The 288,358-nt window shown below is 48.6% G+C and overlaps 2 protein-coding genes and 1 non-coding gene across 8 annotated transcripts; 1 reads left to right on the top strand and 2 right to left on the bottom strand.

The window, feature by feature from the left end:
- The first annotated feature begins 2,739 nt into the window (after positions 1 to 2,739).
- On the top strand, positions 2,740 to 38,455 carry cdk1 (cyclin-dependent kinase 1). The gene is made up of 9 exons (XM_038822260.1): positions 2,740 to 2,896; positions 4,240 to 4,334; positions 11,701 to 11,757; positions 13,799 to 13,955; positions 25,559 to 25,682; positions 27,645 to 27,815; positions 31,058 to 31,221; positions 37,227 to 37,365; positions 38,077 to 38,455. Exons 3-9 carry the CDS (start codon positions 11,721 to 11,723, stop codon positions 38,188 to 38,190), a joined length of 906 nt encoding a protein of 301 aa, XP_038678188.1. The 5' UTR covers positions 2,740 to 2,896; positions 4,240 to 4,334; positions 11,701 to 11,720; the 3' UTR covers positions 38,191 to 38,455.
- A 25,818-nt stretch (positions 38,456 to 64,273) lies between these two features.
- Positions 64,274 to 232,936, bottom strand: rhobtb1 (Rho related BTB domain containing 1). Of its 6 annotated transcripts, XM_038773642.1 has the most exons (11): positions 194,229 to 194,562; positions 168,021 to 168,095; positions 151,336 to 151,537; positions 150,447 to 150,550; positions 106,056 to 106,241; positions 81,176 to 82,161; positions 77,161 to 77,279; positions 72,080 to 72,230; positions 69,600 to 69,688; positions 67,666 to 67,771; positions 64,274 to 65,593 (listed from the first exon to the last, which is right to left on the bottom strand). In XM_038773642.1, exons 3-11 carry the CDS (start codon positions 151,525 to 151,527, stop codon positions 65,427 to 65,429), a joined length of 2,100 nt encoding a protein of 699 aa, XP_038629570.1. In that variant the 5' UTR covers positions 151,528 to 151,537; positions 168,021 to 168,095; positions 194,229 to 194,562; the 3' UTR covers positions 64,274 to 65,426. The 6 variants fall into 6 exon arrangements, with proteins under 6 accessions (XP_038629570.1, XP_038629567.1, XP_038629571.1 ...); XM_038773639.1 differs by lacking the exon at positions 168,021 to 168,095; XM_038773641.1 differs by lacking the exons at positions 168,021 to 168,095; positions 194,229 to 194,562 and adding an exon at positions 232,784 to 232,936 and having other exon boundaries at positions 64,290 to 65,593.
- On the bottom strand, positions 187,865 to 187,952 carry trnay-gua. Its single transcript is given in 2 exon segments — positions 187,865 to 187,900; positions 187,916 to 187,952. It is a non-coding gene; the product is annotated as a tRNA-Tyr (tRNA).
- Positions 232,937 to 288,358: the final 55,422 nt, after the last annotated feature.

The following is a 288,358-nucleotide window of genomic DNA, read 5'->3' on the forward strand; positions in this document are numbered from 1 at the left end:
ACTTAACTTCAGACACCCGGCTTAGGTCAGAGGAACAGTGGCCGTTGTTCGGATCTGTATCTATCGCATCTGTAGAAGTAACTGCTGCTCGGCTAGGCGCATCCGTCTGGTAGCGTGTGTTGAACTTGAACTTGGTTCTGGTGGTGCTGCACGTGGAGGTAGACGTTGCCGGAGAGCCAGGTCCAAGAGAGGCCGAACACATGGTGATCTCTCTTTTTATCCTTGGGGGTTTTCGCGCTCTTTTGGGCGGTCCAGTTTGGACCCCACTAATTGGGTAATTCCTGATCACTATGTTCGATTCGAACCAATAAAGGGACGGGTGCCTTGATGGCTGGGCATGTCCTAAGCGGTCATTGACCCTGTTGTTTATGCTTCCCTAGTACAGGGAGTGGCGCCGAAATGTCTGGGGTTGTATCGGTCGCTCAAGTGTCAGTCCTTTGTCTGGCGGAGATGGGCAATCAAATACTAATTGGTTGGGGGTTTTGATACCGTCTGCCTGAATCTCGCATTGTCCTTTTTTACTGCTATGTTTTGCGACCTTCCCTGTTCCTGGTTGTTAGTGGCCATCCCAGGTGGCTACACTGGCACCTTGGCAGCCAGGTGGCACTGCCAGGGTGCCAGGCTGGTACTGCCAGGGTACGCAGGTGGCATCTGCAGTGCCAGGGCACAATCCTACACCAAGACCATGCAGCTGGAGGCCTCCCATCTCGTGGGAGACTCCCATGAGTGCCGTTCCATCTGGTCCCCCACAAATGGGGACCAGTGCTGAACGGTGTTCGCCTGAGGCTCGCTCTAATATGCAGATTTGCTAAAATGTGATCCTGCCCATTGTGGGTGGATTCACATTGCAATGTCTCACGAGATTGTGTTAATTCCTCAATCTATGGTAGAGTCTGCCATGCCTAAGTGAGCTGCACCAGGTGCTGCTTAACGCAGATTGACCATCAAGGGCATCCGTGTGTACCATCTACAAGGTGCACTGCAGAAACTCATCAAGGCTCCTCAGACAGCACATTCCAAAGCCACCACCATCTAGAACAGGGGTGGGCAAACTTTTCCGTGCAAGGGCCACATTCAGAAATTCACAATTTTAAAGGGCCGCATAGTATATTAAGTAAAATAATTAATATTTAAAATAGCCAAAATAAAAGGTTTTTAAAGAAATAAAAAGCAATTAATTTTTATTAATTAATATTTTAAAGTAGAAACTTCATATGAAACACATGTTGTGCCGAGCAATGATCACCCTACTCAAGTCAACGTATCCACCCTATACCAGTAACCCAACAACCCCCCCCATTAACCTTAAAATTTAAAAAAAAAAAAAAATTTTTATGACTTGATCTTGGTGGGCCGCATAAAGACCTTTGACGGGCCGCATGCGGCCCGCGGGCCGTAGTTTGCCCACCCCTGATCTAGAAGGACAAGGCAGCAGATGGGAACACCACCTGGAGGTTCTCCTCCATGTCACTCACCATCCTAGTAAGAAGTCTTACAACACCAGGTTAAAGTCCAACAGGTTTGTTTCAAACACGAGCTTTCGGAGCACGGCTCCTTCTTCAGGTGAATGGCTAAAATTCCCCATTCACCTGAAGAAGGAGCCGTGCTCCGAAAGCTCGTGTTTGAAACAAACCTGTTGGACTTTAACCTGGTGTTGTAAGACTTCTTACTGTGCTCACCCCAGTCCAACGCCGGCATCTCCACATCATACTCACCATCCTGACATGATAGAATCCATACTGTGCAGAAGTCGGCCATTCGGTCCATCAAGTTCGCACTGACTCTCCAAAAGAGCACCCTGCCCAAATCTACGAGAAGCCCCTCCCCCCCACACTATCCCTGTAACCCAGGACACGAAGGGGCAATTTTAGCATGGCCAATCCACCTAACATGCACATCTTTGGACTGTGGAAGGAAACCGGAGCACCCAGAGGAAACCCACGCAGAAACAGGGAGAACCTGCAAACATTACAGTCACCCAAGGCCCTCATTGAGCATCCCTGGTGGTGTGAGGCAGCACCTACACCACAGGGACTACAGCGGTTCAAGGAAGCAGCTTCCCACCACCTTCTCAAGGGCAATTTAAAATTCACCCGACTTCATAAAACTATCAGGAAAGCACCATCCACAACCACAAAAACAAATATTTCCGTCAGACCCTCGGCCTCGCCCCTCCCACAGACCCCGCCCCCCAGGCCCTCCCACAGACCCCGCCCCCCAGGCCCTCCCACAGACCCCGCCCCCCAGGCCCTCCCACTGACCCCGCCCCCCAGGCCCTCCCACTGACCCCGCCCCCCAGGCCCTCCCACTGACCCCGCCCCCCAGGCCCTCCCACTGACCCCGCCCCCCGGCCCTCCCACTGACCCCGCCGCCCGGCCCTCCCGCTGGCTCCGCCCCCCAGACCCTCCCACTGATCCCGCCGCCCGGCCCTCCCGCTGGCCCCGCCCCCAGGCCCTCTCTGGACTCCGCCCCTCTACCTGACCACGCCCTCGACACACAGCCACGTCCCCGCTTGACTTTCGGCTCCACCCCCACCTCCTGTCCACGCCCTCCTCCCGTCGGCCCTGCCCCTACCTGCGCTAGCCCCGCCTCCTCTCCTCTCCGCCCTTCTCCTACCCGGGCTGCCGCTTTGCTGTTGCTCTTCGCGCCTTTCTCGCTAGACACCTAAGCGCTGGCTGAAGGACCCCTGAGAGCGCGGCTGTTCCGATTGGTCCCTTTGAATCCAAATGGCGGCGCTGATTGGTTGGCGGTTTGAATGGGGGGGGAGCGGTTGGAAGGAGCGAGCGGCATTCAAAACCGCGGCGGGAGCGACAGCAACAGGAGTGGAGCCAGGGCCGGACACTCACCGGGGCAGTAGCTCGCTTGGCCTCAGGCAAACCTTCCCAATAAACCTCAGGTTTGTCCCGCCGCTCGGCGAGGCCACTGGGAACATGGGGGTGATGGAAATACCATTTCCCCGGGGTGCGTATACCATTTCCCCGGGGTGCGTATCCAGCACCGGCCGCTGTTTGGATGCGTATCCCCGGGGTACACGGGTGGCAGTGAGCAAGGTTTGGGCCTCATGGGCCTGTTCGTTTAGTCTGGGGCTAAACAGAGCCTCCTGCAGGGGCCACTGGGACCTTGTGTGTCCGCTTCAGGTTTTTAGCAACTTCAGTGACTTTAACTTTGTTAAATTCTGTTCGTACAGAGTTAACCATTCCGGGCAGAGGGAGATTTAACCAAGCTATAAAAAATAATCAGAGGCCTCGGTCGAAGGCCTATTTCGCTTGGACAGGGAGATCATTAACCAGCGGATGTAGACTTACGATAGATGATGGGCGGTTTAGAGAGGAGTTGTCATTTTTCCATCCCCATGATGGTGAGGATCTGGGCTTCACTGCGTGAAAGGATGATGGAGGTAGATATAGATGGTCATTGCATATTTTTAAAGAAGTACTTTCGTTGTGTGAGAGAGGTGCCACATTCGAGCAGAGTTATTGACCAAGAGTTGGAAGAAGAATTAGGCTGGATTACTGCATTGGTTAGCACAGACATGATGAGCCAAATGGCTTCTGTGTTGTAAAGGCATAGAATATTTGAAAAAAAAACAAGGGAGTCATGCATGGTGAGCCTGGTTTGTGCCCACATCTGGCTATTGCATATCAGGAAGGATATGGTAGCAGAAACGTTTTTTTGAGTGTTTCCAGCGATGATGGACTTGGGTTTTAAGGATTGGAACAGCTGTATTTTCTTGAGAAGGAGATTTGGTAGAGATGCTCAATCGTAAGAGAGTGGATGGGAGGGAAGTGTTTGAAGGAGTGAGGGCCAATCATGAATCAATTATGACATGAGGAAGAATGTTTCTCTGGAGTGGTTTGGATCTGCAATGCAGTGCTTGAGAGTGTAGTGGAGGCAGATTCTATCATGGTGACGATCAGAAAAGAAATGTGTGGGGTTGTGTGTAAAGGTGTGGGCTAGAGATTGTACAGAGAGTAACCATTCCATGAAATGTTCTGTTTCTGTGGATGTTCACCTCAGTTAAGCAGCCTGTTGGTACTCTACGTTGAAGGTCAAGAGTGGAGAATAGCTGCATGCAAGTGTAGGCAGAAAATTGAATTGTTCCTCTAACCTCTGTGGGAACTCAGAGACTGCAGGGCTTGTCATTCTGGCTAACTTTGGAGCAGACTTTTAATTTCCCGGTTTGTAAATCTGTTGGTGCAGAATAATTTGATAATGTTTGGATTTCTGTGTTTTCACTAGGCAAACCTGACCACTGCATTGCTGGACTGTTGTCATCAGTGTGAAGAATACTTTCCTGGAAGATTTATCACTGGACTTTTAGCCTGTTAATACAGGTAGGGTTTCTGATAGTTTGCATCTGATCACATGTTTTCTTTTAATAATTTCAAACTGTTCTGTACAATGACAATTGTAAGGGAGCAAGCCTCCTCTTTCTCCCCCCCCCCCCCCCCCCCCCCCCCATATGACCGTCGAGACCATTAAAGTAAAAAGGGTTTGCTCATCCTCCTCCTAGGCTAAAGAAATTGCACAAATCCCGCAGACAATATCCAGTTTAACATGTTAAATCTTATTCATGTGGGTTAATTTAATGCAGGGCATCGCCCTCCAGAATTGACTTTCCTGCAAGCAGATAAAATGACAATAACAACATGATTACAGTATCAGGGGAGCAGAGTCCAGGATCACAACGGAAAAGCAAGATAGTCATCAGGATAAAAGATCACTCCACTGATGCACAAAGAAAGTAGACCTCGAGGAATAAAGCGGAATCCTAAATGGCGAACATAGAGTCTTCCAAGGATATCCGCAATCTGGGCACAGCTTCATTACTTCCAACCTGTCGACTTGACTGGGTCCAGGTGGTCAACAAAATAGGCTGCTGCAGTGGGGGGCAGCTCGGCTACCTCAGGCACTCCCCATCCTCCTGTTGACACCAAGAGCCGGACCAAACCGAACCAATGGTTGGAAGGTCACTGCGCACACATACACACAATCACAAGTACGAAGTGGAGGAGGTTAAGTTTTGACCAAAGTAAGATTCAAAGATAAAAGGCAAGTTGTTTTCAGAGTCGTCTTTTCTTCATGGTTGAGGCAATTGTTTCAACTGTTGCCTTTTTGTTGCTGGAAGTGCTGCTTTGAAATTTAAAGCTGTCTTCAGAATTTCTTATGTCCCCAATATGATCTAAGCAGACAGAGGTTTTCAACCGGGGCGTTGTAATTAAAGACTTTTTTGAAATGATGACTCCATAATTTCATTAATCTACAAGTAAATTGATAAAGCTCATGTTCAGACAGACCCTAACCCAGGGGTGGGCAAACTTTTCCGTGCAAGGGCCACATTCAGAAATTCACAATTCACAAAGGGCCGCATAGTATATTAAGTAAAATAATTACTTCACCCGGTTATGATTCTGGGCGCCTCATATAGAACATAGAACAGCACAGAACAGGCCCTTCGGCCCTCGACGTTGTGCCAAGCAATGATCACCCTACTCAAGTCAACGTATCCACCCTATACCAGTAAGTAACCCAACAGCCCCCCCGCATTAACCTTAAAAAAAAAAATTAAAAAAAAAATTTTTTTTTTTTAATGACTTGGTGGGCCGCAGAAATACCTTTGGCGGGCCGCATGCGGCCCGCGGGCCGTAGTTTGCCCACCCCTGCCCTAACCATTGTTCAGTGATGCCATCGCTTCTGAATCTCCCAATCTTCCCTGTGACGTAAGGACATAACACCTTTCAACCTAGCCACTGTCTTGGTAACAGATGAAGCTGCCGTTAAAATTTCCACGTGAGCCTGCGAACCCAGCAGATGAAATTTAATATTTGACAAGAACAAGGAGCAGGAGTAGGCGATCTGGCCCCTTGAGCCTGCTCCGCCATTCAGTAAGATCACAGCTGATGTTTTGTGGACTCCGCTCCACTTTCCTACTGGAACACGATAACCCTTTATTCCCCCCCCCCCCCCCCCCCGCATCCTTCTAAATTCCAACGAGTACAGTCCCAGTCTACTCAACCTCTCTTCATAATCCAACCCCCTCAACTCTGGGATTAACCTAGTGAATCTCCTCTGCCCATTACCTTATAAATGTCAGACACCTTCCCCTCTCCGACCCACACCCCCGAAAGCACTCTGTCCATCGCCCCCCGCAAGGGCAGCAAAGGGAACTCCTCTACCTGTCGCCTAGCAAACGCCTTTACCTGCAAGTATCTGAACATGTTCCCTTGGGGGAGCCCAAATTTATCTTCCAGTTCCCCCAGGCCCGCAAACCTCCCGCCAATAAACAGGTCCCTCAATTTACTGATGCCCACCCGTTGCCACCCCCTAAATCCCCCATCATTGTTCCCCGGGATGAACCGATGATTTCCACCCAATGGAACCTCCATCGAGCCCCCTGTTTCCCCCCTATGCCGTCTCCACTGTCCCCAGATTCTTAGGGTCACCGCCACCACCAGGCTCGTGGTATACCTCTTAGGAGAGAGCGGCAACGGCGCTGTTGCCAAGGCTCGTACCTCTACATGACGCCATCTCCATTCTTCCCCACCCCCCCGTCCATCACCCATTTACGCACCATTGACACATTGGCCGCCCAATAGTACCCCAAAAGGTTGGGCAGCACCAGCCCGCCTCTATCCCTCCCTCGCTCCAGGAAAACCCTCTTCACTCTCGGAGTCCCATGTGCCCACACAAAGCTCAAAATACTGCTAGTCACTCTCTTAAAGAAGGCCCTGGAGATGAAGGTGGGCAGGCACTGAAAGAGGAACAAGAACCTCGGAAGCACTGTCATTTTGACGGACTGCACCCTCCCTGGCAATGGCAGCATGTCCCACCTCTTGAACTCCTCCTCCATCTGATCCACAAGCCTGGTGAAATTATGCTTGTGAAGAGTCCCCCAATCCCTGGCCACCTGCACCCCCAGGTACTAAAACTCTCCCCTGCCCTCCTAAGCGGGAGCCTACCAATTTCTTCCTCCTGGTCTCCAGGGTGCACCACAAACACCTCACTCTTGCCTAAATTTAGTTTATAGCCTGAAAAGGTCCCAAACTGAGCTAGCAGCTCCATCACCCCCGGCATCCCTCCCACCGGGTCTGCCACATACAGTAACAGGTCATCGGCATACAACGACACCCTATGTTCCTCCCCACCTCGCACCAAACCTCTCCACCTCCCTGAATCCCTCAACGGCTCGATTGCCAATGCAAACAACAAGGGGGACAGGGGGAAACCCTGCCTGGTCCCTCGGTAAAGCCGGAAGTACTCCGACCTCCTCCCATTCGTGGCCACACACACCATCGGGGCCTCATATAGCAGCATCGCCCATCTAATAAACCCTTCACCAAATCCAAACCTCCCAACAGCTCCCATAAGTACCCCCACTCCACTCTATTGAAGGCCTTCTCTGCATCCAGCGCCACCACTATCTCAGCCTCCCCCTCAATCGCCGGCATCATGATGACATTCAACAATCTCCGCACATTCGTGTTCAGCTGCCTTCCCTTCACAAACCCTGTCTGGTCCTCGTGTACAATCCCTGGCACACAGTCCTCTATCCTGGTGGCCAGGATTTTTGCCAGCACCTTGGCATCCACATTGAGGAGAGATATGGGCCTGTATGAACCATACTGCTGGGGGTCCTTGTCCCTCTTTAAGATTAACAAAATCAGCGCCCGCGACATCGTCGGGGGCAAAGTACCCCCTTCCCACGCTTCATTAAGTGTCCGCACCAGTAAGGGGCCCACTAGGTCCACAAACTTTTTATAAAATTCCACCGGGAACCCATCCGGCGCCTTCCCTGACTGCATCTGCCTGATCCCCTTAACTAGCTCCTCCAGCTCAATCGGTGCCCCCAACCCTTCCACCTGCTCCTCCTGCACCTTCGGGAAAGAAAGCCCGTCGAGGAACCTCTCCATTCCCCTCCTCTCCACCGTTGGCTCCGACCGGTACAGTTCCCCGTAAAAGTCCTTGAAGACCTCATTCACCTCTACCCCCTTCCGCACCACATTCCCACTCTTGTCTCTCACTCCAGAAATGTCCTTAGCCGCATCCCGCTTGCGGAGCTGATGAGCCAGCATCCTACTCGCCTTTTCACCATGTTCGTACACTGCCCCTTGTGCCTGCCTCCACCTTTCTAGTGGTCAGAAAATCAAATTTAGCCTGTAGGCTGCGCCTCTCCCCCAACAGTCCCTCCTCTGGTGCCTTTGCGTACCTCCTGTCTACCTCCAGCATCTTTCCCACCAGTCTATCCCTCTCGATCCTCATTCTGTGCCCGGATGGATATCAGCTCCCCACGAATCACTGCCTTCAGGGCTTCCCAGACCATCCCCACCTGGACCTCCCCCGTATCATTCACCTCGAGTTACCCCTCAATACTTGCCCGGACCCTCCTACACACCTCCTCCGCCAACAACCCCACATCCAACCGCCACAACGGGCGCTGGTCCCGCACCTCCCCCATCTCCAACTCTATCCAATGCGGAGCGTGGTCGGAGATTGCAATGGCCGAATATTCGGCCTCCTCCACTCCCGGAATCAGTCCCCTACTCACCACGAAGAAGTCTATCCGAGAATAGACCCTATGTACATGGGAGAAGAAAGACTACTCCCGTGCCCTCGGCCTCACAAACCTCCATGGATCCACCCCTCCCATCTGGTCCATAAACCCTCTCAGTACCTTGGCCGCCGCCGGCCTCCTACCCATCCCAGAGCTGGACCGATCCAGTGAAGGATCCAACACCGTATTAAAGTTCTCCCCCCCCCCCCCCATAATCAGACCTCCTGCCTCTAGATCCGGGACCCGTCCCAGCATACGCCTCATAAAGCCCGCATCGTCCCAATTTGGGGCATACACACTAGCAAGTACCACCTTCTCTCCTTGTAGCCTGCCCCTAACCATAACATACCTACTCCCCTTATCCGCCACCACCTCCGATGCCTCAAACGACACATTTTTCCCCACCAGAATCGCCACTCCCCGGTTCTTCACATCCAACCCAGAGTGGAAAATCTGCCCCACCCAACCCTTCCTCAGAAGGACCTGGTCCGCCACCTTCAGGTGGGTCTCCTGAAGCAATGCCACATCTGCCTTTAGCCCCCATCAGATGAGCAAGTACCCTCGACCGCTTCACCGGCCCATTCAATCCTCTCGCATTCCAGGTGACCAACCGGATCAGAGGGCGTCCCTCCCCTGTCGACTAGCCATAGCCCGTCGACTGCCCGCCCCAGGTCAGCACCCCCCGCCCGACCCAGTCCCCACAGCGACAACACCTCACCTCTGTCCCCCCGGCCCCCACCAGCTCCTTCATGACCCTGCCAGCAGCAACCTGGTTTCTCCCCTCCCCCAGGCTAGGAACCCTCCTAGCCGCGAACCGTCCTCCATTGTACTTCCGTGGGTCAGCTAACTTCTGCTGACCCCGGAAACTCCTGCCAAAAACCCCACCCCTCCCAAAGTGGGATCATCCCCCATCCTATCCCTCCAGGCACCGCTCCAGCACGGGGAAGAACCTGTTAAGCCCCCCCCCCCCACCCCCGTCATCATCTCCACCCCCAGCCCCGCAACGCAGGAAACCAGAGGAAAGCCCGCGCTTTCGCACTGCCCCACCACACCCTTCTGACGCAGCTCCCAAATACCAGCCCCACTCCATACCCGCAACCCGAAATATAATACAACAAACCCTCCCCGCAAGACACAAAACTCAAACAATGCCCCACAACAAAAAACAGAACAACACCCCAAAAAATAACCATATCAAAATTACAAAAGTACAGAAAAAGAGAACACAGCAACAGCAGAAACCAGCAATAAAGTATTACAACCGACCCCCCAACCCCTAGTTCGAGTCCAGTTTCTCCGTCCGCACGAAGGCCCACGCCTCCTCCGGGGAATCAAAATAATAATGCCGGTCCAAATAAGTTACCCCCAGGCGCGCAGGCTGCAACTTTCTGCACTTTATCTTCTTGTAGTGCACCTCTTCCGTCCGATTAAACCCGGACCGCCGCTTAGTCACCACCGCACTTCAATCCTGGTAGATCCGTACTACCCCATTCTCCCAGTTGCTGCTCTTCACCTTCTTGGCCCAGCGCAGCACACACTCCTGATCACTGAACCGGTGGAACCTCACCAGCACCACACGCGGGGGTTCATTCTCCTTAGGCCTCCTGGCCAGTACCCTGTGGGCTCCTCCAGCTCCAGGGGCAGATGGAAAGATCCGGCCCCCACTAGCGAGTTCAGCATCGTAGCCACGTATGTTGTCAGATCCGACCCCTCCAGCCCCTCCGCAAGGCCCAAGATCCTCAGATTTTTCCACCTCATGCGGTGATCAAGCTCCTGCCACTTGTGGAGTGCCTCGTGCCCCTCCGCCTTACTCACGAGGACTACGGCCTCCTCTCGTTCAGTGGCCTGCGTCTGCAACACCTTGATGGCAGCACCCTGGGTCGTCTGAATCTCTGAGAGCCTTTAGTTCGTTTCCTGCAGAGAGCTCAGTACCTCAGCCTTGAAATCTGCAAAACAGCGCAGGAGAGCAGCTTGCTGCTCCTGGGCCCACTGCTTCCACTCCTCTGGTGCTCCGTCGGCCGCCATCTTGGATTCCTTCTCCCGTTTTTTCTGGGGAGCTGCTGCCGTTTTTTCCCCCTTTCCACTCCGAGTTCGAGTCATGAAATGCGGAGAAAGTCGATCAGCACACCTTCTCCCACCAGGAGACGTCGAAAAAATTCCGTTTTGGGCTCTAAAAAGAGCCGAAAAGTCAGTTTGAAACGGGAGCTCCCAAATGTGCGGCTTCCTACGTCATCGCCGCCACCGGAAGTCAACTCCATTCACCTTCTTAATCACCTGTTGTACCTGTAAACCAACTTTTTGCGACTCAAGTAGCACACCCAGGTCTCTCTGCATAGCAGCATGTTTTAATATTTTATCATTTAAATAATAATCCCTTTTACTACCAAAATAGATAACCTCACATTTGTCAACATTGTATTCCATCGGCCAGACCCTAGCCCATTCACTTAAACTATCCAAATCCCTCTGCAGACTTCCGGTATCCTCTGCATGTTTTGCTTTACCACTTGTCTTGGTGTCGTCTGCAAACTTGGACACGTTGCACTTGATCCCCAACACACCTCTGTCGATACTCCATTTATTTCCCTTTCCTGTTCACTTTGGACGCACGCACAATTTGATATTCAACTCTGGATGCGTCTCCAATTCTTCTGTTCTCTAGGGAAAATCTTGGTTGTCATTCTTTACCTCAACCGGTGGTGCAAAATGCTGGTATTTTTGAATATTTTTGTAGCTCTGACCAATTTCCTTTAAAGAAAACAGTCGGTAATGTGACTAAGCTATGTGCGATGTAATTCCAACAATTTTTTTTTCATTTGGACAATTTAAAACATAGAATTGATGGATGATCGAGTTGTTAGCTAATCGTTCACGGAATTAATTTCCAACAGATGCAAACACCCGAGGAAATTTGATAACGGGTGGCAAACATGGATAACCGTATTGCTCAAGATACCTATTCCACCCCAATACAGCTATATTTTGTGTCCCCAAATTGTTTTCTAAAATTAAATCTTGTGTTAATATGTTGTAAACTGTATTTAATCCAAAGAAGGTTCTGAAAATTATTCTAGGTTAGTATTTGGAGTCTCTTCTATTTTTTTGTTTATCACAGAAATCTGATGCTCTTTTGTGTATCCACTTTTCAGGCTAAATTGTGAACGTTAGCATGGATGATTATGTCAAGATTGAGAAAATTGGTGAAGGTGAGCAAACTTTCTTCAAAGTTGGATTTTTAGGCTTCTAGTGTCTGCAAAATGGTGCTTGCTTGGGCTAAAGTTGAGATTTGGACAGCATGCAGTGTGAGCTTGCCCCTGTTAGAAATCAAATGCGATAGAATATTTCCTCCGTTCCTGACTCCCAAGAAAATGGTACAATCATGCTGCACGTGATTGGAATCATTGCCTCAATTGGTGTGAAGTTTTCCATTTCCATTGACTCGTAGAATTTACAGTGCAGAAGGAGGCCATTCAGCCTATCGAATCTGCATCAACTCTTGGAAAGAACACCCTACCCCCGTAGCCCACCTAACCTTTTGGACGCTAAGGGGCAATTTAGCGTGGCTAAGCTACCAAACCTGCACATCTTTGGACAGTGGAAGGAAAACCCCGCAGACACTGGGAGAAAGTGCAAATTCACTTGAGGCCGTTATTGAACCTGGAGCTGTGAGGCAGCAGTGCTAGCCACTGTGCCACCGTGTCGCTCCAAGCCATGGAAAAACAAACCTTTTAATTTGTATACAAGAGAACTATATTACAAGAAACAGTTTACAACCACTTGGGTTGAATGTTTTAGTTTCCTGGTCAAGTGGCGTCTGATTGGAGGGATTGAAGCATGGAGTTCTGGAAAAGATGAGTATGGATTTGGGAAATGGCAGCACATTTCATACCCAACTTTCCCCGCAAAGGTATTTGATGTTAGTTTGAAGGCTAGGGAGGACAATGGGTTGTTTCTTTTTTTGGGAGGGTGGAGAGGAATTTAAGATGGCAGATTTGATGGAAACACAGGAGAGAGAGTCCCTGAAGAGAGGACTTTTTAACAATATCAGCTAATGATGGAGCCAGGAAGGGTGGCCAGCGATTTGGTGGGAATAGGATCGAGGGAGCAGGAATTAGATATTGATGGACAAGATGAGCTTGGAGAGGGCGTGAGGAGATCAGAAAAAAACTATACAAAAATGTGCAGCTTTGACTGGTGGGTCCTTTGCAGAGTGCTGACCTTGGTGGGGCTTGGGGGATGGGAGGGAAGTCGTAGTGTGGGGGTGGAGGAATTGTTTTAGGGTTAGAGTCATAGAATCTACAGCACTGAAAAGGCCCTTCAGCCCATCACATCTGCGCCTGTCAAAACCAATCACCTAACTGTTCTAACCCCATTTTCCAGTACTTGACCCATAGCCTTGTATGCCTTGGCATCACAAGTGCACATCAAAATACTAAAATGTTATGAGGGTCTCTGCCTCCACCGCCCTTCAGGCAGTGAGTTCCAGGTTGAAGAAGAGCAGCCATTGGTTATCTTTGCAAACCGTAAGGCTTTGAACAGCACATTGGTCATTGTGGCGAATGAGCAAATTGCCCGAACATGTTCTGAATTCACCAATAAAGTTGTTGTTCAGCATTCATAGTTCATTTAACGGGTAACAATGGGTTGTGTAAAATCTGGAAGAGTCATAGATTTCTACATGACTTTTTCTGGCCTGAGAAAGGAAATTCCCAAAAAGGTTCCCACATCTTTCTTCAATTTTATACAAACCGTGATGAGACTTTCCTGACTTGGTGCAGTATTCTGACCTTTGCCAAAGTTTTTTTTTCTGATGCCCACTTCTGCCCCTCTGTAATTCAAGTATCTGGAATCCAGTACAGGTTTTCTTCTCCTATTGCGGTTGCCTGATCCCAACTATTGCCTCCTTTGCTGCTTTGAAGACTGTCGGAACAATGGCAGTCATTGGCTGAGAAGCCTGTCAATCAAGATGGTTTACATGCCAGATTTTCCCCGTGTATCCTCTTTTTGCCTCATGCGGAGAGATGTGTTTTCTGACATATGTCGGCAGAGGACGGGTACTTTTTCAGAGCCAGAGCAGGATAAACAAGGTAAGGCAGAGCCGGAACCAGCACCTGGTGGAGGACATGACCCACTTTGTCCAATCTTTCATACGTGACCCACTGAAAACTACTTCAACATGGAAAAGCAATGGAATTTTATTTAAAGTTGCAGAAACTCTGATTTAATAAATTGCTGAACTTTTTTCAGGTACTTATGGGGTTGTTTATAAAGGGCGTCATAAAACAACTCAGCAGATAGTGGCCATGAAGAAAATCCGCTTGGAGAGTGAAGAGGAGGGTGTTCCCAGTACTGCAATCAGAGAGATTTCCCTTTTAAAGGAACTACAGCATCCTAATATTGTTTGGTGAGTGCACTGGGTTAAACTTTTTTGAAACATCTTTTTATTCTCATTTTCTTTTCTTAATTTAGAGTAGCCAATAATTTTTTCCAATTAAGGGGCAATTTAGCGTGGCCAGTCCACCTAACCTGCACATCTTTGGGTTGTGGGGGTGAAACCCATGCAGACACGGGGAGAACGTGCAAACTCCACACGGACAGTGACCCAGGGCCGGGATTCGAACCCAGGTCCTCAGCGTTGTAGGCAGCAATGCTAACCACTGTGCCACCGTGCTGCCCCCTTTATTCTCATTTTCAACATTTTCATCAATAAACAACCAAAGAAAAAACAAACATACAATAACAATCCCCCACACACAAACCGCAACCGCGCTCAATATACAGACCAAAACAGCCACCCGTACTTTCCAGGTTTAAAAAAAACCCAAATTAACAATCAATCGGCAAATAAGTGTAACCAAAGGCAACAATACCGCCAGCACCCACCCCCAATGTTCAATGGCAACCAACCAATTATCGGAGGTGCATAATAAACAGCCCCCATGAATTGCAAAACCCTTCATCCCCTTCAGCTGATACTTCACCTCCTAAAGAGTCAAAGAAATTCAAGTAGCCCACCCCGCGCCAAGCTGTGTCACAGAATGAAGAAGCTAACCTCCACCCCAAAAATTTTTTATATATAAATTTAGAGTACCCAATTAACTTGTTCCAATTAAGGGGCAATTTAGCATGGCCAATCCACCTACCCTGCACGTCTTTGGGTTGTGGGGGCGAAACCCATAGAAACACGGAGAGAATGTGCAAACTCCACACGGACAGTGACCCAGGCCGGGATCGAACCTGGGACCTTGGCGCCGTGAGGCAGCAATGCTAACCACTGTGACACCGTGCTGCCCAACCTCCACCCCAACATGACCTGTCTCTGGGCAATCAGCGAGGCAAAGGCTAACATCTGCTGCCCAAGGAAATAGTCTCTGAACATCCACTCTATCTATCCCCCTCATCGTCTTATAAACCTCTATTAAGCCGCCTCTCATCCTCCTCCGCTCCAAAGAGAAAAGCCGTAGCTCCCTCAACCTCTTCTGGGTTATGGGGATAGGGTGGAGACGTGGACTTGGGTAGGGTGCTCTTTCCAGGGGTCGGTGCGAACACACTGGGCCGAATGGCTTCCTTCTGCACTGTAAATTCTATGATTCTAGGCCTGTCTGACCCCGCCGCCGCAAAAAGTCTTCTAGGGGCCCTGATTCTAAGTTCATGAGCACTACCCCCGAGATGACCCTGAAGAATCCCCCTCCAACAAACCTCTCTCATTCCCTGTAACTATCCTAACCAGGGTCTCTCACCCCCCCCCCCCCCAAACTCATCATCCACCAGCCTCATAACTCCAGGCCCTGCCCACCGTGCTTGGCTCTCTCCGCCCCATTGTTGCACTGGGTTAAACTTGATGCACACATCTTGAAATCTCTGTTTAGTTGAAACTACAATAACCATAAGATAGAAGGGTTAAATCTTGTGGACTGCTTACAATTGAAACATGTTAATCTTCTGCACTTTGAGAGTCCATGCAAGAATAGCCCCTGATTTGAGTGCTTGGCTGGGAGTGGATGAGGCAATAATTTATGGTAAACTGTTCAGTTGTCCTCCATGTTTATCTGCATAACTCGCTGCAATTGATTGTGAAATGATTTGAGAGTCCTGGTGATATATTATCACACCATCTGTCAGTGTTTAAACTTGGTCAAATTACATACTGCAATACAATTTACATACAATTTTAGAAGGTTCACTTGGGAGAGTAGTAGTCGTGTATATATTTCTATTTTTTAAAGTGCCTGATGGGTGTTTAATCTTTTCTTTTTTTTTTCCCCCCTTTAGATCTCTGTAAATTCAGATCAGAGGGGATGGAAGCTAGGGCAGTTGCATGCTCCTCGTGTAGGTTGTGGGTGGGGAGGGATACCACCGGTGTCCCCGCTGACTACACCTGCGGGAAGTGCACCCAACTCCAACTCCTCAGAGACCGCGTTCTGGAGCTGGATGAACTTCGGATCATCTGGGAGGCAGAGGGGGTGATGGCGAAGAGTAACAGGGAGATAGCCACACCCAAGGTACAGGACAAGAGTAGCTGGGTTACAGTCAGGGGAAAGAAAACAAACGGGCAGACAGTGCAGAGATCTCTCGTGGCAGTTCCCCTTGAAAACAAGTATACTGTTTTTGGATGCTGTTGGAGGGGCTGACCTACCAGGGGAAGTTCCTCGCAGCCAGGTGCCTGGCTCTGTGGCTCAGAAAGGAAGGGGGGAGAATAGAAAAGCAATAGTGATAGGAGACACAATGGTTAGGGGAATGGATAGGAGATTTCTGTGGTCGCGAATGAGACTCCCGGAAGGTATGTTGCCTCCCGGGTGCCAGGGCCAGGGATGTCTCGGATTGAGTCTACAAGATTCTTAAGGGGGGGGAGCAACCAGAAGTCGTGGTGCACATAGGCACCAACGACATAGCTAAGAAAAGGTTTGAGGATCTAAAAAATGATTTTAGGGAATTAGGTTGGAAATTAAAGAGCAGGACAAGCAGAGTAGTGATCTCAGGATTGCTACTGGTGCCACGTGCAAGTGAGGCAAGGAACAGAGAGCGGGTGCAGCTGAGCACGTGGCTACAGGGCTGGTGCAGGAGGGAAGGCTTCAGATATGTGGAAGGTGGGACCTGTACATGAAGGACGGATTGCACCTAAACTGGAGGGGCACCAATATCCTGGGTTGCTGGAGCTCTTCGGGAGAGTTTAAACTAGTTTGGCAGGGTGATGGGAACTAGAGCTATGGATCAGGATAGGGTAGCTATTGAACAGGCAGAAATCGTATGCAGCAAGTCTGAGGAAGGATAGACAGTTGATGGGGCAAAGTTGCACTCAGTGGAATGGGAAGAAGTGTCAGGAATAAGAGAGATGAACTTGGGGCATGGATCAGTACTTGAAACTACGATGTTGGATTTCACAGACATGGGTTTCACGGGCAGGAATGGCTGTTAGATGTTCTGGGGTTTAGATGTTTTCAGAAGAATATGGAGGGGGGTAAAAGAGGAGGGAGAGTGGCACTGTTAATTGGGGAGTGCACCACAGCTGCAGAAAAGGAGGTAGTTGAGGGTTTGTCTACTGAGTCAGTATGGGTGGAAGTCAGAAACAAGAAAGGAGCAGTGACTTTATTGGGAGTTTTCTGTAGACCCCCCCCCCCCCCCCCCCCCCCCCCAATAGCAGCAGAGAGATAGAAGAACAGATTGGGTGGCAGATCTTGGAACAGTGCAGAAGTAACAGAGTTGTTGTCATGGGTGACTTCAACTTCCCTAATATTGACTGGAACCTCCTTAGTGCAAATGGTTTGGATGGAACAGATTTTGTCAGGTGTGTACAGGAAGGATTCCTGACTCAATATGTAGATAGGCCGACTAGAGGTGGAGGCCATATTGGACCTGGTGCTCGGTAACGAACCAGGCCAGGTGTCTGATGTCTCGGTGGGAGAGCATTTTGGTGACAGTGACCGCAACTCCTTGACCTTTACCATAGTCATGGAGAGGGATAGGAACAGACAGTATGGGAAGGTATTTAATTGGGGGAGGGGAAATTATACTGCTATTAGACAGGAGCTGAGGAGCATAAAGTGGCAACAATTGTTCTTGGGGAAATGCACAACAGTAATGTGGGGGTTGTTTAAGGAGCACTTGCTGCGAGTGCTGGATAGTTTTGTCCCACTGAGATGAGGAAGGAATGGTAAGGTGAAGGAGTATTGAATGACAATAGTGGAGCTTCTGGTGGAGCTGGTGAGGAAGAAGGAAGCTTATGTCAGGTTGAGGAAGCAAGGATCTGACTAGGCTCTGGAGGGTTACAAGGTAGCCAGGAAGGAACTCAAAAATGGACTGAGGAGAGCTAGAAGGGGGCATGAAAAAGCCCTAGCGGGAACGATTAGGGAAAACCCCAAGGCGTTCTACACTTATGTGAGAAATAAGAGGATGATCAGAGTGAGAGTAGGAGTGATCAGGGATAGTGGACGGAGCTTGTGCCTAGAGTCCGAGGAGAGGGGGGAGGCCCTAAATGAATATTTTGTTTCAGTGTTCACTAGAGAGAGGGACCTTGTTGCTCATGAGAACAATGTGAAGCAGGTTAATAAACTAGAACAGGTTGATATTAAGAAGAAGGATGTGCTGGAAATTTGATAAGCATCAGGATAGATAAGTCCCTGGGCCTGACGGGATATACTCACGGTTACTATGGGAAGCGAGGGAGGAGATTGCTGCGCTGTTGGCGATGATCTTTGCGTCCTCTCTCTCAACTGGAGTACCAGATGATTGGTGGGGGCGAATGTTGTTCCCCTGTTCAAGAAAGGGAATAGGGAAATCCCTGGGAATTACAGACCCATCAGTCTTGTATCTGTGGTGAGCTAAATATTGGAAAGGATTCTGAGAGATAGGATTTATAATTATTTAGGAAAACATAGTTTGATTAAAGATAGTAAGCGTGGCTTTGTGAGTGGCAGGTCGTGTCTCACAAGCCTCATTGAATTCTTTGAGGATGTGACGAGACACATTGATGAAGGTCTGGCAGTGGATGTGGCGTATATGGATTTCAGTAAGGCATTTGATAAGGTTCCCCATGGTAGGCTCATTCAGAAAGTTAGGGGCATGGGATTCGGGGAAATTTGACTGTCTGGATACAGAATTGGCTGGCCAAAAGAAGACAGCGAGTGGTAGCGAATGGAAAGTTTTCCGCCTGGAGGTCAGTGACCAGTATGTCCTGCAAGGGTCTGTTCTGGGACCTCTGCTCTTTGTGGTTTTTATAAACGATTTGGATGAGGAAATGGAAGGATGGGTTAGTAAGCAGCATGGTGGTTAGCATAAATGCTTCACAGCTCCAGGGTCCCAGGTTCGATTCCCGGCTGGGTCACTGTCTGTGCGGAGTCTACACGTCCTCCCCGTGTGTGCGTGGGTTTCCTCCGGGTGCTCCGGTTACCTCCCACAGTCCAAAGATGTGCGGGTTAGGTGGATTGACCATGCTAAATTGCCCGTAGTGTCCTAAAAAGTAAAAAGGTTAAGGGGGGAGTTGTTGGGTTACGGGTATAGGGTGATCATTGCTCGGCACAACATCGAGGGTCGAAGGGCCTGTTCTGTGCTGTACTGTTCTATGTTCTATGTAAGTTTGCCAATGACACAAAGGTTGGGGAAGTTGTAGATGGTGTTGAGGGTTGTTGCAGGTTACAACAGGACATTGACAGGATGCAGAGCTGGGCTGTGAAGTGGCAGATGGAGTTGAACCTTGATAAATGTGAAGTGCTTCATTTTGGAATATCGAATGCTGAATACAGGGTAAAAGGCAGGATTCTTGGCAGTGTGAAGGAACAGGGGGATCTTGGGGTCCACGTACATAGATCCCTCAAAGATGCCAACCAGGTTGATAGGGTTGTTAAGAAGGCGTATGGTGTGTTGGCTTTCATTAATAGGGAGATTGAGTTTAAGAGCAGTAAGGTTTTGCCGCAGCTTTATAAAACCCTAGTTCGACCACACTTGGAATATTGTGTCCAGTTCTGGTTTCCTTATAGGAAGGATGTGGGTGCTTTGCAGAGGAGATTTACCAGGATGTTGCCTGGACTGGAGGGTATGTCTTATGAAGAAAGGTTGAGGGAGCTCGGGCTTTTCCAACTGGAGAGAAGAAGGCAGAGAGGTGACATGATAGAGGTGTACAAGGTGATGGATAGAGTGGATAGCCAGAGACTTTTCCCCAGGGTGGAAATGGCTGTCACGAGGGGACATAATTTTGAGGTGATTGGAGGAAGATATAGGGGAGATGTCAGAGGTATGTTCTTTGCACAGAGTGGTGGGTGTGTGGAATGCACTGCCAGCAGAGGTGGTGGAGTCATTTAGAGTCATTAGGGACATTTAAGCGACTCTTGGTTAGGCACATGGATAGCAGTAAATTGAAGGGGTGTAGGTTAGGTTGATCTTAGATTAGGATAAATTGTTGGCACAACATTGTTGGCTGAAGTGCCTGTCGTATGCTGTGCTGTTCTATGTTTTAATAATGGTTCTGTGAAAGAATTCCTCGTGGGACTTTCTGGTTCTGGACCTCGGGCGAACCAATATTTATTTTCGCTGTGATCTCTGTACTGTAAAATGTTCTTTTCTCTATCTATCTTTTTTTTTTTTTTTTTTGCTGCATGTTTGAGGAGGGGGATTTTGTAGAGCCTCCTTTTCATGGTTTTTGAATGTGTGCCATAATCTAAACTTTTTGAGATCTTCCTACCTAGAGTTTGCAGTGGGCTTATTAGTAGCACTTCCTTAATAATAGATTCCAGCGCTCGGTTATGGACCAAGTGCTGGAAAATGGGATGGGAATAGATGAGTGCTCGATGGCTGGTGCAGACTAGATGGACTGAAGGGCCTCTTTCTGTGCAATAGAAGTCATGACGCTATGACTGGTGATCTGAATCATAAGCATTTCCTGGGTAAAAATGAGTTATGAAACATGTTACAATTTTTCACTGGTTTAATAAATAAATGTTTTATAAGCACTACGCCCATCAGCTTGGATACACTTAAATGGGAGAGAATAACTGACTATTCAGTCTAATGTGGGTACTGCAGAATGGTTTTGTTTGCTGGCAGGCGAGAACAAAGCCATTTATCCAGTTATCTATCAGCTCCTCAGGACTTTCGGTGGCAGGGATGTGCTGAGCGGCCGCAGAAAAGGTAGCTCTTTGAGAATTTGCAATTTAGCACATTTAACTTGAAAATAGGCCACTGGGCGAGCTAAAACCCCCCCCTTCAAGATCATCGTAGACGCACAGAGATGTCCTCAAACCATCTAATGGGCTGAAGAGACGGTAAAGCTAACAAAAGACGGAGCAACAGACGAACTGAGGTAGAGCTGACCGAGCCAGGTTGCTGACATTCATGCCAGACTACCTGCCAACGAGCCAGTGGATGGAGCTCCTAATGCAGGAGCTCTTGAAGCACAGGGACGCAATCAAACTGGGTGTGATGGTGAAAATGGCGGTTGCAGGTGAGTTTGTGCGTGAGCATGGACTGGGAAAACAACAACAATGAGAATTAACTTTAATGCGCAATCTCATGATAAAGTTGCCTCTTTCCAATGTAAGTTCCAGGAAGGAGGGGGAAACAGGGCAAAAAGGTGCAGAAACTGTGGGTGGGACAGTGCTAGTGAGCAGGCTAGTACTTCAAACCAAGGCATTGATCTCCCTCAATTTAAAATGGGATAAGGACCTGAAGAACTGTGGGTTGTACAGGTCGATGGACCTGAAAAACTGGGGATTGTACAGGCCGATCTCCCTATTAAATATGGATGCCAAACTATTGGCAAATATCCTGGCCACAAGGATCAAAAATTGCGTCCCTGGGGTAATAGGGGCGGACCAGGTGGGGTTCGTTAAGGGGCGGCATTTGGCGACATTAGGAGGTTGCTTAATGTAATCATGATCACTCCAGAGGGGTGCAAGGTTGAGGTGGTGGTGGCCATGGATGCAGAGAAAGCCTTTGATCAGGTGGAGTGGGAATACTTGTGGGAGGATCTGGGGCAGTTTGTGCAGAGATTTGTGGATTGGGTCCGGTTGCTATACCTGGCAAGTGTACGGATGAATCAGGTGAGATCAGATTACTTCCGGTTGCACCGGAGGAATGAGGCAGGGGTGTCCACTTTCCCCATTGTTGTTTGCCTTGGCTATAGAGCCATTGGCATTGAGAGCATAGAGGGTCAGGCAGGGGATAGTACGACGGAGGAGGGAAACACAGGGTGTCGCTCTATGCGGACGATCTGCTTCTGTACATTTCAGACCCACTGGGGAGAATTGGACGGATTATGGAAATATTGGAGGAATTCGACTGGTTTTCGGGATACAAATTGAATATGGGTAAGAGTGAGGTCTTTACGATCCGGGTGAGGGGGCAGAAGAGATTGGATTGGATTGGATTTGTTTATTGTCATGTGTACCGAGGTACAGTGAAAAGTATTTTTCTGCAAGCAGCTCAACAGATCATTCAGTACATGGGAAGAAAAGGGAATTAAACAGAATTCAAGAAAATACATGAGAATACATAATAGGGCAACACAATATATACAATGTACTACATAAGCATTGGCATCGGATGAAGCAGTCATGGGTGTAGTGTTAATGAGGTCAGTCCATAAGAGGGTCATTTAGGAGTCTGGTGACAGTGGGGAAGAAGCTGTTTTTGAGTCTGTTCGTCCGTGTTCTCAGACTTCTGAATCTCCTGCCCGATGGAAGAAGTTGGAAAAGTGAGTAAGCCGGGTGGGAGGGATCCTTGATTATGCTGCCTGCTTTCCCCCGGCAGCGGGAGGTGTAGATGGAATCAATGGATGGGAGGCAGGTTCGTGTGATGGACTGGGCGGTATTCACGACTCTCTGAAGTTCCTTGCGGTCCTGGGCCGAGCAGTTGCCATACCAGGCTGTGATGCAGCCCGATAGGATGCTCTCTATAGTGCATCTGTAAAAGTTGGTACGGGTTAATGTGGACATGCCAAATTTCCTTAGTTTCCTGAGGAAGTAAAGGCGCTGTTGTGCTTTCTTGGTGATGGCGTCGACATGAGTGGACCAGGATAGATTTTTGGTGATGTGCACCCCTAGGAATTTGAAACTGCTCACCATCTCTACCTCGGCTCCGTTGATGCTGACAGGGGTGTGTACAGTACTTTGCTTCCTGAAGTCGATGACCAGCTCTTTAGTTTTGCTGGCATTAAGGGAGAGATTGTTGTCGCTGCACCACTCCACTAGGTTCTCTATCTCCCTCCTGTATTCGGACTCGTCGTTATTCGAGATCCGGCCCACTATGGTTGTATCGTCAGCAAACTTGTAGATGGAGTTGGAACCAAGTTTTGCCATGCAGTCGTGTGTGTACAGGGAGTAGAGTAGGGGGGCTAAGTACGCAGCCTTGCGGGGCACCGGTATTGAGGACTATTGTGGAGGAGGTGTTGGTGTTCATTCTTACTGACTGTGGTCTGTTGGTCAGAAAGTCAAGGATCCAGTTGCAGATTGGAGAGCCAAGTCCTAGGTTTTGGAGCTTTGATATGAGCTTGGCTGGGGTTATGGTGTTGAAGGCGGAGCTGTAGTCAATAAATAGGAGTCTGATGTAGGAGTCCTTGTTTTTGAGATGCTCTAGGGATGAGTGTAGGGCCAGGGAAATGGCGTCTGATGTGGACCAGTTGCGACGGTATGCAAATTGAAGTGGGTCAAGGCGTTCCGGGAGTATGGAGGTGATGCGCTTCATGATCAGCCTCTCTAAGCACTTCATTACAACTGACGTCAGGGCTACCGGGCGGTAGTCATTGAGGCACGTTGCCTGGTTCTTCTTTGGTACCGGTATGATGGTGGCCTTCTTGAAGCAGATGGGGACCTCGGAGTGGAGTAGGGATAGGTTAAAGATGTCTGTGAAAACCTCTGCCAGCTGGTCCGCGCAGGCTCTGAGTGCACGGCCAGGGATCCCGTCCGGGCCCATCGCCTTCCGTGGGTTCACTTTCAGGAAGGCCGATCTGACTTCGGAAACTGTGATGGTGGGTATGGGTTGCTGGGGCACTCGATAGTGGATTGTTGGTTACCTGCTCAAACCGAGCATAGAATGCATTAAGTTCATCGGGGAGGGGTGCACTGCTGCCAGAGATACTGCTTGGCTTCGCTTTGTAGCCCGTTATGTTGCTTAGATTGGGTGAGATGCTGTTCAAGGTGGTGGGACGGAGCTTTCGATATTTGGGTAGCCAGGTGGCGTGGGAGTGGCAACAGCTGCATAAACTGAATCTGGCTCGGTTTGTGGAGCAGATAAGGGAGGACTCTTAGAGATGGGACGTGGTCCAGTTGTCATGGTACAGGGTACAGACAGTTAAAATTACGGTCCTCCCGAAGATTTTGTTAGTTTTCCAGAGCTCCTCAATTTGTATCCCCAAGGTGTTCTTCAAAAAGGTGAATGCAGAGATCTTGGGATTTGTTTGGGCAGATAATACTCTGCGGGTGAGAAAGATGCTGGGGGGGGGGGGGGGGGGGGGGGTAGCCCTCCCGAATTTCATTAACTACTGCTGGGCGGCGAATATTGTGATGGTCAGGAAATGGGTAGTTGGGATGGGAGCGGGTGGAGGCGGCATAATGTAAGGACATGTGTTTGGGAGCATTGTTAACGGCACCCCTGCTGTTCTCACCGGCTAGGTACTCCAAAGCCCAGTGGCAGCCCTGAGTCTGTCGGGACGGTGGAGGCAGCACATGGGGTTAGAGGGGGACGTTGGTGTGAGCACCGATATGTGATAACCACCGGTATGTACTGGGGAGGCGGGTTTGTAGGTGGCAGCGGGCAGGGATCGAGAAATTTGGGGATCTTTTTATTGATGAGGGTTGAGGGGTTTCTGGCAGGGGTTTGCTGACGTCATGTCAGAGGTCTTAAAAGTGAGGGTGGTTCTGAGCCCCGATGTGGTGCTCTTTGGTGCGTCGGAAGACCTGGGAGCCCAGGGGGTGAGGGAGGCCGATGTCGTAGCCTTTGTCTCCCTGGTGGCCCGGAGATGGATCTTACTCGGGTGGAGGGACATGGGTTAGCGACATGGCGGGGTTTCTCAGACTCAAAAAATGTCATTCACCTTGAGGGGTTTCGTTGCAGGGGTTGCTTTGAAGTGGCAGCCGTTCATTGACTTCTTTGAGAAAAATGATGGTGGGGGGGGGGGGGGGGGGGGGGGGGGGGGGGTTGTTGTTGGTTATATTTTCTTTTTGTCGAAATCTGATACTTAAAATTTTTTAAATTATAAATTCTTTTCTATAAATAAAAGATACACCTACGCACAATAGTTCAATCTACAGTGGTTGTAAAATGCTTGTCTTGGGGTGTAATGTATTTTATGAAATGTTTTTTTTTAATTAAACATCGGCTCCTTTTGGTAATGCGGCTATTCTATTTGTGAGAAACTGGCATCAATCTTTTAACTGGATGTATTGCACATTTGTCTTTGATGTCATGGGTGATGAGTTGATGCTCGAGGGCCAGTTTAATGCACCATCCAGTGTGGAGCTGGGCCATATAGGCACTAAAAGTAGTTGATTTGGCTACTGTCAACTTACCTGATGGTGCCTTTGGTTTTGAGTGGAAAGCTGCCAGAATTCCCAACTGCTGATCACACTCCAGTAAGATTCTTGCCTGGAATGTGTGTTCTAGACAACAAAATTCCACACTATCTCCTCAAACAAATTACCTAGTTATATTTTGTTCTTTGTGGAAACTTGCCATCAACAAATTAGCTGCTGCATTTCCTACATTACAAAAGCAATTGCAATTTGGTGGCTCTAAAGTGCCTTGAGGCATTCTAAAGAGGTGAAGATGTTCTATAAATGTAGGTCCTTCGTTGAGAGTGAATGTGATGCTGAGTGGACCAGATTTGGTGGCCCTATTTTAAAACGGCCAGTCTGCATTTGTCTAGGCTCTCAAAACCAGAGGGTAGTTGGTATCTAGAACCAGTACACTTTATCCAATTCAGCGCCTTGAAAAGGAGAGAAAATTTTGGTTTGAAGATGGCCAGCAAATTTGACAACCAAGCAATTAGTGCTGTGAATTCATGTTTCTCTTTCTCTTTAGCCTTCAAGATGTACTAATGCAAGATGCAAGGCTGTACCTTATATTTGAATTCCTTTCAATGGACCTGAAAAAATATTTGGATTCCTTGCCTACTCGTCAGATGATGGAGCAAATGCTAGTTAAGGTATCTGCAGTGTTATTTGCTAATTGATTATCTTCATTTGGCATGGAGGTTTAAAAGTAATTCTGCTGTTTCCATTTTCTGAATAGAAAAGATAGTGTTGAGCTTTTCTAAAAGAATTATGTGGATTATTATGCAGACTACATTTATACCATATGTATATTCAAGGGAAAAATTATAGTGAAAGCATTAGCTTAGAAGAATAGAAAGGGAGGTTTGAGACAATATTAAATTTAAAATTCATATTGTCCTTTCTAAACTTGTAGGTGTTAACTTCTCTGTCACTGACAATTTTGAATTTGTTCAAGGTTCTTATGGCCATTCCAAAGATGAACATTGATGAACAAGATCCCCATAAAATTGGCTGCTAAATACTCTTAAATGAACTCTTGCTCTGGGCACTGCTAAATTTCCTCATGTTCCAGCTCCAAAACAAATTATTGTCTATTACTTCTAAACAAATTATTGTCACTGTCTCAGACCGAAATCATGTTTATAGCTATTTCCTCCTCCTCTAAATTGCTCTATCTGTGCTGCAACTGTTTCAACAATTGTCACTTTCTATTATCTCCTGATCTCTGGGCCTTTGTCCGAGTTCCTGCTCTTTCTTCCTTGCACCAACGGCTTTCTTGGCTACCACTACCTTGTGTTCTCCATATTGATCCTAGCTTTTGGATTATTTGTCCACAGACCACTATAATCAGTAATTGTATTGTTCTGATTTACTAGATTCATTAGGAACTACTCCGATCACCATTCTTGGGGTTGCACGTGGCACAGTAGTTAGCATTGCTGCCTACGGCGCAGAGGAACCGGGTTCGAATCCCGACCCTGGTTCACTGTCCGTGTGGAGTTTGCACGTTCTCCCTGTGTCTGCGCGGGTTTTGCCTCCACAACCCAAAGATGTGAAGGTTAGTTGGATTTGCCACGCTAAATTGCCCCTTAATTTGGGGGAGGGGGAAATAATTGGGTATTCTAAATTTATTTTTAAAAAGATCACCATGCTTTATGGTCCAATATAGATGTTTTCCCTTTAAGTTCCTCAAATACAATTTCCTTTTGTCTTGATTCTAGCCATCAGATACTGACTTTCTCCAGTGGTACTACCTCTAGTTTTTCATTGGTCTGCTTCCTTGGCTTTGCTAGCTTGAGTTCAAGTGAATGCTAGACAGCTGTCTTGTGTACCGAATACCCCCCATCCTAATATAGCACAAGATTGTCCCCAGTGCTTCTGTCATGTTTCTCGTGATCTTCTACAAGATACTAGAATCCATTTTTCTGAAATGTGATTCATCTTTCATCTCTCTCGCAAAGCGACTGTCATTTTTTTTTTCAACCGTTGTCAGATTTCCTCAAAGTTCCAAATATAATTTTATGTGTGTCCCTCTTTACACCCCTACTGTGTGTTTAATCAATACAATATTAACTTATACTGCCCCTGGATCTCAATTCCGAAGTCCTGTTTGCCCTGCTCAATTCTTGCCGAATTTCAGGCTTATTTACTGGTTCCTGACTTGTCTTGTATGTTCCCAATTTTTATCCTGTTGATGGTGTTTGACCCCCTCCGTTTAGTTTTTCAATTTAAAAATAAAAGAATAAATTTAAATGCAGAGTTTCAACACTCGTACAGCTTGTGGAACAGGGATTGTTTTGAGTCCTGGTCTGAAAAGCCAGCAAAATACCTTCAATAAAATAATGGGCAATGATTGATTTGCAGCTAGTAAATAGTATTTTTAAACTTCAATAAGTGGACTTTAAAGGTCGGCTTTCACACTGCTGTCCCTCCCAAAACCCCATCAAGCTGGTGCTTGTTTACTTGTTGGCATTTGAGATATTATCTGTATTTTTTACTTCAATCGACTATGCAATCAAGCAAGGATGTTAGACTCATTGTCATCTATAGAGTAAACAGATCTTCAACCAGATAAGTACAACCAATGATGTTTTGTGTTTTTCTTTCCTTAGAGTTATCTGTACCAGATCACACAGGGGATTGCCTTCTGCCACGCAAGAAGAGTTTTGCACAGAGATTTAAAACCTCAGAATTTGCTGATTGACAGTAAAGGTGTTATTAAATTGGCTGACTTTGGACTGGCTCGTGCCTTTGGTGTCCCTGTCAGAGTTTATACGCATGAGGTACACCTCCAGTTGTGCATTTTCTTTATGAAGATGTGAATAAATGCAATTTTAAAGGAAAGTTTGTGCGGTACTGTATATTGTGCTTAATAAAAAAAGATGTCATCTTGCACTCATCGGGGCAATTGGCAAGAATACCAAGAGGTGGGGATTTAAAAAAATATATTCTTTCATGGGACGTGGTCATATTGCATTGCCCATCCCTAATTGAGGGGGGACATTTAAAAATCAACCACATTGCTGAGGATCTGGAGTGACATGTAGGTCAGGCAAGGATAAGGATCAGAGATTTCCTTCCTGAAAGGACATTGCTGAACCAGATGGATGTTTTCATGGTCATCTTTTAATTCCAGATTTTTATCATGGTGGGATTGAATCCGAGCCCCTCACCCTTGGTCTCTGAATCACTCATCCAGTGACAATACCACTACTCGCTGCCACTTCCTAACAATAACCACAATAATTTAAACTGAGTAGAAAGTGCTGGTTGGTTGGCAAGTAGTCTCTGATGAGGCATTGTGTGGAGAATGCACCAAGCGACTGGCAGTTAACTGCTAAGCATTGTTCAAAATTTAAATCAGGCAATTTTGACCCTGATTGGTCACAGCAGTGCTGTGAGGAATGAGTCAGCATACGAATCTGGGCCTGTCATTAAGAATAGCATGCATTTTGTTGGTATGGTAGTGGAGGTCAGACAGATAATATTGTGGGATTCTGAACAACCTACAATGGTGTTGCAGGGCTTTAAGACCAACCATGCACACCAGTAAACCTGAAAGGGACAGGAATAGTCATCCTTAAAACATGACTATCAACAAAGCACATGCCTTCCTATTGACCAATCGGGGTCCAACTGCCTGGGTTAAACAACAATGCTTGGTAGTTCACTGTCAATCACATGGTGCATTTACCATGGCAATGCCTCCACCAATCAATCAGCCCTTCTCAGTAGATATTGTTGTTTCCCCATTTATATTGGTATTCTTATGATGTGTGCTGATGAGTGTAAGATGAAAAACTTCAACATCTCTTTTTTCAAGTTCTGTACTACCAAATGTCTATAGTTATTTTAATGTTTGCTTTCATCTGTTTTAAGTGTCAATAAAATACCCATTTGTTTGTGTTCCTCGAAGATTGAGCTGGCACCTTCCTGTCCCTAGGGAAGATGTGATATTTTGATGCAGTAACTCAGCATGTGCCATTAGACTTTTAGCTCTGACTTCTTTTGCTACTCCCAATTCTGTTTGCATTGTTATATAGCTGCAAGAGGTGAATTTACGAATCTTGACAATTTGACATGAGAGTAGCCTAACCTCTTGGTGTATCTTAAAATGGGGGAGTGCTGAATTCATCTTCATCCTTATTGGAAGGTGGAAGTCGGACCGAGATCCAGGGCTACGTTTTAATGAATTTAAAGCAAAATGCTATTACTATTCAAGTCTGGCAGTAATCGGGAAAATAAGTAGAATTCATGTTTCAGGTTGGTGACCCTTTGTCAGATCTCGTAGTTGGAGGTATAATGGTTTATAAGCCAGGGGGGGGGTAGGGTAGAACAAAAGGAAAGGTCAGTGATAGGATAAGAAAACAACAGTGATTAAATCACCAAGGGATGATAGTAAAGGCAAAAGTATTGATCCTTGTCCAAATTTGTGAATAGAGAAGGTGGAGTCTGGCAGTAATCGGGAAAATAAGTAGAATTCATGTTTCAGGTTGGTGACCCTTTGTCAGATCTGTAGTTGGAGGTATAATGGTTATAAGCCCGGGGGGGGGGGGGGGGGTAGAACAGAAGGAAAGGTCAGTGATAGGATAAGAAAACAACAGTGATTAAATCACCAAGGGATGATAGTAAAGGCAAAAGTATTGATCCTTGTCCAAATTTGTGAATAGAGAAGGTGGAGTCTGGCAGTAATCGGGAAAATAAGTAGAATTCATGTTTCAGGTTGGTGACCCTTTGTCAGATCTCGTAGTTGGAGGTATAATGGTTTATAAGCCCGGGGGGGGGGGGGGGGGGGGGGGGGGGTAGAACAGAAGGAAAGGTCAGTGATAGGATAAGAAAACAACAGTGATTAAATCACCAAGGGATGATAGTAAAGGCAAAAGTATTGATCCTTGTCCAAATTTGTGAATAGAGAAGGTGGAGTCTGGAAGGTTAAGTAAACAAGCTCAAGGAACAGCTTTCTGAACTCTACATCCGGATCAACAATTCCACATCACAATCTTGCCCCTTGCCTTTTTTTTTTGGGGAGCAGCTGTTGATTCTAGCCTTCTATTTACAACTTCTCGGGATACATTTATTTCTTGTCCCAGTAGCATCTCGTTTTGCCTTCAGCCTGTTATACACCTGACAGCCAGTTAAAAGAAAAATTCATTCTACTTGGGACACGTTTATTTACAGTGAGGGCAGCACGGTGGCCCAGTGGTTAGCACTGCTGCCTCATGGTGCCACGGTCCAAGGTTCCATCCTGGCCTTGGGTCACTATCTAAGTGGAGTTTCTATTCTCCCTGTGTTTGCGTGGGTTTCACCCCCACAACCCAAAGATGTGCAGGATAAATGGATTGCCCACACTAAATTCCCCCTTAATTGGAAGAAATTAATTGGGTACTCTAAATTTATATTTTAAAAAGTTATTTACAGTGAAACATTCCATTCCCTGCTCCACTCAACTCTTGTCGGTGAGTTTTCTTTATAGGTAACCACCAATCAATATTGTATGTACTTAAACTTCAATTGATATAATTAACAGGCATCACTGCATTGGTGATTTAATCTCTCTTATCTTCCACCCTATCAAAGATCTTCCCTTTTGTTCTTTCCCTGCACCCCCTTTCCTTATTACATTAACTATTGCAATACACTCATCAAACAAATGTTAATTATGTTTCACTCTTCGACTGCTGCTGCCTGACCTTGGTATTTCTAAGGTTTTCAGATTTTTATTTCAGATTTTCAGCATCCGCCGTACTTTGCTAATGCCTAAATTTAAATTTTTGCAAGAATATTCTAAGAATAGTACATTAGCGGTGATCTTGGGGTAGAAATATCCTTGAAGCATATTTTTAATATTGGAAATTACATTCCTTTTTTGACAGGTTTTAGATATTGAACTGTTGGCCAGTACATAACCTTAAGTCACCCATGCCGAGCAGTATTTTGTGGAGCCCCTTTCTATCAAATTGGGGTCTCCCATGAGTTAATATAGATTTCACAAGCCAACAGTTAATTCTGTATATTTGTTTTGAAGGTTGTGACACTGTGGTACAGAGCCCCTGAAGTACTCCTGGGTTCTGCTCGTTACTCTACGCCAGTGGATATCTGGAGTATTGGCACAATATTTGCTGAAATGGCTACAAAGAGGCCCCTCTTCCATGGGGACTCTGAGATTGATCAGCTGTTCAGGATTTTCAGGTATGTCAAAACAATAGCACTGTCTATAATAAACCCAAGATGTGTGCATTAAATTGTTTTTACCATTTTGAGATGTCTGCTTCCCTCCTTTCTCTCCAGCCTCTAGGTTTGGTTCACTGTGTGCCCTGACAGATATTTGCGTGCACTAAGAAGGGTGAATTCCCCCTTTGCTGTAATCAATTCTGATATCCGCAATGCCACAGTGACCTTGATCAATCATACAACATAACCATATGCCGCATCTTTCTCGGTTTAGTCTGCAAAGTGGGAAGCTGTTCTCTAGAAACGCTTTGTTCCAGTGTGGGTGCCCAAAAGCTCTATACCAAATGTACTGTTCAGACAGGACTGAATTTACTAGCTCCAACCTTGGTGTAAAGGGAACTTTATTTGGATTTTTTTTGTTTTTTGTTGGTCCGCTTTGGCAGAATTCTCTGGTCCAGTCCAGAGAAAGATGCTATGGTGCCACTTCTGGGAGCCTCTGACAGAATCTGTATCCAAAGGTTTCAATTATTATTATTTTTTTTTAGAAACTATTTTAATGAGGTATTTTTTGGCATTACAAACAACAAAAGTATTAAGTGTACAAAGAACAATAAACATAGTGCAAACACCGACACCTGTCCCTCCAAGGCCTGCCTATTTAACCCCCTAATCTATGCTACCCCTGCCCCCCCCCCCCAGCTGATGTTTAATTCTCTGCAAAGAAGTGAATGAATGGTTGCCACCTCTGGGCGAATCCGAACACTGACCCTCTCGAGGCGAACTTGAGCTTCTCCATGCCGAGAAAGCTCGCCATGTCGGTTAACCAGGCCTCCAACTTCGGGGGCTTTGAGTCCCTTGAAGCTAATAATATCCGTCTCCAGGCTACCAGGGCAGCAAAGGCCAGAACATCTGCCTCTTTCTCCTCCTGGACTCCCGGATTTTCTGACACACAAAATCGCCACCTGGACCCCAAAAATTGCCACCTCTGGACTCATTGCCACCCTTGTTTTCAATACTCTGGACATAGAACAGCACAGAACAGGCCCTTCGGCCCTCGATGTTGTGCCGAGCAATGATCACCCTACTCAAATCCACGTATCCACCCTATACCCGTAACCCAACAACCCCCCCCCCCCCCCCCCCCCCCCCCCCCCCCCCCCCCCCCCCCCCCCCCCCCCCCCCCACCTTACTTTTTAGGACACTACGGGCAATTTAGCATGGCCAATCCACCTAACCCGCACATCTTTGGACTGTGGGAGGAAACCGGAGCACCCGGAGGAAACCCACGTACACACGGGGAGGACGTGCCGACTCCGCACAGACAGTGACCCAGCCAGGAATCGCACCTGGGACCCTGGAACTGTGAAGCATTTATGCTAACCACCATGCTACCGTGCTGCCCAATGTCTGCAAATCCCTGCCAATATCCCCGAAGTTTTGGACACGCCCAGAACATGTGGACATGGTTCGCTGGTCCTCCCGCACATTTTACACACCTGTCCTTCACCCCAAAGAATCTACTCATCCAGACCACTGTCATATGGGCCCGGTTGACCACCTTGAATTGGATCAAGCTGAGCTCAACACGTCCGCCCATAAGCTGTTCTCATCTCTTCCCCCAAGCTCCTCCTCCCACTTGCGCTTCAGCTCCTCAGTCTGCGTCTCCTCCGCATACATCTTTGTAGATGTCCGAGACACTCCCCTTCCCCCACCAAGACACTACCCTATCCTGGATCCCCCTTAGGGGCAGGAGTGGGAAGGATGATACCTGCCTGCGCAGAAAGTCCCGCACCTGTAAATATCTGAAGTTGTTCCCTCTTGCCAACCGAAACTTCTCCAACGCCCTCAAGCTAGGGAAGTTCTGTTCCAGGAACAGGTCCCCCACCCTCTCAATTCCTGCCCTTTGCCATACTCAAAACCCCCCATTCAGGCTCCCTGGGGAAAACCGGTGGTTGTCACATATTGGGGACCAAACCGATGCTCCCCTTGCTCCAACATACCTCCTCCTCTGACTCCAGAACCTCAAGGCCACCACCACCACGGGACTGGTGGAATATCTCGCCGGCGGGAACGGCAGAGGTGCCATTATCAAAGCCCCCAAGCTGGTCCCCCTACATGATGCTGCCTCCATCAGCTCCCAAACCGACCCCACCCCCACCACCCACTTCCTTATCATTGCAATATTGGTTGCCCAGTAGTAATTACTGAAATTTGGCCGGGCAGCCCCCTGCCACCCAATTCCCCTCGAGCATCACCACCTTCACCTGCAGGGACTTACCGTCCAGATAAAGCATAAAATAATTTTGTTAATCCTCTTAAAGGACCGCGGGATGAAAATTGTGAGGCATTTGAATACAAATAAAAATCTCTGTAGGACCGTCATCTTAACCACCTGCACCCTCCCAGCCAGCGACAGCGGTAGCACATCCCATCTCCGAAACTCGCCCCATATCTACTTGACCAACCGGGACAAGTTCAACTTGGGTAACCGGCCTCAGTCGCGCAGCACTTGTATCCCTAGGTACCTAAAACTGTCCTCCACTAACCTAAACGATAGCTCCCCCAGCCGACCCTCTTGCCTGGACTACAAATATCTCGCTCTTTGTCATGTTCAGTTTATATCCCGAAAACCGGCCAAATTCCCCAAAGTTGCCATGATCTCATTCCTGCCCCTGGATCTGCTACATACAAGAGCAGGTCGTCCATGTCCAGCGAGATCCTATGTTCCAACCCCTTGAAGCTCTCCGAGCAATTGTCAACTGCTTTATAGCTAACGCAAACAGCGTGGGGAGAGGGGGCATCCCTGTCTTGTCCCCTGGTGCGGTCTAACATAATCCAAAGTCGTCCAATTCGTCCTTACACTAGCCTCCGGGGTCTGATACAACAGCCTAACCCAGTCGATAAAGCCCCTACCGAACCCAAATTGTCCCAGCACCTCCTATAGATAGTCCCACTCCACCCGGTCCGCATCCATAGCCACCACTACCTCAATCTCCCTACTCTCCGGGGGCATCATAATCACGTTGAGCAACCTTCTTATACTGGCCACCAACTGTCTGCCCTTGACAAACCCGGTTTGATCCTCCATAATCACATCCGGTACACCATCTTCATCTTCAATCCTGGAGCCTATAAGACCTACATAACTCCTGGTTCTTGTCCTGCTTCAATATTAACAAAATGGTGGCCTGTGACATCGTTGGGGGCAGCACCCCTCTATCCCTCGCCTCATTGAAAACCTTGACTAACAACGGCCCTAATATCCCCGAGCATTTCTTGTAGAATTCCACCAGATACCTGTCCGGCCCTGGGGCCTTGCCCGACTGCATTGCCTTCAAGCCCTCGGCTATTTCTTTGGCCCTGATCGGGGCCCCCAGCTCATCCACCAGCTCCCTGCCCACCCTTCGGCAGATTGGTCTATCCAAAAAGGCGTCTCATCCCCTTGGGGCCCCGTGGGGCGTTCCGAGCGATAGAGTCTGCTGTAAAAGTCCCTGAACTCCCTGTTTAGCCCAGCCGAGTCCCCTACCAGATTCCCATCCCCATCAACCACCTTTTCTATTCCCCTGGCTGCCCCCCTCTTCCTAAGCTGCTGTGCCTGCATTCTGCTGGCCTTCTCCCCATGTTCATAAAATGTCCCCCTCGCCTTTCTAAGCTGCTCCACTGCCTTGCTTGTGGACAACACCCCGAACTCAGCCTGCATCCTCCAACGTTCCCTTAACAGTTCCACCCCTGGAGTCGTCACATACCTCTTATCTATCTGCAGGATCTCCTCAACCAGTCGGTCCGTCTCTGCCCTATCCGTCCTGTCCCTATGAGCCCGGATCGAAATCAGCTCCCCTCTCATCACTGCTTTCACCGCCTCCCAGACCACCGCTGCTGAGACTTCTCCTGTGTCGTTGATCTGCAGATAGTTCTGCATGCACTTCCTCACCCTCTCGCACACCGCCTCATCCGCCAACAAGCCCACGTCCAATCTCCATTGTGGGCACTGAAGCTCTCCTCACTAACCTGCAGTTCCACCCAATGTGGGGCATGATCCGAAATAGTGATGGCCGAGTACCCTGTGTTCACCACTCCCGCCAGCAAATCCCTGCTCAAAATGAAAAAAATCAATCCGCGAGTAAATCCACAGCACGGTAGCATTGTGGATAGCACAATCGCTTCACAGCTCCAGGGTCCCAGGTTCGATTCCGGCTTGGGTCACTGTCTGTGCGGAGTCTGCACATCCTCCCGTGTGTGCGTGGGTTTCCTCCGGGTGCTCCGGTTTCCTCCCACAGTCCAAAGATGTGCAGGTTAGGTGGATTGGCCATGATAAATTGCCCTTTAGTGTTGGGTTGGGTTATGGGGATAGGGTGGAGGTGTTGACCTTGGGTAGGGTGCTCTTTCCAAGAGCCGGTGCAGACTCGATGGGCCGAATGGCCTCCTTCTGCACTGTAAATTCTATGATAAACCGTATGCACATGTGAATAAAACTCCCTCTCCGTCGGCTGCCTAAACCTCCATGGATCAAACCCCCCCCAATCTGCTCCATGAACCCCATCAAGTTCCTTTGCCATTGCTGGCACCCTCCCCATTTTCGAACACGACCGGTCCAGGCTGGGGTCGATGACCGTATTAAAATCCCCTCCCATTACCAACTTGTGCGAGTCCAGGTCAGGTATCTTCCCCAGTACTCTCTTTATGAATTCTACATCCTCCCAGTTTGGCGTGTACATATTGTTCAATTATTTTTTGAAGTGATTATGAACCAGGTCAGGAGGATTCTCTCAAGATTAAAATGTGGTCCTAGAGGATTTTGTTGTAACCCTAGCTGCTCTCTTGAGCATGAGATGCTGGGTTATCCATGTAACTGAGCACCCTCCAGTTCTCATTCTTGTGTTTCACACAGCTGAGTTTATAGTCTGTTAATTTTCACATGGAGCAGTGAGTTTCCTCTACCTGGGGCTGGTTTAGCTCACTGGGCTAAATCGCTGGCTTTTAAAGCAGACCAAGTAGGCCAGCAACACGGTTCGATTCCCGTACCAGCCTCCCCGGACAGGCGCCGGAATGTGGCGACTAGGGGCTTTTCACAGTAACTTCATTGAAGCCTACTCGTGCCAATAAGTGATTTTCATTTTCCTTTGCATCAGTATCCAATTCCTTGCTACTCCACCATGATTAGTGTTTAGGGTTTGTATAGTGAAGTTCCTCCAGGTTTGGACCAGGTCCATCCAGTTATAAGTTTTTGGCTCATTTTGATGACTTGAGGTTGAAAGGCGAGAGTCTTGTCCAGGGTACCAACCCAGGTATTTTGGATAGAAGCTATGGGTAAATCATCGTCCTCAGAAGGAAATGCTCGCTCATTTTTGACAAGTGTTGGTGTTCAGAAGGAACACTGATGGAATTGGGTGGAAGTACCCATTTTGGAAGTACCATTCGATTAGGTCCACGTTTGATGCAGGTAACAGCAGTGCTGCTTCATTGGAATAAATGTACTTCCAGGAGTTAGTACAGGACATGCCAGCCATATGTGTGTTGGAAAAGACCAGTTCAAACATAACCCCTGCGGTAGACCATTATTGAGTGTGTGTTCAGCTGATCTTGTCACCAAGATAAACAAGGATTTATGGTTGTTCATGGACTTTGAGCTGAACGGTTTCATGGCATTGAGTGGTTGAAAGCTTCAGTAGCAGTCTTGTCAGGCAGGTTTGCAAAGTAGCTTCAACCTTCCTCCAGTCCTCTGGAGCTGCCTCAATTTTGGCAATCAGTGTAAGGACCTTCTCAGAACCATTTTTGTTTCAAGCTTGCCAACTCATTTGGGAGCATGGCTTTTCATATCAGTTTTACCTTGTTCAACCAACTTGGACGTTCAACAGTAGGGCAATGGAGACAGTACCTTCATGGGCTGGATTTTGTGGCTTTAGGTTGGCAGTAGTGATACTTTTGGTATTATCCCAGTGTCAAGGATTTTGGAGTTGGCCAAGCCACCAGACAGCGTTGATGCACTTCACTGGAATTAAGACCCTTGTCTTTCCTCCTTACAGGACCTTGGGTACACCAAACAATGACATTTGGCCAGAGGTTGAGACATTGCCAGATTACAAGAATACCTTTCCCAAATGGAAAGCTGGAAGCTTGTCACAAGTGAAGAATATCGATGTAAATGGCCTTGACCTGCTAGCAGTAAGTTGATTTTGCAAATAACGTTTCTTTCCACTATTTGGGATGCAGAGATGTGAGTTAATTGATCATGCGCAGCAGTAATACCAACTGGACTTCTTCAAATTCCATGCCATAACCAGCTTCGAACATACATTTGTAGCTGTGTTTATTTATACCGCATGGTGATGGTTTCAACTTTTAACTTGTACTGCAATGAGACTATCAATACTAATTTGCAGTACATTTCTGTATTTCCAAGAGTTTCCATTATACAGGCTCCTGTTAATTGGATGTAATAGCTCGTGCTCCAGTTATTTAGCAATTTAATGAAACCAATTTGCATGTAATTGATGGCTTTAAAAGCAATAGAATACAAGCAATCAAAGCTTGTGCTGAGATAATCCTCATCAAATATGAAGTAGCTACAATGAACAAGATGAACAGAGCAAGCAGATTTGAAGCATTCAGGAATGTCAACTGCACTCGGGCGTTGTTCAGAGTATAATGCACTTGGGAAAATTCATACTTCAATACAAGTGAACAAGACAAAGCCAAATGTTTCCTCAAATCTTTGATCATTTACTTGTTATAACGGTGAAAGTGAACTATGTCGTCTTGTGGGCTGTTCATTTTTATGGTTTGGTTCATATTTACCTATTTCTGTTACATAGATGGTTTGCTGTGAAATAATACAAGTGTCATCTTTCTAATCAACTGTTTGTCTTTTGTCAGAAAACATTGATTTATGATCCGGCCAGAAGAATCTCTGCAAAGGGAGTTTTGCGTCACCCATATTTTGATGACCTGGATAAGTCCAATCTCCCAGCCAATATACAAAGGAACTAGTGCTTGTTTAAAAAGTGACAGTGAGTCTCCGTTTGGCAGTAAAACTGTGGGCAATCAATAAACGAACCAAGACCATTCTTCTCCCCCACCAATTTTTAAAAAAATCTGGCTGCAATCATTTCCGTATTAAACTTCTTTTGTAGATTTGTCTGTTCATGTCAATGTATTTTCTTCTTTTTAACTATACTATTGTGGCACAATACTGAACTTGATTTTTGTACTGTATAACTTGTAAATACAAATAAAGGCTTAACGTACAACATTCTGACATGCTACGTTTATTTTGAAGAAGACTATTCACTTTTTCCCCATTTATTGTCTGGGTGAGTGTCTCCCACAAAACCAGTATTAATTGCCCCTCACTTACTGCACTTGAACTGCTGTCGACCACATGGTGTAGGTATACCCCCAATGGTATTGGGGAGGGTGTCCCAGGATTTTGACCTAGCAACTGTGAAGGAACAGCGATATTGTCCCAAGTCAGGTTGGTGTGTGTCTTGGAGGTGGTGATGTTCCCATATGTCTTCTGTCCTTGTGCTTCCAGGTAGCAGAAGTCATGGGTTCAGAGGTGCTGCCATAGGAGCCGTGGCAATTTGCTGCAGTTTATCTCGTGTATGGTACACACTATTCTTGTAGCCGCAGTACTTGTATGGCTGATCCAGTTCAGCTTCTGGGCAATGGTAACTCCGTGAGATCTGAAGTTGAAACACTGGCAGAACCCAAATACCTGTGAGCTGGTCGTTGCTGAATCAGGGTTGTTTAAGATGTGTGTTTGTAAACTGATCAGCAATAGGAATCTCTTGTATTGGCAACTGTTTTTGAAATTGGTTATCCTTGAGTATTTTAAATAGAATTATTTATACAGTACAATATAGCAGGACCATCCACTATTATCTGATTCCTGCCTTGTATGAACAATACCAAGTTTACTTTTCAATCAAAAATGGTAACACAAGTGGTAAGCACTGTGGCTTTACAGCGCCAGTGTCCCAGGTTCGATTCCCCGCTGGGTCACTGTCTGCAGAGTCTGCATGTTCTCCCCTTGTCTGCGTGGGTTTCCTCCCAGAGTCCAAAGATGTGCAGGTTAGGTGGATTGGCCATGACCTTAGTGTCCAAAGGTTAGGAGGGGTTATTGGGTTCCGAGGATAGGGTGGAAGTGAGGGCTTAAGTGGGTCGGTGCAGACTCGATGGGCCGAATTTCCTTCTGCACTGTACGTTCTATATTAATAAATCCAAGCTGAAGTAAAACCAGTTCTCGGGCTTCCTTGATCATTATAAGCTTGAATCTGACTTTTTGCTGCTGTCAGTCTTAATCAGCAGCGATGCACCTGGCCTCCATTGTACAAAAAGTGAGGTGCCAGGTTTGGAAAAATTGAACTAAACATCCTATCCAGGCACTGCATTCTCTTGTTCTAAGTGTGAATGAGCAAAGCAAAAAGAAGGCTAGATTGCCCACCTTTTAATGTCTCCGTCTAAGCACGGTTCATGCTCAAATATATAAAGTTCCCTTGTACGTGGAAGGGAACCTCTTGGCTCTATTTTTGCCATTAGCAACTTTTTTTCTGCTGCTATCAATTGAACTGAGGCGTACATGTTCAGAATGAGGAAAGTGTAGGGTGCAGGTACTAACTGCTAAAGCAATGAAGGGATATTAATGTGATTCCTCCTGATGGCTCGTGGATTAGGAATTAAATTATTGACTTGTGATTTTCTTCCATGAAATTGGATAAAACTAACCTTGAGGGATAAGTCTCAATTACTGTCTATTTTCATTTTCCAATTAAATCGAGTCAAGTTGTGGCTCAATTAAAATGAGACATGTTTCCAGTTTGTGCCTGAGATGGTGGCAAAATCTAAGATTAGGATTAATTTACTGAAAAGTATGACATGGCACCAGCTCATTTTCCCCACTTTTTGCCTCCCTCTCCGCCACCTTGAGTTTCGATACACCACTTAATGTTGGTTCCTCGCTGTCTTAATCATGAGACCTGCTAAAAATGGTGCAGAGACTGCGCTGGCTGTGGCCAATGACAACTGTCTGGTGCTTTTGAATCTCTCTCGGCCAGATTCAGCTGTTCAGATTCGCTATGGTCTCTTTCCCCTTCTGATTTTTCCCAACTGCCCTGCAGACCTACAGTTCCAGTTTGTTCTATCCCCATCAAAGTAATCTTGTACCTTAACTCAACTTTATTCATTTTCCTTTCACCTATACCTTGTGATAAGTAAGGCCCAATAGTGATTGATGTGGTCCAGCCAGATATGAGTGAAAAATGGTTCAATTAATTAAACTTTTAAGGCCAAAATTGATGGCTATATCAGGACAAATGATGTGGGGAGAAAGTAAAGGTTTTGTTGGGGATGATGGGACCAAAGATTGAGCAGGTTGCCAGCTGCAGTACATTGGCAAATAGAGGGCCAAATGATGGGACAGTGGGCAGCTTGAAAGTGCAGTTTAATTTTTTTTTGCCAAAGGATTAAAAGATAGGAAAAGAATAGGGGTGAAGTTGGTTGGCATTGTAAATTGTGAGGATTACAAAGAAATAGTCATTGAGGCTGGCTCCTTCACGTGTGGGAGGTGTGTCCAGCTGCAGCTCCTGTTAGACCGCATGACTGCTTTGGAGCTGCGGATGGACTCACTTTGGAGCATCCGTGATGCTGAGGAGGTCGTGGATAGCATGTTTAGTGAATTGGTCACATCACTGATTAGGATTGCTGAGGGAGAAAGGGAATGGGTGACCAAAAGGCAGAGAAAAAGCAGGAAGGCAGTGCAGGTGTCCCCTGCGGTCATCTCCCTCCAAAACAGGTATACCGTTTTGGATACTGTTGGGGAGATGGCTCACCGGGGGAAGGCAGCAGTAGCCAGGTTCATGGCACCATGGCTGGCTCTGCTGTACAGAAGGATGGGAAAAAGAGTGGCAGGGCTATAGTCATAGGGGATTCGATTGTAAGGGGAGTAGATAGGCGGTTCTGTGGTCGAAAACGAGACTCCCGAATGGTATGTTGCCTCCCAGGTGCACGGGTGAGGGATGTTGCAGATCGGCTGCAGAACATTCTGAAGGGGGAGGGTGAACAACCAGTTGTTGTGATGCATATAGGCACCAATGATAGAGGTAAAAAATGGGATGAGGTCCTACAAGCAGAATTTAGGGAGTTAGGAGCCAAGTTTTAAAAATTCGGACCTCTGAGGTAGTAATCTCAGGATTGCTACCAGTGCCATGTGGCAGTCAGAGTAGAAATGAAAGAATAGGCAGGATGAATGCGTGGCTTGAAAGATGGTGTAGGAGGGAGGGGTTCAGATTTTTGGGACATTGGGACCGGTTCTGGGGGAGGTGGGACTACTACAAATTGGACGGTCTACACCTGGGCCCGACTGGAACCAATGTCCTTGGGGGTGCTTTTGCTAACGCTGTTGGGGAGGGTTTAAACTAATGTGGCAGGGGGATGGGAACCAAATGAGGTTAGTGGGCACTAAGGAGGTAATAACTAAAGCCTGTAAGGAACTAGATCATGAAGTCAGCGTGACTAAGGGGAAGAGTAGGCAGGGAGCAGATGATGAACGCAAAGGGACGGGTGGTCTGAGGTGCATTTGTTTTAATGCGAGAAGTGTAGTAGGTAAGGTAAATGAATTTAGGGCTTGGATTAGTACCTGGGAGTATGATATTGCTATTACTGAGACTTGATTGAAGGAAGGGCATGATTGGCAACTAATGGACGAGTTGCATTACTGGTCAGAGAGGATATCACAGCTGTGCTGAAGGAGAGCACTATGGAGGACTCGAGCAGTGAGGCGATATGGGCAGAGGTCAGAAATAGGAAGGGTGCAGGAACAATGTTGGGGCTATACTACAGACCTCCAACAGCGAGCGTGAGATAGAGGTACAAATATGTAAACAGATTATGGAAGATTTAGGAGCAACAGGGTGGTGGTGATAGGAGATTTTAATTTTCCCAACATTGACTGGGATACACTTAGTGTCGGAGGTCTAGATGGAGCAGAATTTGTAAGGAACATCCAGGAGGGTTTTCTCGAGCAGTATGTAAATAGTCCAACTCTGGAGGGGGCCATACTGGACCTGGTGTTGGGGAATGAGCCCGGCCAGGTGGTTAAAGTTTCAGTCGGGAATTACTTTGGGAATGTGATCACAATTCTGTAAGTTTTAGAATACTAATGGACAAAGACGAGAGTGGTCCTAAAGGAAGGGTGCTAAATTGGGGGGGAAGGCCAACTATACCAAAATTCGGTATGAGCTGGGGAATGTGGATTGGGAGCAGCTGTTTGAATGTTAATCCACATTTGATATGTGGGAGGCTTTTAAAGAGAGGTTGATTAGACTGCAGGACAGACATGTCCCTGTGAAAATGAGGGATAGAAATGGCAAGATTAGGGAACCGTGGATCACAGGTGAAATTGTGAGACTAGCTAAGAGGAAAAAGGAAGCATACATAAGGTCTAGGCGACTGAAAACAGGCGAACCTTTGGAAGAATATCGGGAATGTAGGATCAATCTGAAACGAATCAAAAGGGGTCATGAAATATCTTTAGCAAACAGGGTTAAGGAAAATCCCAAAGCCTTTTATTCATATATATAAGGAGCAAGAGGGTAACTAGAGAAAGGGTTGGCCCACTCCAGGACAAAGGAGGAAAGTTATGCGTGGAGTCAGAGAAAATGGGTGCGATGCTTTTTAAAAAAAAAAAAATTTTATTAAAGTTTTCACAAAATATCAACAACAAAATGTAAAAGGAACCCAATAGAATTAAATACAAAACAACTCTATGTCCCCCTTCCCCCTATACACAAATAATAAATTAACACCTGTCGAAACACATAGCAAATATATACACCCCTCAGATCCCCCAATATAGAAAAGCAAAATAAAATAGAACCACCCCCCCCCCCCCCCCCCCCCCCCCCCCCCCCCGCCCCGGGTTGCTGCTGCTGCTGACCACTGTCTACCATTCTGCCAGGAAGTCTAGGAATGGTTGCCACCGCCTGAAAAACTCTTGCACCGACCCCCTCAAAGCAAATTGCACCCTTTCCAATTTAATATACCCTGCCAAGGGGCTGGTTTAGCTCACTGGACTAAATCGCTGGCTTTTAAAGCAGACCAAGCAGGCCAGCAGCACGGTTCGATTCCCGGACCATCCTCCCCGGACAGGTGCCGGAATGTGGCGACTAGGGGCTTTTCACAGTAACTTCATTGAAGCCTACTCGTGACAATAAGCGATTTTCCATTTTCATTTCCATGTCATTGATCCAGGCCTCCACGCTTGGGGGTCTTGCGTCCTTCCACTGAAGAAGAATCCTCCGCCGGGCTACCAGGGACGCAAAGGCCAGAATACCGGCCTCTTTCGCTTCCTGCACTCCCGGCTCCTCTGCAACCCCAAATATTGCGAGCCCCCAGCCCGGTTTGACCCTGGATCCTACCACCCTTGACACGGTCCTCGCTACGCCCTTCCAAAATTCCTCCAGCGCTGGGCATGCCCAGAACATATGGGTGTGGTTTGCTGGGCTCCCTGAGCACCTAACACACCTGTCCTCACCCCCAAAAAACCAGCTCATCCTTGTCCCGGTCATGTGTGCCCTGTGCAGTACCTTAAACTGTATGAGGCTGAGCCTCGCGCACGAAGAGGAAGAGTTCACCCTCCCTAGGGCATCTGCCCACGTCCCCTCCTTGATCTCCTCCCCCAACTCCTCCTCCCACTTACCTTTCAGCTCCTCCACCGAGGCCTCATCCTCCTCCTGCATCACCTGGTATGTTGCCGAAATCTTCCCCTCTCCAACCCACACCCCCGAGAGCACCCTGTCCTGTACCGTGCGTGGCGGCAGCAGCGGGAATTCCACCACTTGCCACCTGGCAAACGCCCTTACCTGTAGATACCTAAAGGTGTTTCCCAGGGGGAGCCCGTACTCTCCAGCTCACCCAGGCCCGCGAACTTCCCATCCACAAACAGGTCCCCCAGCCTTCTTTTCCCTGCCCTGTGCCACCCCGAAAACCCTCCATCTATTATTCCTGGGAAAACCGGTGGTTCCCCCGTATCGGGGTCCACACCGAAGCTCCCACCTTCCACTGTGCCGCCTCCATTGCCCCCAAATTTTGAGGGCAGCCGCCACCAAAGGCTCGTGGTATACCTCATTGGAGGGAGCGGCAGCGGTGCCGTTGCCAGCGCCTCCAGACTCGTACCCTCACAAGACGCCGTCTCCAGCCTCTTCCACGCCACCCCCTCCCCCTCCATCACCCACTTGCACACCATCGCCGCATTAGCGGCCCAGTAGTACGCACAGAGGTTGGGCAGCGCCAGCCCCCCCCATCCCTACTCCGCTCCAGGAACACCCTTCTCACCCTCGGAGTCTCTCGCGCCCACACAAACCCCGTTATGCTCCTGTTGACCCGCCTAAAGAAGGCCTTCGGGATAAGAATGGGGAGGCACCAAAACAGGAACAAAAACCTTGGGAGCACCGTCATCTTGACTGACTGCACCCTACCCTGGGTGCGATTCTTAATGAGTACTTTGCATCGGTATTCACCGAGGAGAGGGACATGATGGATGTTGAGGTTAAGGATAGATGTTTGATTACTCTAGCTCGTCAGCATAAGAAGGGAGGATGTGTTGGGTATTCTAAAAGGCATTAAGGTGGACAAGTCCCCAGGTCCGGATGGGATCTATCCCAGGTTACTGAGGGACGTGAGAGAGGAAATAGCTGGGGCCTTAACAGATATCTTTCATAGAATTTGCATAGAATTTGCAGTGCAGAAGGAGGCCATTCGGCCCATCGAGTCTGCACCGGCTCTTGGAAAGAGCACCCTACCCAAGGTCAACACCTCCACCTTATCCCCACAACCCAGTAACCCCACCCAACACTAAGGGCAATTTTGGATACTATGGGTAATTTATCATGGCCAATCCACCTAACCTGCACATCTTTGGAGCGTGGCTCCACCTTCATCCCCACCACTTTGGACATTGCCTCGAAGAAGGCTGTCCAGTACCTTGCAGCATCCTTGAACAGAGGTGAGGTACCGGAGGACTGAAGAATTGCTAATGTTGTCCCCTTGTTTCAGAAGGGTAGCAGGGATAATCCAGGTAATTATAGACCGGTGAGCCTGACGTCAGTGGTAAGGAAGATGCTGAGGGATTGGATCTATTCCAATTTGGAAGAAAATGGGCTTATCAGTGATAGGCAACATGGTTTTGTGCAGGGAAGGTCATGTCTTACCAACTTTTTATAAACGTTTTTTATTGGGTTCTTGAACAAAGTATATTTACCGTTATGTACACAGGATAAGAAACATATATATTATATATACATATATATAGAAGAGAAGGGCACACCCCAACATACCAATGAGAAGAAAATAGTGAATAATAAAAAAATACAATAAAAAATAAAATAGAATAACTGGTAGGGTATTATGCACCAGCTCAACAGCAGCAACTCTGTACACCTGGCCAAATTATTTACAACACATAAGTAGGCGACTGTTTGTGGGGTTGGAGATGGGGGAGGTAAATATACATTTGGGTGCCGGAGAAACAATTACAGTGGGCGATACTCAAATGGGTTTGGTGTTGTTGTCGCTTGCTTCTCCTGGATGGATCTCGGTGCCGTCCCGCGCTCACCTCCGCTTCTGCTGTTCCTCCCGTCTTTCGTCTTTATCCTCCTCGTTCCCTACTCCTGGAGATGCCATGTTCGTTATTGTATCCCGTACCTTCCTTCCGGCTCTCATTTCCCTGCCTCCCCCAGCCCCCCCCCCCCCCCCCCCCCCCCCCCCACCTCCCTGGTTCTCCTCTCTTGTTCCCAGTCTCTTCCCTCTCCACCCCCCTCCCGTGGTTCGCCTTTCTTTCCTCTTAGGTTTAGCTGTCCCCCCTCCCCCCCTCCCTCCCGGTCTATCTCTCCCTCTCATGCTTTGGCTACTTTCCCCTGATTCTTGGCTACCTGGCTATTCTTCCTCTTGTTCGTTGGACACAAACAGGTCCCGGAACAATCGCGTGAATGGCTCCCACGTTCTGTGGAAGCCGTCGTCTGACCCTCGGATGGCGAATTTGATTTTCTCCATTTGAAGAGATTCCGGGAGGTCAGACAGCCAATCTGCAGCTTTGGGTGGTGCTGCTGACCGCCAGCCAAACAGGATTCTACGGTGGGCAATCAGGGAGGCAAAGGCAAGGGCGTCCGCCCTCCTCCCCAGGAATAGATCTGGCTGGTCCGAAACCCCGAAGACCACCACTTTCAGGCACACCTTCATCCCCACCACTTTGGACATTGCCTCGAAGAAGGCTGTCCAGGACCCTGCAAGTCTGGGGCAAGACCAGAACATGTGGACGTGGTTGGCCGGGCCTCCTTGGAACCATTTACATCTATCATCCACCTCCGGGAAGAACCTACTCATACGGTTTCTTGTTAAATGGACTCTGTGTACCACTTTTAACTGCATCAGGCTGAGCCTTGCGCACGTGGAGGTGGAGTTGACCCTATGCAGTGCTTCCCTCCAGAGTCCCCACCCTATCTCAATCCCCAGGTCCTCCCCCCATTTCTTTCTTGTTGCGTCCAGTACGGTGTCGGCCCTTTCTATCAGTCGGTCATACACGCCACTACAGTTTCCTTTATCTAGTATGCTTGCGTCCAGTAGTTTTTCCAGTAGTATCTGTCGTGGCGGTTGTGCGTACGTCCTTGTCTCCTTTCATAGGAAGTTTCTGAGCTGTAGATACCTTAGCTCGTTCCCCCTGGCTGGCTGGAATTTCTCTGTCAGTTTGTCCAGTGTTGCGATTCTGCCGTCCGTGTATAGGTCCCTGACTGTCAGTGTCCCTCCGTCCTGCCCCCACCTTTTGAAGGTGGCGTCAGTCAGTGCTGGTGTGAACCTATGGTTGTTGCAGATGGGAGCTTTGTCCGACATTTTGGTCAGGCCAAATTGCTGCCATAGTTGGTTCCAGGATTGGAGGGTGGCTATCACCACCGGGCTGCTGGAGTGTTTTTTGGGTGGGGATGGGAGTGCTGCCGTGGTGAGATGTCTTACCAACTTAATAGAATTCTTTGAGGAAATGACAAAGTTGATTGATGAGGGAAGGGCTGTAGACGTCGTATACATGGAGGTATACATTTGATAAGGTTCCCCATGGTAGGCTGATGGAGAAAGTGAAGTCTCATGGGGTCCAGGGTGTACTAGCTAGATGGATAAAGAACTAGCTGGGCAACAGGAGACAGAGAGTAGTAGTGGAAGGGAGTTTCTCAAAATGGAGAACTGTGACCAGTGGTGTTCCACAAGGATCCGTGCAGGGACCACTGGTTTGTGATATACATAAATGATCTGGAGGAAGGTATAGGTGGTCTGATTAGCAAGTTTGCAGATGACACTAAGATTGGTGGAGTAGCAGATAGTGAAGGGGACTGTCAGAGAATACAGCAGAATATAGATAGATTGGAGAGTTGGGCGGAGAAATGGCAGATGGAGTTCAATCCGGGCAAATGCGAGGCGATGCATTTTGGAAGATCCAATTCAAGAGCGGACTATATGGTAAATGGAAAAGCCCTGGGGAAAAGTGATGTACAGAGAGATCTGGGTGTTCAGGTCCATTGTACCCTGAAGGTAGCTGCGCAGGTCGATATAGTGGTCAAGAAGGCATACGGCATGCTTTCCTTCATCAGAAGGGGTATTGAGTACAAGAGTTGGCAGGTCATGTTACAGTTGTACAAGACTTTGGTTCGGCCACATTTGGAATACTGCATACAGTTCTGGTCGCCACATTACCAAAAGGATGCGGATGCTTTGGAGAAGGTGCCGAGGAGGTTCACCAGGATGTTGCCTGGTATGGAGGGCGCTAGCTAGGAAGAGAGATTGAGTAGATTAGGATTATTTTCATTAGAAAGACGGAGGTTGAGGGGGGACCTCATTGAGGTCTACAAAATCATGAGAGGTATAGACAGGGTGGATAGCAAGAAGCTTTTTCCCAGAGTGGGGGACTCAATTACTAGGCGTCACTAGTTCAAGGTGAGAGGGGAAAAGTTTAAGGGAGATATGCGTGGAAAGTTCTTTACGCAGAGGGTGGTGGGTTCCTGGAACGCATTACCGGGGATGTGGTGGAGTTAGCATCATTTAAGATGTATCTGGACAGATACATGAATGGGCAGGGAGCAGAGGGATACAGATCCTTAGAAAATAGGCGACAGTTTTAGATAGAGGATCTGGATTGGCGCAGGCTCGGAGGGCCGAATGGCCTGTTCCTGTGCTGTAATTTTTCTTTGTTTTGTTCTTTTGAGGCTAAGGAATGAGTCTTATAGTAGAAGCAAGGGGAGCTGCAGCTCCGCATTTTGATGGAGGTGGTGCTGGAAAGTATAGGCAGGCAGGGAAGCTTCAGTAAGAGACCAGGTATTGCTGCTACACATGAAAAGTTGCATTCAAAGCTGGAACGCTAATTCACATGTGAGCAAACATTCTGGTGCAAGATGCAGTAAGCAAAGCTGATTGTTGACCATGAGGAGCAATGGGTGAGTGGGGTTGAGAGGAACAGAAAGGAGTTTGGTGAGTTTAGCCCCAATCTTAATAGCATTCTGGGTGTTGGGTTGGTGAGCGAGCAGATCAGGCAGTTGACGTTTTCCCCATAGGAGTCAGCAACCGGAATCTCGAAGGTCCTTTCAGAGAATGCTGAGGGGTACAGAGGGTTATTGAAGCCTGAGATGGATGCAGGGGCTGAGGACTGGAGGGAACCAAAGAGGGAAGGATTTTGAGCTGGCTTGATTGGATGACAGGAAGGAGAGAAGATGAGGGAAGTGTCAAAATACAGTTTAATCGAGATTGAATCTGTATTCCACTACCCCAATGGGCCCAACATGTTTTTTCTGCTTGAGAAAACAATCTAATTCCAAGGGGAGTGGTTGATTGATTTATTGTCACATGTACCGAAGGACAGTGAGAAGTATTTTTCTGCCGCCAAGGGTACGTACACACAAAAAGAATAATCAACAATAGTGATTGGTTACTGAGATACTTTTCACTCCACCGTGAGACGAGGCAGGATGTCCTATGTCCCCCCTGCTGTTTACACTTGCGATTGAGCCGTTGGCCATCGCATTAAGAAGTTCGGGAGCAAGGGAAGGAATAGTGCGGGGGCGAAGAGAGCATAGGGTGTCCTTATATGCCGACGTCTTGCTGCTGTACGTGTCGGAACCCAGTGCATCGTTAGGAGGAATATTGGAGTTACTGCGAGTATTTGGGTCTTTCTCGGGGTACAAGCTGAACCTGGACAAGAGTGAGTATTTTGTGGTGTCTCGGTCGGGGGTGGGGCAGGGGTGGGAGGGCTGCCATTCTGTAGGGCTGGGACTCACTTTAGGTATCTGGGGATGCAGGTTGCCCGGGAGTGGGGAAGGCTTCGCAGATACAACATCACTAGTTTGGTGGGGAGAGTGAAAGCCGATCTGGCAAAGTGGGATGGTCTCCCTCTGTCACTGGCGGGTCGGGTACAGGCGGTTAAAATGAATGTGTTGCTGCGATTTCTGTTTATTTTTCAATGCCTACCGATTTTCCTGCCAAAGTCTTTTTTCAAGGAGATTGAGGGAAGGATTACCTCGTTCATATGGGGAGGGAAGGTGGCCAGAGTGAGGAAGGTGCTGCTACAGAGGGGAAGGCAGGCAGGGGGTATGGGTCTCCCGAACCTGATGTACTATTACTGGGAGGCGAATGTGGAGAAGGTGCCGAGCTGGGTCAGAGGGTTTGATTCCCAGTGGGTCAGAATGGAGGAGAGTTTGTGCAGGGGGTCAGGGCTGAAAGCATTAGCAACAGCGCCACTCCCGATAGCTCCGGGGAAATACTCAGGGAGTCCGATAATAATAGTTTCATTGAAAATCTGGAGGCATTTTCGCCAACACTTCGGGTTGGGGGCAGGGTCAAGGGAAATGCCAATTTGGGAGAACCACAGATTTGAGCCAGGGAGGTGGGATGGAAGCTTTTGGAAATGGGAAGAGAAGGGGATTAAGACGCTAAAAGATTTGTTTCTTCGGGGTTGATTTGTAGCATTGAGGGAGCTGGATGCGAAGTATGGGCTGGAGCAGGGAGAAGGGTTTATATATATGCAGGTTCAGGACTTTGCCAGGAAGGAGATACAGAGATTCCAGGAGGAACCGGCTTCCACGTTGCTGGAGGAGGTGCTGACGACAAGGGGACTGCAGGAGGGGACAGTGTCAGCGGTGTACAGAGCTATTTTGGAAGAGGATAAGACACCACTGGAAGGGATCAAAGCAAAGTGGGAGGAAGAGTTGGGAGTGGTTATAGAGGATGGGGTCTGGTGTGAGGTGCTCCGGAGAGTGAATGCCTCCACCTCATGTGCAAGGTTGGGGCTGATACAGCTGAAGGTGGTGTACAGAGCACACCTCACGAGGGCGAGGATGAGCCGATTCTTTGAAGGAGTAGAAGATGTGTGTGAACGTTGTGTGTGTGTGTGTGTGCATGGGGGGGGGGGGGGGGGGGGGGGGGTGCTATGTGCGTGAAACTAGACCCTGGTCCCCGGGAGACCATATTCGGGATGTTGGACCAGCCAGGTTTGGAATCGGGTGCAGAGGCAGATATCGTAGCCTTCGCCTCGTTGATCGCCCGAAGGTGGATCCTGCTGGGATGGAGAGCGGCCTCTCCACCCTGTGCCCTGGCGTGGCGGGGGGACCTGTTGGAATACTTGACCCTTGAGAAGGTTAAGTTTGAAATGAGGGGCAGCTCGGAGGGGTTCTACATGTCATGGGCACTATTTATTATGCACTTTCAAGAACTGGATAACATCGAACAATAGTTGGGGGGGGGGGATGGGTGGGTGGGTTGGGGGAAGGGGGGCTGTGTATATTAAAGATGGCCATGGGTAATCCCTGATTCCATTTTTGTAATTTGTTTATGTAAACATACGGGCTGATGTTTGGGGGTTGGTGGGAGGATGGGATCGTTGTTATTGTTATGGGGTTTGACATATTTGTTGTTGATTATTGTTGTTGTTGGTGGATGTCAATTCGGGAGAAAAAGTGAAAAAGGAGAATAAAGATTTTTTTAAAAATAGTGATTGGTTACAGTGTGGAACAAGGGACCAAACAAAGCAAAATACATGAGCAAGAGCAGCATAGGGTGTCGAGAATGATGTTCTCACAGGGAGCAGATCAGTCCGAGGGGGAGTCGTTGAGGAGTCTAGTAGCTGTGGGGAAGAAGCTGTTCCCATGTCTGGATGTGCAGGTCTTCAGACATCTGTACCTTCTGCCTGGTGGAAGGGTCTGGAAGAAGGCAATGCCTGGGTGGGAGGGGTCTCTGATAATGCTGTCTGCCTTCCTGAGGCAGTGAGAGGTGTATACAGAATCAATGGGAGGGTGGCAAGCTTGTGTGATGCACTGGGCTCAGCTCACCGCACTTTGCAGTTTCTTGCGATCTTGGGCCGAGCAGTTGCCATACCAGTCTGTGATACAGTCAGATAGGATGCTCTCTATGGCACATCTGTAGAAGTTTGTGAGAGTCGATGCAGACATGCTGAATTTCTTTAGCTTCCATAGGAAGTAGAGACGTTGTTGGGCATTCTTGACTGTTGCATCAACGTGAGTGGACCAGGACAGACTGTTGGTTATGGTGATCCCCAGGAACTTAAAGCTATCGACCATCTCCACTTCGGAGCCATTGATGTAGACAAGGGAGGGGGGGGGGAGGTCTTGCTACGCTTCCTGAAGTCTGTGATCAGTTCAAAGATTTTACTGACATCTAGACATTGTTTATGGTATGCCGTGCAACCAAGTAATCTATATCCCTTCTGTAATCTCATTTGTCGTTGTTTGAGATACGACCCACCACAGTCGTATCATCTAGATGATTGGTTTTGGCAGTAAATTTCCTATTGCAAGTTGTATTTTAATTGGAGCTTTGATATAGTTCCTATTTCATTGTGTGCTTGATTCAAGTGTGATGGGCCACTAGATGTCATGATAGTGCTGTTATTCCATTTGTATATTTGTGTGCTTCTAATATTTGCTGTTGTCAACTCTCCAGTAACAAATTTGGAAGAATTGACCTAGATAATCCCATGTATATAGTGGTACCAGACACATTCAAACTTTGAAAATATTGAATGACTCATAAATGTTCTTGTATAAAAATTAGATGTTATTTTCTGTTCGTACAAGTTAAAATGTTATCTTTTTGAGTTACAGATAGAATAATTTCCTATGAAGGATAAGGCATTTAACAGTAGGTGAAGTGCTGAATTATGCTGCCAAATCAGGAAAGTACAAGGTGGACAAGTCCTGGGCAGGTGAGTGCTGTTTGAGGTCTGACAACACTAAGAAGTGTTGGTCCTGGCGGTTGGGAATTGGCAATATTTGGGGGTTGGAGTACAGGATTCCAGGGTTTAACAACCATAAGTGTAGTTGCTGCCTTGCTCCACCAGGAGGAGGTGATGCTGCTGAACTGTGGATGGGGGCTGGATCTCAGACAGACCAGTAATGCATTGTGCTGAAGGTCTGCGTACGCACACATTGACCATCACCATGCTGGCCCCTGGGGATTGTGGTCCAATGTCAGAACATGTTTTACAAAATATATGTTGCAGAGATGATATAGGTGTGTGCCAGGATCTTGGGACTAATGCTTCCATTAATTTGCATCCATCTCAAGCTACTGATATAGGTCTTGGGTTTCTGATTGAGGATTGATCTACCTGTACCAAGGACAGTCCTTTCCCAACCTTTACCCGTGAATTCAAACCAACAAATGTAAAATGTGAAATAGAATGGAGTTGTCAACTCAGGGTTGCATGTGGTTTATTAATCACAGCTGGTTATTCCTGATTTAATGGATATTCAAGTTTTTAAAAATGGAGGCTGCAGGAATGAAGCTAAACTCGAAGCCTCTACCAGTAGAGGGTTGCAGATATTACTTAAAACTGAATAGTTATGTTTGGGGGGGGGGGTGTTTCTGCAAATTTACATTTTATAAATTTAATGTGGATCGTACATATCCTCACAGTTAGTTCTGATCATTTGACTACCACTGTTTGGCCCAGTGATTGCAGAGCCACTTCTTAATAGAGCCTCCTCCAGTGCCCTACCCTCTGAACTAGCATCTTTCTGCAGATTCTCTCTGATCTCCGTCAAGCTGCTTTTGAGTTCATTTTGACCATTAGACCAACTACCTGCAATCTATTCCCACTAAAATGCTGACCACCCGACATCCCCTACATGGTCTCCATGATAGCTGGTATTAATGGCTCCTTCTTCTTGGATACCATCATCCTCCCCTTCAAATCTGATATCACCCCCTCCTTCAAAAACCCACCCATACCTCATTTGACCTTGCAGACTACAGTCTGATTCCAGCATTTATAAACAGCCAGCATTTATAAATCACCTTTAATGCAATGCAATAACCCACCACAGAAACTTTATCAAGCAAAGTTTAACACTGAGCTGCCTAAATAGTATTCAGGGCAGATGACTTGGTCAGAGGTTTTAAGGAATACTCTGAGGGGAAACATGTTAGGGAGGCAGAGTGCTTCAGGAAGGGAATTCCTGCACTTAGGGCTTTGCCAGCCAAATGCACAGTGATCAATGGTGGAGCAACTAAAATTGGGATATTGTAAAAAGTCAGAATTGGACGAGCACAGGTATCTACGATCTGTGGCTCTTACAGATGGCCAGCACAAACACCACAGGCTGCATGGTCTCCTCCTGCTTTAACCTTCAATGAGGAGCGAAAGGAACAGGGTAGTTGTTATGGGGGGACTTTAACTTTTCAAATATTGACTGGAAACGCTACAGTTCGAGTACTTTAGATGGGTCCGTTTTTGTCCAATGTGTGCAGGAGGATTTCCTGACGCAGTATGTAGATAGGCCAACGAGAGGCGAGGCCATATTGGATTTGGTACTGGGTAATGAACCAGGACAGGTGTTAGATTTGGAGGTAGGTGAGCACTTTGGTGATAGTGACCACAATTCGATTACGTTTACTTTAGTGATGGATAGGGATAGGTATATACCGCAGGGCAAGAGTTATATCTGGGAGAAAGGCAATTATGATGCGATGAGGCAAGACTTAGGATGCATGGGATGGAGAGGAAAACTGCAGGGGATGGGCACAATGGAAATGTGGAGCTTGTTCAAGGAACAGCTACTGCGTGTCCTTGATAAGTATGTACCTGTCCGGCAGGGAGGAAGTGGTCGAGCGAGGGAACCGTGGTTTACTAAAGCAGTTGAAACACTTGTCAAGAGGAAGAAGGAGGCTTTTGTAAAGATGAGACGTGAAGGATCAATTAGGGCGCTCGAGAGTTACAAGTTAGCTAGGAAGGACCTACAGAGAGAGCTAAGAAGAGCCAGGAGGGGACATGAGAAGTCTTTGGCAGGGAGGATCAAGGGTAACCCTAAAGCTTTCTATAGATATGTCAGGAATAAAAGAAAGAATAGGGCCAGTCAAGGACAGTAGTGGGAAGTTGTGCATGGAGTCCGTGGAGATAGGAAAGGTGCTAAATGAATATTTTTCGTCAGTATTCACGCAGGAAAAAGACAATGTTGTCGAGGAGAATATTGCGATTCAGGCTACTAGACTAGAAGGGCTTGAGGTTCATAAGGAGGAGGTGTTAGCAATTCTGGAAAGTGTGAAAATAGATAAGTCCCCTGGGCCAGATGGGATTTATCCTAGCATTCTCTGGGAAGCTAAGGAGGAGATTGCTGAGCCTTTGGCTTTGATCTTTAAGTCATCTTTGTCTACAGGAATAGTGCCAGAAGACTGGAGGATAGCAAATGTTGTCCCCTTTTTCAAGAAGGGGAGTAGAGACAACCCCGGTAACTATAGACCAGTGAGCCTTACTTCTGTTGTGGACAATGTCTTGGAAAGGTTTATAAGAGATAGGATGTATAATCATCTGGAAAGGAATAATTTGATTAGAGATAGTCCACACGGTTTTGTGAAGGGTAGGTCGTGCCTCACAACGTCATTGAGTTCTTTGAGAAGGTGACGAAACAGGTGGATGAGGGTAAAGCAGTTGATGTGGTGTATATGGATTTCAGTAAAGCGTTTGATAAGGTTCCCCATAGTAGGCTATTGCAGAAAATACAGAGACATGGGATTCAGGGTGATTTAGCAGTTTGGATCAGAAATTGGCTAGCTGGAAGAAGACAAAGGGTTGATGGTTGATGGGAAATGTTCAGACTGGAGTCCAGTTACTAGTGGTGTGCCACAAGGATCTGTTTTGGGGCTACTGCTGTTTGTCATTTTTATAAATGACCTGGAGGAGGGTGTAGAAGCATAGGTGAGTAAATTTGCAGAAGTTACTAAAGTCGGTGGAGTTGTGGACAGTGCGGAAGGATGTTACAAATTACAGAGGGATATAGATAAGCTGCAGTGCTGGGCTGAGAGGTGGCAAATGGAGTTTAATGCAGAAAAGTGTGAGGTGATTCATTTTGGAAGGAATAACAGGAAGACAGAGTACTGGGCTAATGGGAAGATTCTTGGTAGTGTGGATGAGCAGAGAGATCTCGGTGTCCATGTACATAGATCCCTGAAAGTTGCCACCCAGCCACCCAGGTTGAGAGGGTTGTTAAGAAGGCGTACGGTGTGTTAGCTTTTATTGGTAGAGGGATTGAGTTTCGGAGCCATGAGGTCATGTTGCAGCTGTACAAAACTCTGTGCGGCTGCATTTGGAGTATTGCGTGCAATTCTGGTCGTGGATGTGGAAGCATTGGAAAGGGTGCAGAGGAGATTTATCAGGATGTTGCCTGGTATGGAGGGAAGATCTTATGAGGAAAGGCTGAGGGGCTGAAGGCTGTTTTCGTTATAAAGAAGAAGGTTAAGAGGTGACTTAATTGAGGCATACAAGATGATCAGAGGATTAGATAGGGTGGACAGTGAGAGTCCTTTTCCTCGGATGGTGATGTCTAGCACGAGGGGACATAGATTTAAATTGAGGGGAGATAGATATAGGACAGATGTCAGAGGTAGGTTCTTTACTCAGAGAGTAGGAAGCGCATGGAATGCCCTGCCTGCAACAGTAGTGGACTCGCCAACACTAAGGGCATTCAAATGGTCATTGGATAGACATATGGACGATAAGGGAATAGTGTAGAGGGACTTTAGAGGGGTTTCACAGGACGGCGCAACATCGTGGGCCGAAGGGCCTGTACTGCGCTGTAATGTTCTATGTTCTATCTCAGGGTTGTGCAGCTGGAGGAGTTATGGGCACTGTGTGGTGACGGAGGAAGTTGTAAACCCGGATCAGAATTTTTAAATCCAGATATGTTTATCCAGGAGTCAATGTACAGGAGTTTTGGGAATTGATACAAGTTGGGTATGGTAAGAAATTAAGAAGTGTAAATGTACAAAGGACCTGGTCCATTAGTCACTGAAGGCTAGTATGCAGGTGCAGCAAGCTATTAGGAAGGCACATGGAATGTTAGCCTTTATTGCAAGAGGATTTGAGTACAGTAGTGAGGTCTTGCTTCTATGGTATAGAAGCTTGGTTAGACAGCACGTGGAGTACTGTGTGGCAAAGGATATTATTGTCAGAGGGAATGCAACAAAGGTTCACCAGACTTGTTCCATTCACACCTTCAGGTCCATTGAAACCTGCTCATGCTACTGGCTAGTACGGTGACCCCTGCCAGAGTTCCCCCCCCTCCTCTTCCCCACCCCCTCCTCAGCAACCAGGCCCCACGTGCCCAAATCCCACCTCACTCAAACCAAGAAATAAAGAACTGCAGCCATAAAGAGAAAACCAAAACACATGTAAATAACCTCACCCCCCCACTTAAGCGACAGAAACAAAACCCCAATCCAAATAGAAAACCCTCTTAGAAAAACAGACCCCACCAACCAAGTTCAAACCCCAACTCTCATCTCAATCCCAGCCCTTCAGCCTTAACAAACGCCTCCACCGTCCCAAAATAACAGTCCTTTGAACTGAGTCACTCTCAGCATCGTGGGGTAGACCACTCCGAATTTCAGTTCGCTGCCGTACAAAGCTGCCTTCACCCCTACAAAGCCCGCCCGCTTCTTCGTCAACTCTGACATCAGATCTTGGTGTATCCGTATACCAACGCCTTCCCACTTCACATCTCGCCTCTGCCTCGCCCAGCTCAAAACCTTCTCCTTCGCATGGTAGCTGTGAAAGCAGACTATAACCACCCTTAGTGGCTCATTTGCTTTCGGCTTCAGCCTGAGTGACCAATGTGCCCTGTCCAACTCGTAGCGGGAGGGTTCCTCCCCCTCCCCCATCAACTCAGCAAACATCTTTGCAAAGTACTCAGTCACCCTCGGGCTCTCCACCCCCTCAGGCAGGCCCACGATTCTCAAATTGTATCTCCTTGACCTGTTCTCCGGGTCCTCCATGGCTCTGAGCCCTTTGTTGCTACCCTCCGCTGCGCCTCACCCACCGAGGCGAACTGGTCGCTGTGTTGCGACAATGCCTCCTCCACCCCCTTCAACCTCTCTCTTTGCTCCCGCACTGCAATCAACATCTTCATCACTGCTGCCTTCACTCGGCAATCACCTCCTCCAGCCACTCTTTAAGCGAGGCCTTCAGCTCCCTCCGAAGCAGAAGCACCTCCAAATGCTCGGCAAACAGCCTCTCAAACTTCACCGACATCACCTCGGTCAGAGGTTCTACCATGAGGGAAGCAGCCCCACCCAACGACCCAGCCCCCGCTATCTTTCTCCTGCGGGACTCACAGCAGCACTCGCCAGCAGACTTTCGCTTGTCCTCTTCTTTCCAATACCTTCCGGGACTTCCACATTTAACTAACTCTTTATGACTTCCCACACCAACTCATCCAAGAAATATCCCTGACACCCGGCATGAAAGTCCAAAAAACGAGAGACGCTAGCAGGAGCCACCTAACGTGCTACCTCCACCTACATGAAGCTCCCGGGCTCCTTTACTTTGTCTATTTGACATTATTCTACATTCAACACATGCTCAATGCTTTGTTTTGTTTTTCCTGCCATCTAATCCCATTACTATTTCCTGTTCCCAACATTACTTCCTTCCAACTTGGGCCACCCTTCAGGTTCCCATGCCCCTGACAAGCTAGTTCAAATCCACCCCAACAGCATTAGCAAATCTCCCCGTGAGTAAACCAGTGCCAGTCCTGTTGAGATGTAGCCCGTCCATCTTGTAGAGGCGCCACCTTCCCCAGAACCAGCTCCCATGACTCAAAATCTGATGTCATCCCTCCTACACCATTCCTTCTGCCATGTATTAAATTGCTCACTAGCACGTGGAACTGGGAATAATCTTGAGATTTCTGCTCTTGAGGTCCTGAGGTCCATCAAATGAACCTGCCTCCCATCCATTGACTCCATCTACACCGCCTGCTGCCTGGGGAAAGCGGGCAGCATAATCAAAGACCTCTCCTACCCAGCTTACTCACTCTTCCCACTTCTTACATTGGGCAGGAGATACAGAAGTCTGAGAACATGGACAAACAGACTCAAAAACAGCTTCTTCCCTGCTGTTACAAGACTCCTAAACGACCCTCTTATTGACCTCATTAACACCTGTAAGCCTGTATGCTTTACCCGATGCCGGTGCTTATGTAGTTACATTGTATACCTTGTGTTGCCCTATTATGTATTTTCTTTTATTCCCTTTTCTTTCCATGTACTTAATGATCTGTTGAGCTGCTCGCAGGAAAATACTTTTCACTGTACCTCGGTACACGTGACAATAAACAAAATCCAATCCAATCCAATCTCTTTTTAATTTTCACCAATCTAGTTTAGCCTCAGACGGTTGCCAGGGAGCGACTGAACTGGTAACTGGGAAGTGTTTGCTCTGTTGACTGAAGACAATGGTTTCAATCTTTTCAATATTTAGTTGGAGGGCATTCCTACTCATCCAGTACTAGATATCGGGCAAGCAGTCTGTCAATTTCGAGAGAATGGGAGTTTGATGGTGAGGTAGAGCTTGAGGTTATCAGCGACAACCTGGCTGCATGGTTCTCTCAGATGATGTTTATAGAATCATATAATTTACAGTGCAGAAGGAATCTGCACCGGCTGAGCCCCCAGCTGGGGTGGAGGGGATGACGCAGTTTTTGGAAGGATTGGCATTTCCAAAGGTGGAGGAAGAGATGGTGGAGGGGTTGGGAGCCCCGATTGGGATTGTAGAAGTAGTAGAGGGATTGGAGGCCATACAGTCAGGCAAGGCCCCGGGCCTGGACGGCTACCCAGTGAAATTTTACAGGATGTTTTCTGGGATGCTGGGCCCGCTGCCAGGGAACGGGGTGACCTTCCCCTAACAATGTCGCAGGCTTCAACATCATTGATCCTGAAGCGGGAGAAGGACACAGAGCAATGTGGGTCATACAGACCAATCTCCCTACTGAATGTCAATGCCAAGTTGTTGCCCAAAATTCTGGCCTCGAGGATAGAGGACTGTGTTCCGGGGTTGATAGGGGAAGACCAGGCGAGGTTTGTGAAAGGCAGGCAGCTAACGGCAAATGTTAGAAGGCTCCTGAATGTGATCATGATGCCCTCCGAGGGAAAGGGAGGCAGAGATGGTGGTCGCACTGAACGCGGAGACGGCCTTTGACGGGGTGGAATGGAAGTATTTGTGAGAGGTCCTGGGACGGTTTGTGTTTGGCTTTATCGACTGGGTGCAGTTGCTGTACCAGGCCCTGGTGGCGTGTGCGGACGAATCGGGTGAGTTTGGACTACTTTAGAGTGCACCGGGGGACAAGGCAGGGATGTCCCCTCTCCCTAATGTTGTTTACCATTGGCGATGGCGCTGAGAACACCAAAGGACTGGAAGGGGTTTGTCTGGGGGGGGGGGGGGGGGGGGGGGGGGGGGGGGGGGGAGGTGGGAGGTGGAACACAGGGTTCCGTTATATGCAGACGACCTACTCCTGTATATTTCCGACCCGTCAGGGGGGTGGGGGAGATTATGCGGATCTTTGGGGAATTTGGCTGATTTTCGGGGCATAAATTGAATATGGATAAAAGCGAGGTTTTTGTGATCCAGGCAAAGGGTCAGGAGAGGAGGCTGGGGAAGTTGCCGTTTAAAGTGGTGGGAGGGAGTTTTTGCTACTTGGATATTCAGGTGGCACGGGGATGGGAGCAGCTACGTTAATTAAATCTGGCCTGTTTAGTCGAACTAATGAAGGAGGACTTTCGGAGATGGGGCCTCATTAAATCTCTCTCTTAATTACACTCCAGACATGATTCTCTGGCCTGGTCGCGCTCTTGCTCAAGTGAAACAAGGCTGGTGAAAAACAGGAAAGGCCGAAAACGAGAACCGCATCAGGTGCCAAACCGTTTGCGATACGCGGGGGTGGGGGGGGGTGGAAGGCTATCTGCAGAGTTGGAACGCCATGGGTAGGTGCGGGGGGACGGTACTGGGGGTGCAACCATGCGCTGCACCAGCATGCCAACCCCTGGAATGGGTGTACCCGGTCCAGGACAACCCCAGCCCATGCCCATCTGTCCCACTGACCACCCATAACCCCCACCAATTGCCGAGGCCTCTGGCCGTGCAGCTTAAGGCTATTGATGATGGAATTGGCAGAATTGGCAATCGCGATTGAGCAGTTCACACAACCCAAGTGGGTCCCTGTGGGTGGATGGGCAGTGGAGCACGTGGAAGCCGTTGCCTAGCATCCCAGTCAGAATGTGATGCCTGAACATTGTACCTGGACACTGTGCGAGACAACGCCACACACGCAGCAGCCAACATCCAAATACTCAGGGGTGGGACACAGCTCCGGGGACACCGGAAGGTGGGTGAGTGCACTAGGGTTGGAACCAGCGCCCAGTCCAGATGATGTGTGGGTGTCCGGGAGCCAGGATCTAGGGTCCAGTGAGGGGCCCCCACTGCGGCCGGGTATGCCTGGGCAGGGCATTCTGGGTTGGGGAGTGAGGGGGGGGGGGGGGAATTGCTGGTAGAATGGAGGTTCCTGGGGTGGGAACCACTGCTGTTTGTCAGTCTAGCACCCTCTCCCAATGCCTTTAAGATAGTGAACGCTATGGACGGTATTTTGGAGCCCGCAAAACTTGCCCTATTGGTGCTGCTGCTAGGCCGAGCAGGCTGACGCTCTGGACGGCAGCAGCATCTGCAGATTCTCAAGACAGCTGACCATGCGCCGGACCCCGCCCCACACCCAGAGGATCCGGCCAACCGTTAGACCAGGGAGGGACACAGAGAGGAGGCCCAGGGTGTACAGACATCGCTGGTCTTTTGAACAAATGACGGACAGCCTGTGCTGCAGGAGACTCCGCTTCAACAAGGAGACGGTGCGGCACCTATGCCATGTCCTCAGACTTGGTAACGCATGGAGGAGGACACCCGCTCCCGGTGGCTGTCAAGGTCATTGCAGCTCTGAACTTATATGCCTCAGGATCATTCTTGGGCTTGAGCGGGGACCTGTGTGGCATTTTGCAGGTCACAGCCCATCCGATAGGTAACAGGTGCCATTTGCTCAGGTGGAAAACTATAGCAACTTTGACATGGACCAAGCCCAACAGGATGCCCGGGCAGCAGGATTCTCTACCACTGCCGGGATGCCACAGATCCAGGGGATAGTGGATGGCATGCATATTGCTATGCTCACCGGGCCATCTGAGAGTGCCATACATCAAAAGGGGTTCCACTCTGAACATACAGATCATGTGCGACCACCACTTGAAGATCATGCATGTATGTGCACGCTTCCTGGGGAGTGTCCATGATAGCTACATCCTAGGGCACTGTCATCCACTCTATCCTTGGCCACCTCCAGCACCCGTTCCTCGAAGGTGGTGAGGATTCTCAAGTCCAGCGCGCCTCCGTCAGTCTGGGCCCTGCCCTGATGATTGTACAAGAGCTTCTACTGCAGCGACACAAGAGAGGACATTATTAGCCACACGTGTGGTTCACAGTGGTGGTGGGGGGATATGTGTGTGTGTGTGTGTGTGAAGGGAGGTTGGGGGCCACATGGAGAGTTGGAGGGAGTGGATGTTCGTGCAGACGTGGAAAGGATCTCAGGGGTGGAGGCATTGATGTCAACTCATAGGTCGTTTAACTTCTCACGGCACTGGAGGCCTTCTGGCCTCGACCACATGAAAAATGAAAAAAAAAAGGAAAATCGCTTATTGTCACGAGTAGGCTTCAATGAAGTTACTGTGAAAAGCCCCTAGTCGCCACATTCTGGCACCTGTTCGGTGAGGCTGGTACGGGAATTGAACCGTGCTGCTGGCCTGCTTTAAAAGCCAGCGATTTAGCCCAGTGTGCTAAACCAGCCCATAGAGGAGCCTTGCCAAGTCCGCATCACCGAATGTTGGGGCAGGTCGTCTCAGCGCTACGGCTGCAAGCTGACTGGAGTTGGCAGTGCAAAAGCTGTTTTAAGTGCTGCTCGATCTTAGCAGGGGGCTGGCAAGCACGGTCCCAGCACATCGACTGGTGAGCCTTCATTTGCGGCGAGAAGCCCATGAGGCCTCATTCAGTGGACAAATTAACGTTGAATAGTGTTGCCGGCCTTGCTGGGCTGAGCGTTGGGAAGCTTGCTGCCGTTCCTGCTTGCTACCACACTTCAAAATCTTTCAGAGAATCGTGCCCTCTGTCAAACTTCTTAGAACTACATTTTTGGTCACATTCTAATATTTGCTTATGTACCCCAGTGTCAAATTTGTTTAATGTTCCTATGAAGCAACTAGAGTTGCTTTCCTACTTTGAAAGCGTTGCATAAATGTAAGTTGCAGAAGGTTGTAAGTGTGTTTTGTACCAAAATGCTCTGAAATCTGTGGGCTGGTATTCAGTCTGATCGAGAATTTGCAATTTATCAAGCAATTTTCTATATCCATCTTTTAAGATTATTCAACCATTGCATTGTGACCCATGTGAATATTTATATTTTTTTAAACTGTAGTTTTTTAAAAGTCTAAAGGGTATTGTCAGCTCACCGTATCCTGAAAGTGCCGACTTTCTGCTGGGGCACTGTTCCGATGGATGTCAAGGACTGTCTCCTAGCTCATACAAAATTATTTATTTTTAAGCCAGGCAGAGGGGGTGTTCGGGGTACTGCTCGCAAATTCTCTCTCCCCTTAAACCAAACATAGTACCCCTTGGCTACAAACATGGAACACAGAAAAAAACAAAAAGAAAATCCAGCACTGCATGAACCAGTTCCACTGTTTCTAGGACGGTTTCTATTACTTTTTATTGTTTATTCGGTGAACTCTGTAGTTTTTCCTGGTTGTTTCAGGGACACCCAAGGTCTTGAAACCTACTGTGCTGGAAAGGATTATAATGGGATGTTGCTGGGGACCCCAAGAGTCTCTGGTCTAATTTTTAAATAGCCCAAGGGAAGACAGTTTTAAAGTCTGGCATTTGTATATTCACATATCTTTGTTCTTGCCCATGAGAGAAATTATTAAAATTACAAAGAATCCAACACCAGTCCTTTCTATCCTCTCAGGTGGATGTAAAAACAATATCATGGCACTATTTGAAGAACAGTGTTACCCTGCCAATGTTTTCCCTTCAATCAACACCACCAAAACAAGATTACACCATTTATTTCATTTTTGATTGCATGACCTTGATGTAAATATACTGGCTGCTGCATTTCCCTCTGTACAACAGCGACTGTACTTCAAAAGTACCTCATTGACTAAAGCACTTTTGGGATGGCTTCCAGGTCACAAGAGGCACATGTTCCTTTTCATTGTAGCATATTTTACATTGTTATTTCCATCAGATTGTGCCAACAAGTTATAAAATACTTCAGTTGAGAAGCCTGTTTATATATAGACTACAGTGCTGCCTCATAGTGCCAGGGACCCAGGATCAATTCTGACTTTGGGTGACTGCGGAGTTTGCATATTCTCCCAGTGTCTGCGTGGATTTCCTCCGGGTGCTCTCTTTCCTCCCACAGTTTAAAGATTTGCCATGCTAAATTGTCCCTTAGTGTCCAAAGGTTAGGAATAGGGTGGGGCAGTGGGCCTAGTTAGGGTGCTAGTTCAGAGGGTCTGCAGACTCAATGGGCCGAATGGACTCCTGCACTGTAGGAATTCTATGATAACTGACAGAACAAATGCTACTTTTGTTCAATATGCCTTATGTATATAGTAAGGAAACTATAATAGAAGAAACAGACTAGTCTTTTGAAAAAAAGTGTTATTTCACATTACAATTTTATGATGCAGTCACATTTATTGATGCAAAAAAAAAGAAAGGTAATGAGCACAAAGATAGAAGGCTAAAGAAACTGTAGCCAAGTGAACCAGCCACTTGGTTTCAGGAGCTGACAGTCACAGTAAATTGAAATATAATTATATGCAGGAATTTTTTGGCAAAACAAGGATTGAACATAACTTTAGTACATTAACTAGAAACAGAAAAGTCTGCAAAAACTCCGATTATCAGGCAGCACCTGTGGAGTGAGAAACAGAGTAAAGTCTTAGGTCAATGATATTTCAAATCGATGAAAGGGTTTGATGGTAAGTCATTGACTTGAAATGTTAACTCTGTTCCTCTCTTCAAGAATGCTGCCTGGCTTGCTAAGCATTTCCCACATTTTTGTTTTTAATTCAGATTTCCAGCATCCACAGTATTTTGCATTTGTTTTCATACATTACTTTCCCACTGCTCAAAATAATCCAATTGAAACAATCACAAACACTTCAAAACTTTTCTGTTAAATAACACCTAGCTTCAGTTTTATTTTTGTAAGCTAACGTTTGGGTATACGGTGACTATGCATTAATAACGGCAACTATAATGAGATAAAACAGCGTGACTGGAAAGATACATAGAGAGCAGCGAACTGCTCCTAGTTACTTGTGTGTTTAGGTCCATATAGAAGTAAGTCACCTCTTTTCATGGATTAGTTACTAAGCCCTTCTATTTATACAAGTTCCCTAAAATCTAAAAGACTTCTTTGATTCTACTTTGGTTACAACAAAGGTATATAGCCAACACTGGTACAAAAATAATTAAATATTTTATTTTGAATTAAAATGCAACAGTGTCAATTCTTTTCACCAACAAAAGAAATGTCACTGTTGACAGGTGATCTATATTAAAAGTCTTTTAAACCAATCTATAGGCACCACATGGGACCAGTTTGTTACAGCAAGCTTTTGTGTTTTTTTTTGGACAAGAGGGTTGTGCTTCAAACGCAACAATGATTGTTTAAATACACATGGCAGATCATCCCAAGACAGCCATTTTTTTTTTTACAGTAAACAGAATTAAGACAGGTATGTTTTTAATCTACCTAATAATGCACAGGATGTTCTGTTTGATTGCTAGAGTTGGTTTCGAGGTTTTAGGCAACTGCAGAATGGTGCCAGAAGCACCACCTGCGTTTTGAATGATGCTTGTGAAGAGCAACCTCATCCTTCTCGCGTTCCTTTTTCACTCGCTGGTAATGATCCTCTTCTTTAAGGTACCACACAGGTGGCCAACGGTGCTTTTCAAAATACTCTTGGTTTTCTAATAATTAAAACAATAAGTTTTGAATCTGAACAGTTCCTCTGTAAATACAAGATTCCTATATTCTAGAACATGCAAATCAATTTAAAGGATTTAAAGAACAAGTTTTTAGCCAAGCTGATGAGAATGCAAATCAAAAGAACAATTTTAATTAGTGTAACTCTTTATAACTTTTGCACAGAAGAATTACTGAAAGCTAGAAAATTGATGCTGTCCACACAATCTAGGTTGAACAGCAGTGTTGTAAAAATCCTGCAAAGTAATAAACTTGGAAGGACAGAATAGTTGTGGCACAGGAGGTGGCCATTCAGCCCGTTGTGTTCTCTGCAACAGCAACTCGCCTAGTCCTACACCCCTGCCCTTTCCCTGTAGCCCTGAATTTTTCCTCTTCAGTAATTTTACAATTCTCCTTTAAAAGCCACAATTAAATCAGACTCCACCACACTCAGGCAGTGCATTTCAGATCTAAACCATTTGCTGCGTAAAACGGAGGAAAATTCAACACAATTGGGTTCCTTCTTTACTAACTACAGACTACTGTTAATTCAGCCAATTCTTGCTCAAAATATTGAATTATCCAGTAGTACTAATGAAGCAGGTTTAATGAATAAGCACAAGAGGCAAGTTTTGTGAAGCAATTCTGACTGCCAAGGGTCAGACCATATCTGTTGTCGGTCTATTGGTGAAGGAGGCCTCCACAGTTGAATTTACAGAAAACAATGAAATCCTGTTAAACAATGCAACAAGTCTATAGTGTACATTAGATTGTTGATATATACACATTGACCAGCAAAATAAAGATAATCTCCAAGGTTACCATTCAAAGACTCAGAAAATGATCTTTTGCAGGTGCTTCTGGCACGTTCAGCTTCCATGTAATTAAAATATTCAATCAAATAAACAGGAATCCACTACAGGAAGATACGGCTGCCCGCTTAACCAAGAGAATCTTTCCTATATACTGTTAAGCAGTAAAAGTATGCGTAAAATATTAAATAAAACGTCACTGTGCACTGCCTGGTTTCGAGTTCACTAAAACAAATGCTACATGTTAATGATACTTGTCCACTGGGTTTTACAGCCAAGTTATGACTTTGTGCAGGAACTTTGAAACATTTATCAGCTGATTGTTATTAGTCATGCTGGGAATTACTTCACACAAAAGATATTGCTACCCTACTTAACACGTTCTCCCCTCATTCTGTGAACCATTGTCTAGAAAGCAGCTTTAAACCATCTGCCAGAGTTGTTCTTGAGCACAGTTCTGCAAGGTGCAAGAGAGAGGTCCAGAATAACAAACTCATTAGTGTGGAAAACAGTAGTCCAAACGTGTGCAGGTTAGGTGGATTGGCTATGCTAAATTGGCTCGAGGTGGGGTTACGGGGATAGTATGGAGCTTGGATTTAGGTGCTCTTTCAGAGGGTGGGTGCAAACTCAATGGGTCAAATTGTCTCTTTCTGCACTGTAGAGATTCTATGATTCTAAGGGAACTGGCTCCAGGGGGAGTTAAAGGGGCAGGTGACACTGGGTATCGTGAATAGTCTGTTGAAGGCACGTCGAAGTGAATAGTTGTGGGGTATCCTGACAGTCCATGACGACTATGCCAAGTGAGCTGACAGGTTAATGTAATTCTTGAGATGACCACATTTTCCCTGTGAATGTTTCACTTGCATCAAGATACACTTATCCAATTTCAATCATTACAGATCAGTGGCAACACATGCAAGATGTAGCACATATGCGATGCAGATCCCTGTGAATCTAGTCCAACATTGTGCTGTCTCAATCGCAGATGTGCTGGAAAAAGTTGAAATTACCATCCAGGCTGTAACGATCTGACATGAGCCGTCATCTTGATTGTCAGTGGGATTATGCGCTGTAACTTTGGCCATTTAGTTAATTGTTTATATCACCTTCACACAAGACCAGATTTTTTTTTCCCTATCAGTCTGACTTGGATTCACATTCAGCCCCCAGAGATTGGAGAAGGGATTACTAATCATACTGCATTACCATGTCTCTAAATTTAATTAATGGTTTGAGTAAACCAGAGTAAATGTTTGGTTTCTTACCAGGAGATATTGCCTTTATCTCTTTCCTGAACTTGCAGCAAACATTGTTGTAGCTTGTACAGATGTGATGCAAACACCAAGCTGCCAGCTGATGTGCATTATGAAACTACAAGTATAGAGGATGGAGAAAGAGTTTTTTTTTTAAGATTAGCTACATGTAATATATAGGTACCTATATAAAAATTCCTATTGTGATTATTTCAGAAATGTGAATGGCCTGCAAGTGTCACAGGTGAATTACAGGAGGTGTTCACGTAAATGATAGTCACCTCTCTGTTGCTGCATATGCGGATCTCGAGTGTTAAACAGCATCAGTAAGACCACAATCTGTCTTTGTCAATGACCAGATGGAAATTTAAAACGTACAAAATGCTGCGAGGAAAAAGCCCTAGTTCATTCCAATATCATTACAGATTTTTTTTTTTTTGGGGGGGGAAACAGAGTAGTTAGAGCAATAGTTTCCAGGTAATACCTGTTACTAAGAAAAAAATAAAGTGCAGACAACATGTAGAATTGAATAAGGGCATAACACAAAGAAACATAACTGTAGCGGGCTAAACATGAATCATGTCTTTCTATAGCTACCATTGGTGAGAACTTGTTCTATCATAGAAGGCCTTGTGGCACAGTGGTAGTACCCCTACCGTTGGACCAGAAGCTCCGGGTTCAAGTCCACGGCAGGACTTGTTGGCCACGCAAGGAGCACCCTTTCTAATTGGATAAGGTCAGGGTGGTGGTGGGACGAGCTGGTGAGCAGCAGAGGGAGCACCTTGCTGCTCTGTCAGATGGGTGCAAGCTATGGCTTTCTTCTAAGCTTTAAAAACTCAGGTCTTCAGTTTCCACTTTATTTAAGGCAATCATATATTGGAAAATCAAATTGCAAGCCCCACTTGCACTTCATGTGTGGCACCAGATATACCAAACTGGTGCAGGATTGGAGGCACTGATAGAACTTCTACTGAATGACACCATTCCTGTTTCTTCCAATAACATTAGACCACGAGAGTGGGGAAAATTGGGTGGGTAATGAGCCTGCCTTTTCCCCCTTATCCCTTAATCAAGCCCCGATGTTCTGAAGGAGTTCCCCAAGCAAGACGCTGCTGATCTCTAAAAATATCAAGGCTGCTGTCACGAAAGAAACATGCAATTAAAAGGACAGAACTTGGAGGACTGTTACATAGTTTTTTCCAGGACTTTGACACCCCAGAACGATTTACACTCATGATGTAGTCACTAGTATAAGAAACATGGCAACCAAATTGTGTACAGAAAGTACAAAAATCAATGCGAGAATGTCAGATTTTCTATTTAGTGATACAAAAACAGAAACTACTGGTCTGATTTATCTCAGCAGGTCTGACAGCATCTGTGGAGAGAGAGAGAAAGGTGCTAACGTTTCAAGTCTGGGTGACTCATTGTCAAAGCTGGTTTAGTGATGCTTGTTGAGGGCCAAGTGCTAGCAAATGGGATTAGGTAGGCAGGTCAATTTTTAGTGTGTCGGTTCAAACCTGATGGGCCGAAGGGCCTACTCTGCACTGTATTGCTCTGTGATTCTGTGATACATTTTAACCGTGAAAATGTGGGGAACTTCCGGTTTTTCTTCAAAATCGAGCCTTGGCATATTTTACATCAACTGGAAGGGGCAAGGGTGTTCTCAGTTTAACACATCATGTGAAGCACAGCCATTATAACAGTGGTCCAACTCCCTCAGTATTGCACTGCCCACTAGATTCAGCATAGTAATGCACGCATTGCAAAAAATCCAATGGAGTGTTATTTTGACAGCTAATGGTATTATGAAACAGTCCAAGAAAAGGATTGTTAGACTTGTATCATAAATTGTTTCTTACTGGCTTACATACCAATTCATGTGACACTTATGCTAGCCATCAGTCTAAAGTATATTAATGTATATCATGAGAGAAATGACCTACTTGGGCAAGTTCCAGGTACGTCAACACTTCCCCATCAATATCATCACCTTCTTTTACTGTTTTCAACAACTCCTGCACAGCATATTGTTCTGTAAAGGATCAATATATACAATTATGTAACTAATGCTCCCATCTGGCACATGATATTGAAGAAATTATTTGGTTATGAAATGTTCCCAAATTTTCAGGACTAAATGTTGAAGTAAGACCTAATAGAAACTGGCCTTATTTGCTTTATCCACAAAGCGTTCAGCTTTATTTGCTTTACCCACAAAGCAGGGCAGCATGGTTGCACAAGAGGATAGCACTGTGGCTTCACAGCGAAAGTGTCCCAGGTTCGATTCCCTGCTGGGTCATTGTCTGTGCGGAGTCTGCACGTTCTCCCCGTGTCTGCGTGGGTCTGCAGTCCAAAGACATGCAGGTTAGGTGGATTGGCCATGCTAAATTGCCCTTAGTGACCAAAAAGGTTAGGAGGGGTTATTGGGTTACGGGGATAGGGTGGAAGTGAGGGCTTAATGTGGGTCAGTGCAGACTCGATGGGCCGAATGGCCTCCTTCTGCACTGTATGTTCTATGTTCTTTCCAAATCATTGAAAGATTATTACGGCCACAGGACTTAAGTCATGCCTGGTGAAAAGGTAGTGATCTTGTAATTTTCTAAAATTAAGTATTATACCATTGGTGGAATTAACATTTGTTAGGGATAATTTTTGCTTTGGATAAACTGGAGTGACTGAATTATTTCCATTGAGCTCAAAATTCTTTAAAAAAAAATTAAAAAAAATACTAGGGACGCGAAGGCCAGGACACCGGCCTCTTTCACCTCCTGCACTCCCAGCTCTACCGCAACTCCAAAAATCGCGAGTCCCCACCCTGGATCCAACCACCCTCGACACCGTCCCCGCCACCCCCTTCCAGAATTCTTCCAGTGCTGGGCATGCCCAGAACATATGGGCGTGGTTCGCTGGACTCCCCGAACATCTGGTACACCTGTCCTCACCCCCAAAGAACCTACTCATCCTAGTCCCGGACATGCGGGCCCGGTGCAGCACCTTAAATTGGATGAGACTAAGCCTCGCACATGAGGAGGAAGAGTTGACTCTCTCCAAGGCATCCACCCAAGTCCCGTCCTCTATCTGCTCCCCGAGTTCCTCCTCCCATTTAGCCTTCAGCTCCTCCACTGACGACTCCTCCACCTCCTGCATTACCTTATAGATGTCAGACACCTTCCCCTCTCCGACCCACACAAGCTCAAAATTCAATGACAAAATTATTCCTGCTCAGTTTCAACATAGTGATGATTCAGAGAAAGGAGGTCGGCATTATATCATGCAAATTCAACTTGGGAGCAAAATCTGCTCCCATCCATAATTGTGTTCCAAGTGCCTGCAAATCACAAAAGCATTTGTGAAAGATTCATGAAAAAATTGGTAGGAGGAATAAGATGGCCATGCTTTGCTTTGAAAATAAGTTTTTAAACAGAGTGGCAGTACAAAGGAATGTTGGGTAAAAATTCAGAAATCAGTAAAAATAGCAACACATTTACAAAACCATAAAAGATGCAAACAAAGCTGCGGGGTTCACTTCTAGAGTAGAATATAAAAGCAGAGAAGTTATGTAATACTTCCGTGGGATCTTGGCTAGATCATACATAAAGTACTGTGAGACGGGTGTCCACATTATAAAAAAGATAGAGGCAATACAGAAAGTGAAAATGTTTTTTTTAAATGGATGATACCAGAAAAAAGTGAACCAAACAAGGCTTTTTTCTCTTAGAGAAGAATGCAAAGTGAGCTGGAAGTGGTCTTTAAAATTATGAAGGGGTTCAATAAAGAGACAATGTTTATGCAGAGTCCAAAACTGGGACTGATAATTAAGATGGCCACCAATTAATGCAATAAAGAATTCAGGAGATGCTCTATACTCCCGGACAGTGTTGGCAGCGTCAAATTCATGGCCACATGGAATCACTGAGGCAAATAACACATGCATTTAAGTTTGGCTGGATTAGAGGTTACATTACTGCAATATTGAAATAACTGCAATGACACATTAATAAGGGGTAGCCTTTACTTATGGCCTTCCCTGGGGGAGGGATCCCCAATTCATGGGGAGAGGCCCTTAGCTGGTCAGTTAAGTGATGCAGGACTGCTGCTATTTCTCCAGTTGGTGAACGAGACTCTCTCCCCTCTCCCCATCGGCAAGATTAAATTCCACCCAAGTGTTCTATTCACCAGAGAACCACTCTCCTCTCTCATTTTCAGATGGAAGCTGATCCGAGGTTCCTGTTGTTATACACTGACAATTGATATCAAACAAAGCAATATAATTTCTTCAAATTTGAGATTTTGGGTGTAATATTTTATTAAACACAGTGTTTAATTTTCATTTGGAAGACTAGTGGTAAAGTATGTTTTTCGAACCAGAATTATTTGTTGTCTGGTGTGTTACATGGCCTCATGTTCCTTCTTTACCACTGACCTGTCAGAGCCACAAAACGTGGAAGGCACAGCCTGTTTGCCAGGACAATCAGCTCAATTGGGTCAAGTGTTGAATTGAATGAGAATTGGCCAGTGTACAGATACTCCAGAACTGCCTGCATACAAGCCTTGCGTGTGTTGGGGAAGTAAACCTGTAAGTAAAGACAAAGTACTATTATATGACCAAACCTTATTCTTAAACACTATATAATATATTTATGATTAATAAAATACATTAAGTATTAATATAAAATTGCATGATTGCAATTGTGTCTAAAATGTGAATTAAAATAATTTAAATCTAAATTTGGGTGAAAAGAGATCATCATAAATCTATTCTGTTCCATGAAATATTTAAGACTCCTGCTTTATTGCATTTACCAAATGGGTTTAATTTGATACAATAAGTAGTAATTATTAATGTTTGCAAACAAGAAAGGAAGTTAGGAACTGCCATTCATCATTTGGGGGCATAGAGCTGGCACACAGGGAGAGGGGGCAGTTTCCATGCATATGACTGTGATGATGGAGAACTACATGTATCAGCAACACTTTGCAGTGAGTTTCTATGACACACTTGAGAGTGATAGTACAGGAACCTTCTGCGGTAATAACCGGAGAAGATCAAAGGATGTTAGTGGCTGCGATTACAGCAGCCACCACTGCTTTGACTAACTGCTTTAGAAACATAGATAAAAATTACTGCACAGAAGGAGACCATTTGTCTGTCTTGGTCAAAAGTGAGTTCGGCAACGCAATAGCACTTTACACCACTTGATCCATAGCCCGATAGGTTATGGAACCTCAAGTACTTATCAAGAATTTATTTTAACGGATGGGGGTTTCTGCCTCTACCATCCTTTCAGGCAAAGAGTGTCAGACCCCATCCATCTTCTAAAATAAATAATTACTCAACGCCCATCTAATCCTTCTATCCTGTACTTTAAATCTATGCCCCGTTATAGACTTCTCCAAGGGATCTGGTGTTGGACTGGGATGGGGACAGTAAGAAGTCTGACAACACCAGGTTTGTTTGGAATCACTAACTTTTGGAGTGCAGCTCTTTCATCAGGTGAGTGAGGCGACTCACCTGGTGAAGGAACTGTGCTCCGATAGCTAGTGATTCCAAACAAACCTGTTAGATTTTAACCTGGTGTTCTAAGACTTCTTACTGTCTCCAAGGGAAATAAGACCGTTGTATCAACTCCATGCAGATCCTTCATAATTTTATACATTTCAGTTAAATCATCCCTCAGCCTCTTCTGTTCCACAGAAACAATTTCAGCTCATCCAATCTTCCTTTATAGATGAAATTGTCTATTCTTAGCAACAGCATTGTAAATCTCTTTTGTGATCACATCCTTCCTGTAATATGGTGACCAGAACCGTACACAATACTATAGGATAACCTCCCTGCTCTTGTACTGTGTCTTAGCCAATAAAGGCAACTATTTTGAATGCCTTCTTGACAATCTTATCTACCTGTCCTACGACTTTCAGGGATCTGTGAACACGCATTCTAAGGTCACTTTGTTTCTCTACATGTCTCAGTATCCAATTATTTATTGGGTAGTCCCTTGCCTTGTTTTTCCTCCCCAAATGTATTAACAATTCTCCAGACTGAATTCCATTTGCCACTTTTCTGCCTACCTGACCTAGTGAAATCTTCCTACAATCTCCAGCTTTCTTCACGATCTACAGCCTGTCATGGCGTTTTGCTGGGAGATGCTACGAAATGTTGGTCTCCGGTCATAGAGTATAAAATTGTTTCCCTTCATAAACCTGGTACCTCATTCAAGGCTGGCTTTGAAATCTGCAATGCCAAAGTTTCTTACTGGTTTTAAGGTGAAGATTTGACCAGATCCTTAAGAAATTGAGTCCGTTCTGGCGATTTTCATTGACTTGTTTTCCAACCTAATTTTCCAACTGCAGCAACTGTTAGGTTTTCCTCTGTTTGCATATTAATGGTCAAGCCTCTGCCTAAGTTGCATGAACAGGGTACTTGTGACAATAAAATATTATTATAATAATTATTATTAGAGAGCGTCCTCCAATCTCCAATGTTCTTCAGCACCTGGAATTCTTGAGCTGCTGCACAATTCTTTGTCTATTCTGAAATCTCAATGAGTTTGAACTGGGCTGTGTATTTACTATTCCTTCTTGAAACCATGTTGGCTTATTAGAGGGTGGAATCAGCAGTAATGCAGTGCCCACCAATGAGGTGGCAGCCTTGGCATCACGTGCACAGACAAGAGAAGCTGAACAGCTGCTCAATGGTGTGGTATTCAACGATTCCAGGGCAAGTTTCACTGTATTGGCAAACATGGTAAGAACTAAAAGTTTGGATTTTTTGGATAAAGGTCAGGCGTGGATTTATACTCAAGGTATAATATAATGACGATTTCCTGGGTTACCAGGGGGTAGAAGCTGAATTGGTTGAATTGCGTGGCGGGGGTCTAGCTGTGGGACTTCATTATTAGGCCACCTGTTCAAAATGGCAGCCCAATAGCGAATTCCCTAGAGAATCCTTCACAATCTTCGGCCTGCAAACATTTGCAAGGCTATGGATTGGGAAGTGTTTCCTGGTTTGTGCTCCAAGCAGGAACACAAATCAGATATTTCAGCTCCGGCGGGAGAACATAGTCTCCCAAAAGGAGAACCTTGCCCGAAGGCTGTAATGAGGTCAGTGAGCCAGTTAATGCTGTGCAAGTGTCGCTTGAAAGCTCTCTTTTTTGGTCAATTCTTCATTTTGTTGGATTGGTGCCATTGTTGCAGCTGTACGAGAACAGCTTGGCTAACGGGGCAGCTAGTTCTAGAGTACAATTAAGTCTACAGCTGGTATGTGTCAGGGCCAATAGCCCTTTGCTGTCCCCCGTGTGTTAAACCATTTTATGATATCTTTGGATATTTACAAGTTAGTGGGCTTGGCTGAACACCCTAATGAGATGGTATTACGGTGTAGGAAACTTTGGGAATGTATATCTTTGTGAGGCAACTGTGAATGAGATGAGGACAGGAGTTTTTTTCCCTTCATTTTCTCAAATTAAAGCTCCCAGTTGTAATTCTTTATCTGGTTGCAAGAGATAGCTCTCCAGTTCCACTGGTTCCCCTTCCTGTGTTCCATCTACCTTTTTGAAGCATCCTCTCAAATATTTTCATCATAGTCGTCTTTCTAACCTTCAGGAAGTAGCAACAAGTAGCAATATTGGCCTGTGACCTCCTGGCTCCCCAGCATTGGATTTGGAGGGTTTTCCAAACATGCTCTGGGCAATCCCTCTCAGAGGTTCCCAGGGTTTACGTGGCAATTGACCAGAAGTGCTAACTTCCCTTGGATAATTGCGCTGCGCCAGGAACCATCCGAGAAAGCGATTTAAATCGCTTACTTTGGATGATATTGCCACATTCTAGGAGACTTCAATCCAGGGGCGGGATTCTCCGACCCCCCTGCCGGGTCGGAGAATCGGCGAGGGGGGGGGGGGCATGAATCCCACCCCCGCCGGCTGCCGAATTCTCCGGCACCGGGGATTTGGTGGAGGCGGGAATTGTGCCAGTTAGTGGCCGCTGGCTGTGGCCTCCCGCCGATTCACCGGCCTGCGATGGGCCAAGCCGCCCGTTTTCGGCCGGTCCCGCTGGCGTATGTTACGACAGGTACTTACCGGAGGGACCTGGCTCCGCGGGCGGCCTCTGGGGTCCTCGTGGGGGGGGGGGTGTTGCGCAGCTGGTGTAACAGTCCCCAATGGCCAGTGCGGAGATGAACCCCCCTGTGCATGCGCTGGGATGACGCAGCGCACGCTGGCACTCCCGCACATGTGCCAACTCGCATCGGCCAGCGGAGGTCCTTCGGCGCCGGTTGGCGTAACACCAAGCCCCTTCCGCACCAGCTGGCACGGCGCAAACCACCCCCGCGTCAGCCTAGCCCCTGAAGGTGCGAAGGATTCCGCACTTCACGACAGCCCAACGCCGAAGTGGTTCACGCCACTCCTTCGTGCCGGAGTTGCCCACTGGTTTCCGAAGAATCCCACCCCAGCAGCTTCCAAATCCTCCTCTTCAAACTCAGGAATGGAGAGATTCTCATCTAGAAATCCATTTTTCCAGCTCAGGAAGTTACTTTCTCAAGTATTATTAAGAACTGGTCAGGAGAAGTCTTCAGAGAAATTTGAGCAAGAACCAACCAAAAGAAATCAATGAGTAGACTGCAAGCTCCAATCGGAAAATCCAAAATGGCTACCCTGTGATATGTATATTGTGCTGCTTATACTGTGGTGGGATCTTCAGAGGTCAGGACAGAACCACCTCACTCTATTGGCATGCCACATAGAGGTGGGGGAGAAAAAAGAGTTAGAGAGGGAATGGAATCTGAGAGGATGGTATGCCAGACTACCAGGTTTTTACGAGAATTTTAGTGCAAGTTTTTGGGGACACTGCTGCAGCAGTAACTTTAAAAATAAATTTAGAGTGCCCAATTTTTTTTCTCCAATAGGGGCAATTTTAGCATGGCCAATCCACCTAACCTGCACATCTTTGGGTTGTGGGTGTGAAACCCACGCAGACATAGGGAGAATATGCAAACTCCACACAGACAGTGACCCAGGGCTGGGATTCGAACCCGGGTCCTCAGTGCCACAGTCCCAGTGCTAACCACTGCGCCACATGCCGCCCTTACTGCAGCAGTAAGAGCATGGTGGTCTATTTTAGCACTTCACTACTACCCAAAAGGAGATAGAGGGGAAAAACTTGAAAAATCCAACTGGGAAAATTCTTAACTTCAATCAGCATCACCGACGAACAGGTTAATTCTTCACCTGATGTGTACACTGAAAGAAGGGACTACAATAAGGGACGGGATTCTTGGAACTCTCACCACAGAGGCACAAAAACAAATTTTAGGCATTCCCACCACGATACCAGAGATCTGCTAACCCATAGCAGGCTAAAACCTTCCCTGATCTACACTGCTCAGGTGCTCACTGTATTAGCCAGGGGGCTATGAAACAAGTCACAGACATTACATTTTCAATCTTTCACTAAATTTACAACATAATACACAATTAGTAGCTTTTCTCTATGAATTATTGCACCAACCTCTTTGTTTGAACTCTCCAGAAAAGACCCTCCAAACATTGCTGCCATCCACTCACAGCTGGATATCAACAAAGACTTGTGGCCATTAATACTTCCATCTTCTAATTTAAGCATTACATCTGCCATTGAAAAGAAAAAATAATATTGTAACTGTAAAAATCTAATTGTAAAACAGCACTGTAACCACATACTAATTGTTTTCTTCTAAGCAGCAGTGACAGGAGATAATTGAATTCTGCATCTGGTACATGCTATAAATACTTCAGATTGTTAGTCTTCAGACAATATGGCACCATGAATAAAATTAATTAAACAAATTACCTTCTCAATATTCCATCCCTCATGTTGACTGTTATCTGACATTATTCTTAATATGCAGGAAATAGAATTTTACATATACACAAATGTTCCCTGGGAACCAGAGCGTTAGCTTAGAAGGTGGAATGACCGAAGGGGAAATAGAGAACAAAAGTAAGCGAACAACATCACCCTATCTGCTCAAACGCAGTGCTCTGGACTGTATTTGTGTCAACGCCAGATGTATAGCAGGTAAGGCAGATGAACTTAGAGCACTGATAATACTTGGAACTATGATGTTGTGGCTATCACACATTGCTGGTTAAGGAGAATATTATAGCCGTACTGCGGGAGGACACCTCTAAGGCCTCATACAATGAGGCAATCTGGGTTGAGATCAGGAACAGGAAGGGGACAATCACAATGTTGGGGGTTTATTACAGGCCCCCCTAATTGCTAGCGAGAGATAGAGGAGCAGATAGGTAGAGAGATTATGGATAGGTGCAAAAGTAACAGGATTGCTGTAGGGGATTTTAACTTCTCCTATATTGACTGGAACTCACTTAGTGCTAGGGGCTTGGATGGGGCAGAGTTTGTAAGATGTATCCAGGAAGGCTTCTTGATGCAATATGTAGACAGTCCAACTCGGGAAAGGGGCAGTACTGGATCTGGTATTGGGGAATGAGCCTGGACAGGTGGTTGAGGTTTCAGTAGGGGAACATTTTGGGGGTACTTTGGATAGGGATGAGGGTAACCCTTGGGTTAAGGTGCTAAACTGGGGAAAGGCAAATTGCAATAGCGTCAGACAGGAATTGAAGAATTTGGATTGGAGGGGCTCTTGGAGGGTAAATCAACATTGGACATGTGGGAGTCTTTCAAGCGACAGTTGATTAGGATTGAGGAAAGTCACGTTCCTGAGAGAATGAAGGATAAGGATGGGAAGTTTAGGGACCCTTGGATAATGAGGGATATTATGAACTTCATCAAAAAGTAATAGGAGGCGTTTGTACACTCTAGAAAGGTGGTGACAGACAAAAACCTTGAGTATAAAGAAAGCAGGAAGGTGCTTAAGCGAGAAATTAGTAGGGCTAGGAAAGGTCATGAAAAGTCCTTGGCAAGTAGGATTAAGATGAATCCCAAAACATTTCATTCATGTGTAAAATGCAAGAGGGTGGCCAGGGGAAGGATTGGACCACTTAAGGACAGGGGGGAATCTATGTGTTGAGCCAGAGGAAATGGGCAGAGTACTAAACGAGTACTTTGCATCAGTGTTCACCAAAGAAAAGTATTTTGTGGAATATGATTCTTGGGTATGGTGTGTGGATAGTCTGGTTCACGTTGACGTCAAAAAGCAGGTGGTCTGGGTGGTTTAAAAGACATTAAGGTAGATTTTGGGCCGGATGGGATTTACCCCAGAATACTGAGGGAAGCAAGGGAGGAAATTGTTGGGGCCTTCACTGACATCTTTGTATCCTCATTGACTGCAGGTGACATCCAAGAGGACTGGAGAATAGCAAATGTGGTACCGCTGTTTAAGAAAGGCAGCAGGGATAATCCAGGAAACTATAGGCCAGTGAGCCTCACATCGGTAGTAGGTATATTATTGGAGAGAATTCTCAGGGACAGGATTTATACCCATTTAGAAACAATGGACTTATCAGAGATAGACAGCATGGTTTTATGAAGGGGAGGTCGTGCCTCACTAACTTGATCGAGTTTTTTGAGGTGACAAAGATGATTGATGAGGGGACAGCGGTGGATGTTGCATACATGGATTCCAAGGGTGGTATCATGACCGGGACAAGTTTGGAGGGCCGAAGGGCCTATTCCTGTGCTGTATTGTTCTTTGTTCTATAACGGGTATGAAAGGTCAGCAGTGCTGGTACGGTTTCATCTGCTGGTTCAGCTTCTCCTCCTGTTCTGTCGAACCCAAATAGAGTCACACACTACTCACATCCTTTATGAAAAGGAAGAGGCTGTGCCCAAGAGGTAAATATGGCAATTCAATTGCTATAAACCTCTGGAGGCATTTGCACTAAAGTTGTAGCAGTTTTCTCCACAATTAAGCTGCAGAAGATATTTTTTATGCAACTGGGGCCAATTCATTGGGGCAGCAGCACCATGGACTGCCACCCACAAGGCATTCTTCAAACAGTACGCCACATGGGGCGTGAAAGTAGTGGCTCGTGGCACTGCCTGCCCTTGGAGAATCAATGCTAGTCCGTGGTCGCAATGAATTTCTCCCCTCGAACTTGAAGTCTGATCTTACACCAGAACAAAGCAGAGTAATACTGGAAGAGGGAGTCTCACATCACTTAAACTTCGGAGTCAATTCAAAACTACTGTGCAGCAACACTAAACTCTCTGAATGCAGAATTCTTACAAAAAATCTTACTTCCATTTTCATTCTTCGATTCCTTGTGTAATAAGAGATCAGATATAAGAGCAGAGAAGTTTATTTGGCCCTTTTTTTGTGGCCTTACCTCCATTTTGCTGCCTGCACCTCAAAATCCTCAACTTTGTCGTTGATCAAGGGGAAACAACACAAGTACAAGAAGAAACACTATCTTATATTTTTATAATGCCTCTTCCAAACTAAACTCTGTGGTTTCTTGCTAATTGTTATTAGCAGAGCTAATTATTAATAATAGTTTGAGCTTGTGGAGAAACACCCACGGTAGGCCTTTCAGCCTGTTCTTGCTATGCAATGAAATCATGGCTGATCTTCTACTTCAACACCATTTTTCTGCAAAATCTTAAACCTATGCCCCATAGTGACTGACCCCCTCCACCCTGGAAAAAGAGTGCCCGTCCATCCACTCTATCCCTGCCCCTCATAATCTTGTAGACCTCTATCAGATCACCCCTCAACCTCCGTCGTTCTAATGAAAACAGTCCAAGTCTATTCAGCCTCTCTGCATAGCTAACACCCTAGGTATTTTCAATGTGTGGAAATCTAACGATCTCAATCTTGAACGTACATAACAACTGAGCCTCCGCTGCTCTCTAGGGCAGAGAATTTAAAAGGTGCACCACCCACTATGAAGACATTCCTCCTCACCTCTGTTCTAAATGGACTGTGTTCTAGCCCAGTGTTTTTCAAACTTTTTTTCCGGGGACACATTTTTACCAACCGGCTAACCTTCAGGAGCCAACGTGGCCGACCTTTGCGACCCACCATTTTCTCTAACCTGATTTGTTGCTGACAAAAATGGAGGAAATGGTTGTGGGTCCCCTTGGATCCAATGGTCACTTTGGTCCTCTGAACTTGTATGCGACCGTATGAAAGGAAATGCGGCCACACTGCGCATGCGTACTGATGATTGGGCACGCATGCGCAGTGTGGCCGAATTATTGTTATATGGTCACGGTCTTTTTGAAGGCTGCTTGCAGACGGCAGTTAGATTGGAGCGCCGCGACGGACGGCTCCTCGACCCTCCTGACACCCGCCCACCGGTTGCGCCCCGAGTTTGACAATGCCTGTTCTAGACTCCCTAGCCAGGGGAAACAGCCTTCCTGTATCTACCTTCCTGCCTCTATCCCTGTAGGAATTTGGTCGGTTTTGAATTAAATATTAATGTTATGTTTTAAAGTGTTATCTGCAATGAAAAACACTGATCTCAATGAACTCATTTAAAATTAGCAGGAATAGAATAGAAATTAAAAATGAACTGCTGCAAGAGAATGTGCAGTGAAATTAGGAGTTGCAAAACCTTACCAGAAAATGTTCCCTTTGCTAAGCATTCCTTTATTCGGTTTGCTTTCCTGACATGAAACGCTTTTGTGATCTCCTGATTCATAAAGGCTTCTTTATTTTGGATATTTTCAACCATCATACGCAAGTCAAAAACTTCCAAAATCTCTGCTATTTGTGCAATTCTCATCAGATCATTCTCATTTTCATCCAGCTCTCCGGTGTAGAGAAATTGTAATACAGCTTCAAAAGGCCCTGGCTGGATTGAATGGTCCATCCTAACCACTGTCATAAGACCTACCCTCTTTGTTACTGGGTTCTCCAGGTCTTCTTCATGAATATGATTAAAGGCCTTGCTCCATGAAGACAGCAATATTCCTGCCTGGGTACCCTTCATTTCTACAGATTCATCCTCATGCATGTTCATTTTCAAAATGCCATCACTCTTGGACGTTCTCAGAGTGAACTGCGCTGAACTGATGCTGGAGTCACTGCTGTCGTCATCTGTGTCGAGGCTCAAAGTTCTCATCAAATGCTCCGGGCCTAGTTTCTCTGGTTTCTCATTTTCCCCACCATGTGTCTGAAATTCAGCAGTTAGGTCCAACAAAAACAGGTCATAAAATTTTGATGATGAGGTAGCCAGGTATACCTTGTGAGCATAGATTTTAACCTGGTTCTGGAGTACAAACATAACATCAGTACACAGTGGATTGTCAAGCAGATGGCTAGGTTTAAAAGCACTCGCAGGATTATCTGGAACTTTCATTACTGGAGGCGGTGGTTTAGGTGGTAGGAATGGTGCCTGGAGTAAAGGCTTCTGCACCTTCTTTAAGTGAGATTTCCAGAACTGAAGATGTCGTCTGGAAATCAATGCACCTCTGACAGCATTATCAAATACATCCTTGATGCCAAACTGATCAAACACACTTGTTTCATAGTATGGAATCCCAAGTTCTTTGGCTACCTCTCTGCCCTTTTCGGGAGGTAAAATATCATTGGGTCTTATTGGTCTAGGGCATAAACACAACAAAAATAAATTAGTTCAAGTATAGTACATTTGCCAACAAAACAAAGTGGACTTCAATGTAATCCAAACACTTCAGACGTTTCTAATAAGATGTTTCTGTAAGGGGCTATGTAAATTGCAAGACTTGCTTTTCTTTACAATGACCTATCTCAAGCCGATTTAACAAGGGGATTTGAAGCTCACTCCCAGTGAGCTTTGCACACTCCCAGTGAGAGAGAAGACACATCCAGAATGAGACACATCGAAGAGTGATTTTGGGAGCTGGGAATTTGAAGATAGGTGGCTGGATAGGAGGAGGCGCTTTTTATCCCTTGATTTGTCACTCAAATTTCCAGCGAGTGGCCTTGCCCTGCTGCAGGTGGGACTCAAGGGAGAGAGCAGCTTGGTGAGTAGCAGGCAAGTCCTTCACATCGGGAGCGGAAATCCAGAGTGCAGTCTGGGAAGGTCAGTGGTACTCAGTGTCTGTGTCCGTTTCTGTGTTTTCAAATTGTGGAGGGAGAAAGAAAACTGAGAAGTAATATCACAGTAAAGGTGTAACCTGATTGGCTAGTAGAGACTAGAAGGGAATCTGTTCAATTTGAAAAAAAACATTGAAAAAACTAATTAAAACCTAATGAATTAACTAGGTAGAGGAGTAACTAAACCAGAGGGTGGGGATTAGTATTTAGCATTTAATTTTACAGTAGAAATCTAGTGCCAGCGACCATATAAATAATTGTAGCTTAATCTAATAATAATTTAATAAGTATTTATTTTAAATTAATTAACGAGTGCTTGTCATCAGTGGGGCGCAGTGCTCTAACTGTGAGACGTGGAAGATCAGAAGCGCTTCCAGCGTTCCGGTCGACTACGTCTACAGGAAGTGTAACCAATGGCAGCTCCTCACAGACCGCCTGGTTTGGTTGGAGCAGCAGTTGGATGCACTTAGGAGCATGCAGGTGGCGGAAAGCGTCATAGATAGGAGTTATAGAGACGTGGTCACACCCAAAGTGCAGGCAGATAGATGGGTGACCACTAGAAAGGGCAGGCAGGCGGTGTAGGAATCCCCTGTGGCTGTCCCCCCCCTCTAACCCATATACCATTTTGGATACTGTTTGGGGGGATAGTCTATCAGGGGAAAATAACAGCAGCCAGAACAGTGGCACCACAACTGGCTCTGTTGCTCAGCAGGGGAGGGCAAAATGCAGGATAGCGATAGTTATAGGGGACTCTATAGTAAAGGGCACCGATAGGCGCTTCTGTGGACATAAAAGAGACTCCAGCATGGTATGTTGCCACCCTGTCTGCTCAAATGCAGTGGTCTGAAGTGTATTTGTTTCAATGCCAGAAGTATAGCAGATAAGGCAGATGAACTTAGAGCTCTTATTAGTACTTGGAACTATACTTGTGGCTATCACAGAAATGTGGTTAAAGGAAGGGTAGGATTGGCAGCTGAACTTTGGAGTATTTAGATGCTTCAGGAGAGATAGAGGGGAATGTAAAAGGGGTGGAAGCAGCATTACTGGTTAAGGAGAATATTATAGCCGTACTGCGGGAGGACAACTCGGAGTCTCATACAATGAGGCAATCTGGGTAGAGCTCAAGAACAAGAATGTTGGAGGTTTATTACAGCCCCCTAACTGCCAGCAAGAGTAGCAGATAGGTAGATAGATTATAGATAGGTGCAAAAGTAATAGGGTTGTTGTGGCAGGGGATTTTAATTTCCCCTATATTGACTGGGACTCACTTAATGCTAGGGGCTTGGATGGGGCAGAGTTTGTACAGTGTGTCCAGGAAGGCTCCTTGATGCAACTAGGAAAGTGGCAGTACTGGAATTGGCATTGGGGAATGATCCTGGGCAGGTGGTTGAGGTTTCAGAAGGGGAATATTTTGGGAGTAGTAACCACAATTCCATACGTTTTAGGATACTTTTGGATAGAGAAGAGGGTAAGGTGCTAAAGGGTATGGCAAATTACGATAACATTAGACAGCAAGTGAAGAAATTGGATTGGGTGCGGCTATTGGAGGGTAAATCAACAGCTCACATGTAGGAGTCTTTCAAGTGAGTTGATTAGGATTCAGAAAGTGAACGAAAGATAAGTATCGGATGTTTGGGAGCCTTGGATAACAAGGGATATTGTGGTCTTTGTCAAAAAGAAAAAGGAGGCTTTTGTACGGTCTAGATGGGCAGTGACAGTCGAAACCCTTGAGGAATAAAAGAAAGTAGGAAGCTACTTAAGTGGGAAATTAAGAGGGCTAGGAGGGATCATGAAAAGTTCTTGGCAAGTAGGATTAAGGTGAATCCTAAAGCTTTTTATTCATAAGTAAAAAGCAAGAGGGTGGCCAGGGAAAGGATTGGACCACTTAAGGACAGTGGGGGGGAATCTGTGTGTTGAGCCAGAGCAAATGAGTGAGGTACTAAATGAGTACTTTGCATCAGTGTTCACCAAAGAAAAGGAATTTTTGGGAGATGATTCTTGGGTAGGGTGTGTGGATAGTGTGGGTCATGTTGACATGAAAAAGGAGGTGGTGTGGGTGTTTTAAAATACATTAAGGTAGATAAGTCTCCTGGTCATGGGATTTACCGCAGAATTCTCAGGGACAGGATTTATACCCATGGACTCATCAGCAAAAGGCAGCATAGTTTTGTGAAGGGGTGGTTGTGCCTCACAAAGGGTGACAAAGATGATTGATATGGGGAAGGCGGTGGATGTTGTTTCCATGAACTTCGGTAAAACCTTTGACAAGGTGCCTCATGGCAGCCTGGTGCAAAAAGTGAAGTCATACAAGATCAGAGGTGAGGTGGCAAGATGGATACAGAACTTGCGCGTTCACAAAAAGCAGAGGGTAGCAGTAGAATAGTGTTTTTCTGAATGGAAAATTGTGACTGGTGGTGTTCCACAGGGATGCTGTGGCCTCGGTTTGTAGTATTCATAAACGATTTGGAGGAAAATGTAGCTCGCCTGATTAGTAAGTTCGCGGATGACACCAAGGTTGATGGAAGTGGCAGATAGTGTTGAGGATTGTCATAGGATACAGCAAGACATAGATAGGTTGGAGATTTGGGCAGAGATATGGCATTTGGAGTTTAATCCGGACAAATGTGAGGTAATGCATTTTGTTAGGTTTAACAGAGGGGAAATATACAGTAAATGGCAAAACTCTTTGGAATGTAGAAAGTCAGTGATCTGGGCAGATTGGTCCACAGATCTTTGAAAGTGGCAACACAAGTGGACAAGGGAGTCAAGAAAGCATACTGAATGCTTGTCATCATTGGACAGGGCAAAGAGGATAAAAACTGGCAAGTCATTCTACAGTTGTATAGAACCTTGGTAAGGTCGCACTTGGAATATTGCCCATAATTCTGGTTGCCACACCCCCAGAAGGATGTGGAGGCTTTGGAGAGGGTGCAGAGGAGCTTTACTTGGTTTGCCTGGTCTGGAGGGTATTAGCTAAGCAGAGATGCTGAATGGACTCGGATTGTTTTCATTAGAACGACAGAGGTTGAGGGGTAACTTGATAGAGGTCTACAAGATTATGAGAGGCATGGATAGTGGCTGGGCAGGCACCCAGAGTGGAGGGATCAGTCACTACTGGGCATAGGTTTAAGGCCCGTGGGGCAAGGTTTAGAGATATGCGAGGCAGGGTTTTTACACAGAGGGTGGTGAGTGCCTGGAACCCATTGCCGGAGAGGTTGTGGAAGCAGATACATTACCGGCGTTCAAAAGGCATTTCAACAAATACATGGATTGATGGATATAGAGGGATACGACACTAGGAAGTGCTGAGGGTTTTGGCCAAGGATGGTATCATGACCAGTACAAACTTGGAGAGCTGAAGGTCCTGTTCCTGTGCTGTATTGTTCTTTGTTTGTTCTTTGACTCATACCTACTGATAATAGTGGATATCTACTTCATCAATGGGAGCTAAATGCATCTCAAATCTACAGAAAAGCAGCTTCACATGTGGCAGAGTTAGATTGGATATAAAGAGAGAATACCAATACAGGTACACACTTGTGCAGGGTATATATAAAGCCAGCAGAAGACTGACACAAGGGTTGAGAATTAATTATGTGTTTTCAGGGGAGCAAAATAGAGGAAGGAATCAGATTTCTTTTTAGAAATTTTTTTTTGTCCAGGAATGAAATTGGGCAAGAGAATTTGTTTTGGCTGACAATATGTCCCTGTTAAATTGGATGAAAAGTTATTATTTCAGTCAAAGGATTTACTAATTTAGCTAATTAGATTCAATGTCATTGAGAATCAGTGCAATTGGGTATCACATATGGAATTTAGTCCAACTCAGAACCTATGTAAAAATGATATTGCCTGTAAAACACAATTATCAAATTCAGCTTCAATAGTAGTGTTGGTGTTAATCCTCCACCTATCTGTGACACAACTCTGTGAAACAAAAAGGTTTTGCCTCCCGGAATAGGATAGAAAGTACAGTATTTATACTCTCTGAAATACTACACTACCTGTAGTGCGTTGTGCCCATTATCCACAGTGGTGACACAGAATGACTGCTCTCTCTTGTTGAATAAAACAATATTATAACAAACAATGCTGTAATATTGGATAAAAGAAAGAGTATATATGTCACAAACTAGATTTGTGGAAATACATGCTTATAATTTAGTGACGTGTATTTATTGATTAAATGTATGATCTAAAACACATGCTACATTAATATTTAAATGAAGGGAGAATCACAAGTTTAAAAAAATGCACGTGGGATAAATAATTCTAGAATCTCTTTGGAAATCATTTCAGATTGTATTGCAACACTGGAGAATAAAGCATAATCTTTAAAAACAAACTTTTTTCCAATTAAATTTAGTGTGGCCAATCCACCTACTCCGCACATCTTTGGGATGTGGGGGTGAGATCCATGTAGACATGGGGAGAATGTGCTAACTCCACACAGACAGTGACCCAGGGCTGTGATCGAACCCGGGTCCTCGGTGCCATGAGACAGCAGTGCTAACCATTGCGCCACCATGCCGCCCTGCACTAAAGCATAATCTGTAAGTAAAATAGAAAGAAAAAGTCAAATGAACCACAAAAAGGAGACAATGGACATTGGCTCATCCCAAGCAGAGCAAGATGTCAATGATAAGTAGTAAAATATTTGCAATAGAAACTGAAAATTAAACGAAGCTGTATTCACTGCATTACCAAAAATCTTAAAACCTATACGTATACTCAAAGGTTTCAGGTTAAAAACATATTATTCCTGTTGTGAATATCGCAACCTCACAACCTAGTGTTAAGAAAAAAATCCTCCCAGATTAGAATGGAAATGCGCATCTGTTTCCTGAAATACAATATTATATTACAATGGTAAAACAGTAAATCTAATCTCCATTGTTGAATGATCTACAATCAAAATTGGAAAATGTGTCTTTAAGCATAAAGTAGCTTATATCAGGGTTTTTCAAAGTGTGGGTGTTGGGAGAGATGCGGAGCAGTAGTTCATGATGGTCCTAATCACAGGAGAAGCGCCCAACTGCCGTTACTGGCATTTTTATTGAGAATGGCGGTCACTGCCGCCTTTTAAATGAAATGGTGTGCAGACTACTGCACATAGGCGACAACAGTAAGTAGGTCACGTGCCTTGCACACAACTTGACGTCAAACACCCTGTATGTGCTTTTGGCACCAAATCACAGAGGAGAGCTTCTTCCTTACTCGCTGCTAGCAAGCAAGGCAAGAGACTGAAGCCGAATAATTTTCTTACAAGAAAGAGACGGCCCGAGACATATAGATAGGCAGAGTACCAACTGGCCAGGATCTCACAACTAAATCTGCTGGAGAGCGCTGCTCAGGAAAGTCCAGGGCAAGACAGAGCTGTGGTAATTATTGTTAGCTCTGCACAGAGGTTCAGGTCCTTTGGTTCACAGCCGACAAAGAAACTTAACTCGGGCAAAGCAGTAAAAAGATGATTTCTTGAGATATGGTTTTGTCAATTGTGCCAATGCAAATAAGGATGCAAAGGCCATTTGTTTTATATGTAGGGAAGTGCTGGCAAATGAGAGAAGTTTCAGATTTTGAAAGGGAAGTGGTGGATGAAAATTTCCTTTTGAGGTTGTAAATACAAAGCCAGTTATCAATTTAAAGCTGACTCCAAATGAAAAGTCTATGCTATTGTACCCGACATGTGACAGCACATTAAAAACACAGCAAAAGCCCTCTAGGCTGTCAGCATTATGAAATAGCATCGCCCAGGAGTATCCAGTGCTGAGTATATCAAGCATCTTGTTGCCATTGCCCTTCACGACGACATACATGTGCAAGGTTGGATTTTCCATTCTCACAAATATGAAGACGGCACAAAGGAACAGGCTGAAGTCAGCACTAATATGTGCATTGCCCCCTCCTCCTGTGAACCCAATTGGAGTGAGATTATGAGGACTCAGTAGGCTCTCCGTTCACATTTAAAGATAAGCGAACGCAGTGTGCGTTGCAAAGGTTGGCCAGTTGGCTAAAGTGGGTCCCGGGAAAAAAGGTATGAAAAACACTGGCTTATATCATAATAACTGAGAATTATATAAGTAATATTTCAGTGTAAATTAGACTGCTGCAAAGTATATTTTATGTATTTATTTAAAGATGGAACACAAAAAGCTTTAAGAGAATTCATTAATGAATAAACACTCAGCACAGAATCAGACACAGTACCATCTCACTCAATGGTGTCTAAATTGTGACATCCTGATGCAGAAAAGAGAAGGACAAGGGGCGCGATTCTCCCAAAGGGAGACAAAGTGCCGACGGCAGAGTGAAAACCGGAGTGTTTCACTCCGGCGTCGGAGGCCGCTCCTCGCCCCCTATTCTCCCACCCCCAGGGGGCTAGGAGCGGCGGCGCGTCAATTTCGCGCGCAGGGCCTTTGCGCCCGCGTCAAAGCGGCGCCGCCCGAATGACACGGCCGGCGGCGCCTAAATGATGTCACCCGCACATGCGCGGTTGCCGTCCTCCCCTCCGCCGCCCCATGGAGGATTGATCTTGCGGGGCGGCGGAGGGAAAGGAGTGCGTCTTTCAGAGACGCCGGCCCGGCGATCGATGGGCACCGATCGCAGGCCAGACCCCTCCTGAGCACCCCCCGGGGCTCGATCCTCCTCCCACAGGCCCCACACGCAGCGGTCGTGCGCTGTTCACGCCGGCAGCTCCCAGGTGTGGTTGGCGCCGGCGTGAACCAGTCGGTTTAGGCAGGCCGCTCAGCCCATCCGGGCCGGAGAATCGCCGCTCTACCGTTAGAAACGGCGAGCGGCGATTCTCCGAGCGGCCTGTCGTAAAACACGACACGCCGTTTTGGGGTGGGGGGGAGAAGAGAATCACGTGCGGGTGCCAGGGTGGCGTGGCATGAATCGCCCGGCACTCCCGCAATTCTCCCACCCGGCGTGGGGGTCGGAGAATCGCGCCCAAGGTGTCTCACCAGAGTAGGCCTTATATCAGGCAGTGCGATAAACTAGTACAGAAATGATTTTCCAAGCAACATCTCCCAGGAGGGATGCAGATAGCAAAGAATCATACTTTTGAACAAGCAAACAATTGTTTTGTTGGGTAATTACATTAGGAAATTCCTCCTAATCACTCTCCACAGTGATTATAAAAGCTTTACTCAGCCAAGTTGAGGCTTATGTTTAACCCACACTGAAAATGTGAGTACACGCTCATGCTTTTCCTGCATCCCTACAAAATCCACCACAAACGAACAATTTGGCCTGGATAGAACAGCCTGTAGCAATCGCTTTAAGGGACACTGCTTTGGCCCTATCCCATTCAGTGCAAGCTGGTCAGCCTTTACTGTGCGCGAGCCATACGTTTATCAAAATTGGTGTCCAAGGTATGTCAAAGGAGCTCGATTTAAGCACTCATGCCTATTTCTGTTTGGAGCACTGGCTTCAAGGCTCCCTCCAAATTTCAGCAGAAGCAAAAATTGTAAAATGTTAACAGGAAGTTTTAAAGCTGAAATTTTCTTCTCAATATAGTCCTGTTCTATCTGAAGCAATGCTTTAGAAAGATGCAATACCGTATATTTTTAACATGACTTCAAATTAATAGAGAAATTCAAATGAATAATTGGCTTTGCTTAGTTGTGACTTTAAGGGAGTCATAAAGGACAACACAGAATGATTTTGACTTTGTGACCCAAGAATCATAAACACATGTACTAACCCAGATAAAATCCAGGTTTGTGGAGGCCAGTTGTTAACTTATGAGCAGGCAGGTTGTAAGGCAGTCAGGATTTAATCGTTTGGTTTATAAATCGATAATTGGCTCTGGAAGGATGCAGGGATATTTTATTCCGAGACTCTAAATAACACTAAGGATATCTTCTATTATGGTCAGCTGGCAAAAGGAATCATATCATTAGAAGGTCAAGGGACTTCTCAATCCCATTCTATTAATAGAAGTGGATAAACATCCATACTGCCTGACTATTGAAGGATTTAAATTGATCTTCAAATGAGCTTGATTCATCGTCAAAGAAAATTGGTGTACATTGAGGGAGATAGAAACCTCTCACTACACTACATGTATCAGAATCAACAAATTTCCACTTCTAGCAGTGGTAGAAAATGTGCAGCTTCAAGGGCACCCAATTTTCCCTTACTTAACTTTAAGAGGACAGTGGTGTCAGTCTAACATTTCATTCAAAAGACAGCAGCACTGACAATACATCACTCCTTCAGTACTGTACTCAAGATCATGGGTGCGATTCTCCCAAAGTATTTCTAAGTTAATGCGTGGTGGGTTTTTCAGGGAGTTTCCCGCCGGCTCTGCTGGAGAGTTCCCCACCACCAGTTTTGTAAGCCTTGGGGAGTTTCCCACCGTTTAGCCCACAATTAATTTTTTCGAGCATTGGGGAGCTGAACTCCGAGATCGGGCCACCATTTTGAAAGGGTGCCTTTCAAAGGGAACTTGTGGGTCCACCACATTCCCCACCCATGGACACCACCCCACACACCCAAGTGAAGACACCCCACTATGGGGTCCCTTGGGATCCCCCTCTTTAGTCCATGTACAGCACCCCTGCCCTTCTAGGACCCACATCCATCACCCCTCCAAACTCCCGGAGGCCCCTACGTACCTGCTCTGTACTACCCCCACCCTCATTTCATGGGCATGACCAGGGTGGCAGTGCCAAGGTGCCCATGTTCCAGGGGGAGGGTAAGGGATAAACCTTGCACTTACCCTGACCACCCAAGGGTCTCCGATGGCCAGTGAGACCCCCCGTATGCCGTTCTACCTGGTCCATGCTTGTGTGGTCCAGCACTGATTGGCGCCCAGCTGGAGCCTCCCTGGGAGGCGGGTGAATCGAAGGAGGCCAGTGGAGGTAGGTGGTAAGTAGGTTTATGACCTACTTGCGTGAGCGTCATTTGGTTCCTCCCATTTGGGGCCGGGTTCAGACTTCGATATCTCGTGGGACTCCGGTGAATCTCGCAAAGTGCGGAGCCTGTCAGAAGGCTCGCTGGAGGGCTTTCCCGAGATTCTCCGGCTGCGTTGTGCTCTGATTTATAGGCAAGTGCAGTGCCAGAAAGCCACAGCCAACACACTACAGAAGACCAATTGTGGGATTCTCCGTCGGCGGTATCCTCCGCTTCACGGCAGCATCCTCCGCTTCACGGCAGCGCACCCATGCCCGCGGGTTTCCCAACGGCATGGGATGTTTGCAATGGGAAATTCCATTGGCTGGCTTTCGGAACAAAGGATCCCGCTGTTGGCGGGGGCGCGCTGCACCGGAAAAAGGAGCTGGCGGAACAAAGAATCTCGTCCATGATTTTTCTGCCCCCAACTTTACCCACAATTCCCATGGTGATATTGCCTCCCTTCCAACCATGCTATGTATTCAATCCTGTCCTGTTCAGCTCTGTCCAGTTAAATCACCCTTCTATTCTTCTGGATCCCTCCCTCATGGCCTAAACAAACAACCTTCTGATCCAGACACAAAAAACACCAGGCACCGAGTCAAATTTAGCGCTTAAAATAAAAAATGTTCCAAGGTATTTCATAGCAGGAAATGTGGAAAATGGACATCAAACTAGGAGGAAATAAATTAGGAGCCCTGATAAAAAGCTTGATTAACAGAGTTTGAGGTATCTTTTAGAAATGGTTGGTGAAGAAGTCTAGAGAAGGAATTCCAGGGAGTACTACAAATGTGACTGAAGACTTTGCTGCCAATGGTGGGGAGAAAGATGGGGGAATGAACAAAGGACTGGGTTCAGGGAAATGGGAATGTTTAGGAAGGATAAAAGGGATGGAGGAATCTGGGGTGCTAGGGTGCAAAATAGTTTATAGATGAATATCTTAAATTACATTTCTCATCCACGTGACCTCTCATCAACGAAAAACCTTCTGCAATTATTCCACTGCCTATTATTTGACATGCTGCTTGTCAAACGGCCAGTATTGGATGAGCAGATTTTTTCCCCCTTATATTAGGATGACAGAAGTTTTATTTGTCCCCCCAACTTAATGTTCTACCTGCAGGCTGCCATTTTTTTTTATAAATGTTTTTTTATTGAGTTTTCATATTTTATATATGACAAATTACAAGTTATTAGAGAGAGAGAAAAAAAAAAGGAAAACACAAAAATTTAACATGAATATTTACAGGTAAGCATCTTCATAACAATAATTGTGGCCGCCCCCTTTAGCCAGCATACATATTTTACATTCCCCAATATGGCCGAGGCACATGTTTATAGGCATTTATTTATAGTTTGGTTTTGGGCCTTGGCTTGCCATCAAACCCCCATACCGAGCCCATAGCCCCCCCCCCCCCCCCTCCCCTCCCCCCGGCTACCTTCCCCCGATTCCCGTCCATTTTCCCCTGGTTCTTGGCCACCCGACTATTCTTCCTCATGTACGTTGGCCACAAACAGGTCCCGGAACAGTTGCATGAATGGCTCCCACGTTCTGTGGAAGCCGTCGTCCGACCCTCGGATGGCGAATTTGATTTTCTCCATTTGGAGAGATTCCGAGAGGTCGGACAGCCAGTCTGCAGCTCTGGGTGGTGCTGCTGACCGCCAGCCAAACAGGATTCTACGGCGGGCAATCAGGGAGGCAAAGGCAAGGGCGTCCGCCCTCCTCCCCAGGAATAGATCTGGCTGGTCTGAAACCCCGAAGACCGCCACTATCGGGCATGGCTCCACCCTCACCCCCACCACTTTGGACATAGCCTCGAAGAAGGCTGTCCAGTACTCCACAAGTCTGGGGCAAGACCAGAACATGTGGGCGTGGTTGGCCGGGCCTCTTTGGCACCGCTCACATTTGTCCTCCACCTCCGGGAAGAACCTACTCATACGGTTTCTCGTTAAGTGGGCTCTATGTACCACTTTTAGTTGCGTCAGGCTGAGCCTTGCGCACGTGGAGGTGGAGTTGACCCTATGCAGTGCTTCGCTCCAGAGTCCCCACCCTATCTCCATCCCCAGGTCGTCCTCCCCATTTCCTTCTTGTTGCATCCAGTACGGTGTCGTCCCTATCTACCAGTCGGTCATACATGTCACTACAGTTCCCTTTCTCTAGGATACTTGCGTCCAGTAGGTCTTCCAGTAGTGTCTGTCGTGGCGGTTGTGGGTACGTCCTTGTCTCATTTCGTAGGAAGTTTTTGAGCTGCAGGTACCGTAGCTCGTTCCCCCCAGCTAGCTGAAATTTCTCTGTCAGTTCGTCCAGTGTTGCGATCCTGTCGTCCGTGTATTGGTCCCTGACTGTCAGTGTCCCCCCGTCCTGCCTCCACCTTTTGAAGGTGGCGTCAGTCAGTGCTGGTTTGAACTAATGGTTGTTGCAGATGGGAGCCTTGTCCGACATTTTGTACAGGCCAAATTGCTGCCGCAGTTGGTTCCAGGATTGGAGGGTGGCTGTCACCACTGGGCTGGTGGAGTGTTTTTTGGGTGGGGATGGGAGTGCTGCCGTGGCGAGGGCCCGGAGGGAGGTTCCCATGCAGGAGGCCTCCTCCGCACGCACCCACTCGGCTTCTGGCTCCTGGATCCATCCCCTTACTCGCTCGGCTGTTGCCGCCCAGTGGTAGAATTGTAGATTCGGGAGGGCTAGCCCCCCCCCTGGATTTTGTTTTTTGTATGACCTTCTTTGGGATCCTAGCATTTTTACCCCCCCATACGAACGCCATGATATGTTTGTCCAGCGCTTTGAAAAAGGCCTTGGGGATGTAGATCGGAATGGATCTAAACAGGAAAAGGAACCTGGGCAGTACGTTCATTTTGATCGTCTGGACTCTCCCCGCGAGGGAGAGCGGGAGTGTGTTCCATCTTTGCAGGTCCTTTTTAACTTCCTCCGTCAGGCTGGTGAGGTTCCATTTGTGGATCCCTTTCCAGTCATGGGCTATTTGGATCCCCAGGTAGCGGAATTTATTTTGGGCTTGTTTGAACGGCAGCCCCTTTAGTGCTGCCCCCCCCCCCCCCCCCCCCCCTCTTGCGGGTGTACTGGGAAGATCTCACTTTTGCTCCAGGCTGCCATTTTTAAATGTCAAGTCCACCAAGTGTCGTTTTGATCCCTGTTTGTGTGGACCAATATTGAACAGTGCTCACCCCAGGTCTCTGAGGTAAAGGGGTTGAATCTCAGTCACCTTGGGAATCTGCATTTTAGAGTGAGGCTAACTGCCTCGTTCTAATATGCAGATTTGCAAAAATGTGATCCCACCCATTGTGGGCAGGGTTCACATCACAATGTCTTGCGAGTTTGCGTCGAATCTCACGAGGCTGTGACAGCGGTGTAGATCCCAGGAATGGGGGGGGGGGAGGGCGGGATTCTCCCATCTGAAGGCAGAGTGTTGATGCCGACGTAAAAACTGGAGAGTTTAACGATGGCGTCATCGGACAGCTAGGTGTAGCAATCCTCTGTTCTACAGGACCCATGCTGCTCCAGCTGCCAATACTGGCGTCAAATGGGTGCCGCGGGTCTGCGCATGCACGCTGCGACCGGCGCGAATGTGCGCATGCGCTGTAGCCGCCTTCACTGTGCCGACCCCGACACAACATGGCGTCGGGCTACAGGGGCCGGCGTGGAGCAAAAGAGGCCCCCACCACGAGAGGCCAGCCTGCTGATCGGTAGGCCCGATTGTGGGCCAGGTCACGGTGGAGGCCCCCCCCCCCAAACTCTCCTCGGCCGCCCCGGACAGGATGGATGCCAAGGTCCCGCTGGGTAAGACCAGATGTGAACGGCGACGGCGGGACTTGGGCTTTTTTGGGCGGCCACTCAGCCCATCCCAGATGGAGAATCGCCGGGGGAGGGGCCGTGCCGGCGCCAATTCTCCGGTCACTGGAGAATCAGTGGACCGGCGTCAGGGCGGCATCGCGCGAACCTCGCCCGACCCAGCGATTTTCCGACCCAGCGTGGGCTGAGAAAATTCCTGCCCGGGGTCTCCTGGCTTTCAACAGCCACACTGCACCGTAGCAAGCAGCTTTTCCAGTGCAGCATGGCCGTAAGATCAGGCCCTTAATGTGCGCTTGCCACCTGATTCAAAACAGGCGGAAAGTCTTCTTAAAACATATAAAATTGGGTTGCCACACAAGTTTCTAGTAACGCAGTTTTACTGCATGACCAGATAGAGCAGTTGAACCAACAGCCCTTACAGAAATAGCTGCCAAACACCCCAAATTGGTCCAAAAGAGAAAACTTCCTGTGCCCCCACCAAAATCTTCCCACTCACTGCTAGGTGTGTAGGCAGCCCCCTCGGACTGCCTCCTTCTCTCTCAAAGACTTACTTCCCACTCACTCCAAGAAAGAATAGCCTTATTAGCAAGTTGGCCAAATGGTATTAATCAGCTGCTGTTTGAGATTCTGCTTTTTCTTGAAAAAGATTCAGGGACTAGGAAGTTTACCCTAAAAGCAGGCACAAGAGTCGCACTTCTCATGGAATTTATTTGTGGATTGTGATAAAATTATACCATCACCAAATTGAACAGAAGTGACAACAGTGAAGGAAGGTCTTAGTTAACAAGTCTGGTCTGTTTATATGGGAGGCTGGGCAAAGTTGTGCAGGCAGTTAATCTCAGGCCCTAACATACCTCCTTCTTGTTCCTCCTCATATCCTCCTTCGGGATAGCCATCTGAGAGCTGCCAACAAGCAACAGATGCAAAATATGATCCTCCTCTCAAAAATTAAAAAAATGACAAAACGTAGGCTTAAATGCAACTAAAGTCTACCCAAAAAAACTATTTAAATTACCTAATGCATGACAATTAATTTGCAACGTTACCAAAACCACTCATTCACCAAAACAGCTAACCTATGCCTCTCTCCAGTACTCATACTAAATAGGCTACAGAAGTATTTTTGAAGTAGTTGCTCAATGTCTTCAGTACATTCCAGGACAAAAAGACAGGCACACAGCATTAGATTTGAAAGAGACAGGAGATCTGCTCCTTCAATTCTTTCTCCAGTTCATTTGGTGCTATTGGGAATGGACAATTGGGAAGTAGCCCTGAAGCACTGTCCAGAATATGGGCGAGCAGGGTTGGGTTTACAGACTACAGAACGTTGGAAGGGAGGTACTGGGCCAGGAACACAATCATATTGCTGTGTTGAGGTACTGCAACAATAGCAGCTCATGGCTATAAAACCTCTGCCATTCCCACTGATCTTTTCAACTTTGACTTCCCCATATTAGTGAAATACAATTTTCCAAGAATTGCATCATCTACCCCTCTTTATTCACAGGTTACATTTTCTTGTCAATTTCTCCCCTCTCTTTCAACTTAATTCATTCCCATTTTAGTATTTTTCTTTGTGCTTATCTTTCCCAAGCCTTTTCATTATTTTGTTCTCATTCAATCTAGTTTCTTTTAATCCCATTTTTACTACCTGGGATAACCTTTAAATATAATCCAACAGTTTTTCCTTTTGTTTAAACTCATCATTCTTTGTAGCTCATTAAATCTATTCATTCTCACACTGTTGTTCTCTCCTTACCTCTTCATTTTGTGCAGTATGATAAAGACACTTACATATTTTCTAGTTTCCAATTCTGCTGAGGAGTCTATGCCAGAAACATTAATCAGTTTTTTTTCTGAAATGTTCTCAAATCTGCAGTGTATTGATCGCATTTCTTCACGATATAACACATTACAACAAAGAATAAAAGACAGCAATTCAGTTATTGGCGTTGACATAATTAGTGAGAGCTTGAAAAGAATTTTGGAGTGACTGCAGACTCAACACTTAACAAGGAATCTTACTGGTGACGGCCCCACTTCCACTCCCCCCGGCAAAGTACTCCACGAGTCCGGTGGTGGTTGCGTCCCTCAAAATCTGGGGACAGCGGAGGCAGCATAGGGGGGAAGTGAAGGCCTCAGTTTGGGCGCCGATACGGGGCAATCACTGTTTTGCGCCAGGGAGAACGGGTGGGGAATTTGGGAGTTGGCACAGGGCAGGCATCAGACAGTTTGGGGACCTCTTCTTGGATGGGAAGTTCGCGACTCTGGAGGAGCTGGTGGGGAAGTGGAACCTCCCCCCGGGAACGCTTTTAGGTATATGCAGGTCAGGGACTTTGTTAAGAGGCAGGTGGAGGAGATTCTGCGGCTGCCGCCAAGGGGGGTGCGGGACAGGGTGCTTTCGGGGACGTGGGTTGGGGAAGGGAAGATCTCAACTATCAACCAACTGATGCAGGAGGAGGAGGAGGCCTCAGTAGATAAGCTCAAAGCGAAATGGGAGGAAGAGCTAGGGGAAGAGATTGAGGATGGGGCGTGGTGAATTCTTCCTCCTCTTGCGCACGGCTCAGCCTAATTCAGCTGAAGGTGCTGCACGGGGCTCACATGACGGGAGGAAGGATGAGCCGGTTCTTTGGAGGGGAAGACAGGTGTGGGAGGTGTTCGGGTGGACTGGCAAACCACACCCATATGTTTTGGGTATGTCCGGCTCTGGAGGGGGTTTGGAAGGGGGTGGCGGGGATTTTGTCGGAAGTGGTTGGGTCTAGGGTCGGGCCGGACTGGGGGCTCGCGATCTTTGGGGTAGCTTCGGAGACGGGAGTGCAGGAGGCGAGAGAGGCCGGCATTCTGGCCTTTGCGCCTCTGGTAGCCCGGCGCAGGATTCTGTTACAGTGGAGGGATACGCGGCCCCCGAGTTCGGAGACCTGGGTCAACGACATGGCTGGGTTCATCAAGTTGGAGAGGATGAAATTTGCCCTGAGGGGGTTGGTACAGGGGTTCTTTCGGCGGTGGCAGCCCTTTCTCGATTTCCTGGCGATGGGGTAGAGAGTGGTCGGTCTCGGCAGCAACCCGGGGGGGGGGTATTTGGGGATGGTTGGGGTTTTGCTTTTGCGGCGGTAGGTTTGTTATGTTATTTTCTTCTTTCTTGTATTGCTATTTGTTATTATTTATTGGGGGGGGGGGGAAGAGTTATTTTCTTGTTTTGGTGTGGAAATATGCCTTGTTTGTTTTAAATTGCGGGGAGAAAATTTGTTATTGTTATTAAAAAACTTGAATAAAAATTATTTTAAAAAAAACAAGGAATCTTACAATTTCACACTCTCAACTGTGAACCTTACCTACCATGGGTACACACTGCTCAGTACATGGTTTAATTGCCAAAATGCAGGCCAAGTTTCCCTCTAGCACTACAACAGAAAATTTCCCCAAACTGGTTCAGACACTGCAAAGCAGGAACTATTGAAACTAATAGGTCAAATTAACAGGGATTCTCCATCCCGTGGTGCAACATTTCTGCCTCAACCCGCTGGCGGGATTCTCCTTTACGCCAACCAGTCAATGGGGCATTATGGGGCAGTCCCACGCTGTCGGGAAACCCCCAGGCTGCCGGCAAAATGGAGCATCTCGCCGGTGGAGAATCCCGCCTTCCATGTTTGCGGCCACCATGCTGAAAACGTCTAGAATTGACCAGCATGGCACAAGGGAATCACCCGAGCTCTGCAGCAAATAGAGACAATACCAAGCCTTAGTTAAGTTACGTAGCGGTTGGTTCGATGCCTGGCGCAAGCCTTGATTTCGGCTGAACATCTGATTCTCCGTCCCATCGCGATCATAGCGCCAAGGGGTTGAGAATTTAGTCAAGTAATAATAAACTTAAGAGGGTGCTATAAAGTTTTAAGATGAAAGCAATTAAAGGAAGATCCACTTTAAAAATATATATCATTCTATACTCTGCGATTGGTTTGATAAACCACAATGGTCTTTTTCAGTTCTTTACATTTTTGTATCATTTTTTTCAAAACCTTTTTCTCATTTTCAATATTTTCAGCAAATAAAAGACACACAAAAACTAATGCAAGGCCAAACCACCAATCAGCACCCCCTTCAGTATACAGACTAAAACATCACCCGTACATTTGAAGTAAAAAAGAAAATTAACAGTCGATCAGTAAACAATAAACCCAAATCCCCCCCCCCCCCCCCCCCCCCCCCCCCCCGCCCCCACCATGTTTGATGGCAACCAATTCTCATAAGTGCAAACCAAACAGTCCCCATGACTTGTGGAACCCTTCCTTAATCCTCCTCAGCACAAACTTCACGAGGGTCAGAAATTCCAGTAGATTCCCCCCGCTAAGCCGAGGCACAGGGCGGAGAAGCTGACCTCCACCCCAACAGGACCCGCCTTCGGGCAATCTTCAAGGCGAAGGCTAAAACATCTGCCTCCGCACCCGCCTGCAGCCCGGGCCGTCCGACAGCCTAAAAATGGTTTCTAGGGGCCCTGGTTCCAAGTTCAAGTAAACTACCCCCCGAGATGACACTGAAAACCTTCCTCCAATACTTCTCCAGGGTCACACAGGACCAAACCATGTGTACATGGTTTGCAGGGCACCTCCCACAGCGCTCACATACGTATTCTACTCCCTCAAAGAGTCGGCTCATCCTTGCCCTCGTGAGGTATGCCCAATAAACGACTTTTAGCTGCATCAGCCGCAACCTCATTCATGAGGTTGAGGCATTTACCCTCCGGAGAACCTCACACCACAAATAGTCTTCCATAACCTCCCCCAACTCTTCCTCCTACTTGGCTTTGATCCCATCCAGGGACAGCCTGTCCTCCCCTAAAATCTCCCGTAGATCGCAAACACCACCCCATTCCCCCCGTCATCAATAACCCTTCCAACAATGAGCGGGTTGGCGCTATCGGGAAGCTCGGAGCCTTCTTCCTAGCAAAGTGTCGGAGCTGCAGGTTCCTAAACCCTTCCCCTTGCCCCAGTCCATACTTCTCCAACTCTTCGCAAAACATCTCCGCAGGAACAGGTCTATTAATACCCTGATCCCCCTGCCCGCCCTCTCCCGTCCAGCTTCCCTGGCTCAAACCTATGGTTCACCCTAATCTGCCCCAGGCCCAGCCCCCAGCTTAAAGGGCTGCCTAAACTGCCTCAAAATCTTCAGTGTTGTCACCACCTCCGGACTCCCAGAGTATTTAACCAGGGCCATTAGGAGTGGCACTGTACCAATGCCCTCAACTCCGACCCACCTGCACAGATCTTCCTCCATTCTAACCCACTGGCACCCCTCCTTCCAACCCAACTCCTCACCTTTTCGGCATTTGACGCCTAATAGTAGTATAATAAATTCGGGAGGCCCAACCCCCACCTGCCGCCTACTCTGCAGGATCCCGTTCCTAACCCTTGCTACCCCCCCAAATAAACAAGGTGATCAACTTGTTCGTTTCCTGAAAAACAGCCTTCAGCAAAAAGACCGGCAGACACTGAAATCGAAACAGAAATCGCAGCAACACATTCATTTTAATCGCCTGCACCCGACCTGCCAGTGACAGGGGGAGGCTATCCCACCTTACCAAATCTGCCTTCACCCTTCCCACTAAGTTAGCAGAATTGAACCTAGGGAGTTCCCCTCCTCCCCAGTCCCACGCCACCTTCACCCCCAAATACCTGAAGTGGGTTTCAGCCCTGTTAAATGGCAGCCCTACCATCCCCACCCCTGGCTGAGACACCACAAAGTATTCACTCTTTTCCAGGTTTAATTTATATCCTGAAATGGACCCAAAACTTGGAGAAGTTCCATTATGTTCCCCATCGATACAGTTGGCTCTGACGTATATAATAAATAGTCTGCGTACAGACACACCCTTGTTTCACCCCACCCCCATACTATTCCCTTCCACAGTCCCAAGCTCCTTAAAGCGATGGCCAAAGTCTCTATTGCTAATGCAAAAAACAGAGGGGTCATAGGGAAGCCCTTCCTGATACCCCAGTGCAGAACAAAGTACCCCAAACTCATTATTTGTGCGGACACTCACCTTCAGTTCCTTAGATAACAGCCGTGCCGATTCCGTGAATCTCGGCCCGATCCCAAACTCCAGCGCAATCATCACTTCAGTCTCCTTTCCCTCAGCCGGCATCATGATTACATTACATATTCTCCTAATATTTGAGAATAGCTGCCTTCCGTTCACGAACCCCATCTGGTCCTCTCCTGTCACCTTCGGGAGGCACCAGCCACCAGCACCTTCGTCAGTATCTGCTTCAACATTCAGTAGCGATGTAGGTCTGTACGACCCACGCTCCGTCGGGTCCTAGTCTTTCTTTGACAAGGATTGAGGCCTGTCCCAACGGGCAGCACGGTAGCACATGTGGCTAGCACTGTGGCTTCACGGCGCCAGAGTGCCAGGTTTGATTCGCCGCTGGGACACTGTGTGCGGAGTCTGCACATTCTCACCATGTCTGCGTGGATTTCCTCCGGGTGCTCCGGTTTCCTCCCACAGTCCAAAGACATGCAGGTTAGGTGGATTGGCCATGCTAAATTGTCCTTAGTGTTCAAAAAGGTTAGGCGGGGTTACGGGGATAGAGTGGAAGTGTGGGCTTAAGTGGGTCGGTGCAGACTCGATGGGCCAAATGGCCTCCACCTGCACTGTAGGTTCTAGGTTCTCTGTTTGTGGCAGTACCCCTTTCCCCATAGCCTCCTCAAACATTCTCACCATCAGCGGTGCCAATTTGTCCTTAAATATTTTGTAAAACTCCACTGGGAATCCATCTGGCCCTGCCACCTTTCCCGATTGCATCCTCCCTCCCAATTGCCTCCTTTACCTCCTGTTCCCCTACTGACCTCTCCAATCTGGCCCGATCTGCCTCCTCCAGCCTTGGATATTCCAATCCGTCCAGGAACTCCCGCATCCTCTATTCCACCCCTGGGGGCTTCGACCTATACAAATTTTCAGAAAACACCTAAAACACCTTGGGCGGGATTCTCCGACCCCCCGCCGGGTCGGAGAATCGTCGGGGGTGGGGGGGGGGGGGGGGGGGGGGGGGGGCGTGAATCCTGCCCTGCCGTCCGCCAAATTCTCTGGCACCGGAGATTCGGCGGGGATAGGAATCACGCCGCGCCGGTCGGTGGCCGCTCGCATCAGCCCCCCCTGGCGATTCTACGGACAATAATGGGCTGCAGTCCTGCTGGTTCTTTGCCAGTCCTGCCAGCGTAGATCAGACTAGGTCCCTTACTGGCGGGACCTGGCAGCGTGGGTGGGCTCCTGGGGGGGGGGGGGTGCGCGGGGCGATCTGGCCCCGGGAGGGTGCCCACAGTGGCCTGGCCGGCGATTGGGGCCCACCGATCCGCGGGCGGGCCTGTGCCGTGGGGACACTCTTTTCCTACGGGTCGGTTGTGTCAGCCTCCGCAATGGCCGACGCTTAGGTGAAACTCTGCTGAGCGGGGATGAAGTCAGCAGCCGCTAACACTCCCGCGCATGCGTGGACCCGCGCCGACCGGCCGAGTCCCTTCGGCCCCGGCGCCAAAGGCCTTCGACGCCAGCCGGCGGGGCGCAAACCGCTCCACCGCCGGCCTAGCCCCTGAAGGTGCGGAAGATTCCGCACCCTTGGGGTGGGGCGACGCCGGAGTCCTTCACGCCACTCCGTCCCGCCGGGAACCCCCGCCCCACCGAGTACAGGAGAATCCCGCCCCTTATTTTTTTAAATATAAATTTAGAGTAACCAATTATTTTTTTCCAATTAAGGGGCAATTTTGCATGGCCAATTCACCTAACCTGCATATCTTTGGCTTGTGCGGGTGTAACCCATGCAGACATGCGGAGAATGTGCAAACTCCACACGGCCTGTGGCCCAGGGTTGGGATTCGAATCTGGGGCCCCAGCGCCTTAGTCCCAGTGTTAACTACTGCGCTACGTGCCGCCCTTCAACCACCTTATTAATCTGGTCTGGGGCCACCACCAATTTCCCCCTCTTATCCCGCATCTGGACAATTTCCCTCACCGCCGCCTACCTCCGAAGTGGGCTTGCCAGCAAGCCTTCTTCCGTTACTCATAAATCACTCCCCAGTGCAGCACATGGTCTGAAATTGCTATCACCGGATACTCCGATCCCCTAACCCTTGCCAACACCGCCTTCCCTCCTACAAAAAAGTCTAACCTCGATTAAACCTTGTGAACAGAGGAGAAAAGCGAATACTCCCACTCCCTTGGGTGCAAGAACGTCCACGGGTCCACCCCTCCCATTTCCCTCATAGGTCCAGTCAGCGCCTTCATATACATCCGGGCCATGCCTCTGGGCTTGGTTTGCCCTGTCCCATTGTTGCCATCAAAACCCTCCCCCTTCCAGAATCCTCCCCATCCACGTCTTCTCAAAAACACCTCACCCAGTATCGGTCCCCTCCCCCCACTTCACACCAGCAAGGCCCATCGAAACGGCTCCAATGACCGCAGCCCCTCCTCCCACCACACTCCCGTTCACTAGCCAGCTGCAAACATAGTGCAAACACACAAACCCCAGAAACCGCCATTGCAAAACTCCCAACTCCTACCATATCCAAGTAGGCAACTTCACCCCATTTAACACACATAACATGAAATAAAAAATAGAACTGTATACAATCTTCCAACCCCCCTACCCTTGGTCCAAGACCAATCCTTAGTCCCATTTTTCACTTCTTCCACAAATGCCTCCGACACTTCCACATCTCAAAATAGAAGTCTTTGGAGTTATAGGTCCTCCTCAACTTAAGCTGGGTACACTACGCCGAATCACACACCGCTGTTATACAGTGCTGTCTTCACTTGGCCGATGGCCTCCTCGCCAACTCCACTGTAGTCTTGGTAAATATACCAGCTCCAGCCCACTGCAACCGCCCCCCCCCCCCCCTCCATTTCTGCTTCACCCATCTCAGGACCTTCTCCTTCACGTGATACCTGTGGAAACAAATAATTACCGCTCTTGGTGGCTCATTTGCCTTTAGTTTGGGCGTCAAAAACTGATGAGCCCGATCCAGTCCTTCTCCCTCCCCCACAGCTCTGTCAAGATATTGGCAAAGTACTCAGTCGGCATCGGGCCCTCTACCCCTTCAGGCAGGCCCACGATCCTCAGATTTTGCCGCATAGATCTGTTTTACAAGTCCTTCACAGACCTTTGTTGGCCTCGACCACCCTCTGCAGCTCCACATCCATCAAGGTGAGCTGATCGCTGTGTTATGACAAGGCTTCCTCCACTCCCTTCAGTTTCTTACCCTGCTCCTGCACCTCAGCCGATGTATTTGAAACCGCAGCCTTCACCGGGGCAATCGCCTCCCCCACCAGCACCTCCGGTGCCGCCCCCATCTCCTTCCTCATTGTCTCCATGTGCTTTGCAAACTGTTTCTCGAATTCCAAAGCCATCATCTTGGTCATCTTTTCTGCCGTGAGCAGTGCAGCTACACCCAGCAACGCAGCCTCTGCCATCTTTTCAGTTGTCGAGCTGACCCTTTCGCTCGACGGTGAATCTTCACTCACCCCTTCTTCATGGTAGCTTTCTTTTGGTTTTTGGACATCCCCCTCCTACCTTATGTCTTCTTGCTCTTAATGGTTGAAAAATTGCCCCTGGGACTGGGCATTAAATTCTAAAACAAAAATCAAGCCTCAAGCAGGAGCCACCCAACATGGGACTTCCTCCATAATGTCGCCACCAGTTTCCCTTGTATCATTATGAACTTTGTTGAAGCACTCGGTGCACAATTACCCCAACAGCATAACATCCCTGTGACATACAAAATTTATAAATCCTCCAAAAAGAGAGGGTTGCGTGGGTAAAGGGAAAATTACACATAAGAACTTCATCTGTGGCTTGTGGCAGACAAACCCCTTTCATCTGCCATGGCCCTGCGGAGGATGTCTCTTCCAAAAATTATGTTAAACACATGCTTTGATGTTTCTCTTAGCTATACCATTAATCCCGCGTTGGGAAGAGACCAATGAATTGGTGTTTCTTCAGCTCAAAGATGAAGACATGGACGATTCATGTGCAGGAATGTTATTCTTGGTGAACTGAGTGGAAAATGAAAGGAACAAAGATACTCAATTATTAGGATTCATGTTATATAAAATGTATTGGTAATTGTGAAGTGATAGACTAGAGGTATCAAAAATAAAATAAAAAATTTACCAGAATCAAAGATGGCGAGTTCTAAGAGATGCAATTGTTGGGACACCTTCATTTTTGCACAGGCCAATTGTTCCCTTTGCCCAGGCTACGTTTTTCAAAATAAGTCAGTTGTTATTAAACTAATTTTTTTTCGTCCAGCCATTTGTTACAATTTGTTTCACTTCCTATAATCTTCAGGTGTTAAACTAACTTTTTTTTGCAGCAGTACATCCATCTTGGGGATTTGGTGTCACGAATAAACCTTGACAATTAACAAAACTGTTTTCAGTGAGACATTGGAAAACTGGCATCCTGAGTCTGTATACAGTACCATTTTTGTTCTTTGCCAACTTACAAACCTTCCTGCACAAGCCAAGAACAGCTTATTGTGTTGATTGTGCCCCCACCTATTACAGTTGAGTGCCGAATCTGCATCTTACTTTTCTGCCATCAGAAAATTCACTTGCATGTACAACTTGTACCAGAATGTTACGTGGGATTAGAATTATACCATGTGCATTTATACGGAGATGCATGTGCCTTTTATTATGATATCTACAGCATGAATTTCATATAGTACCTTGCTAAGGGGCGTCGTGCACGATTTACAGCCTCAAGATCAGCATAACGCAAGTCCAATTGACAGCCGACTAAGACAACAGGTGTTCGTGGGCAAAAATGTTTGATTTCAGGAACCCACATTGTTCTCACATGGTTAAGGGAATTGGGGTTAGCAATTGAGAAGCACAGGACCACCACATCAGACCTGAAAAATGAAAAAGATTGAAATAGGTTATTTTGAATGTTTATATACAGTCCTTCACTTTATTAAGATTTTTCACATTTTTCTTTCAACAGTGCGTAACATTTTCTTCTGTGCAATATTGATGGCATACTGCACATGAGCAGAGAACAAAACTGAAACATAAATATCTAGACATGCACTGCCCTCCTGGTTGTACCACAACTAACTTGCTACATTACCTCATGTGCTATGTCCACAATGCTGGTATGAGTTAGTTTCCCGGAAGCAGTATTTACTTTGGGTCTCATTCTCTGTGCAAATGTTAATAAAAATAAATGTTTGGGGCAGCACGGTGGCCTAGTGGTTAGCACAACCGCCTCACGGCGCTGAGGTCCCAGGTTCGATCCCGGCTCTGGGTCACTGTCCGTGTGGAGTTTGCACGTTCTCCCCGTGTCTGCGTGGGTTTCGCCCCCACAACCCAAAAATGTGCAGAGTAGGTGGATTGGCGACGCTAAATTGCCCCTTAATTGGAAAAAATAATTGGGTAATCTAAATTTTAAAAAAAATAAAAAATAAACGCTTGGATTATTTTGTTGGTTTGAAAATGAATATTTATTGTTCCATTATTTTTAGTTTGAAGAAAATTCTTTTTTACCCACATATTAAAGTTATTTTAAACTACCATCTACGTACCATAACTGCCTCAGCCTTCCATTATTCTGGGGAGTTTGTTTTAGTTAAATACTTGCCTTACTTAGTAAAATAAAAATCATAATAATAATAACTCTCTTAAGCCATTCAAAACTAATCAGATGTTATACTAGGACTCTATAACCGGGATAAAATGCACCATAAAAGAATTTGAACCACAGCTTGAACACAAAGGTTGGAATTTTGGGGTTTACGAGTATCCTTAGACCTCCAAAATGGCATACAGACAGCATATGCATTTCTTTTGGGGTATTTGCATGTTAATGTGCACATAGCGAACAGTGATGGGATGCTGTCAATCAACATGCTGCCATTTTGGATCTGAATACTCCACTCATGCCCTCTCTTCACCTCTCAACTAATTACATTCAGCAACAAGAGGGAATCCCACCACAGCAATGGTTCCATGAACTACTTGAAGGTTAATTGCTTGTTTATTTCTTCCTGCGGTTCTTTGGATCTACAACCGTTTGGAGCTTCAATTAGTTATTTAACGGTGTTAAAGTCTAGAGTTTATTCTGATTTCAATGTATCGGCTAAGCTAGCAGCTCCCAGATTTTGTTACACAGGTAGACCTTTCCCTTGGAGTACAGCATGATTTGGAGAATGAAGAGGGGGCAGGCAGAGTAACATAAACTGTTCCAGGCGGTGGGGGATAAAGAAGATCTGCAGCAGGGGACCACATACACAATTTCCTACCAGAATGCCAACAAGGAGCAATGTCGGACAGATTTCTGCAGCTTGGCAAGGACAAGTTCACTGAAATTTGTAACCAGTTGCAGCCACAACAACCTTATAATAGGGCAAAGACTGCATTACTAGTGGCTGTGAAGGTGACTGCGATAATGTATTTTTAAGCACCTGACATCTTCCAGGCTTACACAGAATAGAATTTTACAGTGCAGGAGCCCATTCTGATGAACCATCAATCGAACGCGAGACGGGTTGCTGTACAAAAGTTAGGCTTTAATAAGCTAGAAGTTAGCCCTGCGGTCGACTACTGTAAATGGACGACCGCCGGACGTTCTGGGTATTTATACCTCGTTCTGGAGGCGGGGTTAACGCAGCCGCTCGACCAATCGGAGAGCCGTCACATGACTTGTCTCAACCAATCGGTCGAGAGGCACATGACCGACCAGGGCCAATGGTAAGCCAGTGTTCTGCACCAATGGCAGACAGCTATGCAAATCATACCACCACATTCACCCCTTGCGGAGAAAGAAGCCGGGGGGGGGGGGGGGGGGGGGAGGGGGGGAGAACTGGTGGTATGAGTAGCAACCAGAGAAGGGAGAAAAACATTTTTGGCTTCCCGCTGGCCCAGACAATTAACAATAGTACATATTGTCCCAACAAGGCCCATGGAGTTGTTGTAAATTAAATAGACTCGATCAGCCTTTTCGTGGCCCGTGACGTCCTGGCAGACTGCCGCAGTGGAGTTGGCGACGTTGGTTCAGCTGATGGTGGTGGTTCCGCTGATGTCCTGGAGTCCGGGAGCGATGGTCCTTGAACAGTCTTCGTCACTCGGGCTGGTGGTGGAGACGCCATGGATGGGGAAGGGGTGGCCAGGGTGGGGCGCTGGGGGAAAAGAAACAGGGGGGGGGGGGTCTGTGGTGAAGGGGGGGGGGGGAAGGCCGCACGCCGGCGGGTGCCAGGTCCCGGAGGGAGACCGTGCCCTGCCAACCGTCGGGGTACTCCACATACGCATACTGCGGGTTAGCGTGGAGTAACTGGACTTGTTCCACCAACGGGTCGGACCTGTGCACCCGCACATGCTTCCGGAGCAAGATGGGTCCGGGGGCGGCTAGTCACGTCGGGAGAGGGGATCCGGAGGACGACTTCCTGGGGAAAACAAGAAGATGTTCATGAGGTGTCTGATTTGTTGTGGTACAGAGGAGTGAGCGGATAGAATGTAGGGCATCGGGGATAACCTCTTGCCATCGGGAAATAGGGAGATCTCTGGTTGGAGGGCCAGTAGTATGGTCTTCCAGATGGTACCATTCTCCCGCTCGACCTGCCCGTTACCCCGAGGGTTATAGCTGGTCGTCCTGCTAGAGGCAATGCCCCTGTTGAGCAGGAATTGACGCAGCTCGTCGCTCATAAATGAGGACCCCCGATCGCTATGTATGTATGCGGGGTAGCCGAACAGGGAGAAGATGGAGAGGAGGGTCTTAATGACGGTCGATGTGCTCATGTCGGGGCAGGGAATGGCGAAGGGGAAGCGGGAGTATTCGTCGATTACCGCCAGGAAGTAAATGTTGCGGTTGCTAGAGGGAAGGGGCCCCTTGAAGTCAATGCTGAGACGTTCGAAGGGACGGGATGCTTTGATCAGATGTGCGCGCTCGGGGCGGTAGAAGTGCGGTTTGCACTCTGCGCAGATGTGGCAGTCACGGGTTACTGTCCTGACTTCCTCGATGGAGAAAGGCAGGTTGCGGGCCTTTATGAAATGGTAGAAACGGGTCACCCCTGGATGGCAGAGGTCCGCGTGGAGGGAGCGGTGGCGGTCTATCTGCGCGCAGGCACCGCGGGACAGGGCATCAGGAAGCTCATTGAGCTTCCCAGGACGATACAAGATCTCATCGTTGTACGGGGACAAGTCGATCCGCCACCGTAAGATCTTGTCATTCTTAATCTTGGCACTTTGTGCATTATCAAACATGAAGGCCACTGACCGTTGGTCTGAGAGGAGGGTAAACTTCCTGCCGGCCAAATAGTGCCTCCAATGTCGCACAGCTTCATTGGCCTGGGCTTCCTTTTCCACAAAGGAGTGGCGGAGTTCGGAAGCCTGGAGGGTTCTGGAGAAGAAGGCCACGGGTCTGCCCGCTTGGATCAGGGTGGACGCCAGAGCTACTTCTGATGCGTCGCTCTCGACCTGGAAGGGGAGGGACTCATCGATGGCGCGCATCGTGGCCTTTGCGATGTCCGCTTTGATGCGGCTAAAGGCCTGGCAGACCTCTGTTGACGGCGGGAAGGTCGTGGTTTGAATGAGGGGACGGGCCTTGTCAGCGTAATTGGGAACACATTGGGCGTAGTATGCGAAGAAACCCAGGCAGCGGTTGAGGGTATTGGGGAGAGGGAGTTCCATCAGGGGGCGCATGCGTTTGGGGTCGGGGCCTATCACTCCGTTACGCACGACGTAGCCGAGGATGGCTAGACGGTCGGTGCTAAACACGCACTTATCCTTATTGTATGTGAGGTTAAGGAGTTTTGCGGTTTGGAGGAATGTCCGGAGGTTGGCGTCATGGTCCTGCTGGTCGTGGCAGCAGATGGTGACATTATCGAGATACGGGAAGGTAGCCCGTAATCCGTACTTGTCGACCATTCGGTCCATCTCCCGTTGGAAGACCGAGACCCTATTTGTGACACCAAATGGAACCCTAAGGAAGTGGTAGAGGCGCCCATCAGCCTCGAACGTGGTGTACTTGCGGTCACTCACGCGGAGGGGGAGCTGGTGATAAGCGGACTTAAGGTCCACAGTGGAGAAGACTTTGTATTTCGCGATATCGTTTACCATGGCGGAAATACGGGGGAGAGGATATGCGTCCAGTTGCGTAAAGCGGTTGATGGTCTGGCTATGGTCGATGACCATCCGGTTTTTCTCCCCAGTCCGGACCACCAGCACTTGGGCTCGCCAGGGACTGTTGCTGCCCTCGATGACCCCTTCCTTCAGTAACCTCTGGACCGCGGACCTGATGAAGGTCCGGTCCTGGGCGCTGTACCATCTGCTCCGTGTCACGACGGGTTTGCAATCGGGGGTGAGATTAGCAAACAAGGAGGGGGGGTCCACTTTGAGGGACGCGAGGCTGCAGACAGTGAGGGCGTGTATAGGGCCGCCGAATTGGAAGGTCAAGCTCTGCAGGTTGCACTGGAAGTCCAGTCCTAGGAGTGCCGTGCGCAAAGGTCAGGGAGGACAAGGAGTTTGTAATTTTTTAAAAACCTTCCCCTGGACCGTGAGGTCCGCGATGCAGCACCCGGTGATGTGGACGGAGTGCGAACCTGAGGCTAACCCGATTGTGTGTTTTACAGGATGGACAGGGAGCGCGCAGCGTCTTACCGTGGCAGGGTGAACAAAGCTTTCCGTGCTCCCGGAGTCCAGCAGGCAGCCCGTCTCATGGCCATTGAGGTGGATCAGCGTCGTTGTTTTGCCGAACGTGCGTGGCCGTGACTGGTCGAGTTGAATGCCCGCGAGCCGTGGAGAAGAACCAACGTCGCAGTCGTCGTCGGCCGAGTAGTAGCTGGCAGAACCTTGCGTGCCAGTCCAGGATGGTGGTGCCCAGGATCCGCACGTGGAGTCGGGGTCCCAAGATGGCGGCGCCCAGGAGCCGCACGTGGAGTCGGGGCCCCAAGATGGCGGCGCCCAGGACCCGCACATGGAGTCGGCGCCCCAAGATGGCCGCGCCCAGGACCCGCACGTGGAGTCGGCGCCCCAAGATGGCGGCGCCCAGGACCCGCACGTGGCGTCCGGGGCCCAAGATGGTGGCGCCCACGGGGCCCTCGTGGTTGCTGGGGGCGGGGTTAGTGGTGCTGGCGGGCCGACCGGAGCGGCTGAGAGCGGGGGCAGAGAGGCGCGCAGGCCAGGCGCAGGGGCCCGGAGCGGCGAGGAGAGAGTAGCGCGGCACGCTGGAAGGGCCCGGAGGAGGGGGGAGGCACGTAGGTCGGGCACAGGGGCCCGGAGGTGGGGGGTGGGGAGATTGGCGCGGTGTACTGCAAGGGCCCGGAGGGGGGGATCCACGGTCGCTGCGCGGTATAGCAGCGACCGATTTGGCCTGGCAGACGGATGAAAAGTGGCCCTTCTTCCCTCAGCTCTTAGAGAGGGCGGAGTGGGCTGGGCAGCGCGGGCGAGGGTGTTTAGCGAACCCACAGAAATAGCAGCAGGGCCCCGCGGACTTGTCGGGGCGTCCTGCGGCGCAGGCCTGAGGGAGGTCGGGAGCGGCGGATGGCGGTGGGGAAGCGTGCCAGGTGGTCCAGGGTGCTGCAGCATGGCTGGGGACATAGGCGCGGGCGTTTAAATCGGCGACCTCCAGGGAGGTGGAGAGTGTCCGTGCCTCAGTTCGGCTGAGGTCGTCGTTCTCCAGCATCTGCTGGCGGATAGCGGCAGACTGCATCCCAGCCACGTAAGCATCTCTAATCAGAAGTTCCATGTGCTCCGTGGCTGAAACTTGGAGGCAGGAGCAATTCCTCCCCAGGACAGCGAGGGCCTGGTAAAATTGGTCTAATGACTCACCGGGGAGCTGTTGTATGGTAGCCAGCAGATGTCGGGCGAATACTCTGTTTATCGGTTTAAGAAACTGTCCCTTCAGCTTAAGCATGGCCACATCGTAATCCTTTTCCTCCGCAATCATCGCGTAGGCTGCCATGCCCACGCTGGAGTGGAGGATGTGAAGCTTCTGTGCCATGGTGGGGGGGGCTGTTTGCGGACGCCAGGTATCCCTCGAGACATGGCAGCCAATGTTGAAAGATTTCTGAAGCGTTCTGAGTTTGCGGGCTGATGCGGAGGCATTCGGGCTTGATCCGGAGCTCCATCTTCAAAATTCTAGCTTATTAAATTGATGAACCATCAATCGAACGCGAGACGACTTGCTGTACAAAAGTTAGGCTTTAATAAGCTAGAAGTTAGCCCTGCGGTCAACTACAGTAAATGGATGACCGCCGGACATTCTGGGTATTTATACCTCGCTCTGGAGGCGGGGTTAACTCAGCCTCTCGACCAATTGGAGAGCTGTCACATGACTGGTCTCAACCAATCGGTCGAGAGGCACATGACCGACCAGGGCCAATGGTAAGCCAGTGTTCTGCACTAATGGCAGACAGCTATGCAAATCATACCACCACACATTCCGCTGGAGATATTTACATCATCATACGGCCTCCCATCCACTGTTGCAAGGGGAACCACACTGAGGCTTTCCAATCAAAGCTAGGGAGAAGCAGGTAGAGTGAACATGCAATGTAGCTGGATTGCAGGCTTCCTCTTGGCAGAAGATGCCACATCGCTTTGCAAGCACCACATACCCACTCTTCTCTACACCAGAACCAAAGGTTTTGTTTCAAATATTTGTTCATGAGATGTAAACATCGCTCGTGAGGCCATTTGTTGTCCAACCTTTGAAAAGGTGGTTGTGGGGCAGCACGGTGGCCCAATGGTTAGCACTGTTGCCTCATGGCGCTGAGGTCAAAGGTTCGATCACAACCTTTGGTCACTGTCCATGTGGAGTTTGTACATTCTCTCCGTGTTTGCGTGGGTTTCACCCCCACAACCCAAATATGTGCAGGGTAGGCGAATTGGCCACGCTAAATTGCCCCTTAACTGGAACAAAATGAATTGGGTACTCTAAATTTATAAAAAGAAAGAGAAGGTGGTGGCGAGCTGTCTTCTTGAACTGCCACAATCCATGTGGTGTAGATATACCCACTGTACTGCTGGAAAGATGTTCCAGTGTATCGACCCAGTGATGACAAAGCTAGTCACGATGGTGTGTGACTACAGCCACACCTGCAAGTGATGGTGTTTGTTTGCATCAGCAGCGCTTGTCCTTCTAGGTGGTAGAGGTTATGGATTTGGAAGGAGCCGTGACAAATTGCTACAGTGCATCTTGTAAATCAGTTTTTTCAAACAGCGAGTCACAAAAGTGTCAGGAGGCTTGCGGAGTGATCGGCTGCGGCGTTCCCGATTGCAGAAGCGCCCAACAGCCGCAACTTGCTTTTAAGAATGCCAGCCTCAAAAGGGCCTTTAAGCTGAGAATGGCGGCCGAAACTGGGTTTTAAATGTAAACGATGCAGTTGTCGCGCCAGAAGTTGCGACAGAGCAAGTCACGCATCCAGCGCATACACTGACATCACATGCCCTTTAAGTTTGTGCTTTTCGCACAAAATCATGGAGGAGAAATTCCTCCGTTTTCTCACGACTGTGAAGAACTGAAGATGGATCATTTTGTTTTAGGGAAGAGAGGGCCAGAGACACAAACAGGCCCAGATCTCACAACTGAATCGGACTGGCGAGAGCTGTTCATGAGAGTCCACGCAGGACTAAGCAGTGCTAATGTGAGCTGTATACAAAGTTCCAGGGTCTCTGGTGAACAGCCTAAGAAGAAACTGATGGGCAGCATGGTGGCACAGTGGTTAGCATTGCTGCCTACGGTGCTGAGGACCCAGGTTCGAATCTCGGCCCTGGGTCACTGTCCGTGTGGAGTTTGCACATTCTCCCCGTGTCTGCGTGGGTTTCACCCCCACAACCCAAAGATGTGCAGGATAGGTGGATTGGCCACGCTAAATTGCCCCTTAATTGGATAAAATAATTTTTAAAAAAGAAGACACTGAAATCGGGAACAAAGCTGTTATAAAGATAATTTCTTGTTTATTGTGCCAATGCAAATCAGGATGCAAAGCTCATGTGTGTTCCTGGCAAATAAAAGGTTTAAGACCCTCAAAACTTCAAAGGCATTTTAAGACTAAGCATGGTGAATTAGAGGACAAACCACTTGATTTTTTTTTTACAAAGGATGCAGCGAGAACTTAAATCGTCAGCTGAAGTCCCAGCAGAAATGTAACATTGAATGACAAAGTACAATTAGCCTCTTACATGGCAGCTTACCGTGTAGAAAAAGAGAAAATGCCCCACAATGTAGCAGAGAGATGAATTCTCCCAACAGCATTAAACATGGCTCGTACAGGTGAAAAACTGAAATGCATCCCACTTAGTGATAACACAATGGCTCAACAAATTTGCGCTATTGCTGGGATTATAGGCGCCCAGCTTATTTCTCATTTAAAGTCAGCACAGGAGTTTTCAATACAACTGGATGAAAGTACAGACATTTCAGATCGTTCAGATTGGCAGTTTATGTTAAGTATGTTTGGAACAATGAATTTGTTGAGGAACAATGAATTTGTTGAGGATTTGCTGTGCTTCCTGACATTACCAATGAGCATGACTGGTGTAGAGATTTTTTAATCATTGTACAGTTACATGTTAAAAATTGTGGGCTCAACTGGGTTAATTGCAGAGAAATCATAAGCAATGGGGCAGCCAATATGACTGGGAAAAACTGCAGAGTCATTATAAGGATTAAGGAGGCAACTGGTTAGAACATTGTTTGGATTCATTGTTTTATTCACCATGAGGCATTGGCATCGAAAGGAATTTCATTTGATCTTGGTAGTGTTGAAAGGAATCGTGAAAGTTGGGTTTCATTAAATGCAGTGCACTCAATACCAGACATTTTGACGCTCTGTGTTCCGATATGGGGCTGAGCACACACATTTATTGTTCCCAAAGAGGTACGCTGGCTATCAAGGGGTCGGATGCTTGTCAGAATTTACAAACCGAGGTATGAAATCCACGCTTTCCTCCTTGAGAAATCGTCCCCTCTGGCTGATTCATTTGGTGATGAAACTTGGATGCCAACTGTTACTTACCTTGTGGGCATCTTTTCAATTCTAAACAAACTGAACCTTAAATTGCAAGGGAAGGATGATGATTGCTTTCAGCACTGTGAAGAAATAGATGCTTTCCAAAAGTAATTGAAAGTTTGGCAAGTGCAAGTACAAAGCCAAAACTACTACATGCTCCCCACACTGCTACAACACATTGAAGAAAACAGTGTTAGTAAGGGACTGTCAACAATCTTCTTCAGTCGCATCTGGCCGCGCTGATCAACAGTTTTTGTCACTATATTGCAAAGGAGAAGTCTCCGATTTTGAAAGAGAAGAGGTGGTTGAAAAGCCCCAGAGACAATTAACTTACAGTTGATTTCAAATGAGGAGATTGAGCTTCTGCACCTGACCTGTGACACCACGTTAAAAACACATTGCAAGTCCACAAGGTTGACAGCATTCTGGATTAGTATCTCCCAGGAGTATTTGGTGCTGAGTGAAACAAACAATTTGTTGCTATTGCCCTTCACAACGACCTTCATGTGCGAGGTTAGATTTTCCATTCTTACAAAGGTGAAGACACACAAAAGAACTGGCTGAACTCAGCGCCTGATATGTACATTGCCCTCTCCTCCTGTGAACCTGATTTGAGTGAACTTCTGCCACACCCGTGACAGCACATCAAAAAATCGCCACAAGTCCATGAGGCATTCTGGTGTAGCGTCTCAGAGAAGTATCCAGTGCTCAGTAAAGCAAGCATTTTGTTGTTATTGTTCTTCATATAAAGGGTCATGAAGGTCAGTCGGTTGGTATAAATCGGCCCCAGGAAAAAAAAGTTTGAAAAACACTGTTGCAGATGGCATGTCAGGAGGGAGTGCATGTTTAAGGTGATGGATTACCTGGAAGGTGTAGAGATTCTTGAATTGGACCTGGGCATACCCAAGCGAGTGGAAAGTACTCTATCACATGTAGATGGTGGATGTGCTCCAAGGAGTCTGGAAATCAGGTTACTTGCCATAGAATTTCCAGCTTCTGACCTGTTATTGCAACCATGGTACTTATGTGCTAAGTTTCTGATCAATGGTAACACTCCCAGATGTTGATGGTGGGGGTTCAGCGATTGTAATAACATTTGTGTCACACAAGTGCCAGGCAATCACCATCTCAAATAATAGAATAACAAACCATTGCACCTTGACATTCAATGGCAACCCACTATCACTGAATCTCCCACTTTCAATATCCTGGGGTTACCATGAACTGAAAAGGACCAGCAATGTAAATACTGTGGCTACAAGAGCAGGTCAAAGGTTTGAATTCCTGTGGCGAGTAACTCACCGGACTCCCCAAAGCCTGTCCACCACCTACAAGGCGCAACTCAGGAGTGTCATCACTTGCCTGGATGAGTGCAGCTCCAACAGCTTGACACCATCCAGGACAAGCAGCCCGCTTGATTTGACACCCCTTCCACAAACATTCACTCACTCCACCACCGAAGCACTAGCAACAGCGTGTGCCATCTGCACCATACTGTCATGCGAGTACCTTTAAAAAAATGGGCATTTATAAAACAGCTGTAGTGGATGTACCTTTAAGAAATGGGTGTTTATCAGTGATGTCAGAGTGTGGGTGGAGCTGGGCTGTGTCTGCCTTTACTTTCGCTTTGGACTGTTTGCTACAGAGTGTGTTTTAGTTTCATTTTGAGAGCTGGATGGCTGCAGGAAAAGTAAGCAGCTGCATAAGGATCTCTCTGCAATCTAAAGACTGTCTCCAGATCATTTGGGTGATTTCAAAGTGATAACTACCCTCAGTAGAGAATTTAAACCTGATATCTGTGTTAAAAAGGGTCTTTTGTCTTATGGATGTTGCAAGGAAAGATTAAGGGTTACTTATAGAGACGATTGGTCCCTAATAACTACAATCGTTCTGGTAAGGGAATTGCTGCCTGATCTCCCAGGTGGATATGTTTTTACTGCCAAGAGACCTTCTTCATCCACCTTATCCCTTTCTCTTCCAGCCTTTCTAGCAGTTTGTTCCTGCTCTGCATGCCCTCTTTTCATTCTCCAAGTATTTCCCAGGGAATGCCTATTATCACCAATATCTGGGAAAGAACTGGTTTGTGCAGAAGTCAGCAAATTATCCTTCCATCCCCTTCTGTAGTTATATGAAGTTCCCAAACATTGTAGGATTGAAGCAACAGCGAGAAGAAATCAACTAGTAACTGACAATATGCAGGATCGTTGTAGGTCAATACACTTTATTCATTCAGCAGTCGAGCTGCATTCTAGCCACCCCGGCAAACCGGATAAGAAGTTTCCACTCGCTTGGGTGTTCCCAGGTCCAATTCTTATCAAAGGATAAGAATAATCTCTGATGACTCCAGTGAACAACCCATACACACATGGGAAACATGCACACAATGCAAGTGTAAGGAATCCCTACAGTGCAGGAGGCCATTCAGCCTGCATCAATCCTCCGAAAGAGCACCTCACCTAGAACCAATGTCTCACCCTATCCCCACAACCTCACCTAACCCACACATCTTGGGACTATGGGAGGAAACTGAAGCACCCGGAGGAAATCCACACAGACACAGGAGGACGTTCAAAATCCACACAGATAGTCATCCAAGACTGGAATTGAACCTGGATCCTTGGCTTTGTGAGGTGGCAGTGCTAACCACTGTGCCACCATGCCACCCCACTGCAACCACTGGAGTACTGAAATCACAGTTTCACAGCCTCGATCGCTTTGGAGGAGCCCTGCAGTACTCTGTGTCAGGTGGGGTGGCACGGTGCTGCCTCACTACGTCAGGGACCCAGGTTCCATTCCGGCCTCTGTGTGTGGAGTTTGTATGTTCTCCCTGTGTCTGTGTGGGATTCCTCCGGATGCTCAGTTTCCTCCTACAGTCCAAAGATGTGAAGGTTAGGTGGATTGGCTATGCTAAATTGCCCCTTAATGTCCAGGGTTATGGGGATAGGGCGGGGGAGTGGAAAGGGGTAGAGTTCTCATTCGAAGAGTCAGTGCACACTCGACAGGCCAAATGGCCACCTTGTTTAATGTAGGGATTCTATGATTCTACGTGGTCTGCTGCAATCTGCCCAATTTCACCATGAAAGGACTTACCCTCAGCTATAAAGCAATCAGTTGTGGAGCAGGAACATGAGAAAAAAATGGAGGAAGACAAGAAAGAGGAGACAATATGGACAGCCCTTTATTGGCCAGACTGTCCCTGAAAAACTCATCAGAGTGCAACTAATGCAGGTTCCCTGAGAGAAGACAGATTTGAACTCCACTGAGACACTGCTACACCCATGTTTGATGTCTCACCATTCCTTGTAGTTGGGAGGACAGGTTGCTAGATTGTTGTAACACACATTTACAGATTAACCCACATTCACAATAGAAGCCGTATGAGCTTGCACAGCAGCAAGCTGACCTTGTAGGACACAAGTCTGAGCTTGACGTTGAGGAGAAGTTAAGCGGAGAGTTGATAGAAGTCTTTGAATTCATGAGGGGTCAGTTCTCATTCGCGGAACGATCAAGAACCAGAGAACACCGATTTAGACCATTTGACAAACGACGCGCAGCAACATGAGGAAAAACGTTTTTTGCACTGCAAGTGGTTCGGACCCAAATACACTGCCTGACAATTCTGGGCGACAACCTAGAATGTGACCTGCCATAAATTTGCAGCATTACAACCGCAATCAAACTGAAGGGATTCAGTATTCAAAATGGATAATGATTTGAATAGAAGACTCACAACTTTCATTGCAGCATCAGCCATCAGATGCTGAATTATGGTTGGGTCCAGAGGTGTGCAAATTGGGTTTCCCACTATTTCCATGCTGGAAAAATTGACTCTTCTGTGCAAAGCCCTGGTGCCAAACTCTTCCACGCTTCTTGACTTTACATTTCTGGCAGACTTCGCAATGCACCAGTCAAGACTTCTTGTGTAGGCTGCTCTACTGAAGTGCTCATCCGAGTCCTCTGCAGCAGAATTTCTTTTAGATCTCATCCTCCGGCAAGCTGTCATCCATACCACCTGGCCCTCTGCCCTGGCTGCCAGGCCACTCGTGCACTGTCTCACCACAGCAAATCCTGCCTCTATGGCCTACCCTAGCCTCAAAATTACCATTTAGTCACAAGCAGAGCTGAGAGAAGGAAATGGAGAGATGGTTCATGATCATCATCGCTCTCTTCTTGTTGTTCCTCCACCGCCTGGCTGGGACTTGCACTTCTTTTGTAACTGAAAGGAGAAAGGCACATGGAGAAGGTTGTCCTGCTGGGGGAGGAGAGAAGGTATATCCTTATACCATCTGCAGCTGGTAAATCGGGGGAGTGAGATGAAGGGGTGGTGGAATGCATGAGGGAAGTTTAGTTATCAGGATACCGTTGATTCAGACTTGTGACTTGCCATCTTCTCCATGGGGTTAGGACATGCAGATGCACCTGGCCTCCTCTGATAAATTCCTGTTGCCTCCAGTTGTGCTCCACCTTGTCCTGCAAGAGGGAAGGAAATATTTCTGTCACTGCTGTACAATTCTTTTAGTCAACACATCTATTGAATTGTGTCTGCAACCTGTGACAGTTGCAGCAATGCTATATGTGCGAGTGAGGTGAAGCATAAGAATGTCACTAGTTAGAGATTTTTGTAGGTGAGCGATGGGATGAATTGAGCAGTGTTTGAAGCTAGTGACATAGTTGGTACAATATGGCATTTCAAGATGCATTCACTGACCTTGGCCACTCGTCTGAGAAAACGCAATTTTTTATGTCACTGCCTCCAGGTCCTTGGGGCCTAATTTGTGACATTAACTAATCTCACTGCCTTCTGAGAATGCAAGAAGTCTTACAACACCAGGTTAGCGTCCAACATGTTTGTTTCAAACACGAGCTTTCGGAGCACTGCTCCTTCCTCAGGTGAAAGAAGAGGTGTGTTCCAGAAACATATTTATATATAGACAAATTCAAAGATGCCAGAGAATGCGAGCATTTGCAGGTGATTGAATCTTTACAGATCCAGAGATAGGGGTAACCCCAGGTTGAAGAGGTGTGAATTGTCTCAAGCCAGGACAGTTGGTAGGATTTCACAAGCCCAGGCCAGATGGTGGGGGATGAATGTAATGTGACATGAATCCCAGGTCCCGGTTGAGGCCGTACTCATGTGTGCGAAACATGGCTATAAGTTTCTGCGCGGCGATTCTGCGTTGTCGCGCGTCCTGAAGGCCACCTTGGAGAACGCTTACCCGGAGATCAGAGGCTGAATGTCCTTGACTGCTGAAGTGTTCCCCGACTGGAAGGGAACATCCCTGCCTGGTGATTGTCGCACGATATCCGTTCATTCGTTGTCGCAGCGTCTGCATGGTCTCGCCAATGTACCACGCTTCGGGACATCCTTTTCTGCAGCGTTATGAGGTAGACAACATTGGCCGAGTTGCACGAGTATGTACCGCATACCTGGTGGGTGGTGTTCTCACGTGTAATGGTGGTATCCATGTCGATGATCTGGCACGTCTTGCAGAAATTGCCATGGCAGGGTTGTGTGGTGTTGTGGTCCCTGTTCTGAATGCTGGGTAGTTTGCTGCAAACAATGGTTTGTTTGAGGTTGCGCGGTTGTTTGAAGGCAAGTAGTGGGGGTGTGGGGATGATCTTGGCAAGATGTTCATCTTCATCGATGACGTGTTGGGAGGCTGCAAAGAAGATGTTGTAGTTTCTCCGCTCTGGCAAAGTACTAGATGACGAAGGGTACTCTGTCAGTTGTGTCCTTAGTTTGTCATCTGAGGAGGTCGGTGCGGTTTTTTGCTGTGGAACTGTCGATCGATGAGTCGAGCGCCATATCCCGTTCGTACGAGGGCATCTTTCAGCGTCTGTAGATGTCTGTTACGCTCCTCCTCATCTGAACAGATCCTGTCTATACGGAGGGCTTTTCCATAGGGGATGGCTTCTTTAATGTGTTTAGGGTGGAAGCTGGAGAAGTGGAGCATTGTGTGGTTATCTGTGGGCTTGCGGTAAAGCAAAGTGCTGAGGTGACCGTCCCTGATGGAGGCGTGTGTCCAAGAATCCAACTGATTTTGGAGAGTAGTCCATGGTGAGTCTGAAAGTGGGATGGAACTTATTGATGTCATCGTGTAGTAGTTTCAGTGATTCTTTGCCATGGGTCCAAAGGAAAAAAATGTAATCCATGTACCACGTCGGTTGAAGGTCATGAGCAGTGAGGAGGTCTTCTTCAAACGTGTGCATGAAGATGTTGGCGTATTGAAGTGCAAATGTGGTCCCCATGGCTGTTCCGTGCGTCTGGATGAAGAACTTGTTGTCGAAGGTGAAGACGTTGTGATCCAGAATGAAGCGGATGAGTTGCAGAATTGCGTCTGAAGATTGACAGTTGTCGGTGTTGAGTACTGAGGCTGTTGCAGCAATGCCGTCGTCATGGGGGATGCTGGTGTAGAGTGCCGAGATGTCCATTGTGACGAGGAATGTTCCTGGTTCAACTGGTCCATGGGGGCTGAGTTTATGTAGGAAGTCCGTCGTGTCACGACAGAAGCTGGGCATACCTTGTACGATGGGTTTTAAGATGCCCTCTACGTAGCCAGAGAGATTCTCACACAGGGTCCCATTGCCTGAAACGATAGGACAGTCTGGTGTGTTGGCCTTGTGTATTTTCCAGAGGCAGTAGAGATCTCCAATGCGGGGAGTATGTGGGATGAGAGCACGTAGGGTGCTCTGAAGGTCTGGATCCAAGGTCTAGGGGCTGGTTTAGCTCACTGAGCTAAATCGCTGGCTTTTAAAGCAGACCAAGCAGGCCAGCAGAACAGACTACTGCAAAGAAGTATACCGACAACTCAACAACCAGGAACATTAAAGACAGTTACCCGCAGATCCAACCAAGGAACACATCCGCCAACTCAACAGACTGATCAAGACCTTGGATCCAGACCTTCAGAGCACCCTACGTGCTCTCATCCCACGTACGCATTGGAGATCTCTACTGCCTCCCGAAAATACACAAGGCCAACACACCAGACCGCCCTATCGTTTCAGGCAAAGGGACCCGGTGTGAGAACCTCATCGATCGACAGTTCCAACGTGCCACAGCAAAAAACCGCACCGACCTCCTCAGAAGACAAACGCGGGACACAACCGACAGAGTACCCTTCGTCGTCCAGTACTTTCCCGGAGCGGAGAAACTACGACATCTTCTTCGCAGCCTCCAACACGTCATCGATGAAGATCTTGCCAAGGTCACCCCCACTACTTGCCTTCAAACAACCGCGCAACCTCAAACAAACCATTGTTTGCAGCAAACTACCCAGCGTTCAGAACAGCGACCACGACACCACACAACCCTGCCATGGCAATCTCTGCAAGACGTGCCAGATCATCGACATGGATACCACCATTACACGTGAGAACACCACCCACCAGGTATGCGGTATATACTCGTGCGACTCAGTCAACGTTGTCCACCTCATACGCTGCAGGAAAGGATGTCCCGAAGCGTGGTACATTGGCAAGAACACGCAGACGCTGCGACAACGAATGAACGGACATCGTGCGACAATCACCAGGCAGGAATGTTCCCTTCCAGTCGGGGAACACTTCAGCAGTCAAGGGCATTCAGCCTCTGATCTCCGGGTAAGCGTTCTCCAAGGTGACCTTCAGGACGCGCGACAACGCAAAATCGCAGAGCAGAAACGTATAGCCAAGTTCCGCACACATGAGTACGGCCTCAACCGGGACCTGGGATTCATGTCGCATTACATTCATCCCCCACCATCTGGCCTGGGCTTGCAAAATCCTACCAACTGTCCTGGCTTGAGACAATTCACACCTCTTTAACCTGGGGTTACCCCTATCTCTGGATCTGTAAAGATTTATTTACCTGCAAATTCTCGCATTCTAAGCTATGTCTGGCATCTCTGAATTTGTCTGTATATATGTTTCTTGAACACACCTCTTCATTCACCCGAGGATGGAGCAGTGCCCCGAAAGCTAGTGTTTGAAACAAACATGTTGAACTTTAACCTGGTGTTGTAAGACGTCTTATTGTGCTCACCCCAGTCCAATGCCGGCATCTCCACATTCTGAGAATGTGACTGACAAGAGTACCTCTTTTCTTCCTTTCTGCAATCACTGCCAAGGCCTCGAGTGCAGTTTCCAAAGACCTTAACATCTCTCGTCCATGTTGTGCCATTATTTCCCAGATAAGAATTTTGAGCGACTGTCACAACACACGTGTGCTCAAGGACAGGCTGGCTTTAACTCTCAGCAGTACCAGCCACTCGCAATATTGGCCCTCTGCTGATATGTCTAGACAATCAACAGTTTTGGTTAGATCTAACTAGATGCTAAAATCATTAAAATGAACAGACTGCATGAATTGGGATACTGACTGCACTGCAATCAATGGGCAAAGGTTAATCAGGCATTATAATTCCAGTACCTATTTTTGGGCACCATCAAAATTTAGAAGCTCCTTTATTTTTTGAAATGCCTTTCCAAAGTTTCACTCTGAACATCAATTAACTTGAACAAAACCGAGGTAAAAATGTTAAGTGACGCAGTCCAGCTTAATAGGTTGACTTGTGTCTCACTTCTGACCTGAATTCATCACTTGCTCAGAGAGGATGAACACCCCCAATACCTAATGCTCTTCCAGGCTCTCAATCTAACTTCCAGTGACCACAAGTTCACACAAACGCAACCAACCATAATTCAATACCAATTGCAAAAACTTGTTCAGAAAATCCATTCTGCTGAATAGTGAGGGAATTTTAAGCTGTGCAATGGTGAGTGCTTTTTTTAAGAACCTCGGCAAAATACTTTGGGCAGCGTTTTCTCTTGAAATAGGACTGAGCTTAGGAGGAACTTCTTCACCCAAAAGGTTGTGAATCTATGGAATTCCCTGTCCAGTGAAGCAGTTGAGGCTCCTTCATTAAATGTTTTCAAGATAAAGATATAGTTTTTTGAAGAATAAACGGTTATGGTGTTCGGATGGAAAGTGGAGCCGAGTCCACAAACATCAGCCATGATCTCATTGAATGGTGGAGCAGGCTCGAAGGGCCAGAAGGCCGACTCCTGCACCTAGTTCTTTAAATTAATTTTAAGGACGAACTAAAAGTAGAGTGAGGAAAATCTGCAGTAAATCTCCCTTGAATGCGACGTCTGTTAAACAGATGTGCTACAACTGACAAAATGAGCAGTGGAGAGGAGCGGATATAAATTAAGGCCCCATTTACTCTCATAGGTTATCCTGCATTTTATCCTGAAATTGCAGGCAGTAGAACATTTCTGGAATTTCACCACAGAATACTAATTGAATGTGACAGTAGAGAGTTAAATAATGTATGCTGGTGGCAGTTGGCATTGTGCATCTGGCCTCTGTTTCCAGTATGGAACATTCTCCCCAACATCAGGGAATATCGTGGCCAATTTGGTTAAGTCATTTGCACACATTTCCATCACGTCGAATCCACTGAGAATTATTTAATTATATGTAAAAATGGAGTTAAACTTAGAAGGTAGTAATTGCATTGAGACACCTCTGAAATTGTAAAATGTGAGAGTAAACCTTTAGAGACTTGGAAATGTCACTCGAACCCAAAGTCGGAATTAATACTCTCAATGATTCCAGAGTCTTGTGACTTGATTGTAGACAAAGTCTTGAAAAGATCATTCCTTACAAGGAGTGGCTGCTGCTCATTATGTACTGAGCTGCAATAAATTACATTTCATATTGTACTTAGAAGTAATTCGGTAGACTGAATTTGCTGACTGCAGTTTGAAACGCAAGGATGCTTTTATATTACTTTTACAGGTTACTTGCCCTATTTGGCAAGTTAGTAAACCTGATCTCCACATTGCATTTTCAATCCACCTAGACAGGCAAGGATGTTGCTTATGCTCTTTTACTTTGGGCGTCAGATGAATGCCCAGATGATCAGTGGAACAGTACCAGCAGCTGAAGCAGAAAGACCTACTTGATAGAGGGGATCTGCAGAGATGTAACAGGAGACAATACCACCACAGCGTTTACAGGCAAAGGATAATCTTCCACGACAAATTAGAAAGCCATTGGCCTAGGAGCTCAGGGTCTTGCGGTCAGGTGATGGCAAACACAGCCTGCTGCCAAGCAGACCTGATGGCGTGCTTTACCAGTGGCTGTCAAAGTCACCATCAGATGTTTTTAAAAAAAAAACATTTGGTTCCTTCCAGGACTCTAAGGATGTCACAGTCAAGGGAATTAAAGAGTCAGCCACGGTTCTGGGCCAGACCAGGCAAGGACAACAGATATTCTTTCCTAAAGGATATCGTGAACCAGGTGGGCGTTTACGACAATTGTCAATGGTTTCATATCCATCATTAGACTTTTAATTCCAGATTTCTTTTTAATGGAATCAAATGTGAACCTGGGCCCCCAGAGCATTACCCTGGGTCTCTGGATTAATGGTCTAGTGACAATAACTCAACACCATACCCTCCCTCCCACCTTTTCAACAGTATACCTCTCATGGCCCATCCACACTTTGCTGGAAGCAATGAGCTGGAGAACACTTTGCTGCAGATCAGTGGATACTGAAGAAACAAGGTTAAGTTTATCAATCCTGCTACAGCGGCATTCAGAATGTACAATCCATTGGCAAGCCCTGAAAGCACTCGTTTGACTGCTGCATTTGAAGCTCCACAATCACAGAATTGGTTTAGCGCAGAAAGCCAGCCTGTTATGCCCAAGCCAGCTCTCCGACTGAACATTTAACCTAGTGCCATTGCTCCACCTTCTCCCTGTACCCCTGCACATTGGTCCTTTTCAGATAGTCTAATTTCCTTTTGAACGCCTCGATTGAATCACCTCCACCACACACTCCGGGAATGTATTCTAGACCTTAACCTGTGTGAAAGAGGTTGTCCTCTTCACTATTGCTTCGTTTGCCAATACTTTAAATCCCTGTCCTTTTGATCCTTTCAGAAGTGGGAACATTTTCTCCCCATTTGCTCTGTCCAGACCCTTCATGGTTTTGAATACTTCTATCAAATCGCCCCTCAAAGGAAAACTTCCAAACTCCTCCAATAAATCTTGACAACTGAACTTCTTCATCCACAGAAGCATCCTCATGATTCTTTTCTGGATTCTGACCAATGCCTTCACATAATTCCTGAAGCGTGCTGCCCAGAACTGGATGTAATACTCCAGCTAAGGTCAAAATAGCATCTTACACAAATTCCACATAACCACCTTGTTCTTGGACTCAATGCCCCTATTAATAAAGCAGAAGATACTGTATGCTTTATTAATCGTTCACTCAATCTGTCCTGCCTTCTTCAATGAGTATTATTAAAATCCCAGATCAGATCCCAACAGTGGTTAGGGTACTGGACCGAAACTCCAATATTTTGGTTTAATTTAAGACTGTGCGGAAAGAACGATTCGCTCCAGGAGTGATTGCAAGGAAAAATTAAGACTTTGGTACTTCTAAAACAAAACTTTATTATGAATACAATATTAAACTTTTAACTTCACACCCGAAAAGAACAGCTTACATTTACCCCTTAACACAATTATGCAATTTCCCATTACACTAAACAAGAAACCCACAGTTCTTAATCCAGGTTAAAATTAGCAGGGCACAGAGTAAAACCTGCTTTGGGCCCCGGTTAGAAAGCTTGCAGATTCTGGCTGCATATCTTCAAATAGCTGCTTCAACTAGGTTGTTTCATCCTCTTCCTTGCCTTCAGTCAAAATTGCTCTGTTTAAAATATTACTCTTTTGAAAAAACTATCCTGCCTGGGAAAGAATTGTGGACTCCGGGTCAGATAGATCAGAATTCAGCTCCTCTCTATCTGAGCTTCTACTAAACTTCTTGCCTTTTTGCCTTTCTGGTCTCCACCCAGCAATGACCTCATCTCACCAAGCTGAAAAACAAATCATCTTTGCAGGTTGCAAAAGCACTCCCCAGGGACTTTCCCAGTCAATCCACATTCTTCTGGTCAATTTCACCCACTGTTTCCTAGAAGCAAAACAAAATCCTTTTTAAAACCATGATCTCTGCAGCCAAACACACTATACCCCCAGGCTTTTAACTCCTGTTCCAATATTTACAAAATCCTCCAATCGTCACAAGAGGCACATATACGCCAGGTCCTTTTGTGCTTGAAACCCGTTCAGAGTGGAATCACTCATTTTATATTGTCTCTCTGTGTGCTTCCTACCAAAATTAATCACTGCAATTTCTCTGCATTGAACTTCATCTGCCACTTGTCCACCCACTCCATCAATTTTTCAATCTCCTTTTGAGGTTTGGTGCTATCCTCCTCACAGTTTACAATGCTTCCAAGTTTCAGATCATCAAGGTCTAATTTTTAAATTGTGCCCTGTACACCAAGGCCCAAGTCATTTACATGATAGCAAAATACTGCAGATGCTTGAAATACAAAATTTGCTTACTCCGTTTCTCTCTCCACAGATGCTGCCAGACCTGCTGAGATTTTACAACATTTTATGTTTTTATTTAATACAAGTCATTTATATCAGTGTGATGTACACGTAACCAGACCGCTAGCTCTATTCCTTCCCACGCAGCCACCAGCTCCATTACTCAACTGCACACAATTGTTTCTTTCCTGCTCCTTACAGCTCGCATCGCATATACTCCAGTCACAGTCAGACACTGTGCTTACTCTAGGAGTCCTGCAGTTTGGATAGGGCATTTTCTAGCCCACGGTGAATGCTGGGGAAGGATTCCACCATTGAAAGTCACCATCGTTGAATGGAAAATTATGATTTGTGATTAGATTTGTGAACACACAACCGGAAACAATAAATGCAGTCATTATAAAGCTGCCTCGAGTGTAGGTGTAAGAGGGAAGGAGGAAGAGGTAAAAGTGCCCAGCATTTTGCCAGTGACCACCATTGGCGTGTCTCTCCTCACGACCCAAGTGTTTGCATCCACTCCTTTACATTTATTTTCTGTTGTTGAAAAACCACGTCACGATTGCGTCAGAGGTACATATTTTTCAGACTGTTTTTGCCTTGTTGTTGTTTTACTGGGTGTACCCAAAACTGATTGCCTCACAGACGATGGTTAGAGTTTTTCATTTGTTGTTTTGCACTTTTGTCTTGGTTAGTTAGTTTTCTCAACTTTACCAAGATTTTGCCTCCTTAACTGTTATCGACTGACTGACTTCCTTTCACATTCTTGTGTGCTGACACGGGGGATGCTGCTGCATGGAGGTGCTCAAGTATGTTTTCCATGGCTTTTTAAAATAACGAGGATACATCTGTTCTGTTCTTTTTTTCTTCCGTTATGGCCACTGATGGTAATAACTTCAATGTTCTGAAAGTATTACGGCTGTATCAATCAGAAAGAACAAGGGTCCAAACAATGACCCCTGGAAACTCCACTATAAACCTTTCTCCAGCTCAAAAAACATTCATTAACCACTACTCTGTTTACTATTACTCCACCATTTTTGTGTCCATGTTGTTACTGTCCATTTCTTGTTACTTTTATTCCATGAGCAACAACTTCAAAGTCTGTTGTGCAGCGCAGTTTCAAAAGACCATGTACATCATATCAACAACATCTTTCTCTTCAACCCTCTTGTTACCTCTTCAAAAAGCCACAGTAAGTTACTAAATAAAATTTTCTCTTTAAAAAAAAAAGCCATACTGCCTTTCCTTAATTGACCCAGAGTTGTCTATGTGACTATTAATTTTGCCCCAAATTATCGTGTCTAGAAGTTTTCCCACCATGCTGAGTTTATTGTTATAACCTTTTTGAACAAAGGTGTATCATTTGCAATTCTCCAGTCATCTGGTACCACCTCTTGACTCTAATGAAAAAAGTCTTAACACATCAATAAAAGTGCCAATTATACAGACCCTTTAAAGTTTCAACAGCTGAAAGCCAAGCGCTGGAAACCTCTTAACCATGTGTAAAAACGTGTAATTAAGAACATAACATAAGAACAGCAAAACTAGGAGCAGGAATAGGCCATCTGGCCCCTCGAGTCTGCTCCACCATTCAATGAGATCATGGCTGATATTTTGTAGACTCAGCTCCACTTTCCGGCCCGAACAACATAACCCTTAATCCCTTTATTCTTCAAAAAACTATCTATCTTTATCTTAAAACATTTAATGAAGGAGCCTCAACTGCTTCACAGGGCAAGGAATTCCATCGATTCACAACCCTTTGGGTGAAGAAGTTCCTCCTAAACTCAGTCCTAAATCGACTTCCCCTTATTTTGAGGCTATGCCCCCTAGTTCTGCTTTCACCCGCCAGTGGAAACAACCTGCCTGCATCTATCCTATCCCTTCATAATTTTATACGTTTCTATTAGATTCCCCCCGCATCCTTCTAAATTCCAACGAGTACAGTCCCAGTCTACTCAACCTCTCCTCGTAATCCAACCCCTTCAGCTCTGGTTATTAACCTAGTGAATCTCCTCTGCACACCCTCCAGTGCCAGTATGTCCTTTTTCAGGTAAAGAGACCAAAACTGAACACAATACATCAGGTGTGGCTGTGGTGAATGTGATTCACACTATATATAGTTGCCAATATCACTCCATGTATATATGTTCGTTATCTACCCATTATAAGTGCAGTTGCACTATCCGACCACCAGGGGGAGTCACTCTGGGAATACGCGGGAGTTTGTACTGGGCTACCTTGGCTCCGCCCAGGACTCCTCCCCCTGGGACCGATGTATAAAGATCAGTGCCTTAGAGTCAGCCTGCCAGTTCACCGAAGTTCAACGACGAATAGGCTGGCTCTATTGTAAGTGTACTAAAGCCTCTGTTCAGATCCAACTACACTTATTCGCTGAATTGATGGTTCCATCAATTTAATACACTTAAGAAGCTGCCGAAGTAAAGCATGGACACCTTCTGCCACTGGCTGAAATGTTTTAAGGCCTACCTGGCCAAAATCAGCACCGCTGAAACTACGGAGGAACAAAAGCTCAGCCTACTGCACGCGAGGGTAAGCCACAGAATTTCTACACAACTAAATCCAGCCGGTTCCTACACCACAGCGCTGGCGATTTTGGACAAATATATATTAGGCCCATGAACGATGTCTTTGCTCGCCATGTGCTCACAACTCGCCGACAACAGTCTACTGAAACTTTAGCTGAATTTGCACGTGAGTTGACCAATCTCTCAAATGACTGCAATTACCAGGCAGTAACCGCGGTCGAACAGAGGGAGCTTGCTGTGCGGGATGTTTTTGTAGCGGGCCTTCGATCTAGCTATGTACGCCAGGGACTATTAGAAAATGGGCCCAGGGCTTAGAGACTACCGTAGAGGCTGCTATCACAATGGAGGTTTCCTTCCGCAGCCTCAACTCGTTTCCCGCGGACCCCGCTAACCCCGCATGGGCCCCCGATCTGAGGACCCCCCAAGCCTGTGCCGCAAGGCCCTCCAGCTGTCGCGCTGCCACAGCCGGTCGCCCTACTGTCCCAGTCAAATACTCTGCAGCTGTTCAGCTGCTCCAGCTAATTACTCAACTTCCCCAGCCAGCTACTCAGCTCGCCAAACCAGTTATTCAACTGCTCCAGCCTGCCACTATTCAGCTCCCCAAACCAGTTATTCAACTGCTCCAGCCTGCCACTTCTGTGGACAAAGCTAGCACCCGCGGCAGCACTGCTCAGCCCGATCCGCGACCTGCAGCAGCTGCGGGAAGAAAGGCTAGAGTGCTAGAGTGTGCCTCGGCAGAAGGGCCCCAGCCCTCAACACCCCAACAGTCAAAAAACATCGCCCCCAGCACCAGCAGACCCGCGGGGCCCGAAACGCTGCGGCTTACGCTTAGGCTCCGCCCCTCCCACCACGTGTGATCCATGGGGGCCGCCATCTTGGCAAACCTCCACCATGCGGCCAGCCACGTGCGATTCATGGGGCCGCCATCTTGGACGCCATCTTCATCACCACCCCGCACGTGCAATCCACAGGCCCTAGCTGCATCCCCAGACACAAACAGCTCATCGGAGGAGTACGACCTCCCCGGGCAGTTACCACATGGCCCGCAACTCAGTGCAATGTTCCTGCATCAAGCTCGCCAGAACGCAGCGGCATCTACTCGACAGGACGCCCGATCGGAAGAATTTGACTCCCCCGGGCACCCACCACGCGGCCCGCAACTCAACATGGTCACCCTCGACCAATCTCGCCCCAAGCATCTGAGAAATTCGATGACGGAAGTCCAGATCAACGGGTACAATACGTCGTGCCTCTTCGACTCCGGGAGCACAGAGAGCTTCATACACCCAGAGCTGGTAAGACGCTGTTCCCTCCCTATTTATCCCGTCAACCAAACTATCGCCCTCGCTTCGGGCTCCCATTCCATCCAAATCCAAGGCCGCACTACAGCAACGCTAACGATTCGAGGCGCTAGCTATTCCAAATTTAAACTGTATGTCTTGCCCGACCTCTGCGCGCCACTCCTCTTAGGCTTGGATTTCCAATGTAACCTCAAGAGTCTCACCCTCCGCTTCGGCGGGCCCCTGCCCCCACTCACTATCTGCAGCCTCGCCACGCTGCGCATCGCCCCCCCCCCTCCTCTCTTCGCCAACCTCACCCCGGATTGCAAACCTGTAGCCACCCGCAGCAGGCGGTACAGCCTGCAGGCGGGGGTATTTATCAGAACAGAGGTCTGAAGGCTGCTCAGTGAGGGGATCATAGAGGCCAGTAACAGTCCCTGGAGAGCTCAGGTGGTGGTCGTCAAGACCGGGGAAAAATTCTGCATGGTTGTCGATTATAGCCAGACCATCAATCGCTTTACGTTCCTAGAGGCGTATCCCCTCCCCAGACATGGCAAACCAGATCGCCCAATATCGGGTATTTTCCACGGTGGATCTGAAGTCTGCATACCACCAGCTCCCAATCCGCCCGGTGGACCGCCACTACACGTCGTTCGAGGCTGATGGCCGCCTCTTCCATTTCCTCCGGGTTCCTTTCGGCGTCACTAACGGGGTATCGGTGTTCCAACGAGCAATGGACCGAATGGTAGACCAGTACGGGCTGTGGGCCACGTTTCTATATCTGGATAATATTACCATCTGCGGCCATGACCAGCAGGACCACGACGCCAACCTCCACCGTTTTCTCCAGAAGGCCCAAAAATTAAACCTTACATTTAACAAGGAGAAATGAGTGTTCCGCACAAACAGACTAGCCATCCTCGGCTACGTCGTGGAGAACAGAGTCCTGGGCCCAGACCCGGACCGCATGCGCGCCCTCTTAGAACTCCCCCTCCCCCATGGCCCCAAACGGTGCTTGGGGCTCTTTTCGTACTACGCCCAGTGGGTCCCACAATATGCGGACAAAGCCCGCCCACTCTTCAAGGCCACACTATTTCCCCTGTCGGCTGAGGCGTGCCAGGCCTTCAGCTGCATCAGGGACGACATCGCCAAAGCAGCCATGCTGGCGGTGGATGAATCCGCTCCTTTTCAGGTTGAGAGCGACGCCTCAGAGGTAGCGCTAGCAGCCACTTTAAACCAAGCAGGGCAGCCCGTTGCATTTCTCTCCCGTACCCTATCCGCTTCAGAACTCCGACACTCCTCAGTCGAGAAAGAAGCACAAGCCATCGTGGTAGCTATCCGACGCTAGAGGCACTACCTCGCAGGTAGGAGGTTCACCCTCATTACCGACCAGCAGGTCGGTCGCCTTCATGTTCGACAACTCGCAAAGGGGCAAAATTAAAAATGACAAAATTCTTCGGTGGAGGATTGAACTCTCCACCTACAATTACGATATGAAATATTGACCAGGGAAGCTCAACGAGCCCTCAACGAGTCCCGCGGGACATGCGCCAGCGCATAAATCAGCCGCCTAAAAGTCATCCACGTTGACCTCTGCCACCCAGGGGTCACCCGGCTCGCCCACTACATCAGAGCCCGAAACCTGCCTTTCTCCAACGAGGAGGTAAAAGCGGTCACCAGGGACTGCCCGATCTGTGCGGAGTGCAAACCGCACTTCTATAGACCAGACAGGGCCCACCTGGTCAAGGCTTCTAGGCCCTTTGAACGCCTTGCGATCGATTTCAAAGGGCCACTCCCCTCCACTAACAAAAACATTTACTTCCTTAACATTATTGACGAGTTCTCCAGATTCCCCTTCGCCATCCCATGCCACGATGACCTCTGCCACCCAGGTCATCCCAGGTCATATGACCTCCCACACAGTCATTAGGGCCCTGCATAGTGTCTTCACCCTGTTCGGTTTCCCCAGCTACGTGCACAGTGACCGGGGTGCGTCCTTTATGAGTGACGAGCTGCGTCAGTACCTGCTTGACAAGGGCATCGCCTCAAGCAGGACTACCAGTTACAACCCCAGGGGGAACGGACAGGTGGAGAGGGAGAACGCGGTGGTCTGGAAGACCGTCCTACTGACCCTCGGGTCCAGGAGGCTCCAAGTTTCCCAATGGCAGGAAGTCCTCCCTGACACGCTCCACGCAATTAGATCCCTCCTGTGTACAGCTACCAACCAAATCCCCCACGAGCGGCTCTTCATTTTTTCCAGGGGCACTACCACAGGGATCTCACTTCCGGCGTGGCTGAGGACAACTCCTTTCCCCGTTCCCTATGCGGCCGACCCCGATTCTGCGAGCTCACCCCACCAGTCCCGAGGGCCAGCAGCAGCCCGCCCCCCCGAGTCTCCATTCGACCAGGAGGTGCATGAGGCTTGGACAAGACTCGCCCCGGAGCCGGCACCCGTACCCCAGACCTCGACGCCCGCCCAGCCACCGCAAGAGGCTGCAACCCCGGTGCTCCGCAGATCAAAACGGACAATTCGTCCACCGGACAGACTGACTCTTTGAGCCATCACCCCCGCCGGACTTGATTTTTTTAACAGGGGGTGAATATGGTGAATGTGATTCACACTATATATAGTTGCCAATATCACTCCATGTATATATGTTCGTTATCTACCCATTGCAAGTGCAGTTGCACTATCCGACCACCAGGGGGAGTCACTCTGGGAGTACGCAAGAGTTTGTACTGGGCTCCTCCCTTGGCTCCGCCCAGGACTCCTCCCCCTGGGACCGATGTATAAAGATCAGTGCCTTAGAGCCAGCCTGCCAGTTCACCGAAGTTCAACGACAAATAGGCTGGCTCTATTGTAAGTGTATTAAAGCCTCTGTTCAGATCCAACTACACGTGTTCGCTGAATTGATGGTTCCATCAGTGGCCTCACCAACACATTATACAATTGCAGCATAACCTCCCTACTCTTAAACTTCATCCCTCTAGCAATGAAGGACAACACTCCATTTGCCTTCTTCATCACCTGTTGCACCTGTAAACCAGCCTTTTGCTATTCACCCAGGTCTCTCTGCACAGCGGCATGTTTCAATATTTTATCATTTAAATAATAATCTCTTTTGCTGTTATTCCAAAATTGATAACCTCACATATCAACATTGTATTTCATCTGCCAGACCCTAGTCCATTCACTTAACCTATCCAAATCCCTCTGCAGACTTCCGGTATCATCTGCACGTTGTGCTTTACCACTCATCTTAGTGTTGTCTGCAACCTTGGACACATTGCACTTGGTCCCCAACTCCAAATCATTTATGTAAATTGTGAACAATTGTTGTCCCAACATTGATCCCTGAGGGACACCACTAGCTACTGATTGCCAACCAGAGAAACACCCATTAATCCCCACTCTTTGCTTTCTATTAACCAATCCTCTATTCATACTACTACTTTATCCTTAATGCCATGCATCTTTATCTTATGCAGCAATCTTTTGTGTGGCACCTTGTCAAAGGCTTTCTGGAAATCCAGATATACCACACTTGTTGGCTCCCCGTTACCTACCGCACTGGTAATGTCCTCAAAACATTCCACTAAATTAGTTAGGCACGACCTGCCCTTTATGAGCCCATGCTGCGTCTGCCAAATGGGACAATTTCCATCCAGATGCCTCGCTATTTCTTCCTTGATGATAGATTCCAGCATCTTCCCTACTACCGAAGTTAAGCTAACTGGCCTATAATTACCCACTTTTTGCCTACCTCCTTTTTTTAAACAGTGGTGTCACGTTTGCTAATTTCCAATCCGCCGAGGCCACCCCAGAGTCTGGTGAATTTGGTAAATTATCACTAATGCATTTGCAATTTCCCCAGCCATCTCTTTTAGCACTCTGGGATGCATTCCATCAGGGCCAGGAGACTTGTCTACCTTTAGCCCCATTAGCTTGCCCATCACGACCTCCTCAGTGATAACAATCATCTTAAGGTCCTCACCTGTCATAGCCTCATTTCCATCAGTCACTGGCATTGTTATTTGTGTCTTCCACTGTGAAGACCGACCCAAAAACCTGTTCAGTTCCTCAGTCATTTCATCATCTCCCATTATTAAATCTCCCTCCTCATCCTCTGACCAACATTTACCTCAGCCACTCTTTTTTGGTTTATATATTTGTAGAAACATTTACTATCTGTTTTTATATTCTAAGCAAGTTTACTCTCATAATCTATCTTACTCTTCTTTGTAGCTTTTTTAGTAGCTTTCTGTTGCCCCCTAAAGATTTCCCAGTCCTCTTGTCTCCCACTAATCTTTGCCACTTTGTATGCTTTTTCCTTCAATTTGATACTCTCCCTTATTTCCTTAGATATCCACGGTCAATTTTCCCTTCGTTCTACCGTCCTTCCTTTTTGTTGGTATAAACTTTGCTGAGCACTGAAAAATCGCATGGAAGGTTCTCCACTGTTCCTCAACTGTTTCCCCATAAAGTCTTTGCTCCCAATCTACCTTAGCTAGCTCTTCTCTCATCCCACTGTAATCTCCTTTGTTTAAGCACAAAACACTAGTGTTTGATTTTACCTTCTCACCATCTGTATTTTAAATTACACCATATTGTGATCACGTCTTCCGAGAGGATCCCTAACTATGAGATCATTAATCAATCCTGTCTCATTACACAGGACCAGATCTAGGACCGCTTATTCCCTCGTGGGTTCCATTACATACTGTTCTAGGAAACTATTGTGGATACATTCTATAAACTCCTCCTCAAGGCTGCCTTGACCGACCTGGTTAAACCAATCGACATGTAGATTAAAATCCCCCATGATAAGTGCTGTCCCATTTCTACATGCATCAGTTATTTCTTTGTTTATTGCCTGCTCCACCATAACGTTACTATTTGGTGGCCTCTAGACTACTCCTCAGTTACTTTTTCGCCTTACTATTCCTGATTTCCACCCAAATGGATTCATAGCACCAATGTCGTCCCTTACTATTGCCCGGATGATCCTTAAGTAACAGAGCTGCACCACCTCCCTTACCATCCACTCTGTCCTTCCGAATAGTTTGATACCCGTGGATATTTAACTCCCAGTCGTGACAAGAGTACAAAACAAGTGGTTAAGCAATGCTGCCTCACGTGCTGAAGACCCATGTTTGATCCCAGCCCCGGGTCACCGTCTGTGTACAGTTTACACATTCTCCCCATGTCTGCGTGGGCCTTACCCCCACAACCCAAAGATGTGCAGGGTAGATGAATTGGCCACACTAAATTGCCCCTTTATTGAAAAAAAAAGAATTGGGCACTTTAAATTTATACAAAAAAAGAATGCAAAAGGGCCGAAAGCGCAAAAATCCATTAGATCATTATGATCCTGTAGTAAAAGGCTTTTTTTGAATACGAAATGGAAAGTTACAAATAAATAACTGTTCATTTTTTAAAAAACCACCCTATTGTCCATATACGGTTCATTAACGTTGAAGTACACTGTGGCTCAATGAAAGTGTCATAGCTTTGCATAGGAGCATGGGTGGACCAGGCTTACCATGCAGGGTGGCATGAGGGGATATAGGGATTGTTTGGTGGACATGTGTTGGCATGGAGACCCATGGGGAAGGGCAGGGCAATGAGGTGACATGGATGTGGCGTGGGGAGTTTGGAGAGTTGAGGGGGTGCGAGGGGGGACTGTTGGAGGAGCTGTTTCATCTATTTTTGTCAGCATGGGCTGACAAGTGGCAAGTAACATTAGCATCACACATGTGCCAGGCAATGATATCTCCAACAAGAGAGAGTCCAACCATCGCCTCTTGACTTTCTATGGCATTACATTCACTGAATCTCCTGCAATCAACATCCTGGGGGTCACCATTGACCAGAAACTGAACTGAACTAGCCGCATAAATACCGTGGCGAAAGAGCAGATCAGAAACTGGGGGCGCAATCTAACCAAATTTGTTGAGAGTGTGGTAGCGAGCGGGAAATGCCAGGTGTTTCCCGACACCAACCCAGCAAGGCCTTCACTGGTATGTAACATTAATTAGTTGGTGCCCCACGGGGATGCCAACCTACCCAGACTGATGGATGTGGTAAACGGAATACCCTGTACCCTTGAGGCAGTTGGAGGCTCAGCCACAGACCACCCAGTGCTGCCTGGGAGGCAGTGGCAGCAGCTGTCAGCTTGGGGAGTGTCATAAGGAGGACTGCCAACCAGTGCCATAAGAAGTTAAATGACCTCCCCTCGGCTGCACGGCACCAGTCCTGCTGGCCCCCTTACAGCCCTGCACCTGGCATTGCACCCCCAGCACAATGCCACCATGTGCTTCAATTCCACCATGTGCCTCACCCATGCTCAGCAGTAGTGCCCACGCCTGTACCCTCCAATAGCCCCACCCCCAATGCTTAAATCGTGCCGCTCACCATGCCCCTTGCGTGGCCCCGCAGGAGAAGTTGGCCCACAACTGATGGGAAGGGGCCCAGATGGGCGGCTGGGTGCCAGAACTTCGGGGTGGCTGAGGACCCATTGGGCTTGATGCTGCAGAGGTGAGCATCCACCAGCCCCCACCCGGGTAACCTGTCATACAAGAGTTGTGCATGCCAGCATGATGACCCTACCCTCTCACTGACCACATGTCCATCTCTCCACAGGATCTCCAATGGATGGTGCCGGCCCATAAGGGGTAGCCCTCCCCCACCCAAGGGAATACCTTAGAGAAGAGATGATAGGATGCCACCATTGCTGCATTACCGCTATCATTCCCAACCTCCACCAGGGCAAAACCACACACCTTGGTCGTCAAAATTGGTGGAGAAGCTTCTGCAGCACAATCTGGCGAGCAACATACTGTCGCAGATGTACATCAGGTGGAGGCAGGAGGCAGATGTCGAACCTCTGGACCAGGTTATCTCAAGAGCTGCTGCAGTCGATAGGGTGCGGCCTTTCAGATTCAGAGGGGGACGTCAGCGACGTTCCAGCGAGTCCATAGCCGATTGGAGGAGACTACTGGCGCAGGTTGCAGAGTGTGGGTAGCATGGTAGCACAGTGGTTAGCACTGTTGCTTCACAGCACCAGGGACCCAGTTTCGATTCTCTGCTTGGGTCACTGTCTGTGCGGAATCGGCACGTTCTCCCCTTGTTATGCATAGGTTTCCTCCGGGTGCTCTGGTTTCCTCCCGCAAGTCGCAAAAGATGTGCTTATTAGGTGAATTGGCATTCTGAATTCTCCTACAGTGCACCCGAACAGGCGCATAGTGTGGCGACTAGGGGATTTTCACAGTAACTGCATTGCAGTGTTAATGTAAGCCTACGTGTGATGCCAAGATTATTATTATTTGATAGCGCCGGCAATGTGCGGCACCAAGGCCAACAAAGTTCGGGTGGCGACCGCAGTGGAGAGCCTGGAGCAACACGAGTGCTGGTGTCCAGGCATTGCTCAGACGGCGACAGACATGACTGAACACATCAGCAGCATGTCCGTGTCCCTAACGGAGTTGGACCTTTCGGAGACGCTGTGGAGCATGTCCGAGTCGAAGGTAGACATTACTGAGATGCTGCAGGGCACGCACCAATCGCTGGGGGACATTGGCAAGGCACTGCAGAGCATGGCCCATTCACAGATGGGGCATTGATACCATGTTGCAGATATTAGGGAGTCAGGGCTGCCAGAGGCAGAAGATGCAGGGGCATCTGGAGCTCAATCCAGCTTCCCCTCCATCCTGAGGTGACCCCCAGGGTCCTACGGGCACCGATAGGTAGGAGGGAACGCTGGAGGCCGATCGAGAGCCTCCTGACAGGGAGACAACAGCGATGACCAGCTCGCCCGAGCTCAGCTTACAGCGGGTTATCACCCTCCTTCCTTGTATATTGATCCGCTGACAGGCCCATCACTCTGGAGTGTAGTAACAAACCCTGGGAGGTGGAACAGAGTGATTGAGGCTGGAGCGGGGGGGGGGGGGGGGGGGGGGGGATGACAGTTAGGGGGAAGAGATGACCGACGAAGCCAAGCCCTTTGAGATGTGGGTGAGAATGAGGGCCTCCCTGATCCTCTGGGCATGCTGGACCCTTAGTGCCGCCGCCTGTCCTCCATCCTCCTCTGGTCCTGGGGGTCTTTTTGGGCTCGCCTTCCACTCCCTCCTGGTTGGGTCCTCCTCCTCCATGGCCGCATGTACCTCCTTCTCCACCTCAAGCACATCAGGGTACAGCTGCATCATCACCTCACGGCTCTTAAAATCAATCCCTCTGCTAATGAATGCTAGCACACCATAGGCCTTCTTCACAGCTCTATCCACTTGAGTGGCAACTTTCAAAGCTCTATGAACATAGACCCCAAGATCTCTCTGCTCCTCCACATTGCCAAGAATCCAACTGTTAACCCTGTATTTCGCATTCATATTTGCCCTTCCAAAATGGACAACCTCTCACTTTTCAGGGTTAAACTCCATCTGCCACTTCTCAGCCCAGCTCTGCATCCTATCTATGTCTCTTTGCAGCCGTCAACACTATCCACAGCTCCACCATCTTCGTATCATCTGCAAATTTACTGACCCACCCTTCAACTCCCTCATCCAAGTCATTAATGAAAATCACAAACAGCAGAGGACCCAGAACTGATCCCTGCAGTACACCACTGGTAACTGGGCTCCAGGCTGAATATTTGCCATGCACCACCACTCTCTGACTTCGATCGGTTAGCCAGTTCGTTATCCAACTGACCAAATTTCCAACTATCCCATGCCTGCTTACTTTCTGCATAAGCCTACCATGGGGAACCTTATTAAAATGCCTTACTAAAATCCATGTACACCACATCCACTGCTTTACCCTCATCCACGTGCTTGGTCACCTCCTCAAAGAATTCAATAAGACTTGTGAGGCAAGACATACCCCTCAAATCCGTGCTGACTATCCCTAATCAAGCAGTGTCTTTCCAGATGCTCAGAAATCCTACCCCTCAGTCCCCTTTCCATTACTTTGCCCGAAGAAATACTAACTGGCCTGTAATTCCCAGGGTGATCCCTATTCCCTTTTTTGAACAGGGGCATGACATTCGCCACGGTCCAATCCCCTGGTACTACCCCTGTTGACAGTGAGGACGAAAAGATCATTGCCAACATTCCACAATTTCATCTCTTTCTTCCCATAGAATCCTTGGATATATCCCGTCAGGCCCGGGGGACTTGTATATCCTCAAGTTTTTCAAAATGCCCAACACATCTTCCTTCCTAACAAGTATCTCCTCGAGTTTACCAGTCTGTTTCACACAGTCCTCTCCAACAATATGGCCCCTCTCATTCATAAATACTGAAGAAAAGTACTCGTTCAAGACCTCTCCTATCTCTTCAGACTCGATACACAATCTCCTGCTACTGTCCTTGATCGGACCCACCCTCATTCTAGTCATTCTCATATTTCTCACATATGTGTAAAAGGCCTTGGGGTATTCCTTAATTCTACCCGCCAAAGATTTTTCATGCCCTCTCTTAGCTCTCCTAATCCCTTTCTTCAGTTCCCTCCTGGCTATCTTGTATCCCTCAAGCTCCCTGTCTGAACCTTGTTTCCTCAGCCTTACATAAGTATCCTTCTTATTCTTAACAAGACATTCAACGTCTCTTGTCAACCATGGTTCCCTCACTCGACCATCTCTTCCCTGCCTGACAGGGGCATACATATCAGGGACACATAGTATCTGTTCCTTGAACAAGTTCCACATTTCAATTGTGTCCTTCCCTGACAGCCTATGTTCCCAACTTATGCACTTCAGTTCTTCTCTGACAGCATCGTATTTACCCTTCCCCCAATTGTTAACCTTGCCCTGTTGCACGCACCTATCCCTCTCCATTACTAATGTGAAAGTCACAGAATTGTGGGTCACTATCTCCAAAATGCTCCCCCACTAACAAATCTATCACTTGCCCTGGTTCATTACCAAGTACCAAATCCAATATGGCCTCCCCTCTGGTTGGACAATCTACATACTGTGTTAGAAAAGATTCCTGGACACACTGCACAAACACCACCCCATCCAAACTATTTGATCTAAAGAGTTTCCACTCAATGTTTGGGAAGTTGAAGTCACCCATGACTACTATCCTGTCACTTCTGCACCTTTCCAAAATCTGTTTCCCAATCTGTTCCTCCACAACTCTGCTGCTATTGGGGGGCCTATTGAAAACTCCTAACAAGGTGACTGCTCCTTTCCTATTTCTGACTTCAACCCATACTACCTCAGTAGGCGGATCCTCCTCGAACTGCGTTTCTGCAGTTGTTATACTATCTCTAATTAATAATGCAACCCCACCAACTCTTTTACCACCCTCCCTAATCTTATTGAAACATCTTCTGAGCCCAGAGCCAGACTCCGTGCCAGAGACTTGGCCGCTAGGGCCTTCCCTCAGTAGGTCATCCCCCCCCAAACAGCATCCAAAACGGTATACTTGTTTGGAAGGGGAACGGCCACGAGGGATCCCTGCACTGTCTGCCCGTTCGTTTTCTTTCACCTGACTGAAACCCAGCTACTCTTGTCCTGCACCTTGGGTGTGGCTACCTCCCTGTAACTCTTCCTCCCGGATGATCCGAAGTTCATCCAGCTCCAGCTCCCTAACACGGTCTCTGAGGAGCTGGAGTTGGGTGCACTTCCCGCAGGTATAGTCAGCAGGGACACCGGTGGTATCCCTCATCACACACATCCTACAGGAGGAGCATGCAACTGCCCTAGCCTCCATCCCCTCTTACCTGACAGAATACAGCTGCACTGTGGGCCAACTGGAACTCCGCTCTCCAACTCTGCTCCCAGTCAGCTGTACTCTCTGTAAACTCCCGACTCCCTTCACGCTCTTTGAGGAAATGTAGGAAATGAAATGAAAAGGAGCACCTTCCTCCCTCCTCACCTAACTCCCTCAGTCACCAAACTCTCACTATAGCACTCAAATGCACCCAAATTCAGCACTCAGTGCAAAAAAACTGCAGTGCACCACCAGAGTGGTCGAGGCATCGGAGCTACATTTCAAGCAGTCCGATGCACCGTTCAATGTCAGCCCGGGTGACCACAAGGGCCTTGTTATACTGGGTCTCCGCATCGGTCACCAGCCTCCGTATGGCATCATTAGCCAGGTCAGAAGCAGGTACCCCTTATCCAGCAAGGGCCATCCAGTCACCCTGGGGTGTCCCTCGAAGATGCCCGAGTTCTCCGACTGCCCCACGATGTAGCTGTCAGGCACACTCTCTGGGAAGTGAGCACACGTGCATAAACTTGAGGTGGTGGTCACACACAAGCTGAATATTCAGGGAGTGGAACCCCCTCCTGTTAACGAAGTGCGCTCCTGGAAAGCCCAGTGTGCACAAAGCAACATGCGTGCCATCTAATACTCCCTCGACCTGGGGCATCCTGGCGATGGCAGAGAATCCTGGTCACCAGGCATTTTGGTGGGCTTGGTCCAGGTCAAAGTTTATGTAGTCCACTGCCTGGGCAAACAGGGCATCCGTGACCATTGTGGGCCATGATTGGGATATGTCACACAGGTCCTCACTTGAGCCCTGGAATGATCCGGAGGCATAAAAGTTCAGGGCTGTGGTAGCCTTGACGACCACTGGGAGCAGGTAGCCTCCTCCTCCACATGGTGCCAATGCTGCGGATATGGCACAGGTGCTGCACTGTCTCCTTGTTGAGGTGGAGTCTCCTGCAGCACATGCTGTCGGTCATCTGTTCAAGCACCGGCGACGCCTGTACACATTGAGCCGTCGTTGGTCTCCCCCTCTGGGCCCCTCCTGTCTGATGGGTAGCCAGGTGTGGGGCTGTCTACTGTTGCCTCGCGCCTCTTATCTACCCCCGGGATCCACTTGGGAGCTGTGAAGAACTCGCATTACTAGAATTGTCAATTCCCCATTAATGATAACCTTCAGCTGTGCGGCCAGTGGGGGTTAAAGTGATCATTGTCATATCACCACAAACGGGGCTGTCACAAGTGTGTTTGGTGGGAGACCAGACAATAGCTGGAGCTGCCCCCGGAATGGGTATAGAGTTGGCATGGCAGACTCGCAGGTACTGTGCCCCCTCAGCCCAGGCACCAGTCCCAAACATGCCCCCCCACCGTCCCCACTGAGCCCATTTAGTTAGGGGGTCCTTCCTGTTCATTTGATGCAGGTTGGTCTTAATTGATCATTATTGGTTTCTCGCCACGCCACCGCGAGATCCTGATCTCGCCAACAGGAGCTGGCTGGTTAGATTGGAAACCGATCGGCGCGGTTCCTTATTTCGGCCTCTCCCGCTATTTAACCGCCCCTCCCGTTTTCACACCCGGCAGATCGCAACTCTCCTCCTGACTCCCCAAAACCTGCCAATCATCTGCAAGGCACAAGTCAGAAGTTTGATGGAATGCTTGCCACTTGACTGGATGAGGATTGGGATTCGGCAAGAAATGCTGCCCTAACCAGTGATGCCCAAATCCAAGAGCAAATATTGATGAAGTCGTTCCTCCCTCTCCCTAGGTTGAGCCAGGAATCCCCCCCACTCAAGACTACCTGCTTTGAGGTTTATATGTTGCTGTGCAGATTGTACATTATTATTGTTGACGCAATATACAATATTTAGAGGTGTTTGAGGAATACTGAACTGTACGTCTAAAGACTTGAAAAGAACATTCATAGAGGAAATATTAATTCATAGAATTTACAGTGCAGGAGGCCATTCGGCCCATCGAGTCTGCACCGGCTCTTGGAAAGAGCACCCTACCCAGTCCACAACCCAGTAACCCCACCCAACACTAAGGGCAATTTTGGACACTCAGGGCAATTTAGCATGGCCAATCCGCCTAACCTGCACATCTTTGGACTGTGGGAGGAAACCGGAGCACCCGGAGGAAACCCACGCAGACACAGGGAGAACGTGCAGACTCCGCACAGACAGTGACCCAAGCCGGGAATCGAACCTGGGACCCTGGAGCTGTGATGCAATTGTGCTAACCACTATGCTACCGTGCTGCCCATGACGTGTTGGCTTTTTTTCTAGATCAGTTGTTTACATGCCAAAAAAATATACCCGAGGTACCTCTCATTCAGTAAATTGTTATAGCAAAGCAATGGTTGTGGGGGATTTTATGTTTGATAAAGGCAATTGCATTCAAAGTCAACAACAACCACTGGCAACTATCAGTGTCAGTTATTTTAATAATCAAATCAACGTCTACAGTTACCAGCGGTTTTCTGCTTTAGGATTTCTAATTTCCTGCAGATTTCGGTCACACATTTGGTTAGCTGCAGCTTGGGCACAAATTCACCAATGATATTTTTATCTATAATTTTGGGCAAGCATCCAAAGTTCTTACACCAGAGGCAGATGACTGAATCCTCTTATTTTCTGTTGTCCTCTACAGACTGCAGATTGGGTGCCAGCTTATTTATAGTAAGCAATTCAACTAAAACCTTTCAGGTTCGTATCCCGGCACTGGGTCACGGGTCCGTGTGGAGTTTGCACATTCTCCCCGTGTTTGCATGGGTTTCGCCCCCACAAACCAAAGATGTGCAGGATAGATCAATTGGCCACGCTAAATTGCCCCTTAATTGGAAAAAATGAATTGGGTACTCTAAAATTAAAAAAAAAACTTTCAAGGCAGTAAAAGTCAAATGATAGTCAAGAAAGTTGTATAAAAGGCTTCACAGCAACTAATAATAATAATAATAATCTTTCTTATTGTCAGAAGTAGGCTTACATTAACACTGCAATGAAGTTACTGTGAAAATCCCCTAGTCACCACATTCCGGTGCCTGTTCGGGTACACAGAGGGAGAATTCAGAATGTACAATTCACCTGACAGCACGTCTTTCGAGACTTGTGGGAGGAAACTGGAGCACCTGGAGGAAACCCACACAGACACGGGGAGAACGTGCAGATTCCGCACAGACAGTGACCCAAGTGGGAATTGAACCCGAGACCCTGGTACTATGAAACAACATGCTAACCACTGCGCTAGCATGCCACCCTTCACTTGTTGCAAATGAAGGAATAACTTGCGAAGATGCTTTTGTACGATTCTGCTTGTATGAATACATACATCATTACAGTTGACTTGGAAAATTGAGCAGGGGATTTTGAATCAAGCTTTTTTTTTTAAAGCAACATGTACTTTTCTAATACAAAAGCACTACTGCAGATTCTGGAATTTGAAATAAAACCAGAAAATGCTGGAAATACTCAGGTCAGGCAGCATCTGTGGAGAGAGAGAGAAACACTTAAGGTTCAGGATTTTAACTCATTTAAAAACCATCTACCTTGCACAGTTACAAATCAGGCAAACAATTTGGGTCAATAAATGAAAGGTCATCAACCTGAAATGTCAACTCTGTCTCACTCTCTACAGATGCTGCCTGATCTGTGTATTTCAAGAATTTCCTGCTTTTATTTATTTATTTTTTCCAAGTAATTAGCAGAATTGCATCTGTCCAAGATTATTTTCAATGCTCATTTAAGGTAATCAATTATGCTTTCACTTATCCTAAAATAAAGATACTTCACGAGATGAAGAAAGAATGGTACCAAAGCAGTACAAGAACAAAATGGAACTTTTATGTGCTTTGTGATATCCATAGGTTGCATGCATATTGTCCATATACACTCTTGATGCACTTCAGTTTCTCCCATGATCAGCATCTAAAGCAATTTGATGTGGCACATTTTCACATTAAACTGTACACATTTTTGTCAGTGACAATACGCAACAAAATTAAATATTGTATACCAGTTCACCAAATTTAATTCCTGCAGTCAGGAGGAAGAATCTACATTTATGCACTGCCATTAACATTCTCAAATTTCAAAAGTGCTATCCACCCAATGAATTATTCCTGAAGCAAAATTTTAAAAAGGCACATTTATATATGACTTTTCATAACCAACTTCAGAACATCCCAAAGCATTTTGCAGTCAATGTAGTACTTTCAAAGCCATGGATAAGAAAGGGGCAGCTGATTTGAACTTTGCAAGGTTCCACAGAGGACCTGTGCGACGGAGTCCTGATAAAAGTTCCAAACCTGAAATGTTTCTTTCTCTGCAGATGCTGACTGACCTGCTCAGTACTTGCGGCATTTTCTATTTTTATTTCAGATTTTCAGCATCTGCAATATATCATTTTTGATCTGTTTAAGTGATGTTAGAGAGAGATAAATATTGGCCTGGACTCCTGCAGAATTCTCCTCTTCTTCTAATAGTATGATGCTAGAGAGCATACAGGTATCACCTGAAGTTCAGAGCATCAAACATGCAGCATTCCTTCAGTAGTGCACTGAAGTGTTCGCCTAGATTTTGTACTGGAGAGATAATTGAACCCAGGACCTCTGTACTGTTATTTGACTGATTGTAACCATCAAGCTGCGCACCAACAAGATATAGGATTACTTAATCTGTTTTTCAGATTAAATGTTAAACCAAGGTCCTGGCTGTCTTCACAGGTGAGTGCTATAGATCACATAGCACAGTTCCAAGAAAAGCAAAGGCATTCTTTGAGTGCCCTGGCCAATATTTACCTCTCAACCCAACAACACTCAGCAAAGTATCTATTCATTTACCTCAGTACTGTTTGGGAGATCTTGTTCTGTACAACTGGATTGCTGTGATTCGTTACAATGGCTTAACTTCAGAAAGGCTTTAGAGCTTTGGATGTCATAAGATCATGCAAAGTAGTATAGCAATTAGAGTTCTTTCTTTAGAGTGTTGCTCTAGGAATATCTATTGGCTAAGGTGCCAGGAAAAGCTCTTCTATCTCATCTGAACAGGCAGGTAGAGATTTGATGTATCACCTCTACCATGCTGAGCTGCCTCAGTACACCAGTCAAGTGTCAACCTAAATTAATGGAGTAAAGTCTTTGCAGTAAAATTTGATGGACCATATTCTTATCCTGAAGCAAGAATGTCACCACTGAAATAATTTAGCAGTAACTAGCAGTGTTATCAACTTAATAATGTGGTTGTGCTTAAATCTGTTGAACCTGTGACAAAAGTGAATCTGTGTTGATTATCCAGTGTAATCTTGGCATGACTTGTCCAGTTTAAAAGACATTTTAAACACAAATGCATAAACATTTAGCAATCCATACAGATCAGGAAAGTTTCAGTTTCAATCCTGTTCTGTGCTGATTTTAGCAAACTTCAGCTGAGCAGAGGTAAAAAGTGCTCTGGAGTAGTGGGGAAAACAAACTGTCCTGAATGGCTACCCTGTTGGTTGCTGGTGAGGACCGAACCAGGTTTATCTGTGATGCTCCCACTCCCATCCTCAAAGGCCAAATAGCTTGCCAACTTTCATTGCCAAGTCTGACCCCAAGAATGATTGGCACTCATGCAAGTTATCAGTGAGTAAAAAGTTGGTGTGTGGGGGGGGAGGAGAGAGAGAGAGAGAGAGAGAGAGAGAGAGACACAGAGAGCAAGAGAGAGAGAGAGAAGCATATTAGATGAATTTGAGAAATTTGTTTGATGCATCATGCTGGGAAGTGAAGGAAATTTGGTCTTGCACCTCTAGATTTATTGCCACTTGCCTTGCCCAAACCAACACATGGCATAGTGCTTTTATATTGGCAACAGCTTTAAGACATAAATTATCACAAGTACACAATGGCTCATAAGCTCTCTCTCTCTCAGACTGACATCATCCAGTCTTCTGCATTCATGGAATTTTAACAGTGGCATCCAATTTAACATTCTTCAGACATACATATACACAAATTCACTTTAGTTATAGCAGACATGCACGTACACAGATTCTCTTCAATAATGGAGCAAGTCAAATATATTGTGAGTCTAGCTCAACTATAAACATCTTTTGAGATGTTAGATGGAAGGAACAAAATAAATATCAACAGGAACCATCATATAATACAACAGCACTTGTTAACGAGTAGAAATTCCCAACAGTTGTGGAGAAGTCCCAGCCCTCATTTTTCAAAGGGAGATTTCAAGGAAGCAGGCTGACAGCAGAGATGGATATAAACAACTAGCAAATAAGATGCACCTAATATATAGTCCTTCCACGGAAAACCATAAAAAGACAAACTACCTTATTCATAAGTATTTGTACTCAATTGAAAATCAATACATCTTGTTTTGTTTTATCACAACTATTGGCAGCTCTGAGGGTCATAATTATTTCAGTTCTTTCAGAACAGCTAAACAACTTTCCGATGAAAGATTATTGACTCAAACTGCCAATTATGCTCCTCTGTTAGAGATGCTGCTTGACTGCTGAGTATTTCCAGCTTTCTGTTTTCATAACAAGATAACACACTTGTTAATTTTCTTTGTTTCATCTCTACCACGCCAACCTTTATCTCTTCAATCTTCCATGCTGGACCAGTTCAATGCAACAACCCCCGCTGCAAGGGTAATTTTACAAGTCTGGGTGACGACAGGAAGCTTCACACATAGCTCAAATTGGAATTTTGGGTACAGATGGCTCATTAACTTTTCCTTGATCGTTCAGTCTGAGATCACAGGCAGTGCTTGCCTAAAATTCAAATTAGCGCAGCCGGTAGACAAAGCTCTTCGTCAACATGTGAGCTCCTACCTCCCCCTCCTTTCACCTTACCACAGCCTTCTAATGCGAGAAACTGACCGTTGCAACTTCAGACTGTTGCAATCTCCCCATTTCCAGGCAGTTCACATTCCACTTGGTCCTTTCGGCATCTGCTCTCTTTCACTATTCAACTGGATAACTTTTGAATAAGAAGCACTTTTTCATCTTTTTCAAGCTGCTTTTGTAAAGCAAGAATCTCCTCACCGCTATTTTTGCATTTGTTTAATGTTCTCCACTCCAGTGTTGTCTTTTTAAAAAAATATAAATTTAGTGTACCCAATTATTTTTTTCTAATTAAAGGGCAATTTAGCTTGGCCAATCCACCTACCCTGCACATCTTTGGATTGTGGGGGTGAGACCCACGCAGACATGGGGAGAACGTGCAAACTCCACACAGACAGTGACCTGGGGCCAGGATCGAACGCAGGTCCTCAGCGCCGTTAGGCAATGCTAAACACTCCAGCCACCGCGCCGCCCCTTTCCAGGGTTATCAAAGGGCTCAAATACCTTTTCATTTAATTTGGCTGGAGTTTCAGTCTGAAATAATAAGCTATTTTTCTATTTTAAGTTGCTGATCGACTTATCATGCATTTTTGTTGTATAGATATAACACATTTCATTATGTTTAGAGAACTGACAAGATCAGCGTTAAATATTCTGATGCACAAATGTCTAGAAACATACAACAAAATCGCATACTTATTTTTGGATTTTGGATGAGCCCCACTTCTGTCCCTTCCCACCCATAACCTCTCAATTATTTTAAATTTTGAAAAACCCCAAGAAAGTATTTTTTAAGTGCAGTTGTGTAAGGGGGGAAACGTTTGCAAAATCATCAACGTTTTACACCACAATCGCAGAAAAATGTTGACAATCATTAACTACAATGTTAGACGGCACTGACAGGTTAGGAAATGAAGGTGTATTTCCATCCCACTAAGAAATTAGCAACACGATCGCAAAGCAAACATCCTCTTGGCCAAGTCAAAATCAAATTGCTTTTGACTGGGAGAAAGTAAATTTAGCAATACACAGCTTTTTAAAAAGGCTAATAGTTTGTAGTATCAGAAGATCTAACAAATATCTGCTGATTGCCAACAATTTCTGCAGCTGTTTATGCAACAGTTGTTCGTAAAAGTCTAATTTTGTAATACGCAACTCTATTCTAATGTGAAATTCACTAAACCTTAACATGAAAATTCCAAATTTTATATCACGTACAATACTCATCATGCACTTGAGGGCTTGGCGCACACACAGACACACATGGTATGTGCGCCCTGCACCCCCTCTCTCCCCCTCCCCTCCGCCCAACATCTGTATTTTTTTTGTTTACCTGCCATATGCAAAGCGCCTGTCCTTATGGTGGTCACCAAACGTATCCCATAGCCTGAGTGATATGCTAACTTCATCTACAACATCGCGGGAACGTTCGAGCACCTAAACATAACCAACATTTAATGTAATAAATGGAAACAATAAATTATGGAATTTTCAACACCAAACTTTAAAGTGTTACATTAATGTCACCCTTAGAGTAACACAAACATATCTCCCACTGTCACAGAACGCAAGGGGCACAATTACAATGTAACTGAGCAAAGAAAACAGAATTAATTACCTTGAGGTTAAAATGTGAAGCTTGATTTCTCGAGTTTGCATATCTTTTAAAAGCAGTGCAACCAAAAGTTTACCAAATCCATGGAGTAAGATATTTATTTTGAGAACCTCAAGGTAGAAGGTAGCTCTATAGACATTAGTCAATTGCTGCATTATTTTCAAATAGTTCAATCAATTACAATAAATAATATATTTTAAGGACTCTCTCATCTCATTAAAAAATTCAAATCCTTAAAACATTGAAAATCCTTTATCTCTAGTGGATTATCATTTCCAGTTTCTCAATTTAATCCAAACCTGAACAGTTCAAAATGAGTTACACACGAGGTATTTTTAAGGCAGTTTTAAAAAATTTATAAATTCATGAATGGATCTAAAATTGCATAAGAACAATGTTTGAAAAATATGAGATAAATGCCTTGTTCAGGAAGATATTTGTTTTCTGGATGACAGTCTTGTTTAGTCCTGCAAACTCTCTCAGGGACCAAGCAAAAATAACAACACTAAATAATAGTCAAAGCACAACCTTGTGGAACTTTACAAACACTAAAAGTATACAATACACAAGAAGAGTTCAATCAACTTTTTTGAAAAGAATATCTTACCTCTTGACAAACACGATACTGATCAATTGCCCAGACAGTGGGAACATGGGTGGACAGCAGCTGATACTGTGTCAATGTTGTATTGCAGGCTCTTGCACAGATGAGTCTCGTCTTTCCCACTGCATTATCCCCGACGACAACACACTTGATAGTTTCAACATTTGGCCTTTCATAATCCATAGCAGTATCCATTTACAGTAAACTGCATTTGAACAAACAAAAGAATGTTGAGAACTTACTTGCTCACATTTGAACAAAAGTTACTTCATTTAGTTAGACAACCAGAACACAGCAAATACAATCTAATTTGGAGCCGAATAAACCTCACTCCATTTATACTGTGGTTTGTATTAATCCATAGGCGAATGTTGCAACTACTCTGGTATTTTTCAGTGCATTCAAGCCAAATCCTGCCAGTATCTCTAGTCTTTAGAAAAACAAATCTGTCATACACAAACAAAACTTTATTGTTTAACTAGGCTGGATTACTTGTCATCCTGGAAGCGGAAAAGGCCAGTTCTTGCTGACCAAAACCTGTAATCTCTGCTTATATCAGTCTACAGATTTGATGGTTTTGTGTTGGGAATGAAAACACAGTACAAAAGGGGAAAACTCTTCCAGCTGGTCTCAGATTCAATAACTTTCATGTAAAAGGCCACAATAATCAGAACCTGCAACCAAGTTAATGGCAAATAGCTGCAACTTCAAATCATTATTACCTAGGTGAGCGAGGATAAATTACAAGTGTCAGCCACACATTCTTTGCCTAAAAAAAGGGCTAAACTGCTATTCAACATGGGTGGGGTACCTCAGCTAATGATACCCAAGGAACAGCTGTGAACAGTCTACCGATGCCCGAGTATGCAATTTGGGATGCTGTACCTATTGAACGACCCCAACAGCTACCTTTGGGTACAAGTTGACGGTATGTGCCCCGTGCATATTCTGCGCATTTTAACTTGCTGAGTAGCTGAACCAGTGGTCCAATGAACCAATGGAGGCCATTTGAAAAAACTAAGCAAACAAATTTATTTTTGTTTCCAGCTGGGTTCAGAAGTACCAGGGGGGAACCACAAGAACATCCAGGTCACTGCTCACTCATCCAAAACCACTCTGAGGATTTCCTCCAACTCCATGCATGTTGGACGGCTCAGCATGGAAACCAGCCACTTAGAATCATAGAATCCCGACAGAGCAGGAGGAAATTCGGCCCATCAAGTCTACACCGACCGTCCAAAAGAGCGCTCTACCCATTCACCCAGCCCTATTCCCATAACCGAACCCACACATCTCTGGACATTAAGGGGCAATTTATCATGGCCAATCCACCTAACCCGTACATCTTTGGACTGTGGGTGGAAACTGGAGCAGCCGGATGAAACCCACGCAGACATGAGAAGAATGTACAAACTCCACAGAGACAACGACCCAAGGCTGGAATTGAACCTCGGTCCCTGGCGCAGGGCTAACCACTGTACCACCGTACTGTTCCAGGACTACTTCCCTGCCTTCTTGCAACCAGCCAGTTGCAGTTGGGTATAGTCAGCTTAATGGCATCCTGGTATTCAAAATGATTCAAGTCTGACAATGGCATTCCACCAACATCACACCGATCTCAGACGAAATACAAAAACACCCTAATGTTCTTTTGTACTAACAGGTCGCTTAGGGAATTACTTGGCGAGTCTGAGGAAATGGAGTGTTACATCACACAACACGCAAGGTCCTATCTTTTACAGCATTACTCTAGACAATAAAAATTGCTCCTCTAACCATCGCTGCTTCTTTCCAAATAGTTTGTTGCATCACTCTTTCAATGCTAGTCAACAATTTAGCATCTTTAATGTAGAAAACATCCCAGAGGTACTTCACAGAGGCCTTGTTGAAAACGAGATGCCAGGTAAAAGAAAGAGAGCTTATCAAAATAACTAAAGTGTTGTTCAAAGAAATGAGCTTGAAGAAGAATCCTAAAGAAGAAGCAAGAGCAATTTGGAAGGAGTATTCTGGAGAAATCGATCTATGCAGCTGAAGGCAGTGGGATGAATGAATGCACAAGAGGCAACAGTCATGGGAATAGACAGCTAGAGGGAAGAGGTTACAAAAGTGAGAGGGACATGACATTTGAGCAATTTAAAAACAAAGGCAAGAATCATAAACGCAGGACATCAGTAGACCAGAAGTCAATGCAAGTCAGGAAGGATGTACAGGTAAAGGACAAATAAGATTTAGTTAGGTTCTTGATTAATAAGGGTTATGGAGAGAAGGCAGGAGAATGGGGATGAGAAACATATCAGCCATTATTGAATGGCGGAGCAGATTCAATGGGCCGAATGGTCTAATTCTGCTCCTATGTCTTATGGTCTTATGAGAGGCATATGAGATAATGATTATGAAGGAGTAAAGTGGGACACTGAGCAGGAGAGAACTGGAGTGGTTCAGTCTGGTGATGACAAAGGAATGAAAAGGATTCAGGAGCAGAAAGTCCGAGTTGGGGCAGAGGCGGGTGTTACAGAAACTAAAAGATGTTGGGCGGGATTCTCCGACCCTGCGCCGGGTCAGAGAATCCCTGGCGAGTGGCGCAAATCTCACCCCGCTACCGGTTGCCATATTCTCCGGCGCCGTTTTTCGGGTGGCGGCGGGATTCCCACCATGCATGTCGGGGGCCATTGGCAGCGCACTCCCCACCCAGCAATTCTCCGGGCCCCGGTAAGCCGAGTGCCCGTCCATTTCCGGCCAGTCCCGCCGGCATGAATCACTCAACTCACGCACCGGTGGGACCTGGCAGGTGAGTATGCGTCGGCGGTCTTCCGGGGAGTTTGGGGGGGGGGGGGATCCAACCCCGGGGGTGGTGGGGGGGGCCACGGTGGCCTGGCTTGCAATCAGAGCCCACCAATCTGCGGGCAGGCGTGTTCCGTGGGGGCACTTCTTCCTTGCGCGCCAGGCGCCTGTAGGGCTCCGTCATATTGCCCGGGGGCCGGCGCAGAGAAGACAAATTCAGCATGTGCTTAATCACGTCAGCCGTTACGCGCATGCATGAAATCTTCAGCGTCGGCTGGAGCAGCGCCGACCCCTCCGGTGTCAACCTAGTCCCCTAGAAAGGTGAGAATTCCTCACCTTGGGGGGCGGTTGATAATGGAGTCGTTGGCACCGGTTTCCCCGCCAGCGTGGGGGCTTCGTCCCCAGAAGGGAGGATCCCTGCCGTTATCTTTGTGATGGAAAGGTAGGGATGTGATCGTAACTCAGAGTCTGATTAAACCGGAGACGATGGGCAGAGCGCCTCTGACAGTGCCAAAAACAATTACTTTAGTCTTTCCAACGTTTAGCTGAAGAAGGTTGAAGCTCATTAAATGACTGCACAACAGAAAAGCTGTGCAAAACAGAGGAGGGATATCAAGAGGTGGAGAGAGGTGGTGAGTCTGCGGCCAAACGGCCGCGCCAAATTGGCTGCGCCCAATTGTCCCATGGCGCCCAAACGGCTGCGTCCAAACGGCCGCGCCCAATTGTCCCATACTGGAGAGAGAGAGAGAGAGAGGCATAGCTTAGAGCAGTCATTTTCAAACCCATGGTCACGACTCCCAGGTGGGTCACGGGCAGGTGTTGGGAGGGATGAGGTGCCATGCGTTACACTGTTTTTGATCGCAGGAAGAAGTGCTCAACAGCGCGACCGGCTTTTAAAAACGCCAGCCATATCCAACTTTCAGAATGCCAGCCGTTCCGCACAAGCGTTCCCCCTCAGCAGTGCGCAGGCTCGGAGCCCAGAGAGGCAGAACATCGCCTCCTGACGTCAGCGCGCTGACCCAGGAGCAAATTTTAAAAAATATAATTCGCTGGAGACTTCCTGCCTGGAGCAATGGCAGAGTGCAGGTCACGTGCCCCGTACACTGACATCGTGTGTTGTGGACGCGCGAGAGTGATTCCTCCATTTTGCAGCTGCCAGCAGTGCTGGTGTGAACTCCAGGGCCTCTGGTAAACAACCCATGAAGGAGCTGAAAACAGGAACACAGCAGCATAAAGATGATTACTTGCGGTGTGGATTATTAATTGTGCCACTGCAAATCAGGATTCATAAGAACATAAGAACTAGGAGCAGGAGTAGGCCATCTGGCCCCTCGAGCCTGCTCCGCCATTCAATTAGATCATGGCTGATCTTTTGTGGACTCAGCTCCACTTTCCGGCCCGAACACCATAACCCTTAATCCCCTTATTCTTCAAAAAACTATCTATCTTTACCTTAAAAACATGTAATGAAGGAGCCTCAACTGCTTCACTGGGCAAGGAATTCCATAGATTCACAACCCTTTGGGTGAAGAAGTTCCTCCTAAACTCAGTCCTAAATCTACTTCCCCTTATTTTGAGGCTATGTCCCCTAGTTCTGCTGTCACCCGCCAGTGGAAACAACCTGCCCGCATCTATCCCATCTATTCCCTTCATAATTTTAAATGTTTCTATAAGATCCCCCCTCATCCTTCTAAATTCCAACGAGTACAGTCCCAGTCTACTCAACCTCTCCTCATAATCCAACCCCTTCAGCTCTGGGATCAACCTAGTGAATCTCCTCTGCACACCCTCCAGCGCCAGTACGTCCTTTCTCAAGTAAGGAGACCAAAACTGAACACAATACTCCGGGTGTGGCCGCACTAACACCTTATACAATTGCAACATAACCTCCCTAGTCTTAAACTCCATCCCTCTAGCAATGAAGGACAAAATTCCATTTGCCTTCTTAATCACCTGTTGCACTTGTAAACCAACCTTCTGTGATTCTTGCACTAGCACACCCAAGTCTCTCTGAACAGCGGCATGCTTTAATATTTTATCGTTTAAATAATAATCCCGTTTGCTGTTATTCCTACCAAAATGGATAACCTCACATTTGTCAACATTGTATTCCATCTGCCAGACCCTAGCCCATTCACTTAACCTATCCAAATCCCTCTGCAGACTTCCAGTATCCTCTGCACTTTTTGCTTTACCACTCATCTTAGTGTCATCTGCAAACTTGGACACATTGCCCTTGGTCCCCAACTCCAAATCATCTATGTAAATTGTGAACAATTGTGGGCCCAACACGGATCCCTGAGGGACACCACTAGCTTTCAAAGTTCATGCGTGTTGTATGCAGGGAAGCACTGGCAAATTAAAGTTTAAAACCGTCAAAACGAAGTATGGCGAGTTCAATGACAAATCGCTTTATTTATTTCAAAGGATGCAGTGAGATCTTAAATTATCTCAGCTGAAGTCATTATCAGAAATGTGACATTGAGATCATGGAGAGCATTAGCTCCATGCAGACGGGGAAGGCGCCGGGACCTGACGGATTCCCGGCGGACTTCTACAAAAAATTCGCGACAGCGCTGGCCCCGCACCTGCGGGAGATGTTCACAGATTCGCTAGCTAGGGGCACACTGCCACCCACGTTAGCACAGGCCTCAATCTCGCTGATACCTAAGAAAGACAAAGACCCAACGGAATGTGGGTCATACAGACCCATATCTCTGCTGAACGCAGACGCCAAAATACTGGCCAAAATCCTAGCCAAAAGGCTAGAAGACTGTGTACTTGAGGTGGTCATAGAGGACCAGACGGGCTTCGTCAAAGGTAGACAGCTTACCGCGAACATCAGGCACCTGCTGAACGTGATAATGACCCCCTCCGGGGAGAGAACACAAGAGGTGATCGTCTCCCTGGACGCAGAAAAGGCCATCGACAGAGTCGAATGGAAATACCTCATAGAGGTACTGGAGCGGTTCGGGCTGGGAACGGGGTTCACCGTTTGGGTAAAGCTCCTATACAACGCTCCCATGGCGAGTATACAGACCAACAATACCAACTCCCAATACTTCCAGCTGCACAGGGGCACCAGACAAGGATGCCCACTGTCCCCGCTGCTGTTCGCACTAGCAATCGAACCGCGAGCAATCGCGCTCAGGGCAGCAAAAAATTGGAGGGGGATCCGAAGGGGAGGTAGAGAGCACAGAGTCTCACTCTATGCCGATGATCTGCTCCTCTATATCTCCGACCCACAAAGCAGCATGGATGGAATCATCGCGCTCCTGAAAGAGTTTGGAGCATTCTCGGGCTACAAACTCAACATGAGCAAAAGCGAGATCTTTCCAGTACACCCGCAAGGGGGGGGGGGCAGCACTAAAGGGGCTGCCGTTCAAAAAAGCCCGACATAAATTCCGCTACCTGGGGATCCAAATAGCCCATGACTGGAAAGGGATCCACAAATGGAACCTCACCAGCCTGACGGAGGAAGTTAAAAAGGACCTGCAAAGATGGAACACACTCCCGCTCTCCCTCGCGGGGAGAGTCCAGACGATCAAAATGAACGTACTGCCCAGGTTCCTCTTCCTGTTTAGATCCATTCCGATCTACATCCCCAAGGCCTTTTTCAAAGCGCTGGACAAACTTATCATGGCGTTCGTATGGGGGGGGGGGGGGGGGAGGGGGGGGGGGGGGGGGGGGGGGGGGGGGAATGCTAGGATCCCAAAGAAGGTCCTACAAAAAACAAAATCCAGGGGGGGGCTAGCCCTCCCGAATCTACAATTCTACCACTGGGCGGCAACAGCCGAGCGAGTAAGGGGATGGATCCAGGAGCCAGAAGCCGAGTGGGTGCGTGCGGAGGAGGCCTCCTGCATGGGAACCTCCCTCCGGGCCCTCGCCACGGCAGCACTCCCATCCCCACCCAAAAAACACTCCAGCAGCCCAGTGGTGACAGTCACCCTCCAATCCTGGAACCAACTGCGGCAGCAATTTGGCCTGTACAAAATGTCGGACAAGGCTCCCATCTGCAACAACCATACGTTCAAACCAGCACTGACTGACGCCACCTTCAAAAGGTGGAGACAGGACGGGGGGACACTGACAGTCAGGGACCTATACACGGACGACAGGATCGCAACACTGGACGAACTGACAGAGAAATTTCAGCTAGCTGGGGGGAACGAGCTACGGTACCTGCAGCTCAAAAACTTCCTACGAAAGGAGACAAGGACGTACCCACAACCGCCACGACAGACACTACTGGAAGACCTACTGGACGCAAGTATCCTAGAGAAAGGGAACTGTAGTGACATGTATGGCCGACTGGTAGATAGGGAAGACACCGTACTGGACGCAACAAGAAGGAAATGGGAGGACGACCTGGGGATGGAGATAGGGTGGGGACTCTGGAGCGAAGCACTGCATAGGGTCAACTCCACCTCCATGTGCGCAAGGCTCAGCCTGACGCAACTAAAAGTGGTACATAGAGCCCACTTAACGAGAAACCGTATGAGTAGGTTCTTCCCGGAGGTGGAGGACAGATGCGAGCAGTGCCAAAGAGGCCCGGCCAACCACGCCCACATGTTCTGGTCTTGCCCCAGACTTGTGGAGTACTGGACAGCCTTCTTCCAGGCTATGTCCAAAGTGGTGGGGGTGAGGGTGGAGCCATGCCCGATAGTGGCGGTCTTCGGGGTTTCAGACCAGCCAGATCTATTCCTGGGGAGGAGGGCGGACGCCCTTGCCTTTGCCTCCCTGATTGCCCGCCGTAGAATCCTGTTTGGCTGGCGGTCAGCAGCACTGCCCAGAGCTGCAGATTGGCTGTCCGACCTCTCGGAATCTCTCCAAATGGAGAAAATTAAATTCGCCATCCGAGGGTCGGACGACGGCTTCCACAGAACGTGGGAGCCATTCATGCAACTGTTCCGGGACCTGTTTGTGGCCAACGTACAAGAGGAAGAATAGTCAGGTGGCCAAGAATCAGGGGAAAATGGACGGGAATCGGGGGAGGGTAGCCGGGGGGGGGGGGGGGGGGGGGGGTTACGGGCTCGTTATGGGGGTTTGCTGGCAAGCCAAGGCCCAAAACCAAACTATAAATAAATGCCTATAAACATGTGCCTCGGCCATATTGGGGAATGTAAAATATGTATGCTGGCTAAAGGGGGCGGCCACAATTGTTGTTATGAAGATGCTTACCTGTAAATATTCATGTTAAATTTTTGTGTTTTCTTTTTTTTCTTTCTAATAATTTGTAATTTGTCATATATAAAATATGAAAACTCAATAAAAAACATTTATTTTAAAAAAAATGTGACATTGAATAACAAAGCAAGTGAGATTGTGAGGTCCAATTAGGCTCACCTGTCACAGTAAGTGAAAATGGTGGGTCGTGAAGTTTGGGCACCGTGGGTCCCAAAGGATGGCTGGTTGATAAAGATGGGTCCCAGGCAAAAACATTTGAGAAAAACTGGCTTAGAGGTATTATCATACACGCTAAACCGATGCTTGCATATTAATTTAGAAAAAGCTGTACGGTCTCAAAATTACCACTTCTGTACCGTCAATAATTCACAGTACTTGGAAAGGGAGAATTACATGAATGAACGACATTCATTGTTTCCTGTCCAAAACAAATTTCATGTTTCTTAACATCCTGATGTTTCTATCCAAAAAGAAACAAATTTACTTTAGCTTTCAAAATTTCCAAAATATAATTCGTTTTTGCCTTTGTATTAGCTGTAATATTCCAACACTTCAAAAGTGAAATGGGAGGTGGGGGGGGGGGGGGGGGGGGGGGGGAAGAGGGGGGGCAGTGGAGTGGTGGATTATAAGGCATGCTGTCGCAATTGGAAATGCCAGTCTTAGTGATAAAATGTTGTTTAAAAAAAAAACCCAAGACATTTTAGACATAAATGCAAACTGAGAGCTGTAGCTTGCTATCTCTTCAGCTGGGGGCATTGGCTTTGGGAAACAACATGTATTAAAAATTGAAATTGTAGGCCTCTGCTGAAATAGAATGGGAGGCATTTAAAAAACAGAAAATGGTATTTTAAATCATTTTCTTCTTCTAAGTTCTCAAAAACATCTTTATGATGTTAAAATGACAATTCCTTAATGCAGAAACAAATAATCAAATAATGCAAAAAGATGAGAGCTATTTCTTGGTTTCACCTTTTCTAATGAAAGGGAAAGTTTTGTCATTCAGTTGCTCGTAGTTTTCTTATTCTTTTTTGCTGTAAATGTATTTATCTGTTTTTCTCTCACCCAATTGGTGTACTACTTATCACATTTGGCATTTGTTGCTACTTTTGTATTTCAGATGCAAGTGTGATACTAAATTTACACATAGAAGATGTAACGAGTGTGGCAGACAAAGTACTTCCTTAATGAACAAGTGGTGGCAAGCTCGGTAGTGAGGGGCAGTCAGAACAGTGCTGAAACTCAAACAACTTCCAAAAACAGCCCACTGAAATTATTTCTCCAATCATGAAAAGCATCAAGTTGTGTGCATGTTATGAATTGATAAAATTAATATTGCTAAATGTCCCCATAATGTTCGAGGTGTTATGCAAGGGGGAGATGACTGTAGATTTATTGCTGGCTCGAGGCAGGCATTTTGTGTATAATTGCACCAGCAATGACAGCATTAACGTTCTGCTCCAGTGGCAGCATTCATCATCTAGGATGTCACCAAAGTGCAACAGTAGGAGATGTGCTACACTGAGCAATGAACCCCAGCAGCTCCAGAGCAAACAAGTAGTTGAGGTGTATTGGTATATGCCTTATCTGCCAATTACCCACTTCTCACCAGTCTGGGTTGAGCGTGAACCCAGGTCACAGGTGTGAAAGGAAGTTGTACTAACAGATTAAATGGAAAAACTGATCTGTTGCCTAACACCCTCACCTTGAAAGGTACACAAAAAAAATCCCTCCAAAGAAAAATAAACAACAGTTGTGTGTGTGGTATAAATAAGTAAATTGACTGGAAGCAGTGGAATACCAGGAGAGAAACTACATACAGCTCATCGGTTAATTCATCTGGACTGCAAAAGAGTTTGTTGTATAATCTTTTGGGTGGTTTATTTCCCAATGAGCCATTGGCCCACGCTACATACCCTGTGCTATTTTAAAATTTATGCTCAAAACCATTATTGCAAACTGGTTATCAGCACAATTCATGATAAAGAAAAGTACAAAACTATTAGAAGGAGCTTCAGAGATAATGCCTCATACCCACAGGGACAGATTTTATGGTGTTCCATACCTGAAACCAAATTTGTGAATGGAAAGAAATGTACATTAAGATTGGATGCAGAGCTCAGTACTTTCTATCAGCAGACACTGGTAAATTGGTGGGTGATGAAATAACAACTTTATTATTAGTACGAGCAAACAGTTAATTTGAACTGATAATTGTCAGTAATTAATACCAGCATCTTTGTAGATAGAAGTAATTCAGAGTTTCAGGCCAGATTTTTATCAATTTAATAATTTCTGAATTTACAATTTAACCTTACTATAGATGCTCAAAAAATCCTACATCACAAAAGGCAGAGTTGGCCATTCAGTCCGTTGAACCGGTTATGCCTGTCAATTGATAAGATCATGGCTGATCTGTTACATATCATCCACCCACATGTGAGTGGAGGGGGATGGTGGGAAGAGAGTGCTCGTGCCAGTGAGTGGCAGTGTGGGGAGAGAAAAAGAATGTGTCCATCTGTGGGGTGGGGAGAGTGAAGAGAAAGAGAGGGGTAGGAAATGTGAGTGCCTGTGGGGGCGGGGGAAAGACGGAAGGAAGCGTGCATCTATAGGGGTAGGGAGAGAAGAGGTCGGGGAAAAGAGGCGGAGGGCTGGTGCTGGCTGGGAGGGATCACTTGCTTCCCATGGGTGGTGGGGTAGCATGTGCACTGCAGGTGGGGGGGGGGGGGGGGGGGGGGGGGGGGGGGGGGGGGGGGGGGGAGGGGGGGAAAAGAGAGAGAAATGCATCCGTCTGGGGGGGAAGGGAGCACATCTGCTGGGAGGGGGAGGAATGAGCGGGCACCCATAGGAGTGTGGATGGGGGTAAGCATTCCTGAAGGAGTGGCGGGGTGGGGGTAAGCGCAGCCAATGGGAGTGTGGGGGGGGGGGGGGAGCACCTAGTCAGGAGAGAGGGGGGAAAGCACCCAACGGGAGGGGGCGGGGGGAAGAGAAGCACCCGTTGGGAGAGGGGGGGGGGGGGGGGGAGAAACAGAAACAGTCCATGTCCAATGCAGCAAAACCTGGACAATATCCAGGCTTGCGCTGACAAGTGGCAAATTACATTCATGCCACACACGTGCCAGGCAATGGAGGATCTAACCACTGCCCTTTGACATTCAATGGGATTGCCATGACTGAATCCCCCACAATCAACATCCTGGGGGTTACCATTGACGAGAAACTGAACTGGACTAGCCATATTAATATTGTGGCTACCGGGCAAGTCAAAGGGTCAAAGGCTAGGAATCCTATGGCAACTAACTCATCTCCTGATCCCCATTGCCTGTCCACCATCTACAAGGCACAAGTCAGGAGTTTAATGGAATGCTCTCCACTTGTCTGGATGAGTGCAGCTCCAACAACACTCAAGAAGCTTGACACTATCCAGCATAAAGCAGCCCACTTGATTGCTCCCCTTCCACAAACATTTAAACCCTCCATCATCAACGAACAGTGAGAGCTGCATGTACCATCTACAAAACTACAAGATGCGCTGCAGTTAACTCACTGAGGTTTCTTAGACACCACCTTCCAAACCCACGACTATAACCATCTAGAAGGACAAGAGCAGCAGATACCTGGGAACCACCCTAAATTGGGAATATATCATCGTTCCCTCACTGTTGCTGGGGCAACATCCTGGAACTCCTTCCCTAACAGCACAGTGGGTGTACCTACATCTCAAGGACTGCAGTGGTTCAAGAAGGCAACTCACCACCACGTTTCTGAAGGGAAACACGGGATGTATGCTGGCCCAACCAGCGAAGCCCACATCCCACAAATGAATTTTTAAAAAGATGCATTTGCCCCAATTTTGCCTACTTACCTAACCTGCCATTGTCTTTTTAAAATGTTATGCTCCTATCTACTGTATTTACGTCACCAATCTTTGTCCCATTGGCATTCTTGGATACATCTGTACCAAGTTATCCAAGTCATTAATATCGTGCAAAATTGGGGCTCTGTCACAGATCCTTGTGGGATTCAGTTAGTCCCTTACTTCAAATTCCTGCACATTTCCATTAGCCCTACTGTCTTCCACCACCTAACCAATCTCCTAACTAGGTCAATAATTTTCCTTCCATTCCAAGGGCTACAACTTTATCTTAGTTTCTTTATGTGGAACCTTATCAAATGCTTTCAGGAAACCAATATAAACTACATCCATAAACATTCTTCATCTATTACTTTAGTTACTTGCACAGGATCTTTAATAAGATTGGTTAGACAATTTGCACTTTTCAAATTTGCATTATTTCTCTTGTCAGTTCCAATTTTATTGTCCTTAGTTACAGACCCCAATAACTTACCAGTAGGAGATAGTCTTCTGCAGGCCTATGATCTAGTAGAACAGGTCTGGTACACACAGCATAACCAAAAAGATCCTACACATGCCAAATTCCCTTCTTCCCAACACCGGAAACAGGCAAAAATCTTATTCTCGTAATGCAGAAGCAATTAAAATTTTCTGATCTTTCTCCACCCTACTATGGCAAAGGCAATGCCCAATAGCACTGATAATTTTCAAAAAACTTTTGTTAAAGTCCCACATAAGAGGTTAGTGTGCAAAATTAAAGCACATGGGATTGGGGTAATATATTGGTATGGATTGAGACAGGAAAAAAAGTGTGTGGGAATAAATGGGTTTTTTTCAGAATTGCAGGTGGTGTCCTGCAGGGATCAGTGTTTGGGCCCAAGCTAGTCACAATACATCAATGATTTGGATGATGGAATCAAATGTAATATTGAGCAGCGGACAAATACATGGCAGATGCAGTATAACAGGGATAAGTGTGAAGCTATCCACCTGGCAGGTAAAACAGAATATTATTTCAATGGTAATAGACTGGAAAATGTTGATGCACCAGGGACCTAGGTGCTCTTAGGCAGCATGGTAGCACAGTTGTTAGCACAGTTGCTTCACAGCGCCAGGGTCCCAAGTTCGATTCCCAACTTGGGTCACTGTCTATGCAGGGTCTGCACGTTGTCCCTATCTACGTGGGTTTCCTCCGGGTGCTCCGGTTTCCTCCCACAAGTCCTGAAAGACGTGTTGTTAAGCAATTTGAACATTCTGAATTCTCCCTGTGTACCCGAACAGGCACGGAATGTGGCGATTAAGGGCTTTTCACAGTAACTTAATTGCAGTGTTAATGTAAGCCTACTTGTGACAATAAAGATGATTATTATTGGAGACCAGTCACTGAAAGCAAGCATGTAGGTGCAACAAGCAGTTAGGAAGGCAAATGGTTGGCCTTCATTGCAAGAAGATTTAAGTACAGGAAGCAAGGATGTGCAATTTTGGTCTCCTATCTAAGAAAATAATATATTTGCCATTGAAGGAGTGCAGCGAAGGATCACCAGAATGATACTGGGATGGAAGGATTGTACTATGGAGAGATTGGATCGACTAGGCCTGTATTCACTGGAGTTCAGAAGAATGAGAAGGGATCTCATTGAATCGTGTAAAATTCTAACAGGGCTGGCAAGCAGGGATAATGCTTCCCTGGCTGGCGGGACTAGGACAAGGAGTAGCCACAGTCTGGGGTAGGCCATTTAGGACTGAAATATGGAGGAATTTCTTCACTCAGACGATGGTGAAGTTGTGGAGTCCAAGTCACTGAACATTTTTAAGAAGGAAATAGATAAGATTTCTAGACATTAAAAGCATCAAGGAAGTATGGGGAAAAGAGAGCAGGATATAGAGGATCAGCTATCATAACACCAATGGCAGGGGCAGTACGGTGGCGCAGTGGGTTAGCACTGCGGCCTCATGGCGCTGAGGTCCCAGGTTTGATCCCGGCTCTGGGTGACTGTCCGTGTGGAGTTTGCACATTCTCCCCGTGTTTGCGTGGGTTTTGCCCCCACAACCCAAAAATGTGCAAGCTAGGTGGATTGGCCACTCTAAATTGCCCCTTAATTGGAAAAATGAAAAAAAAAATAACACCAATGGTAGAGTGGGCTCCACTGGCCAAATGGTCTACTCCTGCTCCTATTTTCCATGTTTCTATATCTCAACAGCAGCAAGAGGAGAAAGTTACACTATTATTGCCCTTTTTGGTTACCCAGAACTTCTTCCTTAAATTGTGTAACAAAATACCCCAATATCCAACCTTTCACACCTTTGTTCCATTTTCAAAAATGTTTAATTGAGGGCAGACATTCTAGTTATAATTCCAGCAGGAAGAATTTGGCAGTGGTGGTGTAAATAGAAGCCAACAGTTAAGTGGGTGAATGCATTCCATGGTGTGGCACTTTGCCAGGTTCAATCCCCGCTGGTCCAGCCAAACTCAGCCGTAACGGTGGGGGTCAGGGTGGTATAATTAGTTTTGATCACTTGGTTAGGGAAGGGGTAAAAAGATGCAGACTTCTCACTCCTTGTTATATTCCAGTGACTTCTGCTGGAAACGGCAGGTGAAAAGACAGGATCAAAGCTTGGCTGCTGTGCTACAAAATAATGTGCAGACATTTACTGGCGTAGCTAATTAGACATGCAACTGCAGGTCTTAACTGCCATAAAACTACACCCCTGCACAATTCATTACCTTTGATAAAGGAGGGAAGAAAACATGGCAAAAACATTATCGGCCATCAAATTACAGAAATTATTTGCATGCGGCAGAGGATTACAAAAATGTTTTTACTTTAACATCTGTGACAGTATAAAACTCGTGTGAATACTATTGCCAATGCCAACAGTGAGAAAATAGTTCTGACTGTTTCACTGCCAGAATTCAATGTTTATAAATTAACTACGAGTAGGGTCATTGTGTTTTACTGGAAACTGTCACTGTGTATTAATTCTGAAGATTCTTATAACATACAATCATGCTTCAAGGCAATACAAACCTTTGGCCCCTTGATGTTATGACCAATCTCAAAGTGAAATTAGACAGTTTCTCTCCCCAGTTTCTATTTTTTCCCCCCCCAAGGGGCAATTTAGCATGGTTAATCCACCTAGCCTGCACATAGACATAGACATAGAATTTACAGTGCAGAAGGAGGCCATTCGGCCCATCGAGTCTGCACCAGCTCCTGAAAAGAGCACCCTACCTAAGGCTAACACCTCCACCCTATCCCCATAACCCAGTAACCCCACCCAACACTAAGGGCAATTTTGGACACTAAGGGCAATTTGTCATGGCCAATCCACATAACCTGCACATCTTTGGACTGTGGGAGGAAACCGGAGCACCAGGAAGAAACCCATGCACACAGGGGGAGGATGTACAGACTCCGCACAGACAGTGACCCAAGCCGGAATCGAACCTGGGGCCCTGGAGCTGTGAAGCGATTGTGCTATCCACAATGATACCGTGCTGCCCCATCTTTGTATTGTGAGAGTGAGACCCACACAGACACGGGAGAATTTGCAAACTCCGCAAGGACAGTGACCTAGGACCAGGATCGAACCCGGGTCCTCGGCGTGCTAACGACTGTGCTATCGTGCCGCCCTCTCAAAGAGAAATAACTTTTTAAGCTACACATGACATTTGATACAGTTTACAACATTAGCCACTCAAAAAAAACATAGAAGTTGATTAAAAGCCACACTAACATTTTTCTAGAAATCCTTTAACAAGAGCAATTATTTAACCTGGGTTCTGGATAATTCTAGTTAGATGGCTAGTATGTGGTTCAGAGTAGTGCCAACAGTGTGACTTCCATTCCCAATCTGACTGGGGTAGACTTGGGTTCTGCCTCCTTCCCCTCCCTGTCCCCAAGAGTAGGCAGCAATGTCAAACCACGACTGACATTAGACCAATGGAGGTTGAGGGGTGACCGGACAGGTCTACAAGATTATGAGGGGCATGGATAGAGTGGATGGGCAGGCACTCTTTCCCAGGGTGGAGGTGTCAGTCACCAGGAGGCATAGGTTTAAGGTCCATGGGGCAAAGTTTAGAGGAGATGTGTGAGGCAGGTTTTGTTAGGCAGAAGGTGGTGAATGCCTGGAACTCATTGCCAGGGGAGGTTGTGGAAACAGATACATTAATAGCGTTCAAAAGGCATCTTGACAAATACATGGATAGGATGGGTATAGAGGGATATGGCACAAGGAAGTGCTGAGGGTTTTGGCCAAGGTTGGTATGGCCGATGGGCCTGTTCTTTGTTCTTATTAGCAGACAATGAGTCAAGGACCTGCTTTCAGACAGAGCATGCATGAATTAATGGAATTATTTAATGCTATAAATAAGTCAGTGACCTGCTCACTGGGGTCTGCAAATTTGCTCTATAGTATATCTGACTGTGCAAAAGATTATAGAGGTACATTAGGACATTTTTGCCACCATTCTAACACTTCCCAAATATGAGACTGGCAAAATAATGTTACAATATTTCAATAATAGCTGCCAGTACATTTTATAACTTGCACCATGGAATTTTCTTCATGTGAACAGGGAATTAATTCACATAAACTCTTTTTAAGACTGTATTTCACACACCAAAGTTCCATTACGTGCCCGCTACCATAAAATATTTTTGTCAAAGTATTCTTAGTTCTTTATTGCTGCATGATGTACTTTCTACATTTGAAATAGATGCATCAGCTTCGAATTGTGTGCCATACAAATGTATAACTGTTAGAATCAGTTATTATAGGACAGCATTTTACTGCCTAGAGCAAAATACTTGGACAACTTAAACATTTCCCATCATATAAAGCTCATCTGTGCATTTGTACTCACCAAGTGGCTTCTGGAAAATTCTCTGATGAAAGCTATTTCTGACTAGGTCATGCAGCACATCTACATCAGCATAATCTGCATTGTTAATAATTGACAGGTCATCTTTGAAAACTGTTCTGAGTTTAATATGATCATGTTACACAAAGAATAAACTACATGTGGAGATATTGTTACAGATTTACAGTACACAGAAGTACTCCGAGGTCATAAACTGCGCAATTGAGACACTGTTCAGACAGCAAAACTACAAAATTCCATTAGCCTTATAAAACACCTATTTTCAATTTAAGTAATATGCAAATGTGCATCTTAGGAGATGTTAGATAATTTTCTCTATTTTAAGAGGTATTGATGCATTTAAAGCAAATCAGTTAGAACCTCCATTAAAATGCCAGTAAAAGAAATCTCAAGTGCAATATCACTTACTAATTTCCACATTTCCTAAGAATAGAAATGACTTGTGAAGAGGTATTTTCAGATACATTAACACTACAAGTTAAATGGCTTCACACCAACACTAAACTTTCATAATTTAAACATATTAAAGCCTGAACTGAATATTGAGCAAAATAGAGCAAGTCCTTTGCCCAGAGTTTCATTCTGCCTCAAAGGCTTGTCAGATTAGGACCAGGCTCCAGATTCAGGTTACACTTGCACTATAGCTGCTTTGCAAGTGCAAAATAAAACCATTTCAAAAGAGATTACAATTTCAATATAAAAGCATATCAAAGCAAAACTAAAACATGTACTTTAAAGCCAACAGCAGGCCATCAAATGAAGTGGCTGAAACAATCATTATGACAATCAGCTGTGGGCTGCAATTATGAGCTATTTAGCTGTTGTAATAATATCATGGTTGGTGTTTTATTGTGCAATACTACTATAAAATGGAGCAGCTGAGTGCAAGATCACATGTACTAAAAATATGCTGGTAACTGTAATAACCTGCACAGGACTCATCCAGCTGGGGATGATTGTTCCCCGTGATCAATTGGACTGAGTTAACCCAGCACTAGCATAAGGCCAGTAGCTGTAGAGCCAACTAAAAAGGAATGAGGACACGAAGAAAGGTAACTGGGCCCAGTGCATGTATGATGCTGTTGCTGAAATAAAGGACTTTTAAGAAGCTCGTTGGACTCCCCTGGCTTTTTCACATTGGCGACGAGGCTGAATTTGAGCTGTCAACGTGCTGTCTGTTCGGCTGAGCTACCTCCCCGGAGTTTTTTTTTAAACTAAAAGAGTGGACTATGGTGCAGAGCTTGTTTCTGTGGGGTTTTTTTCCCCGGAGCCTGTAATGTCATGGAAGGCGAGCACTGGGTCGAGTTTTTTGCTGCCGGCTTGTGAAGTGTGTCCGCTGGGACTGACCTGGAGTCTGACGTGTCCGGCAATACCGATGTGGTATCTTCTGAATTACTTATGGTGTGGGTTACGTAGCGTTTCGTCCGTCTGTTTGCTGTTGTTTCCTGATTCTGGCAGAGTGGTCCACCGGGGAGTCCGTTCTCGAGTTGCCACTGCCATTTTGGAACGTCATTCTGGTTGTGAGTACGACATTGTGTTTGGAAGACTGTTCTGCAGCTGTTTGGACTGTGGGATTTGCAACAATGATGTTTTGCCTGTGAGCTGAGTTATTCTACAACTGCAGGTTTTGTGCCTAGAGATTCTGGTGTGGAGTTGACTGGACATTCCATATGCGACTTCTGGTCCTGTGGCAGCTTACACGGAACACTGCTGATTTTTAAAATTTGCACTGAGTTTATTTTCCTGTGTAGAGGTACTGTAAGAATGTCGGGGCGACAGCTCTCCAGGCATTTTAGTAGGTGTTTAGGTAGAATTTAGAGTGCCCGATATTTTTTTTTAAAATTAACGGGCATTTGGGAGTTACGGCGTTGTCCCCTAAGCTATTCCCTCTGTGGCTGGAAGGCATGCCACACTGATTGGGCCTTGGGTTGATGGGTCCAATGCCGTGGTGCGTGCCATCCCCGGGTTCTGCTATTGGCAGCTTCGCCCCCTGTACGACTGGTGAGGGTGTCAGGCCAGACGTAATGCTTGGTGGAGTACGTGCCTACCCGTCCTGCTTCCCTGTTCAGTGGTGCCTTATCCGAACCAATTTTCTTTTTTAGGTTTGTTGTCTGGCTACTGTGGGGTTTGCACCCGTTTGGTCCTCCCCTGTCCACTCCTCCTAAATGACGTTCCTTGCGAGGGGTTTCCAGGGGAGGGGGGGGGTATAATAACCTGCACAGGACTTATCCAGCTGGGGATGATTGTTCCCCATGTTCAATTGATGATAGTTCCCCATGTTCAATTGGATTGAGTTAACCAGCACTAGCATAAAAGGCCGGCAGCTGTAGAGCCAGCTAAAACGGAATGAGGACCCAGTGAAAGGAAACCGAGCCCTGTGCATGTATGATGCTGTTGCTGAAATAAAGGACTTTTAAGACGCTCGTTGGGACTCCCCAGGCTTTATCACAGTAACCCAACTGGAAGGAATCAGGAAAGGGAGAGATTTATCTTATGGGACTAATATCTAGCTCTTCTTATCTCCCCCCAACCCCTCCAGCAATACACCAATCTACTGGCCGCATCCCGTTGGAGACCGGGATGCATCGCAGCCGGTAGATCCCAGGAAAGGCTTGCCCTAGGATTTCCAACAGCCATTACGCCTCTCGTGATCTAACCAGATCACACAAGACGGCACAAGCTGGGTCCCGCCCACAATGGGCAGGATGCAGCCTCGCACGGCCAAATGAGTTTAATAACCCAGTTAGCGGACTTCCGGTTGCGGCTATGCGGAGCTAAGCCGCACGTTCGGCAGCCCCCCGCCAGGAACGGACTTTTGGGCTCTTTTAAGGGCCCCCAGTGGTACTTGCTCGACGGTTCCCGACGTGGGAAGGTGTCTGCAGCGGATCCCCAGTGGTCTATGGTCTGGACCAGGAGTGGGGCCAGCAAAATAGCAGTGGCAGCGCCTAAGAAAAAGCGGGGGAAGAAAATCAAGATGGCGGCCGGCAGAGGCCTCGAGGAATGGAGGCAGTGGGCGCAGGAGCAGCAGGAGACTCTCCAGCGCTGTTTTCGGGAGCTAAAAGTGGAGCTGCTAGACTCGCTGAAGGTGAAGACGGACAAGCTGCTGGCGACGCAGACAGCCCAGGGGGTGGAGATCTGGGAGCTCCGACAACAAGCCTCCGAAAGAGAGGATGAGGCCATGGCCCTCGCAGTAAAGGTGGAGATGCACGAGGCGCTCCATAAGAAGTGGCAGGAGCGGTTCGAGGAGATGGAGAACCGGTCGAGGCGGAAACATTTGCGGATCCTGGGCCTCACGGAGGAGTCAGACCTGGGGGCCTATGTGGTCGTTTTGCTGAACTCGCTGATGGGAGCTGGGTTCTTCCAGGGGCCCCTGGAGCTGGAGGGGGCCCACAGAATACTGGCCAGGAGGCCCAAGCCGAATGAGCCGCCACGGGCGGTACTGGTGCGGTTCCACCGGTTCGTTGACCAAGAGTGCGTGCTTAGGTGTGTCAAGAAGGAGCGGACTAGCAAGTGGGAGAACACGGTAGTGCGGATCTACCAGGACTGGAGTGCGGAGGTGGCTAAGCGGAGGGCCGGGTACAACTGGACGAAGGAGGTGCTCCACAGAAAGAGTGTGAAGTTTGGCATGTTACAGCCGGCGCGTCTGTGGGTCGCACCTGAAGGGGCTTAAGGCGGACGTGGCTATGCTCCAGGAGACGCACCTGAAGGTGGCGGACCAGGTTAGACTGAGGAAGGGCTGGGTAGGCCAAGTGTTTCATTCGGGGCTGGATGCAAAATATCAGGTGGTGGCGATTCTGGTGGGAAAAAGGGTGTCGTTTGGGGCGTCAAAGGTGGTGGCTGACAGCGGAGGGAGGTATGTGATGGTGAGCGGCAAGTTGCAAGGGGTGCGGGTGGTGCTGGTGAATGTCTATGCCCCAAACTGGGACGATGCGGGTTTTATGCGGCGCATGTTGGGCCGCATTCCGGAGATGGGGGGGAAAGAGAGACTTTAATACAGTGCTGGATCCCCCATTGGATCAATCCATGTCCAGGACGGGCAGGAGACCCGCGGCGGCTAAGGTGTTGAGGGGGTTTATGGATTAGAAGGGAGGGGTGGATCCTTGGAGGTTCGCGAGGCCGAGGGCCAGGGAGTATTCATTTTTCTCCCACGTGCATAAAGCCTATTCCCGGATCGATTTTTTTGTTCTGAGCAGGGGGCTGATTTCGAGGGTGGAGGAAGCCGAGTATTCGGCCATAGTCATTTCGGATCATGCCCCGCACTGGGTAGACCTTGAGCTGGGGGAGGAGAGGGACCAGCGCCCGCTCTGGCGCCTGGAGGTGGGGCTGCTGGCGGATGAGAAGGTGGGCGGGCGGGTTCGGGGGTGTATCAAGAGGTACTTAGAGGCCGATGATAATGGGCAAGTCCGGGTGGGGACGGTTTGGGAGGCATTGAAGGCGGTGATTAGAGGAGAGTTGATTTCCATCCGAGCCCATAGGGAGAGGGGAGAGCAAAGAGAGAGGGAGAGGTTGGTGGGGGAGATGGTGATGGTGGACAGGAAATACGCAGAGGCTCCGGAGGAGGGATTGCTGAGGGAGCGGCGTAACTTTCAGGCCAAGTTCGACTTGCTGACCACCAGAAAGGCGGAAGCTCAGTGGAGGAAGGCACAGGGAGCGGTGTACGAATATGGGGAGAAGGTGAGTAGGATGCTGGCGCATCAGCTCCGTAAGCGGGACGCGGCCAGGGAGATTGGTGGAGTGACGGATAGGGGAGGAAATGTGGTGCGAAGGGGGGTGGACATTAATGGGGTCTTCAGGGACTTTTATGGGGAATTGTACCGGTCCGAGCCCCCGGTGGAGGGGGGGGGGGGGGGGTGCTTTTTGCACAGGCTGAGATTTCCGAAGGTAGAGGAGGGGCAGATGGAGGGGCTGGGGGCGCCGATTGAGCTGGTCAAAGGGATAGGCAGCATGCAGTCGGGGAAGGCGCCGGAGCCGGATGGGTTCCCGGTCGAATTTTACAAAATGTACGCAGACCTGCTGGGCCCCCTGTTGGTTAGGACCTTTAACGAGGTAAGGGAGGGGGGGGCTTTGCGCCGACTATGTCACGGGCGTTGATTTCCTTGATCCTTAAACGGGACAAGGACCCCCTGCAGTGTGGATCATATAGGCCGATCTCGTTGTTAAATGATGCCAAGCTGTTGGCGAAGATCTTGGCCACAAGGATAGAGGACTGTGTGCCGGGGTCATTCATGAGGACCAGACGGGGTTTGTGAAGGGAAGGCAGCTGAACACCAATATACGTAGGTTTCTGAATGTTATAATGATGCCGGCGGTAGAAGGGGAGGTGGAGATAGTGGTAGCATTAGACGCGGAGAAGGCCTTTGATAGGGTTGAGTGGGGGTACTTGTGGGAGGTGCTGGAAAGGTTTGGGTTCGGGGAGGGGTTTGTCAGTTGGGTGAGGCTGTTATATGAGGCCTCGATGGCGAGCGTAGCCACGAACAGGAGGAGATCGGAGTACTTTTGGTTGTACCGGGGGACGAGACAGGGGCGTCCCCTGTCCCCCTTGCTCTTTGCATTGGCAATTGAGCCCCTGACCATGGCATTGAGGGAGTCAAGGAATTGGAGGGGTCTGGTGCGGGGTGGGGAGGAGCACCACTATCACTATACGCAGATGACTTGTTGCTATATGTGGCGGACCCAGTGGGGGGAATGCCGGAGGTGATGAAGATTCTTAGGGAATTTGGGGGCTTTTCAGGGTACAAGCTCAACCTGGGTAAGAGTGAGCTGTTCGTCGTGCACCCGGGGGATCAAGAGGAGGGGATTGGTAGGCTCCCACTGAAAAGGGCAGGGAGGAGCTTTAGGTACCTGGGAGTCCAGGTGGCTAGGAGCTGAGGAGCCCTACACAAACTTAACCTCACTAGGCTGGTGGAGCAAATGGAGGAGGAGTTTAAAAGATGGGACATGTTGCCGCTGTCGCTGGCGGGCAGGGTGCAGTCAGTCAAGATGACGGTGCTCCCGAGGTTTTTGTTCCTGTTCCAGTGCCTCCCCATCCTTATCCCGAAGGCCTTTTTTAGGAGGGTGAACAGGAGTATTACAGGATTTGTATGGGCGCATGGGACTCCGAGGGTGAGAAGGGTGTTTTTGGAGCGGGGCAGGGATGGGGGGGGGGGGGGGGGGGGGGGGGGGGGGCTGGCATTGCCCAACCTCTGTGGGTACTATTGGGCTGCCAACGCAGCGATGGTGCGTAAGTGGGTAATGGACGGGGCTGGGGTAGCATGGAAGAGGATGGAGATGGCGTCCTGTGTGGACACGAGCCTGGAGGCTCTGGTAACGGCGCCGTTGCTGCTCCCTCCAAAGAGGTATACCACGAGCCCGGTGGTGGCGGCTACCCTCAAAATCTGGGGGCAATGGAGACGGCATACGGGGGACGTGGGGGGCTCGATGGAGTCTCCGATACGGGGGAACCACCGGTTTGTACCAGGGAGCATCGATGGCGGGTTTCTTGGCTGGCACAGGGTAGGTATTAGGAGGTTGAGGGACCTGTTTGTGGATGGGAGGTTTGCAAGCCTGGGTGAGTTGGAGGGGAAGTTTGGGCTCCCCCCGGGGAACATGTTTAGGTACATGCAGGTTAGGGCGTTTGCCAGGCGGCAGGTGGAGGTGTTCCCTCTGCTGCCCCCACGTGGGGTACGGTACAGGGTGCTCTCGGGGGTGTGGGTTGGAGGAGGGAGGATTTCGGACATATACCGGGTAATGCAGGAGGTAGACGAGGCCTTGGTGGAGGAACTGAAGGGTAAATGGGAATAGGAGCTGGGTGAGGAGATTGAGGAGGGGATGTGGGTGGATGCCCTGGAGAGAGTGAATTCCTCCTCTTCCTGTGCGAGGCTTAGCCTCATACAGTTCAAGGTGTTGCATAGGGCCCACATGACTGGGAGGAGGATGAGTAGGTTTTTCGGGGGCGAGGACAGGTGTGCTAGGTGCTCGGGGAGCCCAGCGAACCACGCCCATATGTTTTGGGCGTGCCCAGCGTTGGGGGAGTTTTGGAACGGGGTAGCAAGGATGGTGTCGAGGGTGGTGGGATCCAGGGTCAAGCCAGGCTGGGGACTCGCAATTTTTGGGGTTGCAGTGGAGCCGGGAGTGCAGGAGGCGAAAGAGGCCGGTGTTCTGGCCTTTGCGTCCCTAGTAGCCCGGCGGAGGATCTTGCTCCAATGGAAGGATGCGAGGCCCCCAAGCGTGGAGGCCTGGATCAATGATATGGTGGGGTTCATTAAATTGGAGGTGGTGAAATTTGCCCTGAGGTGATCAGTACAAGGGTTCTTTAGGCGGTGGCAGCCTTTCCTGGACTTCCTAGCGGAACGGTAGGGAAATAGGCCGGCAGCAGCAGCAACCCCGGGGGGGGGGGGGGGGGTTTTGGATCGGTGGGAGGGAGAACTGTGTACATGGGTTTGTGGGATGTGGCGGGGTCATCTCTTTCCCTTTTGTTGTTTGGGTGTTCTTTTGTTTTTTTCTTTTGTTTGTAGTTGCTTTTGAAGTTGGGTGGGTATTGTTCTTGGGGTGTTACCGCGGTTGTTTTGTTAATAGAGTTGAGATGTTTATATTTTGTAAAAATGTCAATAAAAATTATTTTTTTTTTAAATAAAAAAAATTTGCATAAATGAGAAGTCATCTTCTGTACGTAACTCACAAAAAATGGTTACAGAACATAGAACACACAGTGCAGAAAGAGGCCATTCGGCCCATCGAGGCTGCACCGACCCACTTAAGCCCTCACTTCAACCCTATCCTGGTAAACCAATAACCCCTCCTAATTTTTTTGGTCACTAAGGGCAGTTTATCATGTCCAATCCACCTAAAAGCACGTCTTTGGACTGTGGGAGGAAACTGGACATCCGGAGGAAACCCACGCAGACACGGGGAGAACGTGCAGACTCCGCAGATAGTGACCCAGCGGGGAATCGAATCTGGGACCTGGCGCTGTGAAGCCACAGTGCTATCCACTTGTGCTACCGTGCTGCCCTAATTATGGAGTTATGGTGTGTTATTCCAAAAAGTATCCCCTAACTTAAATATACAGGTTCCATGATGTCAGAATTACTTCTACAAGGCGCTCTGTAGAATAAGCATTACTGTCCCTAATATACTGTGCGTGAGGTGTATATGTCTTTTCTCCTTCTCCCGCTCTTCTTATTTTATCAATTTTCTCTTCACCCTTTTACTCTGTTTTTATGTTGAAACATGGTTAGACGATTCAACAGTTTTTAGAAGGAGACATGATGGTGCTGTACCAACTGTATGTGTTTTGCTTGGTTATAAAGGGAAATAACTCATAGAAATATGTACCAAAGAAAGCATCACATTTTCCTGCTTCTAGAATCGATGAAATTATAGAACATAGAAAAATACAGCACAGAACAGGCCCTTCGACCCACAATGTTGTGCCGAACTTTTGTCCTAGATTAAGAACAAATTAATCTCCACCCCATCACTCTACCGCAATCCATGTACCTATCCAATAGCCGCTTTAAGGTCCCTAATGTTTCCGATTCAACTACTTCCACAGGGAGTGCATTCCATGCCCCCACTACTCTCTGGGTAAAGAACCTACCTCTGACATCCCTCCTATGGGCGCAATTCTCCGCACTCACGACGGTGCGGAGAATAGCGGGGGTCGTAAATTTTTACGGCCACGCTAGTCCGACGCCCTCCCGCTATTCTCTCCCCCCCCCCCCCCCCCCCCCCCCCCCCCCCCCGCCCAACTCCCGACACGAATCGTTGCCGCCGTTTTTTTACGGCCAGCAGCAATTCTCAGCTGGCCGATGGGCCGAATTCCAAGCCCTTTACGGCCGTTTTTACGAACGGCAAACACACCTGGTCTGGCCATTCGTAAAAACGGCCGTAAAGTCCCGATCTTGGCAACCATGGCACCGATTGGCACGGCAGTACCACGGCCGTGCCAAGGGTGCCATGGGCCTGCGATCGGTGGGCACCGATCGCGGGCAGCGGGTCCGATTCCTGCGAACTCTTTGTCCTTCCGCCGCCCCGCTGTATCACTTCGCGGGGCGGCTGAGGGGCATACCGGCCCGCGCATGCGCAGGTTTCGCGCAAATGCGCGATGACATCATCCGCGCATGCGCGGGTTGGAGTCTTCCAATCCGCGCATGCGCGGCTGACGTCATGTGACGCGTCAGCCGGCGCAAACTCTGGCAAGCGGGCTTAACGAAATTCGTTAAGCCCGCGATGCCGGAGTTCACGGCCGCGGCATACTAGCCCCGCCCAGTTTTGACGCCAGCCTTACGACTTCTCCCTGTCTGGGAGAATCGCGCCCTAGATCTTCCACCATTCATCTTAAATTTATGTCACCTTGTAAAGGTTTGTTCCACCTAGGGAAAAAGTCTCCGACTGTCTACTCTATCTATTCCCCTGATCATCTTATAAACCTCTATCAAGTCGCCCCTCATCCTTCTCCGTTCTAATGAGAAAAGGCCAAGCACCCTCAACCTTTCCTCTTAAGACCTACTCTCCATTCCAGGCAACATCCTGGTAAATCTCCTTTGCACCTTTTCCAAAGCTTCCACATCCTTCCTAAAATGAGGCGACCAGAACTGCACACAGTACTCCTAATGTGGCCTTACCAAGGTTTTGTACAGCTGCATCATCACCTCACGGCTCTTAAATTCAATCCCTCTGCTAATGGACGCTCGCACACCATAGGCCTTCTTCACAGCTCTATCCACTTGAGTGGCAACTTTCAAAGAGCAATGAACATAGACCCCAAGATCTCTCTGCTCCTCCACATTGCCAAGAACCCTACCGTTAACCCTGTACTCCACATTCATATTTGTCCTTCCAAAATGGACAACCTCACACTTTTCAGGGTTAAACTCCATCTGCCACTTCTCAGCCCAGCTCTGCATCCAATCTATGTCTCTTTGCAGCCAATAAAAGCCCTCCTCATTATCCACAACTCCACCAATAGAACATAGAACATTACAGCGCAGTACAGGCCCTTCGGCCCACGATGTTGCACCCTCCTGTGAAACCCTTCTAAAGTTCCTCTACACTATAGAACATTCACCAATCGTCTGCAAATTTACTGACCCACCCTTCAACTCCCTCATCCAAGTCATTAATGAAAATCACAAACAGCAGAGGTCCCAGAACTGATCCCTGCGGTACACCACTGGTAACTGGACTCCAGGCTGAATATTTGCCATCCACCACCACTCTCTGACTTCTGTCAGTTAGCCAGTTCGTTATCCAACTGGCCAAATTTCCCACTATCCCATGCCTGCTTACTTTCTGCATAAGCCTACCATGGGGAACTTTATCAAATGCTTTACTAAAATCCATAGACACCACATCCACTGCTTTACCTTCATCCACGTGCTTGGTCACCTCCTCAAAGAATTCAATAAGACTTGTGAGGCAAGACCTACCCCTCACAAATCCGTGCTGACAATCCCTAATCAAGCAGTGTCTTTCCAGATGCTCAGAAATCCTATCCCTCAGTACGCTTTCCATTACTTTGCCGACCACCGAAGTAAGACTAACTGGCCTGTAATTCCCAGGGTTATCCTTATTCCCTTTTTTAAAACAGGGGCACGACATTCGCCACGGTCCAATCCCCTGGTACCACTCCTGTTGACAGTGAGGGCGAAAAGATCATTGCCAACAGCTCTGCAATTTCATCTCTTGCTTCCCATAGAATCCTTGAATATATCCCGTCAGGCCCGGGGGACTTGTCTATCCTCAAGTGTTTCAAAATGCCCAACACATGTTCTTTCCTAACAAGTATCTCCTCGATCTTACCAGTCTGTTTCACACTGTCCTCTCCAACAATATGGCCCCTCTCATTAGTAAATACTGAAGAAAAATACTCGTTCAAGACCTCTCCTATCTCTTCAGACTCAATACACAATCTCCCGCTACTGTCCTCGATCGGAACTACCCTCGCTCTAGTCATTCTCATATTTCTCACATATGTGTAAAAGGCCTTGGTGTTTTCCTTGATCCTACCCGCCAAAGATTTTTCATGCCCTCTCTTAGCTCTCCTAATCCCTTTCTTCAGTTACCTCTTGGCTATCTTGTATCCCTCCAGCGCCCTGTCTGAACCTTGTTTCCTCAGCCTTACACAAGTCTCCTTCTTCCTCTTGACAAGACATTCAACCTCTCTTGGCTGTTTAGCACAGGGCCAAATTGCTGGCTTTGAAAGCAGAACAAGGCAGGCCAGCAGTACGGTTCAATTCCCGTAACAGCCTCCTCGAACAGGCGCCGGAATGTGGCGACTAGGGGCTTTTCACAGTAACTTCATTTGAAGCCTACTTGTGACAATAAGCGATTTTTCTTTTTCATTTTCATTGTCAACCATAGTTCCCTCACTCGACCATCTCTTCCCCGCCTGACAGGGGCATACATATCAAGGACACATAGTATCTGTTCCTTGAACAAGTTCCACATTTCAATTGTGTCCTTCCCTGACAGCCTATGTTCCCAACTTATGCACTTCAGTTCTTCTCTGACAGCATCGTATTTACCCTTCCCCCAATTGTAACCTTGCCCTGTTGCACGCACCTATCCCTCTCCATTACTAATGTGAAAGTCACAGAATTGTGGGTCACTATCTCCAAAATGCTCCCCCACTAACAAATCTATCACTTGCCCTGGTTCATTACCAAGTACCAAATCCAATATGGCCTCCCCTCTGGTTGGACAATCTACATACTGTGTTAGAAAAGCTTCCAGGACACACTGCACAAACACCAGCCCATCCAAACTATTTGATCTAAAGAGTTTCTACTCAATGTTTGGGAAGTTGAAGTCACCCATGACTACTACCCTGTCACTTCTGCACCTTTCCAAAATTTGTTTCCCAATCTGTTCCTCCACATCTCTGCTGCTACTGGGGGGCCTATAGAAAACTCCCAACAAGGTGACTGCTCCTTTCCTATTTCTGACATTATGGAAAATAATAACCGATGTATACCACTATCAACGGTATTTACTGTTGAGAAAGGCATGGATGTTAAGGAACTTGAGGAAATAAATAGTGATGTCTTGAGGAGTGTACATATTACATAGAAATACCATGGGCAGCACAGTTACTTCACAGCTCCAGGGTCCCAGGTTCGATTCCCGGCTTGGGTGACTGTGCGGAGTCTGCACATTCTCCCTGTGTCTGCATGGGTGTCCTCCGGGTGCTCCGGTTTCCTCCCACAGTCCAAAGATGTACAGGTTAGGTGGATTGGCTATTGTAAATTGCCCGTAGTGTCCAAAAAAGGTTAGGGATAGGGTGAAGGTATGAGCTTAAATAGGGTGCTCTTACTAAATTCTATGATAGGAGGTGCTGGAAGCCTTAAAGAGCACCAAGGTAGATAAATCACCAGGACCTGATTAAATGTATCCCAGGAATTTGTGGGAAGCTAGGGAGAAAATTGCGGGTCCCCGAGCAGAGACATTTGAATCGTCGACAGCCACAGGTGAGGTGCCTGAAAATTGGAGGTTATCAAATGTTGTGCCTTTATTTAAGAAGGGCTGCAGGGAAAAGCCTGAGACATACAGACCAGTGAGCCTAACGTCGGTATGGGTAAGTTGTTGGAAAGTATTCTGAGAAACAGGATATACAGGAATTTAGAGAGACAAGGACTGATTAGGGACACTCAGCATGGCTTTGTGAGTGAAAATCATCTCACAAATTTGATTGAGTTTTTGAAGGGGTAACCAAGAAGGTAGATGAGGGCAGTGCAGTCGACATTGTCTACATGGACTTTAGCAAGGCCTTTGACAAAGTACTGCATGGTAGATTGTTGCATAATAATAATCTCTATTGTCACAAGTAGGCTTATATTGCAATGAAGTTACTGTGAAAAGCCCCTAGTTGCCACATTCTGGCGCCTGTTCGGGTACACAGAGGGAGAATTCAGAATGTCCAAATTACCTAACAGCACGTCTTTCAGGTTAAATCTCACAGGCTCCAGGGTGAGGTAGTCAATTGGATACTTTTTGATTTGACCACAGAAGACAAAGGGTAGTTGTCGAGTGTTGTTTTTCAAACTGGAGGCCTGTGACCAGGGTGTGCCTCACGGATCTGTGCTGGGTCCACTGTAATTTTTTGTTTATATTAATCATTTGGATGAGAATTTAGGAGGCATAGTTAGTAAGTTTGCAGATGACACCACGATTGGTGGCATAGTGGACAGTGAAGGTTATCTAGGATTGCAATGGGATCTTGATCAATTGGGCCAGTGGGCTGATGAATGGCAAATGGAATTTAATTTAGATAAATGTGAGGTGATGCACTTTGGTAGATCGAATCAGGGCAGGACCTACTCAGTTAATGGCAGGGAGTTGGGGAGAGTTAGAGAACAAAGCGATCTAGGAGTGCAGGCTCATAGCTCCTTGAAAGTAGAGTCACAGGTGGACAGGGTGGTGAGGAAGGTATTCAGCATGCTTGGTTTTGTTGGTCAGACATTAAATACAGGAGTTGGGACGTCTTGTTGAAGTTATACAAGACATTAGTAAGGCTCCACTTGAAATACTGCGTACAGTTCTGGTCACCCTATTAATGGAAGGATATTGTTAAACTAGAAAAAGAGTGCAAAAAAGATTTACTGGGATGCTACCAGGACATGATGGTTTGAGTTATAAGGAGAGACTGGTACTTCTTTCCCCGGAGCATAGGAGGCTTAGGGTGATTTTACAGCGATCTATAAAGTAATGAGGGGCATAGATAAGATAGTCAACATATTTTCCCAACGGTAGGGGAGTCTAAAACCAGAGGGCATAGGTTTACGGTAAGAGGGGAGAGACACAAAAGGGACCAGAGGGGCAATTTTTTCACACAGAGGGTAGGGAGTGTCTGGAACGAGCTGCGAGAGGTAGTACAGGCGGGTACAATTTTGTCTTTTATAAAGCATTTAGACAGTTATATAGAAAAGCTGGATACAGAGGGATATGGGCCAAATGCAGACAATTGGGACTAGCTTAGTGGTAAAAACTGGGCGGCATTGACAAGTTGATCCGAAGGGCCAGTTTTCATGCTGTAAATCTCTATGACCATCTCTGCAACTACCTCTTTACGAATCCAAAAAAGTAGGTCATCAAGTCCTAATGTTGTTTTAGCTTATGCTCCCTTAAGTTGCTCCAATACTTTTTCTCTGCTGATATGAATTACCTTAGGCTTCTCATTCTATTAGCTCCATTAGTTACCCTCTATTTCTGGCATGTAATTTATGTCTGACTCGTTGCATCTTCTACTGCAAAGGCAGACAAAAACTATTTACTCAACGTCTCTGCCATTTCTTCATTCGCCATGATAACATCTCTTGTGTCTGCGTTCAAGAGACCAATATTTACTTCAGCTACTTTCCTTTTTATATATGGCACTTATAAACCGCTTTACAATCTGATATTATACTTCAAGTCAGAACCCGATTTTACATCCCAGGCCAGTTTGCTCTCAAATTAGATTTTTTCTCCCCCATTTATCAACTTTTTGGTTACCCTTTGCTGGTTTCTAAAGCCCCCCACCTCCCAAACCTCAGGTTTGCAGCTATTCTTCACAAGATTATAAAAATCTTCTTGCATGTAATACTATTCTTTTACTTCCCATTAAACCACGGAAGGATCTTTGTTACTGACATTGTTTCACAAAAAATGTTTCATTAAAAAAAACATTTTAATTAATTTCTCTAAATGTCCTCGTTGGTTCTACAATGTAATGTTCTAGGAGGTTGCCAGGAAAGCATTTTATAAACTCATCTTCAAACTCAAACTTGAAATGGATGTCAAAAGCCTTTCTACTCTGACCACCATTCGCAAAGCCATCTCATGCTGTCTGGCCAACTAACATCCGGCAGGCAGATTCACTGACACCTGTCTCTGGAGGCAGACCTTAAGGTGGCAGCCATGTTGGCACCCAATGCGGAAGTAAGTGCTGAAAGCATGTTCATAGAGCCAACAGCATCCATGCAAAGATTCAAAACGAGATCTCAATAATCCTGTGGCTAGTGAAGATCCTGTTAGCCAGCAGAAATCCTCCCTCACTACAACCAGCAGGCACCCTTCCCCTCCCAACATCCTGCAGCCAGCCTCCACCCCCAACATCATCCTGCAGCCAGTAGTCATCCTTCCCCCCATTACATCCTGCAGCCAGTAGCTACCCCCCGACATCCTGCAGCCAGCAGACACCTTCCCCGATATCCTGCAACAAGCAAATACCCTCCCCCATGACAATTTTCAACCAGCAAATACCCTCCAACCATTACAACCTGCAGCCAGCATACACCCTACCCTGCACCCCGCCAATGACAGCCTTCATCCAGCAAACACCACACCCCATTACATTACAGTGGCAATGTGCAGTGGCTGCTCCTTGGAAAGGAATGGCTGCAGCTCTGTGCAGGTGAGCCTGGTGCTGCTTGCTGACCCTTGCAAGGTCACTTCAGTGGTCCAATGCGACATGCTTGACATTGGACACAGACTCTGGTGCGTCCTCCAATGTACATGCATTGAGCTGCAGCTGAATATAGGGTTATCTCTCAGGTTGACCATAGGTATAGTGAACTGCTTTCTACAGGTTTACAAGGTACGCTCATCCACCTTAAGACCCTTGCATTACATTATCCCCCAACATTCAGCAACACAGATACTTTCAGATTCAGACTCACTCCCTAAATACCACAAGTGCCTGACCAGCTGTTAGAGGTTATTACAGCTGGGTGGGAAGCCAGCCCATGCTGAATCCCAGGCTGATGTCTTTGGAGTCATCCCCGAGGTGGCAGATGCTAGAAGTCTAGTTTGAGATGCGTGAAGATCTGGCGGAGATCCCAGAGAGTATTCAAGCCCTGGCTCAGAGAAGTCCATCCAGGCCACGAGTGCCATAAACTCCCTCTCATCTGCTGGAATGGTCTCCACCAAGGAGAGTCTTGGACAGTCAGATCCACCAGATCAGTCAGTGGCTGCCAGAGCTGCACACAGACTTGCATGCCAACACCTTTCCCCTGAGCTGAAGGGAGCAGCAGCAAAGCAAGATGGGGAATGAGATGCCTCAAGGTTTCACCAGGTCCATAGAATCCGTACAGTGCAGGAGGCCGATCGGCTAATCAAGTCTGCAAAGGCCATCTGAAAGAGCACACATCCTAGGTCCACTTCCTCACCCTATCCCTGAAACCCCACCTAACCTACACACTTTTGGACACAATGCATTTAACCTGCACATCTTTTGCAGTGGAAGCACATGGAGGAAACTCATGTAGACGCGGGGAGAATGTGCAAACTCCACGCCATCCAAGGCCGTAATTGAACCCAGATTCCTGGCACTATGAGACAACAGTGCTAAGCACAGTGTCACCCTGCCAAGCTTTCAGGTCAGCAGGAAAATGTGCTTTGCAAGACAGGAGTGGCTGCTGGCTGCCTTCTGCTTCTGGAGGCTGATAGCATGCAACAGCACCTCAGCTATTCTACCAATGACATCAGTGCCTCAGGTTTTCGTAGCAGAGGAGCAGGAATTCCCAAATATTCTGTGGCCCACAGAGCCTCAGGCAGCCACGGACCGCAGCAAGGTCCACATTCAGCTTCCACTACAACTGGCAGCAAAGGGGCAGCACCACGTAGAAGTTCACATAAAAGAATTTTTAAAACAATTCAATGCGCTTGGGCCTTCAGGGGGATTGGACAATTAATTAGCTGTACGCAGGTTATGATTAATGTAATGTCTGATTTTGTTTATTAAACATTCCATTCCATATTGGTGGCCCTCCAGCAGTGCAAGAGTGACTGTGCATGACCCAAGGGCAATCAGGGAGTGACCATAGCGTGTACACTTCATCAACTGCACATTGCAAAGGTAACAGGTGCTAATGGATGAGGGAGTGGATCTGAGCTTCCAGCAGAGATGAGTGCCCTCTGTATGATTGGAATTTGAATTTTTATTTTGGATGGCTGAAGTGAAACAGACAAATGCAAGCAACCTCCCGAGTCTACCTTGTGCCTAGCTCTCAGTGCCCTCAAAGCAGTCCTTCATGCCCATCTGGACAGTGCGGCTCCTCTTCAGCTTCCTCACCCTCCTCCTCAGCTGAGTGTGCCTCACAATCCTATGCCTTCAGCAACCAGGGTGTCCCCAGTCGGCAACATGACTTTTCACAGAAAATCATCATAATCCACAAGACTCTTGCTGGTGTATACCAAAATACACCATCCAATTGGTCCAGGCAATTGAATCTCGTTGAAAAGTCCGATGATTGCTGCTTGGCACACGTTATGGCATACCTTAACACAGTTCTTGGGTTTCTCATTGAAGAAATGGTTGCTGACATCAGTGGGTAACCCTTGGAGGCAAGTCCCCATTCTTGTAGGCGAGCAGGGAGAAACAATAACCTCTGACACCTGACAGTGCTGGAGAATGCACATGATTTACACACCTGCAGGATCGACTGGAAGTGGGGGCACAGAGCAGGGCTCAACATACATGGGGCAACAGGTGAACTGACCACTAAAACAATAGCCCATGAAAAAATTACACCGGGGGCGATTCAAGAAAGGCTGCCTCCATTAAATATTACTGTCCATTATGGTTCCTCCACTCTGAGGCTGAACAATTGAAAGTGCAGTCACTGGAAGTGGGAAACAAGATACAGTTTGACCAAAGTAGTGAACAAAGGGGCGGCACGGTAGTGCAGTGTTTAGCACTGTTGCCTCATGCCGCCGAGGACCTGGGTTTGATCCCGGGTCACTGTCTGTGTGGATTTTTTGCAGATTCTTCCCCTGTCTGCGTGGGTCTCACACGCACAATCCAAAAAGATATGCAAGGTATGATTGGCCACGCTAAATTGCCCTTAATTGGAAAAAAAGAATTGGATACTCTAATTTCTTTCAAAAAAAAATTGTGAACAAATGTGGTAGATGGAATCTGTGAGTAGCTGCTCCTCCAATCACAGATTTTCTCTCCCCCAGTCCGCTGTCTGAGCTCCGCCAATGACTCTGGTTCCCACCTTCCCATTCTCACTGCTCCTCCTGAGACAGAAGATATGACTGCAGCAGCGAGAGCAATTACCCTAGAAGACAAACTGTTCGACTGGAACTTATAACATCCAATACAACACGGAGAAGAAAACACCAAAAAAAAAAGATGGAGGTAGCCAGAAACCCAGACACTCCTGGAGTAGTCACCTGTACCGAGCAACCAGCAAAGAGAAAGAAAGTCCATCATTCTGATTGTGTGCACTGATGGCAGGTAGGGACTGTGACAATAATGAGAAGAGAAATGATCCAACTATGCAGATTCTTTAACTAACGTTCTAAACTGCTTACGCCTGCCTGATGTCTGTTTCATTGCATCAAGTTATGTGAGGTTGCAGGGATAGGATGGGAGCATGGGCCTGGGTGGGGGCTGCTCCTTTGGAGGGCCGGTGCAGACTCGATGGGGCAAATGGTCTCCTTCTGCACTGTAGGGATTATATGATTCTAAGTAGTTGGAATTTGTGATGAATCCCATCTAAATCAACTAATTATTATTGTAAATTGGTAATTGAATTTAGGTGATGAACAGAGACATTTCCGATGTTTTCCCCCTTCTGGTTTTGAACTACTATTTCACAAGCCATGCGTTGCTAAGTAAAGGCATTACTTTGCAAAATAGGTTTTTAATCTACATTGACATATGGTTAACATACTACTTGATTTGATTATTCCTTGGCTTGAGAATGGATGAGCTATTCCGTTTGTATTTGTGCTGTCTTGTCTGTCAAAAGAAGAAACCCTTCAACACAAATACAGAAGATTAAAGCTGCTATACAAGGAGACGAGGGCGTGTGTCCGCACAAACAACATCAGCTCGAGATACTTTTCTTTCCACCGTGGGACTAGGCAGGGATGTCCTATGACCCCCCCTGCTATTTGCACTCGCGATTGAGCCGTTGGCCATCGCATTAAGAAGTTCGGGGTTATGGAAAGGAATAGTGGGGGTAGATAGAGCATAGGGTATCCTTATATGCCGATGATTTGCTGTGTCGGAACCGAGTGCGTCGATTGGAGTTGCTGTGATTGTTTGGGTCATTCTCGGGGACACACTAAATCTGGACAAGAGTGAGTATTTGTGGTGTCTCGGCCGGGGATGGGGGCAGGGGTCTGCCATCCCGTAGGGCAGGGACTCACTTTAGGTACCTGGAGGCGCAGGTTGCCCGGGAGTTTGGGGGGGGGGTGCTCCACAGGTATAACGTTTCCAGTTTGGTGGGGAGTGTGAAAGCTGATCTGGCAAGGTGGGATGGTCTCCCTCTGACACTGGTGGGTCGGGGTTAAAACAAATGTGCTGCTGTGATTTCTGTATTTTTTTTCAATGCATGCTTCATTGAGAATTTGGAGGCAGTTTCGCCAACACTTCGGGTTGGGGGCAGAGTCAAGGGAAATGCCAATTCAGGGGAACCACAGATTTGGGCCAGGGAGATGGGATGGTAATTTTCGGAAATGGGAGGAGAAGGGTATTAAGACACTAAAAGATTTGTTTCTTAGGGGTCGGTTTGCAGGACTGAAGGAGATGGAAGCGAAGTATGGGCAGGAGCAGGGGGAAATGTTTAGATACATGCAGGTTCGAGATTTTGCCAGAAAGGAGATACAGGGCTTCCCGGTGGAGCTGGCCTCCACATTGCTGGAGGAGGTGCTGACGACAGGGGGACTGGAGAAGATAATATTACAATGTGACTGTATCATCTAATACAGTCATTTTCAAAGTGGGGGTCACGCCTGGGGTGGGTCGCGGGCGGGTGTCAGGAGGGTCGCGGAGTCATCCATCACAGTATTCCAGATCGCAGGAATTAATGCGCAACAGCCGCAGCACCCGGCTTTTAAAGGGATGGGGGGCTTCCTTTGAGCCGGAATTGAACCAGCGACCTAAGGATGTCAATTTTAATCACCTACGGTCCCCCACTCTACCAGCTGAGCTATCGAAGGAGAGGCCACAACACCCGGCTTTTAAAAATGCCGTCCATGACCGGCTTTCAAAATGCGGGCGTGCTGACGCAGAAGATTTTTAAAAAAAAATTCAATGTAGTCTTCCTGCCTGAAGCGACAGCAGAGAACAATAACGCACCCCGAACACTGGCGTCACGTGCTCTGGCCGCGATGGTGATTCTTTCATTTTGTCAGGAGCAAACAAGCAACAGGACTTTAACATTTTAAATGGATTGTTTTGTAATACGGGAGCAGTGGCTAGCACTGTAACTTCATAGTGCCAGGGTCCCAGGTTCAATCCCCGCTTGGGTCATTGTCTGTGCGAAGTCTGCACGTTCTCCCTGTATCTGCATGGGTTTCCTCTGGGTGCTTCAGTTTCCTCCCACAAATCCTGAACGACGTGTTTGTTAGGTGAATTGGACATTCTGAATTCTCCCTCTGTGTACCCAAACAGGCAGCACCAAAGTGTGGCGACTAGAGGATTTTCACAGTAACTTAATTGCAGTATTAATGTAAGCCTACTTGTGACAAAAATAAAGATTATTATAAAGAAGTGAGGGCCAGACACACACAGGCCAAATCTCACAACTAAACCTGCTGGAGAGAAGGGCTCAGGAGTATCCACAGCAGGTCAAAGCAGTGGTGCTGTGAGCTATTCAGGAGAGTCCATGATAGGACAAAGCAGTGCTGGTGTGAGCTCCTGGACCTCTGAGGAATAACCCATACAGAACTGTAACATTGAATGACTAAGTGAGATAACGAGGACCAAGCAGGCTCACTTGTCACAATAAAGATAAGCAGAAATGGTGGGTCGTGACGGTTGGTATGGGTCACAACGGTCGGCTTGCATGGGTCCCAAAGGTTGGCCGGTTGATATAAATGGGTCCTCGGAAGAAAAGTTTGAAAAACACTGACCTAATATATGATTTAGTGAGAATGAAAAAGTCGTTCTTGAGAATTTTTTTTGACCCATCACAAAGGAGTCGGACTTTGAGGGAACAAAATCCCTTCTGATTAAGCAAGATTGCTGGCTGGCCTGTGGGAGCCTGTAAATGGATGCAGTCTGAGGCCTTGCACCTGAGGCAATCATTGGTTGGCTATCTGAAAAGGGTAGCTGTCACTACCATGATGCAGTGATGTGTGGCTGAGAGGTGCGCCCATGTCTTCAATGCGCCCCTGAAATGAAATTGAGGCATAGAAGTTTAGTAACCTTCAGAGCCACCGGAATCGAATAACGACCAATGTAACCAGAACTCACCTCCTCTACAACCATGTTGTACAAATTGGCCACAGAATCTCAGAACACACAATCTTTGTTGACACTGCCACTGCACATCATCCATTGTCTCTAAATTGTCTCTAGACCCTGGCCACTATGTCTCCATGTCCACAGTCAACTCTGCGACCTTCTGTCATTTCGCGATCTCGAGGCTGTCATGTTGCTGCTATCCTGAACAATGTGATCAAGATTGGGGCAGTACGATGACAGTGGTTAGCACTGCTGCCTCACAGTGACAGGGACCTGGGTTCAATTCCGGCCTCCAGTCACTGTGTGGAGTTTGCACTTTCTCCCGATGTCTGCACCGGTTTCCTCCCACGGTCCAAAGAGTGCAGGTTAGGTGGATTGACCAGGATAAGTGTGCAAGTTAGGTTATGGGGTTAGGATGTGGTGGACAGGGGAGTGGACATGGGTAGAGTTCTCATTCGAAGGGTCCGTGCATAGCGATGGGCCGAATGGCCTCCTTCTGCACTGTAGGGATTCTATGATTGTTTTAGGCCACAGATCCCTCACCCAGCAACTGATTTATTATCCTCCTCCACCACCTCAGCACCCCACCTCCAAAAACCTTGGGTGCTGGATCTCATTCATGGGTCTTTCTGTAGCCTGCTTACAGTCTGGGCACTTAACCAGCACTGAAACCTCATCACTTAAGGAAATGCCAAAGTGCAAAATGACTCCTTAAATCCTGTAACCCATTATGTTTGAAGATTCTTTTCAGTCATTGGGACTATAACACAGCACTCCCCAGTAACCGAGAGATTATCCCACTGATCTGTCGCTTGCTCAAGATGGTGGGTATGGAAAAGTAGATCCTCATCACAATATTGTCTGAAAATGTCGGGAAATTCTACAAGAAGGTTAAGTGATACATCTAAAACAAGCACTGTAACCGATCATTGTTTGTCGATGTACCATTTGTCAATGTACTCTGTTGATTATTCTTTTTGTCTACTATGTACGTACTGTGTACATTCCCTCGGCCGTAGAAAATACTTTTCACTGTACTTTGGTACATGTGACAATAAATCAAATTAAAATCAAATCACTAGCAGAACAGGGAAACATGATTGAAAACTTTGCTAATTCTTTTAGCACACGATGAAAGCAACAATAGACTTGAACATCATGCTGAATATTTGGGCATCAACAGAAGCCCAAAAGATAGAAATGGATGGTTTTTGAGGACCTCCACAGGATGCTGTAGGTGGGAAGTTTATATCGCAATTATGGATTTGGCCTTTAAAGAAATACTTATTGAAAAACACATCAGTATTCCATGTACTGCTGCCGATTCAACCTCATCGTCACTTTAATTCTTTTGCTCTACCATAGCTTTGCCACCCTGTTCAGCAAGATGAGGCCCGAGCAGAATCTTTTTTTCTTTTCTAGTTATTCACTATTCTATTCAATCCCAAATTGTCCTTGAACCGAGTGGCTTGCAAGGGCATTTAATAGTCAACCACAGCTGGAGTCACAGACCAGCTAAGGACAGCAGATTTCCTTCCCCAAAGGACATTAATGACAGTGGTCATAATTCCAGATTTTCACTGAAATCAAATTTCACCATCTGCAGTGATGGGATTCGAACTTGCGTCCCCAGAGGAATACCTTGGTTCTCTGGACAATACCATTACTTCACCAACTCCCCTGTTGTGAAGAAAACAACAGATGACAATGATTCAAGACCCTGGGGAGATTGTACTGTGAGGTATTCCTGCTCAGTCAAAACAGCAGCAAAACATCTCCAGCATGCTCAATAATCATTCTCTTTGTAATATGACCCTGTTTTACCTGCACATTGTTTCTGTCATTTGTAGATGTAAAAGTCTTATAAGCCATAGCTGCAGAAAGTAGTCTTCTCCACCGAAGGGCCAGGCTTTCACTTTGCACTCCCTTTTAAATAAGTACAGGTGGCAGGGAGGCGCAGTGGTTAGCCCTACTGCCACACGGCACCGAGAGCCCGGTTCACTCCTGTCCTCAGGTCAATGTCTGTGTGAAGTTTGCACATTCTCCCGTGACTGCAAGGGTGTTACCCTCAAACCCAGAGAAATACAGGGTAGATGGATTGGCCACGCTAAAACTGCCCCTTAATAAAAAATAAAGAAAGATTTTGAGGGGCTGACATGTTAGCAGTTTTACACCAGCTGGACACAGAATAAAATTCTTTAGTTCAATGGCAATACGGCTACACTTATCAGTAGCCGGGGAAAGAACTGGAGGAAAATATTTGTCCCATCACCTTTCTGCTATTGGACAACAATGATAGTGAAGTTAGTGGCCTGCTGAATAATGCATATATTGTGTCCCTGGCTTTCTGTGGCCAAAAACTGGTCTTGTTGCAGATATCCTTTGTGCAGGCAGACATGAGCAATAACAGCCACAATAATTTTAACAGTAATTAGCAGCCTTATTTGACATCACATCACAGGGACTGGTTTAGCTCACTCAGCTAAATAGCTGGCTTTTAAAGCAGACCAACAGCACGGTTCGATTCCCGTACCAGCCTCCCCGGACAGGCGCCGGAATGTGGCGACTAGGGGCTTTTCACAGTAACTTCATTGAAGTCTACTCGTGACAATAAGCGATTTTCATTTCATCTTTCTCGCGTTCCTCTTAAATTAGATGACCTCTCCCTGCTTAGCCATAGCCATAACTGGTCAAGGCTTTCATTCCCAAGTAACTACATCTGGTATTGTACACTCAGCTATACCTGACAACAAATACAGTCATTTCTTACTCTTATTGCTCAGCAGTTGCAATAGTGCAGTGGAACACTGAATCCAAACCTCATTATATTCAATGGAAGTGCAGATAGATTTGAGCTCACCTTTCAGTAATAAGTCAAATAAACTGACCACAGCCTCAGCAGAAATACCAATCATGAGGGCAGACACTGGATTAGCACTTGATTGCTTTCACTTGTAACCATTACCGTTGGTGTTAACAATTAATTACTCTAATGGAAGCCTTTACCATTGAACCCTGAAGAGCAAGCAGGCAGAAAAACAATAAGGTATATGGTAAACGGCAATCCTTAGTTTCTTGCTCAATAACCCATCATCAGCACAGGTGTCACACTCGGTGCCAGCGGTAATAATGCCTTGTTTTGCTTCTCATGAACATTAGCTATTGTTTGACTTTGTGATTTCCCATCAGTCTTCTGCTTTCCGAGTGCAAGCCTATAATCAAACCATAAACCGCAAAACTTTAAAGGAACTAAAGTTTGGATCTGGTGTTTCAACCTCTGGCATTTGCTTTATAGATTCCACACCAGGAAAAATCATGATAAGCACCTGAAGAAGAAAAATACTTGTAGGGCTACAGGCTTGGGAATGGAATTAGGCAAGTCGCTCTTGCAGAGAGTCAACATGGGCATGACAGGCAGAATGACCTCCTTCTATGCTGTAACCGTTCTATGATCCTACACAAAAGCAATCGTCTTTAAATTATGCTACAAGGCATTGGGTGCAGACAATCTAAAATGTTCTCCTGAAATTCCATTCTCGGGTTTAGCGAAGGCATTATTAACCCATCTAAACTGAATGGCTCAGTGCTGCTGCTAAAAGAGGAGCAATTTCAAATATGCTGAACATTCACACCAATCATCCCACAATAATGTCAAGGCCAAGTATTTAATCTCAACAATTCTAAAATAAAGTTATGCTTTGACTGCCATCATCATACTTAGATCTATTATAATAAGATTGATTTGAACTTTAAATTTCTACAAAAAAGTCAGAGATTGAAATCTAAACTCCCAACAGATTCAGCTTTACTTTTGGTATTTACGGACTGACAAAACGTCTACTCAGGCTTTCAATAATAAGTTTGCGATCTGTAAAGTATTTGATTCGTTCTGTAATATTTTTTCTTTGTAAACACTGTCTTGCAGACTTACCTCCACCTATCTTCGCTTTATTATGCGTTAATCCTAACAGGGATTTCAGCGGTTCAAGAAGGCAGCTCACCACCAACTTCTCAAGGGGAACTAGGGATGGGCGATAAAAGCTGGCCTTGCCAGTGACGCCCACATCCCGTAAATGACTAAAAGAAACTTGACTTGAGAAGTAATATTTTCATATTGTTAAAGATCCCCTGAGGGAATAACTCTAGCATTACCTAGAATTTAACTCTTGCTATTCTGTGGGCGATCTCTCCTTGAGTTGACAACTGGCACTTTCTACTCTACTTGTTTCCAAAAAGACTCAAGAGTAACTTTATTCAGATATTTTAAGCTGATTATTTAACAAGTAGAAGTTACATCAGATAACAGCAATGTGTATAAAGCAGCTATTGTTGCACGGCAGTAACAAGTTAGCCCTGATGATAAAAAATGTATTCCTGGAATAAACATTTGGGAAAAAAAAGTCAGCCTGCCAAGTTGGAAAGTTGAAAAAGTGGAGGGTGTGAAATGACTTGAACTTTCCCGAGTCTGTGAACTGACCCGGAGTTTAAAAGACAAAGAGTTTGTGTTTTTCCTGGAAAAATAAAGAGAGCTATCTTGCACCTTATCGGAACTGCTTTGGGCATGTTGGAAGTGGGCGATCGCGATCGTTCATGAGCGGCTGATAGGCAATCCGGAGGAGGCATGGACAAGTTGGGGGAAGCCGTGTTTCCATAGCCCCCATCTTCTCCCTCCCTCCATCCATCCCTGCATCCAGCTGTGGTCCAGGGGCTGCAGCAGCCCTTTTGCAAGGACCGCTGCCCGGCGGTGGTTGCCACAGTAACGCACAACAGAGCGCGCGCGGTTGATACCCCGGGGACCGTCCCGGGTGGGGGCGATGAGGGTCGAGAAAGGAGGCCCTGGATGCACAGCCCCCAAGAAGAACCCCGTGGAGCAGCAGCAAGTTCACCCGGGCAGACGAGGCTCGGTCACTACTTCGAGCGACGGCGCAAAGTTTCCACAATTGTTTCCCCCCCCTCCCTCCTTCTTGGACAATAAACCCCGAACACCCCCAACGAAGCCGAACAACTGCATCCATCCTCCCTCTTACCGTTGTCTCCTCCAAAAAGCGTCAGCGACGATCCTCTCTTCGCCGCCCCCCACACACACAAACGCCCTGCTGACCACCACAAGGTATGGAGTGGGAGGGGTGGGTGGTGCTGTCCGGTCAGTGTTCTCGGTTCATTCCACCGCTCAGCGCTTTCTCACCCACCCACCCCTCAGCAGCCCGCTGCCACCAGAAAGTGAGAGGTGGACGACGCAGTGAGCCGGCTCTGTGACGGTTGAGGGGTGGGGTGGGGGAGAGGTGAGGAGGAGCGCGCGGCTGTGGGGACAGCCCGTTCCCGCGCGACCCAACGCACGCGGCCTCCACCGTTAGCCCACCCCGAGCGCGAGCCGGCGCGCGCGACTCTTTGTGACGTCAGCGCCTGCCACCCAACTCCATTCATGAAAAGCGTGCGCGCCGCGCGGGCCAGCTGAATGGCTTTGTGAGCGGTCGTGGGTGTGACCGTCTTGTCTTGTTGGCGCCAGGCGAGGGTACCGTCCCTTCTTGCCTGGGTTTCACAGCAGCTGGTGCTGGACAGTGCAATCGCCCCCTTTCCCCCTACCATTTGTCCACTGTCTCATGTAAAATGCGGTTAACTTTTAGTCGGCAGGGTTTTTAAGACCCCACGACATACAAAGAGCACGCCGCTCCTCGGAATAGTATCCGCACCCCCTGAGAGAGAGAGCACCATCATCCATCCAGGAGGGTCCAACAAATAGACCACAACACCGTGCATTGAGTAATGCATAAAAATGCAAGTGCACCAATCAGGGGCAATTCGTGTTTAAGCAATATTTTTAAATGGTGCATTTGGAACATTGAAAAGTCAAATTCCTTTGGCGCTTCCCACTTTTGTTTGGGTCGACTTTGTCATTTTACTCGGTGTTCATCATTTTGTGACATTTTCCAATTCGGGAAAGAATTTGAAAATTCCTGGCTGTCGCCGCTCCCAAAGGTGCAATTGAGCAACGCCCAGAGCGTAGGAGAAGAAGAAAAAACACACGTCAAGTGTTTCATTTGTGCAAGGGGACACAGTCCGTATGCCAGAAGCATACAGCTGCAACAATGGCAAACCTATTGTCCCTTCTTTGTGCAGTCACTGACCCACTTTTTCATCCACTTACGGTGCCAATATACTAGACACTGTTATCGCCAAATGCTGTAACCTGTCAACTTTCATTAGGACACAAAGTTCTGTCTGCAGCCATGGACCGGACTCGTTGAAGCACGTCTGTCACCCACAGGCATTAAAAGATTAGTGCTTCCTCAGTTAAGTCTTACAGCCTGCACTGAAAGACGAGTAAAGGTTTCATGTGTCACAGTCCGCCCACTAATTGTTACTTAATTCATTTAGTTATCGCCGCCTTTAAAAAATAGTTTTTTTTTGTCAGTGTGATTTCTTCCAGCTTTAAGTTTACTTCGCAAAAGACGGGTGCACGTGGCCTCTGTCTCTGGTTACAGAAAATAATTCCAGGCCAAAAGGACTATCAGCAGCCCAGAGCAAAAATTAATTCTTAATGCAATTATCAAATGGCAGAGTCATTAAAATGGACCAGAGGAGGCAAACCCATTTTATCAAACTGTGGAGGTTCACAAAGATTAAGTGACACAGTCTAATCAACCATTCTTCAGGCTGCACGTATATTTTATTTATAAACTACTTAAATATTTGAGCAGTGACCTGTTTCAACCCCTCCCCTTAATTCTATTGTGTTCACTAAAAAGATGTGGGACTAACCCACTGTTCCCACACAGCCAGCCAGTCTGTTTCCCGTAAATACTTAGATCAGCTCTTCTGTTAAACAGCCATGATGTTGGCTCTGTGGAATGATTCTGATTCATTGTAATTTCTAATTTATTCAATTTCTCATCTCTCCTGTTGGGCCATTCCGAAAAAAAGAAATATTTTCAGGTCAAGTCATTTCATGTTAATGATTGAAGGGTTAATAGTCTGTTAGTTGTTGGTTCAAATCACACTTCAGATATTTGGGCATATGTTCCAGGGCTGAAACTCCAGTGCAATACTAAGGGAATGCTGCAGTCGAGATGCATAATTTGAATGCGATGTTAAACTGAGGCCTTGTGTCACATGAACATAAACAATCCCATGCTATCCATCGAGGACACTGGGTGAAATCGCTGGCTTTTAAAGCCGACCAAGGCAGGCCAGCAGCACGGTTCAATTCCCGTACCAGTATCCCTGAACAGGCACCAGAATGTGACAACGAGGGGCTTTTCACAGTAACTTCATTGAAGCCTACTCGTGACAATAAGCAATTTTCATTTCATTTAATTATTAAGCATGATGAAACATGTAAGACCCTAGGGAAACGACAGGATGGATGCAGAAATGATGTTTCGCCTTATGGCAGAGACTAGAACTAGGGGGTCTCCCATTTAAGACCGAGATTAGGAGATTTTTTTTTCTTCCCCCAGAGAGTGGTGGAGCTGGGACATTGAATATTTTTAAGGCTGAGTTAGATAGATTCTTGATTGATGAGAGAGTCAAAGAGTATGAAGGAAAATGCAGTTCAGGCCTCAGGTCAGCCATGATGGGTGCCACAGTGATGCACACTGCTGCCTCACAGCGCCAGGGACCCGGCAGTACAATCCTAGATCAGACCACAACAGTGGCCAGAAACCCAAATATTTTATTTTAATTTTGTAAAACTGAAGAAAGGATATCTTGGTCCAGGAGTGATTTCAAAGAAATAGCGATATAGTATATTGAAACAAATTTTTTACTAACACACTATTAAAATATCTTTAACATCACTCCAGAAAATAACTTACAATTACTCCTTACACAATGCTACTCAATACAGTGAATACAATACCCTTAACTGCTATCTTTATTACCATTCAAGCAGCAAGAAAAAACATCTCAGCTCACAATCCACTTTTAGAATACCTTTAGCACGCAGGAATACCTGCTTTACAGAGATGTTCTTTGAGAAAGAGAGATCTTTTGACACTACGTTAAAGAAAAGACCCAAGTCCTGTCAGAACCATGCAGAAACTCTGGCTGTATGTCTTCAGAAGATGCATCTCAGCTTGTTTCAGCTCCCCTTGTTCTCGGACAAGTTGCACAGCTTGGAAAGATTGTTAATCTCTTTTCACTGAAGTGGAAGCAAACTGCTTGACTTCTACTCATAGTTTCATCTAACTCACAATTGACCTGATTTCTCCGGTCGACCCAGCAACGGCATCATCTCACCAAGCTGGGGCAAGATTCTCCAACCCCCCGGCGGGTCAAAGAATTGCCGGGGGTCGGCGTGAATCCCACCCCCGCCGTCCTCTGATTTCTCAGACCCCCAAAAATTGCCCCGGTGTGAATCGCGCCGCCCGCCTCGGAGAATGGCGGGGACCGGTGCGACGCTATGGGCCCCGGGGCTGCCAGAGTTCTCCCAGCCGGATGGGCCGAAGTCCCGCCGATGTGACCATGGGTCACACCGGTGTAAATTAAAACCTATTTAACGGTGTCAACCATTCTGATGGTTGACGCCAGCCAGCGCGGAGTTAGGTCTCGGCGTGGGGTCGCAGGAGAAGTGACGGGCCGACCACAGTTGGTGGGGGGGGGGAGAGTTGGAGATGAGAGGGCGAGTATCGGGGAGGAGGGAGAGGGCGAGTGCCGGGGAGGGGGGAGAGGACGAGTGCCGGGGAGATGGGAGGGGGCGAGTGCCGGAGAGGGGGGAAGAGGGCGAGTGCCGGGGAGGGGGGAGAGAGCGAGTGCCGGGGAGGGGGGAGAGAGCGAGTGCCGGGGAGGGGGGAGAGTGCGAGTGCCGGGGAGGGGGGGAGAGGGTGAGGGCCAGGGAGGGGGCAGAGAGCGAGTGCCGGCGAGGGGGCAGAGAGCGAGTGCCGGGGAGGGGGGAGAGGACAAGTGCCGGGGAGGGGGGGGGAGAGCAAGTGTCGGGGAGGGGGGAGAGGGCGAGTGCCGGGGAGGGGGGCGGGTCGAGTGCCTGGGAGGGGGGAGAGAGCGAGTGCCGGGGGAGGAGGGAGAGGGCGAGTGCTGGGAGGGGGGGAGAGGGTGAGTGCCGGGGAGGGGGAAAGAGCGAGTGCCGGGGAGGGGGGAGAGGGCGAGTGCCGGGGAGGGGGGAGAGGGCGAGTGCCGGGGAGGGGGGGAGAGGGCGAGTGCCGGGGAAGGAGGAGAGGGTGAGTGCCGGGCAGGGGGGGAGAGGGCGAGTGCCGGGGAGGGGGGAGAGGGCGAGTGCCGGGGAAGGAGGAGAGGGTGAGTGCCGGGCAGGGGGGGAGAGGGCGAGTGCCGGGGAGGGGGGAGAGAGCGAGTGCCGGGGAGGGGGGAGAGCGTGCCGGGGAGGGGGGAGAGGGGTGTCGGGAGGGGGAGAGGGTGCGCCGGGGAGGGGGGAGATGCGAGTGGCGTGGGGACTGAGGCGAGTGCCGGGGGGGAGTGCGGGGAGGGGTGAGAGGGCGAGTGCCGGGGAGAGGGCGAGTGCCGGGGAGGGTTGAAGAGGGCGAGTGCCGGGGAAGGGGGGAGAGGGCGAGTGCCGGGGAGGGGGGAGAGGGCGAGTGCCGGAGAGGGGGGAGAGAACGAGTGCCGAGGAGGGGAGGGAGACCGAGTGCCGGGGAGGGGGGAGAGAGCGAGTGCCGGGGAAGGGGGAGAAGGCGAGTGCCGGGGAGGAGGGAGAGGGCGAGTGCCGGGAGGGGGGAGAGGGTGAGTGCGGGGGAGGGCGAGTGCCAGGGAGGGGGGGGAAGAGGGCGAGTGCGGGGGAGGGAGGGAAGAGGGCGAGTGCCGGCGAGGGGGGAGAGAGCGAGTGCCAGCGAGGGGGTGGAGGGGGCGAGTGCCGGGGATGGGGGAGAGGGCGAGTGCCGGGGAGGAGGGAGAGGGCGAGTGCCGGGGAGGAGGGAGAGGGCGAGTGCCGGGGAGGAGGGAGAGGGCGAGTGCCGGGGAGGAGGGAGAGGGCGAGTGCCGGGGAGGAGGGAGAGGTCGAGTGCCGGGAGGGGGGAGAGGGTGAGTGCGGGGGAGGGGGGGAAGAGGGCGAGTGCGGGGGAGGGAGGGAAGAGGGCGAGTGCCGGCGAGAGCGAGTGCCGGGGAGGATTGAGAGGGCGAGTGCAGGGGAGGGAGGGAAGAGGGCGAGTGCCGGCGAGAGCGAGTGCCGGGGAGGGCGAGTGCCAGGGAGGGGGGGGAAGAGGGCGAGTGCGGGGGAGGGGGGGAAGAGGGCGAGTGCGGGGGAGGGAGGGAAGAGGGCGAGTGCCGGCGAGGGGGGAGAGAGCGAGTGCCGGGGAGGAGGGAGAGGGCGAGTGCCGATGAGGGGGGGAAGAGGGCGAGTGCGGGGGAGGGAGGGAAGAGGGCGAGTGCCGGCGAGGGGGGAGAGAGCGAGTGCCGGGGAGGAGGGAGAGGGCGAGTGCCGGGGAGGGGGGGAGTGCGCGTGCCGGGGAGGGGGGAGAGGGCGAGTGCCGGGAAGGGGGAGAGAGTGAGTGCCGGGGAGGGGAGAGAGAGCGAGTGCCAGCGAGGGGGGGGAGGGGGCGAGTGCCGGGGAGGGGGGAGAGGGCGAGTGCCGGGGAGGAGGGAGAGGGTGAGTGCCGGGGAGGAGGGAGAGGGTGAGTGCCGGGGAGGAGGGAGAGGGCGATTGCTGGGGAGGGGGGGAAGAGGGCGAGTGCCGGGGAGGAGGGAGAGGGCGAGTGCCGGGGAGAGGGCGAGCGTGTCGCGTCTTTCCGTCCACGTCTTTTGGTCCAACGTCTTTTTGTCCGCCCGTCTTTTGGTCCAACGTCACTTCGTCCAATTAGCCAATTGCAAATCAACTCCGTATAAAAGCATTTAATTGATAGAAAGCAGGCACAATACAGCAAGTGAATTTAATTGCTAAAATGCAAGTAATTGATGAAATTCAAGTAAAATGCAAGCTTAAAAATGCAGTTAAATAGTTAAAAAATCTAAAAATGCAGTTACAAAGATCTAAAAGTTTACTACTGATGAATTCCCGAAATTACTTAAAATTGATGTAAATAAGGGCAGCACGGTGGCCTAGTGGTTAGCACAACCGCCTCACGGCGCTGAGGTCCCAGGTTCGATCCCGGCTCTGGGTCACTGTCCGTGTGGAGTTTGCACATTCTCCCCGTGTCTGCGTGGGTTTCGCCCCCACAACCCAAAAATGTGCAGAGTAGGTGGATTGGCCACGCTAAATTGCCCCTTAATAGAAAAAATAATTGGGTAATCTAAATTTTAAAAAAAGAAAAAAAAAAAGAAAAAAAATTGATGTAAATTGTGAGCAACATTCCTCAAGAAATCAATTTTCGCTGTGGGATCATATTCAACGACCAATCTTTTGAGGCGTTCAGTTATTTTCTTATATCGCGTACATGAAGTCGCCTGATCCCCCCGAAGAATTTGAGCCTTTTTGCCTATTATTAACCCTTCCTCTTCCTTCAGAGTTTTGATTAACCTCCAGATATTCAAATGAGCTCCACCCGCCGAACGCTTTATCGCAGAATGAAACCCCTCAGCAGCATTATTTGTTCTCGGTAGATCTTGTAGAACACGCTGATTAACATTCCATACAGCTGTCGGGAATGTAGGTGTTTCTCTCCTTCGTCTGGCACCACGTCCTCTCACAATGCCTATGTAAGTCAAGTCGAAGTAAACGATGAATTCAGCAGGTATTTCTTCATCGTCTATCAAATCTTCATAAGCCTCTTCGACATCTTCAACGGTGAGGAAAGCTAATGCTGAAAAACATCGAATTTTAAGACAGAATTCAGAGTCTGTGTTGTATTTTTCTTTGAGGCCTAAATCGGTAATTTTTCGAAACACAGATTGGCTCAAATGAAACAAACATGCCATGACAGATGCATTAAGGAATGATGAATTAATTGCCTTGTGAACTGCAGCTTCGAAATCTGCCATGATATCAATCGGATCTGCATTAGGTTGCATAATTTTCAATTGGTCAAAGAATAATTCGTATGTCTGCTTCCTTTTATTCGGCAGTAATGCAAAGACCCGTGGAAAACTGCTTCCTTTAACTTGTACATGAATGCAGAACAGTTGAAACCACTGTTGTGGCACAATCTTGAATGTTCCATCACATGCCCAATGACGATATGATGCTAAATCCTGAACAGCACTTTCTGATGCGAATACTAGTAAGCGCTGTTGATCCTCGACGCCCGAATCGAACCTCAGAAACTGCTGGCCATTGTCAAGCTTGCAATATTTGTCAGGTATTTCAAAACCGTGTCTAGCCGCTGGATTAGCGGGAAATCCAGAATATTTTGTCGGCACCTTTGAATAGTCCTTGAGACGACGGGCAGCCTTGGGAGTTGAGAGCAGGTATTTTCTGATAGCTGCGTAAACTTGGCCGCTAGTATGCTACGCGAACTTGCTGCTATGTTTTCCACTGCTTCATGCTTTATTTCTGCAACTGCTTTTCTAGCATTTAACGAATCGACATCAGCTGGATGAAGGTGCTCATTAGAGAAATAAATAATTTTAGGCTCATTGTTTTCCGTGACCGTGTGAATCCGCACTGAACATAGCCTTCTTTTCTCACATCTCCAGTATTCTTTTCCTAGGTTTGCACTGCTCGAATGAAAATCGTAGATATAGTTATTTCCATCAGCCACCTTCCGTTTACTCTTCGTTGACACAATGAACTTTGCCATTTCGGGATGGGCGAATTCGGGATTAGGAAAGAGACAGATAATATCTATCCTTTAACGAGGCTCGTTAAAGGGGAGAGAACGATAATAACTATCCTTTAACGAGGCTCGTTAAAGGAAAGAGGCCGGTAATAAAGATCCTTCATTGTATATTATGTGCATTAGAGATGATTTCCATGTACAAAAGTTAAAGTGGAGTGAAGTGCTACTAAGCAAGTTACTAAAAGTCAAGTTACAAAAAGTCTTTGACAAAAAAAATCATCCAGCAAAAACACGTAAAAAGTCACAAAAAATCTTTCACGAAAAAAATCACCGGACAAAATGACGTTGGACCAAAAGACGGGCGGACAAAAGACGTTGGACGAAAAGACGTGGACGAAGTGTCGTTGGACGAAATGACGTCGGACAAAAAGACATAGCACCGAGGGCGAGTGCCGACGAGGGGGGAGAGGGCGAGTGCCGGGGTGGGGGGAGAGGGGAGTGCTGGGGAGGGGGGGGGAGAAGAGGGCGAGTGCCGGGGAGGGGGGAAGAGAGCGAGTGCGGGAAGGGGGGAGAGAGAGCGAGTGCCGGGGAGGGGAGAGAGGGCGAGTGCCGGCGAGGGGGGAGAGGGCGAGTGCCGGCGAGGGGGGAAGAGGGCGAGTGCCGGGGAGGGGGGAGAGGGCGAGTGCCGGGGAAGGGGGAGAGACCGAGTGCCGGGGAGGCGGGAGAGGGCGAGTGCCGGGGGGGAGGGAGAGGGTGAGTGCCGGGGGGAGAGGGCGAGTGCCGGGGAGGGGGGAGGAGGCGAGTGCCGGGGAGGGGGGGAAGAGGGCGAGTGCGGGGGAGGGAGGGAAGAGGGCGAGTGCCGGGGAGGAGGGAGAGGGCGAGTGCCTGCGAGGGGGGAGAGAGCGAATGCCGGGGAGGGGGGAGAGGGCGAGTGCCGGGGAGGAGGGAGAGGGCGAGTGCTGGGGAGGAGGGAGAGGGCGAGTGCCGGCGAGGGGGGACAGGGCGAGTGCCGGGGAGTGGGGTGAGGGCGAGTGCTGGGGAGGGGGGGAGAAGAGGGCGAGAGCCAGGGAGCGGGGAGAGGGCGAGTGCTAGGGAGGGGGGAAGAGAGCGCGTGCCGGGGAGGGGGGGCGAGAGCGCGTGCCGGGGAGGGGGGGAGAGGGTGAGTGCCGGGAAGGGGGGAGAGGGCGAGTGCCGGGGGGGGAGGGGGAGAGTGCCGGGGAGGCGGGAGAGGGTGAGTGCCGGGGAGGGGGAGAGGGCGAGTGCCTGGGAGGGGGGAGAGGGCGAGTGCCGGGGAGGGGGGAGAGGGCGAGTGCCGGGGAGGGAGGACGGGGGAGAGGGCGAGTGCCGGGAGGTGGGGGGGGGGGGGGGTACGGGCAATGGTGACATGTCGTCTGTCCCCCCCATCCCCTGCAGGCCGTTGTGTTTAGTGATTGCCCAGTGATGTTGGCTGCCATGGCAGGAGCCGCACTTCTACATGTTGCCCTGGGGGAGCTGGAGCAGGAGCGTGCTGGGGAGGCGGTGGAAGCTGCCGCAGAGGAGCATGCCGCAAAGGGGCAGGTGGCAGCCGCCCAGGCTGGAGGGCCGCCCGCCCAACAGGACGAGGAGGAGGAGCGCGAGGCGGAGGGGGAGGAGGAGGAGGTGGTAGTGCCACGGCGACGGAGGCGCCCGATGAGGCCCCGTGTGTACCAGCCCCGCTCGTACCAGGACCTCACGGGACGGGCATGCAGGAGGAGACTCCGGATGAGCCGGGAAACCATTGCCCATATCTGCCACCTAATGGCACACCTGGCACTGTGTGGCACTGGGCGAGGACACCCTCTCCCCATGTCCGTCAAGGTTACGGTGGCCCTGAACCTTTATGCCACAGGGTCATTCCAGGCGCCGAGTGGGGACCTGTCCGGCATCCCGCAGGCATCGGTGTACCGGTGCATCCGGGTAGTCAGTGGCGGACTGGCCAGGGTGTCAGCTTGCCCGATGGCAAGTGGGTCCCTGATGAAGTGGGCCCCCTATATCAAATAAAAATGCAATAAAGAAACAAACACAGACAACAGTTTTAGTAATAAAAAGGAAGAAGAAAAAAAAGAGAACAGGACACAAATAAGCAGTGCATGAAAAGGAACGAAGCAGGGGAGGTAGTGGAAGGATGTGGAATAGGGGGGCCCGGGTCGGGCATAATTAAGGAAATTCCATGTTTTCAGCAAGAGTGTGTGAATTTAAAGATAAAGTTACAATTCGTGATTTGAGATGGTCGGCAACTTCAAAGGATATCAAGCAGTAGTCTTGGTTCAGCCGGTACATCGGTCCGGGGCCCGGAGAGCCAAGAAGGGGCCCGTGAATCTCTGAAGGGCGTTTAAAAATTATAAATAATTAGATAAATAAATCTCCAAATTCTTTCCTGAGATTTGTATTCTAACTTAATAAAATATAATTGTTTTTAAAAAGAGCAATACCAAATAAAATGCAATAAAGAAACAAACAAATAATCACTCAGTGTATGAAGGAACGAAGCAGTGTTAAACAGATGTGAAAAGGAGTGGGGGGGGGGGGGGGGCTGGTTCACCCGGGCCGGACATAGTTGAAAATCCACGTTTTCAGCAAGAGTGTGTGAATTTAATGATAAAGTTACAGTTCGTGATTTGAGATGGTCGGCAACCTGAAAGGATATCAAGCAGTACATAGGGTCGTGAGGTCACCGGAAAGGAGAAGCCGTACCTTTGACCGTGAAGCATGAGGTCAAAGATATTGAAGTGATAAGCCATGATCGGTAAACTCAAAGGGTTGCGACTTGTAACACTGCACTGATATCAAACTGGACATGTTAACTTTGGTCGTGGGACCATTCAAAATGTCTTACTATAGTCGGACCAAACTTCTAAATTTCAACAGTTGCTGGTGTGAACACTGGACAGTGGATTGTCTCCTCTTCTGAAGCTGCATAGGCCACAGTAGTATTGACTAATGAACTATTGAAGTGTAAGTAAGTTATTTTATATTTTTTATCAAGTAGGGGTTTATCTGGCGTTCCTTCAAGTTATTCTTGCAATCATCAATATTCATTTTTCCCAATGTGGGCTATTTTTAATTAAGTTTTTATTTCAGGAATATTACCCCTACCAGCATGGAAAAGAAAAAGCATAAATCTGGGTCACTAAAACGCAAAGAACAAAAAGAAGTAGAAAGGAAGGAATCAGCCAAGCGATGCAGGCCTATTACAGAGTTTATAATACCACAAGCACAATCCACATCAATATCCAGTTCTGCAACAAATAATCAAGAAGCAAGAAACAATGCTCATGGTGTTGATGCAATGACATGCGAGTTACAAGAACAGAGAAGAGCTACTTTAAATGTAGAGACAAATATAAGTGCATCCATTACTAATGGATGCCCAGGCCCAATATTTCTTCTGGCTTCCCTGTTCCGGTATCTGTACTGCCTGTAGTTGCAACATCTGAACACATAGCTTCAACTAGTGACAGGGAATCAGATATTCCTTCAAGCATAAATGACTTGGTTTCTCAAGCACACCCTGTAAATGAACCTACGCAAGAAAATGAAAGATCAATTACTGGAATCTTCCAATATCCATCACGAGCAAAGCTAAAACAGTTTTTTGCTGAACATCCACTTCAGCCACTTGATGATCTGCCATTTGATGCTCGTTTGTATGAGAGGAAAATTAGGAATGACTCAGTCCCAAGAAAATGGCTAATATATAACAAAGAAAATAGATGCTTATATTGTTCATACTGCTTAGCCTTTGAGTTTCCCAACACTTGTAATCCATCACCCTTTGTACGTGGCTTTAGTGACTACAGGCGTATTAGCCAGAGCTTGGCTTTACATGAATCGACAACAACACATGTCAGAAATGCTCAGCAATATATCAGTGTGGTTAATGATGGCACCTTAGATAAATTTTTTTGCAGCATCACTAATTAAAAGAAAAGAAGAAGTATTGAAGCAGAGAAGTATTGTCATGAGGATTATAGACATCATAAAGATGTTAGGCAAGCAAGCACTTCCTTTTCGAGGTCACAGAAATGAATCGGCCTACACTCTAGATAATGAGGTTCTGAATCATGGCAATTTTCTAGCTACAGTGCAGTTGATGGCAAAATATGACCCCATTATGGCAGCTCATGTTTCTGCAGTGCAAAACAAGTCTAAACAAAGAATCAAACGATTAGAGCAACAAGGAAAGGCTCAAAGTAAAGGCCGTGGTGGACTTGTTACATACCTGAGTAAAACAACTATAAACATGTTAATCAAAATTATGAAGAATATGATACAAGAAAGAATTAGTCATGAAGTTTCTCAAGCAAAATATTATTCTATTCAGGTTGATTCAACACAAGATAATTCATCCATCGATCAGTTTAGCATTATTATTCGGTATGTGCTTAAAGGTATTATCTGTGAGCGACTACTTTCAGTTGTGCCAAGTAATGATGGTACAGGACAGGGACTTTTTGATCTATTGATTGAAACATTACAGCATCTTAAAATTGACCCCCAAAAATGTTTATCTGATAGCACAGATGGCGCTGCAAGCTACCATGGCCAGTATAATTGTTTACAAAGTAAAATTGCTGATGTCGCTGATCAACATGTTCATATATGGTGCTATGCGCATGTCTTGAATTTGGTGATAACTGAAACAACAAAATGTTGTGTGCCTGCAGGTTCTTTTTTCAATTTGCTCCAGAATATAGCAACTTTTGTGAAAGCATCATACAAGAGAATGGCTGTATGGATAGAAGTTGTTGGAAAACATCTAGGACAAGAAAAAATGAAACAATTAAAGCTAATTGCTGAGACCAGATGGTCAGGACAATCCAATGCAGCAACAACTATATTTGAACGTTTTGATGATGCCGCTGCCAGTACTTTCGTAAATCTATTGACATGCTTATCAATGATACAAGATTCAGAAAAGTTTGATGCAAAAACAAAACATGAAGCAAATGTTTTACTTCAAAGTCTTCTAAATTTTGAAACCATATTGACAGCATTTACTTACTTGTATATATTTGAAACTACAACCCCGTTATCAAGTTATCTACAGACAAGTGGTTTAGATATGTTTACTGCATGGAGTTTGGTAGATTCAGCTACACCAAAGTTGAAGGAACAGATAAGAACATTTAATAACGTTCACATCAAGGCTTTGGAATTTGTAAATAAATGTAATGACAGGATTTCACAGATGAATATGGATGAAAATCAAACATTGGAAATTGATGCGTTGGAAACAGCATTGCCAGTTAAGAGGCAGAGGAAGAAGAAAAGAATGGCAGATGAGCTTATTGATGATGAAAGAAATTCCTCAGATTCTCTAGCTGATTTTCGAGTAAATGTGTTTAATCTAATAATGGATCGCATTGTCCAGTCACTAGAATCACGCTTTGTGCAACACAAACAGATGTACAGTAGTCCCCCGTTATACTGCGCTCCGCAATACCGCGGTTCGCGATATACCGCGGGGGGGCTTATGGACCCCAACTGTCAGTTGTGTCAATTTCAGCGGCCGGCTGATTGTTTCAGTGAGAGAGCAGCTTCCCTCTCCGGATCAAAGTGAGCCGGCCGCTGAAATTGACACTGCCCGCTGCTCTCTCCCTCCAATCCAACTTTCAAGTTTTAATGTTTCTGATTGGAGGGAGAGAGCAGCCGGCAGTGTCAATTTCAGCGGCCAGCTCACTTTGATCCGGAGAGGGAAGCTGCTCTCTCACTGAAGCAATCAGCCGGCCGCTGAAATTGACACTGCCGGCTGCTCTCTCCCTCCAATCAGAACCCCAGCAGCCACAGCCTGTACCTCAGCAGCCACAGCCTGAATCCCTGCAGCCACAGTACCCCAGAAGCCACAGCCTGAAGCCCAGCAGCCACGGCCTGTACCCCAGGAGCCACAGCCTGTACCCCAGCAGCCACAGTACCCCAGCAGCCACAGGCTGAACCCCAGCAGCCACAGCCTGAACCCCAGCTACAGAGGGGAGGGGCGATGTGAGACCATGCTGGTCTTGCAGAGGCCCGTATGACCTCCTCCTGTGTTCTCTGCTCTCTCCCTCCAATCAGCCGATAGTGTCAATTTCAGCAGCCGGCTCACTTTGATCCGGAGAGGGAAGCTGCTCTCTCACTGAAACAATCAGCCGGCCGCTGAAATTGACACTGCCGGCTGCTCTCTCCCTCCAATCATAAACATTAAAACTTAAAAGTTGGATTGGAGGGAGAGAGCAGCGGGCAGTGTCAATTTCAGTGGCCGGCTGATTGTTTCAGTGAGAGAGCAGCTTCCCTCTCCGGATCAAAGTGAGCCGGCCGCTGAAATTGACACTGTTTTAATTAGATCCACGATGGGGGTTTTAAATTTATTTTAAAAATCTATGCTAGCGCTTCCCATTGAGAGTCTACGGGGGTCTGACCTCTCCCCCCGCCCCCCGTAGACTCTCAATGGGAACCGCTAGCATAGATTTTAAAATAAATTTAAAACCCCCATCGTGGATATCCGCGGCTCGGTTGCAACGCGGGTGGCTGTCTTGGACCCCAACACCCGCGTTATAAAGGGGGACTACTGTATAAAGATTTGTCCTGCTTGGACCCAGCAAAGTTTAAAACTATTGCAGAGAAGGCCCTTGAAGATTGGAAGGTATTATTAAGCTGTTTCCATATATCAGCAAAGATCAAGTAATATTGGAAATGTTTTCTTTTGCTTCAAACTTTGATGTATTAAAGCTATTGCTTAATGATGGTGAGAATATGGATTCCAGTTGCAACATTTGTAAAATTTGCAGCACTTGCCCATCGTGTGTACTAAAAGTTCTGGCATCCAACAGACTTCATGACAAGGCATATGATAACCTTTATGAACTTTATAAAGTCATCTGCATACTATCAGTTACTCAAGTCCAATGTGAGAGGACATTTTCAAAGCTAAAGATCACAAAGACAAGGTTAAGAAATTTGCTGTCTGAGGAGAATTTGGAATCATACATGTTGCTATCCATTGAAAAGGAATTGTTAGATGAATTGGATGCAGAAGCAATTATTGGCAGATTCGCACAATCATCTAGCGAACACAAACAATTGCTCTTAATATAGTGGACTGCATGCAATGCTCTATTGTGCTTTTGAACTATCTGTTAATGTGTAAATTGTGCAGTAAACTATTTAAAAATATCAACCAATTACTTAAAATTTAAAAAAAATAAAAATTCAATTATAACATTCTGTATTTACATTTGGTATCTACTGCCAGTAATATGTACAGTACATGTACACTGTAATTACTAAGAAATACACTTTTTTTCCACAAAAATTTTAATTGTACCCTTTTTTCCATATGTATTTTTTGAAAATTTTATTTATTCGTTATGAAAATTAAATGATAGATTGTAGTTGTGGGTGGGCCCCCTTTGTCACCTGGCAACCAATATTTTTAGACCCAGTCCGCCACTGCGGGTAGTGACAGACGTCTCTTATGGCGGAGGTGTTTTCAGAACCCCAAAATGTATCATGGAATTCAACCAACCCCCACCTTTGATGGATTGTTGCTTTTGAAACACACGGCTTGTTCCCCAGGTGTATCATAGAATCATAGAGAAATACAGCACAGAACAGGCCCTTCGGCCCACGATGTTGTGCCGAACTTTTGTCCTAGGTTAATCATTGATCATAGAATTTTGGACACTAAGGGCAATTTATCATGGCCAATCCACCTAACCTGCACATCTTGGGACACATCAGTGTAGTTTTACAATTATGAACACGTGTTTTTTAAAACAAAACAATGTTTATTCCATGAACAACTCAAATTAACCTTTTAAATAAACACTGGATCTCTTAACACCCCTTACTTCAAAGATAACCCCGAAAATAATGCACTACCCAATTCTGCAAACTGTTCCTTTACACATCCAAAAGACTTAACAAATCCTTCAAACGGAAGCACATTAGATTTATATTCAATACTGAGACCTTTTTACAATTCCGATTTCACCAAAGGATTAAGAGATAGCCCTTCATGGCAGAGATCACCAGCAATGCAGCTCACAGCCACACCCAAGCTTTCTTCAAACTGAAACCAAAACTCAGAACTAACCTCAAAATGGCCGAACTGAGCTCAGCTCCACCCACTCTCTGACATCACTATTTTCTTAAAGGTACATTGCTTAAACATCCATTTCTTAAAGGTACTCTCACATGACACGCCCTATATGCCATTGCGGCCCGCTACATCCAATTCCCTGTGGACCGGGCCAGCCAGGATGCCCGGGCAGCGGGCTTCGCTGCAGCGTCCGGGATTCCCATGGTCCAGGGCACGATCGATGGGATGCACGTTGCCATGCGGCCACCTGCGGATAACAGGGCCATGTTCACAAATAGGAAGGGGACCTATTCCATGAACATTCAGGTGGTCTGTGACCACCGCATGATGATCCTGCACGTCTAGGCCCGGTACCCGGGCAGTGTACATGACTCATTCGTATTGGCGCAGTCTTTCGTCCCTGGCATGTTTGAGGGACCCCCCCCCCCCCGCCCCCCGCCCCCAGCTGAGGGACTGGTTGCTGGGCGACAGGGGTTACCCGTTGTGGTCGTGGCTGCTGACGCCTATATGGAGGCCACAGACATGCAGAGAACAGCTACAACGATGCCCATGCAGCGACCAGGGACGTGATAGAGAGGTGTTTTGGGCTGCTGAAGGTACATTTCAGGTGCCTGGACTGCTCTGGAGGGGCCCTCCAGCACATGCCAGTTAGGATCAGCCACATCACTGTGGTCTGCTGCTTCCTGCACAACATAGCCCAGCAGAGGGGCGATGTGCTGCAGGCAGAGGGGGAAGTGGAGGAGCAGCAAGATGAGGCGCAGTCCTCCCCAGATGAGGAGGATGGGGGCAATGGTCAGGACAGATGGGCTGGACATGGACGGGAGGCTGCCCACCGTTACCGGCTGGGCCAGCGGGCACGGGACAGGCTGATAGCCGCCCGGTTCACTGACTGGGGGGGAGGCATGGGAATCGCCGAGCATGGACACAGACTGCACACTACGGCACCAGCCAACCGCCCTCACCCCCCACCCACCACCCTCATGCATACCACCAACCACCCTCACCCTACCCGCATGCACACCACCCCTCAATTGCACATCCACCTGCGGCACAATGGACCGGGCTCACACAGTCACCGGTGAAGTATGTCTATTGCAGGCCATGGAGGATGATGACAACCCGCTCTGCGATGAGCTCTGGGCTCTACATCGTTGGACAATGTCTGACCCAAGGCCACAGTACCACCCTCCACCTGGACTGTCCCTGCATGCGGCCATGACACTGCAGCGCACGGTCTCGTCTTCTGCCCGGGGGGATGGTGAGGGTGACTCGCGGGGAGGGGGGCCGCACACTCACCTGAGGCCGACGTTCTATCACCCCTCACGCACACACTGGCACTCACCTCACACCACACCCCCACACGCATCAGACACAGCACAAAGCCAGCTTCTGTCGGTGTGAAAGTGGTTTTAATAACAAACAGTTCATACACATGCCCTAGCCCCTATTACTCATCCGTGACCTGCACCCATGCCAACTTACTCAGTGTCTAATTGTTTGGCCTTACGGGCCCTTTGACTACGCCTAGGTGGTTCCTCAGACGGTACAGCAAAACTGGAGGTGGACACCTGTGATTCCTGCTCTGTGACTCGGGATCCCTTTGGCGGCCGTTTCCTGGGGCGGCCCGGCCTAGATAGGGCAGGCTGTGGCTGTGGCGGCTGGGATGGCGAGCTGCCAGCCTGTCCTGCCCGCTGCCCACCAGATGCACCTGGGACGAACGGTGGGGGGGGGATCGATGTGTCGCGGTGTTCCAGGACCTCCCATACAGGGGGACCCAGAACGGGCCTCAGCACCTCCTCCATCCTCGGGGTGCCCGACGGCCCGTGGGCCTCTACATGGGTCGGGGATGCGAATGGACCGACCATCCGACCCCCTCCCCGCCACCTGGCGCTGCCAGTCCTGGAGGCCCACCCTGGTATCAACAAGGGTCTGCAAGTTTGCAGCCATGGAGCTCAGGGAATTGGCCAACCCTGTGTGTCTGGGCGACGTCGGCCAGCACCTAGGCAATGGCGCCGATGCCCTCAGCGATAGCCTGCTGAGCCTCGGCCATGGCCTGCTGAGACTGGGCCATGGCCTGCTGAGACTGGGCCACAGCGATGAGCGCCTCTACGATCTGCTGCTGGCTCTGGATCATGGCTGCCTGTGAGAGGGCAGCCATGTCCTGGGCCACAGACGCTGCCTGCATGGAAAGCCCCAGGCCTTGCATACTGCGACCCATGTCTGTAACCGTCACCCCCATTGCTTCCACTGCGGATGCTACCCTTGCGGTTTCGGCACGCATGACCGGCACCACTACCAGCTCCTGCACGCGGGTGGACTCCTCCACATGCAGCTGCCGCAAGCCAACCATCACCCCCTTCGATCGTTCCTGGGTCCGTGACTACATCGGGTCTATGGGTGGGTGTGGTAACTCCAGGAACCCGGGACCCGTCTAGGTGGCAGACGGTTGCTCACACCAGGATGCCCTCCGACCTCCTGGCCCCTCGGCTGCTCCTACCTCCATCTGCTGTACCGGTACGGCTGTGTTGTGCGCACTAGTGAGTGTACCAGATGCCTCATCGCTAAAGTGCCCAACCGGGTTGAGTGTCTCTGCAATGGTAGCGGGTGTAGGAGATAGCAGTGGCGCTGTGTCTTGCTCCTCGTCCAACCCAAAGTCCATGGTCCCCTGGGGTGGTGGTGTAGCCACCTGGGTTGGCCACTTCTCGACTTTAAAATGGAGATTCGCTAAGAATGCAGGGAAATTCAGCCAAGGACAGAAAAACAAGCAGGTGCAAAACCTCCTGTATATTAGAACTTACAGAAACCCAGACAGCACTGAAACTGACGACCATCTACACATTGATGAGCAATCACCGGGAACAATTGAAACAGTTAAGATAATCGAGGCCAAGCCAGACTCCTCAGTGCCAGCGGGAGCCAAGACAAAGGAAGGCCAACGGACACTTAGGAACCGCCCAGCGATCAGGGAACAGCTCCAGTATTGCAGAAATCGATCCAAGTGATCAGAACTCAGTCCAATCACTTGGAACCAGGTACGGGGTCTGCCCAAAAGGGCGCAAAGCCCCTGGGGACTCTAAAGTAGAGCCCCCAAGTTCAATTCGTTCTTCTTGGCAGGGTCTCCCAGCAGCTCGAAACAACCCTTGACAGAGACCTGCCTAGCAGCTACACCAACAAGTAAGTGTCCAGTCAACGCACGCTACGGGATAGGCGCTCCTAACCCTTAGTCCATACCAGCTGGAAGCCTGCAGACTCAGGATCGAACGAGAGGCCAATTGTTCCCCTGACCTAGTGGGTCCCTTTTCCAAAGCTAAGTATTGGCCTGTTAGTGTTAGTGATAGCCTAGTGAATAGTATTTTATGCATGAGTAGCGATTGACTGTGTATATAATAAATGTGTTTTGATTTGAACCTTACTAACTGGTGTATTGAGTTATTGAACAGCACTTGAACTTGAACCTCATCGTGGTATCATAAAGATACCTGCCGACTGTAAAGCAAAGGTTATAAAGCAGAGCAATTAAGTGTAAAGCACACTTAGCAACATTTAGCAACAGTGGTTCCTGTCCACCCATCCCCTGTGTGTCAGTGTCCTGGGAGTCAGTGTCCTGGGCGTCAGTGTCCTGGGCGTCGGTGTCCTGGGCGTCGGTGTCCTGGACGTCAGTGTCCTGGGCGTCAGTGTCCTGGGCGTCGGTGTCCTGGGAGTCAGTGTCCTGGGTGTCAGTGTCCTGGGAGTCGGTGTTCTGTGTGTCAGTGTCCTGGGCGTCAGTGTCCTGGGTGTCAGTGTCCTGGGCGTCAGTGTCCTGGGCGTCGGTGTCCTGGGAGTCAGTGTCCTGGGAGTCGGTGTCCTGTGTGTCAGTGTCCTGGGCGTCAGTGTCCTGGGCGTCGGTGTCCTGGGCGTCGGTGTCCTGGGCGTCGGTGTCCTGGACGTCAGTGTCCTGGACGTCAGTGTCCTGGACGTCGGTGTCCTGGGCGTCGGTGTCCTGGGCGTCAGTGTCCTGGGCGTCGGTGTCCTGGGCGTCGGTGTCCTGGGCGTCAGTGTCCTGGGCGTCAGTGTCCTGGGCGTCAGTGCCCTGGGCGTCAGTGCCCTGGGCGTCAGTGTCCTGGGCGTCAGTGCCCTGGGCGTCAGTGTCCTGGGCGTCAGTGTCCTGGGCGTCAGTGCCCTGGGTGTCAGTGTCCTGGGCGTCAGTGCCCTGGGCGTCAGTGCCCTGGGCGTCAGTGTCCCGGACGTCAGTGTCCTGGGCGCCAGTGTCCTGGACGTCAGTGTCCTGGGCGTCGGTGTCCTGTGTGTCAGTTTCCTGGGCGTCGGTGTCCTGTGCGTCAGTGTCCTGGACGTCAGTGCCCTGGGCGTCAGTGTCCTGGGCGTCGGTGTCCTGTGTGTCAGTTTCCTGGGCGTCGGTGTCCTGTGTGTCAGTGTCCTGGACGTCAGTGTCCTGGGCGTCGGTGTCTGGGCGCCGGTGTCCTGGGCGCCGGTGTCCTGGCCGTCGGTGTCTGGGCGCCGGTGTCTTGGGCGCCGGTGTCCTGGGCAGGGGTGTCCTGGGCAGGGGTGTCCTGGGCAGGGGTATCCTGGGCAGGGGTGTCCTGGGCGCCGGTGTCCTGTGTGTCAGTGTCCTGGACGTCAGTGTCCTGGGCGTCGGTGTCTGGGCGCCGGTGTCCTGGGCGCCGGTGTCCTGGGCAGGGGTGTCCTGGGCAGGGGTGTCCTGGGCAGGGGTGTCCTGGGCAGGGGTATCCTGGGCAGGGGTGTCCTGGCTCGGCTGTGACCGAGCCTTGTGGCTGCCCACCTCGTCGCACGAGACGGGGGTGTCATCTCCCTGGTGCTCCAGGTCTGTCCCTGTCTCGTGGCCGCCCGCATCGTATGGCGGAGGGGCTGGGTCTTTCCCTGTCTCGTGGCCGCCCTGGGACGTCCTGGTGGCATCGTACGCCGGAGGGGCTGGGTCTCTCCCTGTCTCGTGGCGACCCTGGATCGTCCTGGGGGGCGGTCGGCATCCGTGAGGATGGGTGCCTCAACGTTTGGTCCTGCAATACACAATACAGCATGCATGGTTAGACACGCGGGCGGTGATCGGGGGAAATGGGAGAGGGGGGGATATTGGGGAAGGGAGATATGGATGATATGGGGATATGGGGGAAGGGGACATGGGGGATATGGGGGAAGGGAGACATGGGGGATATGGGGGAAGGGGGACATGGGGGAAGGGGGACAAGGCGTGGGGGGTCTCATTTGGTGGTGCGTCCCCGATCTCTGCATCCACAGCCTCTCGGTCCTCGGGTCTGTCTGCGAGTTCCAGGGCCCTCTTCACATGGGTCGGTAGTGTTCTCTCATCAGCTGGACGCCCTCCGGTCCTCTCACGCTCCCGGTTGTTGTGTGCGCGCTTCTCCTGTGTGGCGCGGGTGGGTGGCAGGGATAAAGGGCACAGTGTTAGGCAGAAATATACATACAGACCAGCGGTTGTTTGTACATTGGCAGAGGTGTGCAACCCACCCTGCCACTGCAGGCTGCATGGGTGGGTGCAGTCATGTTAGCTGCACCTTGGGCTGGGGAGAGGGGGGAGGGGGTACTCTCCCTGGCTGCACTGACAAGGTCATTGACCTTCTTGTGGCACTGGGCGCCTGTCCTTGGTGTTACAGTCACAGCGCTGACGGCCTCTGCCACCTCCCTCCACAGGCACGGCTGAGGAGTGGAGCGACTCTGCGGCCGTGACCGGGGTACAGGACCTCCCTCCTCTGCTCCGCTGCGTCCAGGAGCGCCTCGATGTCGCGCTCCTGGAACCTCGGGGCTGCGCGGCGGGCGGCCTTCTTGACGGCTCTCCGGGGGGGGGGGGGGAGGGGGGGGGGGGGGTGGCGTCTTTTCTGCTGTGATGCCGCGCAGCGTCAATGACGTGGCGCATCCGTGACGGGTGACGCCGTTGTGAATGGCGTCACGCTGCTGGTAGCCCATTCCGGGCCGGAGAATTTGCCCCGTTTCGGGGGGCCCAACGCCGGAGTGATCCACGCTGTTTTTGGCGTCGGGTTCCGGCCATCACGCCGATTATCGGAGAATCCCGCCTCTGAAATCTAATTAACTTCACAGAGAATCCCCCTTAATCCAAAGAAAACCGCCTTAGCCCAAGCTTTTTACGATGGTTTAATTGCACCCCTCGCTCCCGAAACCTTTGTTGCCTTTCAAACCAGGATCTCCTTTTAAAACATGACTTCAGCAGTCAAATACTAACTCAGGCTTTTAACCCTTATTGTCCCAAAAAGCTATAAAACAGTATAGCTGAAATTCCTACATTCATCACACCCGTGTTTAATTCCAGCCTTGGGTGTCTGTCCATGTGGAGTTTGTATGTTCTCCCCGTGTCTGCGTGGGTTTCTTCCTGGTGCTCCGGTTTCCCCACAGTCCACAGGATGTGCGGGTTAGGTAGATTGGCCATGCTAAATTGCTCCTTCGTGACCAAAGGTGTGCAGGTTGGGTCGTTCGGCCAAGATCAATGTGCGGGGTTACGGGATAGGGCAGGGCAGTGGGTAAAGTGCCCTTTCGGAGGGTCGGTGGAGACTCGATGGGCTGAATAGCCTCCTTCTGCACTGTAAATTCTACGGATTCAGCAGACTCGAGAGGCAAAAAGACTCCTCCTTCTATTTCTTAAGGTCTTGTGGTCCTGGTGCCTGGTCAACATTTATTCATCAACAAACATTTCTAAAATACATCTATTTGGTCATGTATTTCAGTGCTGTTTGTGGAATTTTGCTGTGTGCAAATTGCTGCCTATCCTGCCTTTCCTACATTACAGCAATGGCAACACTTCAACAAAAGTATGTCATTGGTTGTAAAACGCTTTGGAACGTCCCGAGGTTGTGAAAGGATCTCTATTACCTCTTTATTATCTTAAAGACCTCAATCTTTTCCACAAAAAAGACCCATCTGGACTTCCAGTGGCAGCCATGAGCTAAGCGGTTGCAGGAAAGGTCACCCTCTCATGAAATCCTCGATTATGACGATTTAACTCCAGCGAACAGGCACCAAAAATATTTATATACCCCCCCCAACCTAACCCTCACAAACCGCATCAACAAAAAATAGGGGGGGGAAAAGTCAGCTTACCAGTCGAAACACCAGCAAGGACGAAGGGAGCGAAACCTCAGCCTCGGAGCTGACAGCCACACGACGTAGCATGGAACCTGGAAGGGCTGGACTCAGATTTCTCAGCGCGGACCCAGGCGCTGATGGATAGGCTCACGGGCTTCATCATGTCTGAGCACTAAAGATACGCGGAGGAGCTGAAGACCTCCTGGCAGCCTTCGAGACAGCAGTGGAGGGAAGCAATGGACAAGATGGAGCGGCGGCTTGAGGCCCAAGATACCACGAGAAGGCCGCCACGGACCAAGGGGACCGGATCGGAAACTGGTTAGCGAGGAAGGCTTCACCAAGCTGCCATGGGTTGATAATCGTGAAGCCCCACAAGTACCAGGACAAAGAGCGGATCCTGAGGTGGGCGAAAGGCGCAAGAGGGCACAAGTGGGAAGGACATTCCATCTGCTTGTACCAAGAAATTGGGGCAGACCTGGCCCAGCGTCGGGCTGAATTTAACAGCACCAAATCCGCCCTGTACAGAGGTACGGTGTAGTTTGTCATGCTTTACCCTGCCACGCTGTGGGTCATGTCCCAGGGGAAAGAGTACTATTTCAACGCCCCGGAGGATGCCAACAAAGTTGTCCAAAAGAATGGTCTGGGCAAATAGTGATAGTACACAAGGGTTAGAATGCGGGATGCAAAAGTCGAGAGGGGCAGGGACAAATGTGAGCAGAGGTGCGGAGATGGCGGGAGCGAGGAGGAAGAGAGGCAGACGGGAATTAAATAGGGGAAGGGAATCTGATCAAGAGGGAGCCACTGCGCTAGCGAATTAGCTAGTATACGGGAGGACAGCGAAGGAGGAGGCCGCGGCGCACCATCGGGAGGGAGGGAGCACCTGTCAGAAGGGAGGGGAAGGACGGAAACTCAGGAAACAAAGGACAAAAAAAAAGAGGGCCAGTCGAACGCAGGGGATTAAAGCCAAGGGTGGAGGGGGGGAAACAGGGGAACGGGGAGGAGGAGAGGGGAGAGCGCTGGTGGAGAGGGTAAAAAAACAGGATGCAGTTGGCTGTCATTTTGATCAGCCTGAGAGTAAGCGCAGGCCCGTTTGGACAGGGCCGGGCCCACAAAGTGGATATGGTTGACCTCCCCCTGCCCCAATCTGGATAGTTTTGAAAAAGTAAATTTCGAGTACCCAATTATTTTTTCCAATTAGGTGGCCAATCCACCTATCCTGCACATCTTTGGGTTGGGCGGGAGTGAGACCTATGCAGACACAGGGAGAATGTGCATACTCCACACGGATAGTGACCTAGAGCCGGGATTGAACCCGGGTCCTCGGCGCCGTGAGGTAGCAGTGCTAACCACTTCGCCACCATGCCATTCTCCCATCCTGATAGTTACATGGAGCGTGAGAGGCCTCAACGGGCCGGTGAAGAGATCCAGAGTCCTCGCCCATCTCGAGTCTGAAGGTGGACGTAACCTTCCTACAGAAAACACACCTGAGAGTGAGGAAGGGCTGGGTAGGACAAACGTTTCACTCATGTTTCGACACTTGGACATGTGGGGTGGCCATATTAATTAACAGGACAATCTAATTTACAGTGATGGGCCATGGGGTTGGGGCAGTACATAATGGCCAGCGGGACCCTGGAAAGGCGCCCCTGTAGTCTTGGTAAATTTATACACCCCTGAACTGGGACGACACAGAGCTCGTCAGGAAGGCGATGACCGAATTCCTGTACTTGGACACCCACCAACTGATGATCAGTGGTGACTTCAATTGTGTACAGGACTAGGCATTGGAAAGATCCAACCTCAGGACAGGTAATGTGTCAGGTATGGCACAATAATATGGCACGCCTTTATGGAGTAGATGCGGAGTTAGACCCATGGAGGTTTTAAGAACCCGAGAGAAAAAAAAATAATTTTCTCCCACTTGCATAAGGCCTACTCGCGGATAGACTCTTTCATGGTAGGGAAGAGGGTGGTTCCAGGGGCAACAAAAGTGAAATACTCCACGATTGTAATTTCTGACCACACACCGCACTACATTGATGTGTGGTTGGAGAAGGGATGGGCCCAACTTCCCCCATGGAGTCTGGATACAACTCTCCTAGCCGATAAAAAAATTCTGCACTAAAATATCCCAAGCCATATGTATCCTGCAACCAGAATGGAGAGGTCTCACCATCCATATTCTGGGAGGCACTGAAGGTGGTCATCAGGGTAATTATAGCCTAGGGACAGGAAGGAGAGGGCAGCCAAGTGGTGGCTGGTCATCCACAGGAGGGAACACAAACCTCATCCCAGACTGGAAGAAATCAGGGCAACAAACACGCACCCTCCCTCGAAAACTCAAATTCAAGCGGGGAGCACAAAACCTTCCCCCCATTCCCCCCTCACCGACGAAACACAGACAACCAGCGAACGAGGGGAAAGATCCCTACAATATCTGTACATATGTGGGTAAAGCTGGGTGCAACTCATACTGCCAAGTGGTAGGAGCCCCAGTAGGAACCAGTCAAAGACTAAAAATTAACACTATTGTATAAATGTAAATTAGTATTGGAACCTCAGTTATGGTTAAGGTGACAGCGAGGGGCTTATGTCTTGTTTCTATTTTTGTTATATACCATTATCGTTGCTGTTGTATTGACATTTATACACAAAACTCAATTTTTCGACAAAAAACTCAATTTTTCTAACTCCAAACTCCAATAAAAAGATATTTTTAAAAAGACCCAGCTCTTTGAGCTAAATTCTGGTGAAAGGCTCTCCTTTCTGTGGATGGATTGAACTGAGATGTATCAAATGTGAACAGCTGGAAATGATGTAGCATTTAAATGCCAGTTAAAATGACGTACTGAGTTTACATTGTTTGAAACTGAACACATCCAAACCTAACAAAACCAATATATTGCCATGTTAAGGTTCTTTGAAAATATCATGATTGATGGCCACCACTAGTCTGAAAGATTTTCTGGAACTAAGCCCAAGTCAGATATCCTAGTTAAATTCATTGGTGTAACCTAGCTGTTACACAACAAAAATTGAAACTACACAAACAGTATAAATAGCTATTTAGCATTTTTGACAATATGCAAACACTGTTCCGAGTCTAGGAGACATGTGTGCCCCCAAACCTGACCTCTGATTGCTCATTCAGAGGTAACCTTACAATGTGCAACAACAACACTTGTATTTACGTAGTACCTTTAAAATAGTAATAGCTCACCATCCACTTTAGGAGGAGTGATAAAAAAACCACGTGACTACAACACAGGACTACTTGCATTTCAAACAGTAGAAGCAGCAAATATTAAAGCTATGCAATTCCACAACCAACAGATCAGATATAAGCTCTGCTCTCCTGCCCCATCCAGCTGTCAATCATGGTGGACAACTGATGGAACCATCAATTCACTAGACACGTGCTTTAAGATATGATCAGTGGTTTTAATCTACTTACTACAGAGCCAGCCTGTTAACCGTTGAACTCTCGATGAACTGCAGGCTGGCTCTGGACAAGGGTATTTATACAGCAGTCCAGGGGGAGGAGTCGTGGGCGGAGCCCTGTACAAACTCCTGAGCTTTCCCAGAGCTACTCCCACTAGTGGTCGGATAACGCTACTGCGCTTACAATGGTATTGGTAAATACAATGTGAATTACTAAGTTACATTCACCACATTCACCCCCTGCAAAAAAATCAAGTCCGGCGTGGGTTGTGGTCTACAAAGTCAGTCTGTCCGGTGGTCAAACTGTCCGCTGTGATCGGCGGAGCACCGGGGTTGCAGCCTCTTGCGGTGGCTGGATGGGTGTTGTGTGCTGGGGTACGATGGCGGATTCCAGGGAAGGTTGTGTCCGAGCTTCATACTCTTCTGGTTCGACCGGGGACTGGGGGCGCTGGGGCCTGGCCGGCGCGGATGCACGGAACTGGTGGAGCGAGCTCGTGGGCTCGGGAGCGCAAGGGGGCGGCAGCATGGGGTGTAGGGTGAGGGGTCCTTCTGTGGGGGTAGAGGGGGCGCTGGATCTGGCGGGTGCCAGATCCTGGAGGGATACTGTGTCCTGACGGCCGTCAGGGAACTCGACAAATGCGTACTGGGGGTTGGAGTGGAGCAGGCGCACCTTCTCAACAAGGGGGTCGGTTTTGTGTGCCCTGACATGTTTCCTCAGGAGTACCGGGCCCAGTGTCCTCAGCCATGCCGGAAGTGAGACCCTCGTGGCAGAGCCCCTGGAAAAAATGAAGAGCCTCTCGTGAGGTGTCTGATTGGTCACCGTGCACAAAAGGGACCTAATAGCGTGGAGCGCATCTGGGAGGACTTCCTGCCACTGGGAGACTTGGAGCTTTCCAGACCGGAGGGTCAGTAGGACGGTCTTCCAGACCGTCGCGTTCTCCCTCTCCACCTGCCCGTTCCTCCTGGGGTAGTAGCTGGTAGTCCTGCTCGAGGCAATGCCCTTGTCGAGCAGGTACTGACGCAGCTCGTCGCTCATGAAGGACGAACCCCGGTCGCTGTGCACGTAGCTGGGGAAACCAAATAGGGTGAAGGTGCTATGCAGGGCCCTAATGACTGTGTGGGAGGTCATGTCAGGGCACGGGATAGCAAAAGGGAAACGGGAGAACTCATCTATGACGTTTAGAAAGTAAACGTTCTTGTTAGTTGAGGGGAGTGGCCCTTTGAAATCAATCGCGAGGCGTTCAAAGGGCCTAGTAGCCTTGACCAGGTGGGCCCTGTCTGGTCTATAGAAGTGCGGTTTGCAATCTGCACAGATCGGGCAGTCCCTGGTGACCGCTTTTACCTCCTCGTTGGAGAAAGGCAGGTTTCGGGCTCTGATGTAGTGGGCGAGCCGGGTGACCCCCGGGTGGCAGAGGTCGTTGTGGATGACTTTCAGTCGGTCAATCTGCGCGCTGGCAGATGTCCCGCGGGATAGGGCATCCGGAGGCTCGTTGAGCTTCCCGGGTCGATACTTAATATCGTAATTATAGGTGGAGAGATCGATCCTCCACCGAAGAATTTTATCATTTTTTATTTTGCCCCTTTGCGAGTTATCAAACATAAAGTCAACCGATCTTTGGTCGGTGATGAGGGTGAACCTCTTACCTGCGAGATAGTGCCGCCAGTAACGAATAGCCTCCACAATGGCTTGTGCTTCTTTCTCGACTGAGGAGTGTCGGAGTTCTGAAGCGGAGAGGGTACGGGAGAAAAATGCGACTGGTCTCCCTGCCTGATTTAGTGTGGCTGCTAGAGCTACCTCTGAGGCGTCGCTCTCAACCTGGAATGGAGTGGATTCATCCACGGCCCGCATGGCCGCTTTGGCGATGTCCTCCTTGATGCAGTTGAAGGCCTGGCGTGCCTCGGCTGACAGGGGAAATCGTGTGGCCCTAAAGAGTGGGCGGGCTTTGTCCGCATATTGAGGGACCCACTGGGCGTAGTAGGCAGCGCCGGCCCTAGGGTTGCTGGCGCCCCGGGCAAGCTGAACTTCAGTGCCCTTCGGGGGGGGTGGGGCCGAGGGGGGGGCGAGGGGGGGGCCGAGGGGGGGGGGGGCGAGGAGGGGACAAGGAGGGGGGAGCCGAGGAGGGGGGGGCCGCGGGGGGGGGGGGCCGAGGGGGGACCGCGGGGGGGGGGGGTCCGGGGCGGGGCCGGGGGGACGGAGGAGCGGCGGCGGAGGGGAGGACGGGGGGGGGGGGGGGGGGGGGGGGGGGGGGGGCGCGGGGGGGGCCGCCCTGGGGGAGGGCGACCACCGCGCATGCGCTGGTTGGCACCTGCCCAACTGCGCATGCGCGGGACCCGAGTCTCTGGCGCCCCCTAGCACATTGCGCCCCGGGCGACTGCCCGAGTTGCCAGTACCTTGGGCCGGCCCTGGTAGTAGGAGAAGAAGCCCAAGCACTGTTTGAGGGCCTTGGGGCAATGGGGGAGGGGGAGTTCTAAGAGGGGGCGCATACGGTCCGGGTCTGGGCCCAGGACTCCGTTTTCAACGACGTAGCCGAGGATGGCCAGTCTGTTTGCGCGGAAAACGCATTTCTCCTTGTTATAAGTGAGGTTTAATTTCTGTGCTGTCTGGAGAAAACGGTAGAGGTTGGCGTCGTGGTCCTGCTGGTCATAGCCGCAGATGGTGACATTGTCCAAGTACGGAAACGTGGCCCGCAGCCCGTACTGGTCCACCATTCGGTCCATTGCTCGTTGGAACACCGAGACCCCGTTAGTGACGCCGAAGGGGACCCGGAGGAAATGGAAGAGGCCACTATCAGCCTCGAATGCCGTGTAGTGGCGGTCCTCCGGGCAGATTGGGAGCTGGTGGTATGCAGACTTCAGATCCACTGTGGAAAAGAGCCGATACTGTGCTATCTGATTTACCATGTCTGCAATCCTGGGGAGGGGATACGCGTCGAGGAGCGTAAATCTATTTATGGTCTGACTATGGTCGACAACCATGCGGAATTTTTCCCGGGTCTTAACGACCACCACCTGAGCTCTCCAGGGGCTATTGCTGGCCTCTATAATCCCCTCACTGAGAAGCCTTCGGACCTCTGATCTGATAAATACCCTATCCTGCAGGCTGTATCGCCTGCTGTGAGTGGCTACGGGTTTTAAAGTCCTTTGTGAGATTGGCGAAGAGAGGAGCGGGGGGGGGGGGGGGAGATTCGCAGCGTAGCGAGGCTGCAGATAGTGAGTGGGGGCAGGGGCCCGCCGAAGCGGAGGGTGAGGCTCTTAAGGTTACACTGAAAATCTAGGCCTAATAAGAGTGGCACGCAGAGGTCGGGCAAAACGTAGAGTTAAAATTTTGAGTAGCTAGCACCTCGGATTGTGTGTCGCGGCGGTGCGCCCCTGGATCTGGACAGAATGGGAGCCTGAAGCGAGCGAGATAGTTTGCCGCACGGGAAAAACGGGGAGCGAACAGCGTCTTACCAGATCTGGGCAATGAAGATCTCAGTGCTCCCGGAGTCGAAAAGGCATGGCGTGTTGTACCCGTTGATTTGGACCTCTGCCATCGAATTTCGCAGATGCTTCGGGCGCGATTGATCCAGGGTGACTGCGCCGAGTTACGGGCCGCGTGACGAGTGCCCGGGGAGGTCGTACTCTTCCGATGAGTTGTCCGAGCGTGGAGATGCAGGTCGGGCCTGTGGATCTCACGTGGCGGGCGGCGAGGAAGATGGCAGCCCCATGAGTCGCACGTGGCCGGCCGCGTGGTGGAGGTTTGCCAAAATGGCTGCCCCCATGGATTGCACGCGGCGGGAGGGGGCGGGGTCGGGGCATAGGCCGCAGCGTTTCGAGCCCCGCGGGCCTGCGGGTGCGGGGAGCGATTACTTTGTGCCGCTGGGGAGTTGGAAGCTGGGGCCCTTTTTGCGAGGCACACTCTCGCGTAGTGGCCTTTCCGCCCGCAGCTGCTGCAGGTCGTGTTGCGGGCCGGGCAGTACTGCCGCGGGTGCTGATTCTGGCCGCAGAAATGGCAGGCTGGAGCAGCATAGTGGCTGGCTGGAGCAGCATAGTGGCTGGCTGGAGCAGCATAGTGGTTGGCGGCCGCGTGGCACAGGCCTGGGGGAGTCGCTGGTCGGGGGCCCATGATTGGGTCGCGGGGTCCGCGGGGAATGAGGTGAGGCTGCGGAAGGAGACCTCCATCGTGGTAGCAATTTCCGCAGTTGTTTCTAAGTCTTGGGCCCCCTTTTCCAGCAGTCGTTGGCGCACATAATTAGACCTGAGGCCCGCTACAAAAACATCACGTACAGCAAGTTCTCTATGTTCAGCCGCGGTAACCGCTTGATAGTTACAGTCATTTGATAGATATTGAGCTCTCTTAAAAATTCGGCGAGTGATTCTGTAGGCCGCTGGCGGCGAGTCGTGAACACATGGCATGCGTAAACTTCGTTAATGGGCCTTACATACATCTTATCGAGTATCGCTAGCGCTGCAGTATATGAACCGGCCGAGTTTAGTTGCGTAGAGATTCTGTGGCTCACCCTCGCGTGCAGTAGACTTAACTTCTGTTCCTCTGTTGTTTCGGCTGTGCTCGCTTCTGCCACATAGGCCTTAAAGCACTGCAGCCAGTGGGAGAAGATTTCTTTTGCCTCTGCATCCTGTGGGTCGGGTTCCAGGCATCCAGGCTTGAGGGCTGATTCCATGATCGATCCTGACTGTTCTTAAGTAGATTAAATGGATGGAATCATCAATTCACTAGACACGTGCTTTAAGATATGAACAGTGGTTTTAATCTACTTACTACAGAGCCAGCCTGTTACCCGTTGAACTCTCAATGAACTCTCGATGGCTCTGGACAAGGGTATTTATACAGCAGTCCAGGGGGAGGAGTCGTGGGCGGAGCCAAGGGTGGAGCCCTGTACAAACTCCTGAGCATTCCCAGAGCTACTCCCCCTAGTGGTCGGATAACGCTACTGCGCTTCCAATGGTATTAGTAAATACAGTGTGAATTACTAAGTTACATTCACCACAACAACTAAACTGGGCGGCACGGTGGCACAGTGATTAGCACTGCTGTCTCACAGCACCAGGGACCCGGGTTCGATTACGACCTCTGGTGACTGTCTGTGTGGAGTTTGCACATTCTTCCTGTGTCTGCGTGAATTTCCAACAGGTTCTCCGGTTTTCTCCCACAATCCAAAGATGTGCAGGTTAGGTGGATTGGCTATGCTAAATTGCCCCTTAAAGTCCAAAGGCTATTTGGGGTTACGGGAACTGGGGCTAAGTAGGGAGCTCTTTCAGAGGGTCCATGCAGACTCGGTGAGCTAAATGGCCTCCTTCTGCACTGTAGGGATTCTATAAAAAAAACTCACTGGAGGAGGAGGTTGCCATCTCAATTATGAGGGAGCCCAGCACATCAATGCAAAAGATAAGGAAGTGCCGAGTGGATGATACATCTCAATCTCCTCCAGAGATCTGCAGCATCATACTTGTCAGTCTTCAGCCAATTCGATTCACTCCACATGATATCAAGAAATGTCTGAAGGCATGATGCTGCAACGGCTATGGGTCCTGACAATATTACGGCAATACTACTAAAGACTTGTGCTCAGAACCTGCCGTGCTCCTAGCTAAGCTTTCCAATACAGTTACATCACTGGCATCTACCCGAAAATTTGGAAAACTGATCACCTGTACACAAAACAGGACTCACTCAGCAATAACCTGCTTACTGATGCTTAGTTTGGATTCTGCCAAGGTCACTTAGCTCCTGACCTCATTACAGCCTTGGTTCAATCATTGGCAAAAGAGCCCTGAGTTGTGGGAGTGATTGCCCTGATATCAAGGCAGTATTTGACCGGGTATGGTATCAAGGAGCCCTAGCAAAACTGGAGTCAATGGGAACCAGGGTAACCCCTTTGTTGGTAAGAGCCATGTCTGGCAAAAGGGAAGATGGCTGTGGTGGTTGTTGGTCAATCATCTCAGCTCCAACACATCATTGCAGGAGTTAATCAGGGTAGTGTTCTAGTGTTAACCATCTTCAGCTGCTTCATCAATGACCTTCTTTCCATCATAAGGTCAGACGTAGGGATGTACACTGATGATTGCAGAATGTTCAGGCACCATTTGCAACTCCTTAGATACTGAAGCAGTCCATATCCAAATGCAGCAAGTCCTCGACAATATCCAGGCTTGGACTGAAAAGTGGCAAGTTACATCCGTGACACACAATTGCCAGGCAATGACAATCTCCAGCGTCTCTTGATATTCAATGGCATTACCATCACTGAATCCCGCACAATCACTTTTCTACGTCACCATTTAGATTAGAAACTGAACTGCACCAGGCATATAAGTACTGTGGCGACAAGACAGATCAAAGGCTATGAATCCTGTGACAAACAACTCACCTCCTGACTCCCCAAAGCCTGTCCACCATCTACAAGATGTCAGGAGTGTAATGGACTCTCCACTTACCTGGATAGGTGCAGCTCCAACAATCAAAAAGTTCAACACCATCCAGGACAATGCAACCTGCTTTATTGTCAGCAGGGGCTGGTTTAGCACAGGGCCAAATAGCTGGCTTTTAAATCAGACCAAGGCAGGCCAGCAGCGCGGGTTCAATTCCCGTACCAGCCTCCTCGAACAGGCGCCGGAATGTGGCGACCAGGGGCTTTTCACAGCAACTTCATTTGAAGCCTACTTGTGACAATAAGCGATTTTCATTTCATTTCATTTCAAACCTTCCACAAACATTCAATTCTTCCATCCCCAACCAACAGTGGCAGCAGTGTAAACCATCACAAGGTGCGCCGCAGGAGCTCACCAAGGTTCCTTATGCAGCAAATTTCAAACCCAGGACCACTAATATCTAGAAGGCAAGGGCAGTAGATACCTCAAGGTTCCCGTACAAGTCATTCACCATCCTGACTTGGAAATATATTGCCGTCCCTTCACTTTCCCTGGGTCAAAATCCTGGACGACCCTCCCTAAAAGCACTGTGGCTGTATCTACACCTCAGGAACTGCAGCGGTTCAAGAAGGCAGCTCACCACCACCTTTTGAAGGGCAACTAGGGATGGACAATAAATGCTGGCCCAGCCAGCGATTCCCATGTCCTGTAAAGAAACTTTTATAAAATTGACATGAGCAATGCAAAACGATATTGGTACTGATGACCAAAATCTTGATGCAATAGGAAGGTGTTAGGGAGCAACTCAAAGAAGGAAGGGGAAGTAAAAAGGTAGAAAGGTTCCGGTTGGGAATTCCAGACTTAGGGCTAAGATGGCTGAAGGCATAATCTCCAGTCATGGAATTCAGAGATGCCTTAACCATCCTCAGCTGCTTCATCAATGACCTTCTTTCCATCATAAGGTCTGAATAGGGTTGTTCACTGATGACTACAGAATGTTCAGGCACCATTTGCAACTCCTCAGCTACTGAAGCAGTCCATGTCCAAATGCAGCAAGACCTCGACAAGAGACCAGCAACTGCCTTGGAACCTATTTTGAGCCTAAGCCGAGCTTCAGTCCTACGGCATAGTGGTTAGCACTGCCTCCTCACAGCTCCAGGGACCCAGATTCAATTCCGGCCTTGGATAACTGTCTGTGTGGAGCTTGCACTTTCTCCTTGTGTTTGTGTGGGTTTCCTCCCACAGTCCAAAGATGTGCAGGTTGGGTAGATGGCCATGTAAAATTGCCCCTTAGTGTTCAAAAGGTTAGGTGGGGATACTGGGTTACGGGGATAGGTTGGAGGCATTGGCTTAAGTAAGGTGTCCTTCCAAGGGCTGGTGCAAACCTAGTGGGCTGAATGGCCTCCTTCAGCACTGCAAATTCTATGATTCTCTTGAGTCCATTATCAATGTTATTTCAATGTTATTCCACCTATGTTATTTCACCTGCATATTTCCATCTAATCTCACTGCTACTGAAAGCTTCATCCACACAACATTGCATCTCTTGCATAGCAAATTTATCAACTCACTTGAAAGGAGATTGGAGGACACCAAGCAAAAGAGTAGGGCAGTAGTTATGGGAAGTGGTTTCTTCTGATTTCTCACATGCTTTCCTCCTAACCACCATCCTACATTAACAATAACTTCTATTTATATTAGTGCCCTTGATACTGAGCCATGAAAATACAGATTAAGATGAGTGATCCAAAGTGTGGTATAAGAGAAAAATGTAGAAGTAGAGAAAATGGGTAAGGAATTCCAGAGCGAAGAAATAATTCATCCAGAACTCTGCTACCCATATACTATGGCCATACGCTGATCATTGACGTCCATTGTCTCACCCCTCTCTATTGCATGAACTTTGAAAGCCTTGTTAGGTTTTAATTTTGATCCAACCTACCCTGGTTAACTTTTCCAGACATAGATCCAACATATGCCCACTGCTCTGTCTCTAGTCTATTGTGTGCCCTCTGTATCCCAACTTCTAGTCTATTCATAAAGCCTTGAACATCATGCCCCAGCACATTAGAATTCTCTCCCCCAATCCCTCCATCTTGACACTAAGTTTCCTCAAAGCTTCTCAGTAGTGTCTTCAGTTATTTGTCATTTCTCCCCAAATTTCATGATCTCCTTTAAAGTATTTCTGATATTTTCTATGTTTAAAGTGAGATTAAATAATCGGCGTAAATTATAGTGCAGTCAGTGGAATACTATTAATCTTGTTTATATTTATGGGTCGGTTATTCTAAGCATTTTGCAAGTCACTACAAATTTTACACTGCACCAATTCAGTATTTATAAACCATGCAAATCTGTCCAATCAACTAATTCTAACCGCAACCAGATTTTGAATTTATAAAACTCCATTGGTGAGACAAAGGAATATTTGACTGCCCTCTCAGCTCTCTTCCAAAAGTAAGACATGTCAGACATAGAAGAGAAAGTTCTGCACATGCTTTTAAGTCAGAGAGCACAAGTGCTCTTATTTCCTCTGACCAGAAAAAAAATTGCCAGCAGAACAGTGAAACGCCAAGTTGCTTTCTCAATCAATGCAAGAACCAGTGTAAAACACAGTAAAAGGTATCCAAACATTAACAAAAATTAGAATATTACTGAAAAAATACATTTTTTGTCAAAGTTTTTCATCTTGCACACATCAGGACAATTACAAGAATAGAGGAAACAATAACTTTATACTGTATAAGAAGGCGGTGCTGATTGATTGGCAAGTGTACTCTGGTAGAGGTGTTACCATGGAGAATGCATTAGTTCATAGTGACTGACAGTTAACTGTCTAGCAATATTCACAATTTAAACCAGCAGCTTGACTCTCATTAGTCAAGGCATTTCTCTGGGGAACGAACCAGTGAATGCTATCACTTAATTTGTTTACCTGAAGCAGGCGCAATGTGTGTATATATTGGGCGGTATTCTCCGCGAACCGGCGGGCCGGGCCACTCCGACACCGAGGAGTGGCGTGAACCACTCCGGCGTCGGGCCACCCCAAAGGTGCGGAATCCTCTGCACCTTCAGGGGCTAGGCCGGCGCCGGAATGTTTGGCTCTGCGCCAGTTGGCGCGGAAGAGCTTGGCGCCATGCCAATCGGCGTGGAAGGGCCTCCGCGGTCTGGTGTGAGTTGGAGCATGTGCGGGAGGGCCAGCGGCGTCATCCCAGCACATGCGCAGGGGAGTTCTTCTCCGCACCGGCCATGGCGGAGGTTCACAGGGGCCGGTGCAGAGGGAAAGAGTGCCCCAGGGCACAGGCCCGCCTGCGGATCGGTGGGCCCCGATTCCAGGCCAGGCCACCATGGGAGCACCCCCCGGAGCCAGATCCCCTTGCGCCCTCCCGAGGACTCTGCAGACCGCACGTGGAGCCAGGTCCCGGTTGGTAAGGACCTGTTGTGATTTACACTGGTGGGACCCACCGAAAACAGGCGGCCACTAGGCCCATCGCGGGCCGGAGAATCGCCGGGGGGCAGCTGCCAGCAGCCACCGACCAGCGCGCCGCGTTTCCCCCCTCCCCCCGCCAAAACCCCGGCGCCGGACAATTCGGCAGCGGGGAGGGGGGGGGGGGGGGGGGGAGCGACGTGAATCCCGCCCATTATTTCTGTGGCAAAGAACAGGACCCTGAGAATTAATATATGTAGTTTCCAGTACATGCAAATACACCACACTGTGGGCTTGACCGACAAACTTAAACTGGTGGTCAGTGTAATTTTTGGCACGCAGGATTATTGAGCAAATGCTAACCAATCGTGGAATCATATCTAATGTTGGACACGGGTTTTGAGTTTTGCAAGCAAGGTTGGTTACGGTCTGTATTTGGCCTATTGTGAACAGCGTCTGGGACATGCTATTTGATACGATCCGCCAGTCCTTGGGATGTACAGCCTACACACTGAGCATCACAAATGGCACTGAAATTTAGATACCACATTACTCATTTGTGTGATAGGCAGAACACCATTTTGGTTTGACAGCAGCAGGCGAATACCACTCATGTCACTACTGCATGGTAACAGTGTGCACCGGCTAGCTTCACCTGGTGCTCACATTTTTGAGTTCCTTGCCCTTCCAAGGTAATCTGAAGTAAACTGGACACTTTTCAGGGCTAAAATTGACGATCTTAGGCTCGTTCATGAGTTTGCATGTTTTTGTCTTTTTTTCAGCAATACTCAAAATCTGTAGTACCAAATGAAAAATAAGAATATTCCAAAAAGTACAAAAAATAATGTTATATAATGTATGATCTCATTCTATAAACCTGGGACTATTTGAAGTCCCAGCGTACAGAAGGATTCTGCTCCAATTACTTGGGTAGGGTAGGGTTGCGTCATCCTTTCAATCAGAAATCAGATGCTGGGGTAGGAGGGGGGGGTGCGCCTCCATCTTTGGCTGAATTTCATAGAATCATAAAATTTACAGTTCCGAAGGAGGCTGTCCGGCCCATCGTGTCTGCACCAGCCCTTGGAAAGAGTACCTTGCTTAAGCCCACATCTCTATCCTACCCCGTGACCCAGTCACCCACCTAACCTTTTTGGATATGAAGTGGCAATTTAGCATTGCCAATCCACCTAACCTGCACATTTCAGCCCTATACTTCTTATCTTTTGACCACATAGGGTGGAGTGGGTAAACTAGTTGGATGACTGTTGTGTGGTTTGTTCTTGTGTTCACCAGAATAACTATTCAAAGCTTCAAGATGAGGGCTATTGGCAGCCAGAGACCAGTGAACACTACAATGTGGAGATGCCGGTGTTGGACTGGGGTGGGCTTAGTAAGAAGTCTTACAACACCAGGTTAAAGTCCAACATGTTTGTTTGAAACACGAGCTTTCGGAGCACAGCTCCTTCCCCTTCACCTGAGGAAGGAGCAGTGCTCCGAAAGCTAGTGTTTGAAACAAGCATGTTGGACTTTAACCTGGTGTTGTAAGAGTTCTTACAGTGAACACTACGGTATAGAACTGGCATGGATAATAATATTACAATTCAGAACTAGCAATTTATTTTGGACAAATGTGCCCACATTAATATGCTGGGTTAATTGTGCTAACTCGGTTGAGTGCGGCTTTGTGGAAGTGTTTTTTTGTGCTTATAGGTGACACCGGGCAACTTAGTGGCTCCAGTATTCACGTATCAAAAGAAAGGCATGAGTTTGGGGCAGTGCTACTCTAGTCTATCAGTTAGAAGGTGCACCGCCGGCTGGGATACTAATTCACAGGCCAGATCGCAGCTCAAGTTGTGCCAGTCGAACTTCAATCAGACCCAGCATTCAGGAAAGGGAAAAATCACCCGAGTCCCCCTCCACACTCATCTGAGTCCCCCAACCCCAATCTCCCTGTCTGTAAAAGGCTCCCTCAATCCCCTTGTCAATGTCATTGAATAGCTTTCACTCTAACCTCTCAAACATAAAGGGAGGTTCCCAGCCAGGGAGTTCGACTGGACTGCAGAAGAAAAAATTCGGGCAAAATTTTATTTTAAAAAATCATTATTTCTCACTTGAACAAATCCACTTTGCAGTCCTTGGGGAATAGTATCGTTCTTTGGCGATCCAGCCGTAATGCTTTAAATGTGAAAGGTGCTGGAAATAGTTCAGTGCAATAAACTGCGCCGGGAAAGGGCAAATTAACACAGCCCCAAATTCTGACCATGTCCCCATGTGGACAAATCGTCCTTTAATCGTTCCAATGCGTTTATAATTCATGCCACCAACAAACGGTATGTTTACTTTTCCACATAACTCTAAATTTACTTTTCAATTACCCTTTGCACTGCACACTTCATGAGCAATACAGTAACATACACGCTGAGAGATAAATAGGCTGGAAACATAAATACGCTGAACTATAAATACACTGCGGGATCGATATGCAAGTGCTCTCTGCACGTTAGGACAGTGTATGTCAATTTCACCCTATTTCCCAACGGAAACACTTACATCTCCAAAACAGACCTGGAATATGTTAGAAGGCTTTTTTTGCTTCGCGATAAGCATCTTGCGTTAAGTGCAGCCTGCTCCATCCTGTCATTTCTCCTCTCCTCGAAGCTGAGGACATAAGCTCCACATGTGGTCTTGGTCAACATCAGTTCCTCCAGTGACGTCAATAGCTAGTCTCTGCTGACTGTGTAGCCAACCGGGACCCGTTTTCTCTCTCGCTTATTTATCTGGAACAGTTTGACGCCGTCAGTTTTTAATTTCAAGCCGAGGTCACATTGGTGCACCGGCCTTTTGAAAAAGTTAGCCATCCTGCACGTTATTCAGCATTTTGCAGCAACAAAACCCCCCTTGCACGTTGGGCTCTATACTTGGGGGTGGGTGCAATCGCCGCACTCCTGCTGACCAGTTTTACCAAAGTAAAGATCGAGTGAGCGGCCGATCTGCATCGGCGGTGTCGCTGCAGAACAGACATATTTGGTTTGCTTTACTGTCCTTGAGCTGGATGCAATTATAAAAGCAGTTCGATTTCTGATGTCAGCAACAAAGGTGCCGCCTGCACAATTTTTGTTGGAAGTTACTTCAAGGCTCGAAGTGACAAAGGTGATAATTCAGATAGTTTATTAGATTGATGTGAGAGGTGAAAGCAATACTTAATTATAAATATAAAACTTCCTAAAGGGGATTCTGCAACTTTTTCGGTTGGATTAAACTGTTGCAAAACCATCAAATGGCAATTTATTGACAAGCATCATTGCGGCTGGGCAATAATTGTCTAATTTCCACGTTTTTGTTAGACGTATGCTGCCCTTTGAAAAGCAATATGGCAGAGAGTTAAGGAAGTAAGAGAGTCATTGAATGAGCCAACTGACCACAGGTTAAGAATGCAACACCCAAATACTGTTGTTTATTTCTTGCAAAATATGTTCGCAGAGGCCAAATATATTCACCCGATTCAGGAATAAGTCAACAGAAGATGTTATTAATTAACATCATGAATGCGGTTGTGCAACTTTAGATCAGCTGAACCCGCTCCATGAAACACATTGCCCTTCTAATCTAACATTTGGACAATGGTCCAGCTCCTTTAATCAGTAGCCTTGTTTACTGATTGATCTGTGAAACATGATTCACAACAGCAACTTGCATTTATGAAGAAATTTGCATTTAAGGTGAAAAAATATGTACCCAAGGTGCTTTGCAGAAGCATAATCCAACAGAAATTGACATCAAGACAAAGAAGGAAAAAAGAGGAGGTGGCAAGGCAAGAACGTTCAGGGAGGGAATCTCAAAGATGTCAGGTCACTGAAAACCAGTGTAGGTCAGTGAACACAGCAGGATGGTACCCAGTGCAGTTCAGGATACAGACAACAGAGATATTCATAGTTTTACAGCACAGCGAGATCCCTTCGGCCCAGCGTGTCAGCGCCAGCCATCAAGCACCTATCCTAATCCCATTTTCCAGTACTTGGCCCATAGCCTTATGCTATGTTGTTTCAAATGATCATCTAAATGCTTCTTAAATATTGTGAGGGTTCCCGCCTCTACCGCCCTTTCAGGCAGTGAGTTCCAGATTCCCACCACCCGCTGGGTGAAAAGATTTTACTTAGATCTCCTCTAAATCTCCTGCCCCTTACCTTAAATCTATGCCCCCTGGTTATTGACCCTCTGCTGAGGAGAAATGTTCATTCCTATCCACCCTATTTACATCCCTTATAATTTTGTACAGCACAATCTACCACCCCTCCCCCCCAACCCCCCAGCCTTCTCTGCTCTCAGGAAAAGAATCCCAGCCTAACCAGCCTCTCTTCATAGCTTAAATGCTCCAGCCCAGGCAACATGCTGGTGAATCTCTCCACCCTTTCTAATGCAATCACATTGTTCCTATAGTGTGGCGACCTGAACTGCACACAATACTCTGCACAGTTATACCTTTCATCATGTACTTTCATCCCTTACCTTGTTACTCCCCTCAAAATGCACCACTTCACACTTATCAGGATTAAATTCCATTTGCTACTGCTCTGCGCCTATCTGACCAGCCCGTCTATATTGTCCTGTAATCTAAGGCTTTCCTCCTCGTTATTTATCACACCACCAGTTTTGGGTGAGTTGCAGTTTAAGGAGGGCTACGAAAAGAAAGTCAGCCAGAAGAGCATTGAAATAATCAGAGAGATCTAGGTGTACAGGTCCACAGGTCAGTCAGAGAGATCTAGGTGTACAGGTCCACAGGTCAGTCAGAGAGATCTAGGTGTACAGGTCCACAGGTCAGTCAGAGAGATCTAGGTGTACAGGTCCACAGGTCAGTCAGAGAGATCTAGGTGTACAGGTCCACAGGTCAGTCAGAGAGATCTAGGTGTACAGGTCCACAGGTCACTGAAAGGGGCAACACAGGTGGAGAAGATAGTCAAGAAGGCATACGGCATGCTTGCCTTCATTTGCCGGGGCATTGAGTATAAAAATTGGCAAGTCGTGTTGCAGCTGTATAGAACCTTAGTTTGGCCATATTTGGAGTATAGTGTTCAATTCTGGTCGCCACACTACCAGAAGGATGAGGAGGCTTTAGAGAGGGTGCAGAAGAGATTTACCAATATATTGCCTGGTATGGAGGGCATTAGCTATGAGGAGAGGTTGAATAAACTCGGTTCGTTCTCACAGGAACGACGGAGGTTGAGGGGCGACCTGAGGTCTACAAACTTATGAGGGGCATATTCAGAGTGGATAGTCAGAGACTTTTTCCCAGGGTAGAGGGGTCAATTACTAGGGGGCATAAGTTTATGGTGCGAGGGGCAACGTTTAGAGGAGATGTACAAGGCAAGTTTTTTACACAGAGGGTAGTGGTGCTGGAACTCGCTGCCGGAGGAGGTGGTGGAAGCAGGGATGATAGTGACGTTAAAGGGGCGTCTTGACAAATACATGAATAGGATGGGAATAGAGGGATACGGACCCCGGAACTGTAGAAGGTTTTAGTTTAGACAGGCAGCATAGTTGGCGCAGGCTTGGAGTGCTGAAGGGCTTGTTCCTGTGCTGTACTTTTCTTTGTTCTTTGTTCTTGTTCTAATCAAGTCTGTAAATGACAAGCATGGATGAAGATTGTGGCAACAGATAGGCTGAGGCAATGGCCAAGTTGGACATTGTTACTGAGGTGGAATTAGGTAGTTTTTTGAAAGCAGGATATGGGATTGGAACCTCAACTCTGGATAAAATTGGACCCAAGATTCAAATGGTCTAAGCTTCAACCTGAGACTTAAGGAGGGCAATGTGGAGACTTCGTTCCACAAATATTTGCTTTGCTCCATCCAGTGTTTTACTGGAAGAAATACAGCACATCAAGGAGTGAATCATGGACAGGCAAACCAACAATATAGAGGCAGAAGATGGATCAAGAGAGATGGTTATGAAGTAGATCTGGCTATTGGCAGCATACCTATACAACCTGATCTCTTGACTTCAGATCATGTCACTGAGAGGCAGCATGTGGATGAGTCAGAGAAGGGCACCAAGGATAAACCCATGAGAATTCCAGAGATAATGTTACATGGGCATGAAGAGATACCATTGCCAGACATATGATTGCAGAGGCCAAAACATGTTTTGGGGGTTCTCTTATTGAGATTGAGACTTTTTGATTTTATGGGGCTACTTTTTCATTCTCACTCAATCATTTATTAGATGATGCAGTCACATTGTAATGTTATCTTCTGTATTTGTGTTGGTTTTCTTTTCAGGGTTTCTTTCTATAGATGGACAAGATAGCACAAATACAAACTGAAATATTTCAGCTCAATCAATTTCAAGCCAAGGAGTAATCATATCAAGTAGTATGTCAACCATGTGGATTAAAAACCTATTTTGCAAAGTAATGCCTTTACTTGGCACAGCATGGCTCATTCAATACATGTTCAAAACTAGAAGAGAAAACATCTAAAATGTCTCTGTCCATCGGCCAAATTCAATTACCAATTTACAATAATAATTAGTTGATTAAATGGGATTCATCTCAAATTTCAACTACTTGATGCAATGAAACAGATATCAAACAGGCGTAAGCAGTTCAGGAAGTTAGTTAAAGACCAAACAAATCTGCAGAGTTGATAATTTCTCTTCTCATTTCACATTGCCTTCATGATCCCTATCCACTACAAAGACAACACAAAATTAAAATATGATGGACCATCTCTTCTCTGGCTGCTGCCGTTGTTCTTGGTACAGGTGACCCCCTCCAGGATTAGTTTCTGGCCACCTCCATCCTTTTTCTTTTCTGTTTTTTTCTCCTAGGTTTTGTCATCCCAGAGGATGTCAAAAGTTCCAGTTGAGTAGGTTGTCGTCTAGGACAATTGCTCCAGCTCCTTCACCTGCCCTATCTGTGGAGGAGCAGCAAGAGTGGGAAGGAGTTGACACCGCTATAAATAACAATGAAACAGAACACCCTGAGGCATTGTTCAGCATGGCCGGGGGCTTCAACCTAGCCAACCTCAAGAGTGTACTGCCAAAATTCCACAACACATCTCCTGTCCCACCAGGGGCGACAACACTCACGACCACTGCTACACAAAAGTCAAGGGTGCCTACTGATCCATCGCCCGATCGCACTGTGTAAAATCGAACCATAAGACGGTACTCCTCCTCCTGGCATACCAGCAGAAATTTAAGCACGAGAATCCGTTTAAAAAGGTCGTGCAGTGTTGGCAACAGAAGAGCTCCAATGTGACTGCTTGGAGTCTGTGGACTGGTCCATACTTAAGAACTCAGCGACCAACCTAAACGAGTATGCCAGCACCGTCACAGACTTCATGAGCAAGTGGTGTAGAAGACTGCATGCCAAAGAAGGTAGTACGTGTGTTCCCCAAGCTGAAACCATGGCTTAATTGGGAGAGCGACTCCGTACTGAAGACCAGGGGCGAAATTCTCCGACCCCACGCAGGGTCGGAGAATCGGCCGGCAGCGGCGTTATTCCCGCTCCCGCAGGGTTTTTAAATCTCTGACCGGCCAAAAACCGGCGCTGTGCAAATCCCGCCGGCAGCCTCTGAAAACAGCTGGCGCCGGCGGGATTTCATTTTTTTTTTTAGTTTCCACAAATCTCCAGCCCGGATGGGCCGAAGTCCCGCCGACGTGGCCACGGGTCACGTCGGCGAAAATCACAGTTGCTTTAAAACGGCGTCAACCATTGATGATGGTTGACGCCGTTCAGTGTCGGGGGGGGGGGGGGGGTTTGCGGCATCGGGGGGGGGGGTTGCGGCATCGGGGGGGTTGCGGCATCGGGGGGGGGTTGCGGCATCGGGGGGGGGGTTGCGGCATCGGGGGGGGTTGCGGCATCGGGGGGGGGGGTTGCGGCACCGGGGGGGGGGGGGTGGGTTGCGGCGTTGAGTTGAGGGGGGGGTTTGCGGCGTTGAGTTGAGGGGGGGGGGTGCGGCGTTAGTGGGGGGGGTGCGGCGTTGGAGTGGGGTAGGGGTGGTGAAGGGGGTAGGGGTGGTGAGGGGAGGGGGTTGGGGTAGGGGCAGCGGCGTGCAGAGCGTGGGCGACGGTGCGTTGGCCCCGGGCATCCGTCGCCCCCCTCTGCATGCCGCTGCCCCTACCCTAACCCCCCCCTCACCACCCCTACCCCCTTCACCACCCCTACCCCCCTCCAACGCCGCCCCCCCTCCAACGCCGCCCCCCTCTCTCAACTCAACACCGCAACCCCCCCTCAACTCAACGCCGCAAACCCCCCCCTCAACTCAACGCCGCAACCCCCCCTCAACTCAACGCCGCAAACCCCCCCCTCAACTCAACGCCGCAAAACCCCCCCTCAACTCAACGGCGCAAACCCCCCCCCCAACTCAACGCCGCAAACCCCCCCCCCCCCTCCTCTCAACTCAACGCCGCAAAACCCCTCGACGCCGGGTCTGTCTCTCTCCTCCTCCCCCCCCCCCAAATGCCGGTCTGTCTCTCTCCTCCTCCTCCCCCCCCAAACGCCGGGCTGTCTCTCTCCTCCTCCCCCCCCCCCCAAAATGCCGGTCTGTCTCTCTCCTCCTCCTCCCCCCCCCCCCCCAAACGCCGGGCTGTCTCTCTCCTCCTCCTCCCCCCCCACCCAAAATGCCGGGTCTCACCACTTCCGCAGCTGGTGAACCTGACGCGTATCGCGTCAGTCAGCTGCTGGCCCCTCCGGGAACGGAGAATAGCGGCCTAAAAGAAGTCCCCGACGCCGGAGTCATCTACACCGATTTTTCTTGTCGGAAATCGGCGTTACGACGGTCTGCAGAGAATTTCGCCCCAGGTCTGAGGCATTCAAGACAGGTACCCTGACCTATACAAGAAATCCAGGTACTCATTCATCAGGGATGCCAAGAGACAATATCAGATTAAGCCAGAGTCACAGACTACTGTCATAAACTCTCGTCGGTTGTGGCAAGGTTTAAACAACATAACAAGCTACAAAGCGAAGCCGAGTAGAACTCCGGCAGCAGCACACCCCTCTCTGATGAACTCAATGCATTCTGTGCTCGATTCGGGCAGGAAACAATTAAACCGTTGTCAACTGCCCCCGCAACCTCAGACACACCCATACCCATCGTCACAGCTTCTGAAGTCAGATCAGCCTTCTCGAAAGTGAACCCTCGGAAAGTGAAGGGCCCTGATGGGGTCCCTGGTCGTGCACTCATATCCTGCGCGGACCAGCTAGCGGCTGTGTTTCCGGACATCTTCCACCTCTCCCTACTCCGTTCAGAGCTTTTCATCTGCTTCAAGAAGACCACCATTATACCTGTGCCAAAGAAGAACTAGGCAACTTGCCTCAATGACTATCATCTGGTGGCCTTGACATCCATCATTATAAAGTGCTTCGAGAGGTTGATAGTGAGATGCATCAACTCCATACTCCCAAAATACCTTGATCCGCTGCAATTCACATACCGCCGCAACTGGTCCACAGCAGACAGCATCTCCCTAGCCCTACATTCATCCCTGCAGCTTCTTGACAACAAGGACTACTACATCAAACTCCTATTCATTGACTACAGTTCCGCCTTCAAACACCATAATCCCAGCCAAGCTCATATCAAAATTCCAAAACCTAGGACTTGACTCCTCCCTCTGCAATTGGATCCTCGACTTCCTGACCCACAGACCATAATCAGTAAGGATAAACAACAACACATCCTCCACGATAGTCCTCAATACTGGGACCCCGCAAGGCTGCGTACTTAGCTTCCTACTATACTCCCTATACACAGGTGACTGTGGCAACATTTGGCTCCAACTCCATCTACAAATTTGTTGATGACACGATTCTAGTGGGTCGGATCTCGAACAATGATGAGTCAGAGTATAGGAGGAAGATAGCAAACGTAGTAGAGTGGTGTAACGACAACATTCTCTCCCTCAATGTCTGCAAAACTAAAGAGCTAGTCATTGACTTCAGTGAGCAAAGTATCATACGCACCCCTGTCTGCATCCATGGGGCCAAGGTGGAGATGGTTAGCAGCTTCAAATTCCTAAATGTGCACATCACCAACAATCTGTCCTGGTCCACCCATGTCGATGCTATGAACAAGAGAGCACAACAGCACCTACGACCAAGAAAGCACAACAGTTTCCAGGAAACTAAAGAAATTCGGCATGTCCACATTGACTCTTTCCAACTTTTACAGATGCACCACAGAAAGCATCTTAACTGGCTGCATCACAGCCTGGTATGGCAACTGCTTGGCCCAAGGCCATAAGAAACTACAGAGTCATCAACTCAGCCCAGTCCATCACACAAAACCGCCTCCCATCCATTGCCTCTGTCTACACCTCCCACTGCCTGGGAAAAGCAAGCAGCATAATCAAAGACTCCTCCCATCCAGTTATTCACTCTTCCAACTTCTTCCATCGGGAGGAGATACAAAAGTCTGAGAACACAAACTAACATATTCAAAAACAGCTTCTTTCCCGCTGTTACCAGACTCCTGACTGACCTTCTTATGGGGCAGCATGGTAGCATTGTGGTTAGCACAATTGCTTCACAGCTCCAGGGTCCCAGGTTTGATTCCCAGCTTGGGTCACTGTCTGTGCGGAGTTTGCACGTTCTCCCAGTGTGTGCGTGGGTTTCCTCCGGGTGCTCCGCTTTCCTCCCATAGTCCAAAGATGTGCAGGTTAGGTGGATTGGCCATGCTAAATTGCCTTTAGTGTCCAAAATTGCCTTTAGTGTTGGGTGGGGTTACTGAGTTATGGGGATAGCGTGGAGGTATGGGCTTGGGTAAGAGCTGGTGCAGACTCGATGGGCCGAATGGCCTCCTTCTGCACTGTAAATTCTATGAAATTTCTCTATGAAATTTCTATGATCTGATCTCTTCACACATCTTCTTTATTGAGTAGTGCTGCACTCCTGCATGCTTCACCCATTTATGTATGCCCTATGTTTTTTTTCATGTATAGAATGATCAGTCTGGACTGTATGCAAAACAATTTTTTTCACTATACCTCGATACACGTAGGGTGGCACGGTGGCGCAGTGGTTAGCACTGCTGCCTCACGGCACCGAGGACCCGGGTTCGATCCTGGCTCCGGGTTACTGTCCGTGCGGAGTTTGCACATGCTCCCCGTGTCTGCGCGGGTCTCACCCCCACAACCTAAAAGATGTGCAGGGTAGATGAATTGGCCACGCTAAATTGCCCCTTAATTGGAAAAAAGAATTTGGTACTATAAATTTTTTTTAAAAATACGTTGGTACACATGATAATAAAACAAATCCAATCCAGGAGAGAACTAACATTGTGGGAGCTTAAGTAGAAGCATGGGATGGACAGGATCTGTGATTGGAGGAACCTACAACATGTGAGTATAGTCTCGGGAAAATGAGTTGATCATTTAGGACTGAGATCATAGATTCCCTACAATGCAGAAGGAGGCCATTCAGCCCATCGCTTCTGCACCGACCCTCTGAAAGAACATCCTACCTCGGCCCAATCTCCCACCCTATCCCATAACCCCACCTAGGGGCAATTTTGCACAGCCAACCCACCTAAACTGCACATATTTGGACTATGGGAGGAAACCAGAACACCCAGAACAGTTACGGGAAGAATGTGCAAATTCCACACGGACAGTCATCTGAGGTCGGAATCAAACCCGGGTCTCTGTCATTGTGAGGCAGCAGTGCTAATGACTGTGCCACTGAGATGAGGAGAAATGTCTTTGTTCAGAGTGTTATGAATCTTTGGAATTCTCTACCGCCGAGGGTTGTGGATGTTCCATCATTAATATACTCAACATTGGGAGAGACAGCGTTTTGGTCTCTCAGAGAATCCAGGAATATGGGGAACTGGCAGGAAACTGGCCTTAAGCATTAGATTAGCCATGATCATATTGAATGGTAGAGCAGGCGTAAAGGACCATGTGGTCTACTTCTACTCCTAATTCTTTTGTTCTTCAGGACTACTGTCAAGTACAGCATCCAGAAAGCCCCAAAAGACCTGCTGGTGTCAAGAGAAGTAGTCTGGGAAAGAATTTCTAATACAACTTGGGCGCAATTCTCCGCACTCACGACGGTGCGGAGAATAGCGGGGTTCGTAAATTTTTATGGCCACGCTAGTCCGACGCCCTCCCGCTATTCTCCCCCCCCCCCCCCCCGCCGTTTTTTTACGGCCAGCAGCGATTCTCAGCTGGCCGATGGGCCGAGTTCCAAGCCCTTTACGGCCGTTTTTACGAACGGCAAACACACCTGGTCTGGCCGTTCGTAAAAACGGCCGTAAAGTCCCGATTTTGAAAACCATGGCACCGATTGGCACGGCAGTACCACGGCCGTGCCAAGGGTGCTATGGGCCCGTGATCGGTGGCCACCGATCGCGGGCAGCGGGTCCGATTCCTGCGCTCTCTTTGTCCTTCCACTGCCCCGCTGTATCACTTCGTGGGGCGGCTGAGGGGCATCCCGGCCCGCGCATGCGCGGGTTTCGCGCAAATGCGCGATGACGTCATCCGCGCATGCGCGGGTTGGAGTCTTCCAATCCGCGCATGCGCGGCTGATGTCATGTGACGCGTCAGCCGGCGCAAACTCTGGCAAGCGGGCTTAACGAAATTCGTTAAGCCCGCGATGCCGGAGTTCACGGCCGCGGCATACTATCCCCGACCGGGGACCAGAATCGGTTCCCGGTCGGGGAGGGGGAGGCTGGCGTCAAACCCGCCCGGATTTGACGCCAGCCTTACGATTTCTCCCTGTCTGGGAGAATCACGCCCCTTGTATTTGGCATTAATCCCTTTGGATTAGTGCCAAACCTCCCAGGAGATAAATAGTTGCAGGAGAACGAGTAGGGGTGGGGATAGGAGGGAAGCTGTGGACCTTTTGGACAAGTGAGGCATATGCATTTCTAACCAATGCAGCTGCAGTCCACGCCACAGCCTCCTAAACTGTCTACCAATTTTTGGTAATTTCCATGATGGTTGGGCCAAGAAGTGACCTGTTAGCATAATACAAAACCATCAGTCGCTCTCAATCTGAAACATAGCGACAACTTCCACACCAAACGTTTAGGTGAGCAGTACACAAACAATATTACCAAGAAACTTATTACATTAATCTGATCTGTTTACCGTGTTAGGCTGCACATCTGCTTTGCTAATGCGGTTACCTCAGAGATTAACCCCGTTATTTAGAATAAACAACAACACCAACTTGTATTTAAATAACACCTTTAATCTAATAAAATATACCAAGGGACTTCACAGAGGAATTATAAAGGAAAATATGACGTGAAACCACATAGGAGATATTAGTGGAGATAAACAAAAGCCTGGTCAAAAAGTTAGGTTTTAAGAAATGGCTTGAAGGAGCAAAATGAGGTAGTGAAGCAGGGAGGTGTAGGGAAGGAATTTCAGATCTTAAAGCCCAGGCAGATGAAGGCACATCTACCCATGGTGGAACAATTACATTTCTTACAGGATGTAAGCCTATCTTACATCTCACTTATAGTAACTAGCTAGTAAGAATTGTCCTTTGAAATCAGTTGAAATGTGATCCAGTGGCAGCTCAACACATGGGGAAGTGGGGCTGCCTCACCTCGATTATCTGGTTTTGAGTGGGTGGGTGCTGTGATCTCTATGGACCATCAACTTTTAAAAAGAAAATTAAACTTCCAGTTAATAGCTGAAAGGATGGCACAACAAGATTTCACATTTTTACTGTACCAAAAGACTAAAAGCACTGTGGACTAAAAATCCTCTTTGTCGACAACTTATACTTTAAACGACAAAATAGAGCATTCCTCTTTTTCTTTTAGTATTACGAAAACACACTTCACAGACATATTTTACACTATCCTTTAAGTAGACTTTCAATTCTTCCAGAAGCTGTCGAACATGACTATTGGGTCACAAGGGTTTACTTGGTATTTTTCTTTCTCAATCTGGAAACTTTTAATCTCAGAATCGTCTGTCAAAGTGAGAATTGTTCTCCTGGAGTTTCTTCCTCCAGTGCAAGCTAGGTGAATCTTATTCTCAATTTAACACCTCATGTTTTTTCAATCCGTATTCCTGCATGACGAACCAATCGCATCTTTCTGCCGCCAGTTGCTCTCCCTCTCCTGGATCCTAGCAGGCCCATATCTGTGAGTTTTCAGGGATATCTTAGAAACCCTTTTTCCCAAAGCCCACTTAATGGCAATGTGAATCACATGGGTCTTGTATCCAGGTGGAAATGCTGATTTATCCTTGAGATGCCAACTCTCTCTTGCTTTTGCTCTCAAAGTACATGGACAGTTTAAAGCAATACAGTTTACCATCCGACATTCTAAACACTTTTCTGAGACTAGAGGCTCACAATCTTTGTCTCCAAGAGTAAAAACCTTGTATATTCTTTCCATTAAACAATTGGGCCCCTTTAATCTCTTTCAATTAACCCACCATGCTGTCAGACAGCATTCAGAACAGGTCACATGGCCCCCTTCAAACACAGTCCGTAAACACAACCTTCTTTAAAACCTTATAATTGTATCAATTTTATGGAGCAGACTGGATGGATCAAACAATTATTGCTTGTATGTTCCGAGTATTGGCTGTAAAGTGATTTGGTGCACACTGAGACTACAAATGGTAAACCTTGCTTATCCCTCCCAATAGTGATATCTTGCCTACCCCAGCCAGAATCATGTGATCTCAGGGACAAGGCATTAAAACTCAGGCCAATTTGGGGAAGCAATCTGGCAAAGCTCTCTCTAAGCTCCCTAGGCAACCAAAATTAATCCAGAAGGTCATCCCGGTCCCAAGTTCCTTGCAGTATCTATCTTTCGTAATGACCCTCCTGTCATCCTGCCTCTGGGTGGGGGCATAGAATTCCAGCCTATTTTGACTGTCCCTAATATGGCTCTCTATCCAAGTAATTGTACGTTGCATCTTTAATAATTCCCACAAGCATTTTTCCTATTACTGATGTCAAAGCAAAGGGCCTGTAGTCACCTGTGTCCATCTGCTATCTTTTTTTAAAGATGTGAACTAATTAGCCTCCACCTGGTCTCCAAAATAACTTTTGAAATGTAGTCACTGTTACAGTGTTAGAATTGCAACAGCCAATTTGCACACAGCAAGCTTCTTCAGACAAAAATAAGATAATTACTAGATCATCAACTTTAGTAACACTGATTGAGAGATAAATAAGCCAGGACTAAGGGAGGAAAACCTCCTGTTCCTTGAATAGTGCCATGGGACTTTTGATGTCCACGTGAAAAGCAGGTGGGGCCTTGGTTTAAAATCTCAGCCAATAGCTGGCAGCTCTGACAGGACAGCATTCCTTCAATACTGCACAGGATTGTCAACCTAGAGTATTGAACTCAAACCTCTGGAGTGGGACTTAAACCTATAGTGAACGTGCTACCCACTGAATGCATGCTTATAAGATTCACATGTTCACAGCATATGTGGGGTTGTGGCTAATGTATTGCACGCTGAATACCTTTGTGTTATATTGTCAGCTGCTGACCTGCTCCAGTAATTTCTAACTGTCTTTTCCCAAAGATGGAGAGACGTACAGAAGAGGAAAGGACAAATAACTCGGTGATGTAAGTGTTACCACTTAGGATGTTAATGTTATCACCTGAATTTGCTTAAAATATTTCTAATTATGAACAGTAGTTTTTAATAGAAATTATTTCTAAAAGCAATATAAATATCAAGTGATACAAGTAAAAAAGTTGAGGAAATCATGGTTTATCTAAGAGAAGAAACTAAAAGTAGTTCAAGTATATATTTAGTACAGCTTGCAAGCATAACTGCTTAAGTCAAGGGGATATAACAGTGTTGTGTTGACCTACATTCAACGGCCCAATAACTAAACCTGATAACTGCAGCAAAGACTGCAATCAGAATAGCCAGCCTGCCCAGGCAGTGGAGATCATTCATGCATAAAGATCAGGCCATTAAAATTGATAATTTTTCAAGGCTTCTTTCATGTGGAAAAGATGCATTGTGACTGTTTAGGAGTCACCCATTTGCTTATAAAAGAATTCCTATAAATATACCTGAGGTAGGTGAAAGAAAACAGAAAATGCTGGGGTGGCTCTCAGCAGGTCAGACAGCATCTGCTGACAGAAAAAGAGTTAAGGTTTCAGGTCAAGGACACTTTTGTCTAATAAAAGTATCATTTACTCTTCTAAACAAATATAGAGATTATGGAAGATCAGAGATGTCTTATTTTTTTTGTTAACTAATTACATTGAAGTTGACAGTCAATTTATTATAAACATAGCCCACAGCAGCTACTGTGGATGCAATTTTTCCTGTGACGAAGTACATAGTGAGCAAATATCTGATGTGGCTGGTGTGCAGCCTGACTGAAGATTGATGCTTCTGAATGATGGGCAAATAGTTTAAGTAATGATAATGAATCATCTTCATTAGTGTCACAAGTAAGCTTACATTAACACTGCAATGAAGTTCCTGTGAAAATCCCCTAGTTGCCACATTCTGGCGCCTCTTCGGGTACACAAAGGGAGAATTCAGAATGTCCAATTCACCTCACAAGTACGTCTTTCGGTATTTGTGGAGGAAACCCACGCAGACACGGAGAGAACATGCAAACTCCACACAGACAATGCCCAAGCTGGGAATCGAACCCGGGTCCCTGGCATGTGAAGCAACAGTGCTAACCACTGTGCTACTGTGCGCCTAAATTTATTATATGTGTCACTCTTTACAATCAGTGTTCATTTTGGAGATAGTTTTGGGGAATACAATAAATTTGAATACCCTGCAAGATTTGGTCATTTTCTTATGGGTATACAAATTTCTTTTATTTGATTATAGAATTATAGAAACAAAGAAACATTTTTATTTCTGTAGCGCCGTTCATGAACTTGGGCATTCAAAGTGCTTCACAGCCAATGAGATATTTTTTGAAGTGTAGTCGCTGCTGTAATGCAGGAAGCGTAGCAGCCACTTTTCACACAGCAAACTCCCAATAATCGCAAAGTAACAATTACCATTTTTTTGTGACATTGATTGAGAGGGTCAGTATACCAAGGATTTGAAATACTGGACATGATTCTCCCAAAAACTTTCGAAGTTAATTTGTGGCAGGTCTTTCAGGGAGTTTCCCGCTAGTTCTGCCGGCTATTCAATGACACTTGGTCACTTCTTTGTGCCGTGGGGAGTTTCTCATCGGTTTAGCCCACACTTAGACGATGGGATTCTCCGGCCGCGTCTGCCTGGCAACTAGAGAATCCCGCTCAAGGTCAATGGAGTTCTACATTGTCAGCGTCTCACCCGTGGTGTTCTTGCTGCGGACGGGGCGGAAAGATCCAGCCCAGATTTTTTTTCAGCACTGGGGAGCTGAACTCAGAAATCAGGCCATCATTTTGAAAGAGTGCCCTTATGTCGAAGTGAGCTTGTGGGTTCCCACTCATGGGCAATGTAACCTCCCATACACATGGAGACTACCCCACACCCACCAAGTGAGGATACCCTGCTATGGGGTCCCTGGGGGTCCTCCCTCTTCAGGTCTCCCGAAGCGCCCTTACAGCAACCCCTCCCTTCCAGTATCCCACCCATCACCGCTGCAACCTCCCAGAGGTCAAAAACATACTTGCATTGCACTCCCCTACCCTTAAAACCCCCCTCCACCCTCATTTCATGGGCTTGGTCCCCCCTCGGCCCCTGACCATTGGCAGTGCCACTCTGACACAGGCACCCTTGCACTGGCACCCGGGCAGTGCTCCAGCCAGCTTGGCAGTGCCACCAGGGCACATCTGGCAGTGCCAGGATGGCAGTGCCAACGTGACAGCTGAGCAGTGCCAAGGTGCCCGACTTCCAAGAGGAGGGCCAGGGAGCCACCCTGCACTGACCTTGACCACCGAGGGGTCTCCGATAGCCCGGGTGATCCCCGGGTGCCGTTTTGCCTGGTCCACGTTTGTGCAGAGCAGCATTGCCCGGCTGCAGTTTCCCTGGGGAAGCCGGAGAATTGAAGCAGGCCGGTGAATCTTGGGCAGGTAGGTTGTAAGTAGGTTTATGACCTATTTCCGCGAGCGTCCTTTGGTCCCACCCATTTTGCACAGAGTTCCAACTCCAACATCTCGCAGGACTTGAGTAAATCCCACGAGGCGCGGAGGCTGTCAGGAAGTTTGCTGGAGGACTGTCCTGTAATTCACTGGCCGGGTTGTGCTCTTGCTTGAGTGCAACGCAGCAAGCGAATCCACTGTCATGCAATTTTTTTATGTGAAAGAAAGAAAGTTGCCATCATCCCCGAGGACTATAGGCTGCTCTCCCTTTTTGACAGACAGCTGACTGGTGGTAATTTAACCTGTGGATCACCACATATCAGGCAAGGGGCAAGGATGAGAAGACAGGGCCTTCATGAATTACCTCAGCTTGTCAGGGAATTGAACCCACGCTGTTGGTGTTCGACATCACGAACCAGCCGTATAGCCAGCTGAGCTAAACCGACCCCCCATGTACACCCAAAAGTGGCTTCAATTTCACCTGTAAGATGGAACGTCTGCCAATGCAACACTCCCTCATCATTGCACTAGAGTGAGTCCGAGAATGGGACTGGAACCCACAATCCTCTGACTGCAAGGCAGCATTGCAACAATTGCTCGCTGGCTGACAGGCAAAGGAGCACAAAAAGGAGGTCATTCAGGTCACCATGCCTGTGCTGACACTTTGAAAGAACTGTCGTATTAGATTCACGCACTACCCTTTCCCCACAACCCTGCAATGTTTTCCCTTTCTCATGTACACAATTTGCCAGCAGTGAAGTTAAAGCATTTTACAAGGAAGCAGAGCAAGGATTAATCTTATGGCAGTAGAACTGAGCGAGCATATGGCATTGTTTTTATAGGCTGACACTGATAACTGCATCAGAGTCAGACTATATTCGACTCTATTGTACACAATTGTTCTTCATTTCCAAATTTACACATGTTGTAGCATTATACAGCACTTCCTTATGCTTGCCTTTCCATGTCATCCTCAGAACAAACAACTAAATCGCTGGTTTCTTAAAGGTAAACTGCTATAAAAAGCTTAAGCTCACTAATGCCCATTTACGGAAACAAGCCTGCTGTCTTTACTCACCCTTATGTGGGTGAGTCTTAAGTGGCTCGAAAGTGACGGAGCAAACAGCTCAATTGTTTTAACACCGCCACTCAGAGTGGTAGCCACGCTGAAGATCTGGGGGCAATTCCGACAGCGATTCAAGTTGGGGGCAAGATCAAGGGTGAGGCTGATGAGAGGGAATGATGGGTTCGAGCCAGGGAGGATGGATGTGACGTTCCAGGGATGGGAGGAGAAAGGGAGTAAAAGAGATGAAGGACCTGTTTCTGGAGGGGTGATTTGCAAGTTTGAGGAGCTGGGGATGAAGGATGGGGCTTCAGCGTGAGGAGGGCTTCAGGTATACGCAGGTACGGAGTTTCGCAGGAAAGGCTTTCCCGAACCTTCCGGTACACCAGGGGAGGTGCTGTCGATGGGGGGGGGCTGGAGAGTGGGGTTGTTTCGGCGATCCAGCAGGATTATGGAGGAGGACAAGGAGTCCATGGAGGGAATTAAGGCCAAGTGGGAGGAAGAGTTGGGGATGGGGCTGGAAGATGGATTATGGTGCGAAGTGTTCCAAAGTGTCAATGCCTCGACCTTGTGTGTGAGGCTGGGGATGATTCAGTTAAAAGTGGTATATAGAGCGGACTAGACAAAGGCAAGGATGAGCCAGCTGTTTGAGGGATGGAGGATAATTGTTAGTGGTGTGGGTGGGGCCCAGAAAATCAAGTGTATATGTTCTGGTCCTGCTGGAAGTTGGAGAAATATTGGGGGCCGTTTCTCAGCACCATGTCCAAGGTTCTGCAAGTGGATTTGGAGTCGGATTCCCTGGAGGCCATATTTGGGGTGTCAGACCTGCCGGAGCTACAGACGGGAGGGGGGGGGGGCGGATGTCTTAGCCTTCGCCGCGTTGATTGCTCACTGGCGGGTTCTGTTGGGGTGGAGTTCAGTTTCTCCCCCCCTCCCAGTGCCATGGCGTGACTGGGGGATCTAACGGAGTTCTTGTATTTGGAGAAGGTGACATTTGCTCTGACAGGGGCAGATGAGGGGTTCCACCAGAGATGGGGCTTGTTTGTTTTACATTTTGGAGACCTGGTTGCTGTCCAGAGGTGTGGGTGTGGGGGCGGGGGGGGGGGGGGGGGGGGGGGGGGGGGGGGGGGGGGGGGGGGTGGGGGGGGTGCTGTTGTAAACATGTTAAATGTTGAAAATTTGCAATAAACATACTTTAAAAAAAATTATGCTCCTCAATAGTTCAAGAAGAAAGCCCACCATCTATCAGAGTGATTAGGGATGGGCAATAAACGTCAGGGGTGCCAGGAAGTTGCTCACATCATAAGAATGAACAACAACAAAATGTGTCACAACATGTGCACATCAGTCTGTAGATGTTTTGAGCATTGCAGGTTGGCACAGAACGCTAAGGCAGCCTTGCATACCTGGAATATTTTGATTATCTCTTGCCTTCCTTCAAATAGATTAGAAAGGAGTTTCCCATTGGCGCTGGTGCTGGAGCTGGCGCAGCTCCTCAAACTTGCAAATCACCCCTCCAGAAACAGGTCCTTCATCTCTTTTACTCCCTTTCTCCTCCCATCCCTGGAACGTCGCATCCATCCTCCCTGGCTCGAACCCATCATTCCCTCTCATCAGCTTCACCCTTGACCTTGCCCTCAACTTGAATTGCTGCCGGAATTGCCCCCAGATCTTCTGCGTGGCTACCAACAATTGTCAGCAAAGCTCAGGAGAACATGGGTGCCAGCGAGGAAAACAAACAAAAAGAAAAATAACAGAACAAAAGTTGCCAAGAAATAATCAAAATAGACACCTTAACAGGGCTGTGCGTCTTCTCAGTGCACTTCTGTTTAGCTCTTGCGCGTGCCCATTTCAGGCAGTAATTATGAATGGCATCTTGCATGCATGAGTGTCAGAAAAAGGCATTTCAGTTGCTCCAACCACATTTTCAGACTGAAATGAAGTGCCTGCCTTATTGTATTGGGTTCTTCTTGCCCCCATGTGTCAAAAATCAGTGCATTCAGCACTGCATTCCCCCCCCCCCCCGCCTACTTCCTAATTTCCATCGATTAATCTAATAAACCAAATCAGAAAATTGTTGGGAACACAACAAAGAGGGCTGTATCCTGCACCTAATTTATTCTGTGCCTGAATGAAGGTGGGTAAAAAATATTTATTGGCACAGTGTAATAATCTCGGCAAGACCAGTCTCACAGCACCACACATAGATAGATAGAACAGTACAGCACAGAACAGGCCCTTCGGCCCTCGATGTTGTGCCGAGCAATGATCACCCTACTCAAACCCATGTATCTACCCTATACCCGTAACCCAACAACTCCCCCTTAACCTTACCTTTTAGAACACTACGGGCAATTTAGCATGGCCAATCCACCTAACCCGCACATCTTTGGACTGTGGGAGGAAACCGGAGCACCCGGAGGAAACCCACGCACACACGGGGAGGACGTGCAGACTCCGCACAGACAGTGACCCAGCCGGGAATCGAACCTGGGACCCTGGAGCTGTGAAGCATTTATGCTAACCACCATGCTACCGCGCTGCCCTACACCTTTTAATAAAGCAACAAGAAAAGCCGCAGCTGCGGACAGAACACAAATCCATGCCCAGGAACATATTAATGGCCCGGGTTGACGCATCGGCTTTTTAGCACCCGCTGCTCATTCCCATTTTGCGAGCCCCCGCCCGATTAATGGGGTAATTCATGGGCAGGATTATCTGAGCCCACGCTGGCTCGGATAATCGCCCGGGGGGGGGGGGGGGGGGGGGGGGGGTCGCGCGAATCCCACTGCGCCGCTCCAACGCCGGGACTGCGATGCTGCGAACTGGGGAAAAGCTCGCCGATGGGGATTGCGCCACACGGCCCGCAGAATGGGCCGAAGTCCCGCCAACGGGACCGCAGCTCACGCCAGCTTAAATCAAACATGGTATTTAACGGCATCAACCAGTTGTGCTGGCTGACACTGGCGAAGAAGGAGGTAGGGGTCGGCATGGGGGGGGGGCCGCCACATGTTGAGACGGGGGAGGGGCTGTGTTTGGTGGGGGCGGAGGCCGATCTGGGCCAGGGGTGCCGGGCGGTGTCGGGGCTGGTGTCTGGGGAGGGTGGGGGTGGGGTGGGGAGGGTCAAGGGTGGTGTCTGGGGAGGGTGGGGGTGGGATGGGGAGTGTCAGGGTTGGTGTCTGGGGAGGGTGGGGGTGGGGAGGGTCGGGGCTGGTGTCTGGGGATGGTGGGGGTGGGGTGTGGAGCGTCACGGTTAGTGTCTGGGGAGGGTGGGGGTGGAGTGTGGAGATTCGGGGTTGGTGTCTGGGGAGGGTGGGGTGGGGAGGGTCGGGGTTGGTGTCTGCGGAGGGTGGGGATGGGGGGGGGCGGTTGTTTTGAGTGGCCAGGTGCCACTTGTCAACAGTGGCGACCATGCAGCCCATGGCACCATGTTGCGGAGGTGGGTATGTGCAATGGTGATATATCATCTACCCCACCACCTGCAGACCGTTATGTTTGGCCATCACCCAGCGATGTTGGCCGCCGTGGCGAGGGCCGCTGTCCTGCATGTAGCCCAATGGCAGCTGGAGCAGGGGCGTGCCAGGGAGGTGGCGGAGGCTGCCGCAGAGGAGCGTGCCGCAGAGAGGCAGATGGCAGCCACCCAGGCTGGACAGTCGGCCGCCCGACAGGATGAGGAAGAGGAGGAGGAGGTGCCATGGTGACGGAGGCGCCCAATAAGGCCCCTTGTGTACTGGCACCGCATGGACCGGGCATGCATGAGGAGACTCACGATGAGGCTGGAAACCGTCACCCATATCTGCCACCTGATGGCACACCTGGCACCGCATGGGACTGGGGATGGACACTCTCTCCCGTTGGTCGTCAAGGTGACGGTCGCCCTCAACTTCTACGCCACGGGGCCAATCCAGTCGCCGAGTGGGGACCTGTCCGGCATCTCCCAGACATCGGTGCACCAGTACATCCGTGCAGTGACGGACGCCCTGTATGACATCGCGGGCAGCGGGCTTCGTTTCCATGGCCAGGATACTCATGGTCCAGGGGGGGCGATCGATGGGGTGCACGTCTCCCTGCAGCCACTAGCGGATAACAGGAAGGGGACCTATTCCATGAATGTTCAGGTTGCCTGCGACCACCAGATGAAGATCCTGTACGTCAGTGCCCGGTACCCGGGCAGTGTGGATGACTCGTTCAAATTGGCACAATCGTTAATCCCCGTCATGTTCGAGGGACACCCACCCCCGACTGCCGGGCTGGTTGCTGGGCGACAAGGGTTACCCATTGCGGCCGTGGCTGATACGGAGGCCACAGACTGACGCGGAGAACCGCTACAACGATGCCCATGCAACAACCAGGGGTGTGGTTGAGAGGTGCTTTGGGCAGCTGAAGATGCATTTCAGGTGCCTGGACCGCTCTGGAGGGGCCCTCCAGTACCCGTCGGAGCGCGTCATCCGCAATGTTGTGGTCTGCTGCGTCCTGCATAATATAGCTCAGCAGAGGGGCGATGTGCTGGAGGCAGAGGAGGAGAAGGAGGGGGAAGACGACGATGGGCATGCCTCCCCTGATAAGGGCGATGTGGAGGGGGGGGGGGGGGGGGGGGGGGGGGGAATGCATGGGACAGATGGGCTGGACAGTGAAGGGAGGCTGCTCACCGATACCGGATGGGCCAGCGGACACGGGAGGAGTCGATAGCCGCATGTTTCACAGACTAGTGGAGTGGGGGGAATCGCTGAGCATGGCCACGGAAAACACAGTACGGCACCATTCCACCACCCTCACGTCAGTGACGCCATTCCAGGTCGCGCCTTTGCACTTCCCGTGATGCCCATGCTGGCCCCTTCTATTGTGCAGAATTCACCCACTTTTGCTGGGTGCGACGCCAGAGTCATTCACGCCGATTTTGATGCCAGCATCGGGACTTGGACATGGTAAGGGAGAATTCCGGCCCATATTCCACAAAGCCCATGACGGTCCCCCGTATTCTTCCTGGCCACCATAACACATAGAGGACTATATCATCTGCAAACTCACTGATCAACCCTCCTACATTCATAAGTCATAGAATTTACAGTACAGAAGGAGGCCATTCGGCCCATCGAGTCTGCACCGGCTCTTGAAAAGAGCACTCTACTTAAGCCTGCGCCTCCACTCTATCCCCATAACCCAGTAACCCCAGCTCACCTTTTTGGACACGAAGGGCAATTTAGCACGCCCAATCCACCGAACCGGCACATATTTGGACTGTGGGAGGAAACTGGAGCACTCACGCAGACACGGGGAGAACGTGCAGACTCTGCACAGACAGTCACCCGATCCAGGAATCGAACCTGACACCCTGGAGCTGTGAAGCCATTATGCTCACCACTGTGCTACCGTGCTGCCATGCTAATTCATATCTAAACCATTTATATAAACGACAAACAGCAAGTGCCAACTCTGATCCCAGAGGGACCTCACTGGACACAAGTTCCCAGTCAGAAAAATGCACCTCGACTATCACCCTCTGCTTCCTGCCACTCAGCCAATTTTAGATCCAATTTGCCAAATTTCCTTGGATCCCATGGGCTCTTACTTTGCTATCAGTATCCCATGTGGGGCCTTATCAAAAGCCTTGTAGTCCAAGTAGACTACATCAAATGCCCTAATCTACACCTCTGCTCACCTCTTCAAAAAATTCAATCCAGTTAGTCAGACATGACTCCCCTGAACAAAACAATGCCGAATATTTCCAATTAATCCCTGCCTCTCCAAATGCAGATTAATTCTGGGCTGGATTCTCCATCTCACCACGCCAGTTTTCTGGTTCAGCTCGCCGGCGGGATGCTCCATTTTGCCGGCTGTTCAGCCCCACCCCGTCGGAAACCACCGGCTGCAGGCAAAATGGAGCATCCACACGGCGGAGAATCCAGCTCTCTTTCTCTCCGAATAGATTCCAATTGTTTCCCCACCACTGAGGTTAGGCTGACTAGCCTGTAGTTTCCTGGTTTCTCCCTTCCTCCCTTCTTGAATGATGGTACCACATTGGCTTCCTCCTGTCTTCCTGCGCCTCTCCCGTGGCCAGAAAGGAATTGAAAATCATTGCCAACGCCCTTCCTATTTGCTCCCTTGCCTCACTCAGCAGACTGGGATACATTTCATTATGGCCCTGGAGATTTGTCTACTTTTAAGCCTCTCAGACCTATATTCTTCTCTGTCTATATTAATCTCTTTAATTTTATTATAATCTACCTCCTTGATTTCTATGCCCACACTGTGCCTCTCATGAGTGAGCACATTTAGAACCCTACCTCCATCCTCCGACTCCACTTACAAGTTGCCACTGTGGTCCAATAGGCCCTACTCATTCCCCAGTTATTCTTTCACAGTAATGCGGAATTTTCTGCAGCAAACTCTCATTCAAGAATGTCCATCCATTTACTTTAAAAGAAGGGCAGCACGATGGCATAGTGGTTAGCACAATGCCAGGTACCCGACTCTTGACCTTTAAATTCTTGAGATACCCTCAATTACGACACAGGAGAGAAGATTGGTAATTCAAAGGCTTTAATTACCAGAGAACCGGACAGCTGCTGAGAAGTGTGGTCACAGCATGCTGCCCAGTAAGCATCACCTTATATACCGTTTCCTGGGGGCGGAGCCAGAGGCGGAGTCCCCAGGGTTCCAAGCCCGGTCTTAAAGGGCCAATGTATTAAAGGCAAGGTACAGTGACAGCAGTTATATCGATACCATTCATCACATTCACCCACTGCTTAAAAAAACACATAGTCCGTCGGGAGTGAAGTGGAGTTATAAGTTCAGTCTTTTGGGTGGTCTGACCGTCCGTGGTGACCTTCTCCGCTCCGGTGGTGGTGCCGTGGATATTGTCGGTTTCGGTGGTGGTATATCCGGGAGCACGGTTGACTGAGCCTTTGCCCGCTTTGGAGCGGGGGGGGTATCCGGGGTGACAAGGGTGATTGGTGCCGGCGCCGGCTGGGGGGAAGGGGGCCTATGGGGGGGGGAGCGCTGTCGGGGTCGGCAGTTGGTGCGGGGAGGGGAGCGTCGGTAAGAGGGGGGGGTCGGTGGGGAAGCCAGTGGGATCGGTGGGAGAGCCAGCGGGTGCCAGGTCTCACAGGGGTGCCCGACGTAGGCGTATTGAGGGTTTGCGTGTAGCAATTGGACCCTCTCGACTATTGGATCTGTTTTATGGCTCCTCACGTGTCTCCGGAGTAGGACTGGTCCCGGAGTCGTCAGCTAACGTGGAAGTGAGACCCCAGAGGTGGACTTCCTGGGGAAGACAAACAAACGATTGTGAAGGGTCTCATTCGTGGCCGTACAGAGGAGCGACCTAATGGAATGTAGGGCATCGGGTAGGACCTCCTGCCAGCGGGCGATTGGGAGACTACTTGACCGTAGGGCTAGGACAGCCTTCCAAACTGTCGCGTTCTCCCTCTCCACCTGCCCGTTTCCCCACGGGTTAAAGCTCGTCGTTCTGCTCGAGGCGATGCCCTTGCTGAGCAGATATCGACGCAGCTCATCGCTCATGAACGATGTACCCCGGTCGCTGTGGATATAAGCAGGGAAACCAAACAGTGTGAAGATGCTGTGCAGTGCCTTGATCACGGAGGCCAAGATCATATCGGGGCAGGGGACAGCAAAAGGGAAGCGGGAGAACTCATCGCTAACGGTGAGGAAATAGATGTTGTGGTTGGTGGACGGGAGGGGCCCTTTGAAGTCCACACTTAGTCGCTCAAAGGGCCCAGAGGCTTTTATCAGGCGAGCCCTGTCTGGTCGATAGAAGTGCGGTTTGCACTCCGCACAGATCTGGCATGCCTTAGTCATGGCCTTGACCTCCTCTGTGGAGTAAGGTAGGTTGCGGGACTTGATGAAATGGGCAAGCCGGGTGACCCCCGGGTGGCAGAGGCCATCGTGGATGGTTCTCAGGCGGTCTTTTTGCGCGTTGGCGCACGTGCCGCAGGACAGGGCATCCGGGGGCTCGTTGAGCTTCCCCGTGTGATATTTAATATCGTACGTATAGGTGGAGAGCTCTATCCTCCACCTCAGAATTTTGTCATTCTTTAATTTGCCCCGTTGTGCGTTATCGAACATAAAGGAGACCGACCGTTGGTCGGTGACGAGGGTGAACCTCCTACCGGCTAGGTAGTGCCTCCAGTGCCGCACGGCCTCCACTATGGCTTGTGCCCCCTTCTCGACTGCTGAGTGCCGAATGTCCGAGGCGGTGAGGGTTCGGGAGAAGAGCGCTACTGGTCTTCCCGCCTGGTTGAGGGTAGCAGCCAGGGCGACGTCTGATGCGTCGTTTTCTACCTGGAAGGGAATGGTTTCGTCCACCGCGTGCATGGCGGCCTTGATGATGTCGGCCTTGATACGGCTGAAAGCCAACTGGGCCTCAGCCGTCAGGGGAAAAACCATGGTCTTAATGAGTGGTCGGGCTTTGTCCGCATATCTGGGGACCCACTGGACGTAATAGGAGAAGAGCCCCAAGCACCGTTTGAGTGCCTTGAGGCTACGGGGGAGGGGGCGCATGCGGTCGGGGTCTGGGCCTAGGACCCCGTTTTCCACGACGTAGCCGAGGATGGCTAGCCGGGTTGTGTGGAACACGCATTTCTCTTTGTTATATGTGAGGTTGAGGGCCCGGGCTGTCTGGAGGAAGTTCCCCAGGTTTGTGTCGTGGTCCTGCTGGTCATGGCCACAGATGGTGACGTTGTCCAAGTACGGGAAGGTCGCCCGTAAGCCGTACTGGTCCACCATTTGATCCATCGCCCTTTGGAAAACGGAGACTCCATTTGTGACACCAAACGGGACCTTGAGAAAGTGAAACCGCCGACCGGCTGCTTCGAAGGCCGTATAGGGGCGGTCCTCTGGGCGGATAGGGAGTTGATGATAGGCCGATTTTAGGTTGACCGTGGAGAGTACCCGATACTGGGCGATTTGATTCACTATTTCCGCTATGCGGGGAAGTGGGTACGCATCGAGTTGCGTAAAACGGTTTATGGTCTGGCTATAATCCACTACCATTCGTTGCTTTTCCCTGGAGTGGACTACCAATACTTGAGCCCTCCAAGGGCTGTTGCTGGCCTCTATGACCCCCTCTTTTAGTAGCCGCTGAACCTCTGACTTGATAAAAGTCATGTCTTGGGCACTGTACCGGTGACTCCTGGTGGCGACGGGCTTACAGTCGGGAGTGAGGTTTGCGAAGGGGGGGTGGCGCAACTTTGAGTGTCGCCAGGCTGCAGACCGTGAGTGGGGGCAGGGGCCCGCCGAACTTCAGTGTCAGGCTCCGGTGGCTGCACTGAAAGTCCAGACTGAGCAGCAGGGGGGCACAGAGGTGAGGGAGGATGTAACGTTTAAAGCGGGTGTATTCAGCGGCTTGAATCGCGAGGTCCGTGACACAATACCCCGTGATTTGGACCGAATGGGACCCTGAAGCGAGGGCGATAGTTTGGGAGGCGGGGTGGGTGCGCAGGGAGCAGCGCCTTACCGTGTCCGGATGAATAAAGCTCTCCGTGCACCCGGAGTCGAATAGGCAGGGAGTGTCGTGGCTGCTGATTTGTACCCGCATCATTGAGTTCTGCAGGTGCTTCGGCTGCAATTGATCGAGCGTGATCGCTCCTCGTTGCGGGTAGTCAGAGTCCTCGGTTGAGTCGAACTCACAAAATGGCCGCCGGGAGTCATAAAATGGCCACCACCGTCGGTCGCACGTGTTGGGATTCGAAGGTGGCCGCCGCCAAGATGGCCGCCACATGACTCGCATGAGGTCGATGACACGTCGGAAGTAGGCGTGTCCGGCCGCCATGCGGCTTCGTTGCGGGGCCTGTGAGGCCGGGAGCTTGATTTCTGGGCCTGGTGAGACTTTTGTTTGTGGCCTTTGGGCCCAGCCAGGCAGACTTTCGCGAAGTGCCCCTTCTTCCCGCAGTCGTTGCAGATCGCGGAGCGGGCCGGGCAACGCTGACGTAGGTGCTGGCCTTGCCCACAGAAATAGCATGGGGAGCCCCCGGAGTGAGCGGATCGCCGCGCAGCGCAGGCATGTAGCGTGGCCGAGTCTGGAGGGGATCGAGAGGGGTTCGCAAGGTCTGCGGAGTATGTACGGAGGTTACAGTGGGCCGTTTCTAGAGAAGAAGCAAGCGTTACCGTGCCTTGGAGATCCTTTGCCCCGTCTTCTAGGAGCCGCTGCCGGATGTACGAGGACCTGATACCGGACACGAAAGCATCACGAATATGTAAGTTCATGTGGACTTATGCTGTCACTTCTTTATGATTGCAGTTCCTCGCGAGCGCCGTGAGTCTCTCCACGTATTCGTCTAGAGTTTCCCCGGAAAGCTCGCGGCAGGTCGAGAGCAAATGTCTGGCGTGTACCTCGTTAATCGGCTTTACGAAGCGTTTATTTAGTATATTGACCGCAGCTTCGTATGTCGTAGCGTTCTCGATCACGGAGGAGAGTTGGTGGCCCACCCGGGCATGTAGTAAGCTCAGCTAGCGAGCGCCGTCGACTTCAGTCTCTGAAGAATTTAGATAGGCCTCAAAACACCAGAGCCGAGATTTAAAAATTTCTGGGGCCTCCGGCGACCGAGCGTCTAGGTTGAGTTTCTCCGGCTTTAGAGCGCTGTCCATCTTGATGTGTCTGGTAATTAAATTGAGATACCCTCATTTACGACTCAGGAGAGAAGATTGGTAATTCAAAGGCTTTAATTACCAGAGAACCGGACAGCTGCCGAGAAGTGTGGTCACAGCATGCTGCCCAGTGAGCATCACCTTATATACCGTTTCATGGGGGCGGAGCCAGAGCCGGAGTCCCGCAGGGTTCCAAGCCCGGTCTTAAAGGGCCAATGTATTAAAGGCAAGGTACAGTTACAGCAGTTACCGATACCATTCATCACAATTCTAAAGTTATTTCCACATAAAAAAAGGAAGAACACAAATTGCATTTCTTAGTGCATCTTTACTATGTCCTCAATGACCAAGTGTCATTTTTAAAGTTGAATATATAGATATTTGTGTTTCTAAAGGTAAAATGGTTTCAATTTCATTTAGGTTGTTTGTGAGCCTTGGTGTCTGGCCAGATCTTTTGGGTTTGTTTGTATACATTTTTAATGAGGTTTTACAACTCCTAAAGTTGAGGAGATGGGTTGAAAATGGGCTAAAAGTTTAGTGATTATGGAGAGAGAAACATATAAACACAGAATAAAATATTTATACCCAACTGTACCTTTTCAGGGTGGCACGGTTGTGCAATGGTTAGCACTGCTGCCTCACAGTGCTGAGGACCCGCGTTTGATCCCGGCCCCGGGTCACTGTCCATGTGGAGCTTACACATTCTCCTTGTGTTTCACTCCCACAACTCAAAGATGTGCGGGGTAGGTAAATTGGCCGCACTAAATTGGTCCTGAATTGGAAACATTTTAAAAAAGAAAAAAAAAGTTCAACTATACCTTTTCAGATATATATTCAGATTTATAAAGATAACACAATTTGCAAAATTTACATTATACTTTAAAGTTCTCAGTAAATCCACAGTCCATGTAAAACAATAGGTGAAATGTGGTCAGATACCCTACACAGATTCCACCCAATGCAACTTCTGTAGAATTCACATCAGTTCCCCACAGATGCGTTTCACCCTGTGGCCAACTAGTCTCGCTGGAACTCTGTCTTCCAAACAAGGGTTTCCAGTCTCCCACACAATGCTTTCTCTTGGATGCCTTCACCAAGGATCTATATTTCCTTTCGGTATTCCTCTCCCCTTGATTGCCATGTGCATTCACTCATCCGCAAGATCTCTCAGGTACCCAGCCACGCTAACAGAGCACCATTGCTTCACAGGTTGTATTAAGGTGTCACCAACCTTTAGATCACCTTGAATATCTGGCTTCTCACATCGCCAACTTCAAAACTAGTTCCTACATCTTTCCCTTTAACTCAGAGCCTTCCTCTGCTCTTTACTTGAATTCCCCTGAACAGGATTGTCATAACCCTCACACGGACCACAATCGATTCCTCCGTGGGACTAGAGTATAAGCTTCCCAGGTAGGGAATGGAGGCCACCTAGCTGGGGCTTGTTAGAACTAAACATAAAAGCTGGCCCAAGCAGGGCTCGGAGTTTTTGGTTGTCCCACCGTGGACTGTGATTGTGGAGAGTTACTGTCAAGGCAGAGTATTCTCATTGTTTAAAATAAATCCTTGTTTCGCTACCATTGGCTGCTTCCTCAGTCAGTAAACTGGCGATGAGGGCAAAGGAGACTCCGGACTCACTTGTGGATATGCCCAGGCCGGGGCAGCATAGTGGTGCAGTGCTTAGCACTGCTGCCTCATGGCGCCGAGCACCTGGGTTTGATCCCGGCCCAGGGTCCCAGGGTCACTGTCAGTGTGGAGTTTGCACATTCTCCCGTTACTGCATGGGTCTCACTCCCACAACCCAAAGATGTGCAGGGTTGGTGGATAGGTCACGCTAAATTGCCCCTTAATTGGAAAAAATTAAAAAACAAAATGAAATGCCCAGACCATTACCATACTGGAAATGTGGATATAAAGTCAAAGATGTCATTGTTTGGTAAGCTAGAAGCCTTTGATGCAGGCCTGAAAGGTTGGAGCCAGTATGCTGAACATATAAGGTACTACTTCCAGGCTAACGGTGTGGTAAACACCACTGGTAACACATTACACGTATTACGGTACTGCCACTGTATTACAGGTACCACAGTAAATCCCAGTCTGCTGGCTCCTTCCAGCAGGCGACGTATAAAAGTGTATGTTTTCCTGCGCTGCTGCCATTCTGGTTCCAGCTGCAGGAGGCACAACATCTTGTGCAATAAAGCCTCGATTGTTTCTCCATTCTCGTCTCGTGGTAATTGACGGTACGTCAAACGGTATTTTGGGGGAAGAGCATCAGAAAGTCATCCTCTCGACCGCCTGTGGGGCCTGACTTTTGGAACTACAAAGAGTCTCACTTACCTGGCTGCAGCAGACTCCAAATTGTTTGATGATCTGGTTGCACTAGTGGCTGAACATTATGATCCTAAACTTTCCGTTATCATGCATGGGGATTGTTTGTTTTTCATTTTGGAGACCTGGGCCGGGATTCTCCCCTACCCAGCGGGGCGGGGGTCCCGGCGTGATGGAGTGGCATGGACCACTCCGGCGTCGGGCCGCCCCAAAGGTGCGGAAGTCTCTGCACCTTTAAGGGCCAGGCCCTCACCTTGAGGGGCTAGGCCCGCGCCGGAGTGGTTGGCGCTCCGCCGGCTGGCGTGGACTGCCTTTGGCGCCACGCCAGTCGGGGCCGAAGGGACTTCACCGGCCGGGAGGGGGGTCACTTCCACCTCCGCCATGGTGAAGATCGCAGGCCAGGCCACCGTGGGGGCACCCCCGGGGCCAGATCACCCCGGGCACCCCCCAGGACCCCGGATCCCGCCCGCGCCGCCTGCTCCCGCCGGTAAGGTAGGTGGTTTGATCCACGCCGGCGGGAGAGTGTTGACAGCGGCGGGACTTCAGCCCATCGCGGGCCGGAGAATCGCCGGGTGGGGCCCGCCGACCGGCGTGGTGCAATTCCCGCCCCCGCCGAATCTCTGGTGGCGGAGAATTCGGGACACGGCAGGGGCTGGATTGACGCCAGCCCACGGCGATTCTCCGACCCGGTAGGGGGGGTCGGAGAATCCCAACCCTGGTTGCTGTCGAGGGGTGTGGGTGTGGGGGGGGGGGGGGGGGGGGGGGGGGGTTGTGTGCTGTTGTAAACATGTTAAAATGTTGAAAATGTTCAATAAAAATACTTTTTAAAAAAATCTGCTCCTCAATAGTTCAAGAAGAAAGCCCACCATCTATCAGAGTGACTGTGGTGGTATGATTTGCATAGCTGTCTGCCATTGGTTCAGAACACCGGCTTACCATTGGCCCTGGTCGGTCATGTGCCTCTCGACCGATAGGTCGAGACCAGTCATGTGACGGCTCTCCGATTGGTCGAGAGGCTGAGTTAACCCCGCCTCCATACCGAGGTATAAATAGTCAGAACGCCCGGCGGCCATCCATTTACTGTAGTCGACCGCAGGGCTAAGTTCTCGCTGATTAAAGCCTAACTTTTGTACAGCAACTCGTCTCGCGTTCGATTGATAGCTCATCAGTCACTAGGTATGGGCAATAAACGTCAGGGGTGCCAGGAAGTTGCTCACATCATAAGAATGAACAACAACAAAAAACCTCTGACGCATCATGTGCGCATCAGTCTGTAGATGTTTTGAGCATTGCAGATTGGCACAGAACGCTAAGGCAGCCTTACATACCTGGAATATTTTGATTAGCTCTTGCCTTCCTTCAAGTAGATTAGAAAGGAGTTTCCCATTGGCGCTGGTGGAAAACTAAGATGCAGCACAACAATTGTCAGCAAAGCTCAGGAGAACATGGGAGCCAGCAAGGAAAACAAACAAAAAGAAAAACAATAACAGAACAAAAGCTGCCAAGAAATAATCAAAATAGACACCTTAACAGGGCTGTGCGTCTTCTCAGTGCACTTCTGTTTAGCTCTTCCGTGTGTCAGAAAAAGGCATTTGAGTTGCTCCAACCACATTTTCAGATTGAAATGAAGTGCCTGCCTTTTTGTATTGGGTTCTTCTTGCCCCCATGTGTCAAAAATCAGTGCATTCAGCATTATGGATGCCCCCCCCCCCCCCACCCTGCCTACTTCCTAATTTCCATCGATTAAGCTAATAAACCAAATCAGAAAATTGTTGGGAACGCAACAAAGAGGGCTGTATCCTGCACCTAATTTATTCTGTGCCTGAATGAAGGTAAGTAAAAAATATAAATTTACACAGTGTAATAATCTCGGCAAGACCAGTCTCACAGCACCACACCTTGTTATTCTCCGGGTGAATTTTTCGCTGACTTTTTGACCCGCCTTAGCACGGTAGCATAGTGGTTAGCATCAATGCTTCACAGCTCCAGGGTCCCAGGTTCGGTTCCCGGCTGGGTCACTGTCTGTGCGGAGTCTGCACGTCCTCCCCCTGTGTGCGTGGGTTTCCTCCGGGTGCTCCGGTTTCCTCCCACAGTCCAAAGATGTGCGGGTTAGGTGGATTGGCCATGCTAAATTGCCCGTAGTGTTCTAAAAGGTAAGGTTAAGGGGGAGTTGTTGGGTTACGGGTATAGGGTGGATACGTGAGTTTGAGCAGGGTGATCATTGCTCGGCACAACATCGAGGGCCGAAGGGCCTGTTCTGTGCTGTACTGTTCTAAATTCTAAATTCTTAGGTGACTGGCAGAGCACTGCGAGTTCGGCCCATCCCTCTCCAAATCATTGCGGGATAGGCTGGTTCGTGGAATAAACACTCAAAGGTAGCTGTTGGTGGAGCCCATCTTAGACCTAAAGCAGGTCATCAAGCTACCACAGTCCGGTGAGAACGCAGAGAAAGGGATGCAGAAACTGCAGGGGTCCATGGACTGTGGCGTCCATAGTTTGGCCCGCCCTCCAGCTCGAATGCTGACTGCATCACGGGTCCATGACAGCCTGGCCAGGTCACCTCCCAAGGGCAAATCCTGAGGCAATTCCACAGCACTTGGATGCCACTGCTGATGTGCTGGATACTTTCTTCTATTCTTTCTTCTGTTCTTTTAGGAAATCTGGGACGGGGTTCTCTGATGCTGAGGCTAAGTGTTGATGCCGTCGTACACACCGTCGCATTTCTCGACGGCGTGAACATGGCCTCAGGAGCAGCGATTCTGACCCCTACAGGGGGCCAGCACGGCACTGAAGCGACCCACGCCGCTCCAGCTGCTGTTCCCCGGCGTCAGATGGGCGCCGCGGGTCTGCGCATGCGCAGTAGGACCGGCACCAATGCGCGCATACGCAGTGGGACCAGCGCATGCGCAGTGGCTCCCTTCTCCGCACCGGCCCCGACACAACATGGCGTAGGGCTACAGGGGCCGGCGCGGAACAAAAGAGGCCCCCAGCCCGAGAAGCCGGCCTGCCGATCGGTAGGCCCCGGTCGCAGGCCAGGCCACAGTGGAAGCACCCCCCCCCCCCCCAGATCGGACCCCCCCTCCCCCCACCAGGCCGCACCCAGATGCAAGCACGCCGAGGTCCCACTGGGTAGGAACAGGTGTGAACGGCGCCGGCGGGACTCGGCTTTTTTTGCGTGGCCGCTCGGTCCATCCAGGGTGGAGAATTGCCGGGGGTGCTGGGTAGAGCGGCCCCCGACCGGTGCTGTGCCCACCGCGCCGGGGCCAATGGCGCTGATTCTCTGCTCTCCGGAGAATCATCGGGGCAGTGTCGCGCGATTCGCTCCCGTCCTGGCGATTCTCCAGCCCGGCCTGGGCTGAGTGAATCCTGCCCCTGATCTTTACAGTTGTATCCAGCTCCTCCCAGCACTACCTTACAACTAAATCAAAAGCTCTGGTTGGCTCAGTGTGTTACTTGGTTGCTAAACAACAGCCTCATTTTTTTCTTTACCTCCTGTTTGCTTTAATGCCATAAACCCTTTGTATAATGCAGGCATCTGGACCAAACTGAAGTTATTAACTTTTTCAAATACAGAAACACAAACTTAAGCATTACTTAAAGCTATATCCTATTTCTAATACCCACAATTACAAATATAAATTACTTAAAATTACCTATATTTCCTGACACTCTTCAGACTCACTTTCCAACACAATTCCCAACTGGTCTCCAATTCCTGCAAGGTGTCCAGTCCCTAGGCACCATAGGGTAACTTCAGTGACCCCTGTGCACCAGCTTGTTATGGGGTCACACAGACTGGAATTGAACTACAATAACGCCAATTCTCCAATGTATGCTCCCTTTCAGTGGGAATGTGGAGCACCTGAATTACAAGTTGCTGTAGGATAGGGAGAAAGTTTTTTAAAAACAAGAGGCCAGGACCAGAAGGATGGAGACAAATAAAAGCAAAGCGTGTGACACCTCGAGGATACCACATGGTTTTTACCCTATCAGCAGCTGGTACCTTTACTGTGCCTGGCTTTTGATGACTTGAACCCTCTGAAGACAAGTATTTTAAAAAAAGTTATACACAACAAATTCATGGAATGATATGACACAGAACGAGGCCATTTAACCCATTGTGTCTGTGTCAACTCTTTAAAAGCGTTCTCCAATTAGTCCACTTCGCCACTCTTTTTCTGTGTCCCTCCATCAACACTCAAGAAGCTCAACACCATCCAAGACAAAGCAGTCCACCTACCACCTTAAACATGATTTGGCTGTTTAAAAAAAAGTGTCTTGAGCTTTAGAGAGACCTGCACCTTGCTTTTTATTTTTGACAGCACCGGGTTAGGTGATTGGCCATGCTAAATTGCCCTTAGTGTCCAAAAAAGATTAGGAGGGGTTATTTGGTTATGGGGATAGGGTGGAAGTGAGGGCTTAAGTGGGTTGGTGCAGACTCGATGGGCCGAATGGCCGCCTTTTGCACTGTATGTTCTAAGTTCTTCAAAACCTGTGACCTCTATCACCTAGAGGGGCAAGGGCAAGGGATACATCACCTCCTGAAAATTCCCTTCCAAGCCACACACCATCCTGACTTTGAAATATGTCGCCATTCCTCTGGTTTTAAAAAGACATTGGCCGTGATTCTCCGCCCCCCACGCCGGGTGGGAGAATAGCGGGAGGGCCTCCCGACATTTTTCACGCCCTCCCGCTATTCTCCCCCCTCACCACGCCCGACCCACGCCACGAATCGCCGCTCGCCGTTTTTTACGGCGAGCGGCGATTCTCCGAGGCCGATGGGCTCACTGCCATCGTGAAACGGGCGCCAGATGCCCGTTTGGGGCATCTGGAGGCCCGATTGGCACGGGAGCACCACGACTGTGCTCGGGAGGGGACAGGCCCGCAATCGGTGCCCACCGATCATCGGGCCAGCGTCCAAAACAGACGCACTCTTTCCCCTCCGCCGCCCGGCAAGATCAAGCCGCCACGTCTTGCCGGGCGGCTGAGGAAAAAAACGCCAACTGCGCATGCGCGGGTTGGCGTTGTCCAACCTGCGCATGCGCGGCTGACGTCATCGGCCGCGTCAGCCGCCGTGACGCTTGCCGTGCGGCCTTGACGACCGTCGTCAAAGACGCGCCGCCGTGACCACTCTCCTAGCCCTGCCCGGGGGGGAGAATCGGCCCCGGAAGTGGCCGTGAAGGCTGCCGTGGGTCATGGCCTGTCCCATGGCAGCCTTTACGATTCTCCGCATTTGCGGAGAATCTCGCCCATTGCCATCATTAGAAAGCATTTGGATTCTCCCCTGTCGAATAAATTGTTGTGATCATTTGAAGTTTGGTAACCTTGTGTTTGTCCTGATGAATAGCTTTGGGAGCATGTGTTTCTTTTCAATAACATTCAAATTTGGAAATTCTTGGCCTTGTGTTCAAACCCCTGTGGTGGTATGAATGTGAGCACTGCCATTGGTGCAGAGCATAGGTTTCCCATTGGCTCTGGCTGGTCATGTGCCTCTCGTCCGATTGGCTGGGACTAGTCATGTGACTGCTCACCAATTGGTCGAGAGGCAAGTAGACCCCGCCTCTGAGGCGGGGTATAAGTACCCAGAGTTCCCGGCGGTTGGCATTTCTCTGTAGTCGACCACCGGGCTAACAACTAGCTGATTAAAGCCACAGTTTGGATCTTCATCGTGTCTCAAGTCCAATTGATGGTACATCAATTTAATCAGCTACAATTTTGGAATGGAGCTTCGCATCAAGCCTGACTGCCTCCGCACCAGCCCGCATGCTTCAAATGCGTCTGCAATCTTTAAACACTGGCAGGCGTGTTTTAATAGTTACATGATGACTGCAGCCGGCAAGCCCACCAAGGAGCAGAAACTCCACATCCTCCACTCATGCGTGGGCACGGCGGTATATTCAATGATTGAGGCCAAAAGCGATTATGATGCAGCCATGGAGATTCTCAAAGGACACTTTCTCCGGCCGGTCAACAAAGTATACGCACGGCATCTCCTGACGACTAGACAACAGTTCCCTGGTGAGTCACTCGACGAGTTTTACCAGGCCCTCACAGCTCTAGGGAGAACGTGCGCATGTCTCCAGGTTTCGGCGACTGAGCACATGGAACTTTTAATTAGAGACGTTTACGTTGCTGGCATGCAGTTCCCTTCTATCCACCAACGATTGCTGGAGAAGAACACCCTCAGCCTAGCTGAGGCACGGACCCTTGCAACCTCCCTGGAGGTTGCTGACCTGAACGCCCGCGCATACGCCCCCGGCCGCGCAGCAACCCCCTGGACTTCATGACACGCGTCACCCCCGTCCTCCGCTGACCCCGAACCCCCCCCCCAGGGCTGTGCTGCGGGTCGCTCCGACAAACTATGGGCCCCGTTGCTATTTTTATGGCCTCTCCAAGCACCCCCGCTCACGCTGCCCGGCCCCCTCCGCCCTGTGCAAGAGCTGCGGGAAGAAGGGCCACTACGCGGTGGTCTGCCAGACCAAGACCAACGAGCGGATCGCCCCCCCCCGGGCCCCCCTAGAGCCCAGCGCCGCGCACCAACCTCTTTGGCCCGCCTCCCGGCCCCCGCAATGGCCCCACGGTCCTCCCTACCCTCGCTCCCAGCCGCCACGAGGTTCCCACAGGCGCCGCCATCTTGGGCCCCGGATGCCATTTGCGGGCCTTGGGCGCCGCCATCTTGGGCCAACACGGAAGGCCCTGCCAGCGATTACTCTGCCACCGAGGATGATCTGGAACTCTCACCACGACTGGCTTCCATCAAACTCGACCAGTCGCGACCACGCACACTCGCCAAGACTACGACAACGATCCAGCTCAACGGACACAAAACGAGATGCCTGCTGGACTCCGGGAGCACGGAAAGTTTCGTCCACCCCAACACGGTAAGACGCTGCGCGCTCCCCATCCATCCAGTTGAGCATAAGATTGAATTGGCCTCGGGTTCGCACTCCGTCCAAATCACCGGGTGCTGCATAGCGGACCTCACGGTCCAGGAGAGGATTTTCAAAACTTCAAACTCCTCATCCTCCCCCATCTATGCGCTCCGGCACTCTTGGGCCTGGATTTCCAGTGCAACCTGCAGAGCTTGACCTTTCAATTCGGCGGCCCTATTCCCCCTCTTACTGTTTGCAGCCTCGCATCCCTCAAAGTGGACCCCCCTTCCTTGTTTGCTAATCTCACCCCAGATTGTAAACCTGTCGCCACTAGGAGCAGACGATACAGTGCCCAGGACTGGACCTTCATCGGGTCCGAGGCCCAGAGGCTCCTTAAGGAAGGAGTTATCGAGGCCAGCAACAGTCCCTGGCGAGCCCAAGTGCTGGTAGTTCGGACTGGGGAGAAAAACCGGATGGTCATCGATTACAGTCCGACCATCAACAGGTTGACGCAGCTGGACGCGTATCCTCTCCCCCGTATTTCCGACCTGGTTAACAGGATCGCGAAATACAAAGTCTTCTCCACGGTGGACCTCAAGTCCGCCTACCACCAGCTACCCATCCGCGCAAGTGACCAAAAGTACACCACGTTTGAGGCAGATGGGCGCCTCTACCACTTCCTCAGTGTTCCATTCGGTGTCACAAATGGAATCTCGGTCTTCCAACGGGAGATGGACCGAATGGTCGATAAATACGGTTTACGGGCCACCTTCCCGTATCTCGATAACGTCACCATCTGCGGCCACGACCAGCAGGACCTCGGCATCAGCCTAAAAAAATTCCTCCGAACCGCAAAACTCCTTAATTTAACTTCTTTCTCCACAAGGGGTGAATGTGGTGGTATGAATGTGAGCACTGCCATTGGTGCAGAGCATGGGTTTCCCATTGGCTCTGGCTGGTAATGTGCCTCTCGTCCAATTGGCTGGGACTAGTCATGTGACTGCTCACCAATTGGTCGAGAGGCAAGTAGACCCCGCCTCCGAGGCGGGGTATAAGTACCCAGAGTTCCCGGCGGTCGGCATTTCTCTGTAGTCGACCACCGGGCTAACAACTAGCTGATTAAAGCCACAGTCTGGATCTTCATCGTGTCTTGAGTCCAATTGATGGTACATCAACCCCTTTATGGTTTTGTCCCTCTAACCCCTCTGGCCTTCTGTGCACCCCTGATTTTTTTTACTGGACCAATGCCTTCTGCTCCCTGAGCTCGGAAATTCCCTCCCTCAATCTCTCTGGCTCCCCTCCTTTGACTAAGTGACAACCTGTTCTGAGGTCTCATCCTTTGGCTTGTATCTTTTTATTTTGATGAGGCCTCAGTGATGCATCTTGGGACGTTTTACCTTTTAAAGACTGCATAAAAATGCAAGTTGTTGTAAAGAAGTAAGGACTTGACAAATGCCTTTTCATTCTGGCAACAACCCTGTAAGTTAAGTTATCACCCCTATCCTTGTTCATAATGCATCTTTTAAATCTACGGGACACACACAGAGCCCTGTTTCAGGCACGTTTGGTGGGGTGTTTTTCGGCACCTGCAGCGCCGAGAAAGACTCCGCGTTTCAATGGCACTTTGCCGTTTTGTTTGGCCTCGGTGGGCAACATCCCATCTATCCGCACTACATAATTTCGGGCATTTACGAGCTCAGATCGCCAGTTCAGGAAGACGGCTCGCCGATTGGTGCTCTCTTTTTAAAGGAAGCCTCGATCTTTCGACCGCACCGCAGCCTCCGAACCCCTGTCCCCTCCACTGCACCCAACTTACCTCTTCCAGGGTCCTCGAGCCCCCCTCAACCCACCTCTTATTGGCCTGACCCCTGGTACGGGCAACTTGGAACCCGGTACCTTGGTTCTTCCAGCCTGGAACCATGGCAGTGCCCCTGCCAGCCTGGCAGTGCCACCTATGCACACTGTTTGGGTGCCCAGGTGGCAGTGCCAAGGTGCCAGACTGCCACTGTCAAGGTGCCAGCAGGGGTGCCAGGGTTCCACCTTGCCCAATGCCCGGGGGTCTCCAATCACCTGGGAGACCCCCCTCTGTTGCCAATCGGCAATAATCTTGCCAAATTAACTAGATATGGCAGTTATTAATGATAATATTGCTTTTCAGAGTCACCAGGTATCAAATGATACCACCACAAGGCTTTACCGGATATCGATCAAAGACCAAACAACCAGTTAATCAGTTCAAGTTCAAAGATGGTTTATTTACACACAAGGATTGCTTCGACTCGCAACATAAAATACTACAAGTTAAACTACACCTAACAACTACAATAACCTATACTTAACTTCAGGGCAATGGGCTCTTTGCAGATGTACAAGGCCTTTGTTCGGATCTTCCATGGCTGGGTAGAAGAAGTGGCTTTGTTTCTGCTGGGCTCATCCATCTGGTAGCGATCGTTGGTCTTGAACTTGTCTTCTGGTAATAATGCTACACTTGGTTTGAGGCGTAGGCCGGGCCAAGAGAGACCGAACACATGGCCATGTCTCTTTTTCTGGGATTGTATGCTCTTTGGGGTGGTCCTTAGCTTTCCATCCAATAATTCGACAGGCTTCGATCACTGCCTTCGATTTTGGCCAATAAAGGGGTAGGTGCCTTGATGGCTGGGCGTGTCCTGAGCAGTCATTGACCTTGGCTGTTTGGGCTTTCTTAGCAAACGGGGTGGCGCTGGTTAGTCTGCATCTGTATCGGTTCCCCGAGTACAGTCCTTTTGTTCTAGGGAAATGGGCCATTAGAATGCAAACGAACAGGAATTTCGATAGAGTCTAGCTATCTGGGTTGCAAATGCACACACAAGCTCGGAGTGTGTCTGAGTCCTGGGTTGGCCATAATTCCCATGGTCCTTTGCAGGTAGCCATCTGAGATGGCTACACCTCTCAGGTGCTGTTAAGCCTGATTCACGTTTATCTGGACCAGTACTAAATGGTGCCCTGGCGAGATCTCGCAAGTGCGGCCGTTTGGTCTTGGGTGCTGGGAGAATCTGGCGCAGGCATAGTTAAATGAGCGAAGTCTCGCGAGATTAGCATTGCGAATTTTGCGAGAAGCCTCTCACGAGATTCAACCGTCTTGTCGCCTCTCCAAGCCGGGCACGACAAGGCTGATAAATCATGCCCTATGTTTCTTGCTAATTCTTCATCAAATCAAAAGAGCCAAAGTATAAAATGAATGCGGCCTGCAGTTACCACCAGACAAATACACCCTGACCACGTCCTGTTTTCGAAGGAGTACATCAATCTTTGAATCAAACTGTGTGGTTTCAATTCTCGTGCTCAAGGGTCAGAACAATCTGCTTTCTTCCACTCAGCCTGATATTTCCAGTTTTTACCAACCTGACATGATGAATATCTCTTGCATGATGTATGTTGCACTAACAGTTTCTCATTAGCAAGTCGCGGAAATAATCGCAAATGTTTACAATCATAGCAGCAAACAGCACAGAAAAAAGTCATTTGTCCCCTCATGCCGTTACTAGTATTTCAAAAGACCTCTCGTGTTATTCTCACTCCCCTTCTTTTTCCCTTTGGCCTAAAGAGCTTTCCAATTCCTTTTTAAAAATTACTATTGAATCGCTTTCACCACCCTTTCAGGCAGTATGTTCCAGATTGGAATATCTCACAACAACATTCTTGCTGCTCCGAATTCCCCTGCCTTTTCTCAGCAGCAGGAGGAAAAATGTGGCAATGGCTGTTCCACTCAATTCACCAATCAGCACTCTCCTTGGGTGAAGCACTGTGCTGGAAATAGACTCTCAAAATCTCAAGGGCTATAAAATCTACTCAGGATCTTTGAGAGATGATTTTAATTTGGTGTGTTTTTTTTTCTTCTGCCAACATCCATAATGATGGCTGGTGATGGATGGCATTTGGGGGGCCATCAATGCAGTCGGCCACACTCATACCAATTCTAACCCAAGCACATTGAGGAGTAATCAAAATCATGAAAATATGGGCAGCACGGTAGCATGGTGGTTAGCATAAATGCTTCACAGCTCCAGGGTCCCAGGTTCGATTCCCGGCTGGGTCACTGTCAGTGCGAAGTCTGCACGTCCTCCCCGTGTGTGCGTGGGTTTCCTCCGGGTGCTCCGGTTTCCTCCCACAGTCCAAAGATGTGCGGGTTAGGTGGATTGGCCATGATAAATTGTCCGTAGTGTCCTGTAAGGTTGGGGGGGGGGGGGGGTTGTTGGGTTACGGGTATAGGGTGGATATGTGGGTTTGAGTAGGGTGATCATTGCTCGGCACAACATCGAGGGCCGAAGGGCCTGTTCTGTGCTGTACTGTTCTATGTTCTATGTTCTATAGTCAGCTTATATACTATGGAGAAGCAGATATTTAAAAAGGGGTTTTTTTGCCCAAAGAAGAAATCTTGAGAGGATTGGTTTGCATTCTCTTTGATTCGGATTCAAAATAAACATGTAATTTATTCCCACACAATGCCCAGTTAATGAATGCAACATAGCTTTTTGTGGACGCAGTTTTCTACTTCACAACAAAAATAAGATTCATCAACGGCAACAGGTGCCACAGTATGTTGACAGCACAGCAAACTTCACCGACGAGTGCAGACAATTAGGAACAGGACTGGTCCATTCAGTCCCTTGAGCTTGTTTTGCTATTGTATTGGAGCATGGTTGATTTCTATCTTGACTTCATTGGCCCAGCTGTGACCCATAATAACTAATAAACTTAGGGCACGATTCTCCGGAAAGATTTCGAAGTGTGGTGGCCAGCGTGAATTGCCGCAAGCTTCCCAGTTCTCGGCCCAGCGAGGCCGGCAACGCAATTCAACGTTAATTGGTCCACTCAACGCGTCCTCACGGGCTTCTCGCCGCAAGTGATGGCCCCGCATGCTGATTTGCCGGGACCGCACTCGCCAGTCCCCCGCTAACAAGGTTGAGCAGCGCTTAAGCTGCACTTGCTCATCCAACCCCAGCCAGCTCGCAACAATGGTGCCAAGGAGACCGGCCCCATGATTATGGGATGCTGACTTGGGGAGGCTCCTGGACGCAGTGGAGGTCAGGAGGGATATCCTGTTCGCCTGGGGGTCCTGGAGGGTGGACCACAAGGCTGCCAGTGCTGCCTGAGATGAGGTGGCGGCAGCTGTCAGATCGGGGAGTGTGACCAGGATGACTGGCCTCCCGTGCCAGAAAAAGGTCAAAGACCTACACCAGGCAACACTGGGTGCATCCATCTCCCCAACCTCCCAAGTGACCCCCAACCCTCCCTCCACCCCCCTCAACCCTCCCTCCACCCACCCCTTCAAAGTCCCCAACCCTGCCTTCACATCCCCCCCCCCCCCCCCCCCCCCCCCCCGCCACGCATGTGGCTAACAATGCCCTCACTGTGCCTCCGCAGGAAAACTCTCCCACAAACGGCGGGAGAGGGTCAAGACTGGGGTGCTGGACTTGAGAATCCACACCGCCTTCGAGGAGCAGGCCCTGGAGATGACCGGTGTGGCCGAGGACAGATCGGTCACCCACGCAGAGGCTGGGGGATGCCACAGAGGTGAGAACCCACTGGACTCCACCCTGAGGACCTGTCAAATTTGAGTTGTTATTGCCTTACTGACTGACCCATCCCTCCTACTGACCACATGTCCATTCTCCCAAATGTCCTCCAGCCGACCGCGCCGACCCATCCCGGGTGGCCCCCTCTCCTGTCTCCAAGGAGAACACCTCTGGGAAGAGCTTCAAGGACACAACCATTATATTCGCAGCGCAGCTATCATCCCCACCCTCCACCAGTTCAGGTACACGCACCTTGGTGGGAAATGTCAGTGGACAGGCATCTGGGGCACAATCTGGTGAGCACCACACTGCTGCTGATGTATATCAGGTGGAGGCAGGAACCCCCAGGTGAGACAGCAGTCGGAGGGCTGGATCCCAGCCTGATGCTGAACCTCTGGAACAGGATTAACCAGAGCTGATGGAGATGACAGGGAGCGGCCGGGATGTTCAGAGGGAGATGTCAGCGTCACTCCAGCAGATCCATGTCCGATTGGAGGACATCCAGAGGCTACAGGAGATGGAGCCGGCAATGAGTGTCACTGAGGTCAACACTGCTCGGATGGCGACTGCAGTGGAGAGCCAGGTGTACAACGCCAGCACCATTAGTGAAGGTGTCCAAGGCGTTGCTCAGTCAGTGACATGTCCCGCTCTCAGATGGGAATTGCTGAGGTGCTGGGGAGCTTCTCCCAGTCGCAGGTGGGCATTGCCGAAGCGCTGCAGAGCATGTCCCAGTCACTGACGAGTATCGCCGAGGGCCTCGACACAATGATGCAGACCATGGGGAACTGCCAGGGCTGGCAGAGCCAGATAATGCTGGGGCAGCCGGGCTTGAACCAGCTGCCCCTCTGTCCTGAGGTGGGCTCTGGGACCCTATGGGCACCGACTGGGGGAGAGGGCACTTGGTGCCTTCCTGGACCCGTTCCATGGAGCAGTGACGATGGTCACCAGCTCCCCCAAGTTCCACCTCTCTGATGAGGCCACGGCTCGGAGTCAGGACACGGGACAGGGCTGTGCATGTGTCATCGACAAGTGAGCTGCGGCCCACTGGCCCCAGAGCCCCCAGAGGACACCCGCTGGAGCATCGAAGGCCACAGGACGAGGTAGTCAGCTGGCATCCTCCACTACTGATGTGCAACCTGGGGAAACACCTGGACGAGGTGGCAGAGCTAGGAGGTAAAAGCATGCTGAGGATCACTGAGGGCAGTGGGGGAGGGGGAACAGGGTGGGAGGGGTAGGTAGGGGGTTAGGGGGGTATGGAGGCCTTCAACCGTGCAGCCAGAGGCCTCGGCAGGCAGTGGGGGTTACGGATTGTCGGCGGGACAGACAGGCAGAGACAAGGGTTGTCCCCGGAACGGGTACACATGATCCAGAGATTAGCATGGTGGTGCGATGAGCGGTTGCCCCCCCACCGCCTCTCCCCCACCCTCCCATGGCTGCCCACCTGCCCCAACCCCTAGCCGAGGGTCCCCCACCCACCGCTGAACCAAGGGGCAGCAAGCCCAGTGTCCCCGGGCTCTTTGCCTGTGAGCAAGGATGGATACTAATCTCCTCGGCTCCCCGCAGAACCGCCAGGTTCATGTTTTTAAAAAGGAATACTAATCGGTGCCAGTGCGACCATTTGCTGGGGAAGCTGATGAATGACAGGAGGCCGTTGGATATGGGTTGGCTCCTGTTAATTGTATGGAAATAGGGCTTAAGAGGTGATAATTGGTATCTTGTCACGCTACGGCGAGATCCCGAGCGGGCCGGTTGTATTGCAAACTGTTTGGCGCCTGACGGGGGTCTCGGTTTTGGCCTCCCTCTCTATTCACTGACCTCGTTTCGCTGGAGCGAGAGTGTAACAAAGCCGGAAGATCGCTCCCTTAACCTCCGCCTTAAAAAATTCAATTGATCTCAATTGACCCCAACACTGGCTAGGATACTGGAACAAAATCCCAATATTTTAGTTTACTTGTAAGACTGTGCAGAAAGAATGATTCACTCCAGGAGCGATTGCATGACAAAATAGGGAATTGGTATTTTTAAAACAAATCTTTATTCCAAACACAATATTAATCTCTTTAACTTCAGAGCCAAAAAGAACAGCTTACAATTACCCCTTTAACGGTACTACTCAATTTCACATTAAACAATAAGAAAAGAAACATACAACTCTCAACCTGTCTTACTGTGGGAGAATTCTGAACTCATCGTCATGCAGATCAGAATTCAACTCCTCTCTCCAAAGATTTATCCAAAAAAACTGCTTCTTTGAAGCTTTTCAAAATGTTTCTCTGCATTCCTTGGCTCCACCCAGCAATGACCTAATTTCTCCGAGCTAAGAAACAAATGAACTCTGCAGGCTGCAAAGCACATTAACTCCCCATGGACATTCCCAGTCAAACCACAGTCCATTAGTCCAGACTGAAAAACACATTCCTTTCTCAATTTCACCTTCTGGCTGCTAAAAGCACCCAGGCCCTGCAAAACAGAGGGTTTTATATTATTTCACACAAGTTCATCATCACTTCCTTGCTTTTGTGCCCGTATACCCCGATCTCTCTCTCTTCTTGACTCCCCTTCAGAATTGTACCTGATTGCCTCTCCTCTTACTTCCGACCAAAGTGTATCCCTTTGCAGTCTTTGAAATTTCATCCATCATGTGTCTACCTATTCCACTAGTCTATCTCCTCATGAAGTCTTATCATTATGCTCCTCACTGTTCACTACATTTCAAGCTTTGTTCAGCTGCAAATGGTGAATTTACGCTCACTACACTCAGTTACAAAAAATGCTTAATCATTTATATATCAATAAAACTAACACCAATTTCAAATGGTAAAAACAAAAGGAATATTTACATTTTAGACGCAGAGGGAGCGCAGGGCTCTCACAGCCAATGCTGTGTACAATCAGCATCCACCTCACTTCACTTGCCCTTGCTTTATGTGCGGATCATTTCAGTAATACCGGTAGGGTAAAAACACTACCCAGACGCAGAATGTAACGATCCTGCATGTGGACAACGGTCAACAAAATGTCTCATCGGCCGCCTTCCGAACACAGGTGAGCCACATGTGCCCCGGGTCTCAGGTTGTCCAGCATTGCTCTAATCTGAAAAGCAACCATTCACCACTCCTGTTTCCTGTCACTCAGCGAACTTTCTATCCTTTTTGCCACTGCGCTTTTCATTCGACGGGCTTCAGCTTTGCTGCCAAGTCTATTATATGACACTTCATCAAATGTCTTTTGGAAGGCCAAAAACGCCACATCATAGATTTCATAGAATTTACAGTGCAGAAGGAGGCCATTCGGCCCATCGAGTCTACACCGGCTCTTGGAAAGAGCACCCTATCCAAACCCACCCCTCCAACCTATCCCCAGAACCCATTGATGCACTATCAATTGCACAAAAGACTCAGATTGGTACAACTGTGGCTTTATTACAGTCAGATGCATGGCCTCCTGCTGCAGCTGGCAGAATGGCTGATCAGGAGGAGTCATGCCTATTTATACGGCTCCTTGTGGGCGGAGCTAGCCGGCAGGGGCTACCGGCGAACCTGTAGTGTAGGTCCTACTGTACATCCCCTAATACAGGTGCACACAGTTAACACAGTGGATCACCACATTCGCCCCCTGTTAAAAATGTGTCCGGCGGGGTTGCGTGGAACTATATACAGAGTAATTTACAGAGGGGAGGGGGGAAAAATGTGTCCATCTTGTAGTCTGGTGCCCGTCAGAGGTTAAGCCTGTCCGGTGGTTTGACGGTTCGCTGGAGGCGACGTAGCGGTGGTGGCGAAGTCGGTGCTGGCGGTGTCGGCGTCGGTGCTGACGGTGTTGGTGTTGGCCAGTAGTTGGATGACTCCGGGAGCATGCTGAAGTCTTCCTCGTCCTGTAGTGTGGGCAGGGGAAGGAGGGATGGACCTTGTGGAGCTAATGCTGGGAGCGCCGGGGGAGGCGCATGGGTGGGGAAGTGTGTGTGAGTGGAACCTGAGGGAGCCAGGTTCCTGAGTGAGACAGTATCCTGGCGGCCGTCGGGGAACCCCACATAGGCATACTGGGGGTTGGTGTAGAGTAGGCGTACCCTGTCCACCAAGGGGTCCACCTTGTGGAGTCGGACATGCCTATGTAGAAGAACCAGTCCTGGAGCTGCCAGCCAAGTCGGGAGCGACACCCCGGATGTGGACTTCCTAGGGAAGGTAAAAACACGTTTATGGGGTGTGTTATTTGTGGCGGTGCACAGTAGAGACCGGTTGGAGTGCAGTGCATCCGGGAGGACCTGCTGCCAGCGAGCGGCTGGGAGGTTTCTGGACCGTAGGGTCAGCTGGACGGCCCTCCAAACCGTCCCGTTCTCCCTCTCTACCTGCCCGTTTCCCCGGGTGTTGTAGCTGGTCGTCCTGCTGGAGGCGATACCCCTGCTGAGCAGGAACTGACGCAGCTGATCGCTCATCAATGAGGATCCCCTGTCGCTGTGGATGTAGTCGGGGAAACCGAACAGAGCGAAGATGGTGTTGAGGGCCTTGATGACGGTGGCAGACGTCATATCGGTGCATGGGATGGCGAAAGGGAACCTGGAGAATTCATCGACCACACTGAGGATATTTGTGTTGCGGTCGGTGGAGGGGAGGGGCCCTTTGAAATCCACACTGAGGCGTTCAAAGGGGCGGGGCGCTTTCACCAGGCGCGCACGGTCCGGCCGGTAGAAGTGCGGCTTGCACTCCGCACAGACCTGGCAGTCTTTGGTGACTGACCGTACTTCCTCGACGGAGTAGGGCAGATTGCGGGCTTTGACGAGGTGGTACAATCGAGTGACTCCCGGGTGACAAAGGCTGTCGTGCAAGGCCCGGAGTTGGTCCACTTGTGCGCTGGCACATGCACCTCGGGAGAGGGCGTCTGGGGGCTCGTTGAGCTTGCCGGGGCGATACAAAATCTCGTAATTGTAGGTGGAGAGCTCGATTCTCCACCGCAAGATTTTATCATTTTTGATCTTGCCCCGCTGCGTGTATTGTGAAACATGAAAGCTACCGACCATTGGTCAGTGAGGAGGGTGAATCTCCTGCCGGCCAGGTAATGCCTCCAATGCCGCACCGCTTCAACGATAGCCTGGGCCTCCTTTTCAACGGACGTATGTCGAATTTCAGAGGCATGAAGGGTGCAGGAAAAGAATGCCACGGGTCTGCCCGCCTGGTTTAGAGTGGCGGCAAGGGCGACATCTGAAGCGTCGCTCGCTACTTGAAAGGGCAGTGTCTCGTCTACTGCGTGCATCCCGGCTTTGGCTCTAATACGGACGAAGGCATGTTGTGCCTCGGCCGTGAGGGGAAATTGAGTGGACTGTATAAGTGGGCGGGCCTTGTCCGCGTAGTTTGGGACCCACTGGGCGTAGTAGGAGAAGAACCCAAGGCAGCGTTTGAGGGCCTTGGGGCAGTGGGGTAGGGGGAGCTCCATTAGGGGGTGCATGCGGTCGAGGTGGGGCCCCAGGAGTCCGTTTTGGACTACGTAGCCGAGGATGGCTAAGCGGTTGGTACTGAACACACACTTCTCCTTATTGTAGGTGAGGTTGAGGAGAGTGGCGGTGTGGAGAAATTTGGCAAGGTTGGTGTCATGGTCCTGCTGGTCATGGCCGCAGATGGTGACGTTGTCCAGGTACGGAGACGTGGCCCGCAGTCTGTACCAGTCAACCATTCGGTCCATTTCTCTTTGGAATACCGAGACCCCGTTAGTGACGCCGAAGGGAACCCTAAGAAATTGATAGAGGCGACCATCCACCTCGAAGGCAGTGTAGAGACAGTCCGATTTACGGATGCGGAGCTGGTGGTAGGCAGATTTAAGGTCAATCGTTGAGAAGACCCGGTACTGTGTAATCTGCTTGACCATATCAGATATGCGAGGGAGGGGGTACGCATCGAGCTGCGTGTACCGTTTGGTGGTCTGGCTGTAGTCCACGACTATCCTGTGTTTCTCCCCAGTTTTAACCACCACCACTTGGGCTCTCCAGGGGCAGTTGCTGGCCTCGATATACCCTCTCGAAGCAGCCGCTGGACCTCGGACCTGATTAAGGCCTTGTCCTGGGCGCTGTACCGTCTGCTCCTGGTGGCGAATGGCTTGCAATCCGCAGTTAGATTGGCAAAGAGGGAGGGGGGCTCAACCTTGAGGGTCGTGAGGCCGCAAACGGTGAGTGGGGGTAGGGGCCCGCCGAATTTGAGGGTGAGACTCTGGAGATTACACTGAAAATCCAGACCCAGCAATAGTGCAGCACAGAGGTTGGGGAGGACGTAGAGGCGGAAACTGCTGAATTCTACGCCTTGGACAGTGAGATTGACCACACAGAACCCTCGGATCGGGACAGAGTGGGATCCGGAGGCCAGGGAGATCCGTTGGTTGGCGGGGTGGACCGCGAGGGAGCAGTGCCTTACCGTGTCCGGGTGGATGAAGCTTTTGGTGCTCCCAGAGTCTAGTAGGCAAAAGGTCACGTGGCCGTTGATTTCCACTGTCGTCGAAGCGGTGGCCAGGTTGTGAGGACGGAACTGGTCCAGTGACAGAGAGGCAAGCTGCGGGTGAACATCCGAGGATTCAGATGTGGAGCGTCGGGGACCTGGATCCAGCGTTCCAGTCCCGTGGGGAAGACCAAATAGTGGTGATGGCGGCGTCCGGAGGACCTGTGGAGGAGAAGATGGCGGCGCCCACGCAGCACACGTGGTAGGGGCGGGGCAAGATGGCGGTGTCCACTGAGCACACTTTGCGGCGGCGGGGCAAGGTGGCAGCGCCCATAGAGCGCACGTTGTGGGGGTGGGGCAAGATGGCGGCGCCCACGGGCCGCACGTGGACCTGGGGGGAGAAGATGGCAGCGCCCACGCAGCGCACGTTGTAGGGGTGGGGCAAGATGTCGGCGTCCACTGAGCACACTTTGCGGGCATGGGGCAAGATGGCAGCGCCCATGGAGCGCACGTTGTGGGGGCGGGGCAAGATGGCAGCACCCATGGGCCGCACGTGGACCTGGGGGGAGAAGATGGCAGTGCCCACGCAGCGCACGTTGTAGGGGCGGGGCAAGATGGCAGCATCCACTGAGCGCACGTTGCGGGCGTGGGGCAAGATGGCGGCACCCACTGGTTGCACATGGCCCCGGGAGCAGAGGATGGCAGCGCCCATTGTGCGATCGGCTGGGGGAAGTGAGCGAATCTGGGCGCGATAGCGGCGACTGCGCGGGCCTGGCACACCGCCGCAAAGTGGCCCTTCTTACCGCAGGATTTGCAAGTGGCGGCGTGGGCTGGGCAGCGCTGGCAGGGGTGCTTCTGCTGGCCACAGAAGTAACAGCGAGGACCCCCAGGGTGCGTGGTATGGCGGACGGCGCAGGCATATTGAGCAGGAGTGGCCCCAGCCGGGGGGGGTTGTTTGCGGGGTCCAAGAGGAGTAGGAGGAGTGGGCCACGCGGCAAGCGGGGTAGGATTGGACGTTGCGAGATGCAACCGTCATGGAGAGCTCTAAAGCTTTCGTCTCCGCTAGGTCGAGCAGTGGCCCCTTCCAGCAGTCATTGTCGGATGGGGTCCGACGCAATCCCCGTCATGAGTGCGTTTCGCATGAGGAGATTGGAATGTTCCGTGGCTGTGACGGCCTGACAGTCACAGTCCCGTACGAGTGGGATAAGAGCCAGCCAGAAGCGAGTGGCGAGAACGTGCCTAGCAAAGAGTGTATTCGTCTTCTGAACGTAGTTCTCTTTAAGGAGAGCCATAGCCTCTGCGTAATTTGGGGCGTCCTGGATTAACGGGAACATGCTGGAGCTCAACCTGGGGTAAAGCACTTGGATCTTCTGAGCTTCTGTCGGCGCGGGGGTCGCAGCATTGATATAGGCCTCAAAGCAAGCCAGCCAGTGATTAAAGTCCTCTCTGGCGTCTGGCGAGTGCAGATCCAGCTGCAGGCGATCAGGTTTGATCCTGATGTCCATAATGTGGAAAATCTGACTGTAATAAATTGATGCACTATCAATTGCACAAAAGACTCAGTTTGGTACAACTGTGGCTTTATTACAGTCAGATGCGTGGCCTCCTGCTGCAGCTGGCAGAATGGCTGATCAGGAGGAGTCATGCCTATTTATACGGCTCCTTGTGGGCGAAGCTTGCCGGCAGGGGCTACCGGCGATCCTGTAGTGTAGGTCCTACTGTACATCCCCTAATACAGGTGCACACAGTGGGTCACCACACCTATTAACCCCACCTAACACTAAGGGCAATTTTGGACACTAAGGGACAATTTACCATGGCCAATCCACCTAACCTGCACATCTTTGGACTGTGGGAGGAAACCGGAGCACCCAGAGGAAACCCACGCAGACACGGGGAGAACACGGCAGACTTCGCACAGGCAGTGACCCAAGCCCGGAATTGAACCTGGAACCCTGGAGCTGTGAAGCAATTGTGCTAACCACTATGCTACCGTGCTGCCCTTATATCAACTGTATAACTCTCATCAACCCTTGATATTACCTTATCAAAGAACTCAATCAAGTTAGTTACACATGATTTGCCTTAACTAAAGAAAAATACTGCAGATGCTGTAAATTTAATGCTTGAAATATTCAGGAGGTCTGGCAACACCTGCGGAGAGAAAACAGTTTATTTCAGGTTGATAATCTTTCAGCGTTCTGTCAAAATGTCAGCAACTGAAACAGTAACTCTATTTCTACATACACAGAACATACAGTGCAGAAGGGGGCTATTCGGCCCATCGAGTCTGCACCGACCCACTGAAACCCTCACTTCCACCCTATCCCCGTAACCCAATAACCCCTCCTAAGATAAGGGCAATTTATCATGGCCAATCCACCTAACCTGCCTGTCTTTGGACTGTGGGAGGAAACCGGAGCAAACCCACGCAGACTCAGGGAGAACGTGCAGACAGCGACCCAAGCTGGGAATCGAACCTGGGACCCTGGAGCTGTTAAGCCACAGTTCTAACCACTTGTGCTACCGTGCTGCCCTCTCCAAAGATGTTCTCTCTCCAAAGATGCTGCAGATCTTAAAATGTTAAAAGGAGGCCACTGACTAAGGTGCCACCCCCTGCCCTTACTACCTGAGCAGGGTCATATTTTGGGCTTGTGCCTCACCCCTACACTCCTCCCACCAGCCTGAAAATTAAGGCCCATTACTGGTCATTAATTGGCCACTTGAGGACCTCAATTGGGACAAGGAGGGCAGGGGGGAAGCTGGGGAAGGTGTCAGGCCTCACCCGTCCCGCGGTAAAATTGCAGAGAAGTTGGGATGGCAGGAACCCAGTGGGAAGTCCATCCAAAGAATTTTATGGTCAACTCTTGCCGGCAAATATCAGCAGGGAAGACGGACAATTCTGCCAATAAAGTCAAAGAATGGGTATAACGCAGAAGATGGCCATTTGGGTTTATGTCGGTCTCTCTGCAAGGGAAACTTGGCTAGCTCCACTCATCCTGCCCTTGGCCCTGAAAATGTTCTCTCTTCAGATAATTATGCAATGTCTTTTGAAATCCACAATTGAATTTGTCTATGCCACACTCTCAGACAACTTTGGCAAGAAACTGTTTAAGTTATCCAATCATTACATATGTGACTCATGGGATGGCTGTTCGTAGTAATTACCATACGTCATTAAAGTACTTGTGAAAAGGACTAGGTATGTGAGAAGGTGGGACAAAATCACTGGCATATTCAGTGAAGCTACAGACGAGATTGAATATGTTGCTGTATGTGTCATCATTGGCTGAGTAATTGACTGCAATGCTATGTGTAGTCCTTTGATTATTCCAAGGACATCTGCAAGGCGAGCTTACATTTTGTAGCAAGAACATTCATGCCAGTAGAAGGCATGCAAGAACTCCTTAAGTCCTTTGAAAAATCATGATGAGTGGAATAATAGTTATCAGTAATGTAATTTGAGGAAATTCAGCCAACATCAGTGCACTTTCTAAAGAGGCTTGTCTGTTAAAATGATTTAATTCAACTTTGATAGCTTTCAGTTCTTTCTTTTCCTTATCTTTGCAATCCATATAAAACCCATTAAAGCATTAATGGATTTAAAAACTTGTAGGTACAACATTTTAGTGGCTCTCGTCCTAACTCCAAGCGATGGATCTGTGCATTGAAGTACTGGACATGCAGTAAAAGGGGGCTTCTGTTGGAGATGCCCTCCACTCCTTCCCGCCCAAGGCTTGAAACCAATCATTTCTAGGCTTCCTGGGATTTCCGGTTCTGGCATGCAGAAGGAAGTTGCATGTTGGGTGGCTCTTGCTCAAGGCTTGGTTTTTTGAAATTTAATGGCCGGTCCCAGGGGCAGTTTATGGATGAACAGGTGCAGGAAGACATAAGGAAGGAGGGGGGTGTTGTTGAACCAGAAAAAAGCCATTGTAAAGAAGGGGGGCAAGCGAAGGTTCGCCGTGGAGCGAACGGGTCAGCCTGGCAGCAGGAAAGATGGCGGAGGCTGGGTTGCTGGGTGCGGCCGCGCCCTTCTCAGTAGAGAAGATGACCGAGGTGATGGCTGGGAAGTTTGAAAAACAATTTGCCAAACACATGGAGGTGATGAGGAAAGAAATGATGGCAGCAATGACGGTATTGGTGGAGGAGGCGATAGCCCGGGTGAAGGCAGCAGTGTCGAAGACATCAGCTGAGGTATAGGAGCAAGGAGAGAAGTTGACGGGGGTGGAGGAAGCACTGTCGCAATATAGCAACCAGTTCAACTCAGTGGGTGAGGAGGTGCAGAGGGTGGTGGAAGCCAACAAAGGACTGAGAGCCAAGGTGGAGGACATGGAGAATAGGTCGAGGCGGCAGAACATTACAATTGTGGGCCTGCCGAGGGGCGGAGGGCCCGAGGCCGACTGAGTACTTTGCCAAGATATTAGTGCAGTTGCTGAGGGAGTGGGAAAATCCCTCCCGGTATGAACTGGATAGGGCTCATCGGTCGCTGAGGTCCAAACAGGAGACGGATGAGCTGCCAAGGGCGGTAATAATCTGCTTTCACAAGCACCATGTTAAAGAGAAGGTCCTGAGTTGGGCGAAACAGAGGCGTGAGGTGCAGTGGGCAGGAGTTGATACGTTTATACCAGGACTTAACCATGGACAAGGCACTGACCGGGCTTATGAGAGAGATGGGAGTAATGCACCCAGAGGTTTCTATATCTGATGGAGAGGGAGTATTCACTTTTTCCCCCGGTGCACAAAGTGTATTCAAGGATAGACTATTTTGTAGGAGGGTAGGCGTTATTGGGTAGAGTCAAGGGGTCGGAGATAGCGATCTCGGATCATGCGCTGTATTGGATGGATGTGGTCTTGAAGAGTGGGGTAGCCCAGAGGCCGGGGTGGAGAATAGATGCGGGGCTTTGGGGGAGAACCTAAGGTTCTGTGGTTAGATTGGGAAGGTGATTGAGGAGTATGTGGAATTTAATTGTACAGGGGAATAAAGACGTGCTGTTAGGTGAATTGGACATTCTGAATTCTCCCTCTGTGTACCCGAACAGGCGCCAGAGTGTGGCGACTAGGGGCTTTTCACAGTAACTTCATTGCAGTGTTAATGCAAGCCTATTTGTGACAATAAAGATTATTATTATTATAAGTGTCGCAGGCGGTGGTTTGGGAGGCACTGAAGGCAGTAGTGAGGGGAGAGGTGATCCCGTTTAAGGCCAACTTGGACAAACAGGAGATGGAGGAGTGTCAAAAGTTGATAGAAGAGATGTGGGAGGTGGACAGGAGGTATGCGGGGGATGCAGATACGACCCTTCTAGACAAGAGGCAGGAGCTTCAGGCTAAGTTTGACCGGTTGTCTACGGGAAAGGTGGTGCGCCAGTTGAGGCGGGCGAGCGGAGCAGATTATGAATATGGGAAGAAGATGGGGCGTATGTTGGCGGGCCAGCTCTGGAGGGAGGTAGCTAGCGGCGAGGAGAAAGTCCAGATGCGGGATAGGATGGAGAAACTGGTGGTGGCTCTGGAGCAGATTATTGAAATTTTTGAGGAATTTGGTGATTAAATGTATAGCTCGCAGCCACCGGGAGAGGAGCGAGAGATGAGGGAATTTTTGGACGGTTTGGAGTATCTGAGGTTAGGGGAGGAGATTAGGGCTAGGTTGGACGGACCGGTGGGGGAGCAGGAGATAAAGGAGGTAATCGGGACGATGCAATCGGGGAAGGCGGCAGGACCGGATGGGTTCCCAGTGGAGTACTAGCAAGAAGTTTTAAAAAAAATTTAGAGTACACAATTCATTTCCTCCAATCAAGGGGCAATTTAGCGTGGCAATTCACGGGCGCGATTCTCCGCTCCCCTGCGCCGGGTGGGAGAATCGCGGGAGGGCTGGGCGACTCACAACACGCCCCCCTGGTGCCGCTCGCGATTCTCCCGCCCCCCGCTCGGAAGAATCGGCGCTCGCCGTTTTTCACGGTGACCGCCGATTCTCCGACCCGGATGGGCCGAGCGGCCTGCTGTTCCCGACCGGTTCACGACGGCGGCAGCCACACCTGGTCGCTGCCGTCGTGAACATGGCATCAAAAGCTGGATTGCAGCTTGTGGGGGGCGGAGAGGGGAGTGAGCACCACGGCCGTGCTCGGGAGGGGACTGGCCCGCGATCGGTGCCCACCGATCGTCGGGCCGGCGTCTCAAAGTACACACTCTTTCCCCTCTGCCGCCCCGCAAGATCAAGCCGCCACGTCTTGCGGGGTAGCGGAGGGGAAGACGGCAACCGCGCACGTGCGGGTTTGAGCCGTCAGCCGTCGTGACGTCAGCCGCGCATGCGCGGGTTGGAGCCGGCCAACCTGCGCATGCGCAGCTAACGTCACTTAGGCGCGTCGGACGCTTCATTCTCGGCGCGCCGCCTTGACGGAAATTTATTATATTATTACTGGGCAGCAAAGGCGAAGAAGGTGTGGGGGAAGTCCCAGTGGGTCACGATGGAATAGGGCTCATGCAGGGGCTTGTGGCTGAGGGCTCTGGCAACAGCGCCGTTCCCAATGGCTCCCGGCAAATGTTCAGGGAATCCAGTGGTGGTGGCAACGTTTAAGACCTGGAGACAATTGAGACAGCACTTTAAGCTGAGGGCCGGTTCGGGCCGGGGGGGGTGCCGATCAGAGAGAATCATAGGTTTGAGCCGGGGAGGCTGGATGGAAGGTTTCGGAGATGGGAGGAGAGGGGGATCAAGGTAATGAAAGATTTGTTCCTTGGGGGGATGTTTTGCGAGGCTGGAGGAGCTTGGGGAGAAGTACGGGTTGGCGCAAGAGGAAGGGTTTAGGTACCTGCAAGTCCGAGACTTCATGAGGAAGGAGTTTCTGACCTTCCCGATAGCACGGCACCCTCGTTGTTGGAAGAGGTTCTGATGGCAGGGGAGATGGAGAAGGGGTGGTGTTGGCGATTTATGGGACAATTTTGGAGGAGGATAGGATATCCATGGTAGGGATTAGGGCTAAGTGGGATGAAGAGTGGGGGGAGGTAATGGAAGATGGATTGTGGTATGAGGTGCTACAAAGGGTGAATTCCTCAACCTCATGCTTGAGGTAGAGGCTGATACAATTGAAGGTCATGTATAGGGCGCACCTCACAAACGTTCTTTGAGGGGATGGAGGATGTTTGTGAGCGGTGTGGGAGGGGTCCCGCAAACCATGTACATACGTTTTGGTCCTGCCCGAAGCTGGAAAGATATTGGAGGGAGGTCTTTAACATCATCTCGAGGGTGGTAACACTTGGATTTGAAGCCAGATCCCCTCGAGGCATTTTTGGGGTGTCGGACCAACCTGAGCTGCAGGCGGGCGCGGGGTC

Source organism: Scyliorhinus canicula, chromosome 16 (genome assembly GCF_902713615.1).
Source record: "Scyliorhinus canicula chromosome 16, sScyCan1.1, whole genome shotgun sequence".
NCBI lineage: Eukaryota > Metazoa > Chordata > Chondrichthyes > Carcharhiniformes > Scyliorhinidae > Scyliorhinus > Scyliorhinus canicula.

What these genes read in the sequence shown, in the direction of transcription:
- cdk1 (XM_038822260.1), top strand. Translation starts at nt 11,721, where the DNA reads ATGGATGATTATGTCAAGATTGAGAAAATTGGTGAAG. An exon ending in GATTGAGAAAATTGGTGAAG is followed by an intron (nt 11,758 to 13,798) that starts GTGAGCAAACTT and finishes AACTTTTTTCAG; the next exon opens with GTACTTATGGGGTTGTTTAT. An exon ending in CAGCATCCTAATATTGTTTG is followed by an intron (nt 13,956 to 25,558) that starts GTGAGTGCACTG and finishes CTTTCTCTTTAG; the next exon opens with CCTTCAAGATGTACTAATGC.
- rhobtb1 (XM_038773639.1), bottom strand. Translation starts at nt 151,527, where the DNA reads ATGGATACTGCTATGGATTATGAAAGGCCAAATGTTGAAACTATCAAG. An exon ending in GCACGACGCCCCTTAGCAAG is followed by an intron (nt 82,162 to 106,055) that starts GTACTATATGAA and finishes TTTATGCCCTAG; the next exon opens with ACCAATAAGACCCAATGATA. An exon ending in CGTACCTGGAACTTGCCCAA is followed by an intron (nt 67,772 to 69,599) that starts GTAGGTCATTTC and finishes CTATACTTGTAG; the next exon opens with TTTCATAATGCACATCAGCT.